The sequence below is a fragment of the Hemicordylus capensis genome, chromosome 4 (assembly GCF_027244095.1).
Source record: "Hemicordylus capensis ecotype Gifberg chromosome 4, rHemCap1.1.pri, whole genome shotgun sequence".
In the NCBI taxonomy this organism is placed as follows: Eukaryota; Metazoa; Chordata; class Lepidosauria; order Squamata; family Cordylidae; genus Hemicordylus; species Hemicordylus capensis.
Window position 1 is genome coordinate 147,932,197 of NC_069660.1, and position 288,358 is coordinate 148,220,554.

Consider the following 288,358-nt stretch of genomic DNA (forward strand, 5'->3'; position numbering starts at 1 on the left):
AAAAACAGCTTAACCCCACTGTTACTGATCTTCTCCTCCAATGTGCAACCACAGGAGATGAGTGTTTGAATGTCATATGTTGTTAAGGGGCAGTGGTGAGACCCAAGAAACCTGGTGGGTAGGGATGTGCACAAAATGGATATTGCGTTGCATGAGCTCAAAACAAAATGTTCAAAACATGTTGTCAAGCAGCTGTCCCTAGAAAAACAACCTTCCAAAATGATGCTCAAATCACTTGAAAAAATTTGAGTTATTTTCATCAAAACAGTGGCCGAGCCAGCAGTTTCAACAAAACAAACTTGAAATGTTTTGAGTGTTTTGAGCACCATTGTGGAAGGTTGTTTTTCCAGGGACAGCTGGTCTACCGATTGGGTTCAGTGGGTAGAACAGACCTCTGCTTTGAACTTACCACTTTGGCATACCTCAGAGGACTGGTCTATGAATGAGGAGGGTAGACCAGGCCTCCCCCACAACTTGGCATGTTGGCGCACCTCAGAGGACTGGTCTACCCACTGCATGAGGTGGGTAGACCAGGCTTCCATCCCAGGTACATCAGCCTTCCTCAGAGGACTAGTCTTCCTACACGCTAAGTCCAGGGCAAAGGCCTGGTCTATCCACCTCGTGCATGGGTAGACCAGTCCCCCGAGGCAGGCCGACACACTGAGTCTGGAGAGGAGGCCTGATCTATCCACCAACCCCAAACAGCAGACAACCTCTCCCTAGAAAAACAGCCCTCCAAAATGGTTCTCGAAACACTTGAAACGTTTTGACTTGAAACGGGGTCGTTCTGTTCTGAGCTCAGAACAGGCCCTTTACTTTAAGGGTGTTTTGTTTTGAGCTTGGAACACTCAAAATGGCATGTTTTGAGCTCAAAACATTTTGCACATCTCTACAGGTGGGTGCCCTGCATGAACTGGTGTGTTCACCCTAGAGGTACCAAAGAATCCTCTGTCAATGAGCAGAAGAACTGACAAACAAGCTACTGTGGAAAGGTTTCCATGATGATAAAAGGTTTGAAAATAACTGCACTAAAGCATTCACATCAAGCTAAGTTTAATATAAGTAGCTTGCTGCATATGCACATATCAAGTTACCTGATTTTGAGTCAGATCACTGATCCATCTAACTCAGTATTGTCTACACTGCCTGGCAGCAACTCTCCAGGGTTTCAGGCAGGGATCTTTCCCAGTCCTACCTGGAGATATCAGACATTGAATCCGGGATTTTCTGCAGATGCTCTGCAACTGAGCTACAGTCCCTCTCTACACTGGTGCAGAGAAAGCACAGTGGCACAAGAGAGGGTCATACTGAAGTCCTGTGGAGAGCTTCTCCACATCTTCCTCTGCCATAAATCCTACATCAGATTGCACTACTGTGCCTGGCAGACCATGGCCCTGATCCATCTAAAGTTACTTATGACTAACCCACAGTCTGAAACCAATAGCGCAAGTTAGTCACAACTGTCTCATTGCTATCAATGGAACAGTAGAAGCAAGTGGAAGCAGGTTTCCTGTACTGTATCACTTCAGGCTACCAGATGAAGTTTGCATGTTTGAATGACCCATCATTACAATCACCCCTCTCTGCGGCTAGGCTGAACCATTCTTCGAGATGCATTATTTCTTAGTGAGTGTATTTTAAGTGGAGGCTGAGTATTCAAAGGAGCCATACAGGCTGAGATAAGAGTACATGAAAAGCTTTACCATTTGATTATGCTCTGTGTCTCTCAGAAGGCATGGGAAGCTGCCTTTTGCTGAGTCAGACCATTGGTCCATCTAGCTCAGTATTGTCTACGCAGACTGGCAGCAGCTTCTCCAAGGTTGCAAGCAGGAGTCTCAGCCCTGCCTTAGAGATGCCAGGGAGGGAACTTGGGATCTTCTGCATGCAGATGCTCTTCCCAGAGCGGCCCCATCCCCTAAGGGAAATATCTTACAGTGCTCACATGTAGCCTCCCAGTCAAATGCAAACCAGGGCAGACCCCGCTTAGCAAAGGGGACAATTCATGGTAGCTCAAACTGAAGAGTTTGGGGGGGTATTTTCACTGGGTACACAATGTGGTCAAATTGCACTCACAATTTGAACTTCATTGCTCCCCAAAGTCCTATCGCAGTTCTCATCTTTGCCTGTTAAAAATGTCTCTGCCTAGCAACTTCCACTTATTTTGAAATTCCTTTCTTCCCTTCTCTTCCTACAAGTTTTATTGGTGATGAGCTCCTATTCCTCTTCAAGTATTTCTCCTTTTGTTTTTAGCTTTCTAGGTTGATTGCATATATACGTGGACTGCCATATCCTTATGGATCATTTCTTATTTCAGCACTGTCTGAAGCATGCCAACAAGTAACATACTTCCAATTAGTTGTGAAGAATGCAGTGCTGCTTTTCAGAAGCCTTGCAGAACGCCAAGGTTCAGGGGATAGTAGCTTATTTCTAACAATCACTAGAAGGCTAGGAGCAGTGTGGGTTTCTCCCTTTGATAAAATGCAGATAAACAAAAATGCAACAGAAAAGCTGGGGTTGGGAAACAAACCATTAAAATGGAAGATGGGCTGTCAGGTTTCTTCACACGTTTGTTTGTTTCCTTGTATACATCTAAACATATAAAGTGGGAATGTGACAAACCAGTGTTTGAAAACTCATATAAAGTACACTTATCAGGGGAGCTGGGATTGACTGCAGCTCCCTGATGGGTTTATCCATGGCAGAAAATCTGGGTTTGTTAAGTGTAATGAAGCAACTCTAACTTTACCCCTGATAACTGGGCAAAGAGGCACCTTTTAACGTGGTGATTCTCTTTATTTGGCAGGGGGAGAGTAACTGGCCTTATCCACCCCCAGCACAGCACCCTCCAGTGACTGTTGCTGGTGTCTATCTTATGTTTCTTTTTAGATTGTGAGCCCTTTGGGGACAGGGATCCATCTTATTTATTTATGCAAATCAGGATTTCAAACGTTGTTTGCAGAACTTCATAAAGAAAGCAGTACTGTGTGTCTTCCATGACTCAGTATGACATCTCATGCCATATCCTGCTGGGATTAATAAGAATCCCAAGTTAAGTTTCTAGACCTCATGGTTGCATAGATAGAAAAATATTTTATAGAATAGACTATTCAGGTTAACTGTGGACCAAATCACTGGCCCAATGTGGACTAATGGTATAGTCAAGCTCTCTGTGGCTTCCCAGTCTTCAGTGCATTACAGGTGGCCCTTGTCACCTGTGGTCCCAGCACCCACAGTTTCGTGTGTCCATGGATGGGTATTAGAGACCCGGTTTGTTTACCCACAGTACAAAAATAGGTGGAAACGACTTCTGGTGTCACTTCCAGCTGCCATTTTAAAACATAGAGCCATTTTGAGGCTCTTTCTGTTCTACAAAAACATATTTTTGGTGAATATTTGCCAAGATATTGGCTAATTGGAGGTGGGGGCTGGGGGTATTTCCAGAGCCCTGAAGCCTTGGAGAGCAAGGTACTGTTCATTTCTATTCTTATTTCTCCTTGCTTCCCACTTCTTTGGCTTCAGGCGCGTAACAATGATAGGGCAAGGGGAGACAGTTGTCTGGGGGCCCCACTGCCTGGAGGGGCACCCCAGGGGCACCTCATGTGACTCCCCATTGCCCCCTGCCCAGCCCCATAGCCTCTCAGCCACTTGCCCTCTTCGCCGTCTCTCCTGCTTGTTCTCCTGGCCGGCAATCGAGGCAGCAGACAAGCTGGAAAGAGCTCCTTTTCTCCCGCCTCTCAGCTGATCGGCGGGTGGGCGGGGCTTCCACGGAGGCCTCCGTGTAGGCCGCAGTGAAGCCTGAACTCGAGTAGGGCCCAAGCCAGCCAGGAAGGAGGAGGCAGCCAGAGTGTTCTCTGCAGCAGAAGACCCCTTGCTGCACTGCTCAACCCAGACCAGCATTTGCCAGGTAGAGTGTGAACTCCTTTTTGTGGTTACCTTCCCCCCCCCCCCGATATATAGGCATCTGCTTGCCATAGGGCTTTGATATGGTGGGGGAGGGACTGAGAAGTCTCTGAATATTTATTTTGAAACAGCTTGGAAAATTTGCTGACTTAAAAAAAAAACTATCTAAAAAGTCCTATAAGTGGCTTGTTTCATGGCAGAAAATTGCAAAAACTTCTGGAACAGTATTTTATTAATTTTATTCATTCATTCATTCATTTATAAATGCACTTATGTTCAAGTTGTTTTGCAACCCAGAAGGTCTGAGTGAGAACTGTGAAGCATGTGTGGTGCTTTTATTTTATTCTTCTTGTGTGTGAACTGCTCCCCAATAACTTGCAGGGACTTCAGGGTAAATCTGGCCAACATGTGAATGCAGCACCTCTATTCCAGAGGAGATGTGTCTTAAAGGGCTTTAAAAGCCTCCTGTGAAAAACCTCCTGGAATCAAACTTGACTGAATTTGTTCAGAATTCTGAGAAAACAAACATAGGCTCACCCTGCATGGTTGAAAGTCTCCTTTGCTAATCTGCAGCGAGGGGCCTATTTTAATAATTCATCTTTCTAGTGTGTTCTAGGCATTAAAAGTAATACAAATGTATAGTACTCAATGTATATCACTATATATTGTCACGTGTGTGTGTGTATTCAGTGAAATGTATTTGCAGGCAGCATACTTATTTTGGAATATCAGACTTAAATCCTTGGGGGCCTGGGGTGTGCGGAGGCCCTGGACTTGGGGGGGGGATTTTAAAATCTTGTCTCTGGGCCCACTCCAACCTTGCTACGCCCCTGTTTGGCTTTATGTGTATGTGTGTGTGTGGGAACCTAACCCCTAGATCCCCGTATTTATTCCTTTATTCAGTTCCCGTACTCAGAGTTATAGGCGAGAATGGAACCCGTATGAATAACAAGGGCCCTTAATCAACCCACAGTGAAATAGATGCAATATGAACACATCACAAAATGCCTCAAGGCACAGCCCAATAATCTTTAACATCAAAGTATTACTGAATGAAAAATGCATATTTTAAAAGTCAATACATTGAAAGGGGAAGAAGAAACAAACAGAGTTTGTGTGGATAATATATCATGAAACTGGTTCTCACTGAATTCTATGAAGCAACATTAACAGGCTGCAATCTGGAATACAATGGAAGAGGGCAAAACCAGCCCCTTATCCCATACTCTGAGGCCTCCTTTGAATCATGTGTATTCTAGACTGAACATGAGTTCCTGACACAACAAGAGGGATGTTAAGCATATGAGGCTGCAAGAGCCTTTTACCTGAAAAAACACTCCAGAATGCAATCAAAATCAGGTCTAAAGTCAGTTATGCAGATTTGACATAACTGTGCTTCCTCTGAATAGCCACATTCACATCTTTCTCAGGGCCAGTCCCTTTGTTCATTTTTGTAATTGAAGTTTTCTTGCCTTTGGGACTTTACAGAGCACACACCTTATACAACATCCTGTCTCCCCCAGACACATGTGTGTGTGGGTTTTGTTGTCATTATTCTTCCTGAAACATTGCTGTTGTGGCTCCCACCATGGGAATTGGGTGGTCCACCCTGCTCACTACTGCCTCAGAACCCTGCCCAGCTAAGTACCAATGGTGTACTAATATCTTTCCCCACTTTTAAAGCTGTATCACTAGGCTTCCAAGCCTTAAGTTGGAATACTGGACTTAAGTTGGATCCAGAATCACTACTCAGTTGAATTCACCAGTCCTGAGCGCACTTTGAATGGGATTGTTGTAGACTACCCTGGACACTCTTGGAAACCAGAATCCTTGCATCACTCTCTTGAGTGTATGTTGTTGGAAGTTAAAGGACTTTGCGCTGTCTCTTTGCCTCAGACAGTGGAGGACAGACTAGTAAGTCAGAGGGCTAGAGGGTCAAGACATTTGTCATCCCTTCTCCACTGCTCTGATGCTATCCCTTTGAAATGTAGATTGCTAATCTTAGGGGATTCAACTTCCTTCCTCCTTCTCTCTCTTCCTACCTGCCCGCCTACCTTGCAACATGGCAAGTCTCTCTCCCTGCACCATATGTGCAGAGAGGATGCAGAATCCATCTGCATCCAGCTAGATAGATAGAGTAGAGATCCTAAATCCTCACTTTCCTATCTAGAATGGAGTTCCTTAATAAATGCCTTTTATATTGATTTGAATCTATGAATTGGCTCCAAGTTACTTTACTCTCAGCACACACGCATGCTTAACTAATCCGCTGTGTTGTGCCTCTGTGCACACTGCTATAATGAGAAAGGGACTCTTTCACCACAGAGAATTTCCAACATATGTATGTATGTATGTATGTATGTATGTATGTATGTATTTTAACAGCATATCTAAACATTTGGCAATTTCTAGGTCCATTATTCATCTTGTAATTTCAAGGGTTTCTGGTTAATTCAGCCAGAATGAGTAGTGAGCAGAGTACTATTATCACTGTCATTTTGAGTGAGTGGCCCCAACACAATCTCTGTAGAGGAACTTAGGGTTGCAGGTACTGTTTCCACACTGGAAAATTGTTCTTTCTCAGGTATGACAAGGAGATGTCTGCGATTATTGTTAAATATTCAACTATCCACCTTGAATTGATATGATCTTGGTGTTTTTCTCCTCTCTACAACTGTAGCAGAAGTCTGCTATGATGTCTGAGCATGTGTGGTAACAATTATGGCTAGGATAATTTTCCGCCAACTATTTTTGTTTTTAAATATATCTATTTAATGTTTTATTATTGCTGTAATTTATTGATATTTTATTTTTCTTTTGATTGCAATCTGCTTTGAAAACAGTTGTTGAAAAGTGGGCTATCAGGAGCCATATTTGAAAAAGTAAAAACTTGCACTCATAGTCACCACTAGGGTAGTGACTAAACCTGCCCCTATAGGGATGTGCACGAACCTCAAAGGAGGCGGGGGCGGGGTCCACCCTTCCTAGGCAGCATTTGCACCATTTCAGTTTCTGCACAATGCTGCTGCTTGATCCAAACAGAGGCCAATTTCTCTATGGCACCGTTTGCCTGTCTATGCTATTTTTCTATTGTGTTCTTAAAGTTTCCCATTGGGGAGCTGGAGGGGGAGACTGCCTGCTAACATTATAGCACATTGGAATAAGCAAAATCTGTTTGAGAGTGGAAGACAGGAAAGTTCTGAATATAATCCAGAAAATAAATAAATAAAAAGTGTGTGTGTGTGTGTGTGTGTTTAAAATTTTAACCTTTGAAGGATGTACTGGATGACAGTGATTTAATGACCTTTGAATAGTGATAGGAACACTTACTTAAGGTATGTAATCTTAGGCTGAAAGTAGTTAGAGATGAATTTTGTATGAGTGGCATTTCAAAAAATAAACTATTATGAATTTTTAGAAAATCTTAGCCATAAAACCTTTTAACTAAAAAAAAAATGGTCCTGAAAGCTCATTTTAGAAAGGGACAAACTCCTGGATTTGTCCCACTGACCTTGGCAACTGATTCCAAAGACTGAGAGCTACCATTGATAACTATTCAGTGGTAGCCATAGGGTTGCCAGCCCTCCAGGACCAGCTTGGAGTCTCCAAGAATCAGCATCTATCTCCAGGTAACTGTTGAAAACAATCCTGGAGATGTCTATCGCTCAATATGGTGGAAATGGTTGTGGGGGAGATCTCCAGAAATATCTTCTGTGAGCTTTCAGGACCATTCTCTTTAGTTAAAAGGTTTTATGGCTAAGATTTTCTAAAAATTCATAATCGTTTATTTTTTGAAACACCACTCATACAAAATTCATCTCTAACTACTTTCAGCCTAAGATTACATACCTTAAATAAGTGTTCCTATCACTATTCAAAAGTCATTAAATCACTGTCATCCAGTACATCCTTCAAAGGTTAAAATTTTAAATACACACACACACACAAATTTTTTATTTATTTTCTGGATTATATTCAGAACTTTCCTGATGGTGGAACTGCCAAGAAGTTGTTGTCCGCAGATTTTCACAAGTGAAGGGTACATATGGAAGAAGGCAGTCCCTCAAGTATCCTGGGCCCAGATCATAAAGGGCTTTAAAGGTAAGTGTGAGTACTTTGAGTTTAGCCTAGAATAAGTCAGCAATCAGTGGAGCAGGTTCTATGTGCTCCTTGCAGTTAACACCAGATACTAACTTGGCTGCTGCATTTTGGACCAACGGAAGTTTCCAAACTTAATGGAAGTTCCACATACTGTGATAGCCACAGAGGGCAATCTGGCAATTTCAGTTGGCCCTAAGTTATGATCCTTGGGCCATGATCTGATTATTAGGATGATAGCAATTGTGGATCCCCACAGGAGTTAGGATTAGGGTTAGTTTGATAATCTGGCACCAACTGGCCTCCAGTACAACCCGTTACATCTAGGAGAATGTACAGCTCCAGTACCAGAAGACATTTGTTGCTGGATCCATTTACCGAGAGGTTTTTCTTAGCTTTGGTGGTTACCATATCATCATTCCCTGTGTTGGCAAAAAGATTCATGACTTTTGTGTAACCTGAGCCTCTCTCTATTACAAGTATTAATATCAGGCCTGCTTGACCTGATTGATACCATTTTAGCAGAACAAAAGACAATCTGGGGAACAGGAAGGCCCATGAGCCTATATACTGTAGCCAATAGGTACATACCACATAGCTGATAAGTGCATATATTGCCTATATGGACAGGATTTGTTCTGCAAAGCGAGAACTTAAGTGTGGAGTTCCACAAGGCTCCATACTGTCTCCAATGCTCTAACATCTACATGAAACCGCTGGGAGAGATCATCAGGAGGTTTGGTGTGGGGTGTTCTCAATATGCTGATGACACCCAGATCTATTTCTCCATATCAATGTCATCAGGAAATGGCATAACTTCCCTAAATGCCTGCCTGGAGGCAGTCATGGGCTGGATGAGGGATAACAAACTGAGGCTGAAACCAAATAAGACGGAGGTACTGACTGTGGGGGGTCGGAACCCAAGAGATGGTTTAGATCTGCCTGTTCTGGATGGGGTTACACTCCACCTGAAAGATCAGGTGCGTAGCTTGGGAGTGCTCCTGGACCCAAAGCTCTCCCTGGTTTCTCAGGTTAAGGCAGTGGCCAGGAGTGTTTTTTATCAGCTTTGACTGATACATCAGCTATGTCCATTTCTAGAGGTAAATTACCTTAAAACATATGTTGGTAACCTCCAGGCTTGACTACTGTAATATGCTCTATGTGGTGCTGCCTTTGTCTGGAAACGACAATTGTTACAGAATGTGGCAGCCAGATTGGTCTCTGGGACAACATGAAGGGACCATATAACACCAGTTTTGAAAGAACTGCGCTGGCTGCTAATACGTTTCTGGCAGGGGCGTAGCTATAATTGAGCGAAAGGGTTCAAAGAACACGGGCCCCCAGCTCCTGAGGGCCCTCCAGCTCCATCCCTGCCTATTTTCTTCATTATCTCCCTCACTCTGGGAGGCTGCCAGAGAGAGGGATGAACACGGGCTCCCTCTATCCTAGCTACACCCCTGGTTTCTGGGTTAAATACAAAGTGCTGGTTATTACCTATAAAGCCCTTAATGGCTTGGTTCCAGGCTATTTAAGAGAGTGCCTCCTTTGTCATGAACCCTGCTGCCTTACGATCGTCTGAGAGGTCTGGTTATGTTTGCCACCGACTTGTTTGGTGGCGACTCAGGACTGGGCTTTCTCTGTGGCTGCCCTGGGGCTTTGGAATATGCTCTCTGCTGAAATAAGAGCATCTCCTTCTCTGTTTGTTTTCAGGAAGGCCCTCAAGACTCTCCTTTTCTCGCAAGATTTTAATTAAAACACACACACACATTCATATATCCCCAATAGCCTATATAGCCGATAGGTGCATACCAATTAGTGTCTCATCTCCTTTGTCTGATCCACCTTCCTCCACAGTTAATAGCTTTTATCTAGTTCAGAGAGCTTCATAGGGAAAGACCTTGAGTGTTCTCTCCTACCACTCCCCTGTTTGCATTTTAATTAACATGTTAATAGGCATTATGTCTGAAGTCAACAATGACCCTGATAGGTCTATTGCACTGGTGGTATGGAGGCCTTCTCTGTTTTCCTGATCTACGAAAGCTTGGCCTAATTCGCTTGGTGGTAGGTTTTATGTTTGAAAAGGACCAAGGTCAGTGATGGGATGCCTGCCTAGGAGGCATATTCTGACCAGTAATAACCATCCTTTAACAAAATGTATTTTTGCATATATATCTTACAGCAAATGCAGCAACTACCATCCCTTCATCTGGGCTAGCCATATCAACATCACAGATGTTTGCAGCACTCCCATCCAGCCTAACAATGCAGCTATAGTGAAAAGGGAGGAATGCTATTATTCTGCCACCATCTTTCACATATATGGCTGCAGAAGTAGTCAAGTTTGTATGTTTCGTAAGAGTTTTAAGTCAAAAGTTCCAGCACATAAAAAGAGCATTTCCTTTGATTCCATCAATCAGAAGGAAAGCTTTCTTGGGGCAAAACAGCATCAGCTCACAGAACCTTTACGTTCCTAATGGAAGAGGCCCTGAAGGAGATCAATTAACAATTTCTCAGATATGCGCGGCAATTTAAAAATGATCAGCATATGCAGCAGCACGAGGCTTTTAACATTTCCTAAGTATGTCTAATCAATCAAGTATATTAAAATCTTTAGGTGGAACTACAGGAATATTAGCATGCAGGAGTAATCTAAATGAAAAATGTAACAACACTCTACTTTGCTCAATATTTTACACAGAGTTGTGTGCTTGCTTTACTGCTGCTGGAAATTCCGGTCCAAGAAATATTATGTGCTATTTCGAGAAGAAAATAATTTGTTTATAACTTGAAATCCCTCAAGATGCATTGAATATTTTTCCCATGTAAACATATATTCTTTTGATTTTGCAGCTCTTTAGAACAGGGGCACAGTTCTGAGGGTTATCAATCATGGTGGATACAAACTGCAGACCTTTCAGGACCTGAGCAGAAGCCCTCTTCTTCTTCTTCTTCTTCTTCTTCTTCTACGTTTTTTGACATTTTGTATTTTACAATGCCTTTCCCAGTTCCCTCCCCGAGCCCAGCCCCCGAGCCCAGCCCTCCCCCCACCCACAGCACGGGTTGGGGGGATGAAGAGGGAAGAAAGGAGAGAAAGAAAGAGAAAGAGGGTGAAAGAAGGCAGAAGGGGGGGAAGAGGTGAAGGGATACTCACCATTGCTCTAGTAGGTGTGGATAGGTCAGAGGGGAAACCCTCTTCTTTGAACCACTACACCACTATGATAGATTCCAGAGAGGTCATCCATATTAACCTGTTGTAACAACAACAATGAGCCTCATGGCATTTTGCCCTAATAACTAGGCACCTGCAAAGAGGCACCTTTTACAATGGTGATTCTCTTTATTTAGCAGGGGGAGAGTAACTGGCCCTATCCACCCCCAACACAGTAGCTCCAGTGACTGTTGCTGGTGTCTATCTTGTGTGTTTTTTTAGAATGTGAGCCCTTTGGGGACAGGAAGCCATCTTATTTAGTTATTATTTCTCTGTGTAAACCGCCCTGAGCCATTTTTGGAAGGGAGGTATAGAAATCAAATTATTATTATTATTATTATTATTATTATTATTATTATTAATAATAATAATATTTATTATTATTATTATTATTTCTTGTTTACACAGTCAGACAGGTGTTATTGACTGGTTTGTTTTATCCAGACATCGAGTCCTTCTCAAGAACCTGGGATGGCTGAATTTTATTGTCAATATTGTTGCTGTTGTTATAGATATCGTTGCAGAATATAGGCTGTTCCCAGTAAAGCTGCTTTTTTTAACTGGCTGATGGTGATTTCTGTGGCCCCTGTGGAAATCACCATCAGCCAGTTACAAAAAGCAGCTATAAATTAATTATTTATTATTATTATTATTATTATTATTATTAGCTCTCCATGGGACACCAAGCAGCAGCTCTGAGGTCTCAGTAGCCAGCCTGGAAATAGGAAGAGGTGGGCCACAAGTGCCACTGGCCTAGCATGGCCACATTTTTTAATTTTATTTTATTATATTTATTTATTCGATTTCTATACCACCCCTCCAAAATAGCTCAGGGCGGTTCTGGCCAGAAAGAGGGGACTGGCAGCAATTTGGAAGAGAGGCCGCCCCTAAGTCAATAGTTTGCACCAAATGTACCAAGTTGACAAATGCAGTAGCACAAAATCCACCAGGCCCCCAGTAATGCATTAATAGTCTCCCAAGTAGCAGGAGACTAGCAGCTGAAGCCAGGATGGATTCCTGGGAAGCTATACCAATGTAAGTTCCTCCCCTGCCAAGCACAACAGAGTAGCTGGCCAACTGCCTCTCTCTTTTCGATGTACAAAATGAGCCCTTTCTCGCGATCGATGAGAAGGGATTGAAGGGGTGAGGGGAGGAAGCCTTGAAAAGCTTATCTCCCTCGCAGATGATCCTGTTATTGTTGGCCAGATAATCCCCCTCCCCACCCCAAAGATAGCCAGGAGCCCTGTAGTCTGCCGGCTCCAGTTGGGGCTGACAGGCGATCAGTCAAACAGGGTTAGGAGAGCTCTTGCTCTCCTAACCTCTTTTAAGAGGGTGGCTCCGAATGTGGGTTTACCACCAAGGCCTGATCCCAGAGGTACACACTTGCAGGCAAAACCCAGCTGGGCTTCCTTAGCCGGGTTTAGCCTGCGCGTGTGAACAGTTTCAGTATGTGACTGGAAGGTGGGGCAAGAGAGGTGATGTCAAAGAAGATATATTGATATAGTCAGATCTGTGGCTGGGATCCAAAGAGGGCTATGCATGCACATAAAGTGCTGCCGTTCCTGGCAGGACCATTATTCCGTCCAGTCACAACCCTATCCCCATGACCCTCTGGAGTGGCCTTTGGTGAGCACAAACCGTTGCGGTAGGAAGGAGGGCCCCAAACATGTGAGCATAGTGGAACACCCTCATATAGATCTGGAAGGGCATTTTTGACTTGGGTATTTCTCAACATTTGATACCTTTATAGACCAATATATTTGTGCAGTAGACAAAACATAAATAACCATCTCTCCGCCACACTCTGCAATGCAGAAATGAAAAGCAAAGTGTAAAAGCATTGTTTGCTGAAGCAGAGAAAAGCTGAAGAAGAGAAAACATGTGGCTTAAAGCAGAGATTGTCCATGATGTGCATTTCAATTTGGACTATTTAGGGCAGTGGTGCCCCCACAGTTATTCTCAGGCAAAAACAAGAAGAAGCCTCAGCTTCATTCATATGGTTTAAAATATTTCCTTTCACCAACAGATACAGCGCAACCACATATCTTTAAGTGGTAAAAGGATGCAACCAGATAGATTACTTAGCCACCTGGTATGTAAAGGCTAGCTGGCCAGGATTTCAGCTGCTGGGTGCGTTCTAATGTACTGCCTTCAGACCAAGGCATAGTGGTCACAGCATAGCCTAAGGCAGTTTGTCACAGCCTAAGCACAGTTAGTCACAGCATAGTCTAAGGAAGTTTGTACCAGCAGCAGTAAAACCACACACATTGTATCACTACTACTGTTTATATACCACTCTTCAACCAAAGTTACTAAAGTGGTTTACACAGAAAAATATTTTTTTTTAAATACATAAATAAGATGGTCACTTGTCCCCAAAGTGCTCACATTGTATTGTATATTCCAGTGATTCCCAGACTAAAAGAGAGGCTCTCAAAAATTAAGCCATCCTGCTGGATACATCCACTGCTCTACACCCCTCCACATGATTGATTGATTGATTGATTGATTGATTGATTAAGTGACATCATGTCGGTGTCGACTCTTAGCAACCACATAGTTTGATTCTCTCCAGGATGATCTGTCCAACATGGCCTTTTAGGTCTCTCAGTGGTGCATTCATTGCTGTCGTAATCAAGTCCATCCACCTTGCTACTGATCTTCTTCTTCTTCTCCTCTTTCCTTCAACTTTTCCCAGCATTATGGACTTCTCAAAGGAGCTGAGTCTTCCAAGGGAGCTGTGTCCAAAGTATGATAGTTTGAGCCTGCTCATTTGTAAGGTAAAGTGTGCCATCAAGTCGATTTCGACTCCTGGCACCCACAGAGCCCTGTGGTTTTCCTTGGTAGAATACAGGAGGGGTTTACCATTGCCTCCTCCCGTGCAGTATGAGATTATGCCTTTTAGCATCTTCCCTATATCGCTGCTGCCCGATATAGTCCCAGCGGGGATTCAAACCAGCAACCTTCTGCTTGTTAGTCAAGCATCTCCCCGCTGCGCCACTTAAGGTACATCAAGTGAAAATTCTGGATTGATCTGTTCTGATTGATTGGTTTGTTTTCTTGGTAGCACACTGATTTTCCCCTCTGGCAATGTGTAGGCATGATATCCTGAGAGAGCAAGAAAAAGACACCCTGGAATCCCCCATTGCAGCCTGTGCTACAGTTAACAGGCACAATCCCTGAAGGGTCGCCATTGCCCAGAAAAAATGGCTCCAAAACTGAGCCCTGACCCACTGGACAATGTTAGTCAGAGCAAAGAACACCAGAAAGCAATATTAGATGAGTTATCCTGCCACTGCAAGATGGATGCCTGCCGATTATTCTGAAAGCCAAGTGAGAAAATACTTAAATCTATATTCTGAGTGTAGAATGAAGCATGCCTTCCATTTTAAATCAGATAAAAACTCTTCCCTCAAATGCTGGGGGAAACTTACTCTGACGGGTAGCAAGGTCTTGGGCAGAGACAGATGCTGGCCCTGCAACCTAAGGACCTGTTGATAGAACATGCCAGGAACTGATAATATGCATGCCAAACATTCACTCTGGTTCTACCACTGACCTGTGGGTCCTTCTTCCCAGAGTATGTAAACCATCTTTATAACTTAGGGTAATTCTACTCAAGTCTACACCCATCTAACTGCACCTGTTCTCATCAGGCTGAATGGAAAGAATGTATTTTTCCCCATCTACATAATTGCTCCTGTTTATTCCTGCTGTTTGGCATCCATCTTAAGTGGACAAGGAAGGTTAGCAGTAGAGCCTAATGTAATTGCAAAATGTAATGCAAGTCTAGGAGAATGTCCTTTCTGTTTATCAATTTAACTCTGAGACATCCCACTGAGCTGCTAATATCTAATTAATCCATTTACAAAAGCTGTACTTATCTCTTAACATTAAATTGTTTACATTTATTTGGCCTTATTGTAAATACAAAACTCATTTGTTATTTAAAATTCCTCCCCTCCTTTAAGCAGTCCCAGCAAGAACTATGCAATATTCGCCTACAAGATTTCCTGGAGATTCTTTAGCACCATCTTTTGGTTAAACTGTACATCCTTTAAGTTGTTCAGCAACAGAAGCATTCAAGCCAAAAGCATGTTTATGAAAATAATAAATTAGATACAAGACAGACAGACAGACAATTGGTTTGTGAATTTGGTGCAGTTCTCACTGGGGGAAATCGAGAAGAAGCTGGTTGTGATTACTGTAGGGAATATAGAAACCTATCAGGTAGTGTAAGAAGAGTGCAGCAGGGCTGTCTCAAAAAAATCATTGTAGGCTGTTGCAGCTCTTTGGCTTAAAACAGAGGAGTTATCCATTACCTTCACCTGAGAAGGGTGCAGGTTTTGATATTTTATTATCTCAGTGTGTACAAACAGTGCTCAAAAGTTCTAAATCATCCTACATACTGAAAAATGAGTTATGGCTCAATGTCCAGTATAACATACAGAACATTTCAAAAGGATAAAACCTGTCCAGTGCTATCTTTTCTGACTGGAATGATCACTACCATAAATTGCCATCTACAAAGTAGGTGCAACTTTGGGGATAATGGGTTAGTAGCCTAATTAAGTGTATTGGTAGTAATTAGTACTTAGCTGGTATGATATCCATATTGTAATGGCATTTAAAGGATGGGCGCACAAGTATTGTAATTTGAGTTCTCCCATTCATGGCTCCCATGTGAAGACTGTATCTCTGCTCATGCAAATCATTTCAGTGATAAGATTTCCCACTAGACCCTTGTTTCCATTCTTACCATGATTCTGTGTTGTTGGTTGTCGGCATGTTAACAAGAATGTAAAGATCTGAGCCATGTAAATACTTTGGGTTGCCTAGGTATACTTATCTGTTGTATTCATACACAATGCTGAGGAAACCTACTGTACAAACTAAGCTAAGATACGGAATCCTATGAGCCTACTCAATCTCCAGCTACCACCAAAATCCCTCCATCTAATTCCCCTTCCTATTTCCAGAGTTGCCAGGAACAATCTTTATTATTTCTTTCCTCTAACAGCCAGGGCTGCCTCCAGATTTGAGAGGGCCCTGAGCAAAGAGCCCTCACTGGATCCTTCACATTGAGGCTATTCACATGCATGTGCAAAACTGGGCTAAGGGAGCTCAGCCCAGCTTTGCACACAGGTGTGTGTCGCTGGGATTGGGCCGATCCCAGAGGCAACATGGCAGCAAACTTGCCTAAATAGCCACCCATTTAAATGAAGTTAAGGGAATGAGCATTCCCTTAACCTCATTTTTCTGATCGTCTGGCAACCGCTGCTGCTTGCAGTTGCAGCTGCCAGAATGCAGTTAACCAGGGGAGGGGAGGGGAGGGGGTTCTTCATGATGCACCGTGCACTCACACAGTGCATCATGGTATTTCCGGGGGCTGGGGTGACACATCCCAGCCCCTGACCCTCCCCGCTGCCTTAGCGCGCAGGGAGCACGCCCAGCGACGCCAGAGGGATCGTCTGCAGGGAAGGTAGGTTTAACCCACCTTCCCTGCAAGCCGCTCTGAAGCTCTTCTCACTGCTCATGAGGTCCTCAGCTTCCTGGAAGATGGTTGGCAATGACCAATTGATATGGTGGTGGCAGATTAAGTGCCATGTACATCCATTCTCTCCCTCCTGCTGCTGCCACAAGAGACAATGAAAGGAGGAGAATAGGGTGGCAAAAGTGCTGGACAGTTCAGGGAGAACTCTCCAGATGCCTGGTGCTTGCACCACTTTCCTCCTCCAGTCACCAGTGTTGATTACAAGGAGGAGGGGTGGTGTTGATAGGAAGCTGCCATATACTGAGTCAGACCACTGGTCCATCTAGCTCAGTATTGTCTACCCAGACTGGCAGCGGCTTCTCCAAGGTTGCAGGCAGGACTCTCTCTCGGCCCTATCTTGGAGATGCCAGGGAGGGAACCTGGAACCTTCTGCATGCAAGCATGCAGATGTTCTTCCCAGAGCAGCCCCATGCCCTAAGGGGAATATCTTATAGTGCTCACATGTAGTCTCCCATTCAAATACAACCAGGGCAGACCTTGATTAGCAAAGGGGACAAGTCATGCTTGCTACCACAAGACAGGATCTCCTCCCATGCCTATGTAGGGCAGTTGGAGAGCGACCTGGCAATTTGCTGCCACCACCCCATTGTTAGTGATAAGCATGCCGATCGCCGCCGCACTAGGCAGCACGGCTCATTTGCCTCAGCCTCCTAGGAGGAGCAGCTGGGAGCTGACTCTCATTGGTCAGGCATACTCCTGGGCGGTGGGGCCGGAGCAGGCCTATGGCCTGCACGCAGGCGCCCGCCCAGTCCGTCTCTCGGAGCTGCAGAGAGCGGACGTGGGCGGGCGTTTCTCCCAGCCCAGGCCAGCTGCGCACGTGGCCGGGCCTGCAGCAGCAAGTCAGCTGTGCTGGGGGCTGTAATTGGGGGCTTCAGGATTTTAAGCCCACCCCCGCATTGAATGTCGGGCAGCCAGGCTGTGGCGGATCCCAGACGCAGGCAATTTTTGGCCAGCGGCGGCCCCCCCCTTTCAGCGTTGGGCTGCCGGACCGCGGTGGGGGCTTCGGGCTTTTAAGCCTGCCCACCCCATTCAATGTCAGGCGGCCGGGCCGCGGCGGATCCCAGCCATGGGCAATTTTCGGCCGCCGCCGGCCTGCATTTCGGGCCTAGCTCTGGCTAGCTGAGGTTGCAGCAATCGCGTGGCGGCAGCATAGGCAGGGGCCAGGCTTTTAAGCCCGCTGCCCACAGCCATGTTCCAGGGCTCGGCAGGCATGTGGCCGGGCCGGGTGCGGTCCACGGATCTGCGGGGGCGAGCACAGGCTCTTAAGCCCGCTTGCCAGTAACAGTGAGCGGCCAGAGCAGCTGGCCGGGTTCCATCCCGGCCCAAGGTATGTTCCTTGGGGGGCGGTTTGGGTGCTCCGGGGCATCCGCAACCACGTGGCCGGGCCCTCGGGCCTCAGTCTTCATGGCGCCAGTGTAGGCAGGGGACAGGTTGGGCCTTTAAGCCAAACTGCTTCACTGTGTTTCCAACTTCGCTTGGAAACTTCACTTTGGCACCTTCCGCCTTCACTTTGTGCCAACTTCATTTTGGCACCTTCACTTCGTTTCCAACTTCAGCCAGCAAGGTGTCTCTGGATGCTCACAAACATAATTGATGAGCTGGGTGGTCTACCTGCATGAGACGCCATGCTGGGCTTGATGACTCACTCACTGTCTGTCGGGTGTACTATCTGCGATGAGCCAGGGAGGGAAACAAAATTGAACCAGGAAAGAGCTGGTCTGGTGGGAGCTGGTCTGGTGGTAGCAAGCATGATTTGTCCCGCTAGCTAGGCATGGTCTGCTCTGGTTGCATCTGGGCACTGTGGGACGTTCCCATCGGGGGATGGAGCCACTCTGGGAAGGGCATGAGGTTCCAAGTTCCTAGCTAAGCAGGGTCTGCTTTGGTTACATTTGAATGGGAGACCACATGTGAGCACTGTGGGATATTCCCATCAGGGGATGGAGCCACTCTGGGAAGTACAGAAGGTCCCAAGTTCTAGTCACCTTCAGTGGCGCAGCAGGGAAATGCTTGATTAACAAGCAGAAGGATGCAGGTTCAATTCCCCGCAGGTAATATATTGGGTAGTAGCGATTTAGAAAGTTGTTGAAAGGCATCATCTCATACTGTGCTGGAGGAGGCAATGGCAAACCCCTCCTTTATCCTACCAAAGAAAACCACAGGGCTCCGAGGGTGCCAGGAGTCAAAACCAACTTGACGGCACACTTTACCTTTACCCTACCTGATTTTTTATACGGTTTGAAATGTAATTCTTCAGACAATGAGTTGGGAGCTACAGAGGTGACTTCTTTTATCCAAGTTATAGCAATAAAAAATATTTTTTTAAAAAAATTAAAATAAAAAAACCAGTTGAAGCTCTAGTCATATGCTAGAATATTAGCTTCCGGCAATGATGCAGTGCTATAGAAACTCACAATTGGGAGCTAAATAGTCATTTCTAGGCTGGTGTTGGAGTCTGGAGATTCAGCACCTGATGCGAACCAAATTGTGCTCAATAAAGAAATTTCAACCCCAAACCAAATTGTGCTCAATAAACAAATTTCAACTTTAAAGTCTTGCAATAAGTTGGGATAGTTGCTGTACTCCGGATTAGTCTCAGTTAATCTTGGTTTAGAAGTCTAAAATATAAGAAGCAATCGAGACAGAAATATGCTCCTTTTTTCTAGTAAAAGCTGGTTTTCATCCCTAATGGTTCCTTTTCTTCTCTTCGTCTTTCAGTCTAAGAACCTGACGTAGCTGATGGTTCTAGTCAAATTAACCTTATCGGGTTTTTGTGACCTCGGATGCTTTGCAGATCATGTTACATGAGGAGCTGAACAGACTGCTTGAAAGCCTAAGGGCTACCACATACAAACTTGACCTTCCCCTTCCTGATCGGTGATGGTGGCCAGGGAACAAAGGGGTTCGTGGGGGGGAGAGTGGTCAATGCCTGCCTTAAGCGGGGGATGGTGCATCTTCATTGGAAGGAGGACGTCACTAGGCCCCTTCTTTAAAAGCCTTCAGTGGGCTCATTTAAATAACATTTGACCAGTGTTTTGTTATCAGAAAATTATAGCCCACTATGCAATGTTACTTATAAAGCACACATGGCAATGCACCTCATTATTTTTGTGGTTGTAGTAACAAAAATATAGTTTGCTGATAACGTTTCCACCCTGAAGGGGCCACACCTTACTGTTTGACAGTCTGACGGACCCAGATAGCAAAAGATACTGGGAAGCAATGGCAGTGAGCAACCCTAGTGTTTGCCAACGGGCATGGGTGGTATTCAGAAGAACACCCGGTAAATTCCTTATGAAGGTATTCTAAAGGTGGGATATACTGTACACACAACAGGTTATGGCAACATCAGAGGTAGCAGCTTTAATGGGCATAATGAGGGCAGGTTAGTTTAATACATTCAGGGGCTCCCGGCCTCAGCAGCATTAGACATTTTTCTTTTCTTTACTCTTATGTAATTGCAGCTTTAACGTGGGAGGCTGCGCTGACTAGCCTGGGGCCGCGGGCTCCCTCAGGACTTAGGGGCCTCAGCTGCTCCGTGGTTTTGTATGGATGCTCATGCCATCTTCAAGGGAGTACATTCACTCCCTGCACCCAGTTCCAACCAAGACAAGACATTTTAAGCGAGTACATTCACTTGCTGCACCCAATTCCAACCCCAAAGGCCTACAAAGCCACAGGCTCCAGTAGCCTCACAAGAGAGCGGGTCTTGGGGTAGCAAACATGGCTTGTAGCCAGTCTGAGCACTGTAGGTTATTCCCCTTTGGGAATAGAACTGCTCTGGGAAGAGCAGTAGGTTACAAGTTCCCATGCTGGCATCTTATGTTTGCCCCCTTGATTCCTCCCTGGAGAACGCCCCCCCCCCCAGGGTATGGGGGGTGACGGGAGGGCGAGAGATTCTCGGACCAGCTATCTCCGGGCCAGTCACTTCTCTCTCAGCCTAACATGCTCCACAGGATTGGGTTGTAGTGTGGAGGAGCCTGAATGGGTAGGGCGCCGCTCTGGGCCCCTGGGAGGAAAAGCAGGACGTAGCATAAATAATAATAGCAATTCAGTATAATACAGGTCATAGGTAAAATCTGCGGATCAGCATACTACGGGCTCGACCCTCCCTGGCCAGATGGGGAAACTAGAGGGCGGCATGATCCACCGCTGACTTACCCCCAGCCCAGTGCTGCTTAGTTATAGACCCTTTGGGGTCTGCCAAGTCACTAGCGTGACTTCGGGAGCAGCCACACACAGACAATGGCCTGGGATGTGGGTCCCGGCTATGTGGGGTGGAACACCATTGGGCGTTGAGTACAGATGAGCCTGGGACGAGGGTCTCAGCTATCTGGGGAGGACACACAGTGGCCTGGGACGCGGTCTCGGCTATGTCGATTGGAATACGTAGTGGCCTGGGGCACGGGTCTCAGCGATGTGGCTTAGAACACAGTATGGCCTGAGATGCGGGTCTCAGTGTTATGGCTTGGAACACAGTGGGGCGTTGAGCACAGATGGTCCTGGGATGCGGGTCTCAGCAATATGGCAAACACACAAGAACACATGGTGGCCTGGGACACGCGTCTCAGCCACGTAGTTTCGAACACAGAATGACCTGGGACATGGGTCTCAGCGGTGGAAAGGAGTACTGATTGGCCTTGGACGCGGGTCTCAGCAGTGTGATAGAGAGCCCACGGTGGTCTGGGACCCGGGTCTCAGCCAGGTGGCTTGGAACATGGAATGGCCTTGGACATGGGTCTCAGCCGTGTGGTGGAGAGCCCACAGTGGTCTGGGACGGGGTCTCAGCTTGGGATGTGCATCTCAGCCATGTGGTTTCGAACACAGAACAACCTGGGACATGGGTCTCAGCGGTGGCATGGAGTACTGATTGGCCTGGGACACGGGTCACAGCAGTGTGGTGGAGAGCCTACAGTGGTCCAGGATGCGGGTCTGAGCCAGGTGGCGGGTCTCAGCAATGTGGTGGAGAGCACACAGTGGTCTGGGACGCGGGTCTCAACCATGTGGCTTGGAACATGGAATGGCCTGGGACATAGCTCTCAGCGATGTGGCATGGAACACTGGATGGCTTGGGACGCGGGTCTCAGCTCAGCTATGTGGCATGAATGTGCATTGGTTTGGGACACGGGTCTCAATCCAGCGGCTCAGAACACGGGCCCAAGACACAGGTCTCAGTACTGTGGCTGGAACGCACATGGGCGGGGGACGTGGTCTCAGCTATGTGGTGGAAAACGCTTATTGGCCTGGGATGCCTCGTCTTAGGCCATGCAGGACCTGGAGGAGGTGCTGGCATGGTGCCCGGACAGGGTCATACTCTGGTCTGACATCACGCAGCACAGAGTATGGAGGGGGGCACGCAAGCAGAACAAGATCGATAGGGCTAGATAGGGAGTTAACGCGGCAATGGTGCACTTTCTGGCCACCAAGGGGGGCAGCTGCATACCGCACGATGCCATACTTTTCGCGGCCCGCACTCTACAGGGGTGATGGGGTTCACCTTTCACCTGAGGGGATGCGGGTACACATTGATGATTGGAGGCTGGGATTGGCAGTGGTCCTGAAGGGCTTGTGGGGTGCAGAGCGTTAAGCTAGGCTAACACCCGCAGTGGCAGGTACAGTGCGGGTAAACACTGGGAAATAACTGGTGCAGCACCTTAGATAAGCTTTTTGGCTTCAACTAGGAGGCGCTGATCCCTTGAGGGATCGGGGATGCAGCTCAACTCCTACCCCGCTCTAGGCGGCTTCCTTCCTTATGGCTGGACGGTTTCGGAGGGATAGCGCCGACAGCAGGGACCTGACATTAGGTCGCCTGAGAAGGGCGTTCCCGCTTGTCAGCAGTCGAATTGCCTCGAGCCAAGGTGCCAGCGCCCTAGGCCTTAGGGTAAGGCGGCCACACCGTGGCCGACCTGTGAGTGCCAGCACTGTGGGAGTGGAGCGCCAATCCCAGCTGAATGCCTCAACAAGTCCACTGCAATTGGAATGTTAATAAAGTGGCCAGTTTTACCAAAAGTAACTGTGTCCGTGTCTCCTTTGGTCTCGGTGCAAGCATGCATGTGTGAACCAGCCCATGAGGAAGTTTGATGTCTGCAACCTCAGATGTTGACTTGCAAATAAGGATGTGCCCATCAGAGATTTTAACATCACAGAGAGAAATGTCAACCATATCATCTCAGTGAATCCAGATTACATATTTGGCTTCCAATAATCCACATGCATGTGTAAGCCATTCTATCAAGATCCTGACAGACTTTCAGGAAATGCAGACTATTTGGCAGTGATGGGAAAGACAATATTAAGTGTTATGCTTTCAAATGCTGTATTCTAGTTGTTGATGCTATAACACTGATCTATGTACTCTCTCTGGGAAATTATTTTGCATAGAAGAGGAATCATCTGTCATTACCATGTGACTCTGTGGAGGTAGATGTCTCATGATTTGCCTATGGCAAGGAATGTTATAGCTTTGTTAATCTACAGCAGGGAAATGTATTAAGCGACAGCAGCAAAACCTAATAGAAAAAGGAAGCAATAACACTTAAAGAGAAATATGTATTGCATGGGTATTTAGTATGAACATGTAGAGATGTTTTGACTTGATTTATATATAACCATATATCCAGTAATACATTTTGTCCATTATTTTACACACACAGTGGTTTTCTTCCTTCTGATCCAATCCAACTACAATTCTATTTTATTGCACCAACAGTATACATGGAATTTTGCAGAGCAGCTTAAGGAAAATACAAATCCCTGTCCAAGGAGCTTACAATTTAGACAGTGGGCAGAGGGAGAGGCACAAAGGGTGAAGGAAGCAAAACAGCTGCAAGGTTCACAGGGAGAAAATGCAAGCAAATGTAGTTAGTCATATTTAGCATTCATTATGGCTGGAGATATGGACTTAGGGTTAAAAAGAAAAGATCTGCAGTAAGCCCTTGTCTTTTGTTGTACACAATTACATGATTGTTTTCCTAATGTTGACCTGTTTAGAAATCTTCAGATAATCCAGAGACTAGAATATTGGTTGGTTGGTTGCATGGCACCAACCCATTCACTATGCTAGGGAATAGCTATCCAAAAGAAGCCCATCAAGCCAAATCACTGACTGTTTTCCATTGTTGGGTTAAAACTTGTCTATTTATCCAGGATTTTAACAGACATTCACTTGACATTGCTGTTTTTGTCATTTTAGGTTCTATTGTTATTGTAACCGCTGTCGATTGACCATCTTGCTCCCTAGTGATCAGTTGATGCTTCTTCAGTGGCACTAATGTCTGGAAGATGTTTTTCCTAGGAAAGTTGGAGGTAGGACATACTTGCACTGATAGACCTTTCAATGGCTATTAGCCATAAACTTCAAGCTCGAAGATTGTGTCAGCTTCTAATTAATAAATCCAGTGCTGCCTTATAGCTTTTTAGTTATAGTATAGTTGGTGGGTTTTGAGACTGTTGACCTGTTATCTTTTTAATTGTTATTTTTGTTTTTATTTCAATTGTATATTCACTCTGTCTTATTTCTAAATTTTTGAGTTTTAGTAATTATTTCCCTCCTTAAGATTGGGAGGCTTTTGGTCGTTTCAGTAATATACCCTAGGGTACTGTGATATAAGTGGTATTATGTTTCTATCTTAAACTGTGTTATATGTTTTATTCTATTTCCTTGTTGTGCTGGTCATAGACTGTAATAAACCTTGAGCTTGAACTTGAACTTCAAGCTCAGAAGTGGGGACAAATAGTTGCAGGAGCAGGGGCGGAGCCACTATTGGGCAAAAGGGTTCAAAGAGTGGTTGGAGTGAGTCTCCCTGCCTTTTAAAGGCAGGGACAGCTTTTCCTGGCCTCACTGCCAATGCAGCAGGGCTGCTCTCCCTCCCAAAGGGGACAGCGTGGCCCCGTTTGGGAAGGAGACCATGCCCCCGAGTCTGATGTCAGATGTGGGGGTGGGGGCGGGGGTGGGGGCGGGGCCAGGGGCTGCTGCCTGCCTCCCTTCGCCACTGTGCAGGAACACTATTGTCTTCATGCCTTGCTTATTGGCTTCCTGGAGACATCTAGCTGGGCCTTGTCTTACATGCTGGACTAGACCCTTGGTCTAAAGCAGCCAGGGTTTTCTTATATACATAAGAACAGGCCTGCTAGATCAGGCCCAAGGCCTATCTAATCCAGCATTCTTTTTCCCACAATGGCCCCTTAGATGCCTCTGAGAAGCCCACAGGAAAGAGTCAACACTTGTTTTTTGCCCTAATATACATCACTTTACACTTGCTTACATTGAACCATCTTTGCCATTTTGTCGTGTACTCACCCAGTTTGGAGAGACCCTTTTGGGGCTCCTTACAATCTGTTCTGGATTTCATTACCCTCAATAGTTCTAAATAGTTTAGTATCTGCAAATATGGCCACTTCACTGCTTACCCCAACTTCTAGATCATTTATGAGTAAGTTAAATAACACTGGTCCCTGTTCAGATCCCTGGGGGACCACACTTCTTACCTCCCTGCATTGTGAAAACTGTCAATTTACTCCTATCCTCTGTTTCCTGTCCTTCATCCAGTTACCAATCCACAATTGAACCTGTCCCCTAATCCCATGATTGCTAAGTTTACTCAAGAGCCTTTGATGGGAAACTTTGTCAAAAGTTTTTTGGAAGTCCAAGTATACTATGTCAACTGGATCACCTTTATCCACATGCCTATTAACACTCTCAAAGAACTCCAGAAGGTTAGTGAAGCAAGAGTCACCCTTGAAGAAGCCTTGCTGGTTTTCCTGCAGCAAGGCCTGTTCTTCTATATGTTAGAATATGTTATGTCTTTACTTAAAGAATTACAAAGCAAGTCATGGGTTTTGCAACTGGATAGAAGTAGCAGCTTTGGCGGCTCTGAGCAGAATAGTACTTTTGGAGAAACGGATGCTGTTTTAGAGATTAGCAGTGTTCTTCTGGATGCCTTTCAGTTCCTGCACGCTCAGTGATCATATGTGTAAGCAAACAAATATCACAATAATGCAATTTTAATTACATTTACATCTTGCCTCACTTCCATCATGGAAATCAAAGAAAGTCAATGAAATCCATTATATGGATTGCCTAGGTAGTGACTGATCCAGACCCCGATCAGATCTAGACCTGCTTAGTATCAGGAAGCTCAGTGGCATGGCCACCATTGGACTGAGAAGGACAAATGTCTATGGGCTGTTGACCTTTGCTGGGGGGGGCAGGGCACCCCTTGCCCTCCCTCCCAGAGCATCCAGCCAATGAATGAACTGGTCCATTGCTGGCCACACCCTTTGGCTGGCATGAGAAGCATGCATGTTGATGCAGCAGGCATAGCCAGCATTGGGGCGTGTATGCACTGCCCATCACCATACCCCTCCCAGCTGGTGAGCACTTTGTTCACCAGTTGGATGCTTCCTTTCTTTCCCTCACTCAGGGTGAGGGAGAGAAAAGGAGCACCCAGCTGGTGAAGGAACTCTCACCAACTGGGAGATAGCAACGGGTGGCTTAGATGTGCTCTGATTCTAGCCACTCCTCCTGTGGCAGCATGCTTCGGACACCAGTACAAGGAACATGACCAATGTTGGAGCACAGAAGCATGACCTGTTGCCCTTTCCCCAGAGGGAGACAGCAGGGGGTGCAAAGGTGGCAGTAGGCTGCAAGATGGAGGGGGGGTGGCTCTGCTGCCAAGCTTCCTACATCACTGAGCATGGCAGTTGTATCATGTGCACTCAGACCATGCTCAGGGGGACCCAGAGGCCCTAGGTATGAGTGCACTTTCATCCAAATTTTTAGCTCTGAAGTGCTATCTCTAGAGTTTCTCATTTGTATTCTGTAAGCCACTGGGCAATTTGTAATTGGATCTCCATGGAACCCACCCAGCACTAGTGAGGTAATATGTGCATCAGGCCATAGAACAGTGGTTCTAAACCTGTGGTGCACCCCACCCCGGGGGTGTGAGATGCCCTCTCTGGGGGTGCGAGAGATGCCAGATTAAAACATTTATTTTAGAAGGTAAATCATCGAAAACGCAAATTAAGCACAGGGACATAAGTACTACTTTGTTTTATCGAACCTATGAATTTATTAACATTATGCATTTTAAACGATTATGTAACACAATTTAGACTGAAAGCATAAAAGACGTTATGAAATAACACGAAGTCTAGCACAGAATTCTTACCACCAGTAAAGCACAACCAACAATGAAAACATAATCGTAAGACTCATGAATGGCGTTGCTGATTGGCTGAGGCCTGCTCAGACCACAGTCATGGTGAAATTGTTTCACAACAAAAAACAGTGTAGTGCCATGTTGCAGGGTATTTATTGACGCATGTGCAGATGATGATGTGGCAGTGCCATGGCTCTGTTTGAATAGTGTATTGGTTACAGTTTACTCTGACAGCAAAACTCCCCAACATCTCTGGGAAGTACTTGTGTATTCTTGTATTTTTGTAATTAACTACAAAAGGAATTGATGTGTGCAATCTTGTCAAAGACTTCTTTTTGAAGCATAAGTTCACATTTGATGTGTATGGATCAATTTGCACCTATGGTGCCCATGTCATGCTAGGTAAAAATTCAGGATTTGTTGCCTATATAAAGAAAGAAGTACCCCATATCCTGATTACACATTGTATGTTGCACCATCATGCACTTGTTCAGTAAACTTCACCAGAGGACATGCTCTAAATCAGGGATTCTCAATGTTGGGTCCCTAGATGTTATTGGACTTCCACTCCCATAATCCCCAAGCAAAGGACACTGGGGCTGGGGATTATGAGAGTTGAAGTCCAATAGCATCTGGGGACCCAACATTGAGAATCCCTGCTCTAAATCATCACCTCTTCCATGCTCTTTGAGAAGAAATTGGTGCCGAGTACACTGTCCCCCTTTTCCATATAGATATGAGGTGGCTTTCCTGTAGCTGAATGCTTATTCGTATTTTTGAAATGCATGAAGAAATAAATCACTTTCTTTGTAACCAAGGCAGTCATTTAGTTGGTGACTTCAACAGAGAGTTTATCCTTTGCCTAGGGTAGATGTCCGATGTATTCACACACCCAAATGAACTCAACACAGCTATGCAACTAACTGGGATGAACACGGTAACAACCAGAGAGGTTATCTGCTTGTATTCGGAAACTTCCAGTTTGGATAAAGCATCTTGAGAAATCTTGATAAAACATCTTGAGCTTCAGTTTAAAGAATTGACCTACTTTCAATGATTTTTGATAGGGGGTACAAGAACATATTTTGAGAAACAAATGGGTACAGGCTGCTGTAAAGGTTCAGAAACATTGCCTTAAAGAAACATTGCCTTAAAGAAACATTGCCTTAAACCCTGCTAACTGAGAAAAGAGGCAACTTTTAAAGTGGTGATTATCTTATATTTAGCCATTTGCCCTATCCAACCCCAGAACAGCATCCTCCAGTGGCTGTTTCTGGTGTCAACCTTATGTTTCTTTTTAGATTGTGAGCCCTTTGGGGGACAGGAGACCATCTTATTTACAGTATGTATTGCTTATTTTCCTATGTAAACCACTTTGAGAACTTTGGTTGAAGAGCGGTATATAAAAATTCACAGTAGTAGTAGTAGTAGAGGAAGAAAATGAGGTTTTAGAGGATGGAATGTGTATTAGCAGATAATAGAGGTCCATGTCTCCTATCCTGTTCCTCTCTCCTTTTGATGATAGCATTTTTAGCCAGTTGTTATTAAAGTGTTTCATTTAGCTTGAGTGCATGCTCTCTCTCAACATTTCCATTAGAAGCTAATGTCAGAAACTATTTCTTTGTTTAAAAGGGCACAGTGATATCTTTTAGAGCTCAGTAGGAGAAGAATACATTTTGCAAATATCATGGTTGTCAGTTTGGTTAAATGTTTTAATCAGAAATTATAATTGCATTCTGATTGGGCAGCCTTATTTCTAGGATGAAGGCTCCTTAACCAGAAGTAGGGAGTGTAGTTTAAGTTGACTGGGGGCAAGGGGGCAGATCCCGCCTACTTCTGTTTGAATGGGGAGCAGTTAGAGAGTGCTGATTACTTAAACTAAAGAGCTGGAAGAATGGAAAGGTCAGGTTAAATTAGAATCCCTGATTCAAGTTCTGATTGCTCCATGTGAGAAGAAGCTAAATCCCCGACTGACATATTATATGTATAAAAATGGAAATGCTACAATATCTGCCAGACACTGCAGCTGTTAAACATTATAAGCATAGCATTACTACACTAGGTACAATGAACAGATTGGCATATGCTGGAATTCTCTCCTTGGCCAAAAATTTGAAATACAAATGTGTCCACATTTGCACCTGGTCATCAACAAGCACAACAGACCTTCCTTCCACCCAGCTTGTGTGCAAACGTAGCAATCAGCCGCTCCCATACCCTAAAGATTGAACCGGAAGTGAACTGTCTGTCAGGCAGTGACCTCTGGGGATCAGCCACTCAGCACACGGTGACCGGGATCTAGAGGGCCTGGCAGCGGGAAGTGAAGGGAGTCTTTATTCTCAGAAGCATCCAGGCAGGAGATGAGAGAGGATGGGTGGAAGGCTAGTGAAGAGCAGCAATGGAGCTTTTGCTGCCTCATAGTCAAAAGCTAGCCTGAAGAATTCTCTCAGGGGAAAGACATCTGCAGACCCTTGAGAGACAGGGTTGCAGGAAGCTTGAAGTCTCCACCATAGATTTGGTGAGTTCAGGAAAGAAGCCAGAGCTTTGGCTTCAGAGAAAGTTTTAGCCAGGGAACCATGCATTAGGTAGCCTGCGTCAGATTTCTTTGATTTCGTGCTATTGCAAATCCTTACAACTGGTTTTTTTTGGGGGGGGAGTTATTTGTAACGTAACAACCTAAGAGAAACTGAGCCTCTGCCCTTTCCTTTCAACTAGGGCATTGTAGAAGACTCTGCATCCTGTAAAGGGGCTTTTAAAGGTTCCTTGCAACTGGGGGTGCTTTTTGAATCATCCATGTAACTGGGTAACCATGATTTTAAAGTGTGCCACTCCAAATTCCAGCCAGAGTGCTTTTTGAAGTATTCTTGCAAGTACTGAGTGTTTCTTTTTCCTGTAACTAAGAGCCAGGAAAGCCTCAGATTGAAGCAGTCTGTTGTATTTTAAATAAAGTTTTTCTCTTTTTGATTCTTTGTATCTTACCTACCTCTGAGTGGACTTTTTACTCAGGAAAAGGGGTTTTACTCTGGTGCAAACACATCTCAAGGTTAATTGTTCAGCAACCTACCAAGTTTTCCCACCATGTGTAAGCTGCATGTGGAGGTTTTTTTGTATTTTTCCATTGGTAAAAGAGGAAGAGAGTCTCCCTGGACATTCACCCAAATCCAGAGATGAGTTAAACTCTGTAATTAGGGTGTGGTGGCAGCAATAACCAAGAAACGGTCAGATTTTAAATGAATAGCTTTTGTTGAGCAAACATGGAAGGAAGGAATCAGCATTTTTCTTTCCCCCATGTGGACTTGCTCTGAGACAAAGGCTGGGCTTATATCCGCAATTCACTATTCACGACAGCATATATCAACAGTTACCATGTGTAGCCCTTTATAGTGACTGTCATGTGGCACCTTCTACAGCCTCATTGAAAACACACCAAATTATAAAGTATTCCCCTTGTGGCACTCATTGGCTGAACTGTTGTGATGGCACAGAATCCTATCAGGCACAGAGTGCCAACAGGGCCTTCTCAGTGGTTGCCCCCAGGCTGTGGAGCTTTCTCTCAGCTGAGACTCTCATGGCTTCCTCTCTTCCAGCCTTTAGGAAGAAAGTGAAGACTGCCCTTTTAAACCAGGCTTTTGGCCAATGAGTTGTCCTTTGCTCAGGACAGGGGTGACATGGACCTGAAGGAAGAAAGTGGTTAATGGGAGTGAGATCTCTGAAGAAACCTCACAGCAGGTGTTTCTTGGGAGAAAGGAGTGCTAGTAAGCCAGGACAAGAAAAGGTGGCTAAAAAAAATTGGGGTTTTGTAAGGAGTTTTGGGGTTTTGTAATGTTTCTGCAAAACAGAAACATGAGGGACCAGTGGATGGCAAAAACTTGAAGTCAAACAAATCAGGTGGCAATGAAAGAGTAGGACTGATCAAAACCTCCCAGGAGTCTTATGGGCAGGGTGGGGCTGTGTACTATTGCAGAGAGGAAGTCAAACTCCCAACAGAGAGTTTTGAGGACTCTGAGCAAAAAACCGAAGCAAATCAGGTTGATATTCCTAGAGTTTTGGTAGACGGCTTGAGCATCATTGGTGGAAAACTCAGAATGAATGTGACTAAACACAGGCTAGAGCCCATATTAGGGCCTACTCTATGGCAGTGATGGCAGCAAAGAAATTGTACTTTTCCACTACCATTGCCTCTGCTCAATATCGCCTAGTGGAGCTTTTCTGAGTGGTTCACGACATCATAGGTGAGGGCCCCAGAGATGATCAAAAGAATCCTTGGCAGCCTGCTGTAACATATTTGCATTACATTTTGCGGATAAAATCGCTCACATCCGTCCTGACTTGGATGCTAAGGTTTTTGCAGCACCTGAACTGGATGATGCCAATGCACCACCTGGTCATTCTTTGGATCATTTTCAGACTGTTGCCTGAGGAGGTGGACAGGCTGCTTGGTGGGCTGAGGCCTACCACATGTGTGCTCAACCCTTGCCCTTCATGGTTGGTGAAGGCTGTTAGGGAGGGACTGGGTCTATGGGTGGCAGGGATGGTGAATGCCTCTCTAAAGCAGGGGGGCGATGCCCTCTCTGCTGAAGTAGGCAGTCATTAGGCCCCTCTTCAAAAATCCCTCTTTGGATCCAATGATTTGAATAACTTCTGAGCACTCTCTAACCTCCCTTTCTTGTATAAGGTGTTGGAGAGCATAGTGGCATCTCAGCTCCAGGCAGCTCTGGATGAATCTGATTACTTAGATCCTTTCCAGTTTGGCTTCCAACCTGGATACAGGATGGAAACTGCCTTGGTCGCCCCAGTGGATGACCAATGCTGGGAGATAGACAGAGGGAGTGTGACTCTGTTGATTCTCCTGGACCTCTCAATGCCTCTCAATAGCATCTGCCATGGTAGCCTTCTGGGACATCTCTCTGGGTAGGGATTTGGGGGCAAAGTTATACAGTGGCTCTGTTCCTACCTGGAGGGTCAGAAGGTGATGCTGGGGGGATGCCTGCTCCACCCCTTGGCCTTTTGCCTATGGGGTGCCACAGGGATCTATTCTGTCCCCCATGCTGATTAACATCTACATGAAAACCTCTGGGAGAGGTCATCAATGGGTGTGAGCTGAGGTGCCATCAATATGCTGATGACACCCATCTTGCAGCAGCTTCATTGGTTACCGGTCTGCTTCCGGGCTAGATTCAAGTTGCTGATCTTGACCTTTAAAGGTCACACCACCTAGAGATGTGCATATCAGGTGGAATAAAAATATGATTGATTGATTGATTGATTGATTGGAGCTCTTCATCGCTTGGGGGCCAGGGTACCTTTTGTACTGTATTCACCCATAAGAACCTGCCAGGGCCCTCCACTCATCTCAGGTGTTACTCATGGTCCCGTCACTAACAGAGATCTGGTTGGTAGGGACTAGAGACAGGGCCTTTTTGGTTGTGGCCCCCAGCTTTGGAACACCCTCCCTGAAGAGCTTCGCCATGCTCCTTTCCTCAGTGTTTTTTTTAAAAAAATAATTGAAAGCACATCTTTTTAATGAGGCTTTTTAATGTTCCATCTCTGTTTATATCTGGTAGGTTCTTTAGTTTTTATAGTTCTCAGTTTTTAGCTTTAAAACTGAAGTTTTAAAACTGAAGTCAGCCCTATCTTAAGAGTTAAACTCGTAGAAGGAGAATCATGCCATCTGCAACTTTTTCTTTCACTGCAATATTGTGTCGTGATAGTCCTAAGGGAATTGCAAAGGCCAATTGCTGTTGTGTGGGTGAGGTGAATTTCACATATTTATTGGCACTAATGAGCCAATTCTTTGGCTTCAAGCTTCCGTCTATATGGTATTCTTTCCCCAGATACAGTTCTGAAATGCATATGATCTGAATTCTTCTTTTGATGCTATCTTGTACAGATCAAAGAAATTACAATAAGTCGTGTGAAGTTATATGGCTTATTGGCTATGTTTTGAACTACTTTTCACTCTAAACATCTGCACATAGTGCATTATACCACACTGAAGTAAACTGAGAATACAAAGAATTTCAGTGTTAGGGGTTAAAACAGACCTACATAAAGTGATGACTCACTAAGCCAAACACAATCCACCCACCATAGGCTTGGCAAATCTTCTTTGCTACTTTTCTGACATGTATCTCTCCCGCCCCCACAAAGTCTTGCTACTTTTCTGGCACTGCAAAACCAGGGGAATTGCCAAGCCCAGGAAAAGCCATAACATGGACTGCTGTCAGCTTGGCGGGTCACAAATGATACACACCTGGATCAAAATAGCCTGGATATGAGGCATAGTTGCTTATGGTTTGTCAAAAGGCAAATCTATTTTCTGTGCTTCTGATTAATTTCTTTGCCTTGGCTACAGCTTGAAGACCTGAATGTATTCTTAGTAGACTCTTGGGGGGCAAGAGTCTCATTCCAAAGGCAAAGAGTAATCAACTCATTTGTGCCATCTGTGTGCTATTTTAACAAAAGTGATAGCTAACTATAACAAACCTAAAAGCAGAATTAAAGACACACAGCTCTGCTGCCTAAGGAAAGAACTACAAGTTCTACATAAATGCTGCTGAGAATTCCTGTAGACCTATTCTTTGGAGATGGAATGCTGTTTTGCTCCCTGCAAGCTTTAGATACAAGTCACAAAATGAGGATCCCAGCAGCCATAATTACAAAAGACTGCTTTTGCAGATGTAAATGGCAAGAGCCCACATGGATTTGGATGGTTTTCCATGCTCTTCCACAGCATGTAATTCTAAATCATTTTATGCAATCAGTTTCATATGCCAGACTATTACATGAACTTTACTTTTCTAGGAAGTTTAATGAAGCTGTTCAGTAAAACATCAGGAGGAGATATGGACAGCCTAATCCGAAATATTTTTACAAGAGAAAAATATCTACAGGTGGGATCAAGGGAACTATCCTTGATATTATTATTATTATTATTATTATTATTATTATTATTATTATTAATCCCAGTGGTAATTGGCGCCCTGGGTGCAGTTCCAAAAGACCTTGAAGAGCACCTCAACACCATAGGGGCCACAGAAATCACCATCGGCCAATTACAAAAAGCAGCTTTACTGGGAACAGCCTATATTCTGCAACGATATCTATAACAATTGACAATAAAATTCTGGCATCCCAGGTCTTTGGGAAGGACTCGATGTCTGGATAAAACAAACCAGTCAATAACACCTGTCTGACTGTGTAAACAAGAAATAATACTTGATAACTTCAACTTTATTGTTATTACAGCCAACGGCCTCTCATTACAACAGAACCACACAGAAAACTATACATCCCGTCACATCAGTAGCATCAATAGAAACTACAACAGGAACAATACAATAAAAACTACAGTATCATACATAAGAAAGTTTCAAATAAATAAAATCTGTTCACCCTCCTAATGTGCTGTTATGCCCACATCTACCCTCTCAACATTTCTTCTGCGAAGTTTACTTGCAATGCAAAGAAACTTGGCAACTCTTGCAGAGATGAAATCGTCCAAGTCTGCGAGTAAAAACTCCACTCTCTCCTGGCCTGAGGTCAATCTATGATCTCTTAAAAGGGGAGAAATTAATTCTTCTCTTAGATCCTTATAAAAACAGCAACTCAGCAAAAGGTGTTCAGTAGATAACAAAAACAGAATGAATAGAGCTGCCCAATGGAAGCAACATCAAGAACCTGGAAGAGAAAGAACATTACAAATACTTGAGCATTCTCCAGGCTGATAACATTGCACACACTGAAGTGAAAAGAAATATTGGAAATGAATACAACAGGAGAGTTAGAAAAATCCTAAAGTCCCAACTCAATGGCAGGAACACCATACAAGCCATAAACACCTGGGCTATACCTATTATCAGATACAGTGCAGGAATAATAGACTGGACCCAGGCAGAGCTAGAGACGCTAGATCATAAGACCAGGAAAATAATAACCATCAGTCATGTAGTGATGTAGATAGGCTATACCTCCCTTGCAGCTCCGATGGAAGAGGAATGCTGCAAGTCCATCAAACAGTAGAGGAGGAGAAAAGAGGCCTTGAAGAATATATCAAGGACAGTGAAGAAGATGCACTTCAAATGGTCAATAACGAGAAACTATTCAACACCAATGAAAGAAAGCAGGCCTACAAGAAAGAACAAGTCAAGAACCGAGCAGAAAAATGGAAAAATAAGCCACTACATTAAGTGGAAATTCAGACATCACCAAGACCTGGCAATGGCTTAAGAATGGCAACTTGAAGAAAGAAACAGAGGGTTTAATATTGGCTGCACAAGAACAGGCACTAAGAACAAATGCAATAAGAGCCAAAGTCGAAAAATCAACAACAAACAGCACGTGCCGCCTTTGTAAACAAGCAGATGAAACAGTGGACCACCTAATCAGCTGTTGTAAAAGATCACACAGACTGACTGCAAACAAAGGCATGACAAGGTAGCAGGGATGATACACTGGAACTTCTGCAAAAAATACAAGCAACCTGTAGCCAAAGATTGGTGGGACCATAAAATTGAAAAAGTTGTAGAAAATGAAGATGCAAAAATAATATGGGACTTCCAACTACAAACAGACAAACAACTGCCACACAATTCACCAGATATAACTGTAGTCGAGAAGAAAGAAAAAACAAGTTTAAATAATCGACATAGCAACACCAGGTGATAGCAGAATAGAAGAAAAGAAATAGAAAAAATAACAAGAGACAAAGATCAAAATACAAACTGAAATTGAAAGGCTGTGGCAGAAGAAGACCAAAACAATCCCAGTAGTAATTGGCACCCTAGGTGCAATTTCAAAACACCTTGAAGAGCACCAACACCATAGGGGCCACAGAAATCACCATCAGCCAATTACAAAAATCAGCTTTACTGGCAACAGTCTATATTCTGTGACGATATCTATAATAATAACAGCAGCAATACTGATAATAAAATTCGGCCATCCCAGGTCCTTGGGAAGGACTCGATGTCTGGATAAAACAAACCAGTCAATAACACCTGTCTGACTTTGTAAACAAAAATAATAATAAGTATTTATACTTTATAAATGTTTAATAATTGTTATAAATTATAACAATAATTTGTTGTTGTTTACAAAGTCAGACAGTTGTTATTGACAGTGTTTTATCCTCATAACAACCCTATAAAGTATAACAGGCTAAAGGCATATGGCCGACTCCGCCTTTGTATAAGAATTTGAACCCAGGTTACCCTGGTCTAAATCTCTAGTCACTTATCTTGTCTAAACCAGGGGTGTAGCGAGGTTGGAATGGACCCTGGCATAAGTAGTGAAGATGGGTCCCTGCCCCGCAAGTCCCCTGCCTTGTCCTCCTCTCCCCATGTCTTTGCGGCAGAAGAACTGTAATGACATGGTGAAAAAACATTCTTTGCACACATTTTCTCTTGCTCCTATGCAAATGGTATCACTTTCCCTAAGCAAATTGTTGCCTAACCAATGTGGAGGGGCTCCCTCAGAGGCCCAGGGACATTTGATCCACCCTGTTCAATTATAGCCTGCTATAATGTCCCCCCCAGAGCTTGGGACCCAAGTTTGTGTGGGACCTGCTCTCATGGGGCCCCATCAGTGCCCCTGCAGCCCACCAGGAATATCTTCCCTGTGCCATTGCAGGTGCCAATGGAGATTATTCCGCCCCAGCAGCTCAACGCTCACCAATGGGAGGCTCTCCTTCTGGTACATGTGGGCAGGTGGCTGCTCCCCCCACACCCATCGTTTAATATTGTTCGGTGGGTGGCGGCTGGCTGAGACAGAGCATCCACTGCTGCCTCTCTGCCTGCCTGCCTGCCCACCAATCCCTAGCTCTTCCAGGCGGCGGGCCAAAGGGGCAGGGGCAGAGCGTGCACCCTATGCAGCTGCCTGAGTTTGCCATCTCCTCCCTAATGATGCCCCAAGGGTCATCCTAGCTTCTGCTGCTGCTCTCCACTCCAGCCAGGTTTGTCTGTCTCAAGAACATGGTGTGAAACCATGGGGTGGGTTGCGTGCGTGCGTGCGTGCGTGCGTGTGCACGCACGTGCACGTGAGCGCATGTGTGGAAAGGATGCTTATTTTGCAAGGGGGGCCTGTTCGCCCATTTGGTCCAGGGTCCAAAATTACCTAGCTGCACCTCTATACCTCTGGTCTACACAGCAATTATTTGGAACTGAAAAATGGCATGGAGGGCAAGAGTGTTTTAAAACCCTACCACAGGGCTGTGGCCCCATCTGATTCAGCCCCATGGCTCCAACTGCTCTTTTAGTTACCATTCAGAGGTCTCCTGTCATCATGTCTAGTTTTACCTACAGAACTAGTGCTTTGGGTGGCTAAGAGATTCAGTTAAGAATCAGAAAGTTCACCATTCAAATCCCATCTAATCCATTAACTTATTAGGTAGTCTTAGGCAAGTCATTCCATCTCAGCAGTTGTCCACCTCCCTCATCAGCAAAATGGGGATAATACATATTCACCTACCTTACAGGGGTCTTGTATAAGATAATGTAGTGAAGTCAGTTAGCCAGTTTATAAAGCACTACGTAATTTCTATAGGAAGAATAATGTTGTGACATATAGAGGTCATTCACACAATAAAAAAAATGTGTTCTACCCAGGTTTGGGGGCTGTGTGTGCTCCCAATTTTTGGTTGTGTGGAATCAAGTCAGGAGGAAAACCTGGGTAGCTTTTCCTCCTACCTTGCTTCCACACAACCAAAAATTGGGAGCACACACAGCTCCCAAACCCAGGTAGAACACATTTTTTGATTGTGTGAATGACCTCTTTATGTCCCCTATATGCTTTGGACAAATCATATCAAAATATTGTAAACATCAAAATATTGTAAACATTTTGCAGATTCAAATATGGGTTAAAATCCAAACAACTGGAGTAGAAATCTCAAAATATTCATTAAAAAACAAAAGACTATAATACTTCCACACACAAGAGAAACAACTCATAAGAGATTTGATTCCATTTTTTTTAATTAAAGACCCAGAGCATTGTGCTTTCAGGTGTACGCCTAATCTAAAAGACACATCCAGGCCTTTTCATGAAGGGCATCATTAATTTTCTTCAGATTAATACAAAGGGAAGAGGGAAAAGGTCAGAGATGCACATCTATAAACAGAGATGTTCTCACCTACTGCGTTATTGAGAAATCAAGCGCGACCCAGTTGGTTGACCCACGTCTGATTGTATATTAATTGTGCACATTAATGTGCTCTGAAAATAGCATGTCACTTGTGGCTCACCTGCTCCCGCTGACTAAATTACATGGAAATTCAAGGATGACAGAGACAATGCTTTGGAAACGTAGGCCACAAACATTGTCAAATCGTTGCTGTTCTGCATTTTTAAAAACTTCATGCAGCAGGTGGCTGTGCAAAGGAATCCCTAGGAGCCTAATTAAAAGTATCCATCGGGTCTTATGCTGAATCATATTCTGGGACTGAGGATCGTCCAAACCCAGCAGGGGACAACTATTTGGTCAGCATACGGCATGTCAAGACCAGTGAGTGAGTTAATGGCACTCTGGCACGCATTGCCATTTGTATCCAGCCCCCATTTCTGAGTGGTTTTGTCCCTAGTATAGGAGTTGTGGGAAATAGGCAGGAGTGCTTGGCTCCATGCCCAGTGGGCTTGTTGCTAGGCAGCCCCCCTGTCCTATCTGGGAACTCTGGGTTCCAAAGAAGCAAAGATGAATGAGGCATGGGCAAGCACTTGGGGCCAAGAAGGAATCTGGCCTCCATTTGGATCAAACAGCTGTGTCGTGCAAGTCCCAAACGACTGCAAAGGCTACCTAGGACAAGATGAAGCACCCATCCAGGTTTCCACATGAAAGCAGAGTTCCTGACAAAGGATGAAAGACTATCCCTGAGAAGGAGGGAGAGGCGGAGAGCACACCCCTGAAATACAAATCAAGGTCCAGCCTTGACTTAGTTATGCAGATTCAGCACAATAGAACCCCTGAATGGTAACTACCGAAGCTGCACCTTCTCCAAGATCTTGCACTGGAGCCGTCCACATTGTCTTTCTAAAATTTCCTGCCACTGGAACTGTTACAGACCAGGCCTGATTTATATACTAAATATGCTCATTAGCTAGTATACAAATTTAGGTCTGGCTCATAAGTTCTTTTATATGGTGACCATGTGTGATCTGGGCGCATGGAAGAAAGGAGATCAAACCATTCCTCAAAGATTCAATGGGCTTTATTGAGTATAAAAGACTAACAACATAATCTAGCAAAGCAGAAAGCAGAACATTCTATCAGTGTCAGCAACAGTAGGGGTGTGCACGGAACCGCGGAGCTGCAGTCTGGCACTGGGATGGGGGGTTCCATTAAGGGCGGAGGGGCTTTACTTACCCCTCCCGCGCTTTCCACCTTTGGCGCCGTAATTATTGTAAAAATCCCAGTGGCAGGATCCCTCGCCGCCCGCTTCAATCGACGACGATGGCTCCTCCGTGGTAAAAAAATCGGGCGGCAGGATACTTCCCTGCCACCCCCTTGAAGCCCCCTGCTGCTGCCGCCCGCTTGAAGCCCCCTGCCGCCCCCTTAAATCTCGCCCCGGACCCGACCGCTCGCTCTCTAGAAACGGGCGGGCGGCAAGGGGATGTCCTCCCGCCCCCTTCCCTGCCGGGCTGCAAAAGTCTTTAGGAAGCCTTCTGCGCGCGCACAAATTAATCCATGAATGAATTAATCCACTTTAAATAAAGTGGCATATTAATTAATTAATTAATTAATTTAGTTAGTTAGTTAGATTTATATGTTGCCCTACTCTCATAGGACTCAGGGCAGCTTACAAGCAATAACATACACAGCAACACAATTTCATAAAAATATATCTTACATAACCTCATAAACCACAACCCCATACAATACTCTTTCCACATGACATAATAACCATGGATTACAAGATCACACCACAACCAGCTATCTCAGCGACCGAAAACCCAGCAGAACATTTCAGTCTTACATGCCAACAGATCATGGAGAGCTCTGATATTATCCGGGAGACTGGTCCATAGAGTTGGGGCCACCACTGAGAAGGCTCTGGCTCTCGTTGATTGCAGTTTAATATCCCTAGGGCCTGGGATCACCAAGGCATTACTTGTGGTTGATCTCAAGACCTGGCGAGGGACATATCAAACAAGACGGTCTTGGAGGTATGGAGGGCCCATACTGTATAGGGCTTTAAATGTTAAGGTTTAAGGTTTACCTTAAACTTAACCCGGGACTTAACTGGCAACCAGTGCAACTGAACGAGCAAAGGTGTCACATGTGCTTGCCAAGGCATCTTAGTAAGGACCTTGGCCGCTGCATTCTGCACCAGTTGCAATCTCCAAGTTAGGCACAGTGGCAGCCCCACATAAAGCGAGTTGCAGTAATCTAACCTGGAAGTGACTGTCGCATGGATCACAGTGGCCAAGTCCGGAGGGGACAGATAGGGGGCCAGCCGCCGTATTTGGCATAACTGAAAGAAGGCCTTTTGAGCGACCTCCATGATCTGAGCCTCCATATTCTTGAGGCATCAAGAATCATGCCCAGGCTCTTCACAGTAGGCTGAGGTATCAAACAAGCACTATCAAAGGTCAGTAATTGAAAACTCCCCCCGACCTCTTCTGGCCCAGCCACAGAACTTCAGTCTTATCCGGATTAAGCCATAGACGACTTTGCCTCAGCCAGTCTGTGACCACCTCCAAACACCTGGTCAGCTGGGCTATGGTGTCCTCAGCCCTACCATCCATCAGCAGAAAAAGCTGGGTGTCATCTGCATATTGGTGATACCCTAGCCCAAAACTCCTCACCAGCTTTGCTAGTGGCCACATATAAATATTGAACAGCAAGGGCAAGAGAATAGCCCCCTGGGGGACACCACATGTTAGTACCTGACATGAAGACCTCTCATCGCCCATTGCCACCCTATATCACCAGTCTTGTAGGAAGGAACGCAGCCATAACAAGGCCATGCTTCGAATCCCAGCATCAGCTACATGGTGGACCAGAATATCATGGTCCACAGTGTCTAATGCTGCTGCGAGATCTAACAGCAACGCCGACCCTCCCCTATCAATCTGGCAACGGAGATCATCAGCCAGGGCAACAAGGACCGTTTCTACCCCATGCCCAGGCCAATATACAGACTGGAAGGGATCAAGAATCGCTGCATCCTCCAAAAATGTCTGAAGTTGTACTGCTGCCGCTTGCTCTATCACTTTACCTAAAAAAGGCAAACTCGTTACCGAGCGGTAGTTAGCTGGCTCCAAGGCATCCAACAATGGCTTCTTCAAAAGTGGCCTAACCAATGCCTCCTTCAGCTCTCCTGGGAAAATCCCAGTCTCCAGGGAATGGTTGATAATATTCCCAGGGGAGGTCTGCAACCCCTCCCGGGCAGCCTTCACCAGCCAGGAGGGGCAAGGATCAAGGGGACATGTGGTAGGCCTCGTAGCCGTCAGAATTTTTTCAACATCGGCCTCCAAAAGATGGTTAAAATTCTCAAAAATTGGCCTGGTAGACGACCATGGAGCCTCCAATTCCTCAATTGCATCAAGAGTGAGGGGGAGGTTTTGGCGGAGCAGTAAGATTTTATCCACAAAAAAGCCCTTAAAAACCTCACAGTCAATACCCAATTCTCTCACTTCATGATCTGTACCAGGAAAATGTGTCAGGGATCGAACTATCTCAAATACTTTAGCCGGCCGTGAGCTTGCAGATGCAATGGCAGCCCCCAAAAACTCTTTTTTCACGTCCCTCACTGCTACCTCATAGGACCTCATAAATGATCTATAAGATGATCTCATTGCTTCGTACTGGGTTCTCTTCCAGCCACGCTCTAATTGTCTGAGACGCCATTTCATCTCCCTCAACTCCGGGGTATACCATGGAGTTGGGTTCCGGGGACATCTCAAAAGACACCGCGGTACGATTGTATCAATAGCCTCAGAAAGCCGGATATTCCAGTCGGCAACTATGGCATCCAACGAATCATCAAGGGGCATCGGATCCCGTAAAGCATGCTGAAATTCCAACGGGTCCAATTTAACATCAATTATACTATTTTTGAGATATTTAAAGAAGTGAGAGAGAATCTACAGTTACTAAACAAATCTTACCACTCATTATTAAAAGGCAAAGCCATCATTCCCATTCCCCATTACAAAAATGCACAGAACTAAAACCAATAAGAAACAAAAAAGCTGTGCTTTTAAATAGCAACCCAGTTGATTAATATTAACCCACACTAACCAAAACTGAGTAAAATTATTAATGCTTGTTAAAGCCTTGTTAAAGCAGATCCATTGGTTTGGTTCGGCTCATTTTTGCCCATTACTAAAATTGTCATCATACCTTCTATCCTCTTTTTCCGTTCCAAAATATCAGCAGTCTTCAAAAAATAAGCTATTAGGGATGTGTGAAACGTTTCGGGTACAGAATGATCTTTACCCAAATCTGCCTGTTTCAGGCGATTTGTGCACAAAACAAATCACCCATCTGCAAGTCTCCTAAGATTTGGCTCCAAAACAAGTTGCCGGAATTTCAGAGCCAAAGTTTTTGTTGTTTCAGACCTCCATTTTGTGGTGATCGCCGTGTAGTCTCCATTTTGTGTTTGACGTCTATTTGAATTTCCCACCCTTCCAAGCTTCAGGTCAGTGAACGAAAGCATGGGCTGATCTGCTGACAATTCCCTCCTGGTTCCAGATTGGCTCTTTTGGCTCTTGCCACTCCTGACTGACCCCACATTGGCCAGGGGGAAGAAAAGGAAAGGGTGGGGTGAGTTCAAGGAGAGATTTTCAATCAGATTTAAAGAGGCAGCAGCCACCATTCTGCCTTTCTGCCTCGTGGGAGAAGATGGGGGGGCTTGGCTTGGCTTGGCTTGGCTTGGCTTGGCTTGGCTTTGCCTTGCCATGCCATCCCATGCCTACTGCCTACTTCCTTGCCAGCCTGAGCCCAGCCTCCCTGCCCCTGCTGCTGCATGCCAGTCTGGGAATGGATTATATCTGCTGCATTGCTTTTTTTTGTTCCTGAGAATAAGATAATTCTTTTTTCACCCCCTTCCTGCTGCTGAGAGAATCACTGCCTTCCTGTGCCTGCTTTGTCTGTGCCAGCCACCAAGCCCAGCCCCTTTGGCCACTGGCCACCTGACCAGCTACCCCCCTTTCCCTCAGATTTTCCAGGCCTTTGTCCCAGCACCCCCACCCCCAAAATCTGAAGACTGAAGAAGAAGATTGAAGAAGAAAGAGTAGACTCAGAGACCAGACCACAGAAGTGGACAACTGGACACACCATGTGGGTGAAGCCCTAGACTGAGTAAGTGTACCCACTCTCTCTCTCTCTCTCTCTCTCTCTCTCTCTCTCTCTCTCTCTCTCTCTCTCTCTCTCTCACACACACACACACACACACACACACACACACACACACACACACACCTCTGGAATTCTGTATTATTGGGTTTTTTTCCTGTTTGGAGGGAGGTTTTGGGTTGCGATTGAATTTAAAAAGTTGTGTGTTGTTTAGTTTAGAAGAAGTTTAAACAGGGGTTCTCTGTGGGAGGGATCCCCATTATCCAGTACTAGTAGGTGGTAAGAAGGGTAGCATAGCCTCATGGTTTAAAAAAACTATTCTGTCTTTTTTCCCATTCCAAAGATTGGTTGGGGGGGCATTTTTTTTAAAACAAACAAACAAAACAGAAGCCTGTTCTCCAGCCCTCTGTGCCCATAATATATCAGTATTAATATTCTCTGCCTAGCAGCCTACAGGCTCTGAGTGGGCAACAAGGCACAGACTCTAGCCTCCTCCCTGCACCCATTTACCCTCCACCCCAACTGCAGCATTCTGAAGCCATGGCAAAAATTAACTCTAAACCCACTAACCCTTTCACATTGTTTGTCATTGAAAATGAATCCACTCTCATTTGCTACCAGAGAATCTACACTCAGAATACCTCAGAAACAACAAAACCCAGAACCCCATGGGCTTGTGGGTATGGGGGTGGTTGGCACCCTATGTGCACTACACCACCATTCACTCTGGGCCACCCCGGTGCCCCCCAAGTGGAGTTATGGGGCTGCTGGGATCTCCATTCTTCTCTATGGGGGGGGAGCTTAAAGACGTGCAAACTTCACAAATTCTTAAAAAATCAGCCCTTTGCCCAATTCCTTTGAAATCTGGATAGTGGCAGGCACCCATTGGAGCACTACCGCCTGACCCACTCTTCTGGCCCTGAAACCCGCTTTCTGCCCCAAATCTGCCCCAAAGACATGCCAACTTCAAAAATCATTTACAAATCAGCCCTTTGCCCAATCACTCTGAATCTGGGTGGTAGCTTCCTCTCACCCATTGGGCACTACCACCCACCACAACCTGCCCTAGGCCACCTTGGTGCCACTCCACCCCGGGGAGTTGTAACTAAGGCTGCTGAAATCCCCATTATACCCTATAGGGATCATCTTAAAGATGCGTAAACTTCAAAAATCCTTTAAAAATCACCCATTTGCCCAACTTATTTTAAATTTGGGTGTTAGCTTCCACCCATTGGGAACTACCCCCCAGCCCACTCTTTTGGCCCTGGGACCCTTTTTTAAAAATCCAAATCGATTCGGATTCAGATTCAGAAGATTTGGGTACAAATTGAATCTGGGGTGATGGGGTGGGGGGTTAGATTTGGACCCAAAACAAATTGGGAGTGTTTCGATTAAGGTACAAAATGAAATGAAAAAAATCGATTCGTGCACATCCCTGTAGGCTATACCACCTCTCCTGAAAGATACCATGAAGCTGTGCAGAATTTTAATACATGATAAATTATACAAGTGACAAACACTGGCTGACATCCTGACAACTGCTGCGCATGTGCTCCTATCAACTGGGCATGTGCAATGTTAGCCTCAGCATTTCTGGAGCACAAGCACCCATGGAAATCTATCCAAGGGCAGCATGACTCTCAGGGGCATGTTTCTACTATCAAATTCTGCTTCTGGAGCATGGGGGAAATGGCTAAAATCATCATGCTCTATTGTAAATGTGCCTGCACTTCAGAAGTTCTGAGGTCAGCACTGCCCATGTGCTGCTGTTTGGAGCATGTGCAAAGTTAGGACTGCTAGTTAGGATGTCAAGCACTGGGTATAACCTACTATATTTTAAAAATGCAGCACATTTGGAACATACATACCATTCATAAAAGTAGTATCACCAGTGTAGGGGATTATTAATGTCATTTTTTAAACAAGTGATATCATAACAAACATCTGCCTTTTAATTAGCTGATTTTTAAAAAAGCTTTTTATTTATTTAAAATTTAGATTAATGTGCATACTTCAATATATGTGCTTTTTAACATTTTTATAAATAATTATTATATTATATTATATTATATTATATTATATTATATTATATTATAAGCTGTAAGGAAAAGTCATCTTAAATATTTCCTTTTTCATCACCTAATGGCACAGCAGGGGAATGACTTGCCTAGTAAGCAAGAGTTTGCTGGTTCAAATCCCCGCAGGTATGTTTCTCAGACTATGGGAGACACCTATGTTGGGCAGCAGTGATATAGGAAGGTGCTGAAAGGCTTCATCTCACACTGCACAGGAGAAGGCAGTGGTAAACCCCTCCTGTATTCTACCAAAGACAACCAAAGGACTCTGTGGTCACCAGGAGTTGACACAGTCTCGAGGGCACAACTTTACTTTATTACAATAATACACTAAAACTAAAACCGCTTCAAAAAGTACATGAATGTAGCCTTAACTCACAGCCCCAACCTTTCATTAATCTGATATAAGCTTATAGCTGTATAAGTTTATATATTTATTGTAGATATATAGCATATAACTGATATTTGGTACAGAACTTTTATTTTGGTGTAAGCCACCAGAGCTGCATTCCACCTACTACTACTACTACTACTACTACTACTACTGATATTTATATACCACTCTTCAACAAAATTCTCAAAGCAGTTTACATAGAAAAATAAAAAATAAACAAATAAGATGGCTCAAAATGTCCTTCCCATGCTTAAGTGGCTTGTGGAGTGTACTTTTACAACACAGTAGGGATGTGCGAAACGTTTCGGATACAAAACGTTTTGTACCCAAAACAGCCTGTTTCGGGTGTTTTGTAGACAAAACAAAACACCCATTTTCCAGATCCAAAAGTTTTGTATACAAAACAAAACGTCCCTGTTTCGGCTACAAAACGTTTTGTTGTTTCAGACCTCCATTTTGTGGTGATCTCTGAATCAGTCTCCATTTTATGTTTGACATCTCTTTGAATTTCCCACCCTTCCAGCCTTCTGATAGGTGACCTAAATCATGGGCTGACCTGCTGACAATTCCCTCCTTGTTCCCCATTGGCTCCTTTGCTTCTTGCCACTCTTTACTGACTCCACATTGGCCAGGGGAAGGGTTGCTATCCCATGGGGTGCTGGGTTCTGCTGTTTCTGTGGTGTTCTGATTGTAGATTCTCTGGTAGCATATGAGAGTGGATTCTTGTTTTTCACTGAAAATCTCATATGCTACCAGAGAATCTACAATGAACACCTCAGAAACAACAAAACCCAGTACCCCACAGGCTTGTGGGTGTGGGGGTGGTTGGCACCCTATGTGCACTACACCAGCGTTTCTCAACCGCCGGTCCGCGGACCGCTGCCGGTCCGCGGAGGGTTGAGTGCCGGTCCGCGACCTAGCTGCTAGGAAGGCAGGGCTCTGCAGAGTAGGCAGCGGCAGCAATCAGAGCCGAACCGTTTCCATTTGTTTTTCTATCCCCAGTATAAGCTTGGCCAATAGGGGTGGAGCAGGGGCGGGAAGATGGCCTGTGAGTGCAGGAATCGGGGCAGGCTTGTGCCGAGGCGGGAACCCACCCTTCCTGCCTGCTGGCGTCTCCCGCGGCAGACTTCAGCTTGGAAGCACCTCAGGCACTAGGAGCTCCAGCAGCAGCAAGGAAGCCCGCAGGAGGCGGCGGCGGCGGCGAGCAAGAGGCAGCAGCTGCTGCTGCTGCTGCTGCCTCAAAGCCCAGCCAGCCCGAGACCGAGAGCAGGACGCTGCGCCTCCCGCGCAAGCCGCAAGCTCTGGCCCCGCAGCGAGCGAGAGCCAGCGCCCACGAGAGGAGCGGCAGGATGCGGTGGCGGCAGTAGCTCCAGGGTTGAAGAGCCGCTTTGGGTAAGTAGCATGACAGAAGCAGCAGCTCGGGGGTGACGGAATTCGTATCGGGGGCGGGGGGCATCATTATCGGGCCACAGGCGCCCCCCTCCCTCCCTCCCGCGCGCCTCCCTCGCAAGTGTGGTTTGCCCAAGAATCTAAAATTTCCCAAGTTTGCCCAAGAATCTAAAGATTCTAAATGGCAGTTTGATTCAGCTCCAGTATTGATTTCTACAGAGGATGTTGCTGCTCAAATATGATACGTGTTCCTGCGGCAGTAAAATTATTTCTGGCAAAATCCCGCTCTCGACTCCTCTACGGAGCACAACTTTGTTTGTATAGCAACTCCCTGCACTAGAGGCATGGTGCAAACATTTATCAGAAACATTTTTCAAGTTCCTCAATGCATATCCAATGTAGTTCCCCATGTAGAAGCAGCCAACCCTAAGGCTGAATCCAGGATATGGTTGAATGTCTATGATTAAGCCTAAAGTTTAGGCCCTAAAAAACTATCATCCTACTGGTCTGGCTCCCCTGATATTGGCAGACAATACTCTCTTCTGAAAAGAGCAGTTCAACAGAAATTAAATTTATATGGCTTCAGCCCGGAACCTTTATTAAGAATGGGATATGCTCGAGCTAAAGCAGCTCTTAAACAGCACATTTTTTATATGGACGCACAAATAAAAAAATCTTTGATCCCCAAGAGTGTTTTCCTAACCCTAATCCAATAATTTAATCTTAATCCTGCTAGATACTACTATCTCAAATCACAATTTTCAAATAGCGTAGGATGTTTAACATTTATTGTTTAACAAATTTTATTTTATGATATTATTTTAATTACAATGTTAGATGTTATATCTGTTAGATATTTAAAATAAAATTAAACTTGAAACCCCTTTACTAACTGCTGGTCCGGGAAACTGCACACAAAGAATGTAGCGGTCCTTGACACTCTGCACAAATGATTTAGCGGTCCTTGAGTCCAAAAAGGTTGATAAACACTACACTACACAATCCCTCACTCTGGGCAACCCCAGTGCCTTGCAAGCAGAATTATGGGGCTGCTGAAACCTCCATTATCCCCCATGGGAGAAATCTTAAAGACACGTAAACTTCAATAATTCACAAAAGATCAGCCCTTTGCCCAATTCCTTTGAAATAATTCTGGAAGTTTCCTTGCCCCCATTGGGCACTACCACCCACCACACTCTGCTCTGGGTCATCCCTTTCCCCTTGATTTGAAGTGATACATTTGATGGAATCCCCATTATTCCCTATGGGAAAATTCTTAAAGATGTGTAAACTTTAAAAAAAAATCACAAAAAAATCAGCCTTTTGCCTAATTCCTTTGAAATTTGGGTGGTAGCTTCCACCCATTGGACACTACCACCACCACCCGCTCTTTTTGCCCTGGGACCCTTTTTAAAAATCCAAATCAATTCGGATTTGGAAAATTTGGCTACAAAACAAAACAGGGCTGATTGGGATTCAGAAAATTTGGGTACAAAACAAAACAGGGATGTTTCAATTCGGATACAAATCGAAACAAGAAAATTCCAAAATGCACACCCCTACAACACAGTCCAAAAGTGTATATAGTATGTATGTGTATATATTCATCGGATGATTATCAAAGTGACAGCATGCTATTTTTGCAAACGCAGTGTTATACAATCTAAATAGGTTCTTGAAAAGTAATTACTCTGTCAGTTTGTCCCTCCCAACACCTAAATATGTTTTGCGGAGCTATTTCTTTCTCCCTTCCCCCCCACTTCCTGCTTTCAAGAGCTGCAGCTTCAAAGTTTAATTAACCAAGTCAGAAAAATTCATTTCATCCTGAATGCATGCTACCAAAACCACACTAAAGTCAGGAGTCATAGAGACATAGTAGTATTAAAGATTAAATATTCTGTGACTACCTCTGTTACACTATTTTCCCCCTTGATTAAAGTAAAATGTAAAGATCTGTATGTGATCAAAGGGTGCTGTCCTATGTTTTATGCAATATGTCTTTCTTTGACTAGAACAAAAAAATGAGATCTAAGAACACTTTATACTGTTTTTATAAGATTACTTACAGTATGTGTCAGATTTCAATTTTTTGATGTCGCATACAAAGGGTTTTTTGCCTTCTCAGTGCTGCCTTACCTCATTGTTAGTGCATTTAGATAATATAATTAATGTTTTCAAAGCAAACTCCAGCAATAATTCTTATGACCATTTAACGTTCCAGTGATAAGTTGTCTATTTTAAAGGGAGGATTAACATGATTTTTATTTGAGGCCAATCCAAAGAACCCCTGTTGCTATCTTTTGATTGTTCACATAGCTTACATAAGAGAGATATTGAAACATTTACCTCTTCAGAGTGAGAATTGCTGCAGAGAAAACATCAAAGGACCTCTGCACACATGGTGCCCTTAGTCATGTGTCAATTATTTCTTTGGATTAAAGGTAAAGTGTGTCGTCAAGTTGGTGCCGACTCCTGGCGACCACAGAGCCCTGTAGTTGTCTTTGATAGAATACAGGAGGGGTTTACCATTGCCATCTCCCATGCAGTATGAGATGATGCCTTTCAGCATTTTCCTATATCACTGCTGCCCAATATAGGTGTTTCCCATAGTCTGGGAAACATACCAGCAGGGATTCAAACGGTGGATTAGGGCTGCTTTAATTAATAGATAGATGAAATCATGTTTTCGTTGATGAATCCACATTGGTGAATTACTGATAAGCATAGGCCTGGTTCAGACGCAACAGGAAACCAAAGGTCACTTCACCTCCAATTTCCTAACTCGAACGTCCAAATTCGGGGAAATGGATTTTGTGCAGAAAAGCGGTCCGTGGTTTCCCTTGCCAAACTCCACTCTGAACTTTCAGTCAGAGTAGAGTTTTGCTGCCACAAACTCCATCTCTGCATTACATTCAAATGCTGGCACTGCATTTTGAGCCCCATGGAACCAGAGTTGAGGGAGGAAGCTCCTCCCTCACTCTGGCCCAATTGGCGGTGTGGGCTGTCTTTCAGGAAAGAAGGAAGCCTGCACAGCCAGCTTCCCCGCCTCTCTGCAGTCTCACTTACTGCAGAGAGGCCGCTCTCCTGCATGTCCAAACGTGTATGGGAGAGCAGGGGGAGGGGTATGCAGAACTGTGGGTCCATTGGACCCATGGTTTCATTTTATTTATTTATTTATTCATTCATTCATTATTTGCATTTCTCGCCTGCCCTATACCCAAAGGTCTCAGAGTGGGTTACAATGAAACCAATATAAAACATAATTAAAATACATCATAAAATCAAAATACAGTAAATAATAATAATAATAATAATAATAATAATAATAATAATAATAATAATAATAATACAGTGCCTAAGAGGGGAAGAAGCACTACATCTCTAGTAAAAGGCCAGAATAAAGAGATGTCTGAACCAGGCCATACACTTGTCTATTCTGAGAACCTGTTTTGAGTCCGGTGTGTTCTAGTAATAGGGAATGAATATCTCAAGGACTGCCTGCCCCCAAAGGTTTCTGCTGGCTTGACAAGAGCACCAGAGGGGGCTCTGGTCCTTGTGCTAATTCTGAGGGAAGCTCAATTGTCATTGTTGTTGAGCTCAGGACAGGGCCTTCTCATTCATTGCCCTCAGATTTTGGAATGTTTTCTTTTATAACTGCTTTCCTTGTAAACATGAAGAAATCGTATGCTGGTTTAACTAAAAATTTGTTCAGAAGCAGCTCCATTTTCCTTCTTCTTCTTTCCCTCCCTTTTTCCCCCTTCTGACTACACCCCCCACACTTTCTACAGGATCCCCACTGGGACAAATGTCCAAACAACAAAACACCAAGGATTACTAGATAGAAGTAGAGTTGCTCTTGTGGTAGCAAGCATGAATTGTCCCCTTTGCTAAGCAGGGTACCCTGGTTTGTATTTGAATGAGATACTACATGTGAGCACTGTAAGATACAGTATTCCCTTTAGTGGATGGGGCCACTCTGGAAAGAACAAGACGTTTCCAAGTTCCCTCCCTGGCCTCTCCAAGATTGGGGCTGGGAGAGTCTCCTGACTGAAATCTTGGACAAGTGCTACTAGTCTGTGTAGACAATACTAAGCTAGATGGACCAAAGGTCTGATTTGGCATATGGCAGCTTCCTATGTTCCTAACACTTTCCCAATGGATATCTGCTCCTCAATCTCCTTCATTGCCTTTAAGAGGCAGATAAAGACCTGGGAGTTCTCCACACAGGCTTTAGCACTGGTTTTCTGCGAGGCTTTACTGGGAACTCAAAGCAATCTCAAAAACCTGACCCAAAAAGTTGGTTTTTTTTACCCTGGATGACTGTACTCTAACACACACTGAAAAACCAGAATTGTGTGTGAAGTGCTCCCCGATAGCTCACAGGGACTTTGGGGTAAATCTACCTGCTATGTGAATGCACACCCTCCATTCTGGAGGAGATGCAAGCTAAAGGGCTTTAAAGGCCCTGGGTGAAAAACTTGCTGGCATTTTACTCAAACTTTTGTATTTTATGGGGTGCTGTTTTCATTTTTGTTTCTTTTTTCTTATTGGTGTTATTTCTATGTCCTGTGGTTTTTATTGTTTTATTGGTTGTTTTTAATTTTTATAGATTTCCTTATTTTTAATATGCTATGAAGCACTTTGGAATTTTGTAATGAAAAGTAGCATATAAATTTATCGATAACCATAAACACAAATTGGGAATGAACAAGAAAATAATAAATCTGGCCTTTCCTTCTAGGTGGCAGCTTTTGTTTGCTGAAATGGGCTCACATTTTCTTCAATGTCTCAAAAAGGCACCTGCATAGAGATACTGGTAATCTACAAAAATTATTTCAACTTAATTCATTTTACCCGAGAGCAGGTTTGTGGGGAGAGCGGGCTTAGCCCGCGTTCCCCGCAGATGATCATTCAGGCAGCTCTGGGCAGTCAAATTGGCCGCCCACACAATTGCCAGCTCCATCACGGAGCCAGCGGGGGCTGCAGGAATCGGGAGCCACGCATCCCCGGAAGGTCCAGTATGCCTTGCGCAAGCACATGGGGCATCTTGGAGATACCCCTAGGGCTGGGAGGCTTGTTTCAGCCTCCCAGCAGGGGTCTCCTCATGTGTTGCTGCGGCGCAGAAACACACAATCAAATAGACGGGGTTAGCAGAATGCTCACTCTGCTAACCTTGTCTAAGGGGAGGGGGAATTAGGAGGGTTTGCTGCCGGGAGCTGCACAGCTCCCCTGGCAGCACATGGTCCTCCAAATGCGGGCTAAGCTCCCCTTAGCCTGCTTTTGGTGGATTGTGAGAATCTCCTCATTAACTACTTTCAAAGCAAGTCATTATTTAACGAAAAAATGTTTCATCATTTGACTGCTCTACTTTGAATCATATTCCAAGAGAAGACAATTTTGTTACAGCATACCAGAAGATGTTGCCAACCGCAATCAGAGTTCAGATTTCAAGAGCATAAAGATGCATTGTAAAGTGATTGAGAGAAAGTTATTCTCTTTTTCGTCTGGAAAAATGTACTCAATGCAGGGCTTAAATGCAGGTACTACAGGCATTTTCAGTGTTCCTGGGAACCCTGAGGATTTTTAGAAGGTGTTAATCAGTTCATGAAAATGGCACAGGGTGAGGTGTGTTAAATTCCGCCCTACAGCACTTTTGTTCCAATGGGAATCACTGCCTGCAGCTATAATTTGCCAGTTGGCCTATCAGATCACAGGTCTTGTTTGGTTTGGCCCTCAGCCTCCATGGAGCAAGAGCAAGGCTGAGATAGCACTGTGGAAATATGCCTTCTTAGAACTGAGAGGACAATGAGATGGCATTGTAGAAAATGCCCGATGGCTCTGCATTGCAAGGTTTCCATTGCAAGTTTCCTCTATAGCATGCAAGGATTCAATTGCAAGAAAACATGGGTTCCTTAGCCAACAAATCAAGCTGGAAAGTATTCCCCCAGGACACGAAGACTGAAAAGCAACGGCTATGAAGGTAAATAACCTATTGCAAAATGTAAATAAAGTACATCCTCAGACATTTCCCTGGTGGAATGTACAGCATTTCCCTATTTATGCATCTCTCCCTATCTGATACTAACCCTTTCCTTCACTCAATGCTCTTGTCCTCTTGCATTTGTCATTTTTCATTCTGCTATTCACTAGATATAGTGAATCTGCTGATTAAACTGCTGGAACAGATTTTCTATTTCAGTCTCGGAGTTAGCAAGGCATCTCCTGCAGAATTGTTTAGAGTATACATCTTTTTTAAGAGCAGCCATACATATAACCTTATTGACCAGTTATTTGTGTGCATGTTTTTGTTTATGGGAGTACAACCCATCACAAAGCGTTGGACTAAGTTACAACATCTAGTAAAGTATCATCAGAACCTCCACAGTGAGGGAGAAGGAACTGGCAAGGGAGTACATAATCCTATGCTGCTTCCAACAAATTGAAGCAAAACAGTCAGCAGGCCCAATTTCATTTCCATGGTGTCAGAGGAACCCCTTACCTTTTGTAATGGCCCCCATTGCTACTGTTTTTAGAAGGCCACAGGAGGGCCCATGATTTGGCTAAAACTAGGGGGAACCCATGGGTAGGTCTCATGGATTTCCTGAAGAAATTTCTCCTCCTTTTCCCCTCATGGCTCAAACACTGGACAAACTAGCTTCATAAACTTTGTATTCGTATGTCTGCAGATATGCCCATGAGCTGTATGCTCTGAGCAGACAGATTTGATGAAAGCAGAAATGTTGGGGAAATGGCTGTTTGCTGAATGTAGGGCCCTGTATTTTTTGGGCCCTGTATTATTTTTATCTAACTGAACATCACAACAGAGGGGAAAACACAACAGAGTCAGCAAGTGCCTCAAAATGGTAACCACACACTGGAAACTGATCAAAAATAGGATCTAGACAATATTTTCAGGATTGTTGGGATTAATAGGTGCCTTTGGTTGTTTCTTACATCTTTTAAAGAATTATAATCTTGTGAATTCTAGATAAGTAACCAACAGTGCAAAAGCAAATGAAATACTATTTTTGAAGTTGTCGTGGGTGGAAGAATTTGAAGCAGGGACAAACTAACTTCACGCAAAGTTAAAAGGAGAACATATCATAATCACACATAAAGAGATTTCTGCACAACTAGAATGACACCTAGTGGTTTTCTTAGAAATTTCCACTTATGGCCTCCTGGAATATTATAGCAATAATCATCTTGTTAAAAACAGGAATGTGGAACTGTACAAATCCTGTGTGTACTATGCCACTAATGCTGTTTTACAGGCATGCTTATGAACTTCCATGGAGATAGAAACTTTAGCAGTCAATTTCCACCTAAGCAGTCTTTCACAAACAGTTGATTCCTCCAAGTAGTTCATGGTTATGTGTGTGGCTCTTCCCCTACACACGCACACACTTCTGTCTCCACAACAACCCTGTGAGGCAGGTTAGATTGAGAGAAAATGACTGAATCAAGGTTACCTAGTGGATTTCATGGCTTTAATGGAAAAAAAATTGGGGATTTATACCTGGGTCTCCCCATCTTAATGTAACATAGATCCAATAGTGTCTGTGTCTGTGTGTGAATCAAGCAAGGATAACTGTTCATGTTTTCGATGTACACTGTTAGATTTTTAAGGGGCCACAAAACTCTTTGTTTTAAATTTAAAAGATGCTGTTAAACAAGAATACTGGAATGACAATTAAATAGAAATATTTTACAAATACAAAATAATGCCAACACACTGAATAAAAGACACAACAGAAAAAATAGAACAGTCCATAATGTAATGTTTTTAGACATGATTGCCAAGCATTATAGCAGTAGGGATTACCAGCCTAGGCAAAGTCTAGATGCCAAGAATGGCCACTATCAGTTTATCAATACTACCACCACTTTTCCACCGAGTAACAGAAGAGTATGGCACAAGAGAAAGGAACTAGGTAGTGGCACCGCTACCCTTTACATTCCATCCTACAGATCACATATAGAAGTCAGAAACAGAAGCAGAACTGAGCATCATGCTTGACCAGCAGCAATGAGAATTAGGACAAGTAGCACAGAGAAGGATAGTGTGTGTCCCATATGATGTACAGTATGCCCAACTACACAAACAGCAAAGTCACATGGAACAGCTCTTGCTGGACTGTACCACTTCAGATGGCAAGGAGAGGGAATGTATATTGAGTGCAGCACAATCTAGAACGCTTCTTCCCAACACAGACAACCGCTGTGATCAAGAGAAGGCTAGGTTCATTGGCATGCTAGTTTCCTATGGCCATGAATGTTTTATATAGGGAAATCATTCAACATATATTGTTCAACATACAGTATGAAGTGTGACAGTCCAGCAAAAGCTGAACCACAGGGTTATTTTTATTAAGCTGCCACTGCAAAAGCTAGTGAAATAAAGCATATAAGGAGAGAGAGACTTCCTGGATATAGAAAAATGTCATGTCAAGGAGATGGCAAGGTTGAACTCTTCTTCATGACAGGCAGGGCACACACAAAACCAAGTCCAAATATATAATTCTGCTGATTATATAAACTGTTTTTAATTCATTTTTAAAATATTGCACTACCAAAGAGTACCCAAAGCAACGCACAACAGAAATATAAAATACAACTCAAGCTCTTTGTAACCAACAAGGTCAGGTCCCACCCCCACCCCCTCAAATGTGAAATTTTCCCAAGCTGAGCTATTCAGAATCCCATACAGCCTCTCTATATACCTGTGCAATTATTTTTTTAGTGGAAGCTATTTTTCCCCCATTTTCTTCACAGCATCACCAAAGGGTCTGAGGTGAAAAACCTTTTGCCAAAATCTAGGCAGTTCATTTTGCTATTGATTTGCACTCTGTGTCCATTTCGCCACATTCAGAACATGAGCATTTGAAGCTTAAGAAGGAAATATGGTACAGGTGGATCTCACCATACGTAATACTGCTATTCACGGTTCTGCATATCCATGCTCCTAAAATAGGCAACCAACCTTGGCATACATGGAACACAAAGGGTTAAGTTCCATGTATCCACATTGTTGGGGTGGCCAGAAATGAGCTCTGAGGTCATTTCTGGCAGCCATTCTGGGAGCAGAGCCGATTTGAGGCTCATTGTTAAAAAAAACCCCTAAAACAAAAAACGTATCCCCCCATGATTTTTCATGGAGAAATGACCTATTTTGGATTGGGGGGTGGGATTCCTGGAAGGCTGGAGACCCATGGAGCGCAGTAGGGCACTTCGTTTTGCTATATTTTCCTGGAGTTAGCAATTTTTGCCAATTTTTCCAGCCTCCAGGAACCTACCCCCCCTCCTTCCCATTGCCACAATGCCCTGCTCTCTGCAGTTCCAATATCCACAATTCCAGCTGAGAACTGAACCCCCGCAGATAACGGGGTTGGCCTGTATTGTATGTTTTTTCCTAATTCCAAACATCCACAGTCATTGTTCTTTTGACATTTGTCATGGAAAATACCACCCATGGATGTGACTAAACACATACTCACGTATTTTATAAAGATGAGAAAAAACTCATTAAAATTTCTACAAGGATTTTACTGTGGGGAACAAACTAGAAATGGCTTTCACAAACAAAAATCAACTATGCCAGCAAGTTAGACTCAGGAGACAAGCCTACTGTCATTTTGATATAATATACTTGCTTACCACAGATAGCTGGGAATAAACTAAACAAATGTGCTTGGACTCTGGAATGCTTGAGGACGGAGATAGCTAAAGAAACAGAAACAGGTCAATAACTATACTAAAGTCAAAGAAAGAAAAAGACCAAGGCTGTATTAATAGAAGGAGCCATGAATATTATCTAATTATTACTCCTTGGCCGGATCACTCAGGCCTAGAATACAATAAGGTCGTACACACGGCCATGAGAGGGGCAAGGAGGGAGAGGGGAGGCAGGGATGAACCTACCTTCCTCCAAGATGATCGACAATCTCCTCTTCAGCACACCATCACCCAAATGATCTGTGCTGCTCCAAGCAGTGGAGATCACTGGAGGCTGGGAAAATGAGTCCTGGCCTCCAGGAATGTTATAATGCACCCAGGGGCGTAACTATCATAGGGCAAGGGGAGACAGTTGTCTGGGGGCCCATTGCCTTGGCCCCCCTGAGGCAAGTCACATGACTGACTCCCCCAGCCACACACCCGCCCGGGCTTCCTTCAGTTGTATTCATCCTCCAAAACTGATGTGGGTGTGAAGACCTGGAGCTACCAGAACAGCATGTCTTTCTCTAGGACCATTAAATGATTTGCATCGTCCACAATTTACAAAACCTTTTAAAAAATAATTTAGGATGATGTTCTATTGTGGCACATAGGCTATATCTCTAGCTCTAGCTCTCTATCTAAACTATAAATAAATAAATTTTACTATGCTTTTTGTTACCACTATTCAGCCTCATTTAAGATTTCTTTACTTCATGAGCTGAGCTTCAGTGAGGGGGGCATTTTAAAATCTTGTCTCTGGGCCCCCTCCCACCTTGCTACTGAATGCACCATGTGAGCCACTCAATGCATTGGGGGATTCCCTCATTCCCTCTAGGCACCCAACTCTGTGTGTGCTCAGGTAAAGAGGTTAAAAGAGGTTTAACCAGGTTAAAGCCCAGGTTAAAAACTTGGGCTTGCAGGGCAGGCAGTGCTGGGATCAGCCGTGATCCTGGAGCTTCTCATGGGCAGCCAAACCCAAGCAGGGCTGCCCAAGCCTGGGTATGGCTGCTCGTGTGAACAGCCTAGTTTCCTGACTCTTCACATCTGGCTTTCCAATTGATACTCCCCCCCTCCCTAGAAAATAGAAGCTGAAGGGCACCCCAGTCCAGATTGGGACCCTGGCAAGGAGTAGGGTTAAAGCTTCCCTCCCCGTGTGTCATGGTCCCAATCCATGGCAGTTTGATCCAACGGCTAAGAAGCAAACAGATCTGCATTAAGCATATGCTGCGATTCCCTTAGAGAATCAAGCCATGCATAAAGGAACACAGAGGCCAGCTAGGACCCTTGTTCCCAATCATATGTCCATGAATGCAGTCCATTTACATTGTCCCATAACACCTGTTGAGCACCACTGAAAACTGAGCTTGCCCCTAGCTGCATAAAGCAACCTCTCAATCTGAATGATATCTTCTTCCTGGATCCCATTACTTGGTTACCCTAGAGTGTGGTTATGGCACAGTGCACATTTTTAAAGCTCCCTCCCACTCTCTAAGGTGTGGTTAAGAGATCAGGATCTGGCTATAGGCTTGTGTACTTGCTCCTTCTCTTCATGCTGTTGGAGCTAGGATCCTGGCAGCATTAGCTCTCAGCTGTGTCTCATAGTGACCACTGCATGGGTTTTAGGGACATGGTTAAAAGTGCTGGAGTCTAACCCTCTTTGTTCTTCCAGTGTTAGTCTCCATTTTTGTCTCTCCAGAGATGACTGTTGGTTTAGTCTCTCTCCCCTTTCAGCCTTAAGCTCACCTTTCCTATCCTTTTGTAACATCTAAACAAATCCTTCTTGTTCTTCAAACTTAAAAAACTGTCTCCAGACCTCTTGCTTGGCTTGCTTGGCTGAATTCTCCCCAACTGGCTTTGCTGTACTAATGGGAGTGGAACTGCCATGCTTCCCCTTTACACTCTACTTCATGAATTTTCCTACATCCCTTCTAAACAGCGATGATCCCAACATGAGCTGTGATGGAGTAGTAATCATTCACCCAAGCTAACCATGGATTGCACGGTTATAACCAGGGATTGCAAACCAGCTTCAGACACAGGATTCAAAACAGGCAGAAGCAAAAGGGAAGGGAAGGGTTTGCACCCTTGACTATAATTAATATGGACCATGGACCATGGTTAATATGGACCATGGTTAAGGACCAAAGAGAAGATTCCAGAAAAGTCTCTCTCTCGCTCAATGAGCCAGGTCTCACGATCAGTGAGTCTCAGGTTTTGCAGCTAAGAGAGGAGAGCGGGCCTTGCAGCTAAGCGGGGAGAGCGGGCTAAGGCCGCTGTCTCTGCAGACAATCACGGAGGGAGCCCTGGGTGGCTGGATCGGCGGCCTAAATGATTGCTGTCTCTGTGACGGAGCCAGTGGGGGCTGGGGGGAGCAGGGACCGATCGGCCCCCGGAAGCTCCAGTATGCCCTGCGCGAGTGCACAGGGCATGCCGGCGAGACCCCAGAGTCAGGAGGTGGCTTTTTGCCTCCCCTCCGGGGGTCTCCTCATGAGTAGGCACAGCGCGGAGCTGCGCCGTGACTACTCACGATCTTCAAAACCAGCACTCACTCCACAAACCTGGTTTTAGGGCAGGGGTGTTTAGGCGGGTTACCCGCCTAGGTACCACCGGGCTCGCAGCCGAGCCCAGTGGTTCACACGATGGGGTGAAATCGGGCTAGCCTCCACTAGCCCGATTTCGCCCCATCGTGTGAATAGCCTCCTCTCTCTCACTCTCGCTCTCAAATTTCATTAAGCCACAGCCTGGGGAGCATATCTTTTGTGAAAGCTATGCAATCGTGTTAAAAAAACCAACCCCAAACCAGACCTCAAGCAGGCTGCATTGCTCCCTCTATTTGCTAAAGACTCCCTCTATTTGGTTATAAGCCCTGCAAATAATAAGATTATCCGAGAGCTAACATGACATAATGGCTAAGAGACTGAGCTCTCAAGAAGGTCCCAGTTCAAATCTCATCTCTATCATGAGATGAGACACTTAGCAGTTTCTAAGACATTTGTAAATTGCCATCTTGTTTCAGTTTTACAACACTTTCTTCAGAAGGAGGGGCTCTGCGTGGGCTGGAGGAGGAGGAGGAGGAGGAGGAAGTGACAATGACAGCTCAGGCTCACATTGTCATCAAGATTCGCAGTCCCGGTGGCAGTGCTGCAGCATCAAAGGCTGCAAAGGAATTGGCTGTCTCACCCCATCCAAGACACACACCCTGCCACATCTGGAAGTGGGTGGTGAGAGTGGACAACTCATTCTCCATCATCAGTTTTTCTGCTGCAACTAACATACCACCAGCTTTGAAAGCAGCAGGAAAAAATAGGGTATTCCGCCTTGGTTCAGGAACGAAACCCTATTTATAACATTCTTTTTTAATGGGAAAATAGGTTCTGGGTTAAGATGCAGTTTTCAGGAACCAATTGTGCCCTAAGTCTGAGGACTTCCTGTATCATAATTATTACTTTAGTCCTTGCTCCCAATTTAATTCTAAACCTAAGCGTTCTGACCCACTCCATCCTTTATCAGAGATGATATGGCAAGAGGCCGGCTTTGTACAGGTCTTAATTCAAAGACTCACAGTTCCAATAATGGCCCAAACCTTAACAGGACAATTGAGTCTCCATAGCCCATGTCTGATAGAAACAATAGCCTAATTGTTTATAGCAGAAGTCCCTTTGTTTAGTGTGTTTCAAAACTGAAATGTTAAATTAAGTGATTAAAACATTTCTAATGAATAGATAGTGCATTACAGGGATGATTAATGTCCTTACTGCATTTCCCTTCTCTGCTACAGAAAATTCAGCTCAAACTGATGACCCAAGCAATTTATGTTTATTAAATCCAGAGGGGGTTTGCTTTCTCTCTCTCATCACATATTGGAATGAATGTGGGCCCATTAGTTATAATGGTACAATGAAGAATATTGAACCTGAGAACACTCCTTGCATATACCATTCGTCTTTCATCATTATAGAATTAAAATGTGACTCCAGTTTGACTTTCCCCCATTCCATTAAACCTCTATAGGCATCTTTTGCCATACATTTACTTAGAATCTGAACTATGTTTGCTTTGAATAGGATTTTTTTTTAAAATCATCTTAAACAGCAAATAATTTGGTTCTCACCCTCCCTCACCCAACAATAAGGTTGAGAATTGTAAAGTGAAGTATAGTCAGAGGCGTAGCTGGGGAAAACGGCGCCCAGGGCAAGCTCTGCCCCTGAAATTGCGCCCTCCCCCCCCCACATACCTGCGCCCTGGCCGGACTCCGGAGTGAGCATGGCGGTGGCAGGCGGCGGCAGATTGCGTGGCGGGCAGTGGCGGATCATCATTGTGTGCCCTTTGTGGCAGTGAGCGTGGCAGTGGCGGGCAGCGACGGATCGGGCAGCGGTGGTAGGCCGCAGCAGCGGGAGTGAGCGCAGCGGTGGCGGGCCGCGGCGGATCGCCAAGTGCAGCAGAGCGACGCTGAGGCCTGCTGTCTGGCCCGGCGTCGCTTCCCAACTGCACAGGCGAGCCTGCTCAGTTCAATGAACTGCGCAGGCGCACCTGTGCAGTTGGGAAGCGATGCCGGGCCAGACAGCAGGCCTCGGCGTCGCTCTGCTGCACTCGGCGATCCGCTGCTGCGCGCCACCGCCGCGCTCACTCCTGCCACCGCCACCCGCTGCCGCCGTGCGATCCGCCACAATCCCAGGGGCACACGACGAGCCGCCACCACCCGACGCCACCGTGCGATCCAGGGGGGGATTGGGGGGGTCGTGGCACTTTTTGGCACCCCCCACGTGACCCACCAAAGTGGCGCCCAGGGCACGTGCCCTGCCTGCTCTCCCTATCGTTATGCCCCTGAGTACAGCTAATTGGACAAGAACTCCCTTTGAATATCTATGCTAAACGAGTGGATGGTTGTGCTGGAGGCAGAAGATGTTTTACAACATCCAGATTAGAAGAGCCTTTAGAGCAGGCCTGCTCAATTTAGCCCCACACCAGCTGTTTTTGGACTACAACTCCCATAATCCCCAGCTACAGTGGCCAATAGCCAGGGGTTATGGGAACTGTAGGCCAACATCTGCAGGAGGGCCGAAGTTGAGCAGCCTTGCTTTAGAGGCTGGGATCAGGCATTGTGGGATCAAAGCAGACCACCAATCAGAAGCAGAACCACCAAGATAAATCCAAGGTTGTCCTAGATCAGCCAGTAAATTATAGATTGGTTGATAAGCCTTCTCTAGGAATGCATTTTTGCCTGGAGAGAAGCAAGGAAGAGGTGTTACTAATGGGAAATGAAGGGCATGGGTGGAATGCATCACTCCCCCAAATTTGCTCGGTCAGGAGAAGCTGCCTCATGTCTAAACCGGTTCTTCATACATCATTCAGTCACCAAAGTTGCTAATAAAAAGTGATTCTTGCCTCAAGGCAAGCTGTGATTCTTCCATATCCTTCAGTGTGAGGAAGATGGTCATGACAGCATCAGAGGATGGGATCCAAACTTACCATGGCTCGTCAGAAATTCCTTCCAGAAGGGAACCTTCTGCAAATAGAGAGGGGCATTTCACACACTCAAGAGGTCACTGCACAAGTGCAATTCTCCTTCCATTCACATTCTATTCCATTTTGGATCCAAACCATTCATGGAAAGAGCTTCCATGAGCACAACAGTAACTGTTTGGATGCAACCCATGGAAAATTAGTCCCATATTCAGAGTATGGAGGCCTGAGATCATTTGCTTGGTCTGGCTCAAGAGGCTGCTAACTACGGGAAGTTTGGCAGAAAGGTTTGGGTGTGCCTGTAGCAATAAAAGACGAATGTGATGTGTGTGGACTGGGTATTTTTGGCTTGATGTTTCCATGGGTCTAATAATGCATCTGCTTTCTGTGCACCTCTGCTACAGGTTTAGCCTATGTTTGTTATATACCAGTCTACAGCAGAGGACCTCAGGTCTTCCATCAGACTGCGTGCTCATGAGTTGAAAACTCATAGTATTTGAAAAGATAAATCTCCAGTTCACCCTCTGCCAATGGCTCTGCAAAGGCTACCTGAGCTAGGTTCCCATGCCTTAGGGATTGGATAATAGGATAACTGAAAACGCCCCACACTTATGATCCTTCAAGCAATCATCATAATACTTATGGATGGACAGATTTCCACTGGACATAGTTTGGAATGGTAGGTAGGGTTTTGTCCAGAAATTCTCCTTGAAGCACCTTGTGGATGCCACTTCTGCTGGGACAGAGACCAGAATAAAGCTTCTGAGTTTACTATGGATAATCATTATGTCGTCTACATCCACCCAGAGTATTCATCATTTACATCCCCTGCCAGCTCCTCATTTATTGGGTTATTCAGCAGAGGTTGTAAGTTTCCCTTGGCTTCCCTTTTAAAACCACTGTCTCATTTTTATGTTTCCGCTTAATGTTTGAACAGAATACAAAATAAATTCTGTCATACTTACAAGAAATGTAGATTTTCCTTTGCTGTTCTGCTTGACCAGTCACAGCTTGGGCTTCAGTTCTTAGGACTCACATTTTAATCGTGAATCTGTATTAAAACTAGAAACAGAAACTATCTGGAATATTCCAGGCAGAAACACAGTTACATCAACTATATATCTAGGAGTTTCATCTTTAACTTAAGAACAGTGCTTTATTTCTAGAAAAAGGGATGCCAGAGATCAAATCTGTCTGCTTAACTGGAATGCCCTTCTGCCTAAATCCAGATGTGTGGAGATTCTCTGTAGTTCTTTAGGGTCAAACTAGATGATGTGTCCATTATGTAATTAAGGCCTGCCTGCTTGATTTTTCTAACGTAAATAGAACATGTGAGGCTCAGTCTAGATCAGGACTATGGTAATGGAAGGGGGAATTGAACCCAGTGGCACTCTTACCCCTGGACTTTGGGGCCAAGGTCCAGGGCCTCCACACCTACTGGGGGCCCCCAAATCCTCTTTAGTCTGCCCTGTGTGGTGTGGTCGCTGCTGACCCGCACTGCGCCAGATGGCCAAGTGTGATTGTGACACCTGTGCTAGGTGCTTTAAAGACAGAGGGGGGAAAGAAATATATGGGAAAAGAAATATATGGGATAGGAATAATGCTTAACTTGCAGTGGTGGGGAGGGCTCCAGTAAGGGTTCCCCCCCAAAAAAATTACCTAGGTGCACCTCTGATTGACACACATCCCCAACCATGGTTTCAATCTGGATCAATCATCCCTCCCCACAGCTTCTATCTGCCCCAGGAGAAAAACTCCTACTGAGCAAATATCTCTGGCATCAATTAAGCCCTTCTTATGCATACATTTAAAAGAACAGATTAATACTAAATTTCTAGCTATGATCCAGAAAACTTTGGGGTTTCTTGGAAGCTGATCAGGTAGAATGAAGAGCTCGCCAATGGCAGACATACTTTCCCAAGATACAGGTAGCCCACCATGGCTAATTTCTCCCCACAATGCCTAGTAATTGAGGAGCATTGCATGTTCTGTAGGGCACATTCTCCATTTATTCAGGGCTGTAGGCACCTTGGTGTCTTTCACACAGGGCTTATAAAGTCCTTACCTCACATCTCCTCCGGAATGGAGGGTGTGCATTCACATTTTGGACAGATTTGCCCTGCGAGCTATCGGGGAGCACTTCACACACAATTTGGGTTTTTCACTGTGTGTTAGAGTGTAGCCTGTTTTATAGCCAGGGTAAAAAACAATCCACTTCTTGCGTCGGGTTTTTTTGGACAATTTCAAGTTCACAGTAAAGCCTCCCAGTAAACTTGTGGTAAAGCCTGCTGTGTGAAGAATGCCCTTGGCCAGCCCTCTGTGTGAACTGAGTATGCACTCTAGGACAGGAGTTAACAAATGTGGGTCCCCAGATTTTATTGGACTACAATCCCCAGCATCCCCAGCCACAACTGTATTTGTCCATTGTGGCTGGGGATGATAGGAGTGGTAGTCCAACAATATCTGGGGACCCACATTTGAGAACCTGCAATCCAAGACAGCCTTAATGTAAAAAAGGAGAGCCTCCTTGGCTTCAGGGCTGGCAGGCTAGAGTGGAGGCCAGCTGGTGGGCACAATATAAGTGCCTGAGTGGCACAAGTTGCTGGCTGAGAAGCAATGTTGGCCAATATTGATTTAGTACTGACTCTAAAATACAGAGATTTGTCAACAGAAAAAAGTCTTGCCTGAAAAATATTCATTTCTGCCCTAAAGAGAACAACACTTTTAGTCTGCAAATACTCACATTTTTAAATTGTGTCTGACAGATCTGCAACTTCATATTTTCTCTCCATCCAGACATCTTCTTGATTACTTTTTGTCTCGCTTGCCTAAATTCCTGTCCTTCATATGTCTTCACCCAATGTTAGTGTCCACCAAGAAGAAATAGGAACGGCTAGGTTTCTCATTTGTCTTGTGCAGCAATTTCTTGCTGGCATTTTCCTGTTTGATTGGCTCAGCATGTACTTTTCTTCGGCTAGACTCTCATGGGAACATCACTTGTGATGTGTACAAAATTAGAGAGGACATCGTATCAAGATTTGAGCCAGCCGGAGGATATGAACTTTCCTACAAATATTCAATTCTGTGGTTGTTTATTTCAAGTCTCCTGAGAGCAAAGTCCGAAACAGTGTAGTGTGGTGGAGAACTGGAGATTGGCAGCCAGACACTGGGAGGCTGCATCGTATATTTTTTCTGAGCCATGATTTGTTCCAGAGTTACTCACAATTAAGGAGTGCTAACTAGAATGTAAGGAGATCTCTGCTGAATCAAAACCAAAGGCCTATCTAGTCCAACATCCTGTTTCCCATAATGGCCAACCAAATGCCCCTGGGAAGCCCACAGGCAAGGGATGAAGACATGCCCTCTCTTCTGCTGTTGTTCCCCTGCAGCTGGTATTCAGAAAATTAAGCTATCCCAATTAGTAGGGATATGCAAACGGGCTCGATATCAAGCTGGTTTGGTTCAAGGGCTCAACCTCAAGGTAGAGCTGAACCCCCCAGGCCGGTTTGGGTCCGGTACGGAGGTGCCAAATGACATTAGATTTGTTCTTTTTAAAGGTTGTCTTACTGCTGCTAAAGGCATCTGTGTCCTTGGGAGGTGTTGCTGTGGCCATGTGGGGATCTCCAGAGGCTCCCCTCCCCCACCAGCCTTCCTGTCTCCCCACGGGCTGTTTTGGCCCATTTCAGGTGACGCAAATGGCCCACAAGCATGCAAAGCCTGAAGACCCCCACGGCTGCAGCAGCAGGACCCCGCCAAGGCCGCAGATGTGCTCAGCAGCAGTAAGTCAACCTTAAAAACAAAACAAATTTATTGGCACCCGGCACCCCTGAACTGGCCCCTACCAGTTTGAATTCATACCAGGGGCACCGTTCAAGGGTGCCAAAACCGAACATGTCTGGTCTGGTTCAAATCTGGTTTGGATTCGAACCCAAACTGGTTTTGTGCACATCCTTACTTATTAGTAGCCATTGATAGACTCATCCTCCATGCATTTGTCTACTCTCCTTTAAAACCATCTAAGCCAGTGGCAATCACACCTTGTGATGACACAAAGTGTTAGCAAATTCTATAGATTAATTATGTACTGTGTGAAGTACTTCCTTTTGTCCATCCTAAATCTCCTGCCACTCAATTTCACTGGATGACTCCTCGTTCAGTGTTGTGAGAGAGGTTAAAACATCTATCTCAACCCATTTCCCCACCACCACCATGCATCATTTCATAATCCTCAGTAGTATGCCTCCTTAGTTGCTTCACCACCACCCCAACCAGGGTTTCCCAACCTGCGGTACTCCAGATGTTGTTGAACTACAACCCCCATCATCCCCAGCCTTGTGGGTGGGGATGATTGGTAGTTGTAGTTCAGCAACATCTGGAGTACCACAGGGTGGGAACCGCTATTCTAAACTAAAAAACACACAACCCCCAAAACTTCTAACATAACATAAGAATAGTCCTGCTGGATCAGGCCCAAGGCTCATCTAGTTGAGTATCTTGTTTCACACAGTGACCTATCAGATGCCTCTAGGAAGACCCCAGGCAAGAGGTGAGGGCATGCCCTCTCCCTTGCTGTTGTTCTCCTGCATCTGGTATTAAGAGGCAGCGTGCCTCTGAGGCTGGATGTGGCTTATAGTCACCAGATGAGTAGCCATTGATAGACCTGTCCTCCATGAATTTGTCTAAGCCTCTTTTAAGGTCATCCAAGCTAGTGGCCATCACCACATCTTGTGGTTAATTATGTGTTGTGTGAAAAAGTACTACCTTTTGTTGGTCCTAAATTCCCTGACCTTCAGTTTCATGGGATGCTCCTGGTTCTAGTGTTGTGAGAGAGGGAGAAAGTATCTTTCTGTCCACTCTCTCTACTCCATGCATAATTTTAGATAGATATATAGATCCTTTATTATGGTCATCGGCCAGGTATGTATGTATGTATTTGATTAAAATATTTCTATACCCCCCAAAACTTATGTCTCTGGGTGGTTGATAGTTAAAATAATTTAAAACATCAAATCAATTATCAATTAAAATCATTAATAAACAATCATCATACAGTTTGTGACAGACAATAAGAACCTACATCAAAGTAAGCCTCTCTTTGCATATTTTGCAAGCTATAAAGCAAAATTTAGCCACATTTAGAGAAATAAAATCATCATAATCAGACAAAAGGTGTTGCAGATAAAACATATTAGTATGCATAATTTTACACACCTCGATCATGTCTCCCTTCAGTCACCTCTTTTCCAAATTAAAGAGCCCCAGATGCTGTAACCATGCCTCATTTGAGCCCTTCCCTGTGAGAAAGGTACTCCAGCCTCTGAGTCATTTTGGTTGCCCTCTTTGGTACCCTTTTATAGCTTTACAATACCCTATTTGAGGTTGGGTGACCAGAGCTGTACATAGTACTCCAAATGTGGCCAAAACATAGATTTGTACCGGGATATTCTAATATTAGCAGTTTTGTTTTTGAAGCTTTTCCTAATTATCCCTTGCATGGATTCTTCACTTTTCAGATCACACACACACACACACACACACACACACACACACACACACACACACACAGAGGTTCTGTGTTTTCACTGAGCTATCCATCATGACTGCAAGACCTCTTTCTTGGTTAGTCACCTATGACCCCATCTGTGCATATGTGAAGTTGGCTATAGACAGACAGATAGCACCAGTGTGCACCACTTTACATTTATTTATGTAGAATTGTATTTACCATTTTCTTGCCCATTCACCCAGGTTGATGAGATCCTTTTGGAGCTCAGCTCTTTGCAATCTGTTTTGGAATTCGCCACACTGAATAGTTTGGTATCATCTATGAACTTGACCACTTTGCTCCTAACCCTAACTTCAATCCTCACCAGATTCCCCTTTACAAGCATGCCCCCTCAAGCCGAACCAAACCGGTTCCAAACTGGTTTGGCCCTCAGATCGAACAGCAGGCGCAAACTGGCTCACGTTTTTGTTTGAGTTCAGCTCGAACTGGATTGCCGGAGTCGGTTCTGTGCACACCCCTATTCTGCAGATCTTAGAATAAGGCATAAGGTGCTACATTAAATTTAACATTATGGCTCCTATAGATCTCTTTGGCAGCAAAATTCTGATCAAGCACAAAATGCAACAAAGAGGAAAATAAATTCATATTTCCCCATTGTGATGATTTACAACACAGGTGAATTATTCCATTTTGAAAGAAAGCACTCGGTGCAGAGAAGACAGCAACCGTTTATGACGTTTCTCTTGGAAAAACTGGCTTCCTAAAGGCAATAGCCCATGCTTTGTCTTTTAAAGTCACCTCCATCTGTCATTACTATTTACTTTAACTTAGAAATATAGGAAGCTGCCATATGCTGAGCCAGACCATTGGCCCATCTAGTTTAGTATTGCCTACACCAGGGTTTCCCAACCTGTGGTACCCCAACTAATTTATTCTGGCTGATGGCAGTTGTAGTTCAGCAACATCTGGAGTACCACAGGTTAGGCACTTCAGGTCTACATTGACTGGCAGGGGCTTCTCCAAGGTTTCAGGCAGAAGTATTTCCCAGCCCTACCTGGATATGTCAGGAATTGAAACTGGAACCTTCTGCCTGCAAGGCAGATGTTCTGCCACTGAGCTACAGCCCCATCTCAACTACGGCCCCATCTTCTCTGGGCTGATCCATATGTGACATTTTTCCTACATGGCTATCATCATCATCATCATCATTATTATTATCTCTTGTTCACACAGTCAGACAGGTGTTATTGACTGGTTTGTTTTATCCAGACATCGAGTCCTTCCCAAGGACCTAGGATGGCTGAATTTTATTGTCAATGTTGTTGCTGTTGTTATAGATATTGTCGCAGAATATAGGCTGTTCCCAGTAAAGTTGCTTTTTGTAATTGGCTGATGATGATTTCTGTGGTCCCTTTCATGTTGAGGTGCTCTTCAAGGTCTTTTGGAACTGCACCAAGGGCGCCAATTACCACTGGGATTATTTTAGTCTTTTGGTCTGCCACAGCCTTTCAATTTCAATTTGTAGATCTTTGTATTTTGTTATTTTTTCTATTTCTTTTTCTCCTATTCTGTTATCCCCTGGTATTGCTATGTCGATTATTTTAACTCGTTTTTCTTTCTTCTCAACTACAGTTATATCTGGTGTATTGTGTGGCAGATGTTTGTCTGTTTGTAGTCGGAAGTCCCATAATATTTTTACATCTTCATTTTCTTCAACTTTTTCAATTTTATGGTCCCACCAATTTTTGGCTACAGGTAGCTTGTATTTTTTGCAGAAGTTCCAGTGTATCATCCATGCTACCTTGGCATGCCTTTGTTTGTAGTCAGTCTGTGCGATCTTTTGACAACAGCTGATTAGGTGGTCCACTATTTCATCTGATTCTTTACAAAGGCGGCACGTGCTGTTTGTTGTGGATTTTTCGACTTTTGCTCTTATTGCATTTGTTCTTAGTGCCTGTTCTTGCGCAGCCAGTATTAAACCCTCTGTTTCTTTCTTCAAGTAACTATTCTTAAGCCATTGCCAGGTCTTGGTGATGTCTGATTTTCCACTTATATTGTGCAAATATTGACCATGCAGGGGCTTATTTCTCCATTTTTCTGCTCGGTTCTTGACTTGTTCTTTCTTGTAGGCCTGCTTTGTTTCATTGGTGTTGAATAGTTTCTCGTTATTGACCATTTGAAGGGCATCTTCTTCACTGTCCTTGATATATTCTTCAAGGCCTCTTTTCTCCTCCTCTACTGTTTGATGGACTTGCAGCATTCCTCTTCCACCTGAGCTGCGAGGGAGGTAGAGCCTATCTACATCACTGTGGGGGTGCAGAGAATGATTGATGGTCATGATTTTCCTGGTCTGGGTCCAGTCTATTATTCCTGCAGTGTATCTGATAAGAGGTATAGCCCAGGTGTTTATGGCTTGTATGGTGTTCCCGCCATTGAGTTTGGACTTTAGGATTTTTCTAACTCTCCTGATGTATTCACCTCCAATTTTTCTTTTAACTTCAGTGTGTGCGATGTTATCAGCCTGGAGAATGCCCAGGTATTTGTAATGTTCTTTCTCTTCCAGGTTCTTGATCTTGCTTCCATTGGGCAGTTCTATCCCTTCTATCATTAAACATAATAAATTATTATTATTATTATTATTTTACACAGTCAGACAGGTGTTATTAACTGGTTTTTTTTATCCAGACATCGAGTCCTTCCCAAGGACCTGGGATGCCAGAATTTTATTGTCATTGTTGTTGCTGTTATTATAGATATCGTCGCAGAATATAGGCTGTTCCTAAGTAAAGCTGCTTTTTGTAATTTGCTGATGGTGATTTTTGTGGCCCCTTTGATATTGAGGTGCTTTTCAAGGTCTTTTGGAACTGCACCCAGGGCGCCAATTACCACTGGGATTATTTGGGTCTTTTTCTGCCACAGCCTTTCAATTTCAATTTGTAGATCTTTGTATTTGGTGATTTTTAAATTTCTTTTTCTTCTATTCTGCTATCTCCTGGTATTGCTATGTCGATTATTTTGACTTGTTTTTCTTTCTTCTCGACTACAGTGATATCTGGTGTATTGTGTGGCAGATGTTTGTCTGTTTGTAGTCGGAAGTCCCATAATATTTTTACATCTTCATTTTCTTCAACTTTTTCAATTTTATGGTCCCACCAATTTTTGGCTACAGGTAGCTTGTATTTTTTTGCAGATGTTCCAGTGTATCATCCCTGCTACTTTGTCATGCCTTTGTTTGTAGTCAGTCTGTGCGATCTTTTGACAACAGCTGATTAGGTGGTCCATGGTTTCATCTGCTTCTTTACAAAGGCGGCACTTGCAGTTTGTGGTGGATCTTTCGACTTTTGCTCTTATTGCATTTGTTCTTAGTGCCTGTTCTTGTGCAGCCAGTATTAAACCCTCTGTTTCTTTTTTCAAGTTGCCATTCTTAAGCCATTGCCAGGTCTTGGTGATGTCTGATTTTCCACTTATATTGTGCAAATATTGACCATGCAGGGGCTTATTTCTCCATTTTTCTGCTCGGTTCTTGACTTGTTCTTTCTTGTAGACCTGCTTTGTTTCATTGGTGTTGAATAGTTTCTCGTTATTGACCATTTGAAGTGCATCTTCTTCACTGTCCTTGATATATTCTTCAAGGCCTCTTTTCTCCTCCCCTACTGTTGTTGTTGTTGTTGTTGTTGTTGTTGTTGTTGTTATTATTATTTTGATTTCTATACTGCCCTTCCAAAAATAGCTCAGGGCAGTTTACAAAGAGAAACAATAAATAAATAAGATGGCTCCCTGTCCCCAAAGGGCTCACATTCTAAAACGAAACATAAGATAGACACCAGCAACAGTCACTGGAAGTACTGTGCTGGGGGTGGATAGGGCCAGTTACTCTCCCCCTGCTAAATAAAGAGAATCACCACGGTAAAGGTGCCTCTTTGCCCAGTTAGCAGGGGTTATGGCAGCCCTTCTCAGATATTCAAGCTGCATAGAATGCCTACTGGGGTGGGGAGGGCATGGCAGCAGTCCCCAACGTGCACGCATTCAAGCCTGCTTAGCAATGTCTCCATATCATCATGACCATCTAACCAGGACTGCTGATGACGTGTGCACGGAACCGCCAACTGCGGTCCGGCACTGAGTGGGGGGGGGGTATCTTTAAGAGCGGCGGGAGGGTTTACTTACCCCTCCTGCCGCTTTCCCGCTTGGCGCCCGTAATTCTATGGGTAACGCTCCGTCCTTTGCGCCCAAAGCCCCAGTTCGGCCCGAGACTTTGCGGAGAGAGGAGCTCTGTTTGCAAGCTCCTCTCCTTCGGGTTGTGGGGCCCTGATCAGCCCGACTGACATGGGCCTTGTAGGGGTTGGGACTCGGGCAGCTGGGCGGGTGTTCAGCGGCTGCGGCCGTGGCTGTAGTTCGGGCTGATTTGGCCCGTGATCCAGCCTTGTGGGGGTGGCTTCTTTGGTCCGATATTGGGCCTTGTGTTGGGCGGCTGGGTGGTTGGTCGCTGGTGGCGGCCGCAGCAGTAGTTTGGGCCAATTTGGCCCATAATCCAGTCGCGTTGGGGCGGCGACGTCGGCTGGTGTCCTGCCGCCCCAATTACTCGTAGAATTACAGGCGCCAAGAGGGAAAGCAGTGGGAGGGGTAAGTAAACCCTCCCGCCGCTCTTAAAGATACCCCCCCACCTGGTCCGAACCAGTCTGGAGGCTTTTTAAATGGCCTCCGGACCGGTCCGGGCCCATCCCTACTGATGACAATGGAGCAAGCTTCAGAAGCCTCTGTTTCCCCAAAATGAGAGAGAGAGAGAGAGAGAGAGAGAGAGAGAGAGAGAGAGAGAGAGAGAGAACACACTTACGAGGGCACACGCTTACCATCTCTCGTCATCTGCTGCTTTGTATTGCTGTTAATTTCTTCTCTGACACCAAACTTCCCTTTCTTTAGACCAGAGTTCTCTCTAGTGGTGCAAAGCAAGAACTGCAATCCAGAATGATAATTTCCTTTCCACTGTTTCCTTCCCTCCTGGCTTGGCTTAATTCCATACCTTAGAACCCCTGGAGAGGGCTTCTGGACTTCCTAGCCCTATGGCTGCCTGCACCTGACCAGAACGCTTCCTCTTCTCCTATTTATGAAAAGGACCAGGCATACCTGGGAAATTGGTGCCCTGGACTCAGAAGCCTAACACCTAGGGATGTGCATGAACTGCGGTTTGAGCACAGTTTGGGAATGCAATTCAAGAGCTTTAAGAGAGAGGAGAGCAGGTAATAATCTTCTGTCCTCTTTCTTAAAGCTCTGAACTGTGCTCAAATCAGGGTTGTTCACATCCCTACCAACACTTCTGACCTGGCTGTGTGCCAGCTGTGAAGGATCCAAGCATCCACCAGTGCCCGGCTTCCAATATTTGCCTAGGCTCACTTTCTACACTGAAATAACACATGTAGGTTAGGCCAAAGCCTGCCACCACAAACATGCACACAGATAAAACGTCTCATCTAAAAGCAGCTATTGTGAGCCTTTTGAGGATGGGGAACCATTTTCTTTTTATTCTTTTTTATTTTAACTGCTATGGGGACCTTTTTGTTGAAAAGTGGTATAGAAAAAGAAGAAGAGGCTTGTAAAAAAGCATACACAATATGTGTAAGCTGTCATGTGACACCTATTTATCTGTTTTGCTGAACGTATGCAAGCTTAGAAATTGGCCATGGTTTCCTAATTGATGCATGCACAGGAAAACAGTTGTGTTGGTTATTCACACATGACAACATAGACAATTTTTTGTGTACAATTTTTCGTGTGTAGAAATTGTCCTTCCTTCTCTCAGGGAAACTAAAAGACTAAACTAAAGAGCTACAAATTGCTGGGAAATTCTGAGTTCTCAGCACAGGTTCATCAAACGACAACTCCCAGGATTCTTTGGGAGAAGCCACAACTACTGAACTGCTATAAAACCTATTATAATTTTGTATCATAGGTATACCAGTCACTTTGCTTCTTTGCCTGTGCTTCAGAAATCAGTAGTCATCAGTACACCAAGGCTTCGGTCTTTAAACTGTAAGTTGCTGCCCTTCCATGAATAATATTATTCCTAAGTGTTTATGGCCACTTCATACATTGTAGCTACCACTATACAGCTGCTGCTGCCAGGTACGGAGGTTTGGAGAGCTGGGAGGCAAATTAGGTCTCATGGGTGGGAGGAGGAAAGGATGGAGGCTCACAGTTGTGTTAAGGAGAGGGATTCAGACTCCCCTGCACTCCTATTGGTGCCACCTGATGAAAAGTCCCAGCTTTAAATTGGACCGCCCTGATATCAAAAAGCTAATTTGAAAATCCTAAATAATCCAAAGGGTTTTACAAACCACAGCTTTCAGTGATTCAGTGATGTTGTTCTCATTACCAAGCAGGCATGAGGAAGGTTTGGTAAACTTACCTTTCCCCCAGATAACGGAGTTCTCTTTTGGGGAGTGCGAAATGCGTTCCCAGACAAGCAGTCCTGCTCCGTGAAGCACGGAGCAGGGCAGAGGAATCTGGGGCCAAAACTTATTCCAGCCTCCGTGAATCCCACAATACAACATATGACATGTGTGTTGCATTGGGGGATTCCCCCAAGAGACTGGTATACTAGGTTCCCCTTCTTTGTGTCTGCTGGGACTAGAACACATGAGCAATTAGCCCAGGATGTGCTGGACCCCTTAACCTCGGCTAACAGTCGGGATTAGCCACGGGGCTAAGCAGTGCTGCCCCGCTGGGATCGGGCCTGAACCCGTCAATTCTCACGTGCAGTGTAACCCAGGCTGGGCGTCCCTAGCCTGGATTAGGCTGCGTATGAGAACAGCCTCATTATCATCAATGAATGTATTGATTTCACCTCTACAGTACATTGTATGCTATCAGGAAAACTAAAGCAAGTTCTCATCAGCCCATCTCCAGTTCCTTCAGGATTTGTTCAGATATTTTTGCCTGTTGATAGCCAGTGAGAAGGATCTTGCTTGTCTGCCTTGTCAAAACTGCCTGCCTATTTGGAAGTATTGTGTATGCCTTTGCTCCAGGAAAGGGAGCTAGCTAACTTCTGTAATAGGGAAAGCTGAAATGGCTGGGATCAGGGAGCACCTAATTGGCTGCAAAGCTCAGACTGTGGATATGGGAAGGAATTCAAGCCTTGTAGAGTGCATCCAGATGCCAACAAACAACATGATCCAATTCATTATAAAGTTTGTTGTAAAGTGTCTCAATCCCATTGAGTGGGATTGACAGAATAGATGGAAATATTTATTTATTTACTTGATTTCTATACCGCCCTTCCAAAAATGGCTCAGGGCGGTTTTAATTCATTCATTCAAGAGAAGCATGCATAGTAATGCAGAAAGTCAAGCCAAAATGTTGACATTTGCCAAGAAAAAAACAATTTAATTGTTGAGAATGCTGCCAAGCCAGGACTTTGGGGTAGGGGGATAGTTAAAGCTACTGTGAACTTATTAGGCCTGAACAATATCGGACATAGATCCAATTTTACCCAAACTGGAGGGGTTCAGAGAGTACAAACTCAAACTTGCACAATCCAGTTCGGGTTGGACTTTTCTGACCCCATTCGGAAAGTGATTGGAGCATTTTACCCTGCTAACTTGGCAAAGAGGCACCTTTTACCGTGGTGATTCTCTTTATTTAGCAGGGGGAGAGTAACTGGCCCTGTCCACCCCCAGCACAGTACCTCCAGTGGCTGTTGCTGGTGTGTATCTTATGTTTCTTTTCGATTGTGAGCCCTTTGAGGACAGGGATCCATCTTATTTATTCATTATTTCTCTTTGTAAACCGCCCTGAGCCATTTTTGGAAGGGCGGTATAGAAATCGAATTATTGTTGTTGTTGTTGTTGTTATTTTGAAGCTCCAAACAACATCTGCTTCCCCCACTCAATCACAGCCTGAGCAGACAGGGAGGAGGAGCCACCTTCTGGCACCCCTCTGCCTGCTTGCCTCTGCCTGCCTATTTTAAATGCCTATTTATTTATTTTTAAAGTATTTAGCCTTTAATTTTACTTACCACTTTAAAAAGAAAGTGGAAGATTCTCAAATGTTGGTTCACTTCCCCCAGGATTCTCTAATGTTACATCATTTCCTCTGTGATTCTGGGACGTGATATAACTTTTCCTCTGCATTCTGTGAGCACAATTTCTTAGCTCCTTGTAAAATTTAATTTAAAATCAAAGGCTGGTTCGATTCACTTCTAATTAAATGCATATCTTACCTTCTCGTGTGCCAAGTTTAAGAGCTCACGGGCTAACCAGGTTTTTTGGGGCAATTTTTTTATTTCCCCATAGACTTATATGGGGCTTTTAACCAATTTTACTGACCCTGATTTCATTGACCCCCAACCTTCTGAAGAGCCCAAAAGAACCTGAATAAACATTTATTATTTCAGATCTGACCTGATCCAAATCTGATCCCCCCGTCATGCTCAGGCCTAGCTCTGATGAGTTATCTTTTAAGGTCTCATAAAAAGCATGGAGAAATGGTAACCCTTATTTGACTGAAGGGACTGAAGGGACAAACAGGATCTTATTTAAATGGCTAGAAGCATTGTGAATCTTCCAGGGTTTCCATCACTGGCTTGGCCACTGCACTCTTTTAGCAGTCTCAGAATGGGTTAAAGAGTCAGGAAGTGGGGAGGTTCAAGCACCCCTTTCCTCATTTAACTTTCAGCTCCTTCTAAGCAACACCAAAGGAAGGGCCTCAATGGTATTTGGGGATTCTTTGTCGGTCAAGTCTGGCTGTGCCTGATGAATTTGGCTCCATGAGTTGGATGCCACAGCATTCAGCAAATCTCCTAACTTGAAACGTACCCAATACGTTAGTCACATAAACCTTGTGCAGGTCTTATGTAAACAGGGGATTGACAGCTTAGCCCCTGTTGTGATGTGCACCAAAACCCTGACACCACTCTCCATGCCTGCAGAGACAAACACTGTGCTCATGAAGAGATCCTCCCTGCGAAGAATTTGTCTTTGCAGAGTGGGGTGCAGCTTTCAAGCATGTTCTTGGGGACACTGTACATGAATGAGTACAGTGCCTCCTGATTGCAGAATGCCTGAACAGAACCATAGTTACCGTCATGATGGATTGTAGTACGTAAGAATGATTTATTGCATTTTCTACCTATTAGCATAATAAAAACCAAATGAGTCAACAAGAAAGATCTAGCTCTTATGCAAGAGTTGAATAACAGCCTCAGGAAATGTCTACTTGCTTCTTTCTTGAGTAAGCAAGAGGGAAAACGTCTGTTTATGAAATCTGGATCAACTCACTAGCTCCCTTTTCCAGGATGAATCAACACTGACCATCTACCCATCTAATATGCAACATTTGTGCTGATTTGCAACAGAGGTGTAGATAGGGAACATTTGTGTACTCTAAACAGAGCATTCTAAGGAGCAGACAATTATTGGGACTGTTACCCAATTAACATTTTTTTAAAAAATTAATAATCAACTTGCTCAAAACTGTTTAAAATCACATACATTTGCACACAAAGAATATTTCTGAGAATACTGAAATAATATTTTGCTTAAATTAGATCTACACTAACCTTCCATTAAATAAGAGCTTCAGTGCATTTTTAGGAAAGACCAATATTTTTCAATACGTTTGGTAGAATCAAGCAAATGTTGGTCACAATTTAGTCCCATTGAAATGATGGCTAGTCACACTTAACGGGTTGAATCTTTGTAGGGGGGCAGGGGGAGGGTTCAGTCTGGGAAATGGAAGAGCTCACTTTCATAGTACCACAAATGCCCAAATGCATAGGTGGAACTGGGGGGGGGGCAGGCAGGGCACGTGCCCTAGGTGCCACTGAGGTGGGGGTGCCACGCCAGTTCCTGCCACCCCCACCCCATTGCCCACCTGCCCAGCCCCAGGGCCCCTCAGCCACTTGCCTCCAGCTCCGGCCTAGGATCTGCGAGGCCTAGGATCGGAGCAGCCTGCAAACTGCAGAGCTCTTCTCTGCCCACCTCTCAGCTGATCGGCAGTGCTTCCAGAGAGGCCTCGGAGTAGGCTGTGAATTCCTTTTTGTGGTCACCCCCTCCCCCCAATATAAGGATCTGCTTGCCATAGGGCTTTTATATGGAGGGTGGGGTGAGACTGAGAAGTCTCTGAATATTTAATTTAAAACAGACTGAAAAAATGTGCTGGCTTTAAAAACAAAAACTATCTAAAATGGCCTATAAGTGGCTTGTTTCAGGGCAGAAAATTACAAACACTTCTGGAACAAATATTTATTTATTCATTCCTTCATTCATTCATAAATGCACTTATGTTCAAGTTGTTTTGCAACCCAGAAGGTCTGAGTGAGAACTGTGAAGCATGTGTTGTGCTTTTATTTTATTTTATATTTCTTGTGTGTGAACTGCTCTCCAATAACTTGCAGGGACTTCAGGGTAAATCTGGCCAACATGTGAATGCAGCACCTCCATTTCAGAGGAGATGTGTGTTAAAGGGCTTTAAAAGCCTTGTGTGAAAAACCTCCTGGAATCAAACTTGACTGAATTTGTTCAGAATTCTGAGAAAACAAACATAGGCTCACCCTGCATGGCTGAAAGTCTCCTTTGCTAATCTGCAGCGAGGGGGCCATTTTAATAATTAGCGTTGCTAGTGTGTTCTAGGCATTAAAAGTAGCACAAATATATAGTACTCAATGTATATCACTATATACTGTGAAGTGTGTATTCAGTGAAATGTATTTCCAGGCAGCATACCTATTTTGAAATACAGTAATCCCTCGACCTACGAACTACTCGACTTACGTTGTTTTCGAGTTACGAGCGACAAAAAAGACTGGAAGTAGTTGCCGGTTTAGATTCAGCTTACTCGACCTACGAATGTTTAGGTGCGGCTTCCTCGAATTACGAATGTTTTCAGACTTCCGTGGTGCGCTCCTCGACTTATGAAAATTTCGACCTCCGAACGTGTGTTCGGAATGGATTATTTACGTAAGTCGAGGGACCACTGTATCAGACTTAAATCCTTGGGGGCCTGGGGTGTGTGGATGCCCTGGACTTTGAGGGGCTGGGGGCCCATTTTAAAATCTCATCTTGGCCCATTCCAACCTTGCTATGCCCCTGGCGGTCACTACACATGGGTTTCGGCACAACACCTGCACAGAATAAACTTCCATGTAGAAAATGTGTCTCTTGTAAATTGACCCTGAATTTTCCATCCATGACTGGGATATCTGAGAGTTAGAGTCAATAATAAAAGAACAGCACGCTGCTTGTGACAGGAAGGGGCAAATTACAATGATTTCTTAGTCTGGCAGGGGCTGGTTTTGGCCCTGGCAGAATTTGGCTGTCTGCTCCTGTTGCAAATGCCTCTGACTAGTGTGGCAAACTAATGTGTCCTCCTCCCTCTTGCTGTCAAAGTAAGCACTGGTGTGGTGAATGCACATATACCCCATCATGAGCCAACAGTCATCATAAGACAAAGGCTGGCAGGAATCATTCACTGGTTTATAGATACCCCACCACCACCACCACCACCTTCTTCTTCCCCTATTTTGCTAGTGGCTATTTGGGCAGGTGATCCTCTAGGACAAAGTCATGTTTTTTAAAGAATGAGATGAGACAGAGAAAATGTCACTTGGAATCCTCACATAACTGACTGCTGTTCTAAGTCTTTTACAGAGATGGCTCATGTTTTCAGGTTTTGATCAACAACCATGTCTAGATGGTACAGTGTTCCTTTTAACAGGGATTTCCAGATATTTTTGACTACAAGTCCCATCATTCCTGTTTGGACAGGGGCACAATTTCAGTGCTTGCCCTAGGCGCTATTTTCCCTAGTTACGCCTCTGCCCAAATGCCTCCAAAATGAACAAGTTCAAATCCCATCAGCATGTAAAACAACATTGGTGGATTTCAACTGAAACTTTAGTCCTAGCCAGAGGTTAAATAAATAAAGTGCTGTATACTATTACAGACACCAAAGCAGTTCAGAATTTCCACCCCAGCATGGCACTTTCTACCAACTTTAGCATGTGTAATTCCAGGCTGGGGCAATCCAGGCTGCCAATCACAGAAGCACCTGCTCTCATGGTTACAGTGTTTCCCTCTTCACACAAATGTCACTGTAACTGTGAGCAGCAAGGTGGAGTGGGTGAGTGATGTATCGGGGCAGAACTCCTGGCACCTGTAACCATGCTAGGTACTTTGTTTATTGAATGTCTGAATAGAGCTATGGGAAATTCCAATTGCTTATGGCCCACCCTGAGAGAATGAAAAACCATTATGTCATAAATATGACAAATAATGGCTCTGTTATGAAATTCCTGCTATCTTTATATAAACATTGGGGGGGCGTGGCATCATTAAAGGTCTAACTAGATGTCATGAGAGACATGGAGCTTCCACCATTCCTTGCCTTCTCTTCCCCACCCAGCCCAATCTTCTTAACATCGAACACAATGTATGATCACATGATGTCATTGTACTGTGCATTGCCCTGCTATCATCACACATCCTTGGTAATGGGGACAGGAAAACATACAGTGCAATGATGTTATAACACACATGTTCATCTGAACATTGTGGAGGGAAAGGGGAAAGAGATACTGAGTGGCCAGAGCTCAGTGTCTCTCTTAAGGCCAAACAACTGCTTATGGAAAACACATTTTAAATATAATCCTTAAAACTGGCTGTGTCTCTTTCTCAACAAAAAGAAGCTGTGGAGGCCTCCAATCTGTACTGGGGCAGCAGTGAAAGGGAGAGGGCAGGTTCTTTAATCCCCACCCTTCCCTGATAGCATGCATGCAGCATTATTTGGTGTGTGCATTGTTCATCTGGATGGCAGCCACTATACTTTCCCCCAACTTATGGTATCATGTATCAACCTTCTTTTGCATATCATATTTCCATAGTGGCTAATTTGGCATTTAACAAGACATGGAAGTGAGTGTGGTGGCTTACCACCCATTTTGTTGTATACCAAGGAGGATGGGAGTGAAGGACTGGCTCTCTCTGTTTCTTCTCCACAAAATGTGGGAATAACGAAGAACTGGCATGTTTTTGCTACCCTTCAAACTCATGAAAACAGCTTTTGAGAGATCATAGATACACTGGATCAGATGGCAATTTTGCAGTGTGCTGATGCAAATCTCCTAATTTATAGACTGGAACCATGTTTGAAGTGAGTTTGCAAACCTGGTTTGCATTAACCATGGTTTGCATTGGTGCACATATGAGATAAAACTATGGTTAACTCGAAAGGGAGAGGGGAAAATAATTCTGAAGAGGGGAGGTCAGAGCACACATTCATAATGCCAGATCATAAAGATATAAAGGCCATAAAGAAAGTACAGATATATTGATAGAACAAAGTAATACATTGAATTTCATATTGTATTCTGTATCCAGTAACAAGATAATGCTATGACAAATGTGGATGTGCAATAATACAGTTTTATAAGATCCTGCAAGAAAAGATGCATACAAAACTGCACTCTGTATAAAACTGACAAGTTGTCACTAATCTATGTACAAAACAACCATATTAACCATGGAACATGACAAATACATGCTTTTTTGTAAATGATATATGAAAATAAGGCTGCACCAGTTTCTTTTTGTTTCATTACTTATAGTTTTAAAATATATAAGTGTAAGATAACTTGCTTTTATTTTATCTTGGATTTAAACAAGTACTATTTCAACCCCAAATAAAACTGATTAATCAGTAAGAGAGAGCTTTTATTAGTCCCCTAATATTAGACATAAAGATGGACAATGGAGGAGCTGTTAAGAGTGTAAGAAACTGAAATGAGTTCTTTCTTGTAGGTTTTTCATATTTTAGACAATTAAAATTGTGTCCTAATTCATAATATGTGGATCAACCACTATATAAGCAATAAATGAGCAGCTGTTATAACGTTTCTTTACTGCAGAGAGTATCATATAAAAATTCAGCTTACGTTCTAAGATGTCATTGGGGAAACTGGTTTTGCAAATTGTCTAAAGATTATTGTTTATACACAATAATCAGTTATTATTGTTTATACATAACACAAGTTGACCTGGAATTGAACCAGGAAAGATAAAAACAGTTTAAAATGTCAGATGCTTCAAAAATTCTGAACAAAGCAGGAAACCCACTATGGTACCTATCCACAGAAATATTTGTTGGCAAAGAGATCACCCACCTCCAAGTAAATCACAGGAGAGCTATAGGAGGTTGTTAAGCTCCCGTAAGGGTATGCTGAAAGCACAGCATGAGAGCCTAAAGGCACTTCATTTTCAGAATCAAGGTTTGAAATAAGCAAATATAAATTAAGAAAGGGCATAATTATTCATGAGAATGAAAGCTGGGAATGCAAAGTGCTTGCATACAGCACCTCTAAGAGTGCGCTCTGAACCCCTACCCCTGCACTGATGTGCTCAGAAGCCCTGTACTGCATCCCTCGTTTTTATAATACCTGATGAGGGCTTATGTAGTGACTTTAGATAGCTAGCCATTTTTGAGATATTACTTGGGAACAGAGTAAGTTATTAGATTTTCAGACTCCTTTGCGCATTAGAATATCACTGAAAGAGTGTATGAAGAGGGCAACTAACAGGAAGTTGGAGGACTGGCCCATGAGTGATATTTCAGGACCCTTCTCAGAATGTTCAGCTATACAGAAAAAACTGACATCACCCTTTTACCAACTGAGTAAATGAACAAGAAAAGCAAATGTGTTTGATAAGTAATTCTGCTCCTACACTACCGTGTTGTACTTAAGGAGTACAAGGGGCCCTTGGATGATTGACAAAAGCTTGGCACTCACTTCTTTATATTATTAGATTTCATTAACATAATTTAATAAATTAGGTTTAAGGTAAATCGGACTATACAACCAATATTTAGGGTTCTGTTGTTTCAATGACTCTTGCCTTCCTGAAGCATCCTGTAGGGATGTGCATGAACAGGTTCGGCGCTGCCTTTCTTGAGCGCTGAACCTGTCCGAGTTTGAGTCGGCTTGACGGGTGGTGAGGGGTTTCCTTTAAAAATCAGGTAAGGAGCTCCTTACCTGCTCATCCCCCCCACTCCCCCCCCCCGCTCGTTTTAGAGACAGGTGCGCAGGCCTGCAACGTTCCTTCCTGCAGCCCAAATCGGCGTCAGCACGCACATGTCCAGCTATTTGCATGGTCAACATTGTGTTGACAATGGTAGGAGCATTGTAGCCCCACGTGGCTGTTTCTAAAGTGAGTGCTGGTGGGAGGAAAGCAGTGAGCAGTTAAGGAGCTCACCTGGTTTTTAAAGGCACCCCTCCTTGCCCCACAAGGGAGTGCATGAACATCTCATGCACATCCCTAGTATCCTGGGGTCCGCATATATACACCATAAACGTTCTGGCTATGATAAAAAGTTGGGATGTCATGCTGGAGAACAATTTCCCACTTTTGCGAGTTACAGCAGAAGTGCAAAGAACACAAGTTCAACACCCCTGCATTTCTTCAAAGGTTTGCTCTTATTTGACTGCTCATCTAATGTCACAAGTAACTCTCAGTGTAACCCTTTAGTGCTATATAATTAAAGCTTCAACTAAAATTTCTAAATATTAATATTCACTTTGTGAAAGAAGCATCATGGTTTTAAAAGGTTTTAAAACCATTGAAAATTTTTAAATGTTAAAAATCCAAATTCTTATTGTTTTACATTTGACTGTGAACCACCCTGAGTAGTTTTTTGAATGAGTGGTATACAAAATGAAAATAAATAAATAAATAAATAATTCCGTCCCATTAATTGAAATTCTAATTTTTGACCCAATTTTCAAAAAGAGCCACTAATCTGGTTCTGCCGCTAAAATCCAAACTTTGTGGAATTTTAGAAAGTCGGTACACATTCCAGTTTGACAATTTAAAATTTGGTGATTTAAAATAGAAGGAATTAGCTAAATTTCCAATTGGTAATATTTTTCATTTTGGCTCTATTTATCTATCAGGGAATTTTTTTTAAAGTCCTAATAAAAGGGCCGGTTTGGACAAACTGGCCCCGACAGGCCATGATGGGTGCATCATGCAAAGAGGATCTACCTCCACTCTCCATGTACCAGATGTGCTAGCTCTGCATGGCTGCATGAGCGTGGCTCATTTGAACTGGCCACTGTGACAGTAAGGGCTGGTTTGGATGTTCTGTCCCCACTTAATGGTGGAAGGGGACCCTCAATCCTCTTTGTGTGGTGGGCAGCTGTCTGGAGCTGCATCATTCAAACCATAATTCTCTATAATTCTCTTTATAGAACTCTGAGATGAAGTAGCATTCATGATATTAACACACTTCCACAAATTGTTGTATAATCAATAAACTAATACAGACTAAAGTGGTGATTGCCCCTTATCAGAAGTTGTTCCAAGGTGGGAGTTATTTTCTGTTTACTAGCAGCAATAAGAAAAATACAAATGGATTGAACAAAAATCCAGACCAGTTAATCATGACTAAGCACCATTAAAATCAACGAGACAAGTTAATCATGACTAACTTAAGTGCCAGTAATTTCTTAATCATGTCTAACTTAGTCTGGATGTTGCCCACTGATAGGTCTTGAAAGATGCAGTCCCAATTAACAAAGAATATCAAAATACGGGAGATTCTAAAACTACTTAAATTAACATATTAAGGCTGTTCTCACGAGCAGCCTAACTCAGGCTAAGGCTGTTGGAGATCGAGTTCCAGTGCATCAACCTTTGGCACCAACTATCCTAATGACCACTAGGGGCATTGAGAGTAGAGGTAGTTAGTTACTTGTCCCTGCTTTGCCTCTGCTCAGTGACCCCTGCCTTGAGTCCCCAGATATTTCCTGTAGCGAGTCAGTTCTACTTCCTTTCTCCTTGGAGAGCAGATGGGAGCATCACGCTCTCTCTCCCCTCCTCTTCATTATGTAGCTCATAGTTAGGATAGGTCTTTCCTATCTCAAATGTACTTAACCTAATAAATCTTATTTACTCTATACTGCACTACAACCTCCATGCTTGTTCTTGACTAACTGCAACAATAAGGCTCTGCACTACTCCATAACTGGAGTGGTTCGCTTCCTTTTGTTGCTTTGCTAAACAATCACAAATTGCAACAAGGGCAGACCAGCCTGAGTTAGGCTGCTCGCTGCCCACCTAACCACGCATCAAAGTCTAGCCTTTCGCCAAGGTTAAGGGTACAAACGAGCCCTTAACTCCAGTAGCCCTTAACCCCAGTGTGTGCTCGGGCTGCTTGCAGCCTGCATGGGTGCCTAGAGTGCCTGTCTCACTGGGTTATCCCCCATGCTCATCACATGGTGCATAGAGAGATATCTGGAGGCTGGGGAAACGAGTCCTGGCCTTGAATGATCCGTGCTGCACAAGCACAGGTGTAACTATAGGGGGGGCACGTGCCCCGGGCGCCATCTTTTCTGGTCACATGGGGGCGCCGACATGACAAAAATTTTTTTTTAATTTTTTAAATTTTTTTTGTTAATACAAATGTTTCCTGCTCAGTGCAGCAGCGCTGCAGCAGTCAAGGGAGCGCGTAGGCAGCCCATCCCCCACGAACGGTCCCTTCCGCGCCACCCGCGCACCCCCCCCCCCATTGCTTTGCTGGCACCTGGCGGCCAGTCAGTGGCCTGGCTTGGCGGCGGGCGCTTGTGAGGAAAAACCTAAGTATAATGTAGTATGTTGTGGCGCGGGGGGTGCCATTTCAGTGCTTGCCCCGGGCGCCATTTTCCCTAGTTACGCCTCTGTACACAAGTTGCACTCCCAGCAGCAGGTTCCAGATCATCTGGGGAGAAAGTGAATTGGACCCTGACCGCCCCCGCCCCCCTGCCAACACAATCATGAGGAAAGCCTCATTATCTTTCCTGTAAGGAAGGAAGGACAAAGTTCCAAGGTTCCTGGAAAGAATGGAAAAATTTCACATCTTTGCACAATTGCTATTTAAGTCACAGCAGAACATTCAGATTTGAGAGTTATTAAGTTAAAGTAAAATATGAATATGTTACGATAAACCTTAGAACAGTCAAAAACTAGTTAGTGGTGGAGTTTTTGTTCATATTTGAATTAGGTACTTCAAACAGGAACAAAAGTTATGTGTACTTGTAATTTAACTCTGATTTTTTTTAAAAAAAACAAAACAAAATATTTGACAAGTTGATTTTGTTCTTACTAATGTCAGAATAAATTAACGCTTTGGATATAGCATGTCAGTATAAATGCACCACTGGACAAGGACATGCATACTTTTCAACAATGACCAGAGACACAACATACATCATTCTTTCCATTCTTATGGGGATGAGAATTTATCATATCTTCAAAAGAAAACAAAAATCTGAAGTGAAAAAATTGGGCTGTTTAAATAAAATGTTCATAAAATAGCTGGAACTTTTAAAATTTGTGTTTTGTATTGCTTAAACTGGAGAATTGTCGTACTACTGTATTACAGGAAAAAAGAAGTAGATTTTAAAAAAAGCAAAAATAACTGACATAATTGTCTTCCTCTGTTTTGCAGCATTTCACTTCCTAAAAACGGATTTTCCTCACAATAAAGTCCATTTGTCCAATGACACTCTGCTCTGGGGAACAAAGTCTTCAGGGTGTTGCCTCTATATGTGGTTATTGCCCTGTGGCTTGTTGAAGTATCTCCTTGCTTCAACATCGCTGAGGGATACAGAGCAGCGAGATGGGTTCTGTCTTCTGTACTCAATACTGTTTGCTATTTCTTGCTTGATTATCTGCAAAACAGAAACCAAATTGTACAGTACTCAGGACTAACACCAAATGTCAAATAAGACATGTCACCAGCTGTTCCAACTTCCAGCAAGAAGCACATTTTAAGGGGATGTCAAGTGATTGTTTACTGACAGTTTCAAGCCCATTTCCCTAAGCTTGTAAACAGGTCGCAGAATACACTATGGGTTTCAGATGCAGATGTTATTCCTGAGTAATCTTTAAAAGACAATCATGATAATCAGATAGTCAACATTCGATTTCAACAGTATTTCAAATGACAGGTCGATACTTCATATATAATTATATGAAAAGTACAGGAAAACCTAATTATTTGTGGTTTCAGCACTTGCGGTTTTATCGCATCCACAGTCAGGGAATAGGCACCCGACCTTGGCATACATGGGGTGGGTTGGGGGGAGACTTGCATATCCATGGGTCGGCCATGGCCAGACTTGTAAAGGGGAATCTGGTAAGGATTCTCCTTTACAAGTAAGGGGCTTGGGCTGGATGGCGGCGATGGGAAAGGAGGCAGCATTTTAACATTTAAAATAGCCATGGATGGTGGCAGAAGCAGTGCATTTTACCTTCTAAAACCACCACCAATGGAAGCACTGGTGGCTGCAACAGTGGGGATTGCAGAGGCAGCGGCGCATTTTGCCTTTTAAAATCACAGCGGAAGCGGCCACAGCAGCAGGGATTGTGGTGGAAGTAGCAACGGGGACTCCTTCTCCCTCCAAGCATGTCTTCCAACTGACCGCAGGGGCCAGTGTGGAGCCCATTTGGGGTCTCTCTGTGCATGCACACGTGCTCAGAGAGGCCCAAAATGTGGTCCAGACCAGGCCCCGTGGTCAGTTGGGAGACAGGCTTGGAGGGAGGAGTCCTTGTTGCTGCCTCCGCCCTCCCTGTGATGAAACAATAGTCCTCATCCACAACCATTTAAAAATAGTATGTAAGATCTTAATGACAACTATATAGAAATCCTTCAAAAATTAATACAAAGGAAAATGATTCTAATATCTATAGCCCAATTATATTTAATATAGTCCAAATAGAATAGCAAAGCACTTCTGCAGTGGATGTTCATAATATGTTCTGGAAATACTTGAAAATTTCATGACAGGAAGATTCTAGCCCTGAACCAGAGATGGTGGCATATACCACACTGGGCATATGCCACACTGGGAGGAGCACAACAGCTAGGGCTGTGCATTTGTAGCCCTTTAAAGAAAGCTAAAATTGTGTTGATAAGGTGGAGAAAGCAAGCAAAAGTATCACACCCAGTCACCTGTACCTCTCCTGGTTGGTGGGAGTCCAGTTTCCTTTACAGAGTTATACAAGTGCCCCTCCCATTAGGGATATGCAAACTGGCTCAATGTCGAACATGTTTGACGTCAAGCCGGTTCGGTTCAACAGTTTGGGTCGAACCAAACCACCCCCCATTTGGTCCGATCCTGGACAGAACACCCCCCGACTGTTTGGGGCTTCTCAGACTTTTTTTTTTTTAAACTGAATTTCCCCCCCACTGTCACATGTCACTTACCCCCTGCGGGGGAGTTGTTGGATGTGGTGGCGGGGTGTGTGTGTCTGCAGAGGTTCCTCCTTCCCCTGCCGGCCTCAATGCAGCCCAAACCAGCCTGTTTGGGCCTTCTCCCTCGGCGCAGTTGCCATTTTGGAGGACTCCGCACCTGCGCAATTGGCCTCTGAGAGGCCTTGGTCATGCTAGGCCTCTCAGAGGCCAATTGCGCAGGCACGGCAGCCTGCAAAATGGCCACCGCGCCGAGAGGGAAGGCCCGAATGGGCCGGTTTGGGCTGCATTGAGGCTGGCGGGGGGAGAGGGAACCTCCAGAGAAACACACACACACCCGCTGCTGCCTCCAACAGCTCCCCCGGAGGGGGTAAGTGACATTAAAAAAAAAGTTTTTTAAAAAAAAAGGTCTGCGAACTCCCCCCGGACCAAATCAGACTGGCGGCGGGGGGGGGGGGGGCGGGTTCGAGGGGATGCCTGACCAACCTGGCCTGGTCAGGTTCGAGTCCGGTCCAGACTCGAACCGGGCCGAACCGGAGGTAGGGATGTTCCGTGCACATCCCTACCTCCCATGACTCTCATGTGGGCAATTCTCTTGCAGCTAGGATCCATCCTAGCTGTGCATGACTAACAATGCATGCATGCATGCATGCAAAAAAAAAAAAAAGTGTGGAGAAGCACAGACACAGGATGTTGATACATCCAATTTAGTACCCTTTGGACGTCAAATTAAGACCTTTTTCTCCTGTCAGACAATTGGAGATTTATTCTGTTTTTAGTGCTTTGTTGCTTAAGCTGTTTTAAAGCTGTGCTATTTTATTTTATTTTATTTATACATACTTACATTTATACCCTGCTCTTCCTCCATGGAGCCTACAGTGGTGTACTTGGTTACATATATCCCTGGGACATTAAGCTGAGACATAAGTCACTGGCCCAGTCACCCAGTGAGTTTCACAGCTAGGGATGAACTCTAGTCTCCCAGATCCTAGTCCAATACTCTGACCATAAAATTTTTGCAATGTTCTGATTGTTTTGAAATTCCTTACATGCTGCCTTGAAGGCTTTTAAACAGGAAGGCTGGGTTTGAATCTTATAACTTAATGCATAAAACACATTTGCATTGTGAAACAGAATCCTGGGGGTGGGAGTGGGGGCGGATTGTAATGGCAGCTGAATAGCTATGTTCAATGTACATATGTACAAATGGCACCAAAAATTTGTCCAGCTGTATCTAGCAGTGTGTGTGTGGAATGAAGATGTCTGGCTCTCTCTCATTTTTTTGTTTGTGCAGTAAAATCTAGTTAGGACAGTATTTATCTAGTTTAAAATACATGTATACTGTGTTTCAACCCAAATGGTTCTCAAAGCAAATCACAACAATAAACGAATATACACAAACTAGCTTAACCTGTGCAGAGGATCTGAACACTAGTACTTGATTGCTCCCCTCACCCCTGCCACAGCCCCCCTAACCTCAGAGATCTCTCCACCCTCACCTGGACTGTACTCTCACTCTTCCTCTTCCATCCCATTGCTTCCATCCTCCTCACCCCTCTTGGTCACTCCTCCATCCCTTTACTCCATTCCCCTAAACCCTCTTGGTCATGGCTGCAGCGTTGCTGGGACCTATTGGCCAAGCTGCAGCCCCCTACACTCAGAGACCTCCCCATCCTCACCCAACCCCCACTCCTGTTCCTCCCCAAAGGAGGAGGAGGAGCAGCAGCAGTTGACCGGGCCCTTCCTTGCTGCTGCCACCGCCATGGCCACTTGTTCCCCTCAGGCTACTGACAGCCCTGGGCCTGTCCTTTGCCTGCCTGCCTCCCTCCACCAATGGCCTCGGTAGCCCCAAACAGCAGCAGTGGTTGACTGGGTCCTTCCTTGCTGCTGCCGCCACCATTGCCGCTCGTTCCCCACAGGCTGCTGACAGGTTTGGGCCTGTCCTTCACCCTTCCTTCTTTCTCTTTTCTCCTTTCTCTCTCTTTCTCTCTCCTCCACTCGCTCTTCCCCTCTGTCTTGTTTTCCCCCTCCCTCCCCCCTCTCTCTTCCTGAGTTAACAGATCTTATTCATCTTCTTTCCTCATCTAATTCACACAGCGGCAGCTTCCTTCTCCTGACGGGTCCCTTTCCTCCCTCACGACCCCTCTCTTCACAGATCCCTGCCCACTATCCTTGTATCTATATTATTAACTAGTATGTGTAAGCCCGTTGTAATAACAGGCTCTAGTGGGGGGGCGGTTCCCGCTGCCGCCTCACCTGCCTCGGGCGCACTCCTTGGGCCAACACCTCCGCCGCTGCCTCGGGCGCTCTCTCCGCCCGCTGTTTCTTGTGGCGGCGGCCGCCGCCGAGCCAGTCGCCCCGCCACGGCCACCGCCTCCTTGGCCCGCACTCCTTTGGCCGAGGCGGCGGCTCCGCCGCTGCCTCGGCCGCACTCTCCGCCTGCCGCTTCTGCTCCTTCTGGTCTCCCGTGGCGGCGGCCGCCGCCATCGGGGCCAGTCGCCCACCGGCGGCCGGGTCCAACATGGCCGCCCATCTCCGCGCATGCCCAGAATGGGCGAAAAAGACACGGGCGGCACGGACGCACGCCCAAGGCTTTTATGGGTAAGGATTCTCCTGGGTGTGCCTTGGAATGTGTGTCCCAGTGCCCAGCTGATTGGCTGGGCGGTGGAGGCACCTGATTGGCGGAGGCGCACCCAGGAGCATTGGTTGCCGTGGCAGCTGGCTGCAAAGGCCAGAGGCAGCTGCAGGCCCAGCCCAGCCACAGAGGCAAGGCCCAGGAGGAGCAAAAGAAAGTGTGTGGGGGGGAGAGAAGTGGCGGTGGGGAGGAGAGGCAGCTGGGCCTAGCACGGGCTGGCCGTGGTTAGGAAGCGGAGACTGGGGCAGAAGGTGGGGGGGGGGAGAGGTAACCGCCGGCCCCAAAGAGTGCACAGATGCTCTGTGCGGGGTTGGCTAGTATATATATACTAGTACTTTGAAGCCCGTTATAATAACAGGCCCTAGCATTTTCCTGTCTCCTTTATTGGGTTTTTTTTTTTTTTAATATACTGCCGCCACCGTTGCCGCCAAAGTCGCACCCTCCCTCCCTCCCAACTTTCGTAACCACCTTACCCCGGCCCGTGACAGTGGAGGAAAGACAGACCTCAACTGAAGAGGGAGAGAGGAGCTCGCAAGCAGTGCTCCTCCCTCTGCAAAGCCTCTTCCCGAACTGGCGCTTGGGGCGGAAAGGACGCCTCTTGCATCCTTTCCACCTAAACCGCCAGTTCGGGCAGAGCCTTTGCAGAGGGAGGAGCACTGCTTGTGAGCTCCTCTCTCCCTCTTCAGTTGAGGTCTGTCTTTCCTCCACTGTCACAGGCCGGGGTAAGGTGGTTACGAAAGTTGGGAGGGAGGGAGTGACTTCGGCGGCAACGGCGGCGGCAGCGGCCTCCGCTCGCCCCCAGGCCCAGCCTCCGTCTCCCTGGGCCGGTCTGGACCCCGCCGCCATTCCCCCTCCCGCCACCCATCGCGGCCCGTGTCTCCGGCCGGGCCGGCCACCCACGGCTCCGGCAGGCCTGCCACCCACCGCCACCGCGGCCCTGGCGGGCCCGCCACCCACCGCCGCCGCCTGCGGCCGGGCCCTCCGCTGCCCGGGGCCTCTGCCTTGTCGCCGCGGCTCATCATGGCCTTGTCGCCGCAGCTCATCATGGCCGCCAGGTGTTGGCGGTCGTGTCTTCCTTGGACTGTTCTGAGCATGCGCTCCGTGCATGCTCAGAACAGTCCAGGGAGGCACGGACACACGCTTGGTGTCTGTCCACGGACGGACACCAAGCGTTTTATTAGAGAGGATATTCCTCTCTTCTACAATCAAGCACATCTTCCAACCAGTAACAGTTGCATTCCAACTGACCTTAACCATCACAGGCTCCTCCTCCCTATCTGCATATGGAATCCCCACTGCCCAGTCACCATGGTGCTTCTGCTCTCACAGGCTCCTTCTCCCTATCTGCATATGGAATCCCCACTGCCCAATCAGGAGCTTCTGCTTGTGAACTCTCCTAAGAGCTGCTACTCACTAAAGACCCCATAAAGGCAAATCTGGAATACTGATGTATCAAACAATAGTATCTTGTTGTTACTGGCTCTGCTTCCAAGAAAAGAGGGCAGGGGAGGGAGGTGTTGATTTTTTTTCAGTATCTGCTCCATCAGGTGGTTCTACAGCTACACCAGGCACTTGGTCTCAATGGCTCCCAGCCCTTAGAATTCTGAGACAGTAGTGTTGGAGACACTAGAGGGACAGTGACATATAAAACCCCTTCCCCAGTTGCCCCGTTGCTGCTTCACCAGTCCACAGCAATGGCCACAGCAAGCTACCCCTCTCCCTGCCCCCTGCAACTGAAACAGGCTTATATTCAGCAGCCAAATGTTTGCAGTCTTTCTGTGGAGGTAGGCTACTGTGGCAAATTCCAACTCTTGGCATAGTGACAACGGGCACAGGGATGGCTGGCAGAGTTAACCCTACTGTGTGACATTTTCATGATATGATGGCAGCTACTAGAATGATTAAATGCCTTCTACTAAATCTATTATTTATTACTACTACTACTACTACTACTACTTCTACTACTAGCTGGGCCAGACGCAGAGCATCTGCGGCTCCAGCCCACCCACCGCCGCTGTCCCCCCCCCCCCCCCCGCACGCAGGCATGGCCGGCTTTCTGGCTGACCGGCCGCTCCCCACCCCATGCTTTCTGGCCGGCCCACTGGTCTGCTTCATCTCCCCGCCACCCCATGGCTTCTGGCTTGCAGGCTGGCTGAAAAACCGGCATGCCACCTCCTCCTGCTCACTCCCACTAGCGGTGGACTCCTCCCAGCGGCCAGACCAGGCCATCCTGCCAGCACCTCCTGTTCCAGCCGGCTGGGCCGGGCCACCGCCACCTCATGTACCCTCTGGACAGGCCACCTGCCACTGACTCCTGTGGCCGACTCCCTCGGCCAACTGGCTGCCACTGCCATTGTCTCCCCGTTGCTATCCCCTAGGCAGCTACTCTCACAAGAGCTGCCATGCATGGGATTAGCGACGGGTAAGCCTAGGAAAAATAAATATATAGATTATTATTGAAGGATAATGTAACTAAAGAGATTTTTTAAAAATACATAGAACTAGTGCTAACTTTAATTACTAGCTGTTGGAAAAATGAGGGAATCTTTGATGGTTTAACAAATTCTGGAAGGTGACAAGTTACTGTTACCTGCTTTATAAATGATGTTGTATGCCTTGGAAATTAATTGCACATAGTATAGAAATATTATAAACAAACAAACAAACAAACTTAGTCAGTAGGTGGCGCCTTTTGATCACATTCTAACCAGCCACTTGGGCATCTGTAGCAGATTTATTTAATGAAATTCCTCAGAAAACATAAATATGAAATTCAGCTCTGGCATTTTGCACACTAATGTTCATAACAGAAGTGGCTTATGCCTCTAGAAGACTATGCACTTGAGCCATGTCCTTTGACATAACCAACAGGGTGGGGTGGAGGGGGTGAATCAATATTTTAAGTGCTGATATTATACCATTAATATGGTTAAGGGAAAATTTATTTATTTATTTAACATATTTCTATACCACCTGAAACTTGCATCTCTGGGCGGTTTACAATTAAAATCATTTAAAAATCAATTAAACAATTAAAATAATTTAATCATTAAAATCAATAACATTAAAATAATTTAAAAGCCAATATTAAAAATATTAAAACTATAAATCTTATTAAAAACCTGGGTGAATATATATCTTCAGTGACTTTTTAAACATTGCCAGAGATGAGGAGGCTCTTATTTCAACAGGGAGCGCATTCCAAAGCTCAGGGGCAGAAACAGAGAAGGTCCGTTCGCGAGCAGCCGCCAGACAAGTTGATGGCAACCGCAGACGAACCTCTCCAGATGATCTTAACAGGCAGTGGGGCTCATGGTGAAGAAGACGTTATCTTAAATACCCAAGGCCTAAGCTGTTTAGGGCTTTATAGGTAATAACCAGCACCCTGTAGTTTGCCCAGAAACATATCGGCAGCTAGTGTAGTTCTTTCAGCACAGCAGTAATATGGTCTCTCCTAGATGACCCAGAGACCAACCTGGCCGCTGCATTCTGGACCAACTGCAGTTTCCGGACTGCGTACAAAGGCAGCCCCACATAGAATGCATTGCAGTAATCCAGCCTGGAGGTTACCAGCATATGTACCACCATTTTGAGGTCATTCTTCTCAAGAAATGGACAAAGCTGGTATATCAGCCAAAGCTGATAAAAAGCAGCTCTGGCTGCCACCTCAATCTGGGACACCAAGGAGAGCTATGGATCCAGAAGCACCCCCAGACTGTGTACCTATTCCTTCCGGGGAAGCATGACCCCATCCAGAACTGGCAGATCCAAATCGTCTCCCAAGTTCCAACCAGCACAATAAGTACCTCCATCTTATCTGGATTCAGCCTCAGTTTGTTATCCCTCACCCAGCCCATTACTGCCTCCAGGCAGGGACTTAGGAAGGTTGTGCCTTCTCCTGATGATGTTGACAAGGAGAAATAGATTTGGGTGTCATGAGCATATTGATAACATCCCACACCAAATCTCCTGATGATCTCCCCCAGCAGGTTCATGTAAATGTTAAACAACATTGGATACAATATGGAGCCCAGAGGGACATCATATGAAAGTTCAGATTTTGAAGAACAACAGACTCCAAGAGACACCATCTAGAATCTGCCTGTGAGGTAGGAGTGGAACCACTGCAAAGTAGTGCCTCCCACCCCCAACCCCCTCAGACGTTCCAGAAGGATACTATGGTCAATATTATTGAAGGCTGCCTAGAGATCCAAGAGGACCAACAGAGTCACATTCCCTCGGTCAGTTCCCAAATGGAGCTCACCTATCAGGCTGACCAAGATATTTTCCCCAAAGGCAGTAGAGGGTGGTGAGCAGGCTTTCTAGCATGCTCTAATGACACAACATGCACAACCACAACCTAAATACAATAGCATACAGCATATGCATGTCTTATACTTCAGTTCCCACAGGCATGTGAAATTGCTAGAGTCTTGTGAAACAGGAGGGATGTATCTGTAATATAGTTCTCTCTCCCTCCTCTGCAAATATAAGTGCATTTCTGCACTTCCTGTGGGGATGGATCAAGTCTCTCCACCTGGCACAGCAGAAGCCACTTTCCTATGGCTGCTGTTGCCTCATTTTGTTATATGGCTTTCACATTATTGTGCAACGATAGATGTAGAGGAGATGAATTTTAAAAAGTCATGCTAAAATGAAACTCTGCAAAAGCAATCAGAAGCAAAGATGCTCATGCCTAACTGGCTTCTCTTTGGCAAGAGAGCAAGAGCACATTAACTTAATGCATTTGAATACCAGTTCCAAGAGAACAACAGTGGAAGAGAGGGCATGCCTTCATCCCTTGACTGTGGGCTTCCCAGAGGTATCTGATGGGCCACTGTGGGAAACAGGATGCTGGACTAGATAGGCCTTGGGCCAGATCCAGCAGGGCTGCTCTTATGTTCTTAATCTCCTTGACCCCAAAAATATTCTGCAACCTTTTCTATGAAAAAATACTTTACTTTCAACATCTTGTTCACTCAGAGTTTACACAACACAAGGAAGATAAATGATCTTACAAGAGTATATTTTTTGAAGCTCTCAAATTCCTGGATTTATAAACAATAGCAGGACATAGTCCCCATTTTAAAACACATGGTTCCCACTATGTCCCTCACAGGCAACAATGGAACTCCAAGTATTTAAGCAAAGAAACGTCCTCTCTCAACACAACCTGCTGAAGAAATAAACAAGTTATAACTTGCTTGTGCATGAGAGTTATTCTTTAACACTAGTTCAAAAGAACATAAGAGCAGCCCTGCTGGATCAGGCCCAAGGCCTATCTAGTCCAGCATCCTGTTTCATACAGTGGCCCACCAGATGCCACTGGAAGCCTACAGGCAGGAGTTGAGGGCATGCCATATCTCCTGCTGTTACTCTCCCGCAACTGGTACTCAGAGGCACCCTGCCTTTGAGGCTGGAGGGGGCCTATAGCTCTCTGACTAGTAGCCTTTGATAGACCTCTCCTCCATGAAGTTATCCAAACCCCTAAAGCCATCCAGGCTGTTGGCTGTCACCACATCTCGTGGCAGAGAATTCCACAAGTGGATCACGCATTGTGTGAAAAAGTACTTCCATTTGTTGGTCCTAAATTTGCTGGCAATCAATTTCATGGGATGACCCCTGGTTCTAGTGTTATGGGAGAGGGAGAAGAATTTCTCTCTATCCACTTTCTCCACACCATGCATGATTTTAGAGACCTCTATCATGTCTCCCCACAGTCGTCTTTTTTCTAAACTAAAAAGCCCCAGGTTTTGTAGCCTTGCCTCATAAGGAAGGTGCTGTAGGCCCCTGATCATCTTGGTTGCCCTCTTCTGCACCTTTTCCAGTTCTACAATGTCCTTCTTTAGATGTGGTGACCAGAATTGTACGCTGTACTCCAGGTGTGGCCACACCATAGTTTTCTATAAGGGCATTATAATATTAGCAGTTTTATTTTCAAATCCCCTTCCTAATGATGCCTAGCATGGAATTGGCCTTTTTCGCAGCTGCCGCACATTCCCAAATGTACTGAAGTGCACAGTTCCCAAATGTACTGAAATTTTTGGACAATATAACTGTTCAGTCCACCCGCCTGCAATTCTGGCTTATGCAAGAAGGAGACAGATAGAGCGAGTTGGGGCCAGACGGGATCCGTGCGGCACGCTGCGACACACAAGAAGACCTCCAGTCAGGAGGCTGCAAGCAGCATCCCGGGCTCGGGGTCTCTCCCAGCGCACTCATGCGGGGCATCCTGGAACATCTGGGGGCCGTGCAGCCCCCACCGGCTCCATGATGGAGCTGGCAGTCATGTGAGTGGCCGATCCAGCCACCCAGGGCTGCCTTTTGATCATCTGTGGGGAGAGAGGGCTAAGCCCGTTCTCCCCACAGACGAATCTCTTCTCACAGATTGTGAGAAGAGCTTCTTTGTCTTACAAAGCATTTTAGCAAATTTATTTTCACATTACTGGAATGCGAAATAGGAATAGGACTCTGTTTTTGCTGCCAATATTCTTAGTCTGTGACACACAAATCTGCTGTAGAACTTATTTCATTGTTTAGAACAAGAATTGCAGACAACAACATACCTGGACAATTACAAGTGTATTGTCTACAGCTATTAACTGGCTATGTTTCCCTTGTCAACTACAAATGAAAAGAATAATTTTTGAAAAACCAAAAGCATTTACAGTATCTAGGAATAAATAGACTTCAGAGGGCCATACCCATAAATATATGTAGGACCACACCCATAAATATTTGTAGCTAGAATATGAAAGTCACATTAAATCGACCATCAGGCCACTCCCAGAAAGCACCTAAAGCACTTTCAAGTCAATCAAATCAAATTGCACATGATACTTACATCTAGGTTTTTCAGAGTATTGAACTCCATCAGATCATGCAGTCTTTTGAAAGCTTCATTTGAATACTGGAAGTTGAAAGTGGAGAATGGTGTATCGGGATCATCAAAAATATCAAAATCAGCAAAATCCTTTTCTTTCTGAGTTTCCCTTGGAACACCTAAAAGGAGATCCCAAAGAAACAGGCATTTAAAGATTAGAGTGTTCAGACGATGGAAGTAGTATACTAACAACTCAGTGAGGCCATTCACATTCAGCTGTGTCCTACCCAGGTTTGTTTGCATGGGTGCAAACAACTAGGTAGGAGGAGGAAGAAGTGACTTTGTGGAAGCTGGGTAGCTTTCCCCACTACCTTGCTTCCACATAATAACTTCTCCCTCCTCCTACCTGGTTGTTTGCACCCACAAAACCGAAAATTGGAAGCACAAACAGCTCCCAAACCTGGGTAGGACACAGTTTTCACTTGTGTGAAAGGCCTCAGAATCTATTTAGTGGTAGTAAGTTAGTTTAAAAAATAAATAAATTGCATGTTCTTGGAGGAAAAGACCTCTCTTTTTTGCTTTTGTTATTCTGTAAAGCTAGACTGGATTACTGTAACATCAACTTGTTAGGACTGTCACACTCCAGCTGGTACAAAATGCTACTGCAAGATTTCTGACCAGTAGCTGATTTTGGGAGTGTGTTTCTCCACTGTTGTAACAACTGCATGTCCCAGTGCCATGACTTGCATAAGGGGCTGACAATGTAGGGCAGCTGTCAAGGCCTCAGGATGCTCAGAAGAGCTCTTTGCCAGTCCCCGAGACCACCGTTGTGCCCACAGCCTTCATGCAGTTCTGGCAGAGTGACACACAGCCAAGCTGAAAGGTTTTTTGTTTTTTTAAGAGCAACTTCTTGATAGCGCATGCGCGCGCACACACACACAAGCAAACAGATATGATGGAATTCGTTCCAATTACAGACATGATGTATTCCAAACCTGACCCCTTTCAAAAGCAATGCAAAATGTACTTGTTTGGACTGGCCATTGGAAATCAAGATATGGGCTGGGAAATTTCAATGAACTTGAAATATTATTATTGTGTTGAGTATTTTTTTTGCCTTTGTACCTGCCTTGGGCCTTCAAGCTGGGGTAGGCTATAAATCTAAATACTTAAAGAGATGATAGTGGAACAATATTTTACTTTCGTATGATAATGTTTGAAAATTATGTCCATTAAAGGAAAATGTCAATTTGTTTCAAATAAAGTAACAGCTACAAATGAAGCCCTTCCTGCAAAGCAGGAAAAAGAGTTGTGAGCTTATTATTTATTTATTTATTTATTTATTTAAAATAAATAAATATTGCTTGTGGTTTTAGCTGGGATTTTTAAAAACTTGTTTAACTTAATGTGGTTAATTTTATTAGTCTGGTTTTACATTGTAAATATTTTATAAATGTTGTGAGCCTCCCCGAGCAGTAGTGTACTGGAGGGGCAGGGCATAAATATTTTAAATAAATAAATAATAAATAAATAAATAATGTAGATAAGACATGATTATATTGGTTTTGTGTTTTTTGCCTTCTCACCTGGTGCTTTGTAGTCTCTGAAGTTGATATTGGCCAAAACAAAGTGGATAATTGTTGGACAATCTATATCTGAAGCAGGATTCTTGGGTTTGAAGACATAGCACTCCTTTAAGCCTTCACGATCAAAAACATTTGGGTCTATTTTAGGGAATGGAAGGCTGTTCATTTTGGCCCATTTTTCAGCAAGCAAAATGTCCTAGGAAGAAAACAAAGGTTTTTATTTCCAGAGAAAGTCGGTATAATGGAAAGGGAAGTTTAGGAAAATGGAGATGACATTAAATATGGTCATCTCAATTATGCACACGGGAGACAAAAAAACAAATAATAATAATCTACTAAGCATGTTGGTAGCAAGATAATGAGCCAGTTCACATTTGTGAGGCTTTTCCCTCAAGTCTTTCGCTAGCCTCCACATTGTTCTCCTCCATGGCGTTCTATTCCCAAAAGTGTGCCTCAGAATGTTGGCTGAGAGGGGCCAAGAGAGGGAAACCTCTTTTCCCTTGGACCTGTTTACCTCACAGGCCTACAGGGGTAATAGCCACTCTTTGCCTCCTTTATGGGTCCCAGGGTTCTTGGCAGGTTGAGCCCTCAGCGTAGACTGACCCTTCATCATTGTCCAGCACCTCCTTAAATAGCCCCCGAAATCCTACACAAGTCTTGCGAGATCCCACTCCAAGATCTCACAAGAGTTCGCCGGGCTTCTCCAAGACCCTGTCCCTTAAGGACTGGCTCTCATCTTTCTACCCTGGGGGCCAGTGGAGGGAATCGGCCAGGCAAAACATGCTGATTCCCTCGTCTTGAGAGACTCCATGGCCCAATGTGGTGACGGAGAGGTAAGGCTCTCCAAACGTTCCCATTGCCCGCATCAGTCCAGTCACCCTAACCCCTGCCATGCCCTCACAACATTCTTGCCTGGCACGATCCTAGATAACAGAAACTGAGCATTCGTGCATATAGGCCTCCATACGGAATGCCTACCTTGCTAGTTATATTCTTGTGGAGGGAAATGCTCCTCAAATCCCCATCTCAGTTCCTCTACTATGAAGAGGATAGCAAACAAACTAGACAAGCATGTAAATCAGTCCATAATGTTGAACCACCAATGAAAAGTGGCTCATAGAGATCTAGGAGACCTGAAAAAGAGGAGACTGCAGAGTGTAGTGCTTAATCAAGATGTGGGGGCCAGTTTCACAAAAAGCTTTGCTAGAAACTAAAAGAGGTTTGATGATTTTTGTTCTAGGGTTGTCATTACAAAAAGATTGAGCAACTGTTAAATTCTTAGTGTGATCCCAGATTAGTTAGGATTGTCCATGTGACAAGTACAGAATTGCCCTCACTTTGATAAGCCTTGTTTATCCTTGATTGCACCTGTACATAACTGAAACCAGTTGGCAATACAGCATTATTATTTTCATTACAATGAGTATATGAAATTCAATGGGCTGGAATCACTCGAGGAAGAATAAAACAGAGAAAAGGGCCAAAATTCAGCAGAGTAGGAAAATAATGGCCATTAACAGTCATAAAGGTAAAGCGTGTTGTCGAGTCAGTGTTGACTCCTGGCGCCAACAGAGCCCTGTGGTTGTCTTTGGTAGAATACAGGAGGGGTTTACCATTGCCATCTCCCATGCAGTATGAGATGATACCTTTCAGCATCTCCGCCATATACATACACAGAATTAAAGGCTTTTAGATCCTCAATCTACCAAAACAAAAAAATTACTCTTGAGGTGAAAATCGTATGTTTGGAGAAAATTTGGCCCAGCATTGATAAACCTACATGAAGGGGGAAAGGGGGAGTTGGCAATAACAGGACATCCAATACACCAAATAAGGACTGAATCCCAGTTCAATGAATTTACAATAACGTTATCTGGGGAACACTGACCCTTCCTCAGGTAACTCTCCATTACAATATATTGTTGTAGACATGTGTCATGGACACAGGAGATCCATGAATATTATTATTACAAATATTTAGATACTGATTTTCCCCTGGCGTTCTACAGCTATGATCTATTTCACTTCCAGGATATACAATGGGCAAATCTAAGGTATGAGTAAATCTATAACCTGTAGCTCTAGTGTGAAATCTATAGCATCTGTGCATAAGCAAGTCCATTCTGACCTATATCAAGACAGAGGCCTTTTTCAAATGTCATGAGGAGCCAGTCATGGAGAGCTAAAGCTGGGCATCTCCTGGCCTCGGGCGTTGCCAATAGACTAGCAATTCCAGCTTCAGATCCAATATTAATTACAAACTATGGCTACAATAAGTCACAATCATACTGTTTGGACATCATGACAGATCCTGACTTGGTCTAAAGCCAAGTTCACAAGTAGAATACTTCCTTCCCTTGCACACAAAGTAGAGAGGCAAGCAGGTGTGTCCAAGGCTGGGGACATCACATAAAACCAGGATTCAATCCTAACTCTGCAGGATGTCTGAATTCGGTCATATATTCCATTCATGCTGAAATTGTCAAAATTAATAATAATAATAATAATAATAATAATTCGATTTCTATACCGCCCTTCCAAAAATGGCTCAGGGCGGTTTACATAGAGAAATAATAAATAAATTAACTGGTTTGTAGTCAGGAAATGGAGAGTTATCCCCCCAAGTGTTTTGTTTTTTTAAAAAATCATGTATTCTGTTTAAATAATTTTTAGTTTCAGAAATGTCTAATACCCACAGACGTTATTTATACATGTGTATTGAATTTACATTGGGCTGGATTACTCACCTTAAAAGGAGGACTGGAATCACTGGGGCGTGCAGAAAAATCAAATGAGATTATAAGGTCAACCCCTCGTTGGGGTCTTAAGATAAGTGGATATGGCAGGTTAAATGTGAGTCCACTGTCCACAACATGAATCTTTTTGCTTTTTACATCTAATGGTTCATATATCCTTTCAAACTCATCAGGATCTGGTAACAGTGAGACAAAATGGTGTCAGTTACTAATGAACATTTCAAAACAAACTTCTCATGTATCAAAGCTAGAAAAGCTCATTTAACTCATTTACATTACATTACAGCTACTATCTACTGTTAAGGAACTACGGTATATCAAATTGTGTGTATGATCATGATGGGTCCAACGTGGTTTCTATTTGTGCTCACTCAAATCCAACATATACCAATAATATTTTCTCTGATTATCCAAAATACTACAGGGTTAGAAAACATTACTGAATATCATTTGCCTTTGTTGTTATAACTGGACAATAATTTGCAAAACGAGATGCTGGGAAATATATGTTTCTTTAAAGAATTTGTGCTAATGAAAGCCAGTGTGGTATAGTAGCTGGAGTGCTGGACCTTTGTTCTAATTCCATGAAGCTATGTGAATGACCTTGGGCCAGTTGCTATCTCACAGTCTAACCTACCTCACAGGGTTGTTGTGAGGCTAAAACCTTGCTGGAGAAAGAATGGCATACAAATGTGATTGAGAAATTACTGGACAAATTGGGCATACAAAAGTAATTGATATTTTCAAAAAGTTTAAATAAATGCATATTTTTCAAATACGTGCAGCACTATTTTATACACATTTCCTGCACCTTGGAGTACCGGGGCAAAAGAATGCCAGTTTACTGTGTTGGATTGATCAATGGCTGCTTTCATTTCATAAAATGCACTGCCCAGAGCCTTTGGATGGGGTAGTTTTTAAATGTAATAAATAAATAAGTAATAATAATAATGAACAAACAACAAATACAGAATTATGCCTATCATCAGGGGAATGATAATGTTTCAAAATCTTTTTTTAACTTCATTTATTTACATTCCACCAAATGGTAAAAATTTGGGCCACAATCCAACACAGAATTAAGCATTCTTAAGCCCATTAAAATCAGTGAGCTTTAGTGTGTTTAACTCTGTGTAGGATTGTCATCTCAAGAGATTTAATTATGTCTTTCATTTGGCCAACTAACATGTTAAGCTAATCACTAGAGTTTCCATTTTGCAGAAGGGGAATGGAGACCAAGAGAGCAAATCCTGCAAGTCCACCCAGTGAGACAGAAGTTGAAATTTGAGACCAGTTAGTACGCCATTGACTGAATCACACTGATATACTGCAAGTGTTTATTTAAAAATGGCTTTTTAGGAAGAATCTGTGTTACACAATTCTGACATTTGTACATTAACTAAAGTTCACAGGACATTTTAGGGGGTGGGGAGAGAACTCTGAAGAAATGAAAATGGAAATTGTCCAAAAATTAAGCAATTGAGGAGAGGGTAATATTTGGTTATGCTTTATCTTTAAACTATTCACTTTTACAAATATGAATATAAAATACCAACATGAAGTTTAGATTAAGCAGCAAATAAACAAAATGCAGTTATATGTCATTAGGCAGGATCCAGATTAAGTTAAACATGACTAAGTTGTCTCATTTATTTTCAGTGCTCAGTGTCAGTTCTGGTCACTACAGTTTTAATCAGTCTTTTAGGATGAGCTCATCATTTAAATAAAAAATGTAAAACCAGTAGCAAAGAAAGATAGTTACTACTGTCAGTTAAAGTGAAGATAGGGGCAAACTCAGAACACTGTACAGGCTGGCATAGTGTGGACATCTAGTCTGTGGACACACTTATTAGGTGGGAAAGATGAATCTGTTGTTTATAATATCCCAATAAGCTGTGACCATGAGCCTAATCACTACAGAAATGTGTTTTAAACATATGCTAACGAGTTTAGGTATCTATATAATCTATATAATTAATATGCATAATAGCCAGTTGCGTGGAGATGCGTGGCAGACCAGGTGCGTGGTAGACTGGATGCTAATGGCGGCAGTGAGGAGCAGCAAGGCCAGGAGGAGGAGGAGGCGGCCCCACAAGGGAGCCCACCAGCGGCGGGCCCTGGCAGAGGAGGCGGGCAGGTGGGTGAAAATGGTGGGGAGGGAGGGAGAGAGCCCGGTGGGGAGAGAAAGCGCTGCCGGGGAGCGGGGAGGGAAAGCTGCCAGTGGCGGGAGGAGGACAGGGACCTCCTCCAGAATGATGGGGAACGGACTGGGGCAGAAGGGAGGGGGGAAACAGCGGGGAACAGACTGCGGAAGGAAAGCAGAACAGACTGGGGAATGAACTGGAGTGGAAGGGAGGGGGGAAGCAGTGGGGAGAGGAAGTGGTGGAGCTCGGCTGGGCAGAGATAAACTAGTGGCGCAGATGCTATGCATCGGGTCTGCTAGTGTGTGTGTGTGTGTGTGTGTGTGTATCTCTTAGGCATACCAGTCGCTAATCCCATGTGTGGCAGCTCTTCTGCAAGCAGCTGCCAGATAGCGACAGGGTCGGGCAGGTGCAGGTGGGGGGAAAACTGCTGGCCAGGAGCTGAGCGGTGGCCATCGGGCACGGAAGGTGAGGGGAAAGCGACAGCCATCAGGCAGGAAGGGGAAGAGGAAAGCCAAGAAGAGAACTAGAGGCGTAGACAGTTTGCACCCGGTTCAGTTAGTATTTTATAATCCATTTAAAGGACTGTATGTGTATTTCAGAACCATTTTGGAAGAATGGATTCTAGAACATTTCCCCTTAAGCAAAAAAGGAATATTTGTCACAGAGTAGTTATAACAGAAGAAGAGGCTGTTCTCATGAGCAGCCAAGACCGGACTAAGGCAGCTAAGTGAAAATCCTCGGGAGCCAACTGGCAACCAGCGGTGCCACGGCAGTAAGCCCACCTATGGACCCAGCCTCTTAAACTAGATTAAGGGAGCAAGCACTCCCTTAGCCCCATTTACGTGACCGTCTGCCAGCACCAGCTGTATTTAGCCAGCACTGAAGCAGTGTGGGATCTCCAGGGTCCAGGAGAAGTCGTCCCGGTCTACAGAGCTCAGCGTTGCTCATCTGGGAGCATGGTCCATGTTCCCAGAATAAACACATCGGTCATCTGGGGGGAAGATGAGTAAAACAAGTCTTTCCCTCACCTGCTCACTGCCCTGCCCGGTCGTGAGAATGACCTCAGGGTCTTTCACATGACAGAAACATTTGTATTAAACAAAGTCACCATTTAATGCAATGTTTCTGTCATGTGACAGACTTCTTCTGTTATAACTACTCTGTGGTGAATCAATGCTTTTTCTACTTCTCCAATGCTCTCCTATGCTACAGCTTTTTTTCCTTTATGGGTTAGGATAGAACTGAGTAGGCCCAAATGTTTCCATCAAGCTGCTGGAGCTTGGCTCTAGAAAACACATTTGCACCACACATAAGAGCAGTGTATCTTACCAAAGTAAAATAAAAATAAAAATACACATCTGCTTTATAAATAGGGATGTGCCCGAACCATGGTTCGAGCACTTGTAGGGAAATGCAAAGAGGACCTCTAAGAGTTACCCCTGCTAACTGAGCAAAGAGACACCTTTTAAAGTGGTGATTCTCTTACATTTAGTACGGGGAGAGCAACTGGCCTTTTCCCAACCCCAGCACAGCATCCCTCCAATGGCTGTTGCTGGCATCTGCCTTATGTTTCTTTTTCAGATTATGAGGCCTTTGGGGACAGGGGGCCATCTAATTTATGTATTAATTTTTTAATGTAAACCACTTTGAGACCTTTGGTTGGAGAGCAGAATACGTCATCATAGAAAGGAGAGCAGGTGCTTCTCTGCTCTCCACCACTTAGTCCAGCTTTCTGCTGGGGCAGCGCACATCCCACAAAGCCCAGCATGCCATCAGCATGCATATGCACAAACGCCATGTGTGTGCTGATGGCATGCGGGGCTTTTTGAGATGCACGCCACCCTAGCAGAAAGCTGGAAAGGCTGGCGGAGGGCAAGTAAGCACCTTCTCTCTTTTCTCTTACAGTTCCCTTTTGCATTTCCCTACAAGTGCTTGAACTAGGCTTCAAACCATGGTTCGGGCACATCCCTATTTATAATTTCAAATCTGACCTGCAAGACCAGGCTTTTTGGTTAGGATTATTCCAACATGGTAATGTTTCTAATTTCCAAATGCTTCTTCTCACATAACACTGTTTAAATGCATACAAGTAATTTGCCAGAAACATTCTTTACTTCCAGGTGTTTTCAAAGGATACTGAAATAAAGAAACACTGAGATCATTTACACAATCAAAAACTGTTCTACCTGGGTATGTGTGCTCCCAATTTATGGTTGTGTGAAAGCAAGGTAAGAGGAAAACCTAGGAAGAAGTGGATGTGTGGAAGCAAGGTAGGAGGAATAGCTACCCAGGTTTTCTTCCACCGTCTTTCCACACAATCCCTTCTACCCAAATTTTCCTCTTACCTTGCTTTCACACAACCAAAAATTGGGAGCACACACATATGGGTAGAACACAGTTTTTGATTGAGGTGATTCATACAAGCAGCAGAAACCAGGCTAAGGGAGCCCAGCCTGGTTTCTGCTGCTCATGTGCAGCAATGGGAGCCATGTGGCTCCTAGCAGAAAGCCCGCCTAAATGCCCTCCCCCTTAAATGAGGGGGGCGGGGCACCGTGAGGCAGCACTTCCCTTTGCCTGACCCCTAGAGCTGCCAGACGAGCCACGGCCGGGCGCAGGAGCGCCCGAGTGAAGCTGCCACTTGGCTGGGTGGATGATCCACCCACCCAGCAACAGGCAAGTGATCGACTGCAGGGAAAGCTGGTCAAACCAGACCCCCCTCTAATGCCTGAGCTGCCACGATGCTGAGCGAACTATCTGTTTGTTATTTCAGGCAGCATCGGCTGTCCGATAGGATGTTTTTCCATTTTTCTTCCTCCAGAGAGGGGTGTGTGAAGTCACACACAAAGGGGGCATGGCCCGTACTGCGGAGAGCCCGAGTGAGCTCTCAGCTTGTCATTTCAGGCAGCACCAGCTGCCTGATAAGACATTTTCCCTCTCCGGAGGGAGAGAAAGGGAGGAAACGTCCTATTGCGCAGCCGGGACGGCCTGAAATAACAATCAGAGAGTTTGCTTGGGCTCTCAGCGGCCCAGGCGGGAGGGGGGAGTTAGCTCTGGGCTCCTCCAGAGCCCAAGCCAAACCCCTGTGTGTGTGACATCACGCGCACAGGGCGTAACTGGAGGGGGCTGCCGAGCAGGGCTGGACCCTGGTACCGTGGGCTGGCTCCGTGGCTGGTACAGAAAGAAGCAACCAAAATGAACACACAGGGTTGAGCACATTCCATACAAGGAAATACTAACACATTTGGGATTTTTAGTTTAGCAAAAAAGATAACTAAAGGGGACATAACAGAGACTTACAAAATTATAAAGAGTGTGGAAAAAATGTTCAGATAGAGGTTTTTCTTCCTCTCTTGTAACACTAGAGCTTAAGGTCATCCAGTTAAATTGATTGGCAGGAGAGACAGGACAGGCAGAAGAAAGTATTTCTTCACACATTGCATAACTATGGAAAAACTACAGAGCTACTGACAGCCCAGATGGCATAAAATAAAAACTCAAAGGAAGACCATTTCAAATGCAAAATTTGGCCCTGAATTAGCTGTGTGAAGTGATAATTTTCAGCAGCTGGATTTCCAGTAAGAAAGAAGAAAATGTTTTTGAGAACTTCCTGCCACAACAGATTAAAAACAAATACTAGGGTATGTCAATGAAATAGGCTGCACCAGCAATAGACTCTGGAAAAGGAGGTGTTTTTTCCCCTGAACGGTGGCATTTTTATAACAATTTTTATAACATGATGTCAACGAGAACATCAACAACAAAAAAGGGGAAGGGTTGGCCTCTTGCAAATGATTGGTTCAAATGCACCTCCATTACTTGATAACTGCCAACATCAAGCAATTATGTTGCCTGATGTTGTGAATGAACAACTACGGATCCAATACCACAAATAAAACTTCAGTCTTGCTATCTGGACTGCCTTTGACACAAGTTCAACTGGCAGGAACCTGGGTCTGGACTGTCATTGTTGCTTTTTCTGTGGTTTTCCAGGGAAACTGGTCAGACCATCCTACTCTTGCTGCTTCCAAACATCTTCTCAAGACCTTTTTATTCTGCAGTGTGTTTTGGCTTTAATTGTTTTAGCTCTGATTTTAATTGGTTGCTTATTTTTTATTACTCTTTCTATTATGATTGGGTTAAAAAAAATCATTACTGTTGTTTGTCACCTTGCAGGGACATAGTTTGGAAAGGTAAAGTATAAATCTTTTAAATCAATCCATCATATCGGTTCATCAAATGTACACAAGCACAGTGCTTGGTTCCTCTACATTTGATGGCTACACACTGTAGAGACAGGTATCTGGGTGTGTGAGTGGACACCATTAAAAGCATTGGTGTTGAGAACATGTAAGGTAATAAGAAAGGTTTATATGAGGTGTACACTCATGTGTGAAACAGCCCTATGAAAGACAGGCAAACTGATATCACTGAAAGTACACGCCTTAAATTTTCTGACCCCACTTGCATGCTAAAAATGGAGGCTATTCTCACGACCACAGGAAAGCGGGCTAAGGGAGCCCAGTCCACTTTCCTGCGGTCATGTGCTTCAACGGGAGCCACACGGCTCCTGGCAGCAAACCTCACTAAGAACCCCCCCCCAATTAAATGAGGTTAGCAATTGTGAGACGCTGTGGTGTGGCTCCGCACCGTGGCAATTCATGAGGAGACCTCCAACCGGGAGGCAATAGCAAGCCTCCCGGTGTCGGGGATCCCCCCAGAATGCCCTGTGAACTTGCATGGGACATCCTGGGACTTCTGGGGACAAGCGGCCCCTGATCCCCGCTGCCCCTACTGGCTCAGTGACTGAGCTGGTAGTCATGTGGGCGGCCGATATGGCCACCCAGGGTAAACTCCCTGCAGAGCCCAGGTAGGCTCTACACACCGATCGTGTAGAGGTCTAAACATGAAGGTGGAGAAATAGGAATAGAAATCAGGCCTGCTTATGTGCTGATGGACCAGACTATCAACAGGCCACTCCAGAACACCAATCCTCCTTGTATGACATTGCACATAGTGACAGATGTAAAGTTTTGCAAAGACCCACTTAAAAGCTAAAGCTGCCACCCAATATATTTTGTCTACTGATTTCCGCACTCTGCTGTTTTCAACATCCAGTTTTATCCTATCTGTAAGTATTAGGAGCAGATAGCTATAAACATCTATGAGTAGATAAAAGAAATATTTAGCAGAGCACAGATGGAAATAATGAAACAGCCACTTAAGAGAGGCTGTTTAACAAATGTGTATTAACAAACATGTTTTTAGATGTCCCTGTGTTTTCTGAGCTTTTAAACACTTAAGTATAATTTAGAAAACCCATGATGTCAAGCAGTTCCATCTTCCCCAATGACTTTTAAAAAAAGAGAATTGTTATTATAGGGAAACTTTACAGTACCCTGGCTCTGAGCTCTAAATGGTATAAAATTGATCTTCATTGCCATGGAAGTTCACAAGTTGTACACCTACACTGAGTGTTCATTCTGCATCCCAGGTTCAGTTGGTCTGTTGCAAAAAAGCTTAAGGGTAAAATTGGTGAACTAGGATTTCTGTGTTTGCCACAGAGCATCAAATGCCAGCAACATCAATGTAGTTAACATATTCACTGAGAAGGGGCTCCTAACCATTTATTAGCGAGCACTGTTGTATTATTTCATTTAAGATTAGTTTTTAAACATGGCAAAACCTATCATTCACTACCAGAAAAAAGGCTGTTCGCATGACACGAGCTACCTGGGGTAACCCAGGCAGCTCATGTCATCTGGAGCACCAAGAGCCCAGATCCCTCTGGTCTCGGCTACTCCAGACCTGAGCAGCCCAGCTTTTCTATCCAGCTCTTTGCCAAAGTAGAATGAACTGACAGTTCACTCTACCTTGGTAGGAAATTGTGTGTGTGATTGCCCTGGCTAGCTAGGCTCCTGCCACCATTTTTGGCAGGAAGCCAGGGGTGGGGGGAGTGGCTGAGCAGAGCAGAGAAGAGAACAGCAGCTGCTCCACTGCTCCCCTGTTACACTGTGGGAGACATATTTTAGATAAACCTTTTTGAAATATAACATTTCTTCTTGTTGCAAGAAATAATTTTACTGCTATTTACTGTGTTTCACATGGTTTTGTAGGGATTTGTTAGTTTTGTATTGTAGGCTAACTTGATTTTTTTTAAAGCAAAGCAGGGTATACATCTTTTAAATAAAACAGATTTACTGTTTTGTAGCAATGTTTCCAGAGCATAGCCAGATAAATTCATGAAGAATAGCTTTGTAATCCAAGATAGAAGAAAGCGAGAACATGAGAGGCTTCAAATGGTAATGAATGAAACCGGAGCGCTCCTTTTTTCCACTTATCTACTTTGTTTATACGCTGGGGGAATCCTAATTTGTTAAATCACAGTTCTGGAGATCATCCAAACCCAGAACTGTGCTTTAACTGAGATTAAACTGTAGTTTCAAATGATGGTTTAATAATGGTTAAAGCTCAGTTCTGGGTTCAGACCAGAGATGGAACTATGATTTATCAAAGTACAAATGCTGACATCATGGCTCAGCAACAGAGTTGAGGAGGCAGCATGTTGACATTCATGACCAAATAAACATTCAGTTGTCCAAATCCATTCTGTGCATGTGGAGTGAAGACATCTTCACACAGTGGCACAATTCAGACAAGTTGCTAAACCACGATTTGACAATCTGAAACAACTCCATAGTCTTACTTGTTCTTTGCTCCTGCCCATGTTGCCTTCTCCACACCTTGGATTTGTCTAACCATAATTTGCCATGACATCCAAATTAGAGGTTTGAATATGGGAGGCTTCAAATGGTTCATTCAAATCATGATTTGGCTTACATCCAAATCATGATTTGAAATCAAGGATAGGAAGTAGGTTTGCAAACAGTGGTTTGGTGATCAGCACTAGCCATGATTTGCCAGTGTAGATGTCATGGCCAACTACAGTTAGCATAAACTAGCAAATGGCAGACAGAACCTGTGTGCAAAAAAAGAGAAGAGAACACAAACTCTATATGGCCACTTCCGGTCGCCAGACCATGGTTAGGAGATAGATCTGAATTGAAGTATATGAAGTCATTCACACAACCCAAAACTGGGTAGGACAAGTGTCCTACTCAGGTTTGGGAGCTGTGTGTGATCCCAATTTTGCGTTGTGTAGAAGCAAACAACTAAGTATTAGGAGGGAGAAGTGACTGTGTGAAATCAAGCTAAGAAGAAAAGCTAGGTAGGACAGTGCTATCCTACCCAACTTTTCCTCCTACCCAGTTTTGTGAATGACCTCTATATGTTTTCTCAGTGTATACTTAAAGGTGTGTTAAATGTACAGTTAAAGATGTACGTAATAGGACAAACAAGTTTTGGAAACACATGTATCATATGGATACGTACACATCAGAGCCACGAATGGCTTGTAGCAACACTTAGTGACAACTCTGGGTTTATTACAGTATAGCGTTTTATTTAGTGTGATGACTAAATTCTGAGTTTATTTCATGTAATGAGTGAAATGTCCCTTAGGAATTATAGAGCTGGTCTGCAGAATTAAAAAAAGAGACAAATGAGTGTTTGGGTTCCTGACCTCAGCCTGCCTTCATCTGATGCAGCAGAGTTGCTTTATGCCAAAAAGCCCCTCTTGACATGGCCACACCTTTATCAGAGCTGGGCTCAGAGAGAGACAGAAGCTGTCCTGAAGCCCCAGGATGACTGGTCTCACAAAACCAGTTGCCAAGAATATTAACAAGAGCATAGGTGAGGTGGAACTGGGGGGGGTGACTGGGAGGGCAGTGGTGGAACCGAAAGCAAAAAAGCAATGGAGGAAAACTGCTAATAGATATCATGTCTAATAGCTATTAATATTTTTTTTTAAAAACCCACCAAAGTACAGCACTTCATACCCAGCATGGGTTTGTCTGGAATTGGAACCCAAGATCTCTTGCACAAGGGAGCAAGAAAAGAGAATGTGAAGTTTATCCTTCCATTCACAAGAAGTCAGCCACAGCTTGCAATGTTGGTCCTCCAGCCCCGAGTGCCTATGGGGGAATCACATGACCCAAGGAGACCACTCAGAGGGCTCCAAGCTGCAGTCCCACTTTGTAGCCCTCTGATTGGTAGCCTCAGTTAACCTTTTCCTGGCAATTGCAGCACTGTCAAAGGAACTGAACTCCATCCTGATGCCCAAAAGGAGAGAGAAGAGAGCAGCTGCAGCTGCCAACCAGCCTCAAAGGAAGAGTCATACAAACACCCAACGCACTCCCCAGATCCAGCAGGGACACAGCAGATGCTCCCTGGAGCAATTGCCAGATGCCCCCATAAGCAGCCCAGGCACAAGGCACATTCCATACACTGTACAGCAGCATGGTTTGGGAAGGCAGAAGGGGGAACCTTCCCCTCGCCTGCTCACCCTCCCCGTAGCTGTGGCCTCCGTGGCACCCCCACCCCACTGCATGGTGTGTGTAGAAGGTAAAAGTGAGAACCCCCCTTGCCCCCACCACTGCTGCCATAGCCAAGTGGCGACTCTGCCTCCCCATGAATCTGCCACTGCCACCCCTTGCTAGCTTCTCTGGGCATAGGAGGGTGGGCATGTGGGGGAGGGTGTCCCCATCACCCACCTGCCCTGATGCTGCCACTTGCCACTCTTGCAGTGCCAGCAGGGTGGGAGAGTGAGTGGCAAAGTGTCGCCCACACCTGCCCACCCTCATTGGCACCGCTACCCTCTGCATCTTGATGATGGAGCAGAGGGTGGGCGGGTGGGTGCAGTGTCACACCCAGGCAAATTGGGCACCTGGACTGCCCCCGCCGTGAGGCCCTCTGCCGCTGCTGTGAGCCCCCCCCACTGCCATTGCTGCCATGAGGCTGAACCAGTGACCCTTGCGCCGACAGTCATTCCAGCGGTCACTCCCACTCCACCCGTCGCCACCACAGAGGGCTGCCCCAACCCCGCCCCTGGCTACACACATGGTGGCTAGAATACTTCTAACAATCAGTAATTTGGCCTCGCAGAGATGGCAAACAGCCCCACTGCAGCCGTTCAATGCCTCCCCCACACCTTGGGGGCCATGGGCAAGGGCCCCATGGTCCAGGGCTAATAGCAACTCTGGGTGGGCGGGTGATGCTGAACATCTGCCCACTCACCCCGTCCACTGGCCATATACTACAGGCTCCGCATTTTTGAGGGCCCCACACTCTCCCCGTAGGGAACACATCCTTGCATCCCCTCGCAGGGTGCAAAAGGCTCCCTCTTGTGCAGCTGTGAGGTGGGAGGGGGCAGGAGTGTCCCCAGGAAGAAGAGCCCCATCCTCCAGTGGCCAGGGGTACCACAGAATGGCCCTGGTCAGCAGCGTCCGGTTCTGTTGCCACTGTTGTGGTCTACCAGCCCAGCCTGGAAGCGAGCGCAACAGCAGGCCGAACCGCTGGGAGCCTCTGGAGATGGGATGCATGGCAGGGCCTGTTGCGCTCTGGGAAGGGGCTCCCCTGCCTGCAGGAAGGTCGGCCGGCCGTCCCACCTGCTCCCTGCCTGTTGGAGACCTTGTCGGGCCCACCTGGAGCAGCCGCTGTCTGCTTGGGAAAGAAGGAAGCGCTGGCAAAACTCCTGCTGCTCCCTGCCCTTCCTTTCCCTGGATTCTGAGTGGGGCAGGGGCTTGATTCTTGGGCTGCTCCTTCAGCGCCTTTGCTTAGCGCATCTCTAGCCTGATTCCTTTTGAACTGGCTCCCAGCAGCAGCAGCAGCAGCAGCTACAGCAGCAGAACTCCCTCCCACTCCCCTCACTGGCACCAGGAAGGGGAGAGCCGCAGCCCCTTCACCCACCGGTGCAGTTTCCACCTGGAAAGGGCAAGGGTGCTGTTGCCCTTGCCTTGGCGGTCGGTGGGGGTGGGTGGGTCAGGAAGCATCTCCTCTGAGGCAGTAGACGGAAGGAGGAACCGGCGGAGCCCAGAGCGGTATACTACATACTTAAGTTTCTCCTCACAACAACCCTGTGAAGTAGGTTAGGCTGAGAGAGAAGTGACTGGCCCAGAGTCACCCAGCAAGTATCCTGGCTGAATGACTCGGATCTTCCCCGTCCTAGTCCAGCACTCTAACCACTACAACATGCTGCAGGCAAGAGCAGGGACACTCCTGCTCTTGTCCAGTGACTTGCAGGGGACAGGAAGGAGCACAAAAATCCCCATTCAGCCATGATACTTGCTGGGTGACTCTGGGTCAGTCACTTCTCTCTCAGCCTAACCTACTTCACAGGGTTGTTGTGAGGAGAAACTTGAGTATGTAGCACACTGCTCTGGGCTCCTTGGAGGAAAAGCAGGATATTCTATACTATTAATTCTTCAAGACAGGCCATGCGCCCTGCGGGGCAGCTGGAAAGCGGTTCAATAGTTGGATCGGGGGGCGCTGTGAAGCAGCAGGGAGCTCAGAGACTGAGGGCAGCTTCGGGAGCTGGACAGTTGGCTCTGGGGGCTGTGGGAGACAGACGGTTGGCTGAGCTGCGCCGTGAAGTGGCAGGGAGCTCGGAGGCTGTCAGGTGAGCAGGCGACAGTCCCTGGCAGTGGCAGGCGGAAGCAAGGACTGCGAGACAGAGATAGAAAGATGGAGGACAGACAGCGCGAGCGAGAGACTTGCGGGGGGTGGCGAGAGCGTTGCGGGGGTGGCGAGAGCAGGCGAGAGCATTGCTGCGGGGGGTGGCGAGAGCAGGCGAGAGCGTTGCTGCGGGGGTGGCGAGAGCGTTGCTGCGGGGGTGGCGAGAGCAGGCGAGAGCGTTGCTGCGGGGGTGGCGAGAGAGTTGCGGGGGTGGCGAGAGCAGGCGAGAGCAAGCGAGAGCATTGTGGGGGTGCAATGCCACAGGCTCAGTAAAAGACCGCACAGATGCTCTGTGCAGGGTCAGCTAGTAAAATGTAAAATGAATTAATAGTATGGCATATATGTCTGTGCAACTATTCCCCTTAGGGGATAGAGCTGCTATAGGAGGAAGGATTTCAGCTCCTTGCCTGGCATCTCCAGGTCGGGCTGAGCGGGAATCCTGCCTGAGAGCCTCGGGAAGCCACTGCCAGTCTGTTTAGACAGTACTAAGCTGGATGGACCAATGGTCTGACTCAGTGGAAGACAGCTTCCTATATTCATATTTTCCCTTGGGCTCATTTGCATGGTGCCTGTCACTTTAAGAAAGTTATAGAGAGTGCTGCTGAGAGCTGTGGCTGGCCAGGCTTTTCCCAAACATTCTGCTTGCCTTGCAGGGCACTCTGGTATCCAGGCTCTATGGTATCCCGGTGAAGAGGAAGGGAGGAAGCCTCAAGCAGTGTCCCACAGTGTTCAGTGACTCCACAGGAGCACTGGGAGGGGGTAGGCAACCTCCCCTGCTTGCTGAACCTGGTTTTAGAGGAGGGGCTGGGAACTGGGTGATCCTCTTTTGACAGAGCCCTGTTTGAGAGCTTGCCGAGTGCTAACCCCGCCTTCAGACCTCAAGCCCTGTTTTTGCTGGTTGTGAGAATAGCCTCAGTGTGTTCTAGAAGATAAGGAACTCCAGGACACCTCAGGATACTCATAACTGTTCTTTAAGATAAGATCTTATTTTATCCAAAATAAGAACTGATTTTTCTTTTCTTTTTTTAACAAACCACGCCATTGTAAGCATTTGGCAACATTTAAAAGACATTCTGTTCTTTGTCTGGAAACCCATGAAACTCTCTTTCCCAGAAACGTCTCGCTTAATCATGTATTTTCCTGGCTTCTTCTGCTTATCAGAGAAAATGAATTTTAATAATTTGGTGTTTCTGCATGTCCTATAGGACCTAAGTGAGTAAGTAGATCATCTATTTTATAAGATTTTAAATGTGTGGAATTGTGACTGACACTATAGAAAAGCCCTCCTTAAGAACATAAGAATTGCCTTGCTGGATCAGAACAAGATCTGTGTAGTCCAGCACTCTCTTTCTAATCCAGTTAGCCAGATTCATCTGGGAAGCTTAAAAGCAGAGCATGAAGAAAAGCAGAGTCTTCCCCTGCTATTTGTCCCCAATATCTGTTATTGAGAATTATCCTATCTCTTTCTGTCCATACAAGTTCAAGCTATCATGGTTAATAGCAGTTGATAAAGTGGTACAGCATCTTTTCCCCAGCCACCTAGACTTGCCAGAGACCTGACAATGATACCTTAATGGAGAATCATATCATTGGACCTCTTCTGATGCAGGAACCTGGTTACAGGCATCTTAGTCAAACTAAGGCTCTGATCTTACGCTTATTTGCAAGAAAGTCTCTAAACTCAGCACATTCCAAACAAATGTGCATAGGGTTGGCAGCATTTTCACACTGGATGCTTGCACGTATTGGCTTTTATTTATTTATCGCATTTCTGTACTGCCAAAACTCACGTCTTGAGGTGCTTTACACCTTTTCTCATGAGGGGGCTGCATAAAGAAGGTATGTGCATTAACCTGCCACAGCAGTGTCCATTTCATCTTCCTCCATAGATTCTTGAGTACTGAGACCAGACAGAGGGGAAAATGGATAGCTAGTGTTGAGATTCAAGCCCAGCATGAAATTGTGCACTTTGCCTGCTCGCCCTTCTCTGGTAGTGAAAAGGGCGCTGTCACCCACGAGGGCCATAAACATGCGCTGGACCCAGCTTTCCTGGCTGCTCTGTTGATGTTCTCTTTCAGCATCAGGGTTTTCTGTGCCTGTACACAGAAACAGCTACAGTCAGCACATGTGATGTCTCAAAATAACTTTTACTCATTTTATTTGATCAAAAATAGAAATGCAAAAACCCACACTTGTTAAGAAAATACATATAAACACATAGGGCAGCATCACACAACTGCTGGCAAATCTGGTGCCCAGGAAAAGGTCAGGAACTAAGAGGGCACCCGCTTAGTGGGCCCTGGCTTGTGATAGGTCTGGTTTCTGAGCTGTCTGCCAAACATTATGCTGACTTTAGCCTGACATTCTCCACCTACTTGGAACCAAGATTTGAAGCTGGGTGGAGCAAGTCAGTAGAATGTCAGATGGACAGCTTGGAAAGCAGACTTGAGCGGGTTCACATGACAGCTTGCCAGGAACCTGTGTCTCCGGTTACTGACATTTCATCAACATTTTCCTGGGCACTGGAACTGCCAGCAGTTGTTTGAAGCCGCACATATAATAAATCATACAGTTAATGACAAAAATTATTAGGCTTTTAGAAATTCTGTTCTTTGACCTCTTCTTAAACATAGATCCAAAAACATATGGACTGTTTAAGAGGTTTGCAAACAACAAATTGAACATCAGAAATCAATGTGTAGTTTACCAATTGCCTGGCTTTTAACTGACTGAATTAAAATAAATGTACATATTACCAACATTTTAATACAGGTATCTTTTTGAATAGTTACAGAAGTGTAAGATAACTTGCAGTTTGGTTTATTAAAGCTACTATATTTTCTTAGAAGGCAGGACAATCTTTATTTTTCCCATTATTCCCTGTCCTAATAAAGAAACCAGAACCAAAATACCTCAAATAAACAAACAAACAAACAAACAAACAAACAAAGAACTGAGCCCTCAACTAGCTCCACTAATTAAAACTGGCTCACACAAATCAACTAAAACGTTAGTTGAATCTACTGAAGAACATTTGTGGCCCTATCAGCAATAATTAATGGAGAGAGAGAGAGAGAGAGAGAGAGAGAGAGAGAGAGAGAGAGAGAGAGAGAGAGAGAGAATGAATACTGCCTCTGGAGAATACTGGAGAATATTCATTGTGGACCTGAAACCGAAAATGTGTAGCTGATCACGATGTTATTAATTCATCTTACATCCCCCCTGTAATTCATGCTCGAGGAAAACTGAAGATCTCTGACTTGATAAGAACTATATTTATTCTCTAACGTGTCCCCTCCCCAATCTTAAAAATGAAAGTGGGGTGGCTGCATTCTTTTCACTTTTTATTAACTCTCAAAAAGGAAAACATTCCATAGGAACTGGTGTGAGAAACAAAACTGACTAACATACGTGGAAAAGTATAAGGTGGAATAGTTTGGGCAAGAGTGAGATCTTATCTGTCTAGGGTGCTTTCCAGACTAGACCCTGCAACGGGGTCAGGATGTATCTCAGAAGTGTGCTTCCACACTTCCTGCATCGTGACACCGCAGTCCCTATGCAGACAGCAGGGTGCCGTTCACATTTCCAATGCCTTGTTGCTAATTTAATCACTGTGATATAGAGCAAGGACGTCATATATCCGGCGTGAAAAGGTTGCTGTTTTTTTGGGTTGTTAGTTGCTGCAAGACTGCTCCCCCTGCTGTTTATGTTCCGAATGTGACTTGCCGAAATGGAGGTATTTTGCTGCTGTTCCAGCAGCTAGTCTGGAAAGCACCTAGGAGAGCCTTACATATTATGGTTACATTTCTAAGCAGCATTTGCCACTCACAACAGCAAATGTGTTTTTTTAAAATGTACACAGAACATTAAAGCTACTCTGTTTTTATTTATTATTATTAAAAAATTTAAAATGCTTTACGTGTCAGGAAATGTTTCATTAAAACCCCCAACTGCTTTCACTTGTCCTAATTCATACATAACCTTATTTCTTCCTTTCAATTATTGTTTGCTTTTGTAGGACACATCAACAAAAATATGTTCATGAAGCAGGGATATGGGAAACATTGGGCTTGGTTACTTTTCTTACCTTTTGGCCTCTCTGACTCATCATCACTATCTGAATCACTGCTCACAATGTGCCGCATTCTGATATTTTCTAAATAAATAAAGAAGAAATATCTTGATAGGTACCGAGTTGGGTGGGCACCAAGCCTGAGAAACAGCAGCAAACACAAAAGATACACAAGTTCTAAATGAAATGGTAACACTGTCAAACCCCAAGTAATCATAAAGTTAGCTTCCGATTATTCACCATTTTACTGGAAGGGATTTTCAGTATCAATAATTGCTAAATGATCACTAAGTAAAAACTTTAAGTAGCTTAAAGATGTGCGTTTATGGTCTGATACAAGTCCAAAAAGAGATTAATATTTGATCAAGCTATTTCTGGCCGACATAGCTTCCTTTTGCTCTTTCCACTACCATTTAATAAATTTACATCATGATTAGCAAAAATAAAAGAAAACCTGTTTATTAAACCAAAAATATCTAACAAATAAAATTCTAACTTTCCCCAGAGGTTACATTCAGAAAATCCATTGTATGAGCAGAAAAACTCTGATATACAAACTAAGCCTCCACTGATGTGCCAAGGTTGTACAAAGGGGAGGGGCACAGTTTTTGACAATTTCCATTTCTTTTTGAAGGGACCTGTGTGTCCTGAAACTATCTCCCTGGGACTGCCGGGGGGGGGGGATCCTCAGGGAGACCGTTTGATGAGGCACAAGCAGCTGCAGAGGAAAGCAAAGATCATCAACAGCTGCCCCTGAAACACACGGGGGGGAGGGGGAGAGAGAGAGAATATAGCAATAGCAATAGCAGCACTTACATTTATATACTGCTCTATAGCTGGAAGCTCTCTAAGCGGTTTACAATGATTTAGCATATTGCCCCCAACATTCTGGGTACTCATTTTACCAACCTCGGAAGGATGGAAGGCTGAGTCAACCTTGAGCCCCTGGTCAGGATCGAACTTGTAACCTTCTGGTTACAGGGCAGCAGTTTTACCACTGCGCCACCAGGGGCTCTTTTACCCTAGGCTAGTTGGAGGTCAACCATTAATCATATCCTGAGCACAAAATCATGACAAATGTGAGTTTTAATGAAACGAGTCCCTAATACTGCTCAAAACCTTTTTGCCTTTTCAGACAAATCCAAATCATTTGGAAGCTTAAGATCACCCTGCTTTGCATGCTTCCAAGGTCCCGAAGAAACATTTGTTCATAACCCCCTTTCACATAGATGGCTTTCCATCTGCTTGGCAGATGAGAGATTGATAGTTTCTACAGCTCCATTCCATCATAATTCCATCCATCTGAACACAAAAGCAACAGTTACAAATGAGACAACACACAAAAGCTCCCATTGCAGCCTCTTTCTAACTCCTCTTCCCTTGATGAACCCTTCAAATCTGACTCCCACCACATCAATGCTCAGTTCTACATTTCCTTAGCAGTGTGGTTACTGCCACAAAAACCACTTTCCCATGGTTGGCTCTCATATCATCATACTAAAGTATCAAAGCATCCTCACATGTGGGTAGGTCACATCATGTGGGTCCTTCCCACTTCAGCACTGCACTTTACAGGTCCCAGTGACAGAGGAAGGAACCTAGACAATGTAGGTCACCAACACAAGAGGAAGTTTTCATAAGTCACCTTGACAACAGGGGAGCCAACCTTAGCAACCAGTTTAGTTTAGTTTTGTTTGCTTTTTAATTTTGAGATGACATACGAACCAGGCTCAAAGCAGCAGAAGAGGGTGTTACGATAAAGGTAAAGTGTGCCGTCGAGTCGGTGTCGACACCTGGCAACCACAGAGCACTGTGGTTGTCTTTGGTAGAATACAGGAGGGGTTTACTATTGCCATCTCCCACGCAGTATGAGATTATGCCTTTCAGCATCTTCCTGTATCGCTGCTGCCCAATATAGGTGTTTCCAATAGTCTGAGAAACATACCAGCGGGGATTCGAACCAGAAACCTCTGGCTTGCTAGTCAAGTCATACATGTCCAAAACTCTGCCTCTAATTTGGATCCTTCACACACCAGAATCAGCCTTGTTCACCCAGGCTTTCAATTAGATACTGTTTTAATTGTGTTTTAATAGTTTTAACTTTTTAAATTTTAATTGCTGAAATGTTTTAATCTTTTTATTGGTTGTTTTTATTGTCTTTTAAACCGCCCAGAGAACTCGCGTTTTGGGCGGTATAAAACCATGTTAAATAAATAAAGAATAAATAGATCAGCAACAGGCTTCCACATTTCCTCTACTCTGCTCACTATGCCCTCATGACAAGTCCAGTTTTCTTCCCAATTTTGAATCTTCGGAGGGAACAGAGATAATCCCCTTACTTACACCATGCTTCTGCATCACCTCCCCAACTCAGAGACTGGGAGGAAGGCTGGGGGTAGTTTGGTTATTGTGCTTCAAATATAGCAGCCAAACAGGCAGTCCTCTCTGTTCTCTACCCTCATGGGCAGCCCAACTAATTTCCCCAGATTTCCAATTCACATTTCTTTCCCCCAACATTCTGCCCTCCAACCATCCTCTTCCTCCCCCTCCATACTCAAGAAATTCATTATAAAAGATCCTCAGATTAGGTCAGTATGATTTTTCAATAATTATTTTACCGCACAAATATTTAATTGTGAAATATTTGCACTTAGGAAAAACAAACTGATGGATTCCCTGATGGTAATTTGACTATGATGACTTTTATGAGAGTCATGCCCTCACGCAATTTACATCTGAGTGCATGTCTATGCAGATCACTATCAGGGCTACGACACGGCAGATTTACATATTTTTCATGTGATCTTCCCAACATTATGTTACTCAGATACTACTCAAGCTGCTGTAAATGCCAACTGTCTGTAATTAAGCCAAAACAGCAGATATTTTACAGGAGATAACCGCATAAGAGACAAAACAAAAGGAACAACCTAAAAAGGAAACAAAGCGACATGTCCAGATTTAAATGTCTTGGCCACAATTCAACATGGAGTTAAGCACACCGAAGCCCATTGAAATCAACAGGCTTAAGTGTACTTATTTGTTTTTGTAACTGGGTTTACCAGTTTGAGATGTGATCCCAATGCCTTTGAAGTACATTAGATTTAACGATTGACCTTAATGGAGCCAGGAATGCATCCATATTCTGTACCATAGAGGAATTCATATTTGGTCTGCCTCTGTGTGATGAAATTCCGCATTCAGGGATATAGTTAAAATAATAGCTTGAGCACTGTTTTCCAGTGTATAGGCAGGGCAACTGTTACCAATTAGCAGTTTCATCAAAAAAGTAGTGAGAGCTCTCTAGTAAACAGCACTTGTATACAACTAGTTCACTACAACCAGCAAACCAATGGTTTACACACGATCTGTGTGTAGAGCCTGGGAGGGTTCTGTGGGGAGAGCGGGCTTAGCTTACTCTCCCCACATATGAGCAGCTACTTGTTGCTGGGTAGCTGGATTGGGCGCCCACTCAACTACCGGCTCCGTCATGGAGCCAGTAGAGGCTGTAGGGGTTGGGGGCCGCCCGGCACCCGGAAGTCCCGCAAGTGCGCAAGGCATTCTGGGGAGACCCCTGACACCGGGAGGATCGTTTTAGCCTCCCAGCGGGGGTCTCCTCATGAATCACCACGTCGCAAAGCTGCGCCGTGGCGACTCACGATTGGGAAAACAGGGTTAGCAGAGCGTTCACTCCACAAACTCTGTTTAAGGGGAGGGCTTCTTTGGCAGGCTAGCTGCCAGAAAGCCATTGGGCTCGCCTGCAAGCCCGGTGGTTCTCATGATGGGAGGAAAACGGGATGGGCTCCTTTAGCCCGGTTTTCTCCCATCGTGAGAATAGCCTCAGAGTCAGTTATTGTCCACCCTGCCTCTAAGAGATCCCTTAGTAATATATGTAGCAGTAGTAGAAATGGGAAAGAGTGTGCTATGATCATAATCAGTTCCAAAAATCAAACAAACAAGATTAATACTATGGAATATTTATTTCACGTTTATTTGAATATTTGAAGATGGAATAGAACAATTCCTATGACACATAATAAGGAAAGGAAGCAGCAAGAGGAAATGTCTTGTCTCCAAGCAGGAGGAACGGACATAGGAATGTAAAAAGGGCCCTGCTGCATCAAACTAGAGGTCCATCTAGTCCACTGCTTCCCACAGCAGTCAACCAAATGCCTCAGGAACGCCCACAAGCAAGGCTTGAAGGCAGTAGCCCTCACCAGCTGTTCCTCCCCAACAAGTAATAAGTGCATAGAGAATAACTACAGTACAAGGTAGCTTGGGAAAATATATCGGATTTGTTCTAGATGGGGACGCACTGTTTCCTGAGTTTCAGGTTGCATCTGTGACCTTTTTAAAACTTTGCCTTGGGGAGTTATTTCCTGGGAAACAGTGACCTGGTTAAGCACCATGTAAATGCAGTGGGCAAATGACTTGAATAGCAAGCCAGAGGTTGCCGGTTTGAATCCCCACTGGTATGTTTCCAAGACTATGCAGCTATACAGGAAGATGCTGAAAGGCATCATTTCATACTGCACAGGAAATGGCAATGGTAACCCACTCCTATATTCTACCAAAGAAAAACCAGGGGGCTCTGTGGTCGACATGAGTCGACATCAACTTGACGGCACACTTTACCTTTACCTAAACTTCCCCCACAAAACCCATAGGATCCTAGGGGGCAGGGGGTTAGGTTAAACAAAATTTAAAAATTGCCTGCTTGGCCATTTCTTTTGTGAGCTAGGTGATAGGTAGCACCCACCACGCTGTACCATCCAACCCACATTGGTGTCCCTAGGAACTAGCCATGGGGAACAATGAGGCAATTTAAGTTCCCCATTGTTCTCTATGGGTGAAACAAGCAGAGTGCACAAATTCTGCAACCTTACCTTGAAAAATACTGCAGGACAAAAGTACACACAGTCCCTCCCAACACAAAACAGACATTTTTCCAAACACACACATTTTCTCCCTCCCACACATTTTGCCAAACACACAATCCAAAGATGGCCCAAAAAGAATAATTGACCCAAGAATCCATTGCCAGCCACAGTGCCTGCACTGCAGTAACATCATTGGCACAAGTTTCTCTCTCACACACAATTATGACTCCATCCTACTTGCAATAGCTGCCACAGCATAGCAGTACCCTTAACTGTCAGCAAGCATAGCCATAAGCTCAACTACAGCAATGTCTTTAGCCACATTTCGACTGAGTGAGTACACCTTGCAATGCAGAATGCTGATTGCAGAGCAGACCAGAGCAGTAAGTGCTCTCAGGGCCAAACCTGGAGTTCATCACAGCAATCACCAAAAATATTACACACACACACACCTTGCATTGCAGGATGCAGATTGCCAAGAAATCTCTCTCTCTCTCTCTCACACACACACACACACACACACACACACACACACACACACACACAGCGAGAGCTGAGTTGCCACTGTCCATTTCTTGCTACACCACCATCTCACAAACAGACCAAACTAAAACCAGAACGCAAGGCAGGCAGGCAGGCAAGCAGCCACCCAAGTTCTGCCTTTGTCAATCCGAGATCCAGCAAAACCAAATAATTATAGCAGCAATAGGTAGCACAGCATGTCATACTCAGTGCTGAGAAAAGAAAACCACAAAATCAAACCTTCTTTCCTCCTTCCTGTCCTGATGTATCCTCTTCTTCATAAGGCCTCTCTCTCTCTGCTTCCCAGCCCCTTTGAAAAAACATTTTGAAATTTCCTCCAAAAGTGTTCCCTCTTCCTCCTTCCAGCCAATGGGGGCACAGTTGCCTACACTAACGCTTGATTTGTATGATAACAAGTCATCCAAGAAGCAAGGAGATATCACGCCAATTGAAAGCCAGTGCCAGAAAACCAATCAGCAAGGGGGGAAAGCCCTCCAAAATGGTCACTCAAATAGCACACATTCAATTTGACCTTGAATCAGCCCCTTCATTTAAGGGATTATTTGATTCATGATTGAATCTTCAAATAGAATTGCACATCCCTACCATTTAGAATAATATTTTAATGCATGAGCTTTCATTGTTACGTGGTTTCATGTAAAACTAGTCAGTCCAAAAAGTGCTGCCTTATTCTTGTTTTTCAACTTTCAACTTTATTGTTATTACAGCCAACGGCCTCTCATTACAACAGAACCACACAGAAAACTATACATCTCGTCACATCAGTAGCATCAATAGAAACTACAATAGGAACAATACAATAAAAACTACAGTATCGTACATAAGAAAGTTTCAAATAAATAAAATCTGTTCACCCTCCTAATGTGCTATGCCCACATCTACCCTCTCAACATTTCTTCTGCGAAGTTTACTTGCAATACAAAGAAACTTGGCAACTCTTGCAGAGATGAAATCGTCCAAGTCTGCGAGTAAAAACTCCACTCTCTCCTGGCCTGAGGTCAATCTATGATCTCTTAAAAGGGGAGAAATTAATTCTTCTCTTAGATCCTTATAAAAACAGCAACTCAGCAAAACGTGTTCAGTAGATTCAACCTCTCCCACTTGACACGGGCACAATCTCGGGCAATAGGGGATTTTCTGGAATCGCCCTTCCAGGAAGGGCATTGAGTCTGGCCACAGTCATTGCTCTACGATCTTCAACGAAGGATAGCTTTATCAGGTATCTAACCAGGAGCCATCTATCAATTTGGGGCCCAATAAAAACCCCAGATCTTATTTTGCTAACATCCTCCTGTCTCTGTGACTTGCGCGCGTGCGCAAAGGACTCCTGGGAGTCTTTTGAAGCAACGTCGGGGAAGGGGCGGCAGAGAGGTGTCCTGCCACCCCAATTACTCTACGGATTACGGCGAAAGATCGGGAAAGCGGCAGGAGGGGTAAGTAAACCCTCCTGCCGCTCTTAAAGGGACCCCCCACCCCAGTGCCAGACCACAATTGGCAGTTCCGTACACACCCCTACCTTCCAGCCCTAAAGCCATTTTGTTCCTCAGCAAGAGTCTGGTTGTTATCAAGCCACACCATGAATTGGTCAAGAAGATGTCTGGCACATAATTTACCTATAAAGCTTAGAAGGCTAATAGGGCAGAAGTTCCCTGGTTGGTCCCTTTGGCCTTTCTTATAAATTGGAACTATGATCGCCGACCCCCAATCTTTGGGAATCTAAGCTGTCCGATCGATGTACGAAAAGAAGGCTGCCAATACCGGGGCCCATCACTCCAAGATGTCCCTAATACACTCCACTGAAATATAGTCTGGCCCTGGGGCCTTACCCGCTTTAGACTGATTTACCAGGGATACTATATCAGAGCATGAGACCAGCGGCCAAACTGGACATTCCTCCAGACTGACCAACATTGGGTGGGGGGCATTCTTCCGAGCCATAGAGTCTGGAAAAATTATCTTCCCATACAGCGGCTGGAATTCGAGATTCGATTCTAGATATTCACCTTCCCATAAACTTAGATATCAAATGCCAGAAATAGGAATGATTTTTTTGTTGGGAGGCAAAGAGCAGCTGCTGCCAGTCCGCTCTGTCTGCCTCAAGTTTTTTGACTCTGATAAGTTTTTTGTATGCCCTCTTCAGGTGTATTACATTAGTAGCAAGTGTTGGATCAGATGACTCACGGTATCTATTGTATTCATTAGCCAAGACACTTTTCAGCTTCCTACACTTGTCATCGAACCAGACTCTCGAAGAGGGAAAACCCACCTTCTTATGAGTTCCCTGTTGGACACACAAAGCAGGGCAGAGTAGCTCAACTGGCCCTTGATAGGCATCTATACTCTCCCTAGATACCTCATCCATCAATATTTGGTTCCTTAAGGTAATAGCAGACTCAGAATTCAAGAGGAATGACAGTCTCTCTTGTTGTGTTAGGGTCCATCTTAATCTGGTGGGCATAACTTCCAGAGATTCAGCATCAAAGGCTGTATATTCATGTCTCTGGATCTTAACTGGGAATAACAAGCATAACTCCAGTGGAAGGTGGTCACTATCAAATCTAGGAGCAACACTAAATCTCACAATCAGATCTAGCAGATCTTGCTTAACTTCTGACAGTTTTTGCACATGCTTTTGTCTCTATATTCTGCACTGTGAGAAGGCATTTTGTATATTGTTCATTAATGCTAATGTTATGGATCACTTATTAATGACTTCTTATTTTTGAATATTTTTGAATATATATTTCTTATATTTTCAGCGGCTGGTTACCACTGACTCCTAGCAAAGAAAACTCCCTAAGACCAATACCAAAAAACCAAGAAAATGGGCAGCTGAGGTACTTAAATACAAAATCACTCACTAAGACCACCAAAAATAAAAATAAAAAGCCATGTTACTTCTTTCAAGTAGGCTCCCCACCACCCTCCATAAAGAAGTTATGTAATAAGGAAATGTACCCTTTGCTGTTGTCTTTTGTTGTTGCACTATATTTATAATTGATGACCTCAGAACAGTAGTACACTTGCTGGTAACCTCCAGACTTGATTACTGCAATGCGCTCTATGTGGGGCTGCCTTTGTACGTAGTCCGGAAACTACAATTAGTACAGAACACGGTGGCCAGATTGGTCTCCGGGTCATCTAGAAGAGACCATATTACTCCTATATTACAGGAGTTACACTGGCAGCCAATAGGTTTCCGGGCAAAATATAAAGTGCTGGTTATAACCTATAAAGCCCTAAACAGCTTAGGCCCACGGTATTTAAGAGAATGTCTTCTTCTGCATGATCCCCATCATCTACTGCGTTCGTTGGGGAGGCCGGTCTCTGGCTACCTTCAAGTTGGTTGGTGACCACTCAGGGACGGGCCTTCTCAGTTGTTGCTCCAAGACTTTGGAATGCGCTTCCCACTGACATAAGACTCTCCCCATCCCTAGCGGTTTTTAAAAGAGCTCTGAAGACTCATTTTTTTAACCAGGCCTTTTAACTTTTTAACTTTAACTTTTGTAATTTTAAATACTGTAAATTGTTTTTGTTTCTAGGCTGCTTTTTGGCATTTTAATTGATTTTAATGTTTTGTGTTTTTGTATTGTTTTATTATTGTGAACTGCCCCGAGACTTTGGTTTGGGGCAGTATAGAAATGTATAAAATAAATAAATAAATAAAAATAAAAATAATTACAAGTCTCTCACACACATATTTGGTGTGCATCCGTGCCCCTCATGATCTTAAGACATGACATTATGAAAATATTAAACTGCCACCAGGTCACTGGCCCATCTATCTACTATCTACTCTGACTGGCAGAGGTCGTTTCCAGTCCTGTCATTTATGATAGATATTTTATTTACAGCCAATGGCCAAAACAATTTATGAATTTTTCAACTGAAGAATGCCAGGGATTGCACCTGCAATTCCACCAGTACTTGGGATAAGTGGTAGCTTATCTGCTACACCACTGCCATATCCTAAAAAATGGCATTACTGCAGTGGCACACACCAGTGACATTATTTACTGGAGACAGATTTTCTTCATTCTCAGGCTCTCACATCACATAGCTGGAGGCCAAGGAGAAATTTTCTCTCAGCCCAGACTGATTAATCACTGTTGTGTTTTGTCCTCCCCTGTAGCAGGTTATTTGGTTTACATGACATCTGAATCTACTCACTCTGGGGGCACTATTTCTATGATGCTCCTGCTCTCTGCATGTGGCAAAGTGAGTTCTTGATCGCTGGGTTAATATACAGAAGCTCTAAGCAGGCAGCTGTATTAGAAGACATGTGGGACCTTTCCAGTTCTCCAGTTCAATCATTATTCGCTTGCATAAGTATACATGGACGTGTCAGAGATTTTTCCACTAAAGAATTCAAAATGACTTACAATCAAAGGATACCGTCCTGACTGCAAGCTCCTAAGTGGAATATAGTCAGGATTCCTCACACATAATGTTTCTAGGTGTAAACCAATAAATATGCTGTGTGACTGAGGCAAACAAATATTTGGAAAACACCTGATTTCATAGTCACTTGTGAGACTATTTTTAAGTGGGAAAGTAGCATACAAATATTTGAAATAAATTAAACACATACACTCATCAGATAGGCGGAATTAGTTGCAGCTCCCTATCAAGTATACTCTTTGCTGCAAATCTGATTTTTCCTTCTATGTAATATGTATTGAATGGCCCTTAGATTTTCAAATTACTGTCCCATTCCATATTCCCGGAAAAGGGAAAAGGAAATTATTGCAAAAGTACTAACCATACTGGAACAAAAACAAAAACAAAACAAAACACACAAACCAATGGGACACAAATTAATGACATGCAAGATAGAAATTTTCTCTTGGGATTAAAATTGTAATTCTACACCCCAATCCTAAGCATTCACAAATAAGCATGCCAAGAACAGGATCAATGAAATAACATCCATAATATTAGGCCATTGTAGACATGACGTTGTAGTAGGCACACTGGTAAGCAAAAATGTTTCGGATCAAGGTGTCTGAGAACAAGTGAATGTTCAAAACATCAGTCATCCACCCACACCACACAAATATAGATAAGAAATTAATACTGTAAGTGTAGCTTCCCCTAAAACTAGCAGCACTTCATGCAGGCTATTGTATTGCTTTTTATTACAATACCTAGTTCTTCTTCCATCGTGGGCCCTTTATTTTGAGAATTGGAAACTCCAAGGACTCTGTTGAATAATATAGCAAATGCACTTCCCCAGATACCTAGAAAAATAAAATACCATTATTTATAGTTATGTATTTTTAAAAACTATTTAACATTGCACTAGACCATATATCAGTAATGAAATAAATGACAGATATGAACTCAAGGCTAAGACAGTTGACTACATTCCTGAAGAGGTGTTCAAATTTTACACTGGATAGAAACTTCCTGTTGACCCACCTGTGGCATAGGACTTGGTATGCTGAACAAAGGAAGCCAAAGGTAACTCATCTATGTGCTAGCCCCTCATAAGCCACTATTGTTAACTGCCCAGAGACGAAAGTTTGGGGCAGTGTACAAATTTGATAAATAAATAAAATAAAATAAAATAGTAGCTTGTATAGTTATGGGTTCCATAAAGTGGAATCTATCAAAAATGTGATCCAAACCACTCCCTTGTCTATAGAAAATACCCCCAGAAGTAACAAAAGTAACTACTAAATTCAAATTGCTTAGGACATTCTATTAAAAAAAAAAATTACAGGTAAGTCCCCAGTTGAAATCCCAGCCATAAATACACTGGGTGGTCCTTGACAAGCCAGATTTCAAGTCCTAACACTACCCTAACAAATCCACCCTTTTCTGTTATGTGGGAATACTGGCCTAGTTTATAGATCTATTATGATGATTGTTAAGCAAATATATGTAACTTGCTTTGAGCACTAAAGGAAAGCACTATATAAATACCAATAATTATGGTATTTCATTTCATTTTGTCAGAACATCTCCAGAGAGGGGGGAAACAACCCCTCTAACTCCTGGATAGCAAAGGGTAGAATGAATCTACCACATCACATGCTTGGGCATTATTTATTTTTAACAATCAGTGGCTTACCCATTAAGAAGTGCAGTGGGTTCTCTTCATATTTTTTCACTACTGTTCCCATAAAAAATTTGCTACCAAACAAATTCGGAGTCATGAAGGTGCCATATTTAGCCATCCCAATCTCATAGGGGCTGAATTCCACCCAATCTGCAAATCATAAATAAGGAAATTGGTTAGCACAGAACAAAAATCACTGGTTATTATCTAGTCCACCCCAGTCACAGTACCCACAATGGAATATTTTTTAATACTTTAATCAAGTGCTCCATCCTACACCCAATTACATATGCCAGTGAGAATGCAGGCAGCACAATATGAGGAATATGTGTGTGTCCCATATTCTTACCTAGTTTCCCCTTTCACTTTGATACAAGTTACTCGTGCTTCAAAGCATGAGTAATTTGCAGTGGACAGAGGACCAGACTTGGTGGGGATATAGGAGGAACACAGTGGTCTTCCATTTCCCCAGCACCCTATTCTGCAGATGGACATAGGCAGAGGAAATGGGTGGGGAAACAAAGCTCTGTTGAGTTTATAGGAATTTTCCATGCATGTTTGCTGTGCCTGTAGTGGATTAGATTGTGCCTATTATGTAAAAACATTCAAGATGACTTGGATCTTTATGAAAGAAGACAGCAAAAATCCTCTCAGAATGAATAGCTGCATAACAATCATAAAACACAACACAAAATAAAAATGACTGAACAACTTGTCTTTGATTCAAATGCCATCACATTTGTTGAACAAAGAAAACCCAACTTAAAAATGAAACTGTTTATTGGGGTGAAATGCCTTCTTGAGCAAGAGAGTAAATAAGATTCATATGAGTAAGAGAGTAGATGAGATCATTATGTATGGCTGGATGGCTTTAAGAGGGGTTTGGATAACTTCATGGAGGAGAGGTCTAACATCAGCTACTAGTTGGAGGGCTATAGGCCACCTCCAGCCTCAGAGGCAGGATGCCTCTGAGTACCAGTTGCAGGGGAGTAACAGCAGGAGAGAGGGCATGCCCTCAACTCCTGCCTGTGGCTTCCAGCAGCATCTGGTGGGCCACTGTGTGAAACAGGATGCTGGACTAGATGGGCCTTAGGTCTGATCCAGCAGGGCTATTCTTGTGTTCTTAAGTAACTTTTGTGTGAACAATACAAGTTTATGGCCAGCATTCTGTTGCTGTGGTGATTTTCTAACACATTTGAGAGCTAATTGAACAGTCTTCTGGCACCTTAAAAATGAACCAATTTATTGTGGCATAAGCTCATGCTATCTTCAGTTGACCAATCTATGTACACACACACACACACACACACACACACAGACACACACACAGAGAGAGAGAGAGAGAGAGAGAGAGAGAGAGAGAGAGAGAGAGAGAGAGAGAGAAATGTAAATAGTGGGGTCAAAGGGCCATAAAATACAAGAGCTAGGTCTGTGATATTTATATGCAAAGCTCAAATATATACAAGCTAAGTACAGGAACAGTTGACCAGTGATCCGCAATTGCAGTCTTCCTAGCACTGCTCTGCAATTTAATTTAACATCTATAACCTGACATAAAACCCTAGGTCCGGATGAATGCTAAAGTAAAGAGTCAAGCTTACTGATACATGGGCAAGTTCAGGTTAACATCAGAATGTCCTGAGAGACTGAAATGCTGAACCTGTTGAGGATACCACTTAATGCATCTGATGTGAAGTACTTCTTCACACAGCAAATTCTTTCGAATTCTTTGCCATGGGATGTGGTGATGGCCACCAGCTTGGACAGCTTTAAAAAGGGCGTAGACAAATTCATGGAGGACAGGTCTATCAATGGCTACTAGTCTGCTGGCTGTGGGCCACCTCCAGCCTCAGAGGCACGATGCCTCTCAATACCAGTGGCAGGGTTGCAAAAGCAGGAGAGAGGGCATGCACATACCTCTTGCTTGTGAGCTCCCCAGAGGGATCTGGTGGGCCACTGTGTGAAACAGGATGCTGGACTAGATAGGCCTTGGGCCTGATCCAGCAGTGCTGTTCTTATGTTCTTATGAAATGGGTCGGCTTATGCCACAATAAATCCGTTATTATTTAATGTAACACATGAATCTTGGTTGTTTTTGTTGCACAACAACTTGACTTCCGGCCATTCAGAAATATGGTTTGCTAGTTTGGAGACTGTCAGAATTATCAAGGGAATGGCTTTACAAATGTTAGCATTTCTGTGTAAAGGTATCTGAAGCATTATTTTGGCAGTCTTCATTAGGGATGTGTGAGCGGGCTCGAGGTCGAGCCCGCTCACAGTTGAACAGGCCTGGCTCAAGGGCTCAAGCCAAACCCGCCGGGCCAGTCTGGGTTTACCTTTTTTCTTTTTAATGGCGGACTTACCACCATTGCAGGGTTGCGGGGGCGATGCTGCACTTGCATTGCATTATGGGATTTACAGGGCAACGTGTGGGTGTGCGATCTGCATGCCCAGCATGGATGGGGCAATAGTCTGCGGAAGAGGAAAAGCCTTCCTCCCCATGTGCCAGTGAGCGAGAAAGGGCTCATAGTGTAGCTAGGTAAGGTGATGTGTGCCGTCGAGTCGGTGTTGACTACTGGCGACCACAGATATATCTTCAACCATATTTTAAGTATTCAGATGTAATGCTTAAGCACAGTTAACGAGAACAAACTATGGTAAAGCATTAGGGCCAACACTACAGCTGCTAGCTTTCCCTCCTTCCTTGCCACTCTTACATACTTTCAGACAGGTTCTTGCTTGCCATTATAATACAGAACTATCAACTATCCCCACCCTCTTGCTTCTTCCATTTCATCTTTTTTGTACTCTTCCAGGGGATTAACACTCTATTATGGGAAACCCTGCAGCAAATGCCAGAACACACCACCTACATTGAATGAAATGGGGTGGGGAGACATTATTTTTAGATAATACTAAGAAGTGGAAAACTGGATTAAGTAACTTGTGAACAAGTCCACACAAAGAGCTCTGTCCTTCATTCCCTTGCTAAAATAGGTGATAGCCCTGTGACTTTTATTCAAGTCAATAGTTCGTGTACCATATTTTACGGACTATAAGACGCTACAGACTATAAGACGCACCTTGATTTTAATCCAGTTTTTCAGAGTTTGAGCTTTCCTTCTCCTCTCGCCTCCATCTCCCCTCCAAGCCCTCCCACCGCGCCCCGCTCTGTCCTTTCCCTCCTTCTGCCAGCAGTAGCGAGCCCACGTTGGTGACCCACGGCGGCGGCTGCTGGTTGTTGCTCATTGCGGCCGCCGGCGGGGCCCGCCCGGGACCTCCTTCTCCACTTCCTCTTGTGCCTCTGGCGGCTCCTGCAGGCTGGCGCTCGCCTGCGCGAGCTCGTCTCCAGGTCGGGCCCCGCATCCCCTCAGAGGGCGGCGGCGCAGCAGCCTCCCTCACTGCAGCTGCATCGGGGCAGCAACCGGAGGGAGCCCGGGGAGGTAGGCGGTGGGCAGGCTGACTAGGCCGCTCCCGGCAGGCCCCAGCGAGAGAGGAAGGGAGGTGGTAAGCAAACCCACCCTGCTTGCCCTTCCTCCTCCTCCCCCCTCTCTTTCCTGACAAGCCCTAAACTTCCAACTTCTCCCCGGCTCCGGCCGCACAATCCAACATGGCAGGGAGCGAGGAGTGGACGAGACCAAGCGGCGCGAGTGGAGAGGGGAGGACGGGGCTAGAGGCGAAGCAGCCGGTACAGGGAGCAGCAGCAGCAACAGCGTCAAGCTTTTCGCAGAAGGGCCCGTCCGCGCCTTCGCTTTCCCCTCCGCCCTCCCTCCTTTTCCTGTTCCTTCCTTCTCCGCCGGCCCGAAGGAGGATGGATGTTGAGCTGCAACTGCCACTGGAGCTGGCACAAGCAAGTCAAAGAGTCGCACGGGTTGCGGCCTTGGCCGCTTAAATACAGTATCTGTCCGGCCAGTAAAGCCTGAATTTCTGGGTTGTCATCAGAGGACATCCTCCTCCTCTTCCTCCTCCTCCCCCCTCTCTTTCCCGACAAGCCCCTAAACTTCGGAGTATAAGATGCACCTGAATTTGGGCAGATATTTTTCGAGGAAAAAAGTGTGTCTTATACTCCGTAAAATACGGTATTTAATTTTAAACTCTGTGAGTAAAAAAAGAAAAGACGCTTTCCAAAAACAAATTATCTTAATTATACTCATAATAATTACAGTGCTGGGCATGACTAGCAGCTCTTGAATAAAAGTTACTATAGATAATGAGGTTTCAAAATGCTTTATTATAAACACTGCTAGCTGAGATAGTGCACCATAATGTTTCAAAGGAATGTTACTTGAACTGATTGAGGTCACCAACAAAAAGGAATGCAACCTAACCATTAAATTCCACCAATCGGATTACAAAAGGAGGGCTAGTTGTTTCTCTTCAAGAGAAGTTGTTTAGTTTAACTCTTACACTGAATAGGCCATCTGGATGTTTAGAAAGAATGAGTAAAAGGTGAGAGAGCTGAAATGAAGCAAATGTAATACTTCACATGGCCTAGAATAGATCGTTGCAAAATTGTCACCGCTATGATGAGGTCTGACAGGAATAAGTCACCGCTGCTAACTTGGAAAAGAGGCACCTTTTAACGTGGTTATTCTCTTTATTTAGCAGGAGGAGAGTAAATGGCCCTATCCACCCCCAGCACAGTACATCCAGTGACTGTTGCTGGTGTCTATCTTATGTTTCTTTTAGATTGTGAGCCCTTTGGGGACAGGGATCCATCTTATTTATTTGTTATTTCTCTATGTAAACCACCCTGAGCCATTTTTGGAAGGGTGGTATAGAAATTGAATAAATCATCATCACCATCACCATCACCATCACCCAAAGAATCAAAAAGACCGAATGGTGATGAATACACATTTGGAATGCAATATCAACAAAATTTAAGAAGTTAGTTGCCAGGATTCTATCACACTGTAGCATCATACCAAGAAATATAATTCAGAGCAGAGAGATGCAGATGAGGCCTGCTCAGTATTCAATAGCTCCTATTATGCTTTATGAGAGAAAATAAATAGGCTATAATGTGGACCATAGTTAAGAGGAGACAAAATCTGACCTTCACCAGGCTCATTTAGGCACTAGATTCTATGGGCAAGAGACAGGTGTTGTATAGCCCCATCTGAAGATATCCCCAACTATAAGCTTTTACTTTGCCTCCTATAACTGTGCAGCTGATCTTTATTCACATGATGTGAAAAAAATAGTGCTAGGCACTTGGAGACAACAGTACCATGGGGGCAAAACTGGCCACCGCAGAATGTGTGATCACATCAATATTTCTTTTTGTGCTGACTTAATCAGTGCATTTATGTACTGGTGCATGTCAGCAATCCATAAGAAAAAGAAAGGAAAACTGTGATATATCATGTACATGCAATAGTCTAAACCAGTGGTCTTCAAGTGGGGGCCACTTTGGCAAAACAACAACAACAACCCTTCAATGTGAGAACCATTTACCACTGTGCTGACATCCACACAGTACTGCACTTTTTCTCAGGGCTGGGAGAGCCCTTTAAGAGAAATGCAGCCCTCTCTTGAGAGCAGTATGAAGAAAGCACGGGGATAGGCTATACTTCCAGCACTCTGTGCACACCTTCCAAGATGGTGCAGGGGCTCAAGAAGGCTCAGTTTCCCTTAAAGACATCCCTCTTCAGCACTGAGCAAAGCTCAGCACTGCACGGGAAGCAAGTTCATCTCCTCATGGCACCAGGGAACTGTACGGAGTATTCTGCTTCAGCTGAAGCTTCACAAAAGCCCAATAAACAATTAGTCAGCGGGTCCACTTAGGGCTGATGGGAGCCATTAACACTGGCCCCCAGGCCTTACAATGAAGAACACTGGTCTAAAAAAAGTCCAGAAATTAAAAATGAAAGAAAGGTGCTACAAAAGCAAGAGAAGATAATCCAGACCCTCAACATCTGAGGGGAAATTCAGATAAGAAAAATTTCTTAAGCACCTCTACAATTTTACATCTGTGAAAAATCTCTCTTGCAATCCTGATGATCTGGTCGATGTAATTGGTATGTGTCTGCCAGTGTGTGCAGAATAAGGTACATGAACACAACACTGCCTATAAATATCAGGTAACCCATTCATACAAATCCAGGGGCATTTTTAGACAGCAGGCTTTACCATCAGTTTACTGTGAGGCAACTGAGAACTGAGAGTTCAAAGTTGCCCCCCCCCATAACAATGCAAAAAGTGGATTTTTTAAAAAAATGCCAGATAAAAATGAGGCCACACAATAAAAAACCCAAATCACGTGTTAAGTGCTCCCAGGGACTTTTGAGTAAATCTGGTCAATATGTCAACGCATACCCTCCATTCCAGAGGAGATCTGCACTAAAAGCCCTGTGTGAAAACCGCCCCAGTGATTCTTGTGTAACACATATCCAGAAATAAATTAAAAGTGTTACAGTACAGGTTGTTTAGTCAAATACCTTCTAAGCAGATGTGAATATTAATATACATAACATAGCTCAGCATAAAATGATATCATTGAGAGGGATCACCTACCGGCAAACATCAGTTCTGATACATCAGGTTTAACATGGAGGCATGTAAAAAGTGGCAGAGCAGACTGGGCTTTGCTGACTTTCTCCTTCATATCACACAAAGTGGTACCCAACCTCTACAGGAAAGAGAGAACAGAAGGAATTTAAGAACTAGAAGATGAGATCTAGCTAGCACTGGGCCACTTTTGTGAAATGACCTTTTTGGCTAATTGGTTTTCTTTTCCTTTTTTTGGCAAGTACTTGAAAAAAAGCTGCAAAATGAGAACCTTAAACAAAGGCTAAGCTATACCTTCTTCTCTCGCAAAATGACTGTTTTCACATTCATGCACACACCAGGAATGGCTAACCAATTTTCCTGGTTATTATTTATTTAAATGATTTTTATCCTGCCTTTCTTTGTTAAACTCAGACATGTCAGAACAAAAATTAAAAATATAAAATGCAATAAGAATATTATTATTCATTTCAAAATAAGCATTATTTTTTCTTGTTTACTGAAAGTGGACTGATTGAAGAGATTTGTTCCACTCTCCTTTTTTATGGTATTTCAGTACCCTTCCAACTTTAGCATATATTTGTTTGCACAAAATCCTGTTTAAGGCTGTGAATTAAATTATATGCAGAGTGTGAAGACTAAGAACTGTAGGGACTGTGATATACAAGCCAGCTAGGCAAGAGTCCTTGGATTTCAGTTGATTTCAGTCCTGTTGTTTCAACAAGAATATACATGCTTAATGTGGCACAACGAATAGTGTATCTGACAGGTGAAACTGATGTATGAGTGATGGTGGATAACCCAACCACATGGTTCATATGAGAGAGCACAAAGGAAACAATAAGAAAATATGAGACCCAAATTAATCAATCCACAACCTTGGGTTCAGTAACAAACAGTCAGTTTTGCTACAGGGTCTTTGAGATGAAAGAATATTAAAGTTGTTCACATGACCACTTGGGTTGGGGGGAAGCCAGGATCCTACCTACCTTCCTCCCGCACGATCGTTGCAGCTCTGAGTGCCACCACCCACTCATCCACACATTCAATGCTGCAGCAAGCAGCACACCAATCCAGAAGCTGGGGAAAGAATGCCCAGTCTACAGATATCCCACAATGCACCACACAAAAGTTGAGGTGCATTATGGAAATTCCTGAGATTGAGTCGCTCCTTCCCCTGGCCTCTATCATTTTAATGGTTGTCGGTAGCCCAAAATGAGCTGCCGGCAGCTCATGTGCCCACATGACTGGGCAGTGAGGTAGGAGGGTGTGTGCGTGCCCTCCTAGCTCACTTTTAGCCTGGGTACAAAACCCAGCTACCCAACTGAGGAGCACTGGGTTCAGGACTGATCCCAACAGTTCTCACAATCAGCCATGTTCTAGTGCTGCCCTACCTGGGTCGGGCTGGTGGTCGTGAGAACAACCTCAATATGTGTTGTTCCCCTTTTCAAGATATACACTGCCAAGAGTCGTTTTTTAAAAACACTTACATTTTGGATGAGTGTTTCTCCAATCAACATTCCAAAGATATCTGTAAATGTAACTGGTTGCCCAGAGCTCTTCTTTTTCCATAATGCTTCAATGTATCGCTTGACTTTCTGAGGAGTAAGCAGTTTTAACGGGTTGTGACTGACACTTTTCATCAACTCTTCATTTATTTCCTTTGGTCCTTTCACTGGAAAATCTGGGTGTGAATACAGTGTTGACATATACCTATAAATAAATGGGGGGGGGATGAAGTCTCAGTGCAAACAAACAAGTTCAGAGGATCCTCACAAGATCCTTAATATGGGAGGTGGGAACTTAAGTGACAAAAGATAACATATCAAACTTTCACAGTGAAGTCTGCATTACAGAGAAGTTAATGCTTGGGAGATTGTATACACCTGATTTTTAAACAGCAATTCTCATCAGTCCAGTCAAAAGGTAGAATGTCACTTCTAGAAGGTTCCACATTCATAAGCCTATTTACTCCTTTGCCCATTTCCCATCCTGAACTGCTTTGCCAGGATGGGTATAGATACAAGCTGCTATGGCTACACCTTCAGATAGTTGCAAATACGCCATTAATTAACATCATACCGGGTTGCCCAGTCTTACATGCAGCTCATATCACATAAACAGAAACCAGTGGTGGAGTGAGATCACAGCTTCCAGTTGGGGGTGAAGTGGCTGCAGCCAACTGTTTTCCCTCAGCTTTCTTCCTTTTATGGAAAAAGGCACACAAAGGGCCTTCCACATTTCAGAAACAATGTACAGTTGCTCTTATGCGTGCTACTAAATAGTCCAGTTGGAGGGAGTCTGATTCCTAGGACAGGATTCTGGATTATTTGCTGTTTTGTTTTTCTTCTGTTTGCCACACTCCTCTATTCTGGCATCCCATGTGGACTCTTCCCCTGTTTACCACCTCCCTCTTGCAGAAAGCACAAAAACACAAAGTTTATATGTCGTCTACTAGACAGTAAACCAGCTATTTCTGGTTTGCACAAGATAATCTTCCTTGAACAGGTGAGCAGACTAAGCTAAAGAGCTGATCCACATATAGGAAATAATCACCTGGGGGTGGTGTTTCAGTTTAATGGCGGTACCTCTATGCACACCAGTGCCGCTAAATTGAATGCCACTCGATCTTCCATGGCAATCAGGAAATTTTTCTGGGCACAAGGTGGTGGCTATATTCCGGCAGCTAATAAAGCCTTTCAGGCTAAAGTGATACTTCAGCTGCTATATGGGATTCAGGTTAGACCGCCAAAAAACTTACAAGCTTTAGAAAAAATACAATCGGGCTTTCTGAGATCACTATTGGGGGTACCAAAATGCGTCCCGAACTCCTTAATACGGCTGGAGACCGGGCTATGGAAATTGGAGACCAGGGCCTGGCTGCTCATTATCCTGTATTGGATTAAGACTTATCTTTACCCAGCAGGACTTATACCTCATCTCCTTGCCGCTACCCCACAATCCCGTTGGTGTATGACGGTTGAGGAAAGACTCCGGAAGATGGGCTTCTGCCCAGCACAATTGTTAGAACAGGGCGAGTCAACGGCAAGATCCCTAGTTAAACAAAGGCTTAGGGACATAAATTTCCAGGAGGAAAGGGCCTCTGTAAATAGGCCGCTACAATTCCTAAGCACCAAGAAAGATTGGGTCACAGCCTCTTATTTCTATACAATCTATTCACCAAAGCTGCGCTGGGGGTTTACAAGAGCTCGCTTGAATGCTTTACCCTCGGCGATGCTAGTAGGGAAATTTGAGAGAAAACCCTATGAGGAGAGACTATGCCCCTGCGGAGCTGCTCCCGAAACATTGACGCATTCACTGTTACATTGTCCACTTTATACTGATGAAAGAGATTTATTTTTATCTCAGTATCTGAAAGATCTCCAAAGCCACTCAGTGGAGACAATTCTTATATGCTTATTAGAAGATAGGGACCCAACAATATCCCTGGCGGTTGCCAAATTTTGTTATAGATTGACCAAACTAAGAGAAGCTAGAGCACAGCAATCGGTTACTGTCAAAGATTCCTGATTTTATATATTTGATGACATTTTAGACTTTGTTTCCATTATTGTTTTCTCTTTTTACTGTGTATATTCTGTGTATATTGATGTTTGATCTAAGATCGTAAATAAACAATAACAATAACAATCACATAGTACAACTCTGGATGGGATTGCACCACTTCTGACTGAAGAGGGGGCTGCTGCATGTCTGAATGTTCCCCTGGATTAAAAAAAAAATAGTTTTCTAAATGCGAGTTAGGAGGAACCTAGGGACTGTCATTTCTGAAAATCCTCAGAACACTTTCTGGAATAGGTAATTTATTGTATTGTCTGATATATCTCTTGATTATAAGAGTGATAGACATGATTATTATATAGATGTTTTAACCTGTCACCTCAAGAAAAACATCTATTACCTGTTTTCCCCATAATGTGTACGCAAACCTAATTCATAGTCTTCATTTCATTTACATTTACTGAAAAGAAAGAAAGAAAGAAAGAAAGAAAGAAAGAAAGAAAGAAAGAAAGAAAGAAAAAGATAGATTCCGGAACATGAAAGCAAAGGTTAACACCAAAATGCTTATAGCAAGATTTCATCAATGTTCAGAAAGCGTTTTAAAATCGTAGAATTAAATGACTGCAAGAGACCAGAGGCCTGACCCAGACACTCAGAGGGCTGGATTAGATCTTAACTGAAAGCCAATTTTCTTTCTTTCAACGAAAATCCACTGGATATACTCCTGCAACCTGCCTTTTGTGTTATAGAATCAGCAGAAAAGGAAGCCAGTTCTTGTTCAAAACTTCATATGCAATTATACTATATTATATCCCACACCTCTCAAGAGTGAGGTATTATTAGATGGAAGGTTTTTTTTTCCTATCTAGTCCATCAAGATGAAGAGGGTTATTAAAGAAAAACAGACGTACCATGTGGATCCAGATAAGCCAGCAATATACATTGCACAGTCTAAAATTCCAGATTCATATAGTGCTTTCATTACACCAGCAAACCCCACCATGGCACGGAATCCACCGCCAGATCCCAATATCGCAATAACTGGTACCTAGACAGACATATAATAGGAATGCATTTAAGGCAATTACTGTTTGGTACAAATGACATGCAAATAGTAGTAGTGGCAGAAAGAGGGGCACTTAGCCCTTTCCTTGTCTACTCTTTCCACACTCTACATCACAACTCCAAAGAGACTTCCCCTGCCCAAGGGTTAAAGCCATTTTCAAGAGTGAAAATGCACTTGAAACCTCACAGGGAGAAAAGATGCTCAGAGGGGAGATCTGAAACTCAGAAACAACATGTGGGAAAAGGGTTAAATCCCCCCCCCCACCCACACACACACACACACACAGACATGCAACTTCCAGCAGTTTTACTTTGCTTTGTTTTGCTTCCATTTAAGGCATTGGAATACTGTTAGGCATGTTAGCAAGTAACATATAGCTAGCCCCTTCCTCTAAACTTACTAAGAATGTCTTCCCAGAAGTAAGTACCACCAAGTTTGATGGCACTTACTCCTAGTAAATGTGCTTAGGATTGCAGCCTTAGCTGCAATCTTCACATCAAACCTAGTCTGATCCTATGCACATTTACTAGGCGTTTTTTGTAAACCGCCTAGAGCCTTTGGAGTCAGGTAGTATATAAAACAAAGAAACAAACAAGATGTATGTGGGTGTTTTGGAAAGTATAATGAGTAGACTGCACAATTTAATAGCTTTAGTTACCTGAAGGTCTAGTCCATTCTCAGCATAAATAAGATGGGCTGAGATATTAGTGGGAATGAATCATGCGGGTTAACATATTTTCAGATGAATATCTTCTAGTACAGGTGGACCTCCTTATTCGTGAGGGTTCCGTTCTGTGGCTGTACCGCAGATACAGAAACCGCAAATAAGAAAGCATTGATCCCTATGGGATCGCATGGGTTACATTCCCAGTATTTTGGGGGGAAATGTCCCCAAATCAGCCAAAAATGGGTGGAAATTGGCTGAAAACTGGCCAATTTTCATGGGGGGGGGCTCCTTCGCTGTCTCTGCTGCTCCCCCTGAGTTGCATTGTGACCGAAAATCAGCCAAAAACCATGCCTTCCCCATTTTTTAAAAAACAGGAGCCATTTTGTGGCTCCGAGTCCTAAAATGGTGGCTGGCAATGACCTCCATAGTCATTTCCAGCCACCTCCAACCCACAGATATGCAAGGTCAACATGTGCCCGTCCCCCCGAGTATGCCAAGGCCGGGTGTCATTTTCCTGACCGCAGATATGCAAAACTGTGGATAACAAATCCACGAGTAAGGAGCATGTGCATACTGTACCCAATTGTCCCCCAAAAGACAGAATACACAGAGTGAAGTTCTGCACCCAGGTTTTGCTCTTATTATTTTCCTTCAGCTGGTGAAGTTTTTGTTACATTTTGTTTCTTGCTCAAAGCTTAATTTGAGCCTGGGCTTATCCCTGGATTATTAAGGATGATGAAAAGTTAGTAATTCTCGCACCCGCAGAATGATTTTCTGTTGGAATGCAATTTCCATTGCTGGCACATGACTGAATACTCTTTGTTCCATTCCCAAATAAATAAATAAAGCCCTTGCACACAGGAGACCAGCATGTAGGGAGGAAGGCAAGGATGAAGCCTCTTCCTCTGAATGCTAGTTTTCTATCATACACCATGAAGCATCACCCTCCCTGCACTCTCCAAGCTTACTGTGTTGTCTGAAGAGGCAAATGCTGGAAGTATAATAGTGACCGTTTTCATGATTGGGCGACCCAGCCTTTGAGTCAACTGCTATCATGCTGACAATTGTGAAAATGCTGTAATTGTGAAAAGTGTGGGAGTGTGATACACAGCACTGGCGGATAGGCAAAACTGTGGATGGTGAGTCCGCGAATAGTGAGGTAAGCCTGTATACACACACATACACTTCATTTATATATCTTGTTACACATGGAACATACATAAGAGGGGGAAGTTTTTTATACACTTTTCTTTACCAAGGTTCCTTTTTTTCCTATACGCCACCACATTAAGTCAATGGTTATTTTTAAGAGAAGTGCTATGTTATTTAGTAATTGTATACTCTGCTTTGTTTTATTTTTCTCTTTTGTTTTTTTTAAACAGACAGCATTTAAACTGTGAAAGCTCTTTCCAGACAGTAACTAATTGATTTATAAAGGCAGATCTCAATAGGATAAGCAGAGGGTGTGGAGGACTGCAGACACAAGCCTGGCAGTGAAAAAATACTTAAGAGAAATTATTGCTCAACCAAGCTATCAATCAGTAGAATGGCAGAAACAAAATACAAGTCTGGATATCCTGCCAGAAAGTAAGCTTTAAAAAGTTGTAAGGTTCATCCAATTTCCAAGACTTTCCTCCTAAAACACTCCTCTCCCTCCACAAACATACCAGAGTAAAAGAGAAACATGGCTCTCAAGATGATTGGTCATGACTCCTACAGAGGCAGGGGCTAGTCCTTTAAAACAGGGAGCCTTCACACAGCCACAAGGGCTCTCATGGGGAGGACAAGCCAGTGGCATGAACAGCACCAATAATTCATCAGGTACTATAGGCCAACACTGCTTCAGACTCATCCACAGTCATCATGGTATTTTAGGTACTAGGGTACAATCCCAGGAAGCCACCATCCCCACAAGAGGATGGTGCAGGTCACACAACTGCTGGTCACACAAATGAGAAGAAGCCCTTATTCTTCCAATAAAAACACACGGATTCAGATGATACTTTGACCAAATGGTTGACCAGATGTGATTTGGAAGTGAGCATCCCCTCATCCAATATGCCATTTGTTAATCACATGTGGGTGTCATTTGTCTGACCACCACCACTCCCCCAGCATGCTTCAAATACTTCTTTAAAGTAGTATTTGCAGTGCATTTAGAGAAGTGGTTCGAATGAACTGCTCTCCCACACAATTAAGGAATGGCTCGCCTGAGGCAGGGGAGAAGATGTACATACTTATGGCACATGCCTTTCTTAGTCACATAGGGCTTGCCAGTCAGGCAAAGTACTGTCTGAACTGGCTTAGAGTCTCCTCTGCCCTTAGCAGCTGCATGTCATCAGTCTTTCCTGCCATTGCTGTTCCATAATGGGAAAACATGTGACTGTTAAATCACTGCAAGGTGCTTTCCAGATTACCCGCTACAACAGCTATAAAATGCTTCAGCCTGGCAGATTGCATTCAAAATGTAAATAAAGCCTACAATGAGAAAATACAGCTTTTTTTCCACCTGCAAGACACATGCAACATTATAGGACCGTAACACAGTAATAAAATCTGAAAGAAGGCATCGGAAATGTGAACGGCACTTTGCTGGCAGTGCAGGGACTGTGACGTTGAAACACAGGCAGTACGGAAGCACATTTGGAGGACACATAGTGACACTGTTGCAGCAAGTACTCTGGAAAGCTCCGAAGTCATTAAAAACAAGCAACAGGAAGATCCTGGCACCCCTGTTCTGAGAGAGAGAGAGAGAGAGAGAGAGAGAGAGAGAGAGAGAGAGAGAGAGAGAGAGAGAGAGAGAGACCTCCTGAGTAAGACTGCAGGAGCTCTGTGGGGAAAAGCACCATTTCTGCAGAAGTCTTCCTGGGCACCGCAGCACCAGAGCTTGCAGAGGAGGAAGCAGATATTTCTATAATCTCCTCTTCCCCTGGAATTGCCCTGTGCCACCCAAAGCCCCCTCAGGGCTGCACAACCCTCAAGGACATGTTTTCAAGTGGCACAGGGCACTTCCAGGGAAATGGAAGATCAGCTAAGTTCACACCACCACCATAACCTCTTGCACACAATTGCCGTAGCCAAGATAGCTGAAGCCTTCCACTGCATAGGTGTATCTCACATAGTACACATGCAGCCTTAAAGGATGTTGGCCCAATAATGTCTGGGAGAATATATAACAGATTAGACAAGCAAGAGCAACACTAAATAACCTGCTTCTCATTTGCACGCAAGTTGTAGCTCCTAGTCCCAGCCTTTTAGGCCCTCCACAACCTTACCACCCTCTCAGCTTTTATTTTCCTAATATCCCAGCCCCTGGCTTTCACTACGCCAGTTCTATCAACTTGTTTCCCAAAATGTCACTAGCTCTTCCAAGCAACACCATCCATTCTCCTTTGCTGCCCTTTGTGCCTAAACTACCTCTAAAACCTACTAGGTGGTGCCTTTTTAGTCTTTCCTCCTCCAAACTCCTCATTACAAAAAACCCTTTTCTATGAAGCCTTTGACTTAACTTCTGTCCTCATTTCCAAATGAAACAAGACCTAGGAACACACAAGTGTATTTTTCTCACATTAACCCTCTCCTGTCCAATTATTCCTCTCTCTTTATTGTTGATTGTTTTTCTTGCCCTACCCTTTCCCTGTGATATTTTTCCTTGCTGTTGATTGATATTGTTCACTTATAGTGAACTCAGGAATGAGTTCACTATAAGCTCCTGCCTTTTCATTTTCTTATGCTATTTGGCTAAAAAAACCCACACTTGTTCATTTATGATGCTATACAAGTAATAACAATTTGCCAATACTCTTCCTTCAGGGACATCTCCACCTGCAATTGGGCAGTCAGCCCAGGATATAGACCAGACACCCATACTTCTCAATTCTACAGTCTTTTCATATTTCTTGGGGTCTACAATTACTTTCTCTTTTTATATAAAGAGGTTTGGTGCTAAATAATATTCCCTACAATTCTAAGCTAACATTCTTTTCCTGCTTAGAAAAGAGTTGTGTGGGTTTGTTCCCCCCCCGGGGCGGGGGGGAATCAAACGTATAATTGTTTAAAATCAAAATCAAAAGCCCTAAACTTGTAACAATTTCAGGACACCAGATCTTAGCATCTACTTCAGGGACTATTTTGCCAGGGACAGCCAAAACCAAGAAGGCATGCTGAGCACCAAACCACCTGTAGGACAATGAAGAGCAGATAAAGAAATTAGACCATATGGTCTTACAAATAAAATCTAATGAACAGATATGCTCAGACTGTAAAAATAGTGGATAACATGCTGCACAATCCAATGCCAGCATTTCTGACCCACTAGGACTGCTGTGTACGTGAACAGCAGCACTGGCAGTATTGCAGAGGTGGCCATTTGTGCAACAACATAAAGCAGTGCTTGGGTGCTTACATCACACTACATCCATTGGGCAAGCAAGCTCCAGGCCTAGCACATAAGACAGAATGTCATTCAAGGTCAAACACACGCCATTGTTTTACCTTTAAAAAAACAAAAATCTCTGTTCCAGATTGAAGCCGCAATGTTCAGGGGGAGGAGAATTTAACCTTTCTCTCTAGACTAAGTTCCAATGAAAATCCCCTCCCTTGAAGCAGCTATTTGCCCCAGGAGCAATCTACAATTGATGTCTGTAGCAGTTTCCTTCCCAAAGCAAAGGGCAACTTCGGAGGAACATGGTGTTCATCAGGAAAATGGCACAGGGGGACAGGGCTAACCTCCTCTCTCTCTCTCTCTCCACACACACACACACACACAGAGTCTGGATCAGAACCCCATTTCAAAACTTACATCACGAGCAGAGGCCAAGTGACCAGCCCCTAACAAACTGTTCACATGTTCCATTATTTTAGTCTTCCGCTGCTGTCGGAAAATCTTCTCTTCCTCACACAGAGCCATGCTGAAACGGAGATCTGTTGCAGAACTGCTGAGAAAAAACCAGGCATTATGCTGTAAAAGAAATAACTTTACACACACACATACATACATATATCCAGGAGCCCTGGATTTAAGATCTCTATGAATAGGCAAAGTTCTGAAATACAGGTGAAACTCTGAAAAGTGGCACAATCTCTATTTTCTGAGATTGTGGATTTGGGGTTTTCATGAGCTGTACGCCATGATCATCACAATTATAACAAATTAAGGCTTGACTTATCTCGCTTTGCATGTAATGCGTCTGTCTCATATATCAGTTTCACCTTTTAATTTGCATTACTGAAATTAATGGACTTTTGCACAATATTCTAATTTTCCGAGTTTCACCTGTATTGTACCATGAATTTTAAAAAGTAGAGAAAGCCATACACACCACTCTTTCCATATGTCATTCTCAAATATGGAAGCCACTGTGATACAGTATATGCTGAGTGAAATTGGAAACAATCCACTAGGAAATCCCCTTGTGGTCACCCTGCCAAAATGAATGGGAGCACTACTACCTGGTGCTCTTATGCAATGCCCTTTCTTTATAACAAGGTTTGTACAGGAGAAATTATTGATGGATTGTCCTACATGATTTCTTATGGCTAGAGACAAATGCAAGGCTTTCTTGTTAAGCTAATTGCACCACTCCAACCACAGTTAGGGTGACTGTTAAGTGTCTAGGTGGGACGTAAGCATGCAAATCTGTAGACTAAATTTATACCACCTTTTGTATTTCAATGGTCCGTTGGTCCATTGTGCTGATCAAGATTCAGTCCAACAAAACAGAAGCAAAACCATGAGCAAGAGAACAGTCTAGCGATGACAGAAGCAGTGTCAGTTTCAGGTTTCAAGGGGCCTTCAGCAAACTGCCATTCATAGACCTCCTCCTACTTGGGTAGGTCCCAAGAAATGCTCTGTCACCACCACACAGAGGCTATGGGCAAAAGACTATGGGCACAGAGGTGATCACAGGGATTTGTAGTGGGTGCTTCTGGGGCCCTGGACCCTTGGCAGCTGCCCAACAGTGCAAACCTTTGACGTCAACCCTGGACACAAGCCAAAAGTACATTCCTCAAAATGAATTAATTAAAATTAAAATTTGTACTGTTCCCAACATGTAAGGTGCACTTCCTCAGAGAGGAAGAGTTGATTGCTATGGGAGATAAGAACTTTCCCCAGTCTACCAAAACTATCACGATGAATCCAACTACGACTACAAATATTTACATACTGCTTTTCAAGGTGGTTTACAGAGAAAAATCAATAATAAATTTGCTTTCCTGTTCCCCAGGGGCTCAGAATCTAAAAAGAAACTCAAAGTAGACACCAGCAACAACCACTGATGCTGTGCTGGGGCTGGATAGGGCCAGTTGCTCTCCCCATACTAAATACAAGAGAAAAGGTGCCTCTTTGCTCAGTTAACATACCCTCTACAGTGGGCTGCCTTGAAGTTTATTTAAAAACTACATCTATGGGAGTGTGATGACTAAAGATCTGAGCTACACATCACAAAGTCCCCAATTCAAATATTGAGGCTGTTCTCAAGAGCAGCCAAGCCCAGGCTTGACTGCCCGTGAGAACCGCAGGGATCCATGTGGATTCCGGCCTTACGGTGCCAAACCCAGCATCAAAGCCCGGCTCTTAGCCAAGGTTAAGGGCACCAGATCCCAACTGCTGGGATCATGTGTCAGCACGGGCTGCTTGCACTCGTGCTGACACAGAGATGGGGGCCTCGAGGGGATTCCCCTGGGACAATCCCCCAACATACTGCACTTGGTGCGTGGCGCACTGTGGCATAGCTGGAGGCTGGAACTATAAGTCTCAGCCTCAGAGCAATCCGCCCTGCAAGGAGCAGCACTGATCATGTGGGAGTGCGCTCTGTGCTCCCACCAAGTACAGCATGATCATCTGGGTGAAGGCAACGTTTGAGAAGCCTCCCCCCACCTGCCTGGTGGGCCATGTAAATAGCCATAAACTCATTAAGTGGACTTTTGTAATGATAAAAACAACAAGATAGTCTATGTGAGTGATATGAAAACTCAGTTGCACTACACAGATACTAGTATTATGACCACAACTGGTCCAAAATGCAGCAGCTGGACTCTTTCAGAGACCTCAGCCAATTGGGTTCAGGGTATCTCAAGGAGCACCACATCCCATGTGTTTCCCTTAATGCCCCTCAATCTGCCAAGCAGACCCTGCTCTGTGCACCCACGTCTCAGTTGTGCAGATGGGGGAAGTAAGGTCCACGGCCATTAGCTGGGCTCCCTGCATGTGCAATTCCCTTGCGAGGGAAGGCCGCCTTGCTGACTTCCTCCTGACTATTAAAGCATCTATTTAAAAAACCTTGTAGTTTGAAAGGCTTTCGGCTCTTTTGCAGAGTTTTGCTATTTTTGCTCTTTTGATGTGGCTTATGGGTTGCTACATTGGTTTTAACCACTGACAATATTTGTCGTTTGATTTATAATTTCATACTCTGTTTAGTGTTGCTACTTTGTGTGCCACTTTGAGGGCCCTGCATGGGCTAGTAAGCAGGACATTCACTTTTGAATAACATTAGCCAACAATAAATAAATAAAGTGCCTAACTGGGTGGCCTCTTGAGCCTGTCAGTCAGCACAATGCTAGCAGCAGAGCATACACTGCATTCCACAAGTACTTCTGGTGATGATTTAGGAGGGAGGGAGGGACAGAAGAACTGTCTGTTTCATAGCTTCCCCCCCCCCCGCCCCGGCCCGCCTTTCTTGAGAACTTCCTCAGGTATACAAGACTCTCCTCTCTTCTTTTTACTTGCTTATACCCCACCCAACCCTATCTCAGCCTTAGCCCAGAATGAGAGGTGCCAAGCAGGGAGCGACTTTGCCTTATCTTAATTATTCTTGGCAGAGTTTAGAGTTTGAATTAAGGAGTCTCATGAAAACAAAGCTTAAGAATCTTGGACTCAAGGGAGGCAATACAAATGTGAAGCTCTTCATTTAAGTGCGTTGAAAAGGCTGAATGAACCAGTTCAGCAAGTTGCCAAGTGGGCCCTTAGTTTTTTACTGGACCTCAGCAATTGTGAAAAGAAAACCCTGCCCTTTATTGCTTAAAATGATTGAATTCATCCCAACTGATGAGGAAAACAGGTCTTGGGAGTTTTGACAGATTTGTTATTAGGAAGGGCTTCTAAGGATTCTTTATGGAAAAGTTGGAAAAGCTATGATCACATAATTACAGATAAACGCATAATAAAATAGCAAAGACACACTGCAAAAACTGGCATAATGAATAGTGAAAACAGAAAACTGCCCTAGAAGAAAGCAATAAGCTTACTAAGTTGCAGGTGAATTCAAAAGGAGATTTAGCTATATCAGTTACATTTAACAAGAAAATAAAATTTGGCAATATGTATTTCAAATGTTGAATAAATATTAATAATGGAAAAAATGTATAGTTTGAATGGCAGTAATACTATGTGGGTTATCATAACACTAACAAACAGTCAGATGTGAGGTGGATACACGGTATGGCATTTTACCTATGGGTTGTAAAATCTAGTGCATCTTGTAACTACAATGCAGCAAGGGCTTCTGGTGGGTTTTACCCTGCATTTAGAAAGGTAGGGAAGGAGATTCCAATGGCTTGCTTGATACAGGACTTGGAAAAGGAAGAGTTTTAAATCATACTAGCTGGGTCAGGCACAGAACATCTGCACCTCCAGCCGGCCCCACCGCTGCCGCCTTATTCTTTCCCCTCTCTCCCCGCCAGCCTGCCTGGCTTTCTGGTTGCCCGGCCGGCCAGCAGGCCCATTTCTCCCACAGCTTGGCTGACTGGGCTTTCTGGCCGGCTCGCCCGCTTCTCCCCCCAACCATCAGCCTGGCTGGCTGGCGGGCTGACCAGAAAGCCAGCCCGTCACCTCCTTCCATCCGCCTGCCAACTCCCGACAGCAGCCACCTCCTCCCGGCGGCCAGCCCGACCCACAGTCACATCCTCCAGCCAGCATAGCTATTTTCTCCCCATCCCCATCGCTATCCTATCCGACAGCTGCTCGCGAACTCTCTTGAGAGCTGCCACACATGGGATTAGCGACGGGTATGTTTAAGACAATTATATATAAAGAAGATTAATAATGGTTGACATTCTATGCAGCAAAACGTGGGTGGTACAGACCCTCCCATGCTGCTGTGCACATGTAAAACATCACCTATGGAGCTACAGGACAGAGCCAATGCTCTGCTAATTAAAATTGTGCAATCACAGTTGCACATGCAATGCCCATTATTTCCAATGGACGAAGCATCACACAACTTTGGCTGCACAATTTTAAGCAGCAGCACACCAGCCGTGTTCTGCAACACTGCGGACGTTGTTTCAGACATGCGCAGCAGCAAAGGAGGGTCTCGGCTGTCTGCATTTCACTGTGCAGTATATGAGCTAATAAGATAGATAAGTTTATTCGGTCATTGACCAGCAAATGAGCTAATAATAATAACAGCATTGTGTTGTTGCTGCTGCTATGTTATGAAATTTGCTCTGACCGAGTTATATGCAACAAGAAAAACTATACTGTTTGAATAAATTATACAGTTATGTAAATTATACGGTTATGTTGTTGTTAATTAATACAGTTAAGTTGTTGTTTTTCAAAAAATCTACATTTGTATATAAATAACTTCTCACAAAAGATTGAGAATGGATTGGTAGTCGCATTTTTAAAAGGTAGTAAGTAGATGGAAAATAGATCAGTAATGGAAATGGTGGGGACTATAGGGAGTGGCCAATAGTTGAATTATGCCCTACCGTGTGATCAAGGAATCTTCATTTAAATTTTATTTTCTGGACACAAACCAACACAAAGTGAAACTCACTTAAGCTCATTAAAATCAATGGTCACAAGCACACTTCTCTATTTTACATGGTGCCCTCTGTGTGTTCGAGGGGGAAACACTTCAACATATTTTCTGAGTTGTCTATTGTTATGAGGACTGAAAAATATGCCCTTTTCAGAAAAACAATGTGTTCTGCTCAAATTTCAAATCTCGTATTCAGTGTTTCATTGATTTTATGATTGATGCTTGATTTTAACCATGCAATGAAACACTGAATACGAGATTTGAAGTTTGAGCAGAACACATTGTTTTTCTGAAAAGGGTATATTTTTCAGTCCTCATAACAATCAGGTTTCTGGTTATATGTTCAACAGAACAGCAGCATTCATTCTTGTAGAAGCAATTTTTGCTTTTCAAATATTTCAAATACTGGATAGGCATAGGATCCAGACAAAATTAAGGACATTCAAGCTCAAAGCACATCCTTGAATATCTAGCCTTGAAATCAATGGATCTAGCTGTCTCCTGCTAACTGGGCAAAGAGGCTCTCTTATATTTAACAGGAGGAGAACAACTATCCCTGTTCAGCCCCAGCATGGCGTCCTTCTAGTGGTTGTTGCTAGGGTCTGCCTTGTCTTTCTTTTTAGATTATGGGTGGATTTCTACATAGTGTGAAGTGTGGCTGAAGCTAAACTCCACACAACATCACTCGGCTCCAGGAGCACAGACTTCCTCCTCTCATCGCCACACAAGCCTCTACTTTGTTTCAAAGGTAGGATATGCCAAAATTGGTGGGTTCACACATCATGACCAATCTTGGCATATTCTCATCTATGTGCTTCAAAGAACCTGAGATCTGAACCTGAGGGTTGAAGTGAGGTTCAGATCTTGGGTTCTTTGAAATAAATAGGTTAGGATATGCCAAGGTTGATAGGGTTGTATGTCATGCTCTGTCTCAGCATGTCCTAACCTAGAAACAAAGTAGAGACTCACACAGAGATGGGAAGGGGAAGTGTACATTCCTGAGGCTGAGGGATGTCACATGGAGCTTGGCTTCAGCCAAGGTTCACATTACGTCTGAATCTGTCCTATGAATCATTTTACAACAGGGAACCATATTCTTTGTAAACCACTTGGACAGCTTTTGTTGAAAGCAGTATATAAATATTCTAAACGTACCATCAACATCCCTACTTTCTTGTTGATATTTTAAATCCAGAGTTATTCAAACAGCTAAATAGTCACACTTTATGTTAAGTTATTAAAACAACAAGAACCTCCCAAAGCCATATTGCTTGGGAAATTACTTCCTGCATTTCTACTATCAGTTCATCAAGACTACTTACCAAACTTCAAGAGATAATTCCATAGTAATTTCTATAACCTAAACAAGAAATGTTACATCATCACATTTTTGCCAATGAATTAATGATCTTCCTTTACAGATTAAATAAGCCATCATCATTATTTTGGTTCATAATTTATCTATTCCTGTGTAAACATAGGAATACTGGAACATTTCAGAATCAACACAGATTTTAAAACCACTGCACCATAAGAACAGCATTGCTGGATCATCAGATCAAAGGTCTATGTTTTCTGGCATCCCTTTCCCTCCCTCTCAGGAGACAAACTATATGCCTCTGGGAAACCCACAAGCAGCCCATACGTTGCCCATTTTCTATAGGGGGTAAATCAGGGCTTTTTTTCTTGCTGAAGTCTGTAGATAAATTCTTGATGTATATTACATCAGCTAAAAGCAGCAGTGGCAGCAATAGTGACAGGAGGAACATCTGGTAGACTGGGGAAAGAGGCCTATGAGTACCTTTCTTTGCTGTCATTCCCAAACATAAGTCTATTGCAGAGGGAGCTAGTTCTCCATAGTCACCACTGCAGACCTGGTAGGGCACCAACACCAACAGGAAGAGTGGGGAGGACTGTACCTCCACTGTCTTCAGCAGCCATTACCCCAGATTTCTAACAGCTGGGAGATATTAATGCCATCAGCTCAGAGGAACAGCTGCAGCAGTAATGGCATAGGGAACTGTAGTGGCCACCAACCCCACCATTCAGGGGCACAGAGATAGGAGCACAAGACACTTTTGTTTAATCCTTCAGTAGCATCTGGATTAGGGATGTGCGAATCGATTCAGATACAAATTGATCTGTACCCGAATCTAGCTGATTTGGGTGATTCAGAGACAAAACGAATCACCCGTGTGGTCCATTGGCTAGATTCAGGTACAAATCGAATCGCAGCTGATTCGAGTTGAATCGAATTGGGTTCTGAATCTGTCCTATTATTTTCCCCAGATTCCCAGATTTCATTTTTTTAAAAAAGCTAAGCTCTAGCCCTTATAGAAGTGGAGTTATGGAGCAAAATGTGTGGTCACTATTTTTCAAGTGTTCGGATTCTTTGGTGTATAATAACTTTCACTCAATGAATCCTTATGAGAATTCATTACACACCTTCATTTCTTCTATTCATTTTGACTGTCTTTTAGACAGTGCCAATTGTCAACTGCCATGTGCCAACTATACCCCACTCCCACCCGCAAGGCAGTGAGGTACTACTCAGTTTAAGTTAAGTGCCTAATGGGTAGAGGCTACCACCCAAATTGCAGAGGGACTGGGCAAAGGGCTGGTTTTTGGTGAATTGTTGAAGTTTTCCATAGGAAATCAAGTAGGTTTCAGCAGCCCCATAACTGCACTTGGGGGGGGGGTGCTGGGGTGGCCCAGAGTGAGTGGTGGTGTAGTGAACAGAGGGTGCCAGCCACTCCCATGGGTTTCTAGCCCATGGGGTTCAGGGTTCTGTTGTTTCTGAGGTGTTCTGAGTGTAGATTCTCTAGTCGCAAATGAGATTTTCAATACAAACCATGAATCCACTCTCATTTCCTACCATAGAATCTACACTCAGACCACCTCAGAAACAACAGAACCCTGTACCCCATGGGTTAGCAACCCCATGGGAGTGGCTGGCACCCTATGTGCACTACACCACCACTCACTCTGGGCCACCCCAGCACCCTCCAAGTGCACTTATGGGGCTGCTGAAACCTCCATTATACCTTATAGGGAATAAAGTAAAATCTTATATAGATACAGGGAATAAAGTAAAATCTTTATTTTACTTAAAGATGAGTAAACTTCAACTATTCACCAAAAACCAGCCCTTTGCCCAATCCCTCTGCAATTTGGGTGGTAGCCTCCACCCATTAGGCACTACCACCTCACCACACTCTTCCACCCCAGATCCCGCTTTATGCCCCAAATCTTCCTCAAAGACACTAAACCTTCTCTATTCATCAAAAGCTAGCTCTTTGCCCAATCCCTCTGCAATTTGGGTGGTAGCCTCCACCCATTAGGCACTACCACCTCACCACACTCTTCCACCCCAGATCCCACTTTATGCCCCAAATCTTCCTCAAAGAAACTAAAATTTCAACTATTCACCAAAAACTAGCCCTTTGCCCAATCCCTCTGCAATTAGAGAGCCAGCGTGGTGTAGTGGTTAGAGTGCTGGACTAGGACCGGGGAGACCAGAGTTCAAATCCCCATTCAGCCATGAAACTAGCGGGGTGACTCTGGGCCAGTCACTTCTCTCTCAGCCTAACCTACTTCACAGGGTTGTTGTGAAAGAGAAACTCAAGTATGTAGTACAGCGCTCTGGGCTCCTTGGAGGAAGAGCGGTATATAAATGTCATCATCATCATCATCATCGTCATCGTCATCTGCAAAAAATACAAGCTACCTGTAGCCAAAAATTGGTGGGACCATAAAATTGAAAAAGTTGAAGAAAATGAAGATGTGAAAATATTATGGGACTTCCGACTACAAACAGACAAACATCTGCCACACAATACACCAGATATAACTGTAGTCGAGAAGAAAGAAAAACAAGTTAAAATAATCAACATAGCAATACCAGGGGATAGCAGAATAGAAGAAAAAGAAACAGAAAAAAATCACCAAATACAAAGATCTACAAATTGAAATTGAAAGGCTGTGGCAGAAAAAGACCCAAATAATCCCAGTGGTAATTGGCGCCCTGGGTGCAGTTCCAAAAGACCTTGAAGAGCACCTCAACACCATAGGGGCCACAGAAATCACCATCAGCCAATTACAAAAAGCAGGTTTACTGGGAACAGGCTATATTCTGCGACGATATCTATAACAATTGACAATAAAATTCTGGCATCCCAGGTCCTTGGGAAGGACTCAATGTCTGGATAAAACAAATCAGTCAATAACACCTGTCTGACTGTGTAAACAAGAAATAATAATAATAATAATAATAATTTGGGTGGTAGCCTCCACCCATTAGGCACTACCACCTCACCACACTCTTCCACCCCAGATCCCGCTTTATGCCCCAAATCTGCCTCAAAGACACTAAACCTTCAACAATTCACCAAAAATCAGCCCTTTGCCCAATCCCTCTGCAATTTGGGTGGTAGCCTCCACCCATTAGGCACTTAACTTAAACTGAGTAGTACCTCACTGCCTTGTGGGTGGGAGTGGGGTGTAGTTGGCACATGGCAGTTGACAATTGGAACTGTCTAAAAGACAGTCAAAATGAATAGAAGAAATGAAGGTGTGTAATGAATCCTCATAAGGATCCATTGAGTGAAAGTTATTATACACCAAAGAATCCGAACACTTAAAAAATAGTGACCACACATTTTGTTCCATAACTCCACTTCTATAAGGGCTAGAGCTTAGCTTTTTTTTTTTTTTTAAATGAAAGCTGGGAATCTGGGGAAATCAAAAGGGCAGATCCAAAACCCGAATCGATTCGATTCGGATCAGCCACGATTCGGATCCGAATCGAATTTGGGGTGATTTGGATGGGTCAGATTCGGATCCAAATCGAATCAGGGCTGTTTCGATTCGGTTACAAATCGAAACACAGAAAATCCGAATTGCACACCCCTAATCTGGATAGCCTAGCTTGTTCTGGTTAGAAAAAAAACAGGATTTGCCAGGTTCAGACACAATGACAAACTGAAGTTCCCTTTAAACCAAGAGGGCAGTTGCAAATTTCTTCCCCTCCTGCACAAAAAGGAGAGGAGAGTGCATGGGCCAAGGTTCATGGTAGGAACATTAAACAATGATTCAGTTGTGATTCACTGCCACAACTGAGCCCAGTCACTGTCAAATTTATACTGGGAACTGGGTTGTTGTCATTGTTTTGGTCTATGCGACCCTATAAAAAACCCAATGTGGATGGTGTATAACATTAAAATAAAATAAAATAAAATAAAATAAAATAAAATAAAATAAAATAAAAAAGATCTACCCTCCTCTCTTTCTTCATCTATCTTGTACCTTCTCTGTCCAAAAGAGGGCTGGTACTGCCCTTGAGTCCCATATAAGTACCATTCTGGAACACTGCTAAAAGGTCCAGGATGAGAGCATTATGGAAAGAACATATATATCTATATGGATATAAATGAATCTAAGCAATAAGATACTCCCCTACTTCCATAGCAACAGGGCACCACATTGTGAGAAGGCAACAGAGCGTTTCATCACAAAGCCTTCTTTACCAAGGAAAAATAATAATTTAGTACTAACAATATAAACTTGTTATATTGTTATATAAAGTATTATAATTTCCTTGAAGTTTCCTCAGGCTCTTCCTCTCCAAGGAAATTCTTAACCAAATATCTGCAATAAGGATCCAATTTTATTCGTTTTTAGAAGCATACCACACCCTGTTCTTTTGGACTAGCACAGTTAATAGCTTGGTCTTATCACACAAGTCATCCAAACAGCCCTGTAAGGCTTGTTGTTATTATTCCTGTTTTTCTGATGGGAAACAGAGGCAGGGAGTGACTTATTGAAGGCTATACATTCCATCTACAGTGGAATGGGGTTAATCAGGTTGGGGTCGAGAACAGGACCACAATGGTGCTCCCTAAGATGCTACATGACCTAAAATGCTGGGGAAACAGATACTTTAATTCAGACACACTTCAGGAAGAAAAAGAAAGAAAGAAATGGAAGGAAAGATACTAATATAAACCAAGGCCATGGCCCCGATGATATTAACTCGGGAATAGCTGGAGTAGCATCTTCAAGATCTCTTGGATATACAGGGACCAAGAGGCTCGACAACAACAGCATCTAAGTGCAAATCTACCCCAGCTACTGCAAACTGAGATTAGTTCTGGTCCAATTAACATGAAATCTGCATTTTGGGGACCCACCCCTCTCCAACACACATCCTATGAATGGAAAACCTTCAAAATGTGCATTAAGCTGGGAAGTGAGGACATCATATTCTCAGCATGTCAGCCACTACCTTGCAACCATCATTTGATCCACTTTTTGGGCCTTGCTCTATAGCACAATGCACATCACTCCAGCACAGTTATGAATGACATCACTATTTGACACAGCTGCTTGGGATACATTGTAAGGAACAACCACTTGTAGGCAACCTAATATAATACATTCTTAGTCCCCACCCCCACCCCTAATTTTGTACATTGACAGTTTTGTGTTTAACATTAATGAAATCTGAATTCTGCCAAGAGAATTATGGAATTTACTTTGCTGATGATGAATATGGCATCTTTCTTCTCTCCCAGTTTCAAAGTTGATATCTGAAAAGTTGCTGTACCAATAGTCTCGTCCATCACATAATTGGCATCCATAAGCGTGATCTACAGAATATATACACATATTATAAAATCACATATCTGCCTACAGTTCCTCTTTAAATTTGTCAAAAAACATAGAATTATTATTTTTTAAAGGAAATGGTCATGACTTATCTTCTCAGTCAACCTGACACTCAAAACACAAGTTCATGTCTCAGCTGCCACTTGAACAGGGGTTTGCTATATCAGATTTGAGAGTACATTTAACTAGCCCCTATCTCAAGATAGCAAATGGAATTCATTAAAGTCCACCCCTTTCTCATACAAGTATTAGCTCATTAGTGCCAGATGTGGCAAACAATTGCATTGAGAGTTTAAATCAGATGCATCTAAAGATACTATTTCTCTTTTGTTATTCAAATCCTCCTCCTCCTTTCCTTTTTTAATGTACATTTTCTGGTTCCATTCTCCGGATATCTGATGCACATCCTTCAGAAAGTATGGGCAGAGTCCAATTATACATCACCCTACCAGTTTTACCTCTAACAGGGATTCATAGTGAACAACATCTGGGATGTATACTGCTATTTGTAAAGGCAACTTTACATATGTATACTACTATATGTAAAGGCCAGGTGCAATGGCCTTTAGTTGGGGATTATGGGAGTTGTAGTTCACAACATCTGGAAATTCCTGTTAGAGGGAACACTACACCCTACTATGTCTCTTTTATTTTTCCAATATCTTGCTAGGACATCTGAAAATTTGCCCACCTCATCCCAAGGGCATAAAAAGAGTACTTAAAAAAACATTAATATTAAATAGAAGTTAAGCAGAATAAAACAGAACAAAAGTGCAAGTGCTTACATATAGTAGTATACATTCAATGAAGTGGGAGGAAAGAAATAAAACCTTCAGATCTGGAGATAATAGGCTCAAAGGGATTGTATCACCAAAACCACAAGGAGTAGACAAAAGGCCAATATGCTTCCCTTGCCACATTTTGAAAATATATTTGAAATTTATTTATTTATTTATTTATTACACTTTTATACTGCCCCACACTCGTGTCTCTGGGCGGTTCACAATGATAAAACAGTTAAAAACACATAAAAACAATTAAAAACTAACAATTTAAAATCAATCACAGAATTAAAAACCTATACATTATAAAGAAGCTGAAAAAGCCTGAGTAAAAAGATGAGTTTTTAAATATATATATTTTTAATTGTCACGAGATGAGGAGAATCATATCTCAATAGGAAGCACATTCCATAGTCCCAGGGCAGCAACCAAGAAGGCCCGTCTCCATGTGGCCACCAGACGAACTGGTGGCAACTGGAGACGGACCTCCAGAGATGACCGCAATGGACAGTGGAGCTCATAATGAAGAAGAAATGTTGAAAAAGCAGCCATAAGATACTAAAACACACACATCACTGTAATGCCAGATAGTTCGGATACAAGAACAAGGCATGAACTGCAGGGGAAAGTGTTTGGTCTGTAATGGCTCAACTAAACAGGTATAGCTCCACTTGATGCTACAGTCAAATGATGAACTTGCACATGTGAACAAGCCATCATATAGGGCAGGGGTGGGGAACCTTGGCACTCCAGCTGTTCTTGAACTACAACTCCCACCATCCCCAGCCACAATAATTGTGACTGGGGATGATGGGAGTTGTAGTTCAACAACAGCTGGAGTGCCAAGGTTCCCTGATATAGGGTGTGACATTAAAACATTATAAAGATACAGACCTTTAGTATCTCCTGGCTGTTTCCCTGCACTTGTTTTCATATCACAAGAATGAAGTTGTAACAAGTGACCCAAAGACAGGTTACATCAAAAGGCAGCTCCAAAAACATGTGGAGGATCCACATAGCTGACAACATGTGACACTGATCTCCTTGACAATTACCAGTTTAACCACTGCCACCAAGTAGACTTTTATGCTTTAGGCTGAGTCTACCACAACAAACTTTCAAACTTCTGTCACAAAAACAAACTTTGGTAGAATAGGAAGGCCTACAGGCATGGGGCAGAGAAAACAGAAGCTAAATTTTATTTTGCAATTAGTACAATTTAAATTAAAAGTTGCTCCACAAGTTCAGTACAAAAACAAACAAGCCATCAACCAAAAGAGCATAAGGAATAAACAAAACATGGTCAAAATGCATCCACTAACCTAACTCTCATTGTGCCCTAAGAGAGTCCTTGGCGATCACTTTTAGCAACCCTGGCTTTTCCTTAGTTCAACTCTGGTCTTTCTCCCGCCCCCCTCCCTTTTTTTTAAGCTCTGAGAGATTTCAGCTCTGCAGAGTTCACACCACTCTGCCAGTGATTCGACAGCTCTGTCTAATGCCACAGCTCTGTGCCCGCAATTCTTCAATTCTGTAGTCTCTCTCCAGACTGTCTTCAAGTGTTCAAATTTGCCTGCATGCTGAACTTCTCTCTGATCCTGCAATGCACTCTTCTCCTGATTCCAACTCTAAACTCACTTAGACTCCAACTCCAACTAACTAGTCTCACTGAACAACGCTTCCATATATACAGAATGTTTGCTCCAACCGTGTAGGGAGTGTAGGGAGGCTGGTGGTGGCCTGTGTTCACTCGCCGCCGCGGCCCCCTGGCCCCACCCCCCGCATCTGACATCAGACGCAGGGGAGCAGCTAGCCATGCCTCCATCATTATTAAAACTGAAGTGGGACTAAAACTGAAGTGGGGGGAGAGAATGGAAAGGGTTTGAAGGGAGGGGGGAAATGAAGATGGGGTGGAGAGACAGGAAGAACTAGGGACACAGGTGCTCTGTACCGGATAAGCTAGTACAATTTACAATTCATTTATCATACAAGGGCTTATTTACAAAAACCAAGAGGGGCTTATTTACAAAAACCAAGAGGCCTTGTTCCTTCACACATGCACAACTTTGATGGCTATATAATTTGTTATAACAATACAAGCTGAACTGGTAGCTTGATCCCCTCTTCAGTCTGGTTCTAAGCCTGTGGCAAGCCACTTTTGTAAAGAATGGTGCCATCCAACAACCAGAACATGGATCAGCTTTTGGCAACAGATTGCAAATGCTCTAAAAGCTGGAGTTCAGTAGAGAAGAAATATAGGAAGTGACAATTTAACTCATTTTAAATACAAGGAAGCCACAAATTCTGTGCTCTACTGCAGACATCCATGGAAGCATCATTTCTAATTACAAAGAGACTGGCAAGGCACACAAGGTGGTTTGCTCAAGAAGAGAGTGGACTGATTAGTAGCAGGGCCTCAATTTTGAACTGGGCACAAGGGACCATAATGTGGGGGGACACTTTTCAAACCGAGGGAATTTGTGTTTTGAGTTTCTCCAGTTCTGAATTTGCCCTCATCACTAGCTAGTATATGGATGTTACTGTTTCATTTCTTACTATATCTAGCTTAACTAATACCAAGTTGCTTACCAAATTTGCTTAAAACATATAATTTATGTAGAAGAGAGAAGGCCGGTAAAACGATAATTTCATTTAGAATACCATTTATAGAAAACCTGGTATTAAGAGGCAGGGCGATGGGCGGAGTATTTACTACAAAAATGCATTCTTTTCGAATATACTTTCATGTCTATACTATAATTAGCTCGTCAGTCTCTACTTTTAGAATATTCATCATGTTTTCCCACAACCAGAAGACTGTGTTATTTCAAAGAAACGTCATACATTGCCAATCATGTTTATCCTCACATATTCTCCTTCTGGAACCAGATACTTCTGTAATTTTGGTACTCAGCTTTGGTTAGGTTATATTGAAAAGTTACTCTAGCCACAATGCACTGAGAGCCATATAATAACACTGCATACTTTCTAATGACTTCATCAACCCATACTAAGTGTGACATATTGTAAAACAAGAACAGGCTTCTAATATCCATTTTAGAAAACCACCCTGCTGTTTGTCCTAAGTGGGAAATTACTTTATAAGACCATAGTTTAGAAGGAAATTAATTACTCTGGTCTCACTCTACGGGAAATGGATGATCTAGTCCCCAACAAAAAAATGAATGAAGCAAAATCCCTTTCTAATTACTTCCCAATGTCCAAGAATAAGAGGGAACAAAATAATAATAATTTCAGCTACTTTTTATATGGGATGAAGTCACAACCCACAAAAACGAGGGTATGCCTCTATTATACATGAGAGTACTAGATCCCGTCAGACCACAGACACCACAGATCAGCTTTTGTAAGTTCTCTCACATAGCTCACAAGTCACTACAATTTGTATTGGTACCTCCAGAACATTTTCCTGGTTAGGGTCCAAAATGAACTCAAAGGTCTCATTCCATTCAGGGTTCACATCGTTATCGATGTGTTTCGTTCTTTTCCTGCTGTCCGGGGCCGCTGGGATGAACAGCTCCACGTAGGGGTCAGGAGTGTCAACTGTAATAAAACAGATACACAGGTATCAATAATGGCTTCTTCAAAAACGCAGAAGTAAAGCATATGACTAATTGACTTTCTTGTTAACCACATTCTCATTTTGATCATTTGCTCCTGCACAGTTATCTGGTGGACCTGGGCAGAAAGACTGCTGTTGTGCGGATCAGACAAGTAAAGCAGAGTCAAGTTTTTTGTTTGTTTCAACCATAACAAAACAGCAAAACACAGTAATTAAAAAGAATAAGATGAAACCAGTAAGTCAATGAGTAGACCACCAAAACATAGAGAGTAATTCTAAGAAGAATGTAATGGTAATCCACCAGAGTGTCTAATGCTAAACCCTGCTAACCGGGCAAAGAGGCACCTTTAAGTGGTGGCTCTCTTATTTTTCGCAGGGGGAGAGCAGCTGACCCTATCCAATACTAGTGCACCATCTTTCCAGTGGCTGTTACTGGTGGCTAATCTGCCTTACTTTTCAGAAAGTGAGCCCTTTTGGGGCAGGGAATCATAGTGATTCTTCTATTTAAACTGCATTGAGACTTTTGTTTAAAAGCAGTATATAATATTATTAATAAAAATAATAATATGCAATTATAAGTATCTTGGTCACAGTCCAGAATGTCAAAGTCAAAATACTTTTGTCTTTTGCTTCATTACTGTCAGGGGGGAAATGGACACAGAACAGGACCAGGAAACTATAGAACAGAATAAAATGTCTTTGATAAATTATAAGTCAGTTGTTTCACACTAGAGGCTCCCTTTGACGTTTCTTTGATGAAGTATAGTAACTTTCAGATCAACAGAAATGTCCAGGGAGACTGAAGTGTTATTTGAAATGAAGATTTGTTAGTTCTTAAGGTGCTGCAGGGTTTTTGTTTTTGTTTGTTTTTTAGAAATATAAGGAGTGGATATACCTGATCTGCAAGATCTTAAGACCTTAGACAATTCCTGCCTACCATTTCTATATCATATGTCACATTTCAAGGAGGAACATGGGCATTTACTATCACTAATGAGAAAGCCCTGATCAACTACACCCTTACCACCAGGAAATATAGTGCTCTAATTTAATAGGTTTAAATTTAATCTGTCCACAGATAGTTCTTCTATGAATGCAGATCTATATATCTCACATATTCATATCATATGAAAGCCCTGTCACAGTCAGAAGTTTCTAGTCTTACTTGCTCAAAAAGTTACAAGATACCAATTTCTGTTAAGCACACAGTGAAATTCTTCTCACGATCAGTGAGAAGAGTTTTGGGGCTAACTGCAGGGAGAGCGGGCTTAGCCCACTCTCCCTGAAGGCGAGCAGCCGCTTGTAGCTGGGTGGCCAGATCGGCTGCCCACAAGACTGCCGGCTCCATCATGGAGCCGGCAGGGGTGGCAGGGATCAGGGGCCATGTGGCCCCCGGAAGTTCCAGGATGCCCCGCGCAAGTGCGCAAGGCATTCTGGAGAGTCCCCCAAGCCCGGGAGGCTACTTGCAGGGGGTCTACCCGTATGTTGGTGGTCTACTCGTGTGTTGCAGCGGGCCACGGCAACACACGAGCAAAAAGATGAGGTTAACGGAGCACTCGCTCCGTTAACCTCGTCTTAGGGGAGGGGTAGTTAGGCGGGCTAGCCACCTTGGGAGCACCAGGCTCGCCTGCAAGCCCGGTGGTTCCCACAATCCCTGGAAAGCAGGCTAAGATCCCTTAGCCCGCTTTCCAGTGATCATGAGAATAGCTTCAGTGCCTATTGTGTTATTTAAAAGATTGCTTTCGACACAGTTTGTTAAGAGATTATTCTATGGCTCCCAGAAATGCAGTGGCCCTGGCTATAGGCAATGAGATTACTGGTGAAAAATTGAGACATTTCCTTGAAGATTACTGGACTTTGGTTTCCACTGATAGCACTGTGAGGAAAGATGCTTCTCAACTTTGGACTCATGGTTTGGTCAACATAGCATTTTTTGCTCAAAATATGCTAACCAGTCAAGAGTATTTTCTAACAATTGCTCTCTGAGCCAACGTCTAAATAGAACTGGACATTTTTTATCTGCACCATTTAAATCTCTGCATGTGTTTGTCTTAACGTCTGCCCCCTCTCTTTCCCAACAGCTTGCAACTTCAAATTTACAAATGTGTGCAAGTCTATCAGCATGTCTGCCCCTTATCAACAGGTAAAATCCATGCTTAAGGAACAGACTGGACACAATTTATCATTTTATGTATATAGCATTTTTTTTAATGAAAAAAAACCACTTTATGACAATGAACACCCATCAAGACCTAAAAACGTATTTGTTATGAAATCTTAGAGAATAATTTACTAACAGCACTAGGAACATAGGAAGCTGCCTTATACAAAGTCAGACCATTAGTCCATCTAGCTCAGTATTCTCTATACAGACTGGCAGCAGCTTCTCCAAGGTCGCAGGCAGGAGTCTCTCTCAGCCCTCTCTTGGGAGGGAACTTGGAACCTTCTGCATGCAAGCATGCAGATGTCTTCTCAGCAGGGGTGTGCATGGAACTGTAGCGCTGCGGTCCGGCACTTTGTCGGGGTGGGTCAGGACCGTTCCGGAGGCCATTCTAAAGGCCTCCAGACTGTCCGGACCGGTCCAGACCTGGCCGGTTCGGTTCAGATGGGGTTAACTGCAGGGAGAGCGGGCTTAGCCCACTCTCCCTGCAGGCGAGCAGCCGCTCGTAGCTGGGTGGCCAGATCGGCTGCCCACAAGACTGCCAGCTTGGAGCCGGCAGTCTTGTGGGCAGCCGATCTGGCCACCCAGCTACGAGCGGCTGCTCGCCTGCAGGGAGAGTGGGCTAAGCCCGCTCTCCCTGCAGTTAACCCCATCTGAACCGAACCGGCCAGGTCTGGACCGGTCCGGACAGTCTGGAGGCATTTAGAATGGCCTCCGGAACGGTCCGGACCCATCCCTATTTCTCAGAGCAGAACCACCCCACTAAGGGGAATGTCTTACAGTGCTCACACATCTCCCGTTCAAATGCAAACCAAGGTGGACCCTGCTTAGCAAAGGGGACAATTCATGCTTGCTACCACAAGACCTGTTCTCCTCTCCTCTCTCTCAGAGTTCTCCTTTCCTCTCTATCAGGTGTCTCCTTTCACTCTATCAGAGTTCCTCTTATAGAGTGAATGCACTGCCTGGACAATAGGATTTAGGAGGCATCTCTTCAACAGTATATAGATCAATCTTTTATCTTCCTGTTAAGAAGACAATCACTTTTGGAAGTTAGCTTAAGCTCAGTATTCAGAGCAATGACAAGCACAACAGGCCTACAGCTAGGACAGCAGCAGAGGCAGGGGAGAGAGAAATGCATAATGTATTTGCGGTGTACATTTGTTTTTAAATAAGTGAAAAGAAATTAATGAAAAAACTAGTTATAGAAACAATTCCAAATGAAAATCCATTCATTTCATTTTCCCTAGATGTCACGAAAGATCAAATAGAGGTGACAGAAACAGAGGAGAGAAAGCAGGGAAACAGAAATTGGCACTCAAGCCATACAATCTTGAGCACAAATTAGATTCACCAGTTTTAAGCATATTATGTTCGTCTAAGTCATTGATACCACTATTGCTCACACAGAGCAACATTAACTTCTTTTAATAAATTAATTATAGTGTCTTCTTTAACTAATAAAGCAAATTATTTCCTTTATTAATAGTTCATAATAGTGAAGCAAGTTATCACAAAGTAGTAAAGAATGGAATCTTGTGCCTTCGGTTAGGACTGTGTGGGTAGTCCTTGAAAATTTAAGAGTGGAAGCATCTACGTTTTAAGTTGTGTTTTTTTAAATTTTAAAGTATTTCTATACCACCCAAAACTTGTGTCTGTGGGCGGTTTAGAATTAAAATCATTTAAAACATCAAATCAATTAACAATTAAAAGCATTACAAACATTAAAAACATTTAAAACCCAGTATTAAAAATTTTAAAACTATAAATCTAATTAAAAGCCTGGGTAAATAAATGTGTCTTCAGATGTTTTAAAGTTGCCAGAAATGAGGAGGCTCTTATTTCAACAAGGAGTATATTCCAAAGTCCAGGGGCAGCAATGGAGATGGCCTGTTCCCAAGTAGCCACCAAATGAGTTGGCGGCAACCGCGACAAACCTCTCCAGATGATCTTAACAGATGGTGAGGCTCATGGCGAAGAAGATGTTCTCTTAAATAGTTAGTTGGTTAGTTAGTTAGTTATACCCAAGGCCTAAGCTGTTTAGGGCTTTAAAGGTAATAACCAGCACCTTGTATTTTGCCTGGAAACGTATCGGCAGCCAGTATAGTTCTTTCAATACAGGAGTCTCTCCTAGATGACCCAGAGACCAACCTGGCCACCACATTCTGGACCAACTGCAGATTTCAGACTACGTATAAAGGCAGCCCCACATGCAGCGCATTGCAGTAATCCAGTCCAGAGGTTACCAGCATGTGCACACCATTTTGAGGTATTTCATCTCAAGAAACAGATACAGCAGCATATCAGCCAAAGCCGATACAAAGCACTTCTGGCCACCACCTCAACCTGGGACACCAGGGAGAGGTTCAGATCCAGGAGCACCCTCAGACTGTGTACCTGTTCCTTCCAGGGGAGTGTGACCCCATCCAGAACCGGCAGATCAAAATCGTCTCCCGAGTTCTGGACTCTTGGACTCTTCTCAGAGTCCAATACAGGATTCCAAGAAGGCTCAGTCCAGGTGCGCCAGGAGCACAACGCTCCAGCATCCTCCATTGTCAGGGCTGGTTGATTCGGCAGGTGAGTTGTTACCAACTCCTCAGCGGATTCCAACTTCCATGGCCACAGTCCTGCTGTCTATATCAACACACCTCTCTTCTGGGGTTTGATGAGCATCTAACAGCAGCAAAACCTGTTATTGCAATGAACTGGAAGAACAAAAATCCTCCTTCTGTTAGAACTTGGTTTGAAAAGACACGGGATCTTTTAGTGGAATATAAATTGTCAGAATGTATGAAGATACAAGGTCCAAGACATAGTGATACTTTTCTAGTAAATGGCTACCATTTTTAAATTTTATTGACAAAAGTAGGATTAACTATAAGGGACTGCAGGCTATTTATATAATACAGTCTAAAATCTGCTTTTGTCTTTGGATAAAATGAGTTCTTGATCTAATGGAATAAAGAAAAATTACATAAAGTGGTATACCTATGTTGCTGTATATCAAAATATCTATGTTGTCTAGAATTATCTTATTGTTTTTGTAGCATGAGTAAATTTGATAATTTGTTAACTTATTTACAATAGATTTTTTGTGGTTTTTTAAATTGAAAATCCATTTTTAAAAACCCCAAATGATTTCAAAATGAAATGAAATGTGTTAAAATTGAAGGTTCTGTAAGTACCAGTGAGGCTGTCACAAGCCATTTCTTTGTGGAAAGAACCAATGTAAATATATATACAGCATGACATAATCTATTAGAAATGTACACAGCCTCTTAAAGATGATGCACTCCAAGAAGACAGACATATCCTCTATAAGTCTGCCTAACTTTTTTTAAATTCACCTAAATTAGTGGTTATTAAAACAATGGCAGTGAATTTCATAAACTAATTATGCATTCTGCAAAAAAACAAATAGTGCTTACTTAGACAAAACCAAACACCAGTCAATTTGGGTGGGTGATCCCAAGTCCCAGTATTGTTCAGAGAGGGAGAAAAAAAACTCCATCTCCATCATCATTTCATAATCTGCCTCTTTCATCACGGTTAACAGGAAAAATATTATTTCCATATAAACTAAATGCACATGTTCCCAAGGCTGGCTCAATTTCCTTTTAAACATGGTTAAAGAAAGCCAATGTAGTATCTACACACACACACTCACACACACTTCCTTACTTTCACCCAACTCCCCGCTTCTCTCCCCCCGCCCCACCCCTCTGTCTCGCTCTCTCTCACAAACACAAAGAGGGTAATATTCTGATACTGGCATGTAGTTTCTTTCTGACACATGAAGGTTAACAAATTAATATCTAAATATTTCCCATAATAATCTCAGATACTTCTGAGGAAGAATGGGAAAGCTTAGGAAAGAGCCACAGATAGATTTATTAGTATACCGCTCATTAATTTTAAAAGGACTCAAAATATAAGGTTTTTGAAGACTATGCATTTGTTCCCTTCTGTCTTGGCAGGGGAGGCTCTTCACTTATGGCAAAGTGGGCAGCGACCTTCCAAAATATCAATGCCACCACCATTTTTGATAACTCACTGCCTCCCTATGTGTAGGTGCCCTCTACACTTCCCTGCCTACAGCTTGCCTGCTCAGCAATGTTTACATAGAGTGGGCGCCAGTAGCAGGTTCCTATTGAAAAGGCTGAACAGTGTCCCCCCTTCATTTAAATATTAATGAGGCAGCAGCCAATGAAAAGGCCTGCCTGTTTTCATAAAGTAGGCAGAGCTTGAAACGACATTGAAATGACCTGATAGGAGACATCATGTTGACTGACTACCCTATCAGCCAATAAGAGTGGCCAGAGGGGGAGGGCCGTCTATTTTGAGAGCGGCAAGGCAAAAAGAGCAGGAATCGCCATTTTGGTTAGCACTGTGGTGATTGTAGGAACAGCTACTCATACATTGTGTGAGGAATGGACTTGAAAATAAGATGTTAAGTTCAGCAAAGAAACAAACTCCATAGTTAATATAGGACTGGACAACATGACTGGTGGTGGTGGTGAGTTTATTTGTTGTACCCTTGAAATTTGTCTCCCTGTCTGTCCTGAATGAATGTGCTTCAGCTTGTTTGTGTCCCCTGACATTGGCTGCTCCAAATACAGTATTTAACATTTGGCAACTGTTGGTCTTGAGGATTCCTACTTTTCCTAATTAACTTGTAGTAAATCTTTCAACCTGTTCGCCCAAATTTGATAGTTCCCTTCTGGAGACTAGAGGAATACTTTCCCCATTTGAGTTGCATATTGTTCTCTCCTGCCTCCTTAACAGTTCTGTTCTGTTTATTCAGACATCATTAAGGTCTTCTGTATTTGCATTAAAAAGGGACCACTCACCTATTTTGTCTACCTCCCACAGTAGATCTCGAATTGATGGAGGCTTGTTAAAGAGAGAGAGAGAGAGTAATTTGGCTAATAAATGCGAAGGGTTATATGGTGAGTTGTGCTATGGTGATCATATTCCCAAAGGAAATGGACCACACATTTAAACTAGTTTGAAACAGCTTTCATCATTTGGGGCCTCCCAACCCTCCAAAAAAACAATAGGAACTACAATTTTGTGCAAATGCTGAGAAGCCTTTATTAGAACCCTTTCATCAAAGAACTAGCGTGGTGTAGTGGTTAGCGTGCTGGACTAGGATCGGGGGGACCAAAGTTCAAATCCCCATTCAGCCATGAGACTTGCTGGGTGACTCTGGGCCAGTCACTTCTCTCCTACTTCACAGGGTTGTTGTGAGGAGAAACCTAAGTATGTAGTACACCGCTCTGGGCTCCTTGGAGGAAGTGCGGGATATAAAATAATAATAATAATAATAATAATAATAATAATTAAGCAGGTTTCAATCTGGCCTAAAATGTGTAGTGTAAACATGCGCTTAAGAGTTAGGGAAACTGCACCTGTGGAACATTAGTTTTTATCAAAGACCTTAAAGGAACTGGCATCCATCTTCTTTTTGGAACAGCACTCTTCCTCCAGTTTGTGCAAATAATGTATTTGTGTGTTTTGTCCTTAGACTTTTATTTTATTGCAGGAGCTGGTTGCTATTGTGAAGGGCATGTTGCTAATATACAGTATGTTGGAAATAAACATACCTAATAAGGTCATTTGTGAAATATTCGTGAAATATTCCTGCATTGGTTTTGAGGAGTGTCCCCTTCATCTTCCAGTGTCCCATCCCAACTTGTCCCCAAGGTTTCTACAACCCCTAAAGCAACCTTTCAGGGAGCTGCTGGGAAGAGAGTGGGGTGGAGGTTTTTTTGGCATCCACGTCTATATGCCCAAGCCACCTAATGGCACAGCGGGGAAGTAACTTGCCTAGGGAGCAAGAGGTTGCTGGTTTGAATCCCCAGTATGTTTCCCAGACTATAAGTAACTCCTATATCGGGCAGCAGCAATACAGGAAGATGCTGAAAGGCATCATCTCATACTGTGAGGGAGGAGGCAATGGTAATCCCCTCCTGTATTCTATCAAAGAAAACCACAGGGCTCTGTGGTTGCCAGGAGTCGACACCGACTTGACAGCACAACTTTACCTTTATTTTCTATATGCCCACGGGAGTTAGTTGTTTTTTATTTTTGTTTTTTGCTCCACCCCTGCGCCGCCCACTTTGGTTCTGCCCACCACCTGCCCTGCCTGGCGCCCACCCAGTCCCAGGAGTCACCAGCCACCACTGTGTCTTGGCTCTAATGACTCAGCAGAACTTGTGGTTGTTGTTTTTCCTTTGTTCTTGTAAACCACAACCAAACAGCCTTTCTATTTCTGTAAGCTCAGAGCTGGATCTCTCCAGGACTGACTAATTCTAAGAGCTAAAGGCAGCAGACACACTCATTCAAGCAGACATACATTTATTTTTACATTTCAAAGAGGCAACAGAGGTAATACTGCCATAATAGAACTACAGCCAACAAAACAAAAAGAGTGCTAAAACAAAAACAGTATTTCTTTAGTGACTGGGTATAGTTTAAAAGCCAGAGAGAAGAAGCAATATGAAGATTAAAACCCTCTCCTGTGATAAAAGCACAGCACAGGCTAACTGGTGTGCACATGCACAGAATACAGGACAAATAGTTATAATGGTAAAGGGATACTCACGCATATCTCCAATAGCCCCCTTGGTAACATTCTTGGCTTGCTTAACTATCACAGTCAATTTGTGTGAATACTGGTGTTCCACCTGAAAACCAAAACCAGCATTTGGTTACGGAAGAGATCAAATGCTACAGAGCAAACAAATAAAACAGAACCAGTCCTTGTCAGTCTGTCTGCAATTTGGCAAAGATTCCCTCTCCCTTCACTCCCCCGCCCCACTCAAATGGAATTGAAGTACGCACTGGAAGACACAGCATCATGAATCAGAAGTGTACGGCTTCTCTGACTTCAGCTTTGCTGATCATTCAGACCAATTGACTACATTGACCTCAACCGACTGCAACCACTCCTATACAACTATGTTTTCCTCATGCACACACCTTTAATTTTTTAATTTTAGCCTTTGTGACTTGATGCTCCTCCCCACAGCATTGTTCAGACTTTTCATTAGCCAGCAACAGCTGCGGAAGTCAACAGCTATTTTACTTTGTTTTATCTTCACTTTGTTTGCAATAAACTCCTACAGAAAGGGTACCATTATGCCAAAATATATCTTGCAGAATACAGATCAGATGTGCATGCAGGTGTACAAATGGATCAACATTCAGGATGTTTGAAAACTACGGCTCTAGTGTATATAAACTGTCCGTTTTCATGGAATCCTTTCCCACATCACTCATCTGCTAAGGGCCCTTTGCATATCTACCACGGAAATCCATTGTGCTGCAAAACATCCTGGATGTGTTCTAGGCTCTTCGGCCTCAAAAGCAAACTAGAAGAGTGAAGGAAATGCATGAGTGAATGTTCTGCCCCCGCCCACACACACACCTCTTTTCTTCTTAAAAGCAGTCTTGGGGTGTGCAATTTCGATCTGGGGATATCTTTTTGCTCTGCCACAGCAATCCAAATTGCCTCCCCCAAGTTAGTTGCTCTGCATACACTTTACTGACTGACTACACTTTATTATTTCCTCCATTCTCTTTGCAGCACTCCTGTAGTTCCCACTCCTGGGCCACAAAGCCTCCTGGTATCCAGCATCTCCTGTGATCCTGTAAGATCACACTTGTACAAACCAAAATGCACAGAGTAGTCATAACTGGTCATGGCGTAGTGGTTAGAGAGTTGGACTGGAACCAGGAAGATCCGAGTTCAAATCCCCATTCAGCCATGAAGCTCACTGGGTGACTCTGGGCCAGTCATGTATCTCTCAGCCTAATCCTCACAGGGTTGTTGTGAAGATAAACATAAACCATGTCTGGAGTCCTTGGAGGAAGAGCGGGATATTAATTGCAAAATAAAATAAATAAAAAGTATTTCCATTGGACATATATGTAAAATCCAAGGGAAAGAGTTGTGGTATGCAAGGACAAAGCAGTGGAGCTGAATCAGGAATCTTAATAGTTTAATGAAACAGATATTATGTACAGAGAGGCTAGTGCAGACTACTTTTCAGTTATTCCCCCCACCCCCTCAAATGGAATTGAAGCACGCACTGGAAGACACAGCATCAGGAATCTCCACCCCACATTTGCTCTTGCTGCTGGCTGTTTGTTAGCCCCGCCCCTACTCCAGGACTGGAATATGAATACGATCTGAAGAGAAACCAGAACATACTAAAGCCCCATTCAAAAGCTGGCCTGGCTCAAGGAATGGATTAACCAAACACACCACATCCCCCATCAAATTTCACTAGGACAATTATACCTAAACTTGTGCTAGGCGATAGACAATTGTTTTAACTTTAGGCATAATCATCCCAATGAGTAAAATTTGATACATACATAGTCCAAGACACCCTGGGAACTAGGAAAAAACTTGGTTCCCTTTCTGTAACGGAAGGAAGGAGTCTTCCTGTGGAGCAAGGAGGAAGGAAGAAACCTTCAGATGCAACCCTGAGAACTGAGCACGTCACTCATTCTGAAATACTGTACAGGGAAGATAGTTTACCTCACAATAGCAGCCAGTATTACTATAGAGAGCATGTCAAGCCACACAAGCAATGCAATGTATGGGTGTGGGACTTCCCCCACCACAAACTTCAAACATTATTGGATTGCAGAGAACAAAATTTTGTTCTCTGTATGTGCCGAATGCCAACTCTGTTTATGAATAGGCACCCAAGCTTTATGAATAAAGTCCAGGCCACCCAAGTAAAGCACAGCTCTTCTCATCTCAATGGCAAACGTGCGGCATTTTCTGATTGGTGGGGAAATATATTCATCAAAATACATTTAATTGGCATTTTATATCTCTATGTGCTACGTTCGTCTAACACAATAGAAGTCTGGGTTGTAATTACTAATACTCAGTCTTTATACAGGCATTTAGAGAGCCCAAGTTGCTTAACATACTGGTTCAGACAATATGTCCAACTGGCACTGCCCACCATGTAATGTGGGACATGAGCATGCACGTTCCCACCCCCAGCACGCATAATTGTGTGGGAGGTGGTTCATCCAAACCACCCCCATATACAATTTAAGTATTACATTAATGTAGTACTTAAATAGTGTGCGGGCCAGTTCAGATACAATCCCTCCCCCCCTCCATGCAATTTTACAACTGACTGGATTCTGCAGTCCACTCTTCCAACTTAGGGACTCAATAGTTCAGTGACTCCTTTTAGGAAAAGGCGGTGAACATAGAAGCAAATGCCTTTCAGAGTAAGCTCTTTGAAAATAGCAGGCAGCACATGCCACCAAACATGCACTACTCTTAAAGAGCCACACACTCCTCACCCCCTTTGTTGCCCTCTTCTGAACCCATTCCAGTTTATCATTAGCCCCATTCAGATGGCGGGGGGGCATCTCATGGTCATAGTGGTGCCTGTGGGTTGGAAGTCCCGCACTCACCAATCTGTCAGTCACCTGCACTCTTAGAGCAGCATTTGTCACTCCAGCCTCACAATCACACAAGTGCCCACCATCACAAACAGGGTGCTTCTCTATTCAGACAAACGCCACTCTAAGCATGAGCAGTGGGGAGCGCTGATGGCGGATGGGTTGGGGATGGGGTTTACAAACATTTTGTGCCGCTGTAACTGGGGACAGCAGCACTTTTTTCAAAGTCTAAATGAGACTAATGTCCTTCCAGAGATGCTAGGCATAGAATTCCAAGTCAGGTCTGATTAGCAAACAACAGAGTTAAACTATTACTTCTCATGATTTGTACACTATGCATCTGTTAATGCAGCCCAAGACTGCATTTTTTTAAAAATCAACTGCCTCACACTGCTGACTCACATTCAACTTTGGTCCACTAAGATACTTACATCTCTTTCATATGCGGTGCTGTCAAGCCAGATCTTTCCCATCCTATAAGTGTGCATTTGATTTGGGATGTTTTGTTTTGTTTTGTTTAAAAAACACCCTAAAGACATGACATTACTTGTCTGTTGAGCTGTATTTTGTTGGTTTCGGTCCAATATTCAAACCTGTCCAGATAGTTTTGAATATTGATTTTTGTCTTCTAAGGTGCTTGCCTTAGAAGCTTCACCCACCCCAAGCTTCGTGTTGTCTGCAAATCTGATAAATGTCAGTCATTTTGAAGAAATGATCTACAGGACCCAAGACAGAGCCACATGGCACTTCACTGAACACCTTCCTTCAAACTGCCATGGAGCCATCAATGGGTACAGTTGTTCAACCAGCCATGAATCTACCTTAAAAAAAATAAAAAAATCATCTGACCCAGATTCTGCCATCTTGTTAAGAAGGATATCATGGGAGATTTTGTCAAATGCTTTACTGATTTCATGATAGATTATGGGGATGTAATAAAATAGAAGCATACAAAAAATATAATACGTCATGCCAAACTAATCTTAACTAGCGTCTGACAACAAATGATATAAGATTAGTCTGGCAAGACTTGCCTCATCTAATTCATATCTAAAACTTTTTTTAAAAGCAGCAGCACAAAAGTATATAAACATGGATGGCACTGCAAAAATCTTGGTAATATTATTGGTTTTCTTTCTCAGGCAGTCAGCTGCCAATTCTTTTCTCTTACAACTTCTCAATCAGGGCTGGCTCAGTGCCTTTCACTGCTTGAGGTGAAGGCAACATGCCACTTGCTGCTGGCCCACTGCCTCACCTAGAGTCTGCTCTGGCATCGCCCCAACAACTCTGATGCAGCCAACATTGGAGCTAAAGAGACAGCAGAGGGAAAGAGAACAAGGGCTGAAACAGCAGCAGCAACAGGAGAGGCCAGTGGGATGCTGCAGCTGCTGGCTGGATCTCCAAACAGAAGTGCAGGAGCAGAAGGGTGTCATCATGCTCTCCCTGTGGCCATTCACTCCTCAGACTCCATTACTGTTTTTAGAAAGCTGGTTAAATCTTGGCTTTTTATCCAGGCCTTTACATGATTGTTTTATTGCTGCTTCTGTGTGTTTTTATCCATGTATAGTTTTTTTGTATTTTGTATATTATATATTTTAATATCGGATTGTTTTTATATTTTTAGCTAAATACTTTTAATTCATTGTTATGTGTTTTAACTTTTGTAAACCGCCTTGGGGTTGTTTTTAGCGAAAGGCGGTATACAAATCTAACAATAAATAATAAAATAAATCAACATATAGCAAATTTTTAAGTTCTTGTCCCTCCACCTCAACCCCCTTAATTCCCACATCTTGCCTCACTGCACAGGCCATGGGTTCAAGGGCCAAGTCAAAGCACAGTGGAGATAGTGGCAGCAAGCAGGACGGCCAACACCCAGAGCAGGTGGGGGCTGCACTCACCGTCAAGAGGTAAGCCTCCCTCTGACCATCAGAGGTCAACCTCCCAAGGTAAGGCTTGCCTTATCGGGGAGCTGCTGCTGTTCTCCATCTCTCTAAGCACCTTGTTTTTCTGTTGTCCTGTGTTATATGAGATACTATGAGTAGTGCCCAAATTCCCTCGCATCTTGATGCCTTTCTGTCTAGTCTTCCCATTTCCTCAGTTTCCTACTCCACTGCTCAGCTTGTTTATTCTGCTTCTCATTTTGATCATATTGTGCTCTCTATTCTCTCCACCAAGTTCCTTTTCCTCAGTCTGTTTATTTCAAGCTGTTCCTTTTGGTCTAAAGCTGTTTACATTCATTGCTCCCGTTTATCTTGGGAAGCTCAAAAATAAGATTTCAAAGAGGAAAGAGTTGTGCCATTATTTACAAGCATGGATTGAATGAGCTTAAAAGAATACAGCCACTTTACTTCTCTTTAACTACTGTAAAGAAGTACAAAGGGCAGTCAGTGTTCTCACCTAAAGTACATGTGTTAAGGCATCATAGGTGCATGCCATAAGAACTGAAAAGGAGATCTGGCAATTCAGAGTCTGCTACATGTTAAATGTCTACTTTGTTCCAGGCCAGCTGTATTGCATAACTGCACTCAAAGAATAAACTCAAGAGACCTCAAAATTATCCTAAGCAGAGAATAGCTTCTCTCCAGCCTTTCCAGGCAGCAGTTGCTCAGAAAGAGGAAATGGGTGGTGTGTTTGCATATGTGGCAGTACATACCCATAAGTAATCTTGTAGTCTGAATTCATGTATCTGAAGATCCCCTGGTTCTCTGTTCACACTATAGGATTAGGATCCTGTACTTTACCCTTGTGCATGCACAGGAAGACTGAGGCAAGTGCACCTTTCTAAAGGTGTCTAGAGCCCCCCCCCCCCTTTTTTAAGCCATATTGTCATACGTACATACAGTTTCCGGGCAAAATACAAGGTGCTGCTTATAACCTATAAAGCCCTAAACAGCGTAAAGTAAAGTGTGCCATGGAGTCGGTGTCGACTTCTGGCAACCAGAGAGCCCTGTGGTTGTCTTTGGCAGAATACAAGAGGGGTTTACCATTGCCTCCTCCCGTGCAGTATGAGATTATGCCTTCCTATATCGTTGCTGCTCCATATAGGTGTTTCCCATAGTCTGGGAAACATACCAGTGGGGATTCGAACCAACAACCTCTGGCTTGCTAATCAAGTCCTTTCCCTGCTGTGCCATTAGGTGACTCCTAAACAGCTTCTCTTCACCATGAACCCACTGCTCATAGAGATCATCTAGAGAGGTCCGTCTGCAGTTGCTACTGGATCATCTGTGGCTACTCAGGGTCGGGCCTTCTCTGTTGCTGCCCTAAGGTTTGGAATGCACTCCCTGTTGAAATAAGAGCATCCCCATCTCTGACAAATTTTTAAAAGGTCTTTAAAGACACATTTGTTCACTCAGACTTTTAATTAGATTGCAGTATTTACAGTTTTATTATTGTGTTAAATTTTAAATTGTTGTAGTATTTTAACTTTTTATTTTGTATTGTTCTGTTGTAAACCACCCAGAGACGTCAGTTTTGGGCAGGATGCACATGTGCTAGATAGACAGATAGCTAGATGGCTGCAGCTGACAGTCTCTGAAAGAACTAGAACCAGTTGCCACAGTTTCTGCCCACTGATGCAATTTGACTGTTGTGACAAGTTTTACTAGGTCTGTATTTCATCATGCTTATTTTTTCATCACATTGCATTTTAGTTATTTTGTAGTAGGTACAATTATACTGTACTTTGACTTTCTGCTATATGGCCTCCATTGTTGCAGTTGTCAAAACCTGAACCCTGGGAAATAATCCTACAAGGCAACTGCATTGTTACATGAATGCTTGTTGCTTTAGGATTTCAATAAGCATGAAAACCTATGAGTCCCAAAGTTGTGAGGGGGACATCCCTTAAACTAGAGCGAGGGAAAGGAATGCATACTCTACATACCTGGCACTTGCCCCGCCCCTTGTGTCTGATGTCAGATGCAGGGGGCATGGCTTGTGGCACACACGTAGAGAGAAAACCTAGGAGGCGAGGGAGCCGCCAGAGGTCTTTGGCCTCTGGCCACGGTGAAACCCTCTACACACCTGATTCCATCCCCAGAAGAAGACCCTTCCTGAACACAGAAAACTAGCAAGTCAAGTCAAGTCATGTTTATTTACGGTCACAGACCAAAACTTACATACATAATAATACACATAACACAGTAACAATATATACATAATATAATCAGGAACATGGACTCATCCTAATCAGCAATTTCCCGTTAGCATAATCTGATTTACCATCTGTTGTCTAGCCTTCTTAGGTGCCTCACAGAAGAACTTAGCAACTTTAAACTAGCACATTAGGCTCTCCACCTTGACTTGCCAGCTTTCTGCATGCGTGTATTACATAGATTGGAGCTATTTAAACATGCAACCAGCACCAGCCTATTACTGTCTGAAGCAGCAGAATCTAGAAAAAGCACTTCAAATGTATTTGCTTGCTTAAATTTGCTTAGGAAGATCGGGCCTAAATGGTTGCAGCCAGCTCCCAGAAACCCTATTTCAGAACACATATCTGCAGAGGCAAGTCTTTCATTTTGCCCCAGCTGCAAACTGGCTAGAAGCGATGTGAATACCTCAAATTGCTGCACTGAAGATAATACAAGCCAAATAGAATATTCCATCCAGGAGGTGGCCGTACCAACGTACAGGAGGTGGCAGTGCCAATACCAACTCTGTTTCTTACAGACAGCATGCAAGTTCCCATGCACAATTGTTTCACAATGATCTGCAAGAAGTTGCCAAACTGCTAGTGTTATCATACCCCATCCCCCACCTGATATCACACAAAGAAACTGCACTACCATTAGTGAAACTTTTAGAGACTATTTATGGCAGACTTGCTTAGAAGGATGTGACTGTTAAGGAAAACCATAAGCCACATAGCAGATAAAGGATCAATTCAAGGAAACACAAAATGGGAACTTTTAGTAGCACACAGTTTCAGCTTCGCCTTGTGGCTTTTCCTGCTACCAATTATTTTCCAGAGAAGCTGGGAGGAATAGTATTTCATATTTTTGTAAAATTCCAATGAATACAGGAGGAATCTGTCTGTTTTATGGAGAAATACTTCTGCATTGTATGGTTTAGTTTAGAACTAATTTTGTAATCTTCATGGTAGCTGTGGGGTAGTCACTCATAGCAATCTGAATCCAAGCAGACTAAACTCTGCCTATTTTGGTAAGGGCCTTAATCCATAAAATAATAATATATTAATTCATATTACTGCCTACATTCTCTCTCCCTGCCAACAGAGGAAAGGAAAGAGGCAAAGCCATATTTGTATTTCTCTGCTAACTAGGGCATGAGGCACCTTTTAAAGTGGTTGGTTGTGTCGTCGGGTTGGTGTCGACTCCTGGCGACTACAGAGCCATGTGGTTTGGTAGAAACCATGCCCTAGTTACACACCAGCGGGGATTCGAACCAACAGCCTCTTGCTCTCTAGGCAGGTTACTTCCCCGCTGCACCATTAGGTGGTTTTTAAAGTGGTAGTTGGCTTATATTTAACAGAGGAAATGTTACAGCTCCTATTCAGCAAAGCATCTCTCCAGTAGTGTTTGCTAGGGTCTGTAGGCTTGCCGCCCTTTAGGTCCAACCTGAAGTCTCCAGGAATCAGTATCGATCCCCAGATAACTATTGAAAGTTTTAAAAAACCTGGGGGGCGGCTCCTCCTGAATTAGCTGTCAGAGCAGGCAACCCCAGGAGCCTCCTTTGTGTTTAAGATTGTGATCCCTTTACAGGTTAAGGGACCATTTTCTCACACCTTTTGCTATGTAAACTACTTTGAGAACTTATTTGCCAAAACGTAATAATAATAGAGAGGGAAAAAGGAAAGCAGGGGCAGGAAATTAGCCTGATCACGCTCCTTATAATATCCTGGATAAATTAGAGTCAGAGCATGTGTGCCATGAGGTGTGCATACTCAACCATAATTCTTCCCCCAACACACACAGAGCCACCAGCACACACAGAGCCACCAACCATAAGCTTTTACAGAGGTCCCCATTTTTTCTTTTTTGCAGCAGCAGAGGGGAAATTAATGTTTTGAGAAGTATGGATATGGGGAGATTTAGGGAATGTTTATGGCTGACACGTTCTGCAGGATTTGGAGGGCACAGCAAGAGCTCAATCCTTCCAAAGATCTGGTACGGCTTATTTTGGCTTGCTTTGCTTTTTGTTGTTGTTTGGGGGCGGGGGTTGGTATGCTCAAAGCTTGCTTTGTAGCACAGCATGCAAGAGAGGGATGAGGACGTGATTTTTTCTTTCTATCCCCTCCCTGAAAAAGCCCTTTTCATTGCCAGGAATATGCCCCTGAGAATATGCTCCTGAGGATCACGCAGCCCTCAGATATATATTCCTGGAAATGAAAAAGGCTTTTGTGGGGAGGGGAGCGAAACTAAAAATTAAATCCTCACCCCCATCCTTGCACACAATGCTGCAAAGCAAACCTTGAGCACAGCTAGCTTACTGGCTTCTTGTGAGGGCTTAGCTCTTGCACTTTTCTCCTGAGCCTGAATAACATGTTGGCCAATTTGGGAGGTGATATTTAGGAAGGACCTATAAAGGTTTGGAAGAAAAAGTAACTGAACAAGAAATTATTTGGAGAGTTTGATGCTTGAAACTCAAACCCCGCCTGTGCCTTCCATTGAATCTGGGGTCCAGGGCAAGCCACTTGACCCTTACATCTTGGCTTTTGCAAAACAGATGTTGCAGCAGCTATGTCAAATTAGTGGTCTGATGTTTGGTGCTCAGATCCCACCTCTGCCTTATATCTAGTTTGTTGGTTTGGGCAAGTCACTTTCCTCCATATAGCCCAACATTTGGTTTCAAACAGTGGCCAGCCAAATGTCTCTAGGAACTTGAAAGCAAAGCATGATGTCAATGGCCCAGAGTATGTGGGTATTCAGAGAGATAGTGGCTGATTGAATGGAGATGGGGTGGAGTATACAAAAGGAGCTTTGGGTGCCTGAAGCGGAGGGAAGGTGGAGTGACTTATCAAGACAGGTGGTAGTACCACCTCCATACATACACACTTTTAGAGACACCAACTGCCTCCATTGGCTTCAATCCTTGATGGCAAAGGCTGCAACAAAGAAGTCACAGCACCTGCGTGTACACAAGTATTTTTCAAATCAACAAGTCACCCACATGTGAAACATATTATGAACATCATGTACAGCTGCTTAAAATCCATAATGTCAACCATATGCCCCCCCCAAATGTCTAATGAAAATCATCTGTTTTGAAATAAATTGATCTGAATATTCACTTCTATCATCTTAACACGTCAGTATTTCCATTGCCAAAGTCTCTCAGGGATTAATATTACAGTATTCTCGCCAAACCTGTGCCAGACAGATTTGTGCCACAGTTAATAAATTATGTAAACAGGGTGTTTTTTTTTTTTTCTGCCAAGTTTTGTTGCAGAGTAATATTAACACCTTGGGTGCATCTGGGGTAAATTAAGGCAAGTCGTTTCCATTATATAGCTTTCAAAACTTCCATTCAGTATTTTCTAATCAGTGGACATTCCCAGTGCATATAGCAATAGCAATAGCACTTACATTTATATACCGCTCTATAGCCGAAGCTCTCTAAGCGGTTTACAATGATTTAGCATATTGCCCCCAACATTTCTGGGTACTCATTTTACCGACCTCGGAAGGATGGAAGGCTGAGTCAACCTTGAGCCCCTGGTCAGGATCGAACTTGTAACCTTCTGGTTACAGGGCGGCAGTTTTACCACTGCGCCACCAGGGGCTCATATGAAGGTATGTGCCTCACAGCTTACATTCTTTTCAGAAAAGTCCTGTCCTTGCACCAATAATTCTTTTAAGCCTCTACAGGTATACACTTGAGAGAGGCAAAGAGGTGCTTCACACAATTAGTGTGAAGTGCCTTACCGGGCTCTGTGGGGAGAGCGGGCTTAGACTGCTCTCCCCACAGACGATCAAGCCTGCAGCCCTGGGCAGCCAGATCAACCGCCCACACGACTACCAGCTCTGTCATGGAGCCAGTGGGGGCTGCTGGGATCGGGGGCCATCTGGCTCCTGGAAGTCCAAGGATGCCCTGCGTAAGTGTGCGGGGCATTCTGGGGAGACCCCCGAGGCCAGGAAGCTGGCTGCAGCCTCCCAGCCAGGGGTCTACTCGTGTGTCGCCACGTGCTGTGGCCAAGTGGTTGCTCCGTTAACCTCGTTTAAGGGTAGGGGAATTTAGGCAGGCTAGCCGCCTTGGAACCACTGGGCTCTCCTGCGAGCCCTGAGGTTCCCACAATCACTAGAAAGTGGGCTAGGCTCCCTTAGCCCACTTTCTAGTGATCATGGGAATAGCTTCATATTGTTGTTTTTTTTACTAACCACACTCACTACACCATTTTTGGTGCTTCAGTGTACCCCTCAAACTTAACCATTTTCTTTCCCTCAGCCTTCTTGGAAGAGAAACAGTAGCTGTATTCCAGGTAAAAGGTCATTCTGACAAGGTATTTCCCAGGGTGCCTCCAGCCTTTTGCAAAAGGCTGAAATGGACTAAAGGAAATGCCCTCTGATTGTTTCTGAGCACATGCAGAGAGAGATGTAGGACAGACCCAAATTAGAGTAAAGCAGAGACAAAAGGAAAGGAATGCAAGCTATCTTCCTCCCATATACAATGATAAGAAGTTTCAAGGCTAAACAAAATTTCTCACCTCATTTCCTCCCCACGGTTATCAGAATTAAGTGAGTAATGCCAGATTGTGTGATGTGTCCCCTACCCTCTCTATTCAGGCGACTGCTCTCAGCGATCTCTTTATGAACGTCTCTTCATTCTAGATGCATACATGAGAGCCACCATATATATATATGAATATTCAATATTCATGCCTTATTTGGAGAAAGAATTCCAAAATCACTAGAAGTTTCCTAAAGAAACACCTTATCATTCTCCTCCACTGAAACTCTTCAATCATGCCTCGGGGTATGTTTTTGCCTATAAGAACTCCCTCAAAGATGGCATGCCTCCTGCAATTGCACCCAGTGCCTTTTTCATCATGTGCTGCCAATACACAGGCCTGCATCTTTGCATATGCATCCTATTATCAGACTCTGCACCGCCATGCTGCCCAGGTGCAGCTCATTGCTCACGTCGTACTAGAGCCAACCGGAGAGAAGGATACCTGGCTGGAAGCATGTAGCTATGAAAAATGGCTTTCCTCTTCTCTTCTCTTTCACCCTCAAACCTTTTGCCCCTTTCCAGAATTAAAGTTAATCACCTTCTTTTCACATTCTGTACTTCTGTTACCCCTCAATAAAGCACCTCTTTATTTTCAAGAACATGTGTCTACCATCTTTTGCCCTTTCCAGTGTGTTCACACCATGGCTGACTTTCCTGGAGCACTTTAACGTTAATATTGCTGTTGACTGGTCTGCATTCATTTGAAGCTAATTTCCCCCACTTTATGCAAAGCAGAGCCACAGAGTTGATATTTAGCATGTGTCCACACAGACCTCTTAACCAGTGTCCCCTCTAACAGGGATTCCCAGACGTTGTTTACAACTCCCAGACTCCCCAGCCAAAGGCCATTACAGCTGGGGTTGCTGGGAGTCGTAGTGAACAGCATCTGGGAATCCCTGTTAGACGGAACACTGCTATTAACAATTTTAAAGCTAAGATTTGTACATAAGGTTGTGGTCTGGAGCTGAGTTTATTTGGAAAATAATTGCAGGCCTCTACTTTCTTGGACAACAAGGAGGCTGAATCTTGCTGTAAGAGCTGTGTTGCTAGAGGAGTTGTAAATAATGCAAAAGGCAAAGCAACAGACCCAAACACAAACTAGGAGACTTTCTGTTCCAAACCCAGGCCTGGGTGAAGGGAAAATGTCTTCAGAGTTAAATGAGACACTAGTTGCTATGAAACAGTTACTAGAAGCTAATACTGGCACCCTCCAACAAGTAAGTCAGGATATACAAACACTTAATAAGAGAATATCAAATATTGAGTAGCCAGTGAAAAAATTGGCAGAAGACAACAAATAATTTAGAACAAGGGTGGAAAGCCTGGAGCAAGATGTGGGATTACTAAGAGATTATAGGGAAAAATTATTAGATCAGATGGCTTTTTCGGAACTGAGGCAAAAACAGCGTTTCCTGAGGTTTAGAGGAATCCCAGAAAAAACTGGTCAAGATATCAAAAAAGTTCTTAGGGAGGAACTCGCACTACTTTTGGGAATTTCAAGTGAAGACATGGAACAACAGATAGATGCAGTTCTCCTTGTGAATTCTGAATATGCCACAAGAAACAAATTATTTAGGGATTGCATGGTTCAATTCAACTCCAAATCAATTACAGAGCAGATACTGCAAGCACATTTTGTCAAAGCCCTTACCATTGAAGCTCAACAGATAAAAGTTCTGAAAGAAATGCCATCCAGGTTTTTAAGGAAATGTAAGGATTACAAATTTTTAACAGATGCTTTAAACGCCAATGGAATATGTTTTAGATGGGAAATACCTGAAGGGGTCTCCTTTTTTTACAAGGGGAAGAGGAATAGATTCACAGAGCTCCTCAAAGCGCAAGAATTTTGGCGGAAATACAAAAAAACTTTAACTTCTGAGCACCCAGTGCCTTCAACACATAATTCTAACTAGCCAAAATGGATTATAAAATAGCTTCATGGAACGTGAATGGGTTAAATAGCAAAACCAAAAGGCTAAAAGTTTTTCATTTTCTTAAAAAACAAAGCTTGGATATTGTATGCTTACAAGAGACACATATTAGAAAACAAGATAGAAAATATTTGGTTAATAAGACCTTGGGACAAGAATTCGTTTCCTCTGATAAGAAAAAAAGAGGGGTAGTGTTTTATGTGAAACAACAATTTGAACCCAAGTTGATTTTTAAAGATGAAGAAGGTAGGGTGCTAGCTTTGGAAATCTTAGTTTCCGGAATCAAAACGGTGATAATTGGAATTTATGCACCCAATGAAAAAAAATGTAGAATTTTATAAATATTTAGAACAGAAGATGGCTGAGACATCGAATGCTAATTTAGTTTTACTGGGAAATTTTAATGGGGTTGTGTCTACATCCTTGGACAGAAAATCTGATATGTCTGAAAGGAATCTGCAAGGCAGACTACCTAAAGCTTTTTTTGATTTAGTAGAACATATGGCTCTCTACGACTTGTGAAGAATCAAAAACTCAAATGCAAAGGAGTATACTTATTTCTCTGAAAGATACAAATCTCATTCAAGGATAGATATGGTCTGGACATCTAAATCTATTACGCCATGTATGAAAAGAATGGATATCTTGCCCAGAACCTTTTCAGATCATAATGCAATTTGCTTTACATGGAAGAAGAAGGGAACAGTTTCCTTTCGCTGGAGACTGAATGAATACTTACTGAAAAAAGCGGAAGTTGTGGAGAAAGCCAAAAGGAAGTTAAAGGACTATTTTGAACTGAATTTAAACCAAGGAATGGACAATAAGATAGTTTGGGATGCAGGAAAAGCGGTTATGAGAGGGTTTTTTATACAACAAAATGCATACTTGAAAAAACAAAGGGGATTGAAAAAAGAGGGATTATTGATGGAGATTTCTAAAAAAGAAAGAGACCTTCTATGGGCTAAGGACAAAAAGAAGATTACTCAAGTCATTAAAGTGCTTCAGCAGCAGCTCTCTATGTTACTATTAAATGAAGTTGAATGGAACTTAAAATATGCAAAGCAAAAGTCATTTGAATTTGCAAACAAACCAGGCAAGTTGCTGGCTTGGAAAATTAGAAGTGAGAAAAAGAATAAGTACATATCCAAGATATCAACAAAAAATGGGCTTTCCTATGACAAAAGGGAAATAAAAAGGGAATTTTTTAGATATTATTCTGAATTATATAAAGGAAATAAAGTAGAAGATATAAAAATCGACCAATTTCTCAAGACACAAAATATTCCAAAACTTTCTAAGGACCATATAGAAATTATGAATGCGCCAATATCAATAATGGAAATAACAGAAGTAATAAATCAAAGCAAAGCTAATAAGGTGCCAGGGCCCGATGGGCTACCAGCTTCATACTACAAATCTTTTAAAGATCAAATATTACAGCCTTTGCAATGGATGATGAATGATATTTTGCAAAGAGGAATTATGCCGGAGTCTTGGAAGTATGCTAATATTGCAGTAATTCCAAAACCGGATCAAGATTTAATGTAAGTCAAGAACTACAGGCCAATCTCACTCTTAAATAATGATTATAAACTTTTTGCTGCCATTTTGGCAAGGAGAATGAAGGTTGTATTAAGACTTTTTATTCACGAAGATCAAGCAGGTTTTTTGCCAAAACGACAATTAAGAGATAATGTGAGAACAGTTCTGAATGTATTGGGAGTATTATGAAAAACACAATGATAAACAGATAGCTATGATCTTTCTGGATGCAGAGAAAGCATTTGACAATGCCTCCTGGCAGTTTATGTGGAGGCTATTGGATGTAATGGGAGCTGGTAACAATTTTATTAGGGCTATCAAGACAACATATTTGGAGCAATACGCTAAAATTATTATAAATGGGGAATTATCATATAATTGTAAAATACAAAAAGGAACTAGACAAGGCTGTTCACTTTCCCCATTACTTTTTATATTAGTAGTGGAAGTGCTTTGCAGAAATATTAGAGAAGATGATCAAATACAAGGCCTGAAAGTTGGGAAACAAGAGTATAAACTTAGAGCCTTTGTGGATGATATGGTGTTTTTTCTAGAAAATCCATTAGAGAAGATCGGAAGACTTTTGCAAAAAATACAACAATTTAGCCAACTGGCCGGGTTTTATATAAATAAGACTAAAACCAAGGTGTTGACAAAAAATATGGACCAGAAATCTAATGATAGATTTTCTTGAAATAAGTGAACTGAAAGTGGAGAAGAAAATTAAATATTTGGGCATCTGGTTGACAAATAAAAACTCTTTGTTGTTTTCAAATAATTATATCAAAATATGGAATACAGTAAAAACTGACTTGCAAAGATGGATTAGAATGAAGTTATCTTTAATGGGAAGAATTTCAGTTGTGAAGATGAATGTTTTACCTAAAATGCTGGGGGGGGTTTTCAGACTATTCCTATAATTAACACCTTAACTTGTTTCAAGCAATGGCAAAAGGACATAACCAAATTTGTTTGGCAAGGGAAAAGACCAAGAATCAAATTTAAAAATTTAACAGATGCTAAAGAAAGAGGTGGTCTTACCCTGCCAGATTTAAGGTTGTATTTTGATGCTGTTTGTTTGACGTGGTTAAAAGAATGGATAACATTAAGAAATCCCAGAATACTTGATCTGGAAGGATTCGATATAAGGTTTGAATGGCATTCATATCTGTGGTATGATAAAAGTAAAGTGCATAAATATTTTCTTAATCACTATGTAAGAAGGAGCCTAATGAGAGTGTGGGTAAAATATAAAAAATGGTTGGGATCTAAAACTCCATTATGGCTGTCTCCGATTGAAGCTTTAGCACGTAAAGAGGTAAATATGCAACCTGAATGGGGTACTTACAGGGATTTGTTATGTTTCCAAGAATAAGGCTATAAATTAAAAAACCTAATTGAAGTACAAAATTTGGTTAGTAACTGGTTTCAGTACCATCAGTTAAATGAAATCTATAAGAAGGATCTTAAAGTTGGATTTGAGGATCAAATGTCGCGATTTGAGAAGGAGCTGTGTGAAAATGACGAAAAATTAGTTTCTAAGATGTATAAGCTGTTGCTTTTGGAGGAGACAAGAGATGAAGTGGTTAAAACGACTATGATAAAATGGGCTCAAGATGTGGGTCATAATATAGATATGGCAGGTGGGAAAAATTATGGAAAATGGATTTAAAGTTCACTGCATGTTCTACTTTAAAAGAAAATTATTACAAGATGATGTACAGGTGGTATTTGACACCCCCAAAAATAGCATTAATGTATAAAAATGTTCCAAACAAAATGTTGGAAATGTGGACATTGTGAAGGAACTTTTTTTCATATGTGGTGGACTTGCGGGAAGGCAAAGGCCTTTTGGGATATGATATATAATGAGTTGAAGAAAAATTTTAAAATGACATTTCCTAAGAGGCCAGAAACCTTCCTGCTGGGAATAACGCAAGGAGAGTTTTCCAGAAGAAACTTAACATTTTTAATGTATGCAACCACGGCAGCCAGAATAGTATATGAGTAGAAATGGAAGGACAATGAAATGCCCTCAAAAGAAGATTGGCTGATAAAAAATTTGGAATATGCGGAGATTGCAAAACTTACAGTATTGGTAAAGGATGAAAACTTGGAATGTTTTAAAGAAGATTGGAAACCATTCTTACTATATTTAAAGAACTATTTTTCTAATATCGACTTTTCAGCTGGGTTTGAAATTTAGTAATAATAGCAGGTTGGGTAGAGTAAAATCGAGTTTGCAATGTGTAGGATATATGTTTTGAATTACTATAGCAATGGTTGACTTGTATAGTTAATGAATCGTGCTGATTGGTGAACAGGAAGTCAATATTTACTTAATCAGATGTAATGGGATTGTTAAGATATTGTAAAAACCAATTAAAAAGCAAAACAAAACAAAAAAGATTTGTACATATCGAAAAGGTCACTCCTTGTTGCTTAATACATTGCCACAGCTGATCCTTTAAAGGCAAACCTTGCTTTTTTATTTTTTTATTTATTTTATTTTATTACATTTTATATCCCGCTTTTCCTCCAAGGAGCCCAGAGCGGTGTACTACATACTTAAGTTTCTCCTCACAACAACCCTGTGAAGTAGGTTAGGCTGAGAGAGAAGCGACTGGCCTAGAGTCATCCAGCTCGTTTCATGGCTGAATGGGGATTTGAACTCTGGTCTCCCCGGTCCTAGTCCAGCACTCTAGCCACTACACCATGCTGGCTCTTTTTCTGCCTACTAGTTCGCATAACAAATTTTGGAAGGATGTGTAGTAAGATGTTATCAGTTCTAAAAATATAGTACAGGTTGAGGATCCCTGCCTTATCCGGACTGCTTGGGACCAGAAGTGTTCTGGATTTTTTATTTTTACGGATTTTTGAATATTTGCTCTCTCTTGCAAGGCAGGGATGGAGGAGCCCCCTTTGCTGCCTCCTGCCAAGGGAAGGCCAGTTTAGGTGTTAACCTGAGAGAGTTCCTAGAGAAGCGAATGGGAAGAAACATTCGGCATGGTCCCCTTCCCTTCTGGCCCCTCCCCTGAGAAAGGAGCCTTTATGTCTTGCCCACGGGATCTGCAGCCCCCACTTGAAGAGAACTCAGTGGTTGCCAATGCAGGTGGGGTGCGTGGGGACCCCAGAGCCACGGGGGGAGGCGATGCAAGGGAGGAAAGCATGGAGTGGGCTTGAGATGAAGGAACCAGGGCAGAAATGTCCTAGGTGGGCAATGAGGGGGAGGAGATGTGTGCAGCCTTCTGAAATAAGTAAGTTAATAAGTAAATTTTGACTGCATGTTTAAAAGCAGCAAAATTGGGACTCTGCAAGTGAGTGAACTGTTTTTTGTTTTTGTTACGGTGTGGCGTCCAGATTCTGGAGCATTCCGGAGTTCAGATGTCCGGATAAGGGATACTCAACCTGTATGTCCTTGTTTACCTGATATCCTATATAATAAAACCCTAAGGTACCTGCGTCCGTGTCTCTGGCAGGTGTTCTGCGCATGTGTGGCGCGCGCGGATGCAGCAACGGAAACTACGCATGGATGGAGAGCAACAGCGGCGGTAGCCCGCGCGTGGGGGTGGGTGACATTGATGGCAGAGGACGGAGAAGATGAGGACGATGATGCCGAGGACAAGGAGGACCCCCACCGGCGCCACCTCCACCGTGGGGCTGAGCTGGAGGTGGCGGGAGCGGGGGCCCCGGAGGCGGGAGCGTCGGCGTCAGGCTGGGCTCCGGGGGCGGTGACTCCTCCAAGCAGCCCCGCATCCTGCTTATGGGCCTGCGGCGCAGCGGGAAATCCTCCATCCAGAAGGTGTGTGCCCAGGCAGGGAGGCAGGAGCCCAGCCCTCTCCCCGCGACCCCCCTGCTCGCCTCGGGAGGGCCTCGGCTAGAGGCCGCACCCTGTGGCCAGGCCTGGAGTTCAGCCCGCCTGCTTGCCTACCTACCTACCAGCGGAGCCACCCCAGGGGTTGGGGGAGTGGGGGGAGAGGCTTTCTCGGTCAGAGCCAGGAGACAGTGGTGATTGGATCTAATTAGCCTTTGCGGCAGCAAATAGACGCGCGCCCTGCGTGATTGGCTTCCAAGTGGCTGGTGGGGCCAAACAACTAGCGGAGGTGCAAAAAAGAAAAAAAGGAAGAAGGAAAAAAAGTAGGAGCATCTTTGCTCCACCCAGGCACCCTGTGAGTGGGTGAGAGGGGGAATGGGGTGGTGGGAGAAGGCACTGTGGGTCCCTGATCCGCTTGCTTTTGGGGAGGGAGGGGGGTTAAAGTCTGGCTGCGTGCGCGCGTAGTTACCCGTTAAACCTGCAAACATTCCTACAAAACTCTTCCAGCGCCCGTTAATGTAACGGGCGTAATGTCTACTAGTTATTAATACTTTCAAAAGGGGTCATTCTTAGTGGTACTTCTCACAACTTTTTCTGAAGCTAGTGTTCAACTTGGAACTCTTATAAAAAAGAGGAATTCTACATTCTCAACCATCATCTGGTAATTGTTTATATTCACTGACCATCATTCCATAACTCATGAGATTGGTGAATGGGAGTGAAGGATGTACATTAAAGCACCCTATTAGTCTATCTTTTGAAGTCTTTCAGATAAAATATGCCAATAGGCCAGGGCTGTCATGATTTCAATTTTTCCAGACTCTCAAAAGGCTGTCCGTTGTTTTGTAACCCAAATGCTAAATTCTTCTCTTTTGTCCATACAACAAAAGCCAGGTTGCAGGGAGTTAAAGAAGAATTATGAAGTGCTCCCTCTGCTGGCCAAATAATTTTTTCTGGAACCTGTTATGTATATAGGTCCAGCACACCGGTAGGTCCAGCAGCAGCCATGAGCAATCCTGAGGCAATTACAAGATGTGTGAACTGGCTCACAGACACTGCAGCTCAAGACAGTGGCCAGCTTCCCCAATCTCCAAAACCTGGTTCAGCTTGATTCAGTCCCATATACTCCCTCTGCCTCGATCTTGTGTGCATCCTGACTCTTTCTTATCTTGCTATAACCACAGTTGGCTATTCAAAAGTGGAGCTAGCTACCGATAGTGCCAACTAAGATTCAAACCATAATTTGAAATGGGTTTGCTAAACAGTTTGGGATAATCCTGCTTAACTTAAATTTCAAATTGGATGCCATGGCCAACACTAGTTTTAAAAATTCATAGAAAGGAGGGGAAAGTCCGCATGAACATACGAGGCAAGGAGCCTGCAAGCCTGTGGCACAATCCCAGGCTCCAAAGCAGTTTGGAATTTAAGGGAAATGATATGACGTCTGAACTGGACCACAGATATTTATTGCAACTGAAACCAGTCAGCTTCAGTTGGCGGTGGTCCAAGTTGCTAGGAGTCATTTGCTAGCTTTTGAATCTTTAAGACTCTCTCTTATACAGTTCTTCACAAAGTCTTTACATTATTCATTTGGTCATTTGGGTTTACAGTTAAGAGTTTTAGTCATTTTGCTACACCAATCAAGTGAAGTTACAGATCCACATGGCAACTGGTGGAGAATTTGTCAGTTTGGGCAAATCAATTTTTTTTAAAATATAGAGAAATACATGAATTGTGGTCTGCAGAGGATTTCTGTTGCTTCTTTTTATTACATATATAACCCACTCTTCCTCAAAGGACCCCTGAGCAGTATCCATGGTTTGTGTTTATCCTCTCAACAACCCTGTAAGGTAGGTTAGGCCGACAGAAAAGTGACTGGCGCAGAGATACCCAGTGAGTTCCATAGCTGAACAGAGATTTGAACTTGGATCTCCCCAGTCCTATAGTCCAACTTGCTGACTCATCGCTGTTAAATGATTTTTTCCCCAAAGACCCATTCCTGCCTTATCCAAATATCTATTGTAAAACTTCTAAAACAGTTCCTAATCATGCAAGCTGCATAAACATAATTTATTGCAGATTAGCCTAGGCAACAGAAATGGAAAAAAATAATAATCTACTCACCATTATCTGTTGATAAGGGTCTATAGAGGACATTTTGGTTTCAATAACCAAGCCTACAACAGGGAATGAATGACGGTATCAGTTGCTGATATAATGTTATTTCACCCGGGGAAGCCTCCAACTTGAATCCTGGTGCTATACTCAGAACTCTATAACAAAAACAAATGGAAACCTTAATATTAACATTCTGTCCTTCCATTCTGCACATCCCCTAATACAAAATCATGGCCCTTCCTGAAACTGTCTTGTGTCTGACTGAGCTCCTGTTGGGTCAGGGAGAGTTAAAGCAAAGACAGAGAGTAAGCAAGACAGGGCAATCCACAGCCAGCAAGGACCGGTGAGAGCAAAGTCTCCTACTCAGAACAGCAAGCAAGCCCAACACAGAAGCCTTCATAAAGATTCTTTAATTTAATATAATCTTTTTAGCACAGTATTATCAAGGCAGTTAATTTTAAAAAAAAATTATTCACAAGTTACAATAAAAACGGCAGCAGCTGAGAGATGTAGATGATTACTAAAACCAATTAATTAAAAGCCATACCAAAAAAAGAAAGAGCATGCTTAGAGACAAGGGCATTGTTAAAAGTACATAACAGGAGCTGCATCTGTGGAAGGCTCTGCAATGGAGCTCAGTCCAGCATACTGCCGAACAGGCAAATGCATGCAGAGAAAGAGTCGCGATTTTTTCCTATCCTCCTTCCAGAAGAGCGCACACCTACAAGGCCTAGGGTCAAAAACCCCAACACTGCCCCAAAGTAACTCAATGGAGCAGAATGTTTGTGGACTCACAGGGAAGTTAACAAACAGCCAGGTAGAGAGAGCTAATTGAACTCAGTGGTGAAGGAGGGAGGCGGGGGCTTAAACAAAAAGAGCAGGAAATTCCTCAGCTTGCTCCCTCAAGACAGTCACAACGCTTTCTGCTTCTAAGGGAGAAAGATGCACAAAACTGGGATCATGCTCAAGCATAGGCTCAGGTGACAGATGCACACAAGGGATATATTGCAACATTCCATTACAAGTCCATACTTGTCTGATATACTGCTTTATTTCCTGGTGTTTGAACAGTAAACACCTTGCAAAAAGACACCACTTAACACAGTAATAAAAAAGATTAAGGGGAAACAAGTCAACTTCTTTGCAAGCTCTAACTCGAGATACAAAAGCAGAACATGCATTGCAAGAAATGTCAATAACCTGGTATATCTACCAAATACACGGAACTATCTTTATACATGATTACAGCCGCCAGGATTCTTTATGCTGCTAATTGGTGGTTACAGATACTCCCGACTTTGGATGAGTGGCTATTAAAATTATGGGAGTATGTTTCAATGGCTAAGGTCACTGCCTACTTGCAGAACTATTCAGATGAAACATCGGAGTCAACTTTGGAACCTTTTATAAATTTCAATATACCCTTTTTCCCCGAAAGTAAGACCTACCCCGAAAGTAAGACCTAGCAGTAATTTCTGATGTACCGCTAATTGCCCTAGTGCATTTTTTTGGGCTAAAATTAATATAAGACACTGTCTTATTTTCGGGGAAACACGGGTAGCACAAGGTCAACACCCACATCCGAGATTGGGTTTTTTCTAATACTGATGGTTGATTAGTGAATTACTTGTATTGCTGCTTTTGTAATATCCGCTGCAAGAGAGAGGAATGATAAAGGGTGGAAGTGGAATTTTGAATTGTCTTTGTAATATGCCATATGTAATAGCTGGAAGTTCAAGAGAGGGTAATATAATCATGTTATTGCTTTTATTTTCTTCTTTCCAAATAAAAAAAGCTTTTATAAGAAATGTCAATAGCTACACACAATGCATAATTCTTTTTATGCTATTTAACTGGAAGTGATCCTCTCTGTGCACATTTCCAGGTGCTGGAGTTAAAGGGTTAGCTCAGCAAACTGTAGAATCCAAGGGAAAGAGCTGTGGTATGCAAGGACAAGACAGTGGACTGGGATCAGGAATATTAATAGTTGAATGAAATAGATATTATGTACAGAGAAGCACGTGCAGACTGCTTTTCAATGCTCTTGCAGCTGGCTGTTTGTTAGCCCCGCCTCTACTCCAGGACTGGAATAAAAGCAACGGAAGTCCCATTCAAAAGGTGGCCTGGATCAAGGAATGGATTAACTAAAAACCCTACAGAAACAAGAATTCCTCCTCACCCACATGATTTTACATGGATTCTAGTGGCCCAATCAAATTTTAATCATGGCCCCCCATAAAAATGCCCATAGTTTTGCTCAACAAGATAGGATAAGTGTTATAAAGCTATATGATGAAATAGAAATACTGTACATTCAGTGAGAATGTATTAATTCCATTTATATCCCAACTTTTCACATAGCAACTAAAAATATTACAATAGAACACATAAAAACTGATTGGATTCTGCTGGTCCAACTTTTATGCTTGATGGTACTTCCTGTACCTTCTGGAAATCGGAAACAATGCCAGAAAGAGGCTGCTGTCCCACCCACGCCCCAGGCCTGTTTTAGAAGTTAACCAACATCTCAGAAGCAAAGATAACCCAAGTTGAAACCTTGTACATCACAGGAATGATCTGGTCCATTTGGTGTTACGCTCTCCCAGTAGCTCAGACTGAAATTCTCCCAAGACTAAAGCCTGATTCAGACATTATGCTGGACAAGTGTACACATACGTACAGCCGTACATGTTTTTGTGTGAATGACTGTACCAGTGTTCATTTTAAAAGTGAACCTGGATACAGGCCATTCAAGGGCATGGTACAGATCGGGTGTGTAATTCTGTACCTGTCTCCAACATAACACATGAATGACTGTACCTGTGTTCAGATCTGTACCTGTGTACACTGTACGAGTGTTGAACATAACATGTGGATGGGCCTTTAGATTCGGATGGTTGTAGAACTTGAGTGGGAACCTCCGCATTGGTCCCCTTGGGACTGCAATATACAGTTGAGCAGGAAGAACATAGCTCTCCCTTTGCACACTTCAGCACTGGCCTCCCAGCAGCAATGGCACAGCACAAAATGGCATGTTCAGGAGGTGGGATGGGAAACAGATGATGGACTGCTCCTCATTTCCTGAAGCGGCAGAAACACCAACTGGAGAGGACATTCTCAGAACAGGATGAAAGCTCAATCACAGATGTCTGTGTGATGGTGTCCTGGGAGATCCGTTCAGCAAGTAACAGATTTTTCACTCACATGTCCTGGTATGCTGCAACTCTCATTTGGATTTTGTTTGTGATGCCTGAGATATGTATATGTCAGAGCCAATGGACACCACAGATGTGAACCCCTTGCGGCTAGATTCTTTATTAGCACTCATGAAGGAGTATTCTTTATTACCATTCATGAAGGAGTATTCTGTACTTTCCAACTGCACTTCCAGTCCTGTTCCCCAGACCACTATCTAAAGGACTATTATATTCAGTCCCTCAATAATTTGAATATTCACCATCCCTGAGTTATATTATTCCAGCTGCTTTGCTCTGGTTGTCTTCCAATTTATTACTTAATACAGTGAAAACACATTCTTTCAATTATCGTTAAGGACTCCCAATACTTTTTTGGCTAGATGCAAGTGGATCAGCGAGTGCTATTTCCGTGAAAAAGCTAGAGCCACCAATTTATTTATTTTATTAATTCCATTCATTCATTCCATTTATATACTTCCATCCCAGAACGGCTCAAGGTGGTTCTCATCCAAAAAAATTATCAGAAAATAAGAGCAGTTAAAATATTAACATAAAACTCATTTTAAAACCAATTAAATATTATTAAAAGCCAAGCTGGAAAAAATGGGTCTTTAGCGCTCTCTTGGAGGCCTTTTATACTCCCAGGGAGCATGTTCTACAACTTAAGGGAGACAACTGAGAAAGCTCAATCTCAGGTTGCCACCAGATGAATTGGTGGCACCTGAAGACGGACCTCTCCTGATTATCTTAAAGAAAAGCATTCTCTTAAAGTAACCCAGGCCTAAGCCATTCAGGGCTTTAAAGGTGATAACCAGCACTTTATACTTTGCCCAGAAACATACCAGGAGTCAGTGCAATTGTTTAAGAACAGAGTTATTTTGCTTTGCAAGAAACTTCAAGGTCATATTCAAATGAAAAAGCATAGGTTTTACATGCCTATACTACAGGTTCTTAGTATCTATAAGCTATTTATATATATGCACTGCCCCTGTAACCAGTTTTTCTTACATGGATGCATTATTAATTCAAGAAGGCTGCAGCGGGGAAATGACTTGATTAGCAAGCCAGAGGCTGCCAGTTCGAATCCCCAGTGGTATGTTTCCCAGACTATGGGAAACACCTATATCGGGCAGCAGCGATATAGGAAAGATGCTGAAAGGCATCATCTCATACTGCATGGGAGATGGCAAAACCCCTCCTGTATTCTACCAAAAGAAAACCATAAGGCTCTGTGGTCACCAGGAGTCAACACTGATTCGACAACACACTTTACTTTACCTAATCTGACTCTATTGCTAGGCTGAAAGAAGGCCACCACCTAATTTGACTCCATAGTGAGGCAGGGCCCTTCACCTACACACCAAGAGACACACATCTTACCAGACTGCTACAAGTCAAGAGCTGCTGACCACAGAAAGGTTCCTGCAGCTCAAAGTTGCTCCAGGTAAGTCCGCACGTAAACTTGCTTGTTATCAAGCAACATCCCAAGATTGCTTTCTTCATCTGTTAGTCTCTAGCCAATAGCAAAAATGCCAGTTTGAATCCAAATGTATGACCTTACACGATTCATAATATTAAATTTCACTCCCATTCGTCATGGTATAGAATTCTAGGACTCCATTTCTTCCTTTTCTATGCTAAAGAATGGCATATTTTCTTTCTTTGACAAATTGCATCTGGGCCTCTACAAACCAAGGTTGTCTATAAACTTGGAGAGAGCCCTGAGCATTTATACAGACCTTTCAGAGCCTTATACAGACCTTTTAGAGTTCAAAGTGCTTCACGTGTTATTACAAATGGGGGCCAAGGCTGAGAGAAAGGGGCTTACTTTAAGGCCATCAACAAATTCATACCAGAGGAAGAGTGCAAGCAAGGATAACTTGAGTCATAGCTCAGTCTCTTGCCACTTTGCTGCATCAGCTTTCTATCATATTCATGCACTGCACCCTAGCATGACCAAGAAATTGAACCCAGAGGTGGGGTTATGCAGATCATCGTTATTTGATGTAAACCGCCCTGAAACATGTTGGAAGGGTGTTATATCAAATAAATCAAATAAATAAAGTAAGTCCCATTTATGTGTATGGCCCTTTACAAAGAATTACAAGGCAGATTTCCTATACAGCATGCAGATTTACTGAATGCTTCCCAGACACCATGCAATGATATGTAGCCTCTCTATCTTCCCCTGTCCACACAATAATCAGGCATACTGCTAGTATTACACAATTAGAAACTTTTCTTAAAGCAGGCCTTGACAAATTTTCTTTGGACAATGGACGCCTGACAAAATTTATTTTATTGCTCAATTTTTAAACCACCTTCCATAAAACTCATTAACTAAAGTTAGAACACAATCGCATTCCGTTAAAATTACATTAAAATGTTAAAAACAACGGTAGAGTGGCTGCTTACCAAGTTTCCTGAAATACTACAGATCCCAGGAGCCTGTGCAGCAGAGACAGGAAGTTGCATCAGGGAGATAGGACAGAGACAGGCTGACATTCAGAGACTCAGGGACACAGAGATTGGTAGGAAACTAAAGGCTTAGTTAATGCGTTAAGTTAAATGTTGCTTATTAAAGATCTTAATATAATTTACAACTCTAGGGCTATTTTTAAAGTTTAAACAAAAGAGTACACAATTGGCAATGAAGATGGGATAGCAAAAAAATCACATCAGTGTGACCGACTCTGGCCTTGCAGCCCCATAGCCTCTGAATACTAAGATAGATTACTGCTACACCGAGTATAAGATACGTTTGGCCTCCTTTTAAATTTTATGGAAATTGCTATCAAATTAGATAAGGAAGATGACGCGATTAGGAGAGCAACATTGCTGCATTGTTTGGGAGAACATTTTTTCTAATCTGCTGGGGGCCGGGGGGGGTACCTTTTTACTCTTTTTTTACAAGCTAAAACTACCTTAGAGAAGTATTTCACTCCACGCAGAAATGTTGCGATGAAATGGTTTAAGCCTGGACATAGAATATAAGTATCTGGTGAATTTGTAGATGCGTCTGTTAATGCACTTAGAGAATTAAGAATACGGAATGTTAGAAGCCAATATGATTCGGGATCAAGTAGTGGAAATGCATATACAAAGATTTACGAGAGAAATACTTGTAGCAGGATGATCTGACAGAGAATGCAATTAAAAGCAAGCCGCTAGCCACCCTTCTGGGTGGCATGGCTCGTTTGCCTCAGCCCCCACCTAGGAGGAGCACGTGATACTGGGAGCCTGCTCCCATTGGGTGCCTCATGCCTCCTGGGCGGGGCCAGGGCAGGCGAGCCAGCAGTGCACCTGCGCAGGCTCAGTCCAACTCTCGACTGAGCACCCTCCCCTCCCATTCCTCAGATATAGACTGGGCTTGGCTGGTCGCCTATTGGGGCCAGGCAGGAATTTTTGGGGTCCACACCTAATTGGCACTTGGTGTGCACCTTTTTTGCCTGCCTCAGACTATATCTATTTATAATTTTCCATTAGTTAGCTAGCGGGTTAACTGTACGGTCACTTTGCTCACGGGGCTGGCAGGTACAGTGCGGTGGTAAACAGATGAAAATCGGTGCAGCACCTTAGGTAAGCAAGGAGGAGGGGCAGATCCCTTGAGGCTTGACAGATTGGGGGTGCGGCTCAACTCTTACCTCTTTGGAAACAACATCCTTCCAAATGGCTGGACAGCATCGGAGGGGTGGCATTGATGCCAGACACCTGACCTTAGGTTGGCAAAGAAGGGAGCCCCCGCTTTATAGCAGTGGAGCCACCTGGAGCCACAGTGTTAGCGCCACGGGCCTGTAGGCTGGGGCGGCCATGGTCTGGCCGACCTCCCAGCGACCACACTGTGGTAGGTGGAGCACCAATCCCAGCTGAGTGCCTTATGGGCACAGCAAGTGTTAAAATCTCAATAAAAGTGGCCAATTTGACCAATTTAACGTGTGTCTGTGTCTGAAAGTTCTCAAGAAAAAAGCCACTTAATGGCTGCACCAACTAGTAACTCTGCAGGAAAAACTGTAAATCAGCTACACTACAACAAAAACTAGAAAAACACCATGAAGTAGCAGCCATAAAAAGATAAAGAGTTATCTTAGAGAGCGCGTTATCTTAGAGTTATCTTAGAGAGCACCTTCTTCTACATGATCCCCACCGCACGTTAAGGTCATCTGAGGAGGTCTGTCTCCAGTCGAGCCTTCTCTGTAGCTGCTCCTAGGCTGTGGAATGCCTTGTGGCAGAAATCCGTAATTTGAGATCATTACTGTCCTTCAGGAGAGCCCTTAAAACCTATCTGTTTGGCCTGGCCTTCCGGGGTTTTTAAAAGACTGACAAACTGTTTTAAATTGCTGCCCTGATTTTCCAGGGTTTTTTAGCTGTTTGAATTGTTTAACTGGTTTTATTCTGTTTTTATAGTTTGATTTTAACTGTTAACTTGTTTTAATTGTTTTTACCATGTTGTAAACTGCCCTGAGTCATTTTGGAAGGGCAGTATATCAATCAATCAATCAAATAAATCAATAAAATCAGAGCAGAAGGTGAGCAGAGAAATTGGCAACCTCTAAGGGGTAAAAGCCTGAACAAATAAAAAAGTTTTCAGTTGTTTTTAAAAGCAGCTACAAATGTCAGAGATGTCAAAGAATGGAACTCCCTGGGAGCACATTCCAGAGTCTGGGGGCAACAACAGAGAAGGCCCTGTCCCGCAAGCCTGACAATTGAGCCTCCTTCAATCGCAGCACGTAGAGCAAAGCCTCCTCTGATTACCTTGTTGACTGGGCAGAAACTCATGGATCAGGGAGTCCTTTGATATCCTTGGATCTAGAGCCTTTGGAGTCAGGCGGTATATAAAAATAAATAAATAAATAAAATAGCTAGGGCCCAAACCATTAAGGGCTTTAAAGGCAATTACTAGCAGCTTGAATTGGATCTGGAAACAAAATGGCAGCCACCACAGCTCTTTCCAAATACACGTAGTTGTAATATGCTCCAAACGAGTAAACCAGAAAGAACCCTAGCCACTGCATTTGGCACCACCTGAAGTTTCCAGATATTCTTCAAAAGCAGCCCCACACAAAGCGTGCTATAGTAATCCATCTGTAACATGACTAACCACTGTTACAGCATGGGTAACCATGGCCAGATCTGCCTTCTTGAGAAAGGGAGGTAGCTGGTGTACTAGCCAAAACTGAGCAAAGGCACCCCTGGCTACCACCTCCACTTGAGCATCCAAAAGTAGAGCCAAGTCCAGCAGTACCTCCCAAGCTGTGCACTTGCTCCTTCAAGGGAGTACAACCCCATCTAGAGCCAGTTGAATCCCCCCATCATTACCGGACTTAGCAACAAACATTGTGGAGAGGGAGGGGAAACAGGGTTCTATTCATCCCTTTTACAAATAACATACTTGGAAGAAAATCAGGATTGCCTGGGGCAAATCAAGGTGTTATTTAATAACCCTACCTCTGCATTTCCTACTCCACGATTAAATTTTAGGTGCCTTGGCTCCCTGGTGCCTGGGATTTGTCAAGCTCTGTCTTAAAGAATGCCTTTACAATCATACTGAGTGGAAATTAAGCAGACCCCAATTAAAGCCATGTTCAGAACGCAAAGTTTCTATCCTAAAGCATGTTACACCTGCAGGCCCAGAGTTCATCCTTCCCCTAGAACCAAGGCAATAGCCTATCCCTCTTGCCTTCCATTTTCCATCTGTGAAGTAAGACCTGCAATGATTTACCTCATGTGCTTGTTATGAGAACAAAAACAAAGGTCTCAAAACTCCCTGCAGATTAAAAGCACCATGTTAGTGATCATTAGCCATAACAACCTTCAATATTCATTTTCTCCTCACAGTGAAACCTGCCAAAGACAATAGAATAAAATAATTTTGTACGTCATGCATCATTCAGAACTTCCGTTCATTGTGACTCAACACTGACATTACTTTGATATTGTATTTTTGGTTTTATTTGCATAAAGTGTCATAGTTTTGGCCAGAGTTTATAATAAAAGGCAACCCTGTGCTATTTTCGTTAAGCAACACAAAATCCTGATGTATAACTAGAGGGATTTTATGTGGGTAATCAAAAGGGTAATCAGGAAAAGAAATTCACTTCCACTTTTCAGTAATAATTACATCATCATCATCATCAAGTGTTACTAAGTTATGCATCACGCTAACAATAATTCGGAACTAGGGCAACATTTGTTTATATTATTCGGGATATCCCACATCAATACAAGTAACCAAGCTGATTAAAGCAGCAACAAAAGTTAAGAGGCCATAAAACAACCCCTTCTTCCCTCACCGGCCCACCCCCAACACACACGCAAAGTCTGAGGACAGATCTATATGTAACCTTTGCAGGATGCAAGGAACTTCATCTTCCACTGGCAAGCAACTTCACTGGCAAGCAACTATGCAATACGGCCTGAACACATGAATGGGGTGTGTGTGCCTGTGTGTGTGCACGCGCGCAGGCACATGCAGGGGAGGCCCTGCATGTGCCTGCGCGCGTGCACACACACAGACACACACACCCCATTCATGTGTTCAGGCCGTATTGCATAGTTACACCCACTGAGAGGTGCAGCCTTCGCCGATTTGGGCAGATCTTTGCATTTGTGAAACAGTATAGGAGTCAACCACTTTAGAGTGGTATGATGACAGCATTCAGACTGCTAAAGTAAAATAAACTGACCCTTAAATGGCTTCAAACAGGATAGGCTCTGTCAAACATCAAGAAGAGATTCTGTACATATGGAATTGCCTCCATGAACACCTCCCTCTACAAGTCTCAGATATTCAAGATGAATGTTCAGATGGTACACTTCACAATGCGTAGTTCATAAAAAACACTCAACTGGCGGAGCACAAATACATCCAATAAGCATTATTAAGTATTTATAGAAAGTACAGGCACTCCACCTGAGTGCTAAACTTACAAACCTGTACATACAAACAAAGCTCCATAACATATTACAGTAAGGAAGCCTGCAATTTACAAACGCCAACCTGCACATACAGACAAGTTGTTGCTCTTGGGAACTACAGTATTCCTAGTGTTGAACATCCAACTTAAAAATGAACTTTTGGAAAACAACCTTTCTGGAAGTTGGGGGCTTCCCATCTATATATTTAATTCTCTAAGATTTACCCGTGGCTAATCCCATGCATGGCAGCTCTTGTGAGAGTTTGGAGAGCTGCCAGATAGCCACAGGTATGGGCAGGAGGGAAGAAAATGATGGTGGCGGCAGCAGCCATTTGGCCGGCTAGCCAGCTGGCCAGCAAGGAAAAAAGGCAGCGGCAGGGACAGAAGGGTGATGTGTGGGTGGAAGAAGGCGACAACGGCGGGGGAGGGGATGATGGTGGGTGGGCCAAAAGACAAGAGCACCGGGGGGGTGGACGATGGTGGTGGGTGGGCGGTGGAGAGGGTGGCACAGCCTTCCTCTCCTGCCCACCTGCCAGCCAAAAGACAAACGCACCGGGGGGAGGGGGAGACGATGGCGGTGGAGAGGGCGGCACAGCCTCCTTCTCTGGCCTGCCTGCCGGCCCAAAGACAAGAGCACCCGGAGTGGGGGGCAATGGCGGCAGAGAGGGCAGCACAGCCTCCCTCTCCGGCCCACATGCTAGCCAAAAGACAAGAGTGCCCGCCGCCCAGCGGGGGGCGGAGGAGGGGAAGCGGTGGCCAGCTGCGGAGACAGAATGAGTGGGGGGGAGAATAAACTGGGCCTGGGGGGGAGAATGAAATGGGGCTGAAGGGGGGGGAGACGGAGAACTAGGGGCACAGATGCTCTATGCTAGGTCAGCTAGTACTTACGAATGTGTGCCTGTGATCGGTTTTAAAGTAGATGAAGCTCAAAAAGACAGAACAGATGACAATGGGAGATTCAATAAGCTGGATCCATGGAGTGGGGAGGAACCTATGGGATTGCACTTTCCTGTGTGAAGTGGACCCTTCAGGCATGATAGACTTTCCTTCCTTGTTGCAAGGGCAAGACTAAAGTTCAGCCTACTTCTAAGGCTGTCATCATGATCTCGTACTACTTAATATTTAAATCACATTTTATATAATTAACTCAAGAGGCTTTTGGCTACCAGTCAGGAGAACCTCAAGACAGTTCTCCCTTCACATGAAGTTACATTTAAGCTAGTTTTGTGCGCATTGTGACTCAACAAGCCAAGCGTCATCCACCAAAGGTTCAAGAAATCTCCTGGTTTTGCTGCCTGAAACTGCAAAAACAGGTGGGGTGCCACTTGGCAGGCCTCAAAATATGGCTGATGGGACATTCAGGGGTGTAGCCAGAGGAGAGGGGGCCTGTGTTCACCCTTCTCCCTGATGGGCCCTCGGAGTGAGGAAGATAAGGAAGAGAATGGGGAAGGGTGGAACTGGGGGGCCTTCAGGATCTGGGGGGGGACTGGGTTCTTTGAACCCCTCCGCTCAATCATTCCTACGCCCCTGGCGCCATGATGGCTGATGGGCCATTTTTGCTTGGGTGGGCCACAAGCTGTGCAAGCCTGTTCAAAACTTGTGTAAAAGATAAAGAGCCGTTCTCTTAAAAGACTGCCTTCCCCATCCTGTAGGAATGCAATGCAACCGGACCAGCCTGTCCAGCTCATACAGCCACAACAGATGACTAAGGGCATGAACTGATAACCATTTTAGTAGGGTCAATAAGAAACCCAGATTTTTCACAATATGCTGGACAATGTACTGTATTGCACAATAAGTGGTTCGTGGAGTATTTAAAGTGCTTTCTTCTGATGCGTCAGACATTGGTCACCATATGAGACACAGATCCCCAGATTAGATTCAGCACTCATAGTGACTGCCTGTCACTACTTCTCTGCTTCTTAAATATCCATGTCTCTCCCCAAGACACTGATGGTGTAGTTGGGTGGCCAGATATAAGAGCGCTCTTGTGCCTTTAATAATTGTACACAAGGGTTTTTGGCAGCTGCAACTTTTTTGACCTCCACAGGACAGACTGCTCTTGCCAGAATTCCTTCTTTGACACAGCTCTTAAACATACAAGAGCCCTATCTTCCTTTGCAGCTGGTTGCTCTGTGGCGCAGCCAGTTTGGATTGACCAGCATGCTTCAAGAACAGTTATGAAAATAACAATTTCTTCTTGAGTAAAAATGACATGTGGCGTTTGAACAACAGATCCCCAAAGCCACATGGTACATCTCTTTTGAAACTGATGGGACTTTCAAAAGCAGTTTCTGATATGGCACGGGGCCATTCAGAGGGAGGCCGGGGATTCAATCCCACTGAATATGCCTAAGCCTTTGGACACATTTAATGTAGCTCTTTGGATCCCAACCTTATTCTGTTTCAAGTTCACACATCACAACATTTAAGGAGACTTATGTTACATAGTAATTTTCAATACACAAAAGATCAAGATGCAGAATTGAGGCCTGGGGTGCCCCCTTTTTTCCTGCATAAAACTTCTGAATACCAACATTGCTTCATCTCTCTAGTCCACGAATGACACCATTCTATTTTCTTAAGGTCACCATCCTATGAAGCACACAAGCACCCACTCAAGTCGGGTCCCCATAACAACGTTCCAAAAAGGCAAGATAGAAGTTTATTTAAATGTATTAACTTTTGGGGGAAACCACCAATATGTAGGGGCGGTTCTCTGCTGCCTGGTTTTTTAAAAATGTGATTTCCCTTAATTTCCCAAAATTTAAAAATTTATTGTGTTGTCAACGGTTACTCATAGCATGCCTATAGAAAATAGGATCACTGCTGTTCTAGTTTTCCTTTTTTTAAAAAAAGTACTTTAAAGTTAGTTGCAAACTTCAATCCTGGAGAGAGACTGAAAGCACACTCTGATTGGCTGATGTGCTTATTACATCATAACTCTGCTCGTTTTGTGGGACAAAAACTGCAGCTGGCTACTCTGTCTTCATCTTCTTCTAACTTAGCTGCCAAGCAAGACCCCCAGACAGTTAAGGTGAGCAAAGAGAAAGGTGGGGGCTGCTCCTTCCAGCTACTGTTATTTATTATTTATTTATTTATTTATTTAATATATTTCTATACCACCCAAAATGCAAGTTCTCTGGGTGGTTTACAAAACAATAAAAACACCCAATAAAAGATTAAAACATTTCAACAATTAAAATTAAAAGTTAAATCTATTTAAACTCAATTAAAACACAGTTAAAACAGTATCTAATTAAAAGCCTGGGTGAACAAATGCGTCTTGACAGCCCTTTTAAAAGTTGTAAGAGATGGGAAAGCTCTTATTTCAGCAGGAAGTGTGTTCCAAAGCCTCGGGGCAGCAATGGAGAAGGCCTGTTCCCGAGTAGCCACCAGACGAGCCGGTGGCAACTGTAGACAAATCTCTCCAGATGATCTCAATGGGCGGTGTGATTCATAGCTAAGAAGATGTTCTCTTATATACCCAGGGCCCAAGCTGTTTAGGGCTTTATAGGTTATAACCAAAGCCTTGTACTCTGCCCGGAAACTTACCGGTAGCCAGTGTAGATGTTTTAGGATAGGAGAGATATGGTCTCTCAAAGATGACCCAGAGACCAACCTGGCTGCTGCATTCTGAACCAACTGCAGTTTCCGGACTACGTACAAAGGCAGCCCCATATAGAGTGCATTGCAGTAGTTAAGTCTGGAGGTGACCGGCAGATGTACTACTGTTATGAGATCATTTATCTCAAGAAATGGATGCAGCTGAAGCTGACAGAAAGCACCTCTGGCCACTCCCTCAACCTGGGACACCAGGGAGAATTTTGTGTCCAGAAGCACCCCCAGACTGCATACCTGTTCCTTCTGGGAAAGTGTGACCTCATCCAGAATAGGCAGATCAAAATAGTCTCTGGAGTTCTGACCCCACACAATAAGTACCTCCGTCTCATCTAGATTCAGTCTCAGCTTATCTCTCATGCAGCCCATCACTGCCTCCAGGCAGGCATTTAGGGAGATTATGCCTTCTCCTGATGACGGTGACATGGAGAAATAGATTTGGGTGTCATCAGCATACTGATAACACCCTGCACCAAATCTCCTGATGATCTCTCCCAGCGGTTTCATGTAGATGTTAAACAACATTGGAGACAATATGGAGCCCTGAGGGACACTTTCCACTGATCAATCTGCTTTTGCAGATTTTGCAGGCTGCTAACATCTTGCCTTGATACTGCAGCCCTTTGGTGTATGAGGAAGTCACAACTCCTCATTTGGGTTGGGATTTGGGTGGGATATTAGGGGACACTAAGGGACTTTTTCCTACCACCATCTCTGGGAGTGGGAACGGTGTAGTGGGAGCAGAAGGCAGGGAACAGCAACAGTGCAAAGGCACAATTACTAGGTCAGACTGAAAGGCCATGGTAGCTGTTTCCTGAGTCTCTCCCATTTTCATAAAGGGAGAAATCCCTGAGTTGAGAGGGCCAAGAAGATGAAGGGATGAGCAGAGCAGGAGAGGGCTGGCTAAGAAGTGGGGGGGAAATGAATTGCCTTTTACTTGTTTGCGGGGCACTTCATCTGGGGTTCAAGAGATATCAGACACATCTGCGGCACTAATTAAATTTTATGTAAGGATACCATCCTGGCCAAGAAAGATTCCATCTGTCCTGGAATCACTGCTCTTTAATCCTGAGTGAATGAGGGAGGGCACTTTGCAGTTAACGGTAATGAAAGAAACACATTCGGCAGTTAATGGTGGTTCTTTTAAAAAATGCATTCTGTGCATGTGTTGGCATCATTGTTAGTTATTATTACACAAATTCCTGGGCTCAACTTGACAGCAAATTTCAAGGTATATCTCTGCATGTTGTGGGGGGGAGGCAGTGCCCCCCTGTGGTGGCATGTGTGTTCACATGTGCATGAACCCACCCCTCACTCACTCCCCATCATCAGGAGGGACCACCAAGCTCCCCACTTCTCCAGGCTAGGGATTCCACCGCTGCCATAGCCAGCCACCTGCAACCGCCGGCCGCATCCTTCGGTGACTCACCCAGCTATGCCCCCCCTCCTTTCCATTGGCTGGGCAGAGCCAGACAAGCCACCAAAGAAGGTGGCTGGTGGCAGTTGCAGATTGTAGCTGCCTGCTGCAGTGGGAGCCCTGACGTGGGGGAATGGAAAGCTGTCCAAACAACAGGGTATTTAAGATAACATTTTCTTTGCTATGAGCCCCATCACCCATTGAGATCATCCGGAAAGGTATATCTGCAGTTGCCACCAGCTTGTCAGAAGGCTACACAGGGATGGGCCTTCTTTGTTGTTTACCCAAAGACTCTGGAATGTGTCCCCTGTTGATGTTGGGGTTTGTAATTATTTAGCAAAGCGCCAAAAGAAGCTACCCACTCCAGTTACAGAGTAGAATGCTGAGTTTAGTTGTTGCAGTTATTTAAAGAACATGCATGGAGATTGTTGTACAATCTAAGCTGAATAGGTTTATTGGTGAAGTACATCTGAGATAGGAAAGACCTAGTCCTATCTATCAGCTACATCATGGATAGGTAGGGAGAAAGAGAGATGTTTCCATCTTCTTTCTAGGAGGAAAGGAAGAGGACTGACTCACTAGGAGGGAAGGAAGAGGACTGACTCACACACTTCCATCTTCTCTCTAGGAGGAAAGGGACTGATTCACTACAGGAAGTACCTGAGGAATCAAGGCAGGGGTCATAGAGTAGAAGCAAAGCAGGGACAGGTAAGGAGACCCTCACTAACTACCTCTACTCCCAATGACCCAAGTGGTCATTAGGCTAGTTGGAGCATAAGGTCAATGCACTGGAATTCCATCTGCAACACCCCTTCTCATCGCCTGTCACACCGGCTCACGATTCCCATCTTCTCATGAAGCATCTGGAATCTGTCTCTGGGCAGTGGCTTATTCAATCCATCTGCCAACATCTCTTCTGTTGGGCAGTACTCCAACTGGACTACCCCTTTTACTTGCACGTCTCGAACGTAGTGATACTTTATGGGAATGTGCTTAGCAGGTAAGGAGCTCCTTATCTGTTTTTTAAACGCACCCCTTCCCTGCTTGCTAGGGAGTGCATGAACAGCTTGTACATATCCCTAATAGACACCTATATGCAGAGTCACTTACCTGGCATTGGCATGTGCTATTTCCCTTACCACCATTTGACCTTTTTGACCAGCTGTCATGTGTTTTCATCTGCTCTACTCCTGTCCCCTTCTGGTTTATCTGAAAAGTTTGCGCTCTCGCACCTTAGGGGATTTTGGTTGCTGAACCAGATACCACCCAGTTCCTGTCAGCTACCCCGCAGGCATCATTTTAAAAGCTGCTCTGCTGCAACCTTTTTGATTTTAAGCACCAGCAGTCTGATTCCATCTTGGTTAAAATGGAGCCTGTTCCTGTTATGCAGGCTTTGCTTGCCCCAAAATGTATCCCAGTGCTTAACAAATCTAAACCTCTCCTCCCGGCACCACCGTCTCATCCCTACATTGAGACTCCCTCACCTCTGCCTGTCTCGCTGGCCCTGTGTGTGGAACAAGTAGCACGTCAAAGAAAACTATTCTGGTGGGCCTGGATTTCAATATGCTACCTAGCAGCCTAAATTTGGCTTCCAGGATCTCCCGACTGCATTTCCCAACATTGTTGTTGCCAACGTATACCATAGCTGACTCCTCCCTAGCACTGCCTAACAGCCTAACTAGATGCTGCATGATGTCCGCAACCTTCTCACCAGGCAGGCAAGTCACTGTGTAGTCCACACGTGGGTCACAAACCCATCTCTCTGTGCCCCTAATGATCGAATCACCTACTAGTAGGAGGCCCCTGATCCCTAGAGGAGTATTATCTGTGTGAGAGGATGTGTGTGCCTGAATCAATCCCTGAATCAAATTATACGTATAATCTCTGAATCAAATTACACATATCAAACTGATCATCCAACAGATCTGAATGACATCAGTTATACTGGATAACAATATCCTGGTTTAGGATTGCCATCTTTTAACTCGGAAAATTATGGACAGGCCAGCCTTTAACCATTTCATTCGTTTGGGCAAAAAAAGACAATGTGGACTTCTCATTACCTTAAAAATCTCCAACAAGTACAGCAGGGTTGGCCCAGACTTGTTCATGCCTGATATACCATCAGCACTATGAAGTGTTTATTGCTGACTCCAACACAAGGAATGGAGGAGCCACAAGCAAAGTATTCAGTTTCCATAATGGGTCCAGACTTGTTCATAAATCCCAGGACCAACCTGAGGCATTTTAGCACCTAGGAGAAATTTCAGGATGTTGCATCTCTTTTACAGACACACACATCAGATGTTGGAGCACTTAAGCTTTACCAATCCCTGCCAGATTCTGAAAATCAGGAAAACAGAGATGATAGGCATTCATTCACCTCATGCTTGTGTGCATGCTGAACAAGTTTTTTTTAAAAAAAAAAAACCTTTAAGAAGCTTTTTTGTAACGTCATATTTTAAGGCCAAAGAGTGGACTGTATATTTTAGCTGAGCCATCACCTGCCTGTCTTGCTGACTAAGAAGCCAATTAGAGCTTTTGCTACATCTAAAGAAATTTATAGCAGCAAATTAATTCCAGCTCCTTCACTGAGTTCCAGAGTGGCTAACAATTTCAATTAAAAACAGCAGTCTTTAAAACAAATATAAAAGAAGAAAGCAAGCAGCAGCAAACATACTAATTAAGACAGCACATAACTGACAGAATCAAAAATAAAACAAAATATTGAAAGGTGCACTTGTACAAAAAAAACCCTGTTTAACTGATGCCTCCAGAAAGAGAGCTAAACGAATCTCCCATGGCAAGATATTCCATAAGCGAGTATTACCACAGACAAGGCCCTTTTCCCTCAAGCCTGCCAACTGCACCTCGGATGGAGGCAGGACACGCAACCAGGCCTCCTCTGAAGACAAGAGTATGAGGCATGGTTCACATGGGCAGTCCATCCTTTAGTTTGCATAGGCAGAAGTGGCCCTTTAGGTATCTGCGCTCCAAACCATATAAAGTTTTAAAGGCCAAAACCAGCACTTTGAATTACACTGAAAACACACTGGGAAGTCATTCCTGCCCGCCACTTTGTGAGTAGGAGCCATTTTGTGGCTCATTTTGACCAAGAGAGAGAGAGAGAGAGAACCACGATTTTTGGCCGATTTTCTATTCTTGGGGGGCACTACGGAGCACAGTAGGGCACTTTACCATGCTTTTTCCTGTTGTTTTAGCAGTTTTTCCACCATCCCCCCACCTTAGGAACATATCCCCCGCGATAATTACTTGGTATTTGCTGTTTCTGTATCTGTGCCACTACCCAGGAATGGAATGGCCGGGAATACTAAAGTTTTCCTGTACCTAAATAACTCAACTCTAAAACCTGCCTGCAACATTAGTACCGAGTTAACATTAGACCTAGTGAAATCATTCAATGTTGCAATAAAAAAGGGTATGTGGTGGTCATAGTGCGAATAAACCTTCTCACAGTGATTGGCTCAGTTACCCTAACGTCACAGAAGAGCAAGTCAGGCTGAACAGCTTCTTGACTCCCACTATTTATTTATTAAATTTGTATACAACCTCACCCAGGTGGCTCTAGCTGGTTCACAAACAGTATATATAACAGAATCTGAGTTGACCTAGAGAGCAAGCAGGGCAGTACAACATTGCAGTATCTCAAACTCTGCTTCTTGCCTGCTAGCTGAAAATCTCAAAAGTTTCTCTCTCTGGCTATAATGCTTTCCTCAGCCCTCACCCGAGACGGATGCAATGAATTCCAGTGGTCTGGAGTAGCCACAAGCCATCAAAAGCCATTAAGCAAGAGCCTTCATTTGTCAAGCTATACTCATGCCTAGACAGACAGCAATTTTGCATATCCAAAGATCATACTTGTATCAACAGGTACACATTTTTATGTATGATAGTGAACCAGTGGGGACATGATAGAGGTGTATAAAATTATGCACAGATCAATTATGTGGATCAAGTGGATAGATGCTGGGAGATTCAGGACAGACAAAAGAAAGTACTTATTTACACAACATATAGTTAAACTATGGAATTCACTGCCACCAAATTTGGTGATGGCCAATCCAGGTGGTTTTAAAAAGGGATTAGGCAAATTCAGTAGCTTCAAATGTGTGGGTTATTGTCATGAACCCAAGCCACTCGGATCACCTATCAGGCCTGGCCAATGAGAGCTCAGGGGATGAGGCATCTGAATAGAGGCCAGACCTCCTTGTTATACCCTTGCAGCACAATCTCAAGGGCCCACCCAGTGAATCAGAGCCAGCGTGGTGGAGTGGTTAGAGTGCTGCACTAGGACCGGGGAGAGCCGAGTTCATATCCCCATTCAGACAGGATACTTGCTGGGTGACTCTGGGCCAGTCGCTTCTCTCTCAGCCTAAGCTACTTCACAGGGTTGTTGCGAGGAGAAACCTAAGTATGTAGTACACCGCTCTGGGCTCCTTGGAGGAAGAGCGGGATATAAAATGTAAATAAATAAATAAATAAAAATAATATTTTAAAAATCAGCATCAGAAGATGAGGAAGGGAATGCAGGAGAGCTGGCACCACCAAAGACCCTAGATCTGGAAGAACCACCGCCCCCACCTTGCCTCCCTTTCCTCCATCTTCTGAATCGGAGGACTCCCTGGAACCACAACCACCTCCTCACAGCCCCCTCTGCCGCAGGAACATGCCGCAGCTCCTTTACAGTGGGTATTGAAAAGAATCACCCCCTTTGATAGACCTTAAATTCTGGTTCCCTTACATCCTGAAATGAAAACACAAAGAAAATTCCCTTCACCAGCTGTACTTATCCAATGCAACCTATAACATCCAACTGAAAAACATCACAATTACGGTCCAGAAAAAGTGTCAGAAATAAAAAACAAGAATTACTGAGATTGAAAAAGGGTCACCCACCCACCCCCAATGTCAATATTTTGTTGAACCACCTGTGGAAAATATGTGGCTTGTTCGGGAGGGTCGCAAGGAGAAAGCCACTTCTCAAGAAAGGCCACATTAAAGCTCATTTGAGCTTTGCCAGAAGGCACCTTGAAGATTCTGATGCCAAATGGAAAAAGGTCTTTTGGTCAGATGAGACCAAGATTGAACTATTTGGCCTCAACACCAAACAGTACACCTGGCGTAAATCCAACGCGGCTCACCATCCACAACACACCATACCTACAGTGAAGCATGGAGGTGGCAGCATCCTGTTGTGGGGGTGTTTCTCTGCCTCAGGGACTGGGGCTCTCGTTAGGGTAGAAGGAAAAATGGATGGGACAAAATACCGTCAGATTCTGGAAGAAAACCTGCTACCCTCTGCCAGACAGTTGAGGATGGGCAGAAGATTCACCTTTCAACATGACAACGATCCGAAGCACACAGAAAATTGACCACACAGTGGCTGAAGGAGAAAAAAGTGAACGTCCTCATGTGGCCCAGTCAGAGCCCAGACCTAAATCCCATCGAAAATCTGTGGGGAGATTTGAAGATAGCAGTCCACCAACACCTACCATCCAATGTGACCGAACTTGAACAGTTCTGTATGGAGGAGTGGGCAAATATTGCTCCGTCTAGATGTGCAAGGTTGATAGAGAAGTATCCCAACAGACTCAAGGCTGTAATTAAAGCAAAAGGTGGTTCAACAAAATATTGACATTGGGGGGGTGATCCTTTTTCAATCTCAGTAATTCTTGTTTTTTATTTCTGACACTTTTTCTGGACTGTAATTGTGATGTTTTTCAGTTGGATGTTATAGGTTGCATTGGATAAGTACAGCTGGTGAAGGGAATTTTCTTTGTATTTTCATTTCAGGATGTAAGGGAACCAGAATTTAAGGTCTATCGAAGGGGGTGATTCTTTTCAATACCCACTGTAAATGACTGCATCCTCTAGAAGAGGTGGGAGAAGCCTGAAACATGGGGTCCTGGAGCAGGCCTATTTAAGAGCTCAGTCCTGAAGGAGCAGTTGCTGAAGCAACTTTGTTGTAAAACCCTGCCTGCTACTGCATGCTTGCCTTGACTCCCTAGTTTCTGACTTTCTGCTTGCCTGACTTTGCCTTTGCCTCCTCCTGCATACTGCGTCTGGCTACTGACCCATTACTAGTCTGGCCATGCTTCTTGCCCATACCTATTGTAGGGAAGTGCACGAACCTGTTCGGAGGCCTTTTTACAAGCCTCTGAACAGGTTTAAAAGACTGGCGGTTCAGCCGGTTTGAAGTTGGGAGGCGGGGGAGGGTGCTTGCCACATTTCCCCCGCCAGCGCTGCAGTTTCAATTTCAATTTCAAATACTTCCCTGCTGCCCCATTGACTTGGACCAGAAGTGACCGAAAATACCTGGTGCATATGCACACGTTGGGCACATGTGCGTGCATATAGCACATGCACCCATGTGCGCGCATATAGCACACGCACTCATGTACACAAGTGAGTGTGGTGTGTGCACACACACATGCCCGGAATGCATGCATATGCGTGCCAGGTACTTCCGATCACTTCCTGTCTGATGAATCAGTGGGGCAGCATGGAGGGTATGTTGCTGCCACGCCAGACCCTTTGAAAGTGCAGCGCCAGCAGGGGAAATGCAACGGGAGGGGTAAGAGCACCCTCCCCCGCCCTTAAGGTTATCCACCCTCGAGCTGCCCCCCCCCCTCCGCCGGTTCCGTGCACACCCCTAAACTATTGGACAGCCTACTGTCAGCCTACTGACAGCCTACATCCCTAACGTATTGGACAGCTTTTGCACATGTTACCTTGTCCTATGGACTACTTTCCGGCTTTGACCCTCTGCCTAACGACTTTGATTTCACAAACCAGTGCTAACCCCGACTAGCTCACCAGTATAAGACAACAGCCATTTTCAAAGGTCTTGATGGCAATGTCTATCCAAAATATGTCTAAATTTCTTTACAACCCAGTATGAGGAGAGAGACAAAATAGAAAACAGGGAGGACACATCCTTAGCAGCACCATAAGACTCGTGATATATGGAGGGTCTTTTAAAAGAGCTGAAGCAGTGTTTCAGGCAACCAGAAGCCCCCTAGAGAGCCAGTTCAAACAAACAGTGGCTGCTACACACAATAGCATTGAGGCCGCCCACAACAAGAATGTGTCCATCCAGACATCACTAAAAGACATGCCGACATAATTTTGGCTCATCCTTTAATTGCATCGAGGAGTGTTCTTCTGAGATGTCCCTCTACATACGCTACAACAACCCTCACATGTAGTTACATGACATGCCAAGAACACATTGGCATATCTTTTAGTGATGTTGGGGTGGGTGTGTTCTCACCGCAGCCCCCACATTATTGCATGTAACATTTGAACCAGCCCTCGGACACTGTGTTTTATGAGTGCACAGATGTCTGTACACTTGCACTTGTTTTGGTGTGAATGACTGTACATTTTATAAGTAAAGCTGGGTACAGGCCCCTCAAATGCATGGTACAGACAGGAAGAGTGCTGCTGTTCCTGTGTTCAGCATAGTGTATGACTAAAGCGTGGGGCTGCCTTTGTATATAGTCTGGAAACTACAACTGGTACAGAATGCGGCAGCCAGATTGGTCTCTGGGACAACCCGAAGGGACCATATAATACTGGTTTTAAAAGAACTGCACTGGCTGCTGCTATGTTTCCGAATGAAATACAAAGTGCTGGTTACTACCTATAAAGCCCTGAATGGCTTAGGTCCAGGGTACTTGAGAGTACCTTCTTTGACATGAACCCTGCTGCCTATTAAGGGACTGGGCCTTCTCTGTGGTTGCCCCAGGGCTTTAGAATGCACTCCCTGTCAAAATAAGAGCTCCCCCATCTGTGATTGCTTTTAAAACGACTCTTAAGACATACCTTTTTTCCTCAGGCTTTTAATTAAAACTAATTTAAAACTGTTTAATTGTTTTTACTCTGTGAAAGTGTTGTCTCTATTTTACTTTTATATTGTAATGTGGATGACATACACTGCCTAGAAATATATCAGGCAGTTTAGAAATACAATAAACACAACTGTACCTGTGTACAGATCTGTATCTGTACATTCATATGAGTGTTCAACATAACACAAGACTTGGGCTAATAAATGGGTCAGGAAGTAGGAACTGGAGGCCTGAACTTGGCTACCACCCTAAGCATGAAAGGACAAGACTGCTTTCAGAGAGCAGTGAGGGCAATTTCATTATAGTGGGTTTGTCCAAACTGTGTCATTACCTGCAGTTATTTAAAAACACAACTTTTCTTTTTGCTGTATTAATCTGCTGTTTTAGTATTTGTATCAATATGTGTTCTTGTTTCCTTTATGTTTTTATTAATAATATTTTATTAGTTTTGTCATTGTAAGCTGCCTTGAATACATTTTGTTAAAAAAAAAAGTGAGGCATTAGGAAGGCAGATGAGCCAGGTAATCTTACCATTTGCCATTTAGGGAGGATGGAGATTGCAAAGGAGACTGCTGGTGCAGAAGACCCAGTGCCCCTCATAAAATGAGATATGTGCCTGTCCCCATTTCCAAAATAAACCACTATGGTAGAAGAGGTCTCTGGCAAAACACCTCTTTGTTTAGCACTGTCAACTGAAGGGGGCCAGGCAACAAATGCCATATTCAGAATATCTAATTTCACACCACATTCATGGATGTATTTACCATTACAATATGACCACACTATGTGTACTGTATAACTTAATTATTCCGGCAAGATAGGTGCAACTGGCCAATATCCATGTTGTTGGAAGTGAAGGACTTTGCGCTGTCTCTTGTCTCAAAGACAGTCGAGGACAGACTAGTGAGTCAGAGGGCTAGAGGGTCAAGACATTGGTCATCCCTTCTCTACTGCTCTGACACTATCCCTTTGGAATGTAGATTGCTACTCTTAGGGACTAACTTCCTTCCTTCCTGCTTTGCACTTCCTCTTCCCCTTCTCTTCCTGTTCCTTCTACCTTGCAACATGCAAGCTCCTCTCCCCTGCACCATGTGTGCAGAGATGCAGAATCCATCTGCATCCAGCTAGCTAGCTAGAGTAGAGATCCTAACTCCTCACTTTCCTATCTAGAATGGAGTTCTCTAATAAATGCCTTATATATTGATTTGCAACTATGAACTGGCTCCAAGTTACTTTACTCTCAGCATACACACATGCCTAACCAAATTCCACTGTGTTGTGCCTCTGTGCACTCTGCTATAATGAAACAGAGTTTCTCTTACCAGAGAGAATTCCCAACACATGTATTGTTGAGAGCAGCCTTTTTTGTAACCAAAACATTTGGCTGTGTGTGCACAGTACAGTATTAAAATGAAATGCTGTACAGTAATCACATTTTCCTCCCACAAGGAAGCAACACTGAGGACACAAGAGCCAGAGTTCTGACAAGGAGAATTATTATGTATCTCTGATAAGCTAGAGCCACCTGCTTTGCATTAGATACCAACATTTGCAAATGGAGAACAAAGACCTTGACACACACTTTCAGCTCAAAACCAGAGGCAAAGCAACATATTACAGCCCCCCTGCAATGGCTGCAGTTCCTTGCTGAGCAGGCACTGAGTGACAATGCCACATTTGCTTCTCTCTAACACATGAAATTGTTTGTGAGTAGGACCTGAACCAAATATGCAGTGTACATTGGAACTGAAAGAGGTCTTGTCTGTAAAGCCCTACAAAGGAAATGCAGAGGTTATAAGAAGTTGTCACAACATCTTCTTCATCTCTTTAATAACACTGAATAAGAAAATGCACTGTTGTGACAGTAGAGTAAAAATTAAATCATATCATCAAAGAAACTGGAGGTCAAATAGCCCACAAGAAGTATATTTGGTGCACTCAACGTTTTACATAGCAATCTGCAATGTTTACTCAAAAATAAGTCTCGCTGGGTTTGATGAAGCTTACTCGAAGGCTGGAAGTAAGTTCTTTGTGTCCTAAAACACAGTGGGATGTGTGTGCACTCATCCTCCTTCACAATAGAGGCTCCTGACTAAAGACACACACAGGAGAGCTTCTCACATAGATTTAAAGGTCAAGTTCATCATCAGAGCCCCCAACTTCCAGTTACATGAGAGCAATGCTGACATTGGGCATGTCATGCGAACCTACCAATGTCAGTATGTTCCACCTTACTTGTGGTTCCAGATCCAACATCTCTAACCAAGAATTGAAGTCTGTTACAGATGCTGAGTCTAGAAAAACAAGTCAGGTCAACACTGGCTGGCTCACACAACACGTCCAGTGTTGGCATTGGGTTTGTATGTATTCCCAGGGCTCCAGCACCATTTAAAGTGATGTGTGAAGAGATCCCAATTATAGTTCCAAACAGTCCCTCTACATACGCTACAACAACCCTCACACGTAGTTACATGACATGCCAAGAACACATTGGCATATCTTTTAGTGATGTTGGGGTGGGTGTGTTCTCACCGCATGTTGTTATGACTGCTGGTTGGTCATTTCCTTGTTAGACTACTCGTTAATAGTCCAGGAAGCCTGAGTGATGTTTTCTCAATGAGAGTTAATGGCTAGAATCTACATGAAGACCTATCTTGAGTGTCAGCCAGAGACTGGACAAGATCACCACCACCTAAGAAGAGGAGCTGATATAAGATAAGGGTGTGATGCACACATGTGTACAGAAGGAGAACCTTGGAGCAGACAGAAAGACAAAAGCAAAGATAGCTGTAGGCTTTTCATGAAGGTACAGGGTCTCTCAAGGAATTTGATGTTAAGTCATGGAGCTGCTGTCTATGAGGAGTGCATATTATTATTATTATTCTCTTACACTCTACATGTGTATTGTTTATCCAGTCTGTACTTTTCTCTACTGGTTCTGCTGTACTTTTCTCACAGAATGTCTTCACCTTCATAGTATGCACTGCAGGTTTGGTCTTTTTTGTTGTTTTGAAAGATAGGATGCAAAGCAATTCAATTATGGTTCAGTGCAAAAGTTGTGCATTTTTAATTTAATCTGGGCAGTTTTTTTGGTCTTATTTGTCCTCTGTCCCCAATAATACTTGTATATGGTTCACCATTGTTCTCCTGCCTGGTTTGTCCTTCTTTCCCATGAACTGTTTGTGACTCCTGAGGATGTGGACAAGCTGACTGGAATGGTGCAGCATACCACCTGTTCTCTTGACCCTTGCCTGACATGTCTTATATTATCTGGCGGCGGGGGCGGGGGTTGTTGTAGAAGGTCTGGTAGAGATTATAAATGCATCTCTGAGGGAAGGTAGGATGCCTCCTTGTCTTAAGAAAGCAATTATTAGACCACTTCTGAAGAAGCCTACCTTGGATCCCTCAGAGTTGAGCAACTACAGGCCTGTCTCCAACCTTCCGTGGCTGGGCAAGGTAATTGAGAGAGTGGTAGCCTCCCAGCTCCAGACAGTCTTGGAGGAAACTGATTATCTTGACCCATTTCAAACTGGCTTTTGGGCTGGCTGTGGAGACTGGCTTGGTCAGCCTGATGCATGATCTCCAATTGGAAATGGACAGAGGAAGTATGACTCTGTTGGTCCTTTTGGACCTCTCGGTGGCTTTCAATACTATCGACCATAGTATCCTTCTGGAGCGTCTGAGGTGGCTGGGAGATGGAGGAACTGCTTTGTGGTGGTTCCGCTCCTACCTCTCGGGCAGGTTCCAGATGGTGTCCCTTGGAGACTGCTATTCTTCAAAATTTTGTATAGTGTGCCTCAGAGTTCCATATTGTCTCCAATGTTGTTTAACATCTTCATGAAATCGCTGGGAGAGATCATCAGAATATTTGGTGCAGGGTGCTATCAGTATGCTGATGACACCCAAATCTATTTCTCCATGTCAGCATCATCAGGAGAGCGCATAACCTCCCTAAATGCCTGCCTGGAGTCGGTGATGGGCTGGATGAGGGATAACAAACTGAGACTGAATCTAGATAAGATGAAGGTACTTATTGTGTGGGGTCAGAACTCGAGAGACAGTTTTGATTTGCCTGTTCTGGATGGAGTCACACTTCCCCAGAAGGAATAGGTACACAGTCTAGGGGTGATTCTGAATCCATGCCTCTCCCTGGTCTTCCAGGTTGAGGTGATGGCCAGAAGTGCCTTCGGCTTCGGCTGATACGCTGCATCCGTTTCTTGAGATGAATGACCTCAAGACAGTGGTACATCTGCTGGTAACCTCTAGACTGGATTACTGCAATGTGCTCTATATGGGGCTACCCTTGTATGTGGTCCAGAAACTTCAGTTGGTCCAGATAGAATGCGGCAGCCAGGTTGGTCTCTGGGTCATCTCGGAGAGACCATATAACTCCTGTATTGAAGGAGCTACACTGGCTGCCAATATGTTTCCGGGCAAAATATAACCTATAAAGCCCTAAACAGCTTGGGCCCTGGGTATTTAAGAGAATGTCTTCTTCATCATGAACCCCACCACCCACTGAGATCATCTGGAGAGGTCCATCTGCATTTGCCACCGGCTCGTCTGTTGGCCCCTCAGGGACGGGCCTTCTCCGCTGCTGCCCCGAGGCTTTGGAATGTGCTCCCTAGTGAAAAAAGAGCCTCCCCATCTCTGACAGCTTTTAAAAAGTCTTTAAAGACACATTTGTTCACCCAGGCTTTTAATTAATTTTGTTTTAATGGCTTTAATGTTGATTTTAAAATATTGTTTAAAAAATTTTAAATTGTTGTAATGTTTTAAACTTTTTGTTTTTGTTTTAACTAATGTTTTACTTCCTCTTTTCATTTTGTTGTAAACCACCCCGAGACGTAGGATTTGGGCGGTATAAAAATATGTTTGTTAGATAGATAGATAGATAGATAGATAGATGTTTGCCTTTTCAGGGCTCTAATCCTGAATTTGGAAAAATGCAATGCCCTACATCTTTCCAGGCATTTCTTTAATGTCCAATCCACTTCCCTCTCTCATACCCATGCATCCTGGATTCAATGCATTATCAATACACCTTTATCTCTGAAATTGCAACTGGCAGCTGATCTCTTTTTCCCCTTGTTGCTTGATCACTGGTGAAAAAGCTGTATCTTTCCACTACCGCATTGTTCCTGGGACAGCATTGGGCATTGAAACAGTTTATTATTGTAGTTGAGAAATGTTTGCACATCATGTCTTACTTATCTCTTTCCCCCTTTCTTCAATTAAGTATAAAAACAGTTTCATCAGCTTCCTGCCATTGCAACCTCCACATACAGACTGGACTCCACTTTCCAGGTCTTCCATGCCTGGCCTAAGTTCTGGGCTTGCAGGTTTCCCCGATGGCTTCAGGTCCTGCATATTTCACTCTCTTGTTTTACTGTATTTTAAATTTTATTTTTATCCACCTCACAGTCACAGTTTGTTCTTGTGCTTCTGACTAGAATTCAGTCACCACTGCTACCATGCTTCATGTTGGTTATCTTACTTCCACTATTAAACAAACTTTGTGCCTTCCAAACCAACCTTTATTTAAGGTAAAGGGTTTACAAAGCTTCCTCAGACTGTGGCATCTTTTCTCACAGGCCACAGAGGAAGTGGGAGTTGCCCATAACTTGTTCCTAATTCATCCCAGGAAACTCTGCATAAGCTTCCTGCATTTAGTGCATCAATAATAATAATAATAATAATAATAATAATAATAATAATAATAATAATGGCTCTTTACATATTGCTACATCTGGGAGCATACAAGCAGAATTTTCAAGTCATGGAATTATTGCAGCTTTGCTTTAGTTCTGGTTCCCTACAACTATGGGGAGTCACAAGCAATGTCAGGAGGGACCCGTCAGTAGGCAGGGTTTTACCCGATGTCTCCAAGGGAGGGTGAGGAGCAGTGTTCCCTCTAAGGCATGTGCATGTGCTCACACGTTTTTTTGATGTCTGCTCAGTTAATTTGCAATCCCACTCAGGTTGAATCAGGAAGGCCCCATTCTGAATGCACATGCGCACGCACTGTCTTGATACTGCCACCCAGAACAAAACACATTCTGCACATAGATGAAAAAAAAAATAGATCACTGTTAAGGAGCAAAAGGAGCAAACAGCAACCCAGCTCCTCCACAATGCACAAATTGGTGCTTCTTTGGCCAACAAGCCAGAAGAGAGCTTCCTCTCCTCTCAGGAGACAAGCTCTCATAAGAGCTTGTCTCTCAAGAGGGAAAGCTCTTCCTGTCAGTCAGCCAAAGAAGCACCACTGCTATGTCTGCTTTCAGGTTTGTGTGGGTTTTTAATGTCTTTACTGAATTGTTTTTATCTTGTTATTAACTGCCCTGGGGTCTTACATGAAGGGTGATATATAAATATAAATAAATAAATATTGCCAGAAGATGATACTAGGAGGAAGCCTGAGGGGTACAAAGATCGGAGCTGCTTTTCCAATGATGGTTTTTGAACAGTTCATCTTTTTAATGAATATTTCTAATTTGGATAATTACAGGTGAAACTCGGAAAATTAGAATATCGTGCAAAAGTCCATTAATTTCAGTAATGCAAATTAAAAGGTGAAACTGATATATGAGACAGACGCATTACATGCAAAGCGAGATAAGTCAAGCCTTAATTTGTTATAATTGTGATGATCATGGCGTACAGCTCATGAAAACCCCAAATCCACAATCCCAGAAAATTAGAATATTACATGGAACCAAGAAGACAAGGATTGTAAAATAGAATAATATCGGACCTCCGAAAAGTATACAGTGTACTGTGCTTGATTGGCCAGCAAACTCGCCTGACCTGACCCCATAGAGAATCTATGGAGCATTGCCAAGAGAAGGATGAGAGACATGAGACCAAACAATGCAGAAGAGCTGAAGGCCGCTAATGAAGCATCCTGGTCTTCCATAATACCTCATCAGTGCCACAGGCTGATAGCATCCATGCCACGCCGCATTGAGGCAGTAATTGCTGCAAAAGGGGCCCAAACCAAGTACTGAATACTCTGTATCTGAATTTCAGTTGTACTTCAGAGATCTTTTTCCCCCATCAAGTATTAAAGTAAAGCTAAGTATAACTTAAATGAAGAGGAGAAAAATGCAACTATATCAAGAAATACAATGATTATACAGTATAATATAATAATTATCAGTATAATATTAGTTTTAAATATGGTCTGAAGGAGAATTCAGACTATGTACTGTACTATGTACTTGTCCTCTTCCTCCCCCCTCACATCTTTCTCATAAGACCTGGAGATATCAGAAAGGAAAACTGATTGTATCTGTAGTTGTGGGGAGGGGAACCATTTTGCTGTAAGAACTTTCATCTCTTTTAATCAAAATAAGTCCTGTTTTCAACAGAGTCTGACAAGGCTGAACTGGTCCACCAGACCTTTCTCTTTTAAATTGATGCTCTTAGCTCCTCAGGCTTGGAGGCAAACACTACAGTCTTGATTGACACATTTGGGGGGGAAATATAATTTATCTGAACAATAAAATAAAATGAAAGTCCCTAGGAAAAGTAGTATTAGGTATGCTCAGGAAAATATAACAACTCTGTTCAAACAAGTTATAACGTGGGGCTTCTAAAAAGCATTCATTCCACAGTAAATTACAAATTAACAAACCAGCTGCAACCTTCTGTTTTTCAGATTAATGTCTATTTACTTCTTTTTAATCAGTTGTTGCTGGCTGCTGGAACTCTCTTCAACAATAGGACTCTCTTCAACAACAGAGCTGGTCTTGTTGTAGCAAGCATGACTTGTCCCCTTAGCTAAGCAGGGTCCACCCTGGTTGCATATGAAAGGGAGACTAGAAGTGTGAGCACTGTAAGATATTCTCCTCAGGGGATAGAGACGCTCTGGGAAGAGCAGAAGGTTTCAAGTTACCTCCTTGGCTTCTCCAAGATAGGGCTGAGAGAGACTCCTGTCTGCAACCTTGGAGAAGCCACTGCCAGTCTGTGAAGACAATACTGAGCTAGATAGACCAATGGTCTGACTCAGTATATGGCAGCTTCCTATGTTCCTAACAATGCTGAGCTAGGCAGATCTTGGCCTGATCCAGAAAGCCCCTCATAAGGAGAAGGGAGAGGAGAGCTGGTCTTGTGGTAGCAAGTATGACTTGTCCCCTTAGCTAAGCAGGGTCCGCCCTGGTTGCATATGAAAGGGAGACTAGAAGTGTGAGCACTGTAAGATATTCTCCTCGGGATGGAGCCGCTCTGGGAAGAGCAGAAGGTTTCAAGTTCCCTCCTTGGCTTCTCCAAGATAGGGCTGAGAGAGACACTGTCTGCAACCTTGGAGAAGCTGCTGCCAGCAGCTTCCTATTTTCCTATAAGCAAGAGCAGGGCCATTCCCACCATGCTACAGAGTGAAGTGGGCTGCTTCATGTGACAAATTGTGGAACAGTTCTCAGAAACAGCATGGCAGGCCAACTCGCATCCTTCCCATGGATGGTCTGCTAAGATAGGAAGGTGGCACCATGCATCTTCCTCATCCCTTCTTTTTCTTTTAGGAATTAGGGGAGATACGTAAGGAAGGAAATGGGAGTGGTATTAATAAGTAGAGGAAAAGGGAGGGAGTGCTGTTTGGTGCTCTGCTTCAGGCAGTCAAATGTCATGGGTTGACTCTGAGTAAGAGCTCATATTTAGGATGACTTAACACAAATAAGTTATGACTTAAGAGTCCCTGAGTATGTACCTTGCTTTATGAATTTAAATCTGTTGATTCTTGTGGATCACAGTGAATCATAGTAGTGGGGGAAAGAGATCATACAAGACTGAAGTAAGCCTATATCTGATTTCACAGACCAATGCAGGTCATTCCTCTCTCTTTGTTCAGGTCCAAGTTAAAGAGCACTCACAGTCAGTGTTCCCTCTAAGGTGTGCACATGTGCAAGCGCTCACAAGATTTTTGATGTCCGCTCAGTTAATATTAGATCCCGCTCAGGTTGATTCAGGAGGGCCCCACTCTGAATGCATGTGTGCACACACTGCCTTGATACTGCCACCCAGAACAGAACTCATTCCACACACAGATGAAAAAAAAAAATAGAGAGAACACTGCTCACAGTAGCACCAATGGCTGCCACTTCTCCTAGAACTTGGGCTAGTCTTCAGTCCCTTAATCACTGCAAGAGGTCAAGTTGCCCTACACAACAATACTAGGATCTATAAGTCCACTCCCATGTGCACATAAGAACAGGCTATTCATTTTAAGAGCATTCATTATTCATGTACATTTTGGCTTGCCATTTACGTTTTTTTTACAGTCATTTTTAGAAATGTAATCATGTCTGACTAAAAACTTGCAGAAAACCTTTCAAAAATGTAATGAGTCAGACATTTTTTGAAATAGTACCTCTTATTTACAAATATGAATACAACTATTTAAATACCGCTTTTCAACCAAAGTTCCCAAAGCGGGTTACATACAGAAATTAATGCCAAAATTCTCAAATTCTGGAGTAATAACCTTGGGGAGGATGAGATACCATTATGGAGTTTGCAATCGCTCACTCTCTCAACAGATCTACTGGACAAACTCTTTTAAGCTCTATACCAGTTTTAAGTGACAGCTTCTTTTAAAGAGTCCTAAAAATTCAGGTTTGATGAGAATACTGAGAATTATCCATTTCCTAGTTCTTCTAACAACTACAGTCCCCATGGTTCCCTGGAAACAGGAAGTGACTGTTAAACTGGTTTAACTCTGCAACATAAGAGCTCTCTCTCTCTCTCTCTCGTGCACATATGTCAAACATGTGGTTAGAAAAACATGTTTTACTGTGTTACTACTAGGTATCCATGAGAAGCCATCAACCGTTGCTGTTGAGAGAGATTTTGCACTTCCTCACATCCCCCCCCCCCGGAATAACTTCCACAACAGGAAGTTTTGTAAGAGTCTTGCTTCTTAAAATTAGCCTGTTACTTCTCTACATTGCACAACAGACTGTTTCAAGTCAATGGTGAAAATGCTAGGTCAGGAACTTGCAGAAAATGTTTCAAAAAACTAATACTTCTCAAAAGTCAGGGGACAACATTGCAGAAGGTAGACTACTCCTAATCCACATAAATTGAACAAATGAGCCTGAAGTTGTGTTGTATGTACCGCCCCCACCAAACACACACACACGCACACACTCAACCCTATCTGGTGTGCTTGTGCTTAAATCTGTTTTCTCAGAGATCAGACTGGTTTTGGTGTTTTGTGACTCTTGCTCATAATAGGCGATTAAGACATAAGAAAGTGCCTTGTTCCTATGGTCAGTTTAGTATTGTCCTGCCAGTTCTGCCAGCAACAGGACTCCCCAGCATTGTGCTGGGAAGGTTAAAAGGTAACCCATTTAATTAGAACTAAACACATTCAAAAAGGGATTTTGCCACAAATCAATAAGACTGGCTCTGTCACTTCCTCTGAAGCTCAGCAAATGTTGTTTTGATCATGTATGTGTAAAAGAATGATATACCCACATGTGTCACCTCTGTGGCTGAAGATCTTAACCCTTTCTTTTATCTAAACCAGGGCTGCTCAACTTCAGCTCTCCTGCAGATGTTGGCCTACAACTCCCATAATGCCTGGGTATTAGCCACTGGAGCTGGGGATTGTAGGAGTTGTAGTCCCAAAAAAAGCTATCTAAGCTAGTAACCATCAGCCCTGCATTATTTGGGACAATTTTTGACAAGACACCAAGACAGGAGAGTGCCTATGAGCACATACAGAGTGTTCTCACTACTATGTCACCAAACACCATCTGAGGTTAAGGGGCCAGACGCTAATCATGAAATTTCAACACTTCTCTCTCATATAAGAGAGAGAACATTTTGAATGACAGTCTCATTTGAGATTCCACTGAAATGTGGGTGGGGGTTAATGGTTAGCAGAAACCATTAAGCATGAAACCATGCTATTCCAGTATCACCCCAATAGGATATTAGCCAAAACTTAAAAGTTGTTTAGTCCTTTGGCTAGAGATGCTAATGGAAGGTTATCAAATACTTCATTTCACATGTTCTTGGCCTAGCACAGACAGATCCTGGGACTGCATCCTGGCTCATAGTAAACTCCAGATTGTACTGAACACACGATACAAATCTTTTTTCAAACGGAGGCTTTAGGCATTCACCTTTTTGTTCTGACTTTACTGTAATCAGTTTGGGTATATTATTCCTAAAATGTAAGCTGGAAGTTCTATACAGCACCCAGGAATACAAGTATTACAGTTGTTGGCAGGAGGTAGGAAGAACAACCAACCAAGTTTGGAATGTGGTATGTCAGGGTCACAGATAATTGCAAAGAAAAGAACACAGAGGCAAACAACATATTACGTTGATGCCTGCATAGCAGAGACTGATATTAAGCAATCTACCCACAAACAAGGTTTCAGTAACAGAAATATATATTTGCAGAGGTTGGCAGCCAGGCTAAGTTACTCATGAGTAGTTAATGGAGCAGATTAATAGACTAACTTGTCCAACTAACCTTAGTGGGATTACTCATAAGTAATTTAGTCAGGCTGTGCGCTAGTAAAGTAAAGTTGTGCCTTTGAGTTGGTGTGACTCATGGCAACCGCAGAGCCATGTGGTTGTCTTTGGTAGAATACAGGAGGAGTTTACAAGTGCCTCCTCCTGCGCAATGTAAGATGATGCCTTCTCATATCTCTGCTGGCTGCCCAAGATAGGTGTTTCCCATATTCTGGGATACATACCCTCGGGGATTCGAACCAGCAACCTCATGCTCTCTAGGCAAATCATTTCCCCGCTGTAATCATGTGTTTCAAAAGCTTGGCTTTCCTTTTGGCATTGGGAAGGAGTGCACACCTTTGGAATGACCTGCACACGAGCTCATTTGGTTGAAAAATTCTATGTTTTTTGTTATCAGATTTGACACTTCTCTTCTTCTGGTCTTAAGAAAGCCTATGAGCCAAACGGGCTTCTTCCCAGCAATTACTTCAGTCGATTGCCTGCTATACCCTTAAGTCAGTAAAAATTTCCTTATATGCCTTTCCTGTGTGTGTAGAGAGGCAAGCAGGATCTGACTCTGCAGTAGTTTTAAGCACTCGATCACAGGAGGAGGCTCCAGCTTACTTGAAAGCACGTGGAAACATCACCGAGCAACTGGATGATGGCCCGTGCAAGTAAAGATACAGTCCCTGCCCCTTTGCTGCCTACGAGCCAGTGGACACAGCCAGTGCCGGCGCGTCCATTAAGGCGAACTAGGCAGTTGCCTAGGGTGCCAAAATGGAGGGGGCGCCGCGCTGGCCAGCCTGCCGCCCCCCCACCCCGAGCGGTCAGCCTGCAGGCCCCTGCCTAGCGGGGGAGAGCGAGGGGCCAAGAAGGCAGGACAAGGCAGCAGCCCTTTGTCTGGCGGCGGGGCGAGGCGGGGGACCCAACCCGGGGCTGCCACCGCCCCCTCCCAGGGCTCCCCCCGCCGCGTGCAGCGGGGGCCAGGCAGGCAGCAGCAGCAGGCCCTGACCCGCCCCCGAGGCAGCAGCAGCAGCAAGCAGGCGGTGCCGCCTCCTCCGGGGGCGGGGTGGGACTCAGCTCGCTCTCTCTGGCTGCGCCGCACCTGCTGGACGGAGCAATCCAGGCCTTGCGAGGACCGCCTTCGCCTCCCGCTCCAGAGGGAGCCCCCTGCGCGGAGGCTCCCAACCGAAGGCCAGCCAGCAGGGGCACCTGCCGGGCAGCGGCCTGCTGCTGGGCACCCCACAACCCCAGCCAGCCAGCCAGCCACGCCTCTGGCGTGGCGGGGCTCCCCAGCCCGCCCCCGCGCCCTGCTTTGCCCAGCCTGCCAGTTGCGGCTGCAGGAGGAGGAGGAGGAGGGCGACCACCCTCACCCCGGAGCCCTGACCGGCCACTGGGCGCCCCGGAGCCGCTGTCAGCAGCAGGCCGGCTCTGCTGAGTGACTCTCAGCACGGGAAGCCCGCCGCGGCTGAGTCGAGGGCCTCGGTGGTGGCGCCCGCCCAGCAGCAGCCTGGCAGTTGCCCGCTGAGGAGCTCGCGGGGCGCACGGTGACGCTGCCAGCACAAGCGGCAGGAGGGCGGAAAGCAACGCCTGCTTGGTCGGCCGCGGAGGAGAGGCCTGCAAGGAGGAGGCTGAGGCCGCTGCTGCCACCACCTGCAAGAAGGCTGCCCCCCCCCGCCCCGCACACTCAGCGGGCTGCCACTGCACCTTCTCTGGTGGGGGGGTAGGGTTAGGGTTGTGGGTGGCACAGAGACATCAGGCAAGAGGGCTGCAGAAACCAGCAGCCACAGCCCCGGGAGAGCCTGGCAGTGCCTGGTGGCCGGCAGTAGCCAAAGGGCCACCAGCTCCATGGCAAGACACCACCACCTCCCCCCAGCCCCCCTGGACCCAGCCAGCTGGCTCACTGCAGGGAGAGACTGCCCAGAAGGGTCCCCCCCCATCCCTACTGCCTCTCATCCCATTGGCTCCCCTGGCTGCCTAGCTCCTGCAAGTCTGCTCCATGGGCCCCACATTAGGGAGGTGCATGGAACTGGCCTGGGGTAACTTTAAGGGCAGGGGAGGGTGCACTTCTCTCCCCTCCCCGCGCTCGATTTCCTAAAAGTCCGTTGGGCTGGCATCATGCCGCCCTGTTGCCCCCTTTACCAGATGGAACTGGAGGTACTCAACATATCTGTGCGCGTTGGGTGCGTATGCAACGCACACAGGCGTGTCGAGTACTTCCAGTTACATCCGGTAAAGGGGGCAACGCTGCTGCCCCGATGAGCGCTGGCGCGGGGGGGGGGGATTTCAAATTCTGTGCTTTTCATTCTTCCTATAATACATCTGTGTTTGAAATATGATAGGGGTGTGCACGGACCGGTTCGGAGGCCATTCTACTGGCCTCCGAACCGGTCTGGAGAAGGGGTGGTTTTGGTTCAGGAGGGTTAGGGTGGGGGGTTCCATTAAGGGCGGGGGGGCTTTACTTACCCCTCCCGCCCTTTCCCGCGTTGGCGCTGTAAATATTGCAAAAAATCCGGGCGGCAGGATCCCTCGCCGCCCGCTTCTATTATGTATTATGGCTCTCTCCTCCTTATTTTAAAAATCAGGGGGCGGCAGGGTGCTTCCCTGCCACCCCCTCGAAGCCCCCTGCTGCCTCTGAAGCCCCGTTAAATCTCGCCCGGACCGGAGAAACCGCGCTCGGGCGGGCAGCAGCGAGACGTCCGCCCGCCCGCTCCCTTCCTTGCCGAGTGCGAAGTGCAGGGAGCCTTCTGCGCACGCGCGAAGGAAGGGAGCGGGCGGGCGGACGGACGTCTCGCTGCCGCCCGCCCGAGCACGGTTTCTCCGGTCCGGGTGAAATTTAAGGGGGCTTCGAGGGGGCGGCAGGGAAGCCCCCTGCCGCCCCCCGATTTTTAAAATAAGGAGGAGCAGAGTCATAATACATAATAGAAGTGGGCGGCGAGGGATCCTGCCGCCCGGATTTTTTGCAATATTTACAGTGCCAACGCGGGAAAGGGCGGGAGGGGTAAGTAAAGCCCCCCCCCGCCCTTAATGGAACCCCCCACCCCAGCTCCGAACCGCAGCTCCGCGGTCCAGTGCACACCACTAAAATATGATTGACCGGGGGGAGGCGCCAGAAGGTGATCTCGCCTAGGGCGCAAAAAACCCTAGCACCGGCCCTGGACACAGCGGCAGATGCAGCTTCTCACAGCCCTGCACGAGAAAGCTGCACAAATTCCTTCTTGCACGCAGCCCTATAGCCTCCTTTGTAGCTAGACATCCTATCAAGCACCGTCCCAAAGTATTCAAAATTCCCAGCAAGCTGACAATCCGACAAGCAGTTTGTTTTCAGCACTGCAAAACCACAAGGGTCTTTTTTCTTGCCTTTCTTTTCTAACTGGAAGCAGTAAAACGGCTCCCTTCCTTCAACAGCTAATTACCAGTCCCAATCCTACCATGCCATCTCCCTTCTCCTACGAATGAAGGGACGTTCAAATTATCTTAAATTAAGATTCTTAATGTAAAGCACTCACAAACGATACGCCGCTTACAGTTTCAGTGTTACACACGTTAGATCCTTCGGGGCTTGCACATCCCTCGGTCTTCACTTTCTAAACAGGACTCTTTGAGTTTGTTGTATGCGCATTTGTGTTTTAACTTTTTTTTAAAAAAGAGGACTGGATTGGAAGAAAGTATTCTGTTTCTCATTCGTAAAAGGAGTGGGTGGAGTTGGTGAGTCAGCTGGTCTCTAAACTGACATCCTTAAGGTGGCGCGAAACAGTTAATACCAAGAAATCCCCCTCCCCTCTGACTCCGCCTTGACGAACCTCATGTAATAAATGACGGCAGGACTGACGAAGGACCGACAACCACGATCAGGAGAAAACGGCCACGTAGCGCTACAGACATCCGTGTAATTGAATAGTTCATCAACTCATTTCTGGAACAATTAGCAGTCCGATCCTTTTACTCGGCAGTTGTCCCACCTTTTTGTTCGGTAGAATTCAAGAGCACACAGAATTACAACCTATAGGCTCACGGGTACCTTATGAGGCCGGTGGGACAAATAGCAGCCGCAAGATGGGGGTGATTTTAGTGGAGAGAATCCTTTTCAGCAGGTGGCTAAATCCCCCTCCCTCATGCTGTGGATACGATCCGATTCACGCGCCACACCCATTAGGTCGCATCCAGACTCAGTTATTCATGGTTGGTTTCAATATGTATCCACTGGAATTAATGGTACAAGTTAGTCATGACTAAAGTGTCCCATTAATTCTAATGGACTACTCATGAGCAGGGCCGGCTCTAGGGGATCTGGCGCCCAGATGCAACGTTCTGTTGAGCGCCCTTAGTTATCGTAAAAAATAAAAATTTGAAATACAATTAGTGTGTATTCAAAATTTAATACACAAAGATTTTATGTAAGTATATACATAACATTGTATATAATATAATTATGTATATAATATATGGACTTTGAAGCAGCAAGATAGAAAAAGCATTGACACGTTTGAACTTTGGTCCTTGAGAAGACTTTTGAGGATACCATGGACAGCCAGGAAAACAAACAAATGGATCAGGTTTGGATAATTATACTGGATTTGGTTGGGATAATTATACTAAGTTTTCAACCTTAGTTGAAGTAAACTTAGTTGAGTAAATGTCAGAGTGCTAATTGTTTAGTGCAAATGCATGTAAATGAATATTCATGGCCACAACAAACCACCATAGGCTAATTATACTCCTGAAGAAGCAAGATAGAAAAAGCATTGATGCTTTTGAACTTTGGTGCTGGAGAAGACTTTTGAGGATACCATGGACAGCCAGGAAAACAAACAAATGGATCATAGAACAGATCAAGCCAGAATTGTTCACTAGAGACACAAATGACCAGGCTCAAATGATCCTACTTCAGACACATCATGCAAAGATCCAGCTCTCTCGAGAAGTCCATAATGCTGGGGAAAGTTGAAGGAAAGAGAAGAAGAGCAAGGTGGATGGACTTATTTGTGACAATAATGAATGCACCACTGAGTGACCTTAAAGGCCAAGCTGAAGATTGATCATCCTGGGGAGAATCTATCTATGTGGTTGCTAAGAGTCAACACCAACTTGACAGCACTTAATCAATCAATCAGTCAGAACTGGCCCCATCCATCCCCAGCACAGCATTCCTCCAGTGGCTGTTGCTGGTGTCCATATTATATTTCTTTTTTAGATTGTGTTTTCAGACTGAAGAAGGGGGAATAAAATAATTCTTTTAGTTTTAGCCAATTTTTGCTAATCTCAAGGGTGGCCCTTTTAAAATTTAACCCATCTGAATTATATTATCCATCCAGCTAGTCCAGTGGTGCAAAGCAATTGGGGGGGGAGGGGGCTCCCAGTCCCAGCTCCTTCACCCTCACCCAGTACCACTCACGCGCTCCTATTTTCAGCTCTTTTTAGGGCGCAACAGCTCCTCCACAGCTTCTCACGCTGATATAATATGCTCAGGCAGGCAGCTCCTCCCTCAAGAGCAGGGAAAGAGGAACCTGTTTTCAGCTCCTTTCAGGGTGCAGCTCCTCCACAGCTTTTCACTCTGTCTGATATCATATGCTCAGGCAGCTCCTCCCTCAAGAGAAGGGAAGGGGAACGGTCGGACCCGCACGCAGGAAAACAACACAGGATAGAGAATTGGTTTGGTTGGTTGCTGCTGCTTGTTGTTTAAACCTTTCCCCCAAAATGCCCACAACAAGCTCAGAGGGGAGTCACAGCAAGCACAGTGTCTCAGCCTGGAGCGCGGGAAGACGAAGGAGGTGCCGGTGGGAGATGGTTGGGATGCTGCATGCATGCGCCAGGCAGGTCCACATGACGCACAGTAACAGCGGCGCCAGCAGCATGTGATCGGGTTGGAGGGACACACACCAGCGCGTTGCTCTTCCTTTGGCGCTTGGCACCCACCTCCAGCAAGCTGCACTGCGCCCTGAACCAGCGCGCAGTGCAAATGAGGAGTTTGTTGCTGTCTGAGCCTGTTGCTTCTTCAAGTTCTGTTCCATCATCGTTGGCACTTTCCCAGCGGGTGGTGCTCTGCGCCCCCCAGCAAGCTGCGCCCTGATGCAACACATCTCTTGCTTACTCTCAAGAGCCGGCCCTGCTCATGAGTACCTTAATCTGGGTGTCAGCCATTGATGTAATTCTTTTCCCAAGGAAATCCTATTCACAGCTCTCCCACATCACGTAAAGGGTGAAATCCTATGCATGCTGACTTGAGAGTAAGTCTCACTGACTGAACTCAATGTGATTTATTTATATATATAGGATCAAGCTAAGATTTAATTCTAAACCCATCTGCTTGTTTTAAATTTTTAATCAGATTTGTTTTCTATTTTTATCTTAATATTTTAATTGTGTCTTTTTTACAATCTTGTTTTTAAATTTTGCTGTAAACCGCCTTGGGATTGTTTGAATGAAAGGCGGTATATAAATTTAACAATAAATAAATAAATATAGGATCAAGCTAAAGAGATTTAATTCTAAACCCTTCTGGTCTATGTCACATTGAAATCTGGGGACTTACATATGAGTAAAAATGTATAGGATCAGGCTACACACAGAAAGAATGTGCTTTAGCTCAGAATGTTAAGATACACCTGAATGTGTGGCATATGTTTTATGTACCTTAAGCCCAGTCTTGTAGCAAGCATGGATTGTCCCTTTTGTGAAGCATGGTCTGCCCTAGTTTGCATCAGAATGGGATACCACAAATGAGCAGTATAAGAGGGGATGGCACCCCTCTGGGAAGAGCATCTGCATGCTTACATGCAGAAGGTTCCAAGTTCCTTCCAGTATCCTGCCTATAACTTTGGAGAAGCCACTGCCTGTCTGTGTAGACAATCCTAAGATAGATGGACCATTAGACCAATGGTCTGATTTGGTATAAGGCAGCTTCCTCTGTACTCTGTGGGCATGGTTAGAAGTAGTCTCCCTTGTACTGTAATATACAGTTACTTCAACAGAGACTTAGCTAACAACGTTTGTAAAACATGCAAAACAAGTCCAGCTTCAGCAGCCAACCTGCCCACACAGTAATTTATATACCCTAAGTATAACAAAGCTTTCCTCCCCACCACCTGAAATAAAGCAATTCTTATACACCCCAGGCAATGAGGAAAATAAATATTTATGTAAGCCTAATCAGTGGCAGCCACCTAATGGTGCAGCAGGGAAATGGCTTGATTACCAAGTCAGAGGTTGCCGGTTTGAATCCCCACTAGTGTGCTCCCCAGACTATGGGAAACATCTATATCGGGCAGCAGTGATATAGGAAGGTGCTGAAAGGCATCATCTCGTACTGTGCGGGAGGAGGCAATGGTAAACCCCTCCTATATTCTACCAAAGACAACCACCGACTCTGGCATAGCTTTACCTTTAAGTATACATGATACAGCCCTATAGGGAGAGGAACAATACTGTGACTCTAAACACTTACTGGAGATTTTACAGACAGGGCTTTACCCCTGAATCCACTCCTGATTGGAGTGTGCCAGTCCACATATTCACTGGATTTAACCCAACCTCCCTGTGGGCTATCAGGGACCAGGACAGACAAGGCTTTGTTTTTCTCTGAAGGGAAGCTGCGAATTCTGGCTTAGCCCAAGTTATGACCGATTAAAAATCCTCTATTTCCAGCAGCTTTTGGGGGGGGGAACTCCAGGGTGTTGACGGAGGTGCTGATGGCGATGCAAATGGTCTATCTAGTACTTCAAATTAAAATGCCTCGAATCTGCTCTGAAGCAGATTCGCTCTTCAGATACCCCACATAGAGCCATGTGTGAAAAACCTCCTGGGGAAAGAGGACATCCCATAAAAACCAAGATGATGTCAATGTGTATGTTTTAAGAACTGGTGCATAAATCATAGTATTCCTGCTTCACCTATTAGTTGATAATTAAAATGGGGAAATATCTATGATTGCAATTCCATGCACACATGCTTTGAATTAAGGCCCATTGGAAGAAACAACCCAAAGTAGGAGATGCCACAGTTGACAGAATACATCAACTAACCAGCTCTGAAAAGAGCTGTGGCCCCACATGGTTTTTCTTCTGCCGCGTTATACATGTACGCATAGGATATTTCACCATGTGTGGACCAGACTGTATGCATGTAGAGACATTCACTTTCCTTACAAAAGCACATGAACAACTAAATAGCAATATGATGTGGTGTACATGTTAAATACAAACCGATATATGTGCATAGGTATGTGTGAGAGGTTATATATAACATCTTGTATGTTGACTATGATGTTTTGAAAATTGCTTATTTTCTCACCAATGTTAGAATTATAGAATCTAATCACTTCAGGTATTAGAACATTCTGGTGGCTTCTGTTTTTCTTGGCTCTGTACTATAATGGGTTTTTCAAAGCACCCAGTCATTGACTGTTCTGCTATAGAACCACAAAAAACAAACACACAAAAATACCTACTAAAATGTTCATATAAGTAAGGTCTGCATATAAGGTCTGCTTTTTGAAGTATCAAAGGATGAAAGCGGGGGCGGGGCTTTTTTGACTGGAAAAGAGACAGATGTTTCAGGCAGGCACCAATGTGACTGGAGAGTCTGGCTGCATGAATGTCTCTTCAATCCCAGTGTGAGACACAACAGTGGAAATTTTGGATTTTGTTGTTAATATTGATCTTCACTTATATGCTATCCAAACCATTTTGACAGCAATTGCTTTAGTCTTTACAGTCTTGCAGAGGAAAGTAAATTGTGATGGTTATTCCTGTTCTACACACAACCCTTATAATTTTGTAACTCCACATTTGTTTTAAATAAGATATACCTGTGAAATATTTAACATTCAAACTTGATTGTTGTCCTAGGAGTCCTGACGGGTTATATAATCTATATACTTTTTTTTTTTTTTTGCAAAAAATGTATCTAGATAAATACATCTGTCTTTGACAGTACTCTTTAGGCTCAGGTGCACCTAAGTAATTTTGGAGCCTGGACCTAAAGGACTTTGGAAGGCCCCCCTCCCCTTGCTGGAGGCCCCCCCTGCAAGTTAAGCATCATTCCCCACGCACGCACACACACACACTGTGACACACGCAGTATTTTTAATACATGGGTTCCTGAGGGCACAAACAGCAACTGAACTCACAAGAATGCAAGAATACAAAGCAGGTATATTTATGCAAATATGCATAGGCAGAAACATTTCAACACATAACTTAACATATTCCCATCCCACATATTTCTTTCTCCACTTCCCCTCTGTCTCTAAAGCACCCAGCAAAGGTCTCAATCACACTTGGCCACCTGGCACAATGCGGGCCAGTGGCAACCACACCGCCCAGGACAGACTAAAGAGGATTTGGAGGCCCCCAGGGGGTGTGGAGGCCCTGGACCTAGGCCCCAAAATCCAGGGGTAAGAGCACCACTGATTAAAAGGTAAAGTGTGCCATCGAGTCAACTCCTGGCAACCACAGAGCCCTGTGGTTTTCTTTGGCAGAATATAGGAGGAGGTTGCCATTGCCATCTCCCGTGCAGTATGAGATGATGCCTTTCAGCATCTTCCTATATTGCTGCTGCCCAATATAGGTGTTTCCCATAGTCTGGGAAACATACCGGGGGGATTCAAACCAGCAACTTCTTGTTCCCTAGGCAAATTACTTCCCCACTGTGCCACTAGGTGGCTCCATGTATACTTACCTGTGAGTAAATTCCTTTGAACCTGCACTTGAATTCCAAGTTAATATGCCTCGGATCAAGCTGTAATCACCCACAGTAATTGATTTTAACAAGCCTACTCGCTCCTAAACACAACAGGTGGACTGTGAGACGAGTAGGGCTCCTTGGAAGTAAGCAAAGTTGACAGTGGTTATATTTATATATTTAATCACTGCATAATGAAAGAGCTCATGATTTAGTGTTTTTAAGAAGCTGTACTGGACAGAACATGGGGCTCTCAAGATAAAACTCCAGGCTAGCCTTATCACAGAGACAAAGAAAAGATGACCCAGCTCTTAAAGGGGGCACCTTTTCTTTTTTTATGAAGCAGTCTTAAAAGGGGGGGGGGCTTTCAAATTTAGAATCCCTAGTACAAAGTTAATTTAAGATACAAGCTCTTAAAATCCAGAATAGACCATATTTAATCTGAAGAGTGCTCATGGAGATCTCACTGTGAGTATGCGGCAGCAAGCGCCCAGAACACAGTATCAGCGGTATTTTAAAAAATTTATAACAAAGGAGCTTATTACATACCTGCTGCGCTCAGGGTCTTCCAGGCCAAAATTTTGGCACAGATGCTATATGGAATTCAGATATACCTAACCGGTAATTTACAATCACTTGAAGCCATCCAGATGAGATTCTTGTGGGCCGTTTTCCAGCTTCCGCAATGTGTTCCGAATGCGGCCTTATGCTTGGAAGCGGGAATAATTACGATTGGGGCTCAGACATGGCTGCACATGGTTAATTACTGGCTTAAAGTTCACACATCTGGTCTAGGCCTTGCTCCATTAATTCTAAATTCCAGACATCTTGGAAAAAGAAAGCCCAGGTTATTTTGGGTAATTGTGGTTTCGCAGACTAGTCTTTGCAATCTTTGGGTCCCGATGTAGCCAAAAAGATTCTCAAGCAGAGAGTTTGGGACATAGAGAAGCAAAGGGACCTAAGTTTGGTCTCCCTTAGAAATAGCTGTGGCAGTTTCTTAAATTTTCCCTGTCCTGCAGCATATCTTACGCACTTGCCAGCCCTAAGCCAGAGGAGAGCCTTTTCGCAAGCTCGGTTCAATGTTTTGCCCTCTGTGGTTTTAGAGGGAAGATATAAGAGAATCCCTCTGACGAATTGTTTATGCCCATGTGGCACAGGTCAGGCTGAGACAATTTCTTGTGTTTTGCTTTATTGACCTTTTTATAAAGTTACTAGTATTTTTAAGCCCGTTAAAATAACGGACGCTAGTAGCCTTCCTTCCTTCCTTCCTTCCTTCCTTCCTTCTCCCTCCCTCTTGCCCTCCCTCCCTTCTTTTTTTCTTTCTCTTTCCCTCTTTCCTTCCTTCCCTCTTTCTCCCTCTCTCTCCATTCCTTCCTTCCTTCTCCTTCCCTCTCGCCCTCCCTTCCTTCCTTTTTCTCTCTCTCTCCCTCTTTCCTGCCTTCCTTCTCTCTCCCTCTCTCTCCTTTTCTTCCTTCCCCCTCTTCTCCCTCCCTTCTTTTTTTCCTTTCTCTTTCCTTCCTTCCTTCTCTCTCTCTCTTTCTCCCTCTCTCTCCATTCCTTCCTTCCTCCCTTCACACCCAGCACAGTAGAAGCGGCGGACCCACCTCACCTTGCCGCCCCGCTCTCCCTAGCTTGCCCCCGACACCCTCACTTTCCCCCTCCCCCCGCTGGCCTCTAGGGCCTCTCAGGGACCATTTAAGCATGTGTGGTGGTCATTTAAAAAAAATTTTTTTAATGGCAGCTGAAAACAAAATGGCCACCACGCATGCTCAAATGGCCCCTGTGAGGCCTGGTATGGCCCAGGGCCTCAAAGAGGCCATTTGAGCATGCACGGTGGCCATTTTGTTTTCATCAGCCTTAAAAAAATAATAATTTTAAGAAATGGCGCCCCCCTTCAAGTGGCGCCCGGGGCACGTGTCCTGCCTGCCCCACCCTAGATATGCCCCTGTTCTGATCAGCTAGATCAGAATTATATAATATCTTACAATGTAACTAATTTGATTTAAATTAGTCTTTTTGTTGCTATTCTCTCTCTCTCTCTCTCTCTCTCTCTCTCTCTCTCTCTCTCTCTCTATATATATATATATATATATACATACAGTGAGGGGAATAAGTATTTGATCCCCTGCTGATTTTGTCCGTTTGCCCTCTGACACAGAAATGACCAGGCTATAATTGGAATGGTAGGTTTATTGTAGCTGTGAGAGACAGAATAACAACAAACAAACCCTCAAAAGCCCAGTGCCCAAAAGTCAGTGATTTGTTAATTTTTAATTTTTCCAGGCAGTTTAGAACATCATCTCTCAGTTCAGGCTCAGTATCCTCTGAAGTGAAGAAAAATGGAAAGAACTTATTTAATGTTATGAGCTACACCTGGTTTTGCACTCTGTATGTGCTCAGAGGGAAAGTCACATCATACATAAACTGTATTGGTTCTTGGAAATGGTGACCATGTAGGATCTGGGCGCGCAAACAGAGATAGAGGAAAACACCCTCAGAAAGTTCAGTGGGCTTTATTATAGAAAGTTGCTCATCAGGATAAAATTCAAACAGGTTTAGGGTTAGATGTAGTGCAATGTGCCTAGCTATCACATGTATGCAATCAATAATTACAGTTGTCTAACAAATCCTAATAAAACATTTAGAGAGAAACAGAGAGAGAAGAAAGAAGGAGAGTTTAGGAAAGGGATGGCAGTGATTAGCAGGGAGGAGGGAAGGGAGAGCAGGCTAGCTGTTTATTGAGTAGGCATCTCACCAGGTTCATGAAGAAGGCTTAAAAAGGTCTTGTTCATTGCTGGGACTTGGGAGCAATGCAGGCACCAAGCAGTCAAGCAGGCTGGTGGCAGATGCTCAGAGCTGGTGGCAGATGTTCAGAGCAAGGCAGAGAGAGAGAGAGAGAGAGAGAGATTGAGCGCACCATGGCTGGGTAGTTTTGACTTCTCACTGTGCAGCAGAGGTCACAAAATGTCCCTGTCCATGGAAAGAATTCCTGCTTTAGCCCCATGGCTTGAACAGCATACTCTGGGGTCGCACTTGAGCAAAGATCTGCTGGTTAGGCAAAGCATGCTGATTTGCCATGTCCGGAGACCCCTTTTTATAGCAGCTGGATCCTATAGACCAACACTAGGAGTTCTTTCAAGATAGCAATTTCCGTCATGATCTCAAAAGTGTCACTCACTTTTATCATAAAACTTCTCACTTATGACAAAACTGTTTCTTTGTTAGACTTCAGTTCAGAGCGGCATCCTCTGCATACTGTCTTTTTGTTGTCAGGAAGCAATTTGTTCCTCTGTTTGTTCTCCAAACATCTGCATTTCTTAAGTTGTCGGTCTGTCTTTGCCTAAGAGGCAGGCTCCTAGCTCCTCTTGCTCCAAAGAGTGTTAAAAAGTCAAAAGGGGTTCTTTAAGAAGGAAGAAGCTAAGCTATATGTGTGAGACAGATTTCTTGGGTACATCTACCTTCTGTGTAATTATATTAAAAAAGAATGTTCAAAGTAACAGCAAAAGGATACATGTTTGAGGCTAGTTAATCAATTAATTTGACTAAGGCAAAACAATATAGACTTTTTATTTTTAGTCTAAAAGTCTAATATAGGTGACATCAACATGGTAAGCATTCTGTCAGAGGAAGTAAAGGATTAGCTTTCAGCTTGTCTTCTAGGAGTTGATCATTTCACTCCATTGAACTCCTGTTGCAAAGAGTTCAGTAATCTTTGCAACAGGGAGTCTCTCAATGGAATTGCTGGCAAAGACACACAGGCCTTAGCCTGGCCTGCTGGGCTATGAGTTCTGGTCCAGTATGAGTGGCCTGGGCCATAACATTAGCTCCTTTGCAATCTCCATATTCTCCATAATAATCCCTTTCACTCTCTCATCATCTAACTGTCCAACCGCCTCCCTGACAGGTTTCCTGCTTCTAATGTATTTAAAGAAATTTTTGTCATTCCCCTTGATGCTTTTAGATAAATGTTTCTCAAACCTCCCGCCACCCCCTTATTGTCTCCTTTTGTTTTCCTAGCATTTGTTTTCCTAGCGTTTGTGTTCCTTTCTGTTCTCTTCATTTGGGCAAGCTTTCCAGTTTCTGGAGGAAGTCTTCTTCCCCTTTATAACTTGTTTGACTTTACTTGTTAGCCATGCTGGCATCCTCCCAGACTTGGTGGTACCTTTCCTCCTTTTTGGTATACATTTTAACTGGGCTTCTATTATTGCGTTTTTAAATAAACTCATGCATTCTGGAGTGAAGTGACTTGCTTGATTTTCCTTTTCAGTTTTCTTTTCACCAAACTACTCATTTTAGAGAAGTTTCCTCTTCTAAAATTCAAAGTGTCTGTGTTAGACTTCCTTGGCAATTCTCTCCTAGCAGGCATGCTTAATTTGATCACAGTATGGTCATTGTTTCCTAAAGGTTCCATGTCACTGACATCTGTCACCAGGTCCTGGACACCACTCAGGATTAAGTCCATGGCCATCTTCTCTCCATGACCAACTGTTCTAGGGCACAGTCATTCAGTGTGTCTAGAAATGTAGCCTCTTTATCATTACTTGACTGTGAATTTACCCAGTTTATGTAAGGGTAATCGAAGTCACCCATTATCATTACAGCTCTGTCTCTCTTTGACGCCTCCCTAATTTCCTTCTGCAATTCCCAGTCACTGTCAGCGTTTTGGATCAGAAGGGCGATAGCACATCCCTAGTAGTGTATTTCCTTTCAGGCCTTGTATCGTCACCCACAGAGTTTTTGTGGAGGACTCCAGTCTTCTTAGGCTTCCTAACTTGTGCAATTCTATCCCTTCTTTAATATACAGTGCTACCCCACACCCTCCCTTATCCAGGAATAACCTATTTCCTAGATAATAATATAACTTAATAATTTATATCCAGGAATAACTGTGTCCCACTGGTTCTCACTGTTCTACCATGTTTCCATTATGCCCACGGTATCTATATTTTCTTAGCAACCAAGCACTCCAGCTGGCCCATCTTGGCTCAGAGGCTTCTAGCATTGGCATATAAGCACCCATATGCTGAATCTCTTACCGGGTGGTTTTTCACACATGGCTTTATGCCTCGGGGTATCTGAAGAGTGAATCTACTTCACAGCAGATTCACAAGATGTTTACTTCGGGGATTAAATGGAACAGCCCACATGGGGTGGCTCCTCTCCACAATTGCTACAATCTTTTTCCTATGTGAGTTCCTACAGCTGGCTTCGGGTGGGGGGGGGGGTTTCTCCAAACAATAACAGGCGAGATATCTTTTGTTGCTGTTGTTGTTGGTGGTGGTGGTTTGACAGAGGGAGCAAGAGGGAGAACGTGCAGAGGAAATTGAGCATTAAGAAGCAGTCATCTCTTTTGGCTTGTTATGGAGAGAAGGCACTGCTGAAATTCGCTGAAACTTTTATGCAGCTTTCTCTCTTTCTGCCTATTTGGTTCTGCTCTGTCCCCTTCTGGCTCATCTGAATAATTTACACCCTTGCACCTTAAGGGATGGCATTTTCTGAACTGGATACTGCTCAGCTCCTGTCAGCTATCCCCATGTGTCATTTTAAAAGCTGCTCTGTTAACTTTTTGATTTTAAGCAGCAGCAGCAGTCTGATTCCATCTTGGTTCAAGTGCAGCCCATCCCTTCTGTACAGGCTTGTCTTGTCCCAAAATGTATCCCAGTGCCTAACAAATATAAACCTCTCCTCCTGGCACCATAATCTCATCCATGCATTGAGACCCCTCAGCTCCGCCTGTCTCACTGGCCCTGCATGTGGAACAGGTAGCATTTCTGAGAATGCTACCTTGGGGGTCGTGGACTTCAATCTGCTACCTAGCAGCCTAAATTTGGTTTCCAGGATATCCCAACTGCATTTCCCAACATCATTGGTACTGATGTGCACCACAAAAGCTGAGTCCTCCCCAGCACTGCCTAACAGCCTATCTAGATGCTGTGTGACTCTATAACCTTTGCACCAGGCAGGCAAGTCACCATGCGGTCTACACATGGGTCACAGACCCATCTCTCTATACCCCTAATGATTGAATCACCCACTACAAAGAGGCCTTCATTCCCTGGAGAAGTATCCCCTGTGCAAGAGAATATGGGCTCATCATTCACAGAAGGGGTCACTTCTAAGGGAGCATTTCTAGAGTCACCATGCTCCCCAAAATTCCGGGTTTCACCTGGACTTTAAGAATTTCACCCAGATTGCTAAACCCGCCCAGATTTGCCCGGATTTCAGCTTTCATTTTTTTTAAAAAGCTAAGTTCTAGCCCTTGTAGAAGGGAATGTTATGGAGCAAAAAGTGCAGTCACTATTCTGCTCAAAAATTATTTTCAAGCCAATTTACATAATATGCAAATTAGGCACCTGGATTTGGAAACTGAGAATATGACAACCCTAAGTGTTTCCCTCTTTCTCATAATGAAGGAAAGGAGATTGACCGGCTATAACTTCCTCCTAGCAAAATTTGCCTTTCCACAAGATGACACTTTGACACTGTTCTTACGAGCAGCCAAGACTGGGCTAGGGCAGGTAAGCCCGGGCTTGGCTGCCCATGGGAACAGCCAGGAGCTGTGTGGCTGCCCATAGGAACCTCAGCAGCAAACCCAGCTAAGGAGCTTTAAACAAGGTTAAGGGAGCAAGCACTCCCTTAACCCCGTTTAATTGGCCATGTGCCAGCACCAGCAGCTTTCAGCCAGTGCTGAAACACCGATGGGTCCTGCCCATCTCTGGGCACATGGGCAGAGCCACCATTGAGCCAATGGGTTCAAAGAACCTGGGCTGCTGACCAATCAGGGGCCGCGAGAGTGGCCCCGACACGCCCCCTGCACCTGACGTCAGACACAGGGGTGGTAGTTTAGCTACCGAGCTGGGGCCGCACAGCCCCTTTGGGAGCTAAACTAAGGCTGGTGCTGCATTCACAGCACCAACCAGGAATGGTTCTTCCCTGCAAAGGCAGGGAAGAGTCGCTCCTGGCTGCACGCTACAAATGCAGCGCCAGCCTAACTAGCTCCTGAAGGGGCCGCGCGGCCCTTCAGGAGCTAAAAGACTGGCGCTGCGAATGCAGCGCCAGCTTTTGTTTAACTGCCAAAGGGGCCACGCGGCCCCTTCGGCAGTTAAAGGGCAACTCCCGAACGGATTCTCAAGGCTCCGTTTGGAAGCCAGACCACGCACCCCCGTGTCTGACGTCAGATGTGGGGGCATGGCTAGCCATCAGACGTGGGGGGCAGGGCTAGCGGGGGCTCCCGCCACAGCCACACACATGCCGCCATCAGTCTCACTATGCCCCTGGCTGGGCACAATGCACCATGTGTTGCATAGTGGGATGGGGGGGGCGGGGCGGGATGATGCGTTGCAAGCCCCGCACTGCCCATGGCAGCTGCAGACCATCTGGATGTGCAGTTTGAGTGCCCAGCATCTCCACGTGGATCACCTGTGGGGAAGGCAAGCTTCTGTCGTGAGAAAGGGCCCTTTAAGTCACAAAAGGAACAGATCCCCCATAACAGTTAAAATATCCTGAAGGAGGGGGCTACAGTTCAAATATATACAAACACACACCCAGGATGCTATGAGCCTTTAAAAGCTCCGCCCCCTTTGAAATCAAAAGAGTCACTCAGTAGGGGTTTAATGGAGAAAAAGTGCTTCTTCTGATCATAATTAGCCACACCCCTCCCTCTCCCGCCAGGACTCTTTAAGCGGCAAAGAGGACAGAACCCTTAACAGCTTAACAATGTAAACTATCCTGAGTGCTTGCATATTGAACAGAAATGTTGTATTGCTCCGGCTGTGCAGCTCTCTGCTCTACTGGCAACCTGAAGTTTTGTTTCTACTGCTTATTTGCTAACTGAATTGTTTCGCAAAGGGCATCCTGGATGACCATGCCAGGCTGCAAGTGCAAATGGGCTTTGACCATCTCTCTAGCAGCAACATCCTCACACTTTTTTTTTTAACGGGGGGGGGGAGGGAAACTTGGTGTGTTAGACTTTTTGCAACTAGGGAGGATGGCTGAGTGATGGGGAAAGAATGAGCAGACAGTGGATAAAGGTCACCAATGGCACTCACAGGGGTTTTTCACAATTGCTCACTACCGCTTCATTCCAGTACTACAGTACACTACTTACTGGCATGATCACATCCAGCAATGGATAGACATGCTTCTTCTACCAGAGCAACTGACTGCATGTCTATATGTACTACAAATATAAGCCTGTTTTCAGTCCACGCGGCAGTCATGACTCTCAAGGACAGAACTGGAATTATGTGAAGGGGTCAGGAATCTCAATCAAGACATTCTCCACATCCTTACTAGACAGCAATCAAGGCATTTTGAGAGAAGCAGAGTCATTTCAGACCGATACTGTTTCTTGATATTGCTTTCAGGCCAGTTTCAAACCAGCTTGTGTTAGTTGTCTAAAATGTGTTCTAGTGGCAAATGAAGAGTTTGATGGCCACTCTCCCTGCTTCTTAGCTGGCATGCCAGGAGACTAAAAGAGTAGGGATGTGTGAATTGATTCAAGTACAAAATGATTTGTACCTGAATTTTGCTGATTCAGGTGATTTGGAGACAGAACAAATTGCCCCTGTGGTCCATTGGCTAGGTAAAGGTAAAATGTGCCATCGAGTCGGTGTTGACTCCTGGCAACCACAGAGTCCTGTGGTTGTCTTTGATAGAAAGCAGGGGTTTACCATTGCCATCTCCTGCGAAGTAGATGATGCCTTTCAGCATCTTCCTATATCGCTGCTGCCTGATAGTATGGGAAACATACCAGTGTGGATTCAAACCTGAAACCTCTGGCTTGCTAGTCAATCATTTTCCCACTGCACCATTAGGTGGCTAGATTGGGGTCCAAATCAAATCACACCTGATTTACTTTGAATCAATTTGAGATTTGGATCCCCCCTATTAATTCCCCCAGATATATATATATAGCTAAGCTCTAGGCCTTGTAGAAGTGGAGTTATGGAGCAAAATGTGTGGTCACTATTTTTCAAGTGTTTGGATTCTTTAGTTATAATAACTTTTCCTCAATTAATCCCTATGAGGATTCATTACACACGTTCATTTCTTCCATTCATTTTGACTGTCTTTGGACAGTGCCAACTGCCATGTGCTAACTACACCCCCCTCCCACCTGCAAGGCAGAGGGGTATTACTCAGTTTATATTCTAGGAATTTTTTCAAATGTTTGGTTTCTTTGGTGTCTAATAATGTTTCCTCATAATGAATCCCTGTGAGAATTCATTACACACCAAAGAGTCTAAACACCTCAAAAATTCATAAAATATAAACTGAGTACCCAGTGGCTTACGAGCTGGGGGTAGTTAACACGTGGGATGCCACTAATTCCCCACCCCACCCCGCTGACCAGTGGGGTCAAAATGAACAGAAGAAATGAAGTTGTGTAATGAAGATACCAAAGAATCAAAAATTCCTAAAAAATAAACTGAGTACCCCAGTGTATGTGTTGTGGGGGAGTGTCTTTGAATTGAATCGAATCCAAATTGAATCTGGGGTGATTTGGGGGGACAGATTCGGACACAGAACAAATCAGGAGTGAATTGATTTTGGCACAGATCAAATTTTAAAAAAATGATTTGTGCACATCCCTATTAAATAGGCAGTGTGAGTGGCTGGAAATTTGGTTATTGGGAGGGTAGAAAAACGCAAATACGTGGATCTATCCCATGATAACTAAATTGGTATGTAGGCAGGGAGCCCGCAATAGGTGAATCCGCAAAGTGAGAACCCACAGAAAATGAGGCTCTCCTGTAAAACTAAAATAATGGCTCCTCCCCCCACCCCAATGTTTTAAATTGTTCAAGTAAGCAAGACAATCTTATTGTTGACCTAAGCAACAAATTGGGGATATCCCAATATTACATATTGGTGTAGCTGGCCCAAAGCCATCTCTAAGCGTGAGAGTTAGTGCAGGTTCCTCTATGTAAAACAAGCCTCAGGCTCCTTTGACTTACATCAGTTGTTGACCTTGGCCTCTTGCATTTCCACTACTTGGGGGAGTAAAAAAGCAGAACCATCATTACATAGACTTCCTCCTTTCCAGTCAAGCACAGCAGGGCAGCTAAAATTAAAAAACGGGATCACATTGCATTGCAATTAAGACTGTAGATAAACCAATTAAAGCATGTTAGCTGATTAATCTGAGTGGGAAAGTTCTAATCAGTAGAGGTGAAACTCAAGAATATGCTTGCTTGTGTTTTCAAGCACTTTTGGCTAAGATGCATTATTAAATAATGAAAGAGTAAACATTAAATATTGTTTTGTCCTAACAATGAGTGGTTGGGGTTTTGTTATTTATTTTTTCTTGTTTAGACAGTCAGACAGGTGTTATTGACTGGTTTGTTTTATCCAGACATCGGGTCCTTCCCAAGGACCTGGGATGGCTGAATTTTAGTATCAATTGTTATAGATATCGTCGCAGAATATAGGCTGTTCCCAGTAAAGCTGCTTTTTGTAATTGGCTGGTGGTGATTTCTGTGGCCCTTTTGATGTTGAGGTGCTCTTCAAGGTCTTTTGGAACTGCACCCAGGGCGCCAATTACCACTGGGATTATTTGGGTCTTTTTCTGCCACAGCCTTTCAATTTCAATTTGTAGATCTTTGTATTTGGTGATTTTTTCTATTTCTTTTTCTTCTATTCTGCTATCCCCTGGTATTGCTATGTCGATTATTTTGACTTGTTTTTCTTTCTTCTCGACTACAGTGATATCTGGTGTATTGTGTGGCAGATGTTTGTCTGTTTGTAGTCGGAAGTCCCATAATATTTTCACATCTTCATTTTCTTCAACTTTTTCAATTTGATGGTCCCACCAATTTTTGGCTACAGGTAACTTGTATTTTTTGCAGATGTTCCAGTGTATCATCCCTGCTACCTTGTCATGCCTTTGTTTGTAGTCAGTCTGTGCGATCTTTTTACAACAGCTGATTAGGTGGTCCACTGTTTCATCTGCTTCTTTATAAAGGCGGCACTTGCTGTTTGTTGTTGTTGTTGTTGTTGTTATTAAATTGCAAGTTCTTACAAATTATTCTACAGTCTCAGGATACTAAACACTAAAGTTTTAGTGATACACACATTTAAATTTATTTGATTAATTGATAACTTAGTAAATGATTTGTTAACTACAAATTCATTATTAGCCAGTCCTCATTACATTAAGGTTATATTTTAAATAAATATTGTTTTTATTTGACAGCTAGTATGTAAAATAAAATATTGCATTCTACCTATATATCCTATACAGTTTCATTTAACCAAGTGGATTAAAGCTGAGCATCTTGTACATAGAAGAATTTTATGCAATACCCCTAAGTTCTATATGAGGCAACAATAGTATTATTAAAATGTCAATTTATTTGAAAATAAAGTTTGGTTAATTAGCATTTGGATAGCACAGAACTCCCCAAATCCTCCCAAGTTATTCAGTTTCCTACATCTAGTCTACCAAAACTTGCAATTGAGCATTAGATAGATAGCTCTGAACGCATACTCCATTCAACAGAGCTGACAATAATAAAACCATCAAACTTCAGCATCCTGAAAGAGCAGACTTCCAAAGCAAACGTTAGCTACAGTTTTTATTACTGGATACTTATTTCATGAATAATATGAACAACCTTGTATAACCTTTGGAAATATATTCCATAATGCACGTTCCGTTGGCACTTTATTAATTACATCACAGGTCATTAGTTTTTAGAATACTCTGTTTGGCTTCCTTGGTGCTTGTATTATTACAGTTAAACAGTAACAGCACACCTATTTTGTTTTCTAAAAAGATGCATTCTAATTAAAGTGACCGGAAGAATTTTCATGTTCATGATATGCAATATTAGCTAGATCAAAACTCTTTTCACTACGTCAGCATAACTTGCAGCCATCAGTGCCAAATGCAGCCCACCAACCATATACTATGGCCACAGCAGCACCCCCCACCCCGAGGGCACAGAACCCCTCAGTGGTGATAAGTAAACCTTAAAAAAAAACACAAATGTATTGGCACCCAGCACCCCTGAACAAGGTCCAAACTGGCTCGCGGGGTATGGCTTGAGCCAAACCAGGCCCAGTTAGAGGTCAAGCCCTTGAACTGAACCGGTTCAAGCTTGGACCAGCTCGAGATTGAGTCAGTTCCCACATCCCTAACTATTTACAGTTTAGAGGTAAGACTCCTAAACTACCCAAACACTACGCTGTTTAAAACAAGTACCCACATGGGAGCAAGAGAAAACAGAACAAAAACAGCACAAGTATAAATAACAAATCCTAAACAGGCATGCATTAAAACACAGGGTTAACCAGGCTACAAGTCCAGTCTCTGCCTTGGTTTGGCTATCTGACTGGAGTGGTTGAAAGGTGCTGCAACTGAGGTTGGAACATTTTCGGGCATTGTAGGGGACTCCTGAGTAGAAAAAGCATTTGAACAACCCAGGTCAGGAAAAACCTGACACATCCTTCTCTTCCAAAGTGGCTGCAAGCGGATGTACAATGGAATCAGGAACATCAAGGGATGCCTCAGTAGTATTCAATGGTTGTTGCTGAGGCTCCATAGAAACTGGAACAGTAATCTCAACATTAGTAGGTGTCAACAACTTGGGGCACAAACATATTTGGTTTGAATTTTTCCAGATGTGCCCATCATCTGCTAATTCTACCCACCATGAAGATGGTCCTACCTGTACAACATTGTGATCAGTGAGCCAATAGGGACCCTTCTCAAAATTGTGTGCACAGACAGCATCACCCACTGTCAAAACCCGTGTACCCGCCTTGCGATAATGGTTATACTTTTGTTTTGCCTGATTATTCCATACTTTAACAGCTTCATCTGGATGCAATGAATCCAGGTGGGAACATAATTGGTGACGCATCAGCAACTCTGCCTGTTGTACTCTGGGGTATGATCCAATACTGAAGAAGGAATTGGGCTAGTCTGGTCTCCAAGCTTCCATGTGTCATCCTTTTAAGCCCTTCTCTGATGGTTAGCTCTTTCCACTAACCCATTAGAAGCAGGGTGGTAAGGAGCAATTTTGTTCATAAATTCCTGGAAAAGCTCACTTGCAAACTGGGGCCCATTATCACTCAGGCTTTCTACTGTCTCGGGCAATCCAAAAATAGAAAAAGTAAGGCATAGTCTATCAGTTGTGGCTTCAGCTGTAGATGAAGTCATGGAGTGGGCCTCAATCCATTTGGAATGAGCATCAACTATGATGAGGAACATGTTGCCCAGGAAAGGTCCAGCATAATCTATGTGTAGCCTTGACCGGGATTGCTGTGGCCATTCCCAGGGAAGTAAGGGCACTTTTGGAGAAGCATGACAGGTGGATTGAAAAGCCCCACAAAGACTTTCCCAGTCCATGCCAGGCATATGCACAATGCCCAGATACCCTTCATGCAATGATGTCAGAACTGCAGGTCAGCACTTTGGGTGAATAACTAACCATGAACCTATGAGCAAACAAACCCCCTGAACACTCAAGGAATCTTATCTTTGCCAGGATGGTTGTAGGGCAGAGTCCCCCATGTCTGTCCATCCTGCAGACACCATCCTCCAAACTCTGGACAACAGAGAATCTGCACTAGTCTCTTGTTGGATTACATCAGCATTCCTAGAAACAGTGAACATCATCTCAATAAGGAGGATAGTTTCAATAGCTTGAGGTACAACTTTGGACATATCTGGTAGAGGAAGACTACTAAGGGCATCAGTGTGACCCATGGCTGACCCTGGTTTATATTTGAAAATGTAATTGTAAGCTGACAACTTCAGAGACTATCTTTGGATCCTGCACGAAGCCAGTGAAGGCACCAGTTATCTTTTCCATATAAGAAAACCTCTTCCAAACAGCAGAGGTTTTGGGTCACCACAAAGGACAAAATGTCTGCCAAACAAATAGGAAGGGAATTTTTTTTTATCCCCAAAACTGCTGCCAGTACTTCACACTCCAACTGTATTTTTTTTCTCCTATAGTCAATTATCTAGATGTTGGGAATTCTCTCTGGTAAGAGATACCCTTCTATTACAGCAGAGAGCACAGAGGCAAAACACAGCGGAGTCTGCCTAGGCATGCATGTATGCTGAGAGCAAAAGACATTTGGAGCCAGTTCATAGTTTCAAATCAATATAAGGAGTCTTTACTGGAGAACTCCATTCTAGATAGGAAAGTTGAGAGATAGAATCTCTAATCTAGCGAGCTAGCTGGATGCAGACAGATGCTGCCTGCATCTCTCTGCGCACATGGTGCAGAGAGAAGCAAGCGTGTGTGTTAGAGGGAAGAAGGAGGGAGGGAGGGAGAGGGGGAGAGAGAGGGGGGGCAGGCAGGCAGGCAGGCAGGAAGTCCCTGAAAGTAGCAATCTACATACCAAAGGGACAGTGTCAGAGCAGTAAAGAGGAGGAATGACCAATGTCTTGACCTCTCTAGACCTCTGACTCACTAGTCTGTCCCCTTCTACCATTGAGGCATGAGGAAGTGCAGAGTCTTTCACTTCCAACACTAGACACATGACTAATGGGAAGCTCCGAATCATCCAGCATCTTATGGGCCAACAACACCTGTAAACTGTATGGTGAAGCATCACAAGACAAGTTCTTTTCTTTTTTGCATCATAATGAATAATGAGGGTGGAAGATGTTAACAGCTTATTGGCTTCTGAGGAGGCAGCTGCCTGTACTGGCCCCCCACTGGAATTTTGCAGCCTTATGCAAAAGGATATGCAACAGAGCTAGGACTAATAACAAATTTGGCAGGAATTTACTGTAATAATTCAGTAAGCCCAGGAATGACTTCAGTTCAGACATGGGAGTAGAGTCTCAGTAATGCTCCTTACCTTCTCCTCAGCTATAACCCAGCTGCATCAATTCTATGGCCCAAGTAGAAAACTTCCAGGAAGTGAAAAATGCATTTGTCCCTCTTGAGCCACATCCCAGCCAATCAAAGCTTGGTCAGTACCTCGTCTAAGTTTTGCAAATGTTCCTCTTCCATCTACCCCATTACCAAAATATCATTGAACTATACACAAATGTGAAACATGCCATGGAATAAATTATCCAGAGCCCTCTGGAAAATGCCTGAGGCTACTAAAATGCAAAATGGCAAGCGATTGTAGCAAAACAATACTACTCCTAAAGGAATATTGATTGTCATATAAGGTTTGGAACTGTCATCCAGAGGAATCTATCTGGAGATATGCATCACTCAGGTCAATCTTCATGAATGTGTTCCTGCCAACTAGGATGACCTAGAGATCTTCAATCCTGAGAATTGGGTACATATCGTGCTTGGCCACCCGATTCATGGTGATTTTATAGTCTCCACAGATTATTGTCTAATTTCAAAACTGGAACAATGGGCACAGCCCAGTCTGAAAACTGAACTGGTTCAATAATGCCTTGGGCTTATACATGATCTAATTCTTGTCCAATTCTTGTCATAGGGCATCTGGTACTGAATGAAGCTTGAAGAATAGAACGGCAACCAGGATATCTGTGACATGTGTTCCACACAAACATGGATCCTGCCCCACACAGGAACTGTATAACCTGAATAGATGTGTAACACCACTTCAGCGGGCTTTATTCGGCACCTCTCCCCATGTGGCCATAAACTCTAATAGGTGGCATCACTAATGATAGAACATGAAGTGCCTGTGTCCACTTCCATAATCAGTCTGTGTCCCTCAAAGGAAACTTCTGCAAGTATTGGGTCCTCTTGGTGACCAACAGCTATCATGTTAAAGATGGTGTATACTTCCTCAGCATGGTCAGTGGTCTCCTCCTCAACTCAGTGGAGTCCCTTCCTCCTGGACCCCACCCCTTCCAGCACTGTTCACTCAAAAGAAATCTGAGGTGGCAATGCAGCATCTGACATATTATGCACTGGAGCAGTGATGGACTTCCTGAACTGGGTCATCCCACCCCGTATTTGCAAAAAATGGCAGGCAGCCACTTCCATGTCCTGCACAGTCTCCAAGACCTTTTAAAAATCTAAAGCAGGCTCAGCTATTAAGTGCCTCTGGATCCTTTCATCATTAATGCCACTTACAGACCGATCTCATAGCACAGAGTTCAAAGTATCCCCAAAATTGCAGCTATAAAGATTGCCACGAATATCGCTGTGCACACAACTATTGAACTTAAAATGCTGAAAAAATTCACAAGGCTTGTGGAGAAAATGATCACTTACAATAGCAATCAAGTCCTCAAAAGATTTGTCTGTAGGTATTTCAGGGGCTACCAAACTTGTAATCAGACCACAAGTTTTTACTCCGCAAACACTCAGCAGGATCACAAATTTCTTGCTGGTCTCAGTAACATCATTTGCAAGAAAATACAGTGAGAGCCTCTCGTATACTGCACCCAATCTTCTTGGGACTCTTCAAACTTTCTCAGAACCACAAAAGTAGCCATGTCAATCTCTTAGGCTTACATGCTTTTACCTCATCACCAGTGTTATGTATAGCCATCACATCTGGTCCAAACAGAGTTTTTTTTTTAATTAACAAAATTGTCCACAAGAAAACACACTTCAGGCAGTGTCCATCTTGTGGTTCACTGCTCAAAAACTGAAGAGAGGAACACACTGGGCATGCTCAAAACCCTAAGTAAGCTAGACTACTAACAGTCTAGAGGTTAGGCTTCTAAACTTCAAAAGCACTACAGAAGCCATCCAGTGGGGCTTGTGGTCATGGCTGGCTGTGGCAGCAGCAGGATTGGCTTCCAAGGTAGTTCAGTCCAATCACCCTGCTTTTGATAGTGGCAGTTATAGCAGAAGAGTTGGTGCCAGCCCTATCTGCCTGTAGGAAGTCCTCAGGCTGCATGTGAGAAAGAGGATGAAACATGGCAGCAGAGAAGGGAGTTCTGCATAGACGAGCAGCTAGCAGCAGCTAGGTCAGTCCAACTCCCTCCCTGTCCCCTATCCTAGCATATATGAGTGTGAGTTCTTCTGTATCTTTGTTTGCTGTGTGTACATGGGAAAGGGTGTTTGCGTCTCTCCATACTCTGCCATTTCTAGTTTTAAGTTTTAATTTCCTGTCCACTTTGAAAAAAGGGGAATATCTGCAGAGAATGTCCATTGAAGGAGAATCTCAGGAGGAAGTTGTAAAATAGCACTTAGGTAGGCACTTTGTAGACCACCTTAAGTGGCGCAGCAGGGAGATGCTTGACTAACAAGCAGAAGGTTGCCGGTTCAAATCCCTGCTGGTACTATATCGGGCAGCAGTGATATAGGAAGATGCTGAAAGGCATCATCTCAGACTGTGTGGGAAGAGGCAATGGTAAACTCCTCCTGTATTCTACCAAAGAAAACCACAGGGATCTGTGGGCGCCAGGAGTCAAAATCAACTTGACAGCACACTTTACCTTTAGGCACTTTGTACTGGAAGAGGCACAATGCACGTATGGAATACAGCTTTCTTTGTATAATTTTCAACTAGCACGAACCAGCAGAGAAAAGAGTCACAGAATCTAGATGGTTTCACTTGCTCAACATTAAATCTATGGACCTGCAAAACACTGAGGAACAAGGTCATAAAAATGATACATAACTTACTTCCTTTAGATAACATTGCTAAGCAGATAGTTAATCAGAGAGAAGGATGTTGAGATAATTACATATGAGAAACAGTCTATATATACTTATAACTTTGTGTGGTTTGTACACTTTGTGGTCTTAGAAATGTGATGTGCTGTCCGGGAAATCATACAGTGTGGTTCAGTCACACCTTCTAGGCCTCACCCTGCTCTAATGCTATGAAATAGCCTTGATGTCCAGAAGTATGTTCAGTTGATGTTCTGAACTATGTTCAGAAGATATCCTAAAGTTGTGGACAACTAAGAAATTATTATCCCAACACAAAGAAACTGTATAGTTCCGTCAACTCAAGGCTACTTAACAGCATTAAAGCAAGGTGAGGCTTAAAAGGTGCCTAGAGCAGGGCTGTCCAACTTTAGTCCACCTGTGTGAGTGATTCCCATCATACCTGACTATTGGCCACCGAGGCTGGTGGTGACGGTACTCCAAAAACAAGCTGGAGGGCCGAAGTTGTGCAGCCCTGCCTATAAGGTTCAGCTTTGCTCTGTAATCAGCAAAGATCCATTTGTTTCTATCAATCAGAATTTTCACACCCTACAGGTAAGCTCTCACACACATTTGGCTGGAGCAGCTCCCAGCCTAGCAAATATGGGGCTTGCTTTTTTTAGTAGGCTTGCTTTCGATAAACTAGTGATCAAAGGAACTATTATTATTAATAAAACAATATTTGCATACTGTTATTCAACAGAAATGTTCTCATAAACCATTTACATAACGAAGGAGAAAATGTGAACTAGGGAGAAAATATGAAGCATGGAAGCAATGCTAAAATGTTTAGGCTCTGGGCATGCTCTTGGGAATTTCAGATACAAGGAAAATAAATGCTGCTAAAAGTTAAAGAGTCTCAACTATAACCAATTTCACTGAGAAGAGGCTTGTACCTGATGAAAAGCTGCTGCCGCCTACGTCCCTTACTAAAATCACTGACACAATTAGAGAGAAGGAATTGAAACTCTGCATTCTGCAGTATGTCCTAGGGATGTGCACAGACCCAGGCAGGGGAAGTTCGAAGGGAGGGGTAACTTTAAGGGCGGAGGAGGGTGCATTTACCCCTCCCTCCACATTTCCCCTGCCGGCCCTCCGCAGGGCTCCATCTGGTAAAAGCTCCGTCTGGGCGGAGTAAAGGTTCCGTCTGGGCAGCAACATACCTCCCTGCCGCCCCGTTCCCTCTTTGGCCGGAAATACCAGGAAGTACCTGGTGCATGTGCGTAAAATGGCCTCCGGACAGGTTTGTGCACAACCCTAATATGTCCTAGTTAGTGCTGGTCCAAAAGTGCTCCCTCATTTTGACTGCCAAATTAACTGCTGGTGAAAATGGGGGCATTTTTTCAGGGGACACTTGCAGCAACAATGATGCAGTAGAGGTATCCTTAATTCCCTCTCACCAACACTCTACCTCTGCAGGCCATGGCAGGTGCCTGGAATTTCCAGCAGCACTAGGAATGGTCCTAGTGGCCAGCTCCCACCAGCTTCCCTCCCCGTCCCAGAGAGTCATGTGACATCATTTCCTAGTGCATTCCAGGTTAGAAACAAAATGGTGACTGCTGAGAGTCAGCTGCCAGGAAGGCTTTCAGTGCCACTGCCATGCCTGCTGCTGCCTGCACGTGTACAGCATGACAGGAAAAACATTTAAAGACACTTGTGCTGCCACAGGTTCTGCTAACCACCCTGAAGCATTTGGTCAAAAATGCTCAGTCTCTCCCCTTCTATTCCTCCCTCCAAACACTTTCTCCAAAATGAATTTCAGTGAAAGCATTCGGCCCACCACTAGGCTCTACCCAGGCTAGGGCCGCCCTACCTAGGTAGAGCTGGTCGTGAGAACAAGCTTAGAAAGTTACAAAATCTGAAAACAACAGAATAGATTAAGGGCTCCAGTGAAAGCCGATACTTCTAATACACAGGAGCCATTCTTTCCTCTGGAGAGTGTGAAAGTTTTCTTATTGTATCAGAACATGAAATCACCCTTCATACTTCTATAAACATGAGGCCTCCAGAAAGTATGATGCCAGAAGTGAGGTTATTCTTTGGCTATGGAAGAACAGTGGCCTCAAACGGGAATTAAAACAAAAAAAGCAGGAATAGTTTAAAGGTCACCCTCCTCCGCCAAAACATAATCTTTCTAGAAAAACAAAACCAGTCACAACATATGCAAATCAGAAAACACTGCTCTTTTTAATGCAAATACTCATTTATTTATTTTAAAGGATCCTCTCTCCCAGAATAAACAAATTCTTACATTTTATTGCAGTCAAACACGTTTCTTTATTACTGGCAGAACACACTACTTAGAAACTAAAAGGAACCAGAATCCATGGGTAGAACCTAACCCCAGCCCATAACAGAGGGCTCTGATATTTAAATACTTTAATGGTCATGTCAGGACATCCTTTGTCTTTTAATTTACAACTCAAATGCAGGTTTGTAGATTGCTAGTTATTTTTCTGATTGGATGATGGCTTTTCTTAGAAACTGAATTCTCCTCTTGTCCAGGGGGATAGCTTTTCATCTCTGACTTCCTGTCTAAGTGACTTTGTGTATGGTCTCAAGTCACAAATGTGTGTAACTTTACATGGACTCTGCTGCTCAGGATACTCATTCATCTCAGTCAGTGGCTCAGGCATTCACATATTGGTTCATACATGGACATGATCTTGATGTCATCTAACCACTTAGACCATCATTTAAACAAAAGATAAAGGCTCATTTTATCCTTAGATTCTACCTGGAATCCAGACTGATTAGCTGGTGATAAAGCTTTTAGTGCAGACAGGCTCCTGTACTCCTAAAAAGCAGTTTATATATACTTGTTGTAGTAGTAGTAGATATCTCCCCCTGGAGTGATAAACGCTGATTTTTTTAAAAAAAAAATAGGGCTTGTTTCTTCTGCACTTTCTCCATCATATTGGGATGAATTAGGTTCAGATGAGTTCTCTTCTCTTCTATAGGCTAGACTTGCCCCTATAGTTTGAATTGGGCCAGCTTTGTCTCTTTTAAAAGGGGATGCTCTTACAGCTGAACCACTGGAAGCTGGATGGTATGGCAATATCTGAAGTGTTTGATTCCATTTTTGCTCAGGAATTTTTTCAACCAGTAGAACTTGACCTTTTATTTGTGGCCAGAACTATGGGCATTCCATGGGTAACATGGTTCAAATGTGGTTTGAGATGTTTGCAGTGGCATGGGCTGTACTGAAGCATCTGTGTTTCACTGCACAGGATGTGAGCCTCTGTTCTTAACTTGTAGTCTGTATCTTGCCTCAACACATGTGTCATCCGGAGCTATGTTCTTTCATCCCCCATTTTATGCTTGACATATTTGGTCTGGATTGTGCTGGCTCCAACACTGTCTACCAGGATATGTGCCTGGGCCACTGGACTTTACCCCTAGTGCTGTACTGCTCATGTACAAGGGTATTCCTATTTTCTTCTATGAAATGTTGGAAGGCAGAGTACACTTGTAAGCCAGTTTATTTATTTAAAATATTTTATCCCACCCCTCCATTGTCAATACATAGTCTGGAAACTACAATTGGTACTGAATGCAGCAGCCAGACTAATCTCTGGGGCAACCCACAGGGACCATATAATACCGATTTTGAAAGAACTGCACTGGCTGCCAATATGTTTCTGAGTGAAATACAAAGTGCTAATAATTACCTATAAAGCCCTTAACGGCTTGGGTCCAGAGTACTTATGAGAACACCTTCTTTGTCAGGTTCTTTTGAACCTGCTGCCTATTAAGAACATGTAGAAGTCCGGTTACTGTTGCCACCAGCTTGTTTGGAGATGACACAGAACTGGGCCTTCTCTGTGGCTGCCCAAGGGATTTGGAATATGCTCCCTTTCAAAATAAGAGCTTCTCCATCTCTGATTGCTTTTTTAAAAGACCTGCAAAACACATCTGTTTTCTCAAGCTTTTAAGTGGAATTAATTTTGAACTTTATCCTGTGAAATTGTTTTTAACTGTTTTTATTCTGTGAAATTGTTTGTTACTTTGTTTTATATTTATTGTGTTTTGAATATATATATGTATCAGACGGTATATAAATATGATAAATAAGTAAATAATACTACTCAGGGCGCTCACATTGACAACTAAAGAAAGTTTCAGACTGTTTAACTGGGCCAGCTAAAAAGCAGGATGCTTTGCCTTGTCAGTGTAAGGGATGGCTGTAATCCTGCAGCGCGCACACACACACACACACACACACACACACACACACACACACACACCATGGCTGCATTCAGATGTAACATGAACCTGTGGTTCCACTCGCTCATCTGAATTTGGATGTAATGGAGAGCAGGGAGCCTGTAGTCAGCAAGACTGCAGAGAGGAGGCTGAACTGGCTGTGCAGGCTTCCTTCTTTCATGAAGAACAGCCCACACAGCCAATCATGGCCAGAGGGAGGAGCTTCCTCCCTCTACTCCAGCTGAAGGAAACACAGCCTGAGGTTCCAAATTCAGATGTACCGCAAGCTGCATTGAACCTCAGGTTGGAGAGACAAAACTCACCACAACCCAAGGGTTCAAACTGAAGTTCCAAAGAGAAAATCTTAGGTCACTTGCATTGCAGAACCGAAGTTGCACACATTTGGACGTAATGGTTTGGCAACCTCTGGCCCCTTAAACTCCAGTTCCACGTTACGTACAAATGTGGCCCCTCTTTCTGGAGAGGCAGGTTGTCTCAGATGTCCCAGAAAAAACATGGAGTAGGCCTTCTTGCTATTCAAGTACCCTCATCTTCAAGTACATTGCTCAAGGTATTGAATGCATACTGAGAAGATGGTTTATTCTCAAGAACTATACTGCAGAGTCTGTCTAAACTGTCTGCAGTAAATTTGTTACTCTATTAAAAAGTCTATTGCTTGGATAGCCAACAAAGCATTTATCCCTTCTGTTTGCAAAAATACCCTCAAGGATATTACATATATCTATCTATGATACAGTACTCAAAGCATAACATCATTTTCTATTAGCAAGTCTCTTTTGAAAACATGTTATTTCCAGAATTAATGATTACTTGGTACATTTTTATTTAAATCTTAAGCTTTGCCTCAGGCTGGAAACTGTTCATTCAGGCCATTTGTTGTTTCAGCCAACCAATTTCCTGGATATATTTCTGCTGGATTTATTAGAATGCAAGTAACAGGTGAAGGCTGCAAAGAAAAAGAGATCTGTTAAGTAAGTTTACGAAGGATAAGTCTATACTAAAGACATATAAATCTTTGTACCAGTTTAATTGTTATTGCTTCTCCCAAAGAATCCTAAAAATTGTACTTTGGCAAGGGTTATGAGATTCCTAGTCCTCCCACACAGAAATTGAATTCCTAGGCTCATCTAAGGAAAGGAAATAACTCTTAAATCAGTTTAAAGCCACAGCATAGGTTTTTCCAAATGCTCAGCAGATTTCCAGGACAGATTTTCAAGTTTTCTTTCTGTCAGTCACCAGAATGGAAGCTGATATTTTCCTCGGGAAGAGACCATGAACTACAAGTTAAATTGGCAAAGATGATGTCCCAAACTTCAGTTTGCCAAGTAATACAAATGCGGGGATAGGTGAGTATTTGTAGGAGAAAATCAATGGGTTGGAGGAGACATAATCCTAAAATGTAGAGTTGGAAGGGAACTTGGATGTCTTCTAGTCAACCTCCTGCTCCATATAGGCATCTGCTATAGCATTCAACTGTTGAACAGCTCTTATAGTTAAGACATCCTTTCTAATGTCTGGACTAAATCTGCTTCCATACAATTTCAACCCATTGGGGCTAATGTGGCACTCAAGAGGAATAAAGAACAGGTCCTCTCCATCTTCTATGCAACAGCCTTTCAGGTGTTTGAAGACTGCTATCATATCCCGCAACCCCCACCTCAAGTCTTCTCTTTTCCGGGCTAAACACAACCAGCTCCTTCAACCATTCCTCACAGGACATGGTTTCTAGACCTCTCACCATCTTATTGCCCTTGCTGAAATATTCTACTTTATCAATGTCCTTTTAATATGTGGTGTTCAAAATGGGACACAGTATTCTAAGTGAGCTTTGACAAGTTCAGAATAGAGTGGAATGATTACTTCTTGTGACCTGGACGCTATGCCTCTACTAATGCAGCCTAAGATAGCATGTGCTTCTTTAGCAGTTGCCTTACACTGCTGGCTCATGTTCAACTTATGGTCCCCTCAGCCACCTAGATCCACCTAGATGCCAAGCCAGGTCTCCTTCATCCTTGTGAATTTGATATGTCTTACCTAAATGCAGAATTTTATGTTTCCCAGTGCTGAACTTCATCTTGATGGTTTTGACTCAATATCCGAGCCTGTCAAGACAGAATCAAAATCGAAATTCAAAATTGTCTTTTAAGGTGTTAGCTACCAGCTCACTTCCATGAGACCAGCGCGCGCGCGCACACACACACACACACACACACACACACACACCTCTGATTATTTCCTATAAATGTATTTATATTATTGTGGGAACCCTAGGTTTGTCTTGTAATGTGCAGCTCTGCACTTCAAGATACCTTAGTACATAGAATTTACTGAACAGTCAAAAATCCTGCTTTCCAAATTTTACCCCAATTTTTGCTAAGGTTTCAAAATTAAACTGGCAAGTTATGTTCTCTACAAATGCTGTCCTTTTTGTTCTTCAAAACTGAAAAGGCTGCCAGAAATCAATTCCCTGACCAAACCAAATCAGAAACTGTATGGAGCACATTGAAATGTTTTCCATGGGCTCTCAAATCTACACTTTTTCATTTGTTTCCATGTACTTTCTGCACTGCACAGTCAAAACACATATGACCTACTTTTCAGTAGAAAAAGTCATTTCAGTAGGAGGAGTCTCAGGCATACTTAGCCTCCCCAGGCTCTTTTTTAGAGGCAATAATTGCCCAAGGCCTCACACATGAAGGAGACCACATCAACACTGACAGAAGAGAAGATGTGAAGCCCAAATGAACATTCACTCATTTGAAGTGCAGCATAGGGTTTCTGGGAGTTAGCACTGTCTAAAAATGAAGAAACATTACGTTGTGCTATGCTGAAAGATGCTAAATTGGTCCTTTTGCACATGATGGAATGTGATCACCCACAAAAACACACAGGATTTTCCTTTGTGTTTTCCTAGTGGCTAAAATAGCATGGGTTAATAAACAGGACAGACACACTCATGTACTAGGAACTGATGAACAAGGTATGGGAGGCAATGATAATGAACAAAAAACTTATCTGTCAGGTGAGGGAGCTGAGGAACCAAGAAACCTCTGAGGAGTTTGTTAAGACCTTGTTTTCCTTTTTAGAATTGTGAAGGCCAAGAAAAACATGGATCATATAATTTATGGACCAATGTGTTGGGAGCAAAGTAAACATCAGCTTAAGGAAACATGCCAGTGGAAGGCACAACTCCAGCAAAATGTCACAGTACTTGAACTTGACCAGATGAACTTTTTCTTGGTCAGAGCTCCTTGGGTAAGTATTCCACACCCACTAATGGTGAGGGGTGGGAGAGGGAGGCATAGGGATGTCTGAGAAGATAAGAACGCCAGCCATTTTTCTATTTTGATTTATTATCTTATGTCATAAACATAGTGCACCCTCTAGTGAAAGAGGACTGAAAGGTAACTCCTTCACAGTAAATTAACTTCTGCAAGGGCCTGTTACTACAACACAATTATTTTGGCCTGACAGAAGAATGCTTGTGGATAACGTTTTCTTGGAATGCCAAGTCAGTGTGAATTTCATGGAGAAAAAACAGCAAGAAGAATACTGAATCTCTACCTGCTGCTACCGGGTGGTTTTTATTTTTTATTTTTTGGCAATCCACATGTATTGTAATCCTAATGTGACATTTTCTATGCTATTGGCTCTTAACCTGTGTGCAACATACTTGGACTATCTGGATGTGAGCTTCTTTCATGAGTCAATGAGTTTGATATGCCTCAAAGCACCTTTAGTTGGGGTTTTGATGGGTGGGGGTGGGGGTGTTTTTTGGTAATATCTTGAAGATAGTTACTCTAGACATTTAAAAAATTTTTTCACTTTGGTTAATATATATTTATAAGTCTGCCTATAACACAGAGACATCTCTCTTCAGGTGCTATATTATACCGGAAATTAGCTATCATTAAGGTTATTCTGACTCTGGAGATATAACTCTCGAGAATCTGTTTCTATGCTTAAGACCATATGATCTTCAGTCTAACTAACCTCATCTTAACTTTGCAAAGTCTGCCTTTTAAAAAGACAAATGCACCTTTGCTATAATTCTAATTTTACATTCTAAACTATATCATATCACATATATTTAATCAAAGGTCTTCATTCTCAATACATTTTAAATCATGGATTATTGGAGGTAACCAGGCCCTTTTGATATGGTGTCACCCCCTGTGGGGAGAAGGACATTACAGTCACTATACTGCACTTTCCTTTTCCTTGATGATGGCTTGGAGGGAAAGAAAATAGACCAGCAGTAATGCAAAAAACTTTAAATGTTCACTTTAGAGACAAATAGATACTTAAATAGGTTTAAGGACTAGGATAAAACTAGGATAAGAAAAATCTTTGTGATGACAACACAGTGGAGAGGGGGGGAAAGGATCATCAGGAATATTAGACGCTCCATAGTGACATGTGTGCCAAGAGAAGGGGGCAATTGCCACCACCTTGCATTTCAAATTGCATATTATTTCTCAGAAGCAGCCTGGTTATTTTAAGTAATCATGAAGAACACACTTGAAATATTTTGGGTTTGTTTTTTAAAAACTTATTCAAGAGAAGACATTTGAGCTTCACTTTGAATTTCTCACAGAGAGAAATTGCTCTCCTCTCCACTGACAGCAAAAATGACACCCCACATGTGTACAACAATTCCAAGTTGCCTCCACTGAGCAGCAGTCAAGGCAAGTCTGTCCACACAGCATCTGCTACCAAAACACAGCAGTAGAGGGCAGGAGCCTATTTTTCACAGAAGAGGTCCCTACAAGCTGTGCTTGCTTGAGAAAAGGGCTATATCACCCAAGTGAAAACCAAAAGGAATTCTTTCCAAGACCTTAAACCATCTGAAGTACCTATTTGTCTCCAAAGGGAGCATTTAAAGTTTTTTGCATTACTACTGGTCAACTTTATTTTCTGCTCACATAAGCATTCCTATTTGGAAGTGAATTCGTCCACCAGCATCAGCAGAGTCATCCCCAAAGGACAGAGATTTAGCTTGAGCCAAAACTTAAAGATAGAAAGCCAGATCTTGGATTCTACCTTGGGAAGAGCAGCCTCCAGCTGAAAAACAGTGCTGGGGACACCATAAGCTGTTTATTTATTTATTACATTTATAAACTGCCCCGTCCAAAGGCTCTGGGCAGTGTACAAGTACAAGTTTAAAAAATTACAAAAACACACACCATTTAAAACACAGTGCTCAAAACAATATAAAAACCATTCAAAACTAATTAAAATGCTTTAAAAAACAGTTTAAAAACCTTGGAAGGCCAGGCCAAACAAGTAATTTTTAGGGCTTTCTTAAAGGCCGACAGCAAGCCTAAACTGCGGATATCTGCTGGGAGTGCTTTCCATAGGCCAGGAATAGCTACAGAAAAGGCCTGGTTCTGAGTTGCCACCAGACGTACTGCCGGTAACTGGAGACGGACCTCTCCAGATGACCTCATTGTGTGATGGAGAACATACAGAAGGCGCTCTCTAAGGTAACCCGGATCCAAGCTGTTCGGTGCATTAAAGGTAATAACCAGCACTTTGTATTTTGCCCAGAAACATATCAGCAGCCAGTGAAACTGTTTTAAAACAGGCATAATATGGTCTCTCCAGGTTACCCCAGAGACCAGTTTGGCTGCCACATTTTGAACTAAATGAAGTTTCCGAACTACGTACAAAGGCAGCCCCACGTAGAGCGCATTGCAGTGGTTGAGCCTGGAGGTTACCAGCTGATGCACCACTGTTTTGGGATTGTTCTCTTCAAGGTTTGAAATAACATCCTGAGGAATTTGGATTGTACCACTTCTAATACCCCTGCTAACTTGGCAAAGAGGCACCTTTTAACGTGGTGATTCTCTTTATTTAGCAGGGGGGGAGTAACTGGCCCTATCCACCCCCAGTACAGCATCCCTCCAGTGATTGTTGCTGGTGTCTGTGTTATGTTTCTTTTTAGATTGTGAGCCGTTTGAAGACAGGGATCCATCTTAATTTATTTATTATTTCTCTCTATAAACCACCCTGGAAGGGCAGTATAGAAATCAAATAAATAATAATTAATAATAATAATAATACCAGGTGATAGCAGAAAGAAACAGAAAAAACAACAAAATACAAAGAACTACAAATTGAAATTGAAAGGCTGTGGCAGAAGAAGACCAAAATAATCCCATTAGTAATTGGCACCCTAGGTGCAATTCCAAAACACCTTGAAGAGCACCTCAACACCATAGGGGCCACAGAAATCACCATCAGCCAACTACAAAAAGCAACTTTACTGGGAACAGCCTATATTTTGCGACAATATCTATAATAACAACAATATTGATACTAAAATTCAGCCATCCCAGGTCCTTGGGAAGGATTCGATGTCTGGATAAAACAAACCAGTCAATAACACCTTGACTGTGCAAACAAACAAACAAACAAACAAACAATAAATAAAAATACTGCAGAACTGGAGTATGGGCCAAGTTGGGCACTGTATAACAGTTGGGCCAGGGCTTGGATTCAAACAGCCTTATTGCAGCAGGAATAAACATGCCCCTCTAGAGTTTTTTTTGTTTTGTTTTTAAGGCAAAATGGCTGAGGTAGACTTGCATGTATTTTCTAGCACATACCCTGAGTGGGCCTTATGGCTGCCAGAATATTGAAAAACTATACCTAGCTACTTTTAACAACTGACTTGCTCAATCCTGCATTCTTTGATAGACCAATGTAGTGTCCTTGGGTGCTTTGCGAACCTCGTGATTTTAATTTTGGTATCATTGATCTGAAGGGCATGCTGTTTGCAATAGAGAACAAGAGAATTAATTGCCCTTCTCAAGCCAATTGGTGTTTGGGATAGTTTTACAGCATCGTCAGCATAAAATAATAGTGAAACAGGTTTAGAGGCCAGTTTGGAGGGATGAAAATCAGAATTAGTTAAAAAGGCGACCATAGAATTTATATAAAAATTAAACAAGAGTGGTGCTAAAATACAGCCTTGTTTAATACCTCTGTATGTTGAGATTGACTTGGAGAGATGGCCAGCTGCAGTGCACCTTACTATGAGACTAGTATTCTGGTACAAACTATATATGAGTAGACGGCAGTCAGCTGAGGAGGCTTTCAGTTTGCACCATAGCTTTTCTCTCGATATAAAGTCGAAAGCATATTTGAAATCTACAAACGCTGCAAAAAGGGCCGTCTTGGGTCAGTGACAAAGGTTAAACCAGCAAGAGTTTGCTACACTTCCATATTCACTTGGAAATATGCAATCCTTCATTGAACTGAAAATGTACCATACCCACACAAAGCAACTCTTAATAAGCATTGCAACCTGACTCTTGGACATTTTAAATGTTTATGGGTTTCCTGTGGAAAAACCTACATGCTAACATTTTGTTGTTCCATTTGATTAGTGAAGGACAATTAACTCTGTTACTCAAGCTTCAATCTGCTGTGGTATTTAACACATAATGAATGTAAATAGCTGGAAGCCAAACCCCAAGAAACAATAAATTATGGCCGCACTATGAGTTTTGAAATCGGAAATTAGATGTCAAGCATCTATAAGACGTAGGAACATTTCCTTGAGCTGCCCAGTGATTTTTAATGCTTATTGCAAAGAGCATAACATAGAAATCACCAACAATTTATGTGACTTTTCACCAGGGGGCCAGTTCCAGAGGAAACTCAAAACACAATGTGTGGGCTCTGATTCATCCTTCACCAGAGGTGTCCCTCTTTCCCTTCCCAGCAGAAGACTTTACATATGATGTGGGTGCTGCATACCAGCATCCAACCATTCAGGCATCTCATTCACATTTTGCAAGGGATGGATATAGATTACAACTTTACTACACAGCTGCCTCTTAGGTGTGACAAAATTCTCCTGATCAGTTGGCAGACGGCCAGTCTTACCTTGGATAGTTTGGCATTCAGGTGTAAGTAAATAATCTTTGCTATTTCAAAATGCTTATCAAAGCACTTTGTGGGATTGCTGAACAAATGTGGTGGACATTTTGGGAAACAGCAGAAGATATTCACCTCCTGATTAACTTCAGTGCCCACAATTGCCACTACATGCACACTGTAAGGATAACACATTACTGTATACTCTTAGATCCTGTGCATTTGAAAGTTCAGAGGCCACAGGGGTGGGTTTTTTTTGGTCAGGGGGATGAGGGAATATGCAAGATACAAACTGGTACTCACATTTACAGAACAACCCACCACACACACATATATACACACACACAAATTCTCCAGTCTCACCCTGAAACCCCACATTGTATCAAATCCATCCTATTTAAACTAAGACGTTAGCTGGAGTCAGGAGTGAATAGTAAGATAGCTAAGTATCCTGATGCCATTTCAAACAATGCCCAAGTATTTATTTATTTCCGTGTTATTCAGGAAAAGAAAGTTCCAAGCAGGCTGCAAAAAGCTCTAAAAAGGAACTCTCCAGACTGGGTGAGTGGGCAACAAAATGACAGAATAGATTCAATATAAGTAACTGCAAAGAAATGGATACTGGGACAAAATAAAGTCTTATATTTTGCATATACTTCAATCAGGTTTGAACTGGCTGTGACTGGGGTTTCCAGATTGGCAACCCTAGGCTCATTTCCCCTTGAAGTCTGCCAACACAGCTGGTGAGGTATAGGGCCATAGTAGTGCTTAGTCACTGCCACTTTGTGGCAGCTGGGGAAGGCAATATCTCACATTCTTCCGGCCTAGCAATCAGAAGTGGAATGGGAGCCTGGGTAAGCACAGCCAAGTACTACGTCTGGTCCCATGCCTCACCATCATACCAGCCGTTTTGAAGGAAAAGTTGTTTGCAGGTTGCAAGCCAGCCTAGAAATCCTAAGCTAGGATTTGATCACAGAAGGTAAAAGAAATCCAGGTCAAAGTAAAAAGCTCACTGAAAGCATATAAAGGTAAAGTGTGAAATCAAGTCAATTTCGACTCCTGGCGCACACAGAGCCCTGTGGTTTTCTTTGGTAGAATACAGGAGGGATTTACCATTGCCTCCTCCCGCGCAGTCTGAGATGATGCCTTTCAGCATCTTCTGAAATCTATATCACTGCTGCCCAATATAGTACCAGCAGGGATTCGAACCGGCAACCACCTGTAGCAAAGGGAAAAAACTCAGATCCTAAGAGACAGAAAATAAAACAGCACACATCATAAAACCATTTTATTTAAAACCATGTTATGCCCACTTTCAGAATACTGTGCTGCAGTAATGTGGAGTTATGCGGTAGAGAAAAATCCATCCTGTAATCCTAGAATGTAATAAAAATTGATTGGCAGTAGGGTTTGCATTTTGCAAACATTATTAATAAGTTAAAACCCCACTAAACAGAGTTCAGTAACTAAAAACAGCTAACTCAATTGGAAAACAAAACCCAGGGGCATGATTTGGCCGGGTGTGGGGAGGCTACAGGTCATTTCACCTACATCCCATCCTAATGACACTTCCATGAATAGTTGATTTGCATTTCCTTTCCAACTAAAAGGTGGAAAATTACAAGTTGTTACATTCAGGTGAATAACACAAATATAAACAGTGAATGATTGATTAAGTGCTGCCAAGTTGGTGTCAACTCTTAGCGACCACATAGATAGATTCCCTCCAGGATGATCTGTCTTAAATTTGGCCTTTAAGGTCTCTCAGTGGTGCATTCATTGCTGTTGTAATAGAGTCCATTCACCTTTCTGCTGGTCATCCTCTTCTTCCCTTCCCTTCAACCTTTCCCAGCATTAAGGACTTCTCAAGGGAGCTGGATCTTTGCATAATGTGTTCAAAATATGATAGTTTAAGCCTGGTAATTTGTGCCTCAAGTGAAAATTCTGGATTGATTTGTTCTATGATCGATTTGTTTGTTTTCCTGGCTGTCCATGATATCCTCAAAAGTCTGCTCAAGCACCAAAGCTCAGAAGCTTCAATTCTATCTTGCTTCTTCAAAGTCCAGCTTTCACATCCATAGAGTGTCATGAGAAAAACCATTATCCAAATAATTCTAATCTTTGTAGGTGTAGACACGTCACAACATCTAAATATCCTTTCCAAGGCCTTCATTGCAACCCTAGTGCTAGTCTGTGGCATATTTCATGACTGTTGGATCCTTTACTGTTGATGATCGATCCTAAAAGGCAGAAGCTATCCTCCACTTCAATGACTTCATTATCAATTCTGAGGCTGGTTGCTGCACCCGTTATCATTAGTTTAGTCTTCTTTACAATTAGTTGTAGTCCCATTTTTTCACTGTGCTCTTGACTTTCATTACTAGAGCTTGCAGATCATCTGCATTCTCAGCTATCAGAGCGGCGTCATCAGCGTAGCGCAGGTTATTGATGTTTCTTCCTCCAACTTTAAAACCATGCTCATCTTCTTCCAATCCAGCTTCTCTCAATATATGTTCAGCATATCAACTGAATAAAGAAGGAGAAAGTATACAGCTTTGTCTTTGCCGATCGGGAACCAGTCTGTTTCACCATGTTCCGTCTCGACTGTGGCTTCCTGCCCTGTGTATAGGTTTCTCAAGAGAACAATGAGATGTTCTGGGACACCCATTTTCCTAAGGATATTCCACAACTTGACATGGTCGATGCAATCTAAGGTTTTTCTGTAGTCAATAGAGCACATATTGACTTCTTTCTGGTATTCTTTGGCTTTCTCAATTATCCAGTGTGCATCAGTAATGATGTCTCTTGTTCCTCAGCCTTTTCTGAAACCAGCTTGAACATCCTGCATTTCCCTTTCCACGTAGGGCTCTAATCTGCGTTGGATGATCCTGAGCATTATTTTGCTAGCATGTGAAATTAAGGATATTGTGCAATGGTTTGCGCAATCTGTTAAGTCTCCTTTCTTTGGTATGGGTATATAGACTGACCTCTTCCAATTTATTGGCTGCAGTTTCATTCTCCAAATTTGCTGGCATAGTTTGGTAAGAGCCTTGACTGGTTCTTCTTCTGTTGCCTGCCATATCTGTGTAGCTATTCCATCAGTTTCTGTAGCCTTCCAACTTGATAATGACTGGAGTGCTGATCTAACTTCATCTTCCAGCACTAGAGGTTATTGCAAATAGGGAGTATCTTCTAGAGTATCTTGGATGTTGACATCCCTGCTGTACAGATTTCCAGTATACTCCTTCCATCTCTGTTTCATGTTCTCTGGATCAGTTACTATCTGTCCTTTGGCATCCCTTAACATACCATTTTGAGGTTGGAACCTCCTTCTGAATTCAGAGATCTTTTGGAAAACTTTCCTTGTTTTTCCGTGTCTATTTCCATCCTCAAGGTCTTTACAGATGTTATTGTAATACTGCTCCTTGTCTCTTCTAACAGCTTTCTAAAATTCCCTATTAAGTTCCTTCCTGAGGTCTTTATCTTTCTTTGGCTTCTCTCCTTTTCTTGGCAATTTCCACCGTCTGTTCTGACATCCATCTTGCTTTCTTCTGTTTCTTGTTCTTTGGCAGTCTCTTTTCACATTCATCCTTAACAATTTCTAAGATTTCATTCCACCATTCCTCTGGTTCCCTATCAATGAGGTTCAGAACTTCAAAGCGATTCCTGATGTTCTCCTTGAAAACGGTGGGTAGATTCTCAAGATCATATCGTGGAAGCTGGATAGCTTTGTTTTTCCGCTTTAGCTTGACTTTGAACTTGCACATGAGCAGTTCATGATCTGTTCCACAATCAGCCCCCGGCGATGTCTTTGCTGTTATAACTGAACTCTTCCACCTTCTTGCACCAATAATGTAATCATTTTTATTTCTGTGTACTCCATCTGGTGATGTCCATGTGTATAGGCGCTGCATTAGTTGTTTGAAGAATGTGTTAGCAATGGAGAGATCATTGGCTTGGCAGAAAATAATAAGTCGTTCTCCTGCTTCGTTTCTGTTTCCTATGCCATATAGGCCAACTGTGTTTTCCTCCTTACCTTTTCCAACTTTGGCATTCCAGTCTCCAACGACCAGCATCACATCTTGCTTGCATGTTCTGTCAATTTCAGACTGAACTTGAACATAGAATTCATCAACTTCCTCTTCTTCTGCATCAGTCGTTGGGGCATAGACTTGAAGAACTGTCATGTTATAGGGTTGTCCATGAAATCTAATTGATATTAGTCAGTCACTGACTGCATTATATCCAAGTACTGTCATTGCTATATCCTTCCTGACTATGAAAGCAACACCTTTCCTTCTTTGGTTTTCATGTCCTGAGTAGTAAACAGTATGATTTTCTGGCTGAAAGTGTCCCATTCCAGTCCATTTTAATTCACTAATGCCCAAGATATCAATCTGTAGTTGATTCATTTCATCTTTCACTGTGTCGAGCTTTCCCATATTCATGCTACTTACGTTCCACGTTCCCATTGTAATTCTGTCTTTGCAGCTTTGGATTTTCTTTTCCCGCACAGCAACATCAGCCGTTTGACATCCAAAAGGCTTTAGTCTAACCACGTCATAAGCACCATCAGTACTCTGAGAGATCCTCAGCTCTTCCTCAGTAGCATGTTGAGTACCATCCGACCTGAGGGTCCCATCATCCAGCACTACAACAACGATCATTCTATTTTGTCTATCCATGTGGTTTTCTTGGTAAAATACAGGAGTGGTTTACCATTGCCTTCTCCCGCACAGTATGAAATGATGACTTTGTTGTTGTCACTGAAGTGATCGTCCGCCTCCAGCACCTTCCTATATCGCTGCTGCCCAATATAGGTGCCTGCTTGCTTTAGCTGGGCAACTGGGATGACCTTCACGCTTTGGGTGACCCTACTGGGAGTATACCTCCCGGCATACTTCACTCATCCCTCCCAGGAACACCACCACCACTCCGCCACGATGAGGCAGCATAGCAGGACTTGGAGGGGATAAACAGTGTGGACAGCTTAAATGAATCCATTCTAGAATGACAAACTCAGACATTTGAATAACGTTCCTTTGGGGATCAGTTAGATGACTCATGGTTTCCTACCAATTCCAAATCCATCCAAATGATCCTCTAACTTATAGAACATGGAGGACATAGTTATCAATATATAAAAGAACCAAAGTTCTGGGTGCAGCCAAAGCAAATACATAGTGTGTAATGCCAGAGAATGAATCATAAAATGTATTACAAAACACTTTGCCAATCTACTAGAAACCACAAAGGAAGTTTGCAAATGAGTTTGCATCATCCCAAATATGTGCAGTTAGGCATCAAGAAGTGGGAAAGGCTGGGCTAAGCCAAGGAAAGTTAATAGCAGCCACAGCCCTGTTAGATCTGGTTTTCACTGAGCAATGTTCAGTTTGCCCTGGGAAAAATTACTTTCTTTCTTAATGCAGGTGCCTTTGAAAAGGAGGCAGATGGGATTTCAAATTATATTGCCCAAGTCTCAGTTTGAGAGCTTATTGTCCTCCAGATTATGAATCTACTTAGGAAGTTCAGATTTCATTATTTAAAGCCGATTGCCGTATCCTAACAGACAGAGTTCATTCCCTTCTTTTGTGTTTAGAAATTTGTTCCTTTATAGAGTTCCAGAAGTCTAGTTCTCACAACTAGACTCCCAGGATGCTGGAAAAAGGAAGAAGAAAAAGGGAGCAGGGGGGCAGGCAGCAGCTGTAGAATAGGAAAACCACTTTTTGTGTTTTAATGCCATCTGAACCCATCATTATCCTGAGCCATAAGTGGCAGAGAGAGCTGGCAGGAGAAGAACAAAGATCTGACAGGAATTCAGAAAGCTGGGGAATAAGAGCCAACAATCACAAACAAAGCCAACAGGCTACCACCCAAGCAAAGCCTATCCCGGACCCAAAAACTTTTATAACATGATCAGGTCAGAGGAGACCAAGAGTCTCTGTGAGTATATGGAGTCACCCCGTAGACTAGCCTAGGATGACATTCTAGATCTGGGGTTTCTTCAGCCTACAGCTACGACTACAAACATTTTTATACCGTTCTTCAACCAAACTTCTCAAAGTGGCTTACATAGAACAATACATAAATAAGATGGTCTCCTGTTCCCCAAAGGGCTCACAATCTAAAAAGAAACATAAGGCAGATACCAGCAACAGCCACTGGAGGGATGCTGTGCTGGGGTTCGATAGGGCCAGTTGCTCTCCCCCTGCTAAATATAAGAGAGAATCACCACTTCAAAAAGGTGTCTCTTTGCTCAGTTAGCTTTGAGAGCAGAACCAGACATGTCACAAGAGATCCATGGTAAGACTCTCCTGTGGCTTTTTACTATGAGGTACTTGCTTTTCTCACCTCCACATGGCAAACTAGGTCCGCTGAAATTAAGAACATAAGAACAGCCCTGCTGGATCAGGCCCAGGGCCTATCTAGTCCAGCATCCTATTTCACACAGTGGCCCACCAGGTGCCTCTGGGAAGCTGTCAGGGGTTGCCCTGTATTGCTACCACTTGTCACAGCCCTGTGACTGTTTAAGTTTAACAGCTGCCACCAAGTAGACTTTTAGGCTTTCTCTGGCTGAGTCTACTATAACAGCCTGTGTTTGGTTTTGTTTTTTTCAACTGTAGTAGAGTGGTAAGGGCTTTAGGCATGGGGTGGAGAAAACCAGATAGAAGCTATGATTTTTTAAATGTATATAAAACAAGAAAGTTTGGTTTTAACCCACTAGTACCCTTGAAAAATTTGTTACCAAAACAGCAACCAAATGAGCATAAGGAAGAAATGAAGAATGATCAAGACGCATCCAAACTGACCTAACACTGGACCCCACCTCAGAATCCTCTGCAGTCATCTCAGTTTTCCCAGCAACTCGGCTTGTCCCTTGTTCAGCCTCAGGTCCTGCTGTCCTTCACTGTTCTGGAGGTTCAGCCCCAGACTGTTTCTTCTTGCTGGTGAGTGAGGGAGCTCTCCAGAGAGTTTCCACTCTCTGTGATTTCTCAGCTTTTTCCATCCCAGCTTTGATTCTCTCTCAGACTGTTCTGCGGGCACTCTTGGAATTGCTTTTCCAGCACAATCTTCTTCCAGTTGAGCTGCACTCCCTTGAACGCTTCCTGTACTGCACTCCATCTCTTCTTTTCCAGCACCAAACTTGTACTCCCATTAAAACTCTGCTGAAAACAGTCTCCTTGTATACACAAACTTCCCTCCCATATTTCCAAACCATCCAATCAATGTACCTTAAGTTCCCTCCATAAAACCAATAAAATCAGAACTCCACTTTCATCCAAAATCAATCCAGTACATTTCATCACCCTAAAAAATGAAACTATAGGGTAGGAGCCGTGAACCTGTGACCCCTGCACAGCTTTCTTAATACAGTGAATAGGAACGCAATAGACAACATAAAATCTTATTTACAAGAAGAGGAAGTTTAGGCCTTGTTCCTTTACAGAAGCCCACAGGCAAGAGCCAAGGACATGCCCTCTCTCCTGCTGTTGCTCCCCTGCAACGAGTATTTAGAGGCATCTTGCCTCTTAGGCTGGAGGTGGCCTATAGCCCTCAGACTAGCAGCCATTGATAGACCTCTCCTCCATTAACTTATCTAACCCCCTTTTAAAGCTATCCAGGCTGGTGGCTGTCACCACATCTTGTGGCAGATAATTCCATAGGTTAATTATGCATTGTTCGGAACAGTACCTCCTCCTGTCAGTCCTACATTTCTTGGCAATCCGCTTCATGGGATGACCTCTGGTTCTAGTACTGTGAGAAAGGGAGAACATTTTCTCTGTCTAATCTCTTCACACCATGCATGATTTTATAAACCTCTATCGTGTCTCCCTGCAGTCATCTTTTTTCTAAACTTAAAAGCTCCAGGTGTTGTAGCCTTGCCTCATAAGGTGGGTACACCAAGCCCTGATCATCTTTGTTGCCCTCATCTGCACTTTCTCCAGTTCTACCATGTCCTTTCTGAAGTATGGTAACCAGAATTGTACACAGTACTCCAAATGTGGCCGCACCATAGATTTATATAAGGGCATTATGATATTAGCAGTTTTATTTTCAATCCCTTTCTTAATGATTCCAAGCATGGACTTGCCCCCCCCCCCCCGCCCCCTTACAGCTGCTGCATATTGTGTCAACACTTTCAACAAGCTGTTCACCGTGACCCCAAGATCTCTTTCCTGCTCAGTTTCCAACAGTTCAGATCCCATCAGCATATATGTGAAGTGTGTGTGGGGGGGGGGGGGTTGCCCCAATATGCATCACTTTACACTTGCTAACACTGGGCCACACCTGCCATTTTGTTGCTCACTCCCCCAGTTTGGAGAGACCCTTTTGGGGCTCCTCACACTCTATTTTGAATCTCACTCCCCTAAGACATTTGGAGTCCTCTGCAAATTTAGCCACCTCACTACGTACTCCAACTTCTAGATCATATGAACAAGTTCAGGAGCACTGGTCCCAGTACAGATCCCTGGGGGACCCCACTTCTTACTCCCCTCCATTTAGAGAACTCTCCATTTGTTCCTACCCTCTGTTTCCTGTCCTTCAGCCAATTACCAATCCAAACCTGAACCTGTCCCAATATCCCATCACTAAGTTTTCTCAAGAGTCTTTGATGAGGAACTTTGTCAAAAGTTTTCTGGAAGTCCAAGTATACTACGTATGTCAGCTGGATCACCTTTATCCACATGCCTGTTGACACTCTCAAATAACTCCAAAAGGTTGGTGAGGCAATATTTACCTTTGCAGAAACCATACTGGTTCTCCTTCAGTAAGATCTATGCTCTATGCTTAACAATTTTATCCTTGAGGATGCTTTCCATCAATTTGCCTTGCACAGCCGTTAAGCTAACCAGCCTGTAATTTCCCAGATCTCTTCGGATCCCTTTTTGAAAATTGGTGTTACGCTGGCTACTTTCCAGTCCTCTGGTACAGAGATTGTACATATAAGTTACATATTTTTGCAAGGAAGTTGGCAAATTCCCTCTTCTACATCACTATAAGATGCACAAGAGTCCTGTCCTTTGCATCTACTTGCCCTAAAGAGAGAGGGGCATACAGACAGGATGCAATACCTAATAATCCACCTAGGCTTTTCCATACAGTGTGACTTTTACTAGCACTGCTTCTGTAATAGCAACTTGAAAAACAAAGCAATTAAGCGGACAACCTTTCTTCATTTCCATGTCAGGAATCATACTTGCTTTATTTCTGTGTGTCAAGCTGTAAAGGCACAGAACAGGACCAGTAAAAGAGTTGGCAACTGTACTGCCCTCTTTTATGGATGCCTGCTTAAGTCCTTTTGTGTCCATAACCTCCTGCATAGTAACTAAATGTATAATACAAGGGGAGAAAGCAACAGATAAAATTGTTCTGTTTTCAGCTATGTTGGCATCCTTTCAATGGGTTTAAAAGAGAATAAAAGAGACTAATCTAACAGATATTTGCAAGACATTACCATAGCAGAATATTCCTTTGTTGGCAGAGTTAGTTTGAATATAGAACGTGCACAACTTGTCAACAAAATGCAAAATCATCATCCTCTGAAGCATTTTCCTCAAGACCCTTTGATACTAAACTGTAGGTTCATGTTTGAAAAGGACAAGTTAAACAAGAAGGAAAACACACAGGCCTTAATGTTGCCTATCTAGTCTTGCCCTGTCTGGCAAGGAACTCCTGAGGCCCTGATGATGTCATTATTAGTAACCACTCACTAGTGGTCACTAATAATGACATCATCAGGGCATCATTATCACTTTTCTGGAAGAGTTCCTGTACCTTCAACCGTTGAATAACAAGCTGCTTTCCCAATCACTGCATTTTCATACTAAGAAAAGCTGCACCTGTTGACTTTTATGTCCTGCAGTCCTTTAAAGGCACAAGTGCTCTGCAGGGGCGGGTGGGGGGGGGGATGGCAATCATCTAAATAAAAGATTTGTGTAAGCAATAAGACCTGTAAGTAATTATACAACTACCATTAAAAAAAGCATGCAGGTATTATTTCCTTCATACACATTTTGACTATTCACTTAAAGTGCTTGAAATAAACCATGCTCTCAACCCAGCTTCCAACTCCAGATTCAGTGAGTGGCTTATTTCAAGCACTTTGGTTAGAATAAGCCAGGATCGATTGGCTCACATGTCACAAACCAATCCTGGCCTGTTTCCAACCACAGTCTAATGTAGAATTCTTCTAGCTTATGCATGGAGGCAGGGGAAAGGAAAACATGTACTCCCAAGGCTCATTGATAGCACTCAGCATCAATATTTAAGCTTGGCTTCATGTGACATCTGAACCAAGCTAATTTAATGGCATACAGTTGCATCTTATAAGCTCTACAGTGCCTGAACCATCCTAAATTTCTGTACTGAATAGTGACAGGTCCAAGAACCCTGAAGCCATCTCTCATAAGAATATTAAGTTCTACCTTAACATTTTCTTCCTAGATCTGGAATCATAATTGTTAATAAGACAACGTGCTTCTTACTGGCACACTTGAGAAGACATTTTTATTGCATTCAGGTTGCAAGTGTCTAATTTATTTGATTAAATAAATAAATAAATAAATGTGGAGATTTCTATACCTGAAGGTTTTCTTTCAGAGAGAAAAAGAGAGAGGATATATTGCAACAAAGAGGTGGAAAAGTACAGATTGAAGAAATAAACCTGGTCAGCCAAGCCATGCCCAAAATGCTCACACCACTAAAAGATTATGTCTCATACCGCACAAGTATGAGAGGAAGTGAGAAGTAATAGAAATACTGTTGAGTCATGCTTCTGTTCAGTTATGGAAATTTGTTAAGCAACCTTCACAGAGTCATTGCAAGGACAGACAAGATGGAGATGCTTTACAAAGTAACCAATATTGATAATAATTCACTGAAGAAATTCATTTAAGAGAATGAAATGCATCCAAACCTCTCAGTCATGCGTACACACTTCAACAAGAAGGGCAAATGAGGAACAAAAATAAACCCACCTTCCCACAAGCATTAACACACCTGCCAGGATGAGAAAGGAACCAAGGAGCATTGTACACTCTAATGTGTAGGCAATGATCAAATGCAATGCTTCAGACAACTAGTCAGCTTTTATTCTATCATTACTGACACAGCACTCAAAATGTGGCTCTTCTGGTTCTGGCTCTTCTGCACCTTCTGAAGAATATCAAGTACTCTAAATAAAATATTGTAGTATTGACAGTCCAAGTCAGGGATATTTTCTCTTAACCTCATCATTTAATGGTCAGGAAGCAGAACCTTCAAGTCAAGTTGTGTGTCTTTCAATGCCTGCTTTAACTTGCAACTATTCCAGGAGATCAAAGAAGTCATAAATGCCTTTGACTTGTTCTACCAGGTCCCCTTTCACCTATGTCATGAATGGGGAAGCCATCTCTATTTTAAGCTAACCCCTTTGTTTTGTGCAATATTTGTTTCTTCTCCTAGTATAGTCACAAAACCGATCACCTCACTGGATCTCTGCCTTATACAGAGTCAGACCATTGGGCCGAGATGGTGAGATACTCAGTATTGTCTACACAGACTGGCAGTGGCTCTCCAAGGTTGCAGGCGGAAGTCTTTCCCAGTCCTACTTGGAGATGCTAGGGATTGAACTTGGGACCTTCTGCATGCAAAGCAGATGCTTATCACTGAACTACGGTCCTATTCCAGATTTAGCAAAAAACCGATGTGGTATTTCTCCCTTAAACAAGGGTTGCCAGTTCCAAGACCCAAGAGGGCTTTTATATCTTTAAGGGCTAAAGAGAAGGAGAAATCTCATCAGGGGTCACTTATGTAATTACACCACCACTATGCTGACTCGATGCACCTAGTGAAACTCTCCTCTCTATGAAACTCTTAAGTGTACAGAAGTTATCTCTGGATTTGATTCTGGTGACTCTGCACGATTCTCTCTTGCTACTTCTTATGCCTGGAATGTGTTCCCTAAATATCCAGTACTTTTCTTCTTTCAAATCCCTTCACAAAACTTGTCTCCCCTATAAAGCCTTTAGCTTAGGCCCTTTAGTTCTCATCCCAAATGAAACGGGAGCCTAATTATGTGTAACTGTATTTGCTCCCCATTCATAGCCTTGGCCTGCTTGACTCACCTTCTTCTTCTCCCTTCATTTGACTGTAAACTGCTTGGGTCAGGGAATCATCTTTTTAGTTGTGAAAAGTGCTATGCTGCCAACAGCAAACAACAATGCCTGCAACAGTAACTAAGATGCCTGCTTATCTAGTTCTGCAACACCTAAGAACATAAGAACAGCCCTGCTCAATCAGGCCCAAGGCCCATCCAGTCCAGCATCCTGTTTCACACAGTGGCCCACCACATGCCCCTGAGAAGCCCATAGGCAAGAGGTGAGGGCATGCCCTCTTTCTTGCTGTTGCTCCCCTGCAACTGGTATTTAGAGGCAGCTTGCCTCTTAGGCTGGAGGTGGCCTATAGCCTCAGACTAGGAGCCATGGATAGACCTGTCCTCTGTGAATTTGCCCATTTAAAACCATCCAAGCTTATGTGAATGTGGCAGAGAATTCCATAGATTAATTACAGGCTGTGTGAAAAAGCACGTACTTTTGTTTGTAAGTACTTCCTCCACCTACAATGGAGGCAGTGGCGGGGGAAGTTAGGAGGGACACCAAAAAGTGACAAAATCTGTTTCTGAAGGGGGAGAGCTTTGTCTTACATGCTAGATTTCTAAAAGAGAAACAGAACATTTCACATGAATGCTTCCATCCTAAACACATTTTCTCTGAAGCAACTGCTATTGATTTGGATAGAGTTAAATATCAAGTATGTGACGGACTGCATAAGCTTATTTTAGTTTATGACTTGGCAGTTGTTGGGTAGGGGGCTGCTTTTCTCAGGGGAGCCATATTTCCCACTCCAGAGCTGTCTATGGGCAACTGGACTTAACTGGCATCCCAAAAGCCACTTCCCACATTTTATAAAACCATAGTCATGGTTTCTATAGTGCCATGCTAAGATATTGTTGAGACTCACTGCCCACATTCACACGTAACACCCTGGTGAAACCGCAGTTCTACTCCCACTCCCCCCACTCTCCTGTCCAAATTTGAACGTCATGGAGAGCAATCTTTCTACAGTCAGTGAGACTGCAGAGGAGGGAGGACATCCCCTGCTAATTGAGCAAAGAGGCACCTTTTAAAAGTAGTGATTTTCTTTATTTAGCAGGGGGAGAGCAACTGGCCTTATTCATCCCCAGCACAGCATCCCTCCAGTGGCTGTTGCTGGTGTCGATCTTATTTTTCTTTTTTAGATTGTGAGCCCTTTGAGGACAGGGAGCAATTTTATTTATCTGTTTATATCTTTTTGTTGAAAAGCAGTACATAAATATTTGTCGTATTCGTAACTGGCTGTGTGGGCTTCCTTCTGGCATGAAGGATAGCCCTCACAACCAATCACAGCCAGAGGGTGGGAGGAGCTTCCTCCCTCAACTCCAGCTATAACCAATACAGCCGGCAGTTCTATATTCGGACAGCACGTAGGCTGCATAGAACCTCGAGCTGGGAGGACAAAACTCACTACAACCTGAGGATTTAGATTGTGGTTACAAAATTTAAACAAGGGCGAGTAAACTTGTGGAACTGGACTTGTAAGCATTTGGACAACACATTGAGAAAACCTCTGCCCCCTAGAACTCCAGTTCTGCGTTATGTGCAAATGCGGCCACTGTGTGTTTTTACCAAATCGGTACAGGGCTGACAAAGAATTATACTGAGTGAAAGTGATCCGACCTAGACCACCCTGGGCCAGATAAAGTGGGAAATGAGTTACCATGGATGTGCATATAAAACTATCTTTTACCAAGTTAGATCACTGGTCCATCTAGTAGAGCATTATCTTCACCAAGACCTTTCCCAGTCCTGCTACCAAACGTCTGATGAGCACTGGCAAGACTGTTTTGGGCAAGGATCAACAGCGCTCACCCATCCCAGCTTTAGTTTGGGGTTTGGATAGAAGCTCAATGCTACCTCTCTCTATATATTTCTCTTAGGCATACCCATCGCTAATCCCATTTGTGGCAGTTTGCATGAGAGTTTATGAGCAAGCTGCTGGCAGGGGAAGAGGAAAGCAGAGGTGACGGACAGACAGGTGGGTGGGGAGAAGATGACAGTGGGTGGATTGGAGAAAATGGCGGTGGGGGGGGAGAAAACAGCAGCAACGGGATAAAACAGCAACAGGGGGAGAACTAGAGGTGCAGATGATCTGCTTCTGGCCCAACTAGTTTTTAATATTAAGCAAATGTTAATCAAAAGAGCCAGAGTGTATAATATACAAATAAACTGTTGTGTTTTGACTTTCCAACAAATAGAAATTCTGAGCCAACACATTCTGAAAACTGAATTTGTGGACATGATGGAAAATGAGACAGCAGCAGCAGCCTGGCCAATGGCCATCATTTATCTCCTTGTCAGATTGTTAAAAACAAACACTGATCAGAAGGGGGCAGTGATAATCCTTGATTTGCTCTTCACTTTCCATACTAGTGTCTACTTGTAACAACTCACATTCTGAAAGGCAAGGAAGTAAACAGAAAGTAGATGTTACAAACTGGAATATGAAACCCCTTAGAGTGCAATACACACCTGTGTTTTCAATCTCAGCCATATCAACTGAGGTGTTTCAAAAACTCCTTTTTGAAGAGAAACACTATTTTCTCACCAGAAAAATATCTGCTAAAAGTGGATTCAAATACATAAGGAGTCTCCATATATACTGACGCACTCAGCTAGTCCATTTCCAAAACCTAATGGAACAAAACCCACTATCATATGCTGGGATGAACGAACAAGTACACTATAGGCGTTATTTAGACCAGATCTTCAGACAGTAAGGGGAACCCTGTTTAGTGCTTGTGGCCTATCCTGATCTTTAAAAATGCCTCCAGAGCATATAACTCAGTGTCTGTCACACAGCAGGATATTGCTGCTTAAGAGGAAGTGGGGTGGCACTAGTAGTCTTTTTCATATCATGCATTTTGGAACACATGCTATACACAATGGCACAATTACTTCCCAATATACCCAATGGCACAATTACTTCCCCATAACATCTCCAAATTGTTAAAAGATTCTATGGGTCCTCAAGATCAATCCCCTTTCAGCAGCAGAATCCCTATGGAAAGCTGTATCCGTGCACTCTCTCCTTCACTGTTGGCCAGTTTCAGTAGACAATAGAAGATTATCTTCAAAGATCATCAACTCAATTTTCGGAATTGAGTCTGGTAAGACTCAAACGTACAGCCTGTGAATGCCTGAAGCTGACTTAAGGCATTGCCATACTGCACCTTTTTGGACTCCGACATGCTCTCTTCTGCAGCAAGGACTAGATCACAGCTATGAATTGATAGTTCCAATTCTAGAGTATTGGGGCTTTTGCTCCTGCAGGTTGCACTATCTAGGCCTGTGCGCATTCAGAAAATTCGGATGCAGATTCAAATCCACTTCAACAATGTTGGATTATATGGGTTCTAGCTATGTCAGACATCAGGGGAAATCTGGCAGTGGGGAGATCACCATAAATCAGGGGATGGTCCTAGAGATTAGATATTGGGCACACATGTAGGGATGGATGACAGGAGACAATGTTTACAATTTGAAGCAGATTGGGCGATCCTGTGGTTTTTCCTGAAATTTTTAATTTTAAAAAAATCTAAGAATTGCCCAAACTGGCTTGTTTCAAGACACAGAATGACAAGAACTACTGGAATTGAAGCCTCGCTGTTGGACCCTCATTCCATCCACATTTAGAGTATTCTGAAATGTGTCTTATTAAAAAACAGCCCTTATTATGCCAACTCTTATATTTCTGAAATGGCTCAGCAGAGAGCTCTGAAACTGGGCACAGAGATAGTCCTTGAGGGCAGGACTCTGGGGTTCTTTCCCCAAGGAAATCTGTCAAATCATTAAAATATTCTTTGAAATCACATGGAAAAATGTCAAAGGGTACTGAAGAGAACTGTGTGGCTCTCCTATAGTACAATGACTGAGGAGAAGCATGAGTCCATTTGATGAAATGCTCCTTTGGCCACTGCCCTCTGCCACTCAAGAAATCTTCTCCCTCCGAAACCACTCCCATCAGACCTCTCTCTTTAGATTTAAAGAAACACAAGCTAAAAGCACTGAATTTTTAAACTTTTGCATTTTTCTCAAGCTTCCACCCGCTAACATGAAAAATACACTAAAGTACATGATTTTACCCACATGATTGAACCATGGATGGCAATCCCGCCAAGATGAATCACAGGTGCCATTTTGCAAATTCTGAAATTCCAAAGGATTTCTAAAATTAATTGACTTTATCCAATTTTCAGGGGGAAAGTCTGATTCAGATTTTACCGATTTTTACCTATTTTGTACAATTTTGGATAAAATCCAAATTTGCACAGGCCTACTGCTATCTTTCCAACATTGCTACAAATATGCATAACATTATATATTGCAAATGTGGGAAATGATCCGCACTGTACCTGCAGGAGAGGATCAGGAAAAGATTCAATGAAACTTCTCAAGCTAGCCTTCAGCCACAATATGCCGGCAGTTGCATGCATTGGGAAGCCATTGTGCACCTCCCCTACACCCATCTAACCATCACTTTCCTCTTCAGAACCCAGTGCTCAAGTAACTTTTCCATTAGAATCCTGGGTAGGAGGAGGACAGCTAGATAACCGTAGAGAAGGCATGGGCTAGCCTCCCATTGCAAGTAATTACTAGCCTCCCTGGTGCAGAACCAGAGAGCTAGTGCTCCCTAGCCTCCCATTGCAAAGGCTGGCCAAGGAGGGGAGAGGGAGCCATTGTCTCCTTTGCTGATCGCCTCCCATAGGCACAGACTAATCCACAGGAAGCACAGGGATGGATTGAGCTCTTTGCTGCCTATAGGCAAAGAGGATTTTGCCACCGTGGGGAGGGGGGCAGAGGGGAAAGTGGTGGGATGGGCCGCAGTCTTGGTGGCTGGGCTGGCTGCAGGAAGTGGGGAGGGGGAGGACAGAAGAGATGTACCCCCTTTTATTTACTCTTTAAAGTGCCTGTGTGCGGCATATAGGATACTCCTCCATGGTGGGAATACTGACATGGCAGTGGGGTGGCCACTCTGACCACTCCCCCCCCCATAGCATTATCCCTCACAAAGGGCAGCACCACGGCAGACTCACAGCTCAGCTCAGCTCCAAAGCCGAGTCTTACTTGAATCACTGTCTACCTCCCGACACCCCCGCAAGATACATTATTCTAAGCTTTGTTTCTTCCTACAAATGCAGCAGCAGGTGGCATCTCCATACTCCATAATTTTCTAATCGAAATGATGGAAGTGGGGAAATGAGAAGGACAAAGACAGAGAAGAAGGAAGAAAAATGGAGGTGTCTTGGAAAGAATGGGAGAGTAAGGGAAGGCGCCAACAGACTTTTTGTTTAAGGTTATGAAGATTGAAAGGAAAGAGTTTTCATCTTTATTTTCTGTTTCTTTTTAAGAAACTTACTTTCCACTGCACAGTGTGTTTGCACTGCACAAAATGTGCTCAGCAGCACATTCAAGTAGAGCTGGCCAAGCCCACTGCTGCTTCCAGAGCATTGCCACTCACAGGCTTATCACAGAACTAGTGCTGTGTGAAGTTACCAGATGCAAAGGAGAACACGGCTCCTGTAGCTTTAGCAGTTGCATGACGTGGACCTTTGGGCAGTCTGTGATTCAAGAAAGGCTGCACTTCTCAACATTTATTCCTCCACATGACTACTATTACGGTAGTATAGATGCCCTGTCCCTCTTCGGATCTCTGATGACACCCAAGTATTGGCTATTTTTTAATGACAGAATATTTTAATATGGATTGTAGCTTTGCATTAGGTTATATAAATTTATCTCTCAGTGGTTATATTTCATTGTAGAGCTAAAGACATTTGGCACAGCATTTGCCCATTGATGAATTTGTCCAAAGTGACACGTTGCACTTCCATGTGGACACTCAGTGAGTCACTTGAATCTATAAGCAACAGCAAAAGGCTACAGAGATCTCATTGAGACACAGAGAAAAGACTCCATCAAGAGAAGGAGCTGTTGATGCCCCGGGGGGGGGGGGGATGGATGGATGAAAAGAGTCAATATCAGAACTTCTTGGGATTTTACAACAAGATAGGAACCTGCAGCCTTCAGGACCTATTTTGGGATACCATTGTGTCCTGCTTTCTCTGGTTTTCTCTCTCCTTGCCATCAGCCAAGCAGGTCAGTGCTAACGTTTTGACCCTCTTGTTATCCTTTCTGTTTTTGCCATGGTAGACATAATGCAAAAGTGTGTGCAAAGTTTGTGGGGTGTTTTTTTTTTCTCCTTTTCATATTCCAGCCTCTCTCTTTCTGATGTTCCTTGGATTCTCTTTCCTTTTTCAAACATGTTTTTAATTAGAGTTATTCAAAATGGCTCTTTTTCTGGTTCCATTCTTGGAATATTCAGACTTAAATTTTGCAGCTATCTTTCTGAGATGAGGTGGTGAGTTTTTAAGAAGTCTGCTATGACACTCTTCCCCAAGAACATAAGAGATGGGCAGACTGGAGGCTCACAGAAAAGCCAAAGGATAGAAGTGGGTGTTTATAAAAAGAAAAAGTTTGGAAATCCCAATTTAAAAGTGCATCTCCCAACCCCTCCATCTATTGTGATTATGTTCAAATTTGCATTCATTTACTTAACAAATTAACACTGAAATCTGCAAAGACATAAAAGGTAAAGGCAGGTCTGGTCTGCAAAACAAAGCTCTTGAGACTTGTGGCCCCTTTCCTGACTAATGCAGCTCTTTGGGAAATTCCAAATATCTATTATATCAAGAATTCGGGTATGGATAAGAGAATGACTGTATATTTCATTACTATTTCTCTGTCTTGATTCAGGAGGTACCTGGTAGATTTAAATGCCACTTTTTCCAGCTGGTTGCTCACAGAAAACAGGGGCATAGCTGGGGGAGAGAGGACCCGTGTTTGCCCCCTCCCTGGGCGGCCCTTCGGTGTGAGGGAGATAATCAAGAAAATAAGAAGGGGTGGAGCTGGGGGTCCCTCAGGAGCTGGGGAGGCAGGTTCTTTGAACCCATCTGCTCAATTATAGCTACACTCCGACAAAAAACCATGTATGCTTTTTAATCTCTTTGTATCTGAAATTCCCTCAGAATATGAATTACTAGGGGAGTGAAAACCCTGACTCAAACCGAACCAGGCAAACTGGTTTTGTGCAGACCCCTACCCCACAAAAACATAGTAATCTTATACAGATATAACTAAGAGTTTGGTTCAAACACAACTCCATTGTAATTGTAATTGTAATTTTATTTACGGTCATTAGACTAAACAGAGAATAAGAACTAGTAAACTCCATTTTCTCCCTGCACCTATTGCTGTGCTGGAGGGTTTTTTCCAGAGTTCCAGTGGTCCTGCTGCAAGTGCCAAGTGGCTCAGATCACTCAGTGGCTGTTACCTGTAAGTAGTCCCATTGGAAACCATGGGCTTACTCAAGTGTAATTTGCTGTGTGGCAGCAGGAGGAGCTCATTTGTATGCTGCTGCTGTGCTGGCAGTTCCCATCCTATTTCCCCAGCCACATGTTTCTTTGCAGCAGCCTGCCTCCTCATTATCTCAGTGGCTCACTATGACTAGCCCAGTGGCCCCAGGAAGGCACTTCTGACCAAGTCATGTTTCTCTGCTGCTCTACAGCTGTGGTGCGCAGCAAGCAAGCTCCCTCCATGTCAGGAAACTTACGTCCCCTATTTTTATTTTTTTAATTTTTTTATTTAATACATTTCTATACCACCCAAAACGCAAGTTCTCTGGGCAGTTTACAAAACAATAAAAACAGCCAATAAAAGATTAAAACATTTCCACAATTAAAATTAAAAAGTTAAAACTCTCTTCCAGGAATTAAAAACCTACAATAGACTCTGAATTCAATGGACATTTGTCCAAAAATGAGAGAAACTGTAGTGAACAGCCACCCAACCCCCTAATGAGTTAACAGGGAGTGAACCCTTGTCTTGATTGACATGCTGGTGGATTCCAGGACAGCCAATCAGTACACTAGGTGGATAGGATCTAGAGAGTGGCTGTAGGGAATTCTGGGAACAAGAAGGGCAGTCTTTGTTGGAGAGAAGCACGTACGGAAAGGCTTAGTGAGGGTAATGGAGTTTTGCTCCCTCATGGTCCAAACCAGCATGGAGGTTTCTCTCATGGAATAACTCTGTAGATCCTAGAAAGAAATGATTACAGGAAGCTTGTTTCTCTTTAGGAATTTGGTGAGTTCATGGGGAAAGGGAAGTTTAGTCTAGGGAAAAGTTTGTTTAGTCAGACTTTGCATCAGGGAAGTTATATTTCTTGGGTGTGTGTGCTTTTGCATATGCCTGATACTGTTTTATTATAGTTTACTGGTAGCATAACTGAAATAAGGAACACTAGCCTACAGACAAAGAATCTTAAAAGGATATGCACAAACTGATTTCCTCAGCCTTATAAGGACAGTAAAACCATCTCAAGATGTAGCTTAATAACAAGCAATAGAGAAACACAGGGCAAAGTGAGGCTTTCAAAACATGATCTCACTAAAATTGAGCACACAGCAGAGAAGCAGCAGCAAGAAGCAACAATAAGCCCATTAGTCAGAGATAAAGTTACAACCTAAAATTCTCATACACTAACCAACCTACCAATTAAATGTACTTGAATTATTTCAGCCATCTATCTAGGCATGATCCAGTCAAAGCTATGCATTCACAAGCCTAATTTATTTCCTTGGGAAACAAACAAACATGTTTGCCAGCCAAACATAAGAATTGCCTTGCTAGCGCATATCAAGAACCCATTTAGTCTAGCATACTATTTGGTATGTTGCTAGTGGCTACTCACCGAGAATCTCTCAAGCAGAGCATGAAGGAATGATAATAAGCATCTCTTGCTGCTTGTCTCCAGCACCTGGTAATCAGAAGTATACTGCCTACAGCTACAAGTACAAATATTTATATTCTACTTTTCAACAAAGGTCATAGTGGTTTACAAAGAAAAACAAGTGCTGATGAATATGAAGGTTGCAACTAGCCATAGATAACCACTCATTGACTTCAATGGGATTGGAGTGTACTTAGGTTTGCATGGTTGGACACCACTATATTTCACAAAAATGACACCATTAGTATATAGAAGGGCCCAAATTGCATTCATGCCCAAGAAAATCCAAATTGACCCCATGGTGGTAATAATCTAATTAAATAATTGATCATCTGCTGCCTTTCAGTGCAGTGGGGAGGGGGACGCACTGAAGCGCAATAAATAATCAATAATTTAGTTATTCTGGAAGACTAAAATCTCACCTGAGATGGTGTGCTTCACCATTCCTAAAGGGAGGGCCACCCTTGCATTTGTAGCTAGGTGGGGAATTTTTCAGGAGAAAATTCAATATTTTTGTTTTGGGAAATGTGTCAAATGGATAGCAGAGTGTTTACACAATAATAAGGACTAGCTGACCCAGGCGCAGAGCATCTGCACCCCAGTTCTCCCCTTCTCTCCCTCCATTTCAAGGCTCAGCCAGTTCTCCTCCTATCCCTTTAGCCAGTCTCCCTTGCCACCCTCGTTTTCCTCACAAGGAGGCCGGTGGCCCCAGTTTTGCTGCCTGCTCACCTGCTTGCAGCAGCAGTAGCGCCTCCTCCTCCTCCGTGACCTCCCTCCACGACCTCCCTCCCCCCACCAGCTCTCGTCATCCTCGCAAGGAGCCCAGCGGCCTGTTTTTGTCGGCCACTTGCAGTGGCGCCACCACCTTCTCCTTTACCTCCGCCCACCAGCTCTTGTCCTCCTTGCAAGGAGGCCAGCAGCCCCATTTTTGCCACCTGCTCAGCCATCTTTGGTGGCTCGCAATGGTGCCTCCTCCTCCGTCTCCCTCCCTCCCTCCTTGCCAGCTCTCACAACTCTCGGCAGCTGCTCACGAACCCTTGCAAGAGCTGCCATGCACATGATTAGCCACGGGTACACCTTAGAGAATTATAGAGAGAGATTATACATTTTTAGATATCGATCTGTGTTTTGTACAATCCTTCTTCATCTGGGCACAGTAGCATAACCAAAGGGATTTTTCATAACAATCCTGCCAAGTCAAAGCATTTTACCCCTGTTGCAGCATGTAATCTGGAAAGCGCCTGGGTGGAGAGAAAGGGCTAGGTGGG

At 43.7% G+C, this 288,358-nt stretch overlaps 1 protein-coding gene and 2 long non-coding RNA genes across 11 annotated transcripts; 2 read left to right on the plus strand and 1 right to left on the minus strand.

The window, feature by feature from the left end:
- Positions 1 to 3,814: 3,814 nt before the first annotated feature.
- On the plus strand, positions 3,815 to 73,782 carry LOC128324005 (uncharacterized). Its single transcript, XR_008306566.1, has 6 exons — positions 3,815 to 3,904; positions 23,950 to 24,062; positions 43,076 to 43,217; positions 51,811 to 51,885; positions 52,946 to 53,049; positions 73,703 to 73,782. It is a non-coding gene; the product is annotated as an uncharacterized LOC128324005 (long non-coding RNA).
- A 7,274-nt stretch (positions 73,783 to 81,056) lies between these two features.
- PLA2G4A (phospholipase A2 group IVA) lies at positions 81,057 to 230,470 on the minus strand. 9 transcript variants are annotated; one of them, XM_053248052.1, is made up of 18 exons: positions 230,325 to 230,470; positions 192,318 to 192,466; positions 171,373 to 171,454; positions 162,440 to 162,588; positions 158,113 to 158,226; positions 152,902 to 152,939; positions 146,614 to 146,749; positions 140,991 to 141,127; positions 138,048 to 138,270; positions 136,564 to 136,678; positions 130,057 to 130,194; positions 129,128 to 129,220; positions 118,573 to 118,641; positions 116,339 to 116,581; positions 101,764 to 101,948; positions 99,017 to 99,212; positions 97,452 to 97,609; positions 81,057 to 86,449 (listed from the first exon to the last, which is right to left on the minus strand). In XM_053248052.1, the coding sequence occupies exons 2-18, from the start codon at positions 192,348 to 192,350 to the stop codon at positions 86,321 to 86,323; spliced, it is 2,238 nt and encodes a 745-aa protein (XP_053104027.1). In that variant the 5' UTR covers positions 192,351 to 192,466; positions 230,325 to 230,470; the 3' UTR covers positions 81,057 to 86,320. The 9 variants fall into 9 exon arrangements, with proteins under 9 accessions (XP_053104027.1, XP_053104033.1, XP_053104025.1 ...); XM_053248058.1 differs by having other exon boundaries at positions 146,614 to 146,746; positions 230,307 to 230,470; XM_053248050.1 differs by having other exon boundaries at positions 230,307 to 230,470.
- On the plus strand, positions 169,148 to 177,653 carry LOC128324006 (uncharacterized). Its single transcript, XR_008306567.1, has 3 exons — positions 169,148 to 169,281; positions 176,019 to 176,119; positions 177,350 to 177,653. It is a non-coding gene; the product is annotated as an uncharacterized LOC128324006 (long non-coding RNA).
- Positions 230,471 to 288,358: the final 57,888 nt, after the last annotated feature.

Bases quoted from the DNA above. Each gene is read 5' to 3' on its own strand.
- PLA2G4A (XM_053248052.1), bottom strand. From the start codon at position 192,350: ATGTCCTCTATAGACCCTTATCAACAGATAATG. The intron at 162,589-171,372 runs GTGAGTATCCCT...GTTTTATTACAG, and splicing joins GGGGGCTATTGGAGATATGC to TTGACACTCCTGACCCCTAC. The intron at 138,271-140,990 runs GTACGTCTGTTT...ATTTATTTATAG, and splicing joins GGCTTATCTGGATCCACATG to GTATATGTCAACACTGTATT.